This window comes from Mobula hypostoma, chromosome 3, assembly GCF_963921235.1.
Source record: "Mobula hypostoma chromosome 3, sMobHyp1.1, whole genome shotgun sequence".
Classification (NCBI taxonomy): domain Eukaryota; kingdom Metazoa; phylum Chordata; class Chondrichthyes; order Myliobatiformes; family Myliobatidae; genus Mobula; species Mobula hypostoma.
In genome coordinates, this window is record NC_086099.1 from 119,386,062 (window position 1) to 119,674,419 (window position 288,358).

Below are 288,358 nucleotides of genomic sequence, written 5' to 3' on the forward strand. Positions count from 1 at the left end.
TATCAGTGATCACTCCAAAAGTGTCAGAGGGACAGCGGTCACTCCCAGCGGGTCAGAGTGTCGGTGATCACCCCCAATGGGGTCAGAGGGTCAGTGGTCACTCCTAATGTGTCAGAGGGTTAGTGATCACCGCCAATGCATCACAGGGTCAGTGATCACTCCCAACGTGTCAGAGGGTCAGTGCTCACTCCCAATGGGGTCAGAGGGTCAGCGGTTACTCCGAATTTGCCAGAGTGTCAGTGATCACTCGCGATAGGGCCAGAGGGTCAGTGATCATTCCCAGCGTGTCAGAGTGTCAGTGATCACTCCCAATGGGTCAGAGTATCAGCGATCACTCCCAGCGTGTCTGAGTGAGAGCGGTCACTCCCAACGGGTCAGAGTGTCAGTGATCACTCCCAACGAGTCATAGTGTCAGTGACACTCTCAACCGGCCAGAGGGTCCATGATCACTCACAATGGGTTCATAGGGTCAGTGATCACTCCCAATGGGGTCGGAGGGTCAGCGGTCACTCTCAATTGGGAGAGTGTCAGTGATAATTCCCAACGGGTCAGAGTGTCAGTGATCACTCCCAACGGGTCAAAGTATCAGTGATCAATCTCAATGGGGTCAGAGGGTCAGCGGTTACTCCCAGTGGGGTCCGAGTGTTAAGATTAACCCCATAGAGTCAGAGGGTCCGTGATCACTGCCAACGTGTCAAAGTATCAGTGACCACTCCCAATGTGTCAGAGGGGCAGCGGTCACTCCCAACGGGTCAGAGTGTCAGTCATCACTCCCAACGGTCAGAGGGTCAGCGGTCACTCCCAACGGGGTCAGAGGGTCAGTGCTCTCTCCAATGGGGTCAGAGGATCTCTGATCACTCCCAATGGGTCAGAGGGTCAATGATCACTCCCATTGGGTCAGAGGGCCAGTGATCCCTCCCAAAGTTTCAGAGGGTCAGCGATCACTCCCAATGTGGTTAGATGGTCAGTGGTCACTCCGAATTGTTCAGAGGGTCAGTGATCACTCGCGATGGGGCCTGATGGTCGGTGATCATTCCCAGCGTGTCTGAGTGTCAGTGATCATTCCCAATGGGTCAGAGTATCAGTGATCACTCTCAGCGTGTCAGAGTGACAGTGGTCACTCCTAACGGGTCAGAGTGTCAGTGGACACTCCCTACGGGTTGGAGAGTCTGTGATCACTCCCAATGGTGTCGGAGGGTCAGAGATTACTCCCAACGGGTTAGAGGGTCAGTGATCACTCCTAATGTCTCTAATGGTCAGTGATCTCTCCCAGTGGGTCACAGGGCCAGTGATCCCTCCCAAAGTTTCAGAGTGTCAGTGATCACTCCCAATGGGTCAGAGTATCAGCGATCACTCCCAGCGTGTCAGAGGGACAGCGGTCACACCCAACGGGTCAGAGTGTAAGTGATCACTCCCAACGAGTCACAGTGTCAGTGATCACTCTCAACCGGCCAGAGGGTCCATGATCACTCACAGTGGGTTCATAGGGTCAGTGATCACTCCCAAAGGTTGAGAGTGAGAGTGTCAGTGATCTCTCCCAATGGGCTCAGAGGGTCAGCGGTCACTCCGAATTTGTCAGAGGGTCAGTGATCACTCGCGATGGGACCAGAGGGTCAGTGATCATTCCCAACGGGTCAGAGTGTCAGTGATCACTCCCAATGGGTCAGAGTATCAGCGATCACTCCCAGCGTGTCAGAGGGACAGCGGTCACACCCAACGGGTCAGAGTGTAAGTGATCACTCCCAACGAGTCACAGTGTCAGTGATCACTCTCAACCGGCCAGAGGGTCCATGATCACTCACAGTGGGTTCATAGGGTCATTGATCACTGCCAACGGGGTCAGAGTGTCATTGATCACTCCTAATGTGTCAGAGGGTTAGTGATCACTCCCAATATGTCACAGGGTCAGTGGTAACGCCCAACGTGTCAGAGTATCAGTGATCACTCATGAAGTGTCAAAGTATCAGTGATCACCCCAATGGGGTCAGAGTGTCAGTGATCACTCCCACAGGTCAGCGGGCCCGTTATCACTCCCAACGGGACAGATGGTCAGTGGTCACTCCCAATGGGTCAGAGTATCAGTGATCACTTCCAACGGGTCAGACGGTCCATGATCACTCACAATGGGTTCAGAGGGTCAGTGATCACTCCCAATGGTGTCAGAGGGTAAGCGGTCACTCCTAATGGGGTTAGAGGGTCAGTGATCACTCCCAACGGGTCAGAGTGTCAGCGATCACTCACAACGGGTCAGAGGGTACATGATCACTCCCAATGGGGTCAGAGGGTCAGTAATCACTCCCAACGGTCAGAGGGTCAGCGGTCACTCCCAACGGGGTCAGAAGGTCATTGATCACTCCTAATGTGTCAGAGGGTTAGTGATCACTCCCAATATGTCACAAGGTCAGGTATAACGCCCAACGTGTCAGAGTATCAGTGATCACTTCCAAAGTGTCAAAGTATCAGTGATCACTGCAATGGGGTCAGAGTGTCAGTGATCACCCCCACAGGTCAGCGGGTCCGTGATCACGCCCAACGGGACAGAGGGTCAGTGATCACTCCCAATTGGTCAGAGGGTCAGTGATCACTCACGATGGGGCCAGATGGTCAGTGATCACTCCAAACGACTCACTGTGTCAGTCATCACTCCCAACGGGTCAGAGGGTCAGTGATCGCTCCCATTGGGTCAGACGGCCAGTGATCACTCCCAGCGTGTCAGAGGGACAGCAGTCACTCCTAACGGGTCAGAGTGTCAGTGATCACTCCCAATGGGGTCAGAGGGTCAGAGATCACTCCCATCGGGTCAGAGGGTCATTGATCAATTCCAATGGGGTCAGACGGTCACTGGTCACTCCTAATGTGTCAGAGGGTTAGTGATCACTCTCAATGGGTCAGAGGGTCAGTGATCACTCCCAACGTGTCAAAGTATCAGTGATCACTCCCAACGGGTCAGACGGTCCATGATCACTCACAATAGGTTCAGAGGGTCAGTGATCACTCCCAATGGGGTCAGAGGTTAAGTGGTCACTCCCAATGGGTTTAGAGGGTCAGTGATCACTCCCAACGGGTCAGAGTGTCAGCGATCACTCACAACATGTCAGAGGGTCAGCGATCACTCCCAATGGGGTCAGAGGGTCAGTGATCACTCCGAACGAGTCAGAAGGTCCATGATCACTCCCAATGGAGTCAGGGGTCAGGTGATCGCTCCCAATTGGTCAGTGGGTCAGTGATCACTCGCGATGTGGCCAGATGGTCAGTGATCACTCCAAACGGGTCACTGTGTCAGTCATCACTCCCAACGGGTCAGAGGGTCAGTGATCGCTCCCAATGGGTCAGACGGCCTATGATCACTCCCAGCGTGTCAGAGGGACAGCGGTCACTCCTAACGGGTCAGAGTGTCAGTGATCACTCCCAACGGGTCGGAGAGTCCGTGATCACTCCCAATGGGGTCAGGGGGTCAGAGATCACTCCCATCGGGTCAGAGGGTCATTGATCGATTCCAATGGGGTCAGAGGGTCACTGATCACTCCTAATGTGTCACAGTGTTAGTGATCACTCCCAATGGGTCAGAGGGTCAGCGGTTACTCCCAGTGGGGTCAGAGTGTCAGTGATTACTCCCAAAGGGTCAGAGTGTCAGTGATCACGCGCGATGGTGCCATATATTCAGTGATTACTCCCAACGGGTCAAAGTATCAGTGATCACTCTCAATGGAGTCAGATGGTCAGCGGTCACTCCCAACAGGTCATAGTGTCAGTCATCACTCCCAACGGTCAGAGGGTCAGCGGTCACTTCCATCGGAGTCAGAGGGTCATTGATCACTCTTATTGTGTCAGAGGGTCAGTGATCACGCCCAACGTGTCAGAGTATCAGTGATCACTCCCAAAGTGTCAAAGTATCGGTGATCACCCCCAATGGGGTCAGAGGTTCAGCGGTCCCTACCAATGGGGTCAGAGTGTCAGTGATCACTCCCACAGGTCAGCGGGTGCGTGATCACTCCCAACGGGACAGAGGGTCAGTGATCACTCAACATGGGTTCAGAGGGTCAGTGATCATTCCCAATGGGTCAGAGTGACAGTGATCACTCACAACGGGTCAGAGGGTACATGATCACTCCCAATGGGGTCAGAGCGTCAGTGATCACTCGCGATGGGGCCAGATGGTCAGTGATCACTCCCAACGGGTCAGAGGGTCAGTGATCGCTCCCAATGGGTCAGACAGCCAGTGATCACTCCCAACGGGTCAGCTTGTCAGTGATCACTCTCAATGGGTCAGACGGTCCGTGATCACTCCCAAAAGGTCAGAGCGTCCATGATCACTCCTAATGGGGTCAGGGTGTCAACGGTCACTCCCAATTGGCCAGAGGGTCAGTGATCACTTCCAATGGGTCAGAGGGTCAGTAATTACTCCCAATGGGGTCAGAGGGTCTGTGATCACTCACGATGGGGCCAGAGGGTCATTGATCATTCCCAACGGGTCAGAGTGTCAGTGATCACTTCCAATGGGTCAGAGTATCAGTGATCACTCCCAGCGTGTCAGAGGGACAGCGGTCACTCCCAACAGGTCAGAGTGTCAGTGATCACTCCCACCGGGTCGGAGAGTCCGTGATCACTCCCAATGGGGTCAGAGGGGAGGGTCACAGATAACTCCCAACGGGTCAGAGTCTCAGTGATCACTCCCACAGGTCAGACTGTCAGTGATCACTCCCAATGGGCTCAGAGGGTCATTGATCACTCCTAATGTGTCACAAGGTCAGAGATCTCTCCCAACGGGGTCAGAGGGTCAGTGATCACTCCCACAGGTCAGAGCGTCCGTGATCACTCCCAACGGGTCAGAGGGTCAGTGGTCACTCTCAACGTGTCTGAGGGTCAATGATCACCCCCAACTGGTCAGAGGGTCAGTGATCTCTCCCTATGGAGGGCACCGTTTGGATGAATCGTTTTCAGATTCATGGAGGACTGTCGATGTTCTGACATTCATATGATCGGATCGCACTTTATATTGTACTCTCCCTATGGGTCAGAAGGTCAGTGATCACTCCCAAAGGGGTCAGAGGGTCAGATATGACAACCAACGGATCAATGGGTCAGCATTCACTCCGAACGGATCAGTGGGTCCATGATCCCTCCCAATGGGGTCAGAGTATCAGTGTTCACTCCCAACTGGTTCAGAGGGTCAGTGATCACTCCCAATGGGGTCAGAGGGTCAGAGGTCACTCCCAATTGGGCAGAGAGTCGGTGATCACTCGCGATGGGGCCAGAGTGTCAATGATCACTCCCAACGGGTCAGAGGGTCAGATATCACAACCAACGGGTCAGAGGGTCAGCGGTCACTCCCAATTGGTCAGAGGGTCAGTGATCACTCGCGATAGGGCCAGCAGGTCGGTGATCATTCCCAACGGGTCAGAGTGTCAGTGATCACTCCCAAAGGGTCAGAGGGTCCATGGTCACTCAAAATAGGTTCTGAGAGTCAGTGATCACTCCCAATGAGGTCAGAGGGTCAGCGGTCACTCTCAATTGGTCAGAGGGTCAGTGATCACTCCCAATGGGTCAGAGTATCAGTGATCACTCCCAACGGGTTCAGAGGGTCAGTGATCACTCCCAATGGGGTCAGAGGGTCAGCGGTCACTCCCTATTGGGCAGAGAGTCGGTGATCACTCGCGACGGGGCCAGAGTGTCAATGATCACTCCCAACGGGTCAGAGGGTCAGATATCACAACCAACGGGTCAGAGGGTCAGCGGTCACTCCCAATTGGTCACAGGGTCAGCGGTCACTCCCAATTGGTTACAGGGTCAGTGATCACTCGCGATGGGGCCAGAGGGTCGGTAATCATTCCCAACGGGTCAGAGTGTCAGTGATCACTCCCAAAGGGTCAGAGGGTCCATGATCACTCACAATAGGTTCAGAGTGTCAGTGATCACTCCCAATGGAGTCAGAGGGTCAGCGGTCAATCCCAATTGGTCAGAGGGTCAGTGATCACTCGCGATGGGGCCAGAGGGTCAGTAATCATTCCCAATGGGTCAGAGTATCAGTGATCACTCCCAGCGTGTCAGAGGGACAGCGGTCACTCCTAACGGGTCAGAGTGTCAGTGAACATTCTCAACGGGTTGGAGAGTCCATGATTACTCCCAATGGGGTCAGAGGGTCAGAGATCACCCCCAATAGGTCAGAGGGTCAGTGAACACTCCTAATGTGTCTGATGGTCAGTGGTCACTCCCAATGGGTCACAGGGTCAGTGATCACTCCCAATGGGTCAGAGTATCAATGATCACTCCCAAAGTGTCAGAGGGACAGCGGTCACTGCCAACGGGTCAGAGTGTCAGTGATCACTCCCAGTGTGGTCAGAGTGTCACTGATCACTCCTAATGTGTCAGAGGGCTAGTGATCACTCCCAATGGGGTCAGAGGGTCAGAGATAACTCCAAGCGGGGTCAGAGGGTCAGTGATCACTCCCAACGTGTCAGAGGGTCAATGATCACTCCCAACTGGTCAGAGGGTCAGTGATCTCTCCCTATAGAGGCGACCGTTTGGATGAGTCGTGTTCTGATTCATGGAGGAGTGTTTGATGTTCTGAGATTCATATGATCGGATTGAACTTTAGATTGTACTCTCCCTATGGGTCAGAAGGTCAGTGATCACTCCCGAATGGGTTAGAGGGTCAGATATCACAACCAACGGGTTAGAGGGTCAGTGATCACTCCCAATGGGGTCAGAGGGTCAGCGGTCACTCCCAATTCGGCAGAGAGTCGGTGATCACTCGCGATGGGGCCAGAGTGTCAATGATCACTCCCAATGGGTCAGAGGGTCAGATATCACAACCAACGGGTCAGAGGGTCAGCGGTCACTCCCAATTGGTCAGAGGGTCAGTGATCACTCACGATGGTGCCAGAGAGTCGGTAATAATTCCCAACGGGTCAGAGTGTCAGTGATCACTCCCAAAGCGTCAGAGGGTCCATGATCGCTCACAATAGGTTCAGAGTGTCAGTGATCACTCCCAATGGAGTCAGAAGGTCAGCGGTCACTCCGAATTGGTCAGAGGGTCAGTGATCACTCGCGATGGGGCCAGAGGGTCAGTGATCATTCCCAATGGGTCAGAGTGTCAGTAATCATTCCCAATGGGTCAGAGTATCAGTGATCACTCCCAGCGTGTCAGAGGGACAGTGGTCACTCCTAACGGGTCAGATTGTCAGTGAACACTCCCAACGGGTTGGAGAGTCTGTGATCACTCCTAATGGGGTCGGAGGGTTAGAGATGACTCCCAACGGGTCAGAGGGTCAGTGATCATTCCCAATGGGTCACAGGGTCAGTGATCACTTCCAATGGGTCAGAGTATCAATGATCACTCCCAAAGTGTCAGAGGGACAGCGGTCATTGCCAACGGGTCAGAGTGCCAGTGATCACTCCCAATGGGGTCAGAGGGTCTGTGATCACTCCTAACGTTTCAGAGGGTTAGTGATCACTCCCAATGGGTCACAGGGTCAGTGATCACTCGCAACGGGTCAGAGTGTCAGCGATCATTCCGAACGGGTCAGTTGGTCCATGATCACTCCCAATGGGGTCAGAGGGTCAGCGATAAGTCCCAATTGGTCAGTGGGTCAGTGATCACTCGCGATGGGGCCAGAGGGTCAGTGATAACTCCCAACGGACAGAGGGTCAGTGATCACTCCCAACGGGTCAGAGGGTCAGTGATCACTCCCAAATGGTCAGAGGGTCAGCGGTCCCTACCAATGGGGTCAAAGTGTCAGTGATTACTCCCACAGGTCAGCGGGTCCGTGATCTCTCCCAATGGGACAGAGGGTCAGTGATCACTCACAATGGGGTCAGAGGGTCAGCGGTAAGTCCCAATTGGTCAGTGGGTCAGTGATCACTTGCGATGGGGCCAGAGGGTCAGTGATCACTCCCAACGGGTCAGAGGGTCAGTAATCACTCCCAACGGGTCAGAGGGTCAGTGATCACTCCCAAATGGTCAGAGGGTCCATGATCACTCACAATGGTTTCAGAGGGTCAGTGATCACTCCCAATGGGGTCAGAGGGTCAGTGATCACTCCCAATGGGTCAGAGTGTCATTGATCACTCACAACGGGTCAGAGGGTCAGTGATCATTCCCAATGGGTCAGAGGGTTCATGATCACTTGCGATGGGGCCAGATGGTTAGTAATCACTCCCAACGGGTCACTGTGTCAGTCATCACTCCCAACGGGTCAGAGGGTCAGTGATCGCTCCTAATGGGTCAGACGGCCAGTGATCACTCCTGACGGGTCAGTTTGTCAGTGATTACTCTCAATGGCTCAGACGGTCCGTGGTCACTCCCAAATGGTCAGAGCGTCCATCATCACTCCTAATGGGGTCAGGGTGTCAACGGTCACTCCCAATTGGCCAGACGGTCAGTAATCACTTCCAACGGGTCAGAGGGTCAGTGGTTACTCCCAATGGGGTCAGAGGGTCAGCGGTCACTCCGAATTGGTCAGAGGGTCAGTGATCACTCGCGATGGAGTCAAAGGGTCAGAGATAACTCCCAATGGGGTCAGAGGATCAGCGGTCACTCCCAACGGGGTCAGAGGGTCATTGATCACTCCTAATGTGTTCAGAGGGTTAGTGATCACTCCCACAGGTCAGCCGGTCCGTGATCACTCCCAACGGGACAGAGGGTCAGTGATCATTCACAATGGGTTCCGAGGGTCAGTGATCACTCCCAATGGGGTCAGAGGATAAGCGGTCACTACCAATGGGGTTAGAGGGTCAGTGATCACTCCCAACGGGTCAGAGTGTCAGTGATCACTCCCAGCGTGTCAGAGGGTCAGTGATCACTCCCAACGGGGTCAGAGGGTCATTGATCACTCCTAATGTGTCACAAGGTCAGCGATCACTCCCAAAGTGTCAGAGGGACAGCGGTCACTCCCAACGTGTCAGAGTATCAGTGATCACTCCCAAAGTGTCAAAGTATCAGTGATCACACCCAATGGGGTCAGAGGGTCAGCGGTCCCTACCAATGGGGTCAGAGTGTCAGTGATTACTCCCACAGGTCAGCGGGTCCGTGATCACTCCCAATGGGACAGAGGGTCAGTGATCACTCACAATGGGTTCAGAGGGTCAGTGATCACTCCCAATGGGGTCAGAGGGTAAGCAGTCACTCCCAATGTGGGTAGAGGGTCAGTGATCACTCCCAACGGGTCAGAGTGTCAGTGATCACTCACAACGGGTCAGAGGGTCCATGATCACTCACAATAGGTTCAGAGTGTCAGTGATCACTCCCAATAAGGTCAGAGGGTCAGCGGTCACTCCGAATTGGTCATAGTGTTAGTGATCACTCGCGATGGGGCCAGAGGGTCAGTGATCATTCCCAACATGTCAGAGTGTCAGTGATCATTCCCAATGGGTCAGAGTATCAGTGATCACTTCCAGCGTGTCAGAGGGACAGCGGTCACTCCTAACGGGTCAGAGTGTCAGTGAATGCTCCCAACGGGTTGGAGAGTCCGTGATCACTCCCAATGGAGTCAGAGGGTCAGAGATCACTCCCAACGGGTCAGAGGGTCAGTGAACACTCCTAATGTGTCTGATGGTCAGTGATTACTCCCAATGGGTCAGAGTATCAATGATCACTCCCAAAGTGTCAGAGGGACAGCGGTCACTGCCAACTGGTCAGAGTGTCAGTGATCACTCCCAGTGGGGTCAGAGTGTCACTGATCACTCCTAATGTGTCAGAGGGCTAGTGATCACTCCCAACGGGTCACAGGGTCAGTGATCACTCCCAATGGGGTCAGAGGGTCATCGGTCACTCTCAATTGGGCAGAGGGTCAGTAATCACTCGCGATGGGTCTAGAGTGTCAGTGATCACTCCCAACGGGTCAAAGAGTCAGTGATCACTCCCAACAGTTCAGAGTGTCAGTGATCACTTCCAACAGGTCGGAGTGTCAGTGATCACTCACAACGGGTCAGAGGGTCCATGATCACTCACAATAGGTTCAGAGTGTCAGTGATCTTTCCCAATAAGGTCAGAGGGTCAGCAGTCACTCCGAATTGGTCATAGTGTTAGTGATCACTCGCGATGGGGCCAGAGGGTCAGTGATCATTCCCAACATGTCAGAGTGTCAGTGATCATTCCCAATGGGTCAGAGTATCAGTGATCACTTCCAGCGTGTCAGAGGGACAGCGGTCACTCCTAACGGGTCAGAGTGTCAGTGAATGCTCCCAACGGGTTGGAGAGTCCGTGATCACTCCCAATGGAGTCAGAGGGTCAGAGATCACTCCCAACGGGTCAGAGGGTCAGTGAACACTCCTAATGTGTCTGATGGTCTGTGATTACTCCCAATGGGTCAGAGTATCAATGATCACTCCCAAAGTGTCAGAGGGACAGCGGTCACTGCCAACTGGTCAGAGTGTCAGTGATCACTCCCAGTGGGGTCAGAGTGTCACTGATCACTCCTAATGTGTCAGAGGGCTAGTGATCACTCCCAACGGGTCACAGGGTCAGTGATCACTCCCAATGGGGTCAGAGGGTCATCGGTCACTCTCAATTGGGCAGAGGGTCAGTAATCACTCGCGATGGGTCTAGAGTGTCAGTGATCACTCCCAACGGGTAAAAGAGTCAGTGATCACTCCCAACAGTTCAGAGTGTCAGTGATCACTTCCAACAGGTCGGAGTGTCAGTGATCACTCCCAAGGGGGTCAGAGGGTCAGAGATAACTCCCAACGGGTCAGAGTGTCAGTGATCACTCCCACAGGTCAGAGTGTCAGTGATCACTCCCAATGGGCTCAGAGGGTCATTGATCACTCCTAATGTGTCACAAGGTCAGTGATCACTCCCAAAGTGTCAGAGGGACAGCGGTCACTCCCAACGGGTCAGAGTGTCAGTGATCACTCCCAAAGGGTCAGAGGGTCCATGATCACTCACAATAGGTTCAGAGTGTCAGTGATCACTCCCAATGAGGTCAGAGGGTCAGCGGTCACTCCGAATTGGTCAGAGTGTCAGTGATCATTCCCAATGGGTCAGAGTATCAGTGATCACTCCCAGCGTGTCAGAGGGACAGCGGTCACTCCTAACGGGTCAGAGTGTCAGTGAATGCTCCCAACGGGTTGGAGAGTCCGTGATCACTCCCAATGAGGTCAGAGGGTCAGAGATAACTCCCAACGGGTCAGAGTGTCAGTGATCACTCCCACAGGTCGGAGTGTCAGTGATCACTCCCAATGGGCCCAGAGGGTCATTGATCACTCCTAATGTGTCACAAGGTCAGTGATCACTCCCAACGGTCAGAGGGTCAGCGGTCACTCCCAACGGGGTCAGAGGGTCATTGATCAATCCTAATGTGTCAGAGGGTTAGTGATTACTCCCAATGGGGTCAGAGGGTAAGCGGTCACTCCCAATGGGGTTAGAGGGTCAGTGATCACTCCCAACAGGTCAGAGTGTCAGTGATCACTCACAACATGTCAGAGGGTACATGATCACTCCCAATGGGGTCAGAGTATCAGCGATCACTCCCAGCGTGTCAGAGGGACAGCGGTCACTCCAGACGGGTCACAGTGTTAGTGATCACTCCCAGTGGGGTCGGAGGGTTAGTGGTCACTCTCAATTGGGCAGAGGGTCAGTGATCGCTCGCGGTGGGGCTAGAGTGTCAGTGATCACTCCCAACAGGTCAGAGGGTCAGTGATCACTCCCAACGGGCTCAGAGGGTCATTGAACACTCCGAATGTGTCACAAGGTCAGTGATCACTCCCAAAGTGCCAGAGGGACAGCGGTCACTCCCAAAGCGTCAGAGTGTCAGTCATCACTCCCAACGGTCAGAGGGTCAGCGGTCACTCCCAACGGTGTCAGAGGGTCATTGATCACTCCTAATGTGTCAGAGGGTTAGTGATCACTCCCAATATGTCACAGGGTCAGTGATCACGCCCAAAGTGTCAGAGTATCAGTGATCACTCCCAAAGTGTCAAAGTATCAGTGATCAGTGACTCAATGGGGTCAGAGGGTCAGCGGTCCCTACCAATGGGGTCAGAGTGTCAGTGATCACTCCCACAGGTCAGCGGGTGCATGATCACTCCCAACGGGACAGAGGATCAGTGATCACTCATAATGGGTTCAGACGGTCAGTGATCACTCCCGATGGGGTCAGAGGGTAATCGGTCACTCCGAATGTGGTTAGAGGGTCAGTGATCACTCCCAACGGGTCAGAATGTCAGTGATCACTCACAATGGGTCAGAGGGTACATGATCACTCCCAATGGAGTCAGAGGGTCAGAGATAACTCCCAACTGGTCAGAGTGTCAGTCATCACTCCCAACGGTCAGAGGGTCAGTCATCACTCCCAACGGTCAGAGGGTCAGCGCTCACTCCCAACGGGGTCAGAGGGTCATTGATTACTCTTAATGTGTCAGAGGGTTAGTGATCACTTCCACAGGTCAGCGGGTCCGTGATCATTGCCAACGGAACAGATGGTCAGTGATCACTCACAATGGCTTCAGAGGGTCAGTGATCACTCACAACGGGTCAGAGGGTACATGATCATTCCCAATGGGGTCAAAGGGTCAGTGATCACTCGCGATGGGGCCAGATGGTCAGTGATCACTCCCAACGGGTCAGAGCGTCCATGATCACTCCCAATGGGGTCGGGGGTCAACGGTCACTCCAAATTGGCCAGAGGGTGAGTGATCACTTCCAACGGGTCAGAGGGTCAGTGATTACTCCCAATGGGGTCAGAGGGTCAGCGGTCACTCCGAATTGGTCAGAGGGTCAGTAATCACTCGTGATGGGGCCAGAGGGTCAGTGATCATTCCCAATGGGTCAGAAGGGAGGGTCAGAGATAACTCTCAACGGGTCAGAGTATCAGTGATCACTCCCAGCGTGTCAGAGGGTCAGCGGTCACTCCCAACGGTGTCAGAGGGTCATTGATCACTCCTAATGTGTCACAAGGTCAGTGATCACTCCCAAAGTGTCAGAGGGACAGCGGTCACTCCCAACGGGTCAGAGCGTCAGTGATCACTCCCAACGGGTCAGAAGGTCAGTGATCACTCCCAACCGGTCAGAGTGTCAGTGATCACTCCCAACGGGTCAGAAGGTCAGTGATCACTCCCAACCGGTCAGAGTGTCAGTGATCACTCCCAACGGGTTGGAGAGTCCGTGATCACTCCCAATGGGGTCAGAGGGTCAGAGATAACTCCCAACGGGTCAGAATGTCAGTGATCACTCCCACAGGTCAGAGTGTCAGTGATCACTCCCAATGGGCTCAGAAGTTAATTGATCACTCCTAATGTGTCACAAGGTCAGTGATCACTCCCAAAGTGTCAGAGGGACAGCGGTCACTCCCAACGAGTCAGAGGGTCATTGATCAATCCTAATGTGTTAGAGGGTTAGTGATCACTCCCAATGGGGTCAGAGGGTAAGCGGTCACTCCCAATGGGGTTAGAGGGTCAGTGATCACTCCCAACGGGTCAGAGTGTCAGTGATCATTCATAACAGGTCAGAGGGTACATGATCACTCCCAATGGGGTCAGAGTATCAGCGATCACTCCCAGCGTGTCAGAGGGACAGCGGTCACTCCCAACGGGTCACAGTGTCAGTGATCACTCCCAACGGGTCAGAGTGTCAGTGATCACTCCTAACGGGTCAGAGGGTCCATGATCACTCACAATGGGTTTAGAGGGTCAGTGATCACTCCCAATGGGGTCGGAGGGTCAGTGGTCACTCTCAATTTGGCAGAGGGTCTGTGATCACTCGCGGTGGGGCTAGAGTGTCAGTGATCACTCCCAACAGGTCAGAGGGTCAGTGATCACTCCCAACGGGCTCAGAGGGTCATTGCACACTCCGAATGTGTCACAAGGTCAGTGATCACTCCCAAAGTGTCAGAGGGACAGCGGTCACTCCCAATGCGTCAGAGTGTCAGTCATCACTCCCAACAGTCAGAGGGTCAGCGGTCACTCCCAACGGGGTCAGAGGGTCATTGATCACTCCTAATGTGTCAGAGGGTTAGTGATCACTCCCAATATGTCACAGGGTCAGTGATCACGCCCAAAGTGTCAGAGTATCAGTGATCACTCCCAAAGTGTCAAAGTATCAGTGATCACCCCCAATGGGGTCAGAGGGTCAGCGGTCCCTACCAATGGGGTCAGAGTGTCAGTGATCACTCCCACAGGTCAGCGGGTCCGTGATCACTCCCAACGGGACAGAGGGTCACTGATCACTCACAATGGGTTCAGATGGTCACTGATCACTCCCAATGGGGTCAGAGGGTTAGCGGTCACTTGCAATGGGGTTAGAGGGTCAGTGATCACTCTCAATGGGTCAGAGTGTCAGTGATCACTCACAACGGTTCAGAGGGTACATGATCACTCCAAATGGGGTCAGAGGGTCAGTGATCACTCCCAACGGGTCACAGTGTCAGTCATCACTCCCAATGGGTCAGAGGGTCAGTGATCGCTCTCAATGGGTCAGACGGCCAGTGATCACTCCCGACGGGTCAGTTTGTCAGTGATCACTCCCAACGGGTCAGAGTGTCAGTGATCACTCCCAACGGATCAGAGGGTTCATGATCACTCCCAATGGAGTCAGAGGGTCAGGTGGTCACTCCCAAAAGGTCAGAGGGTCAGTGATCACTCGCGATGGGGCCAGATGGTCAGTGATCACTGCCAACGGGTCACAGTGTCAGTCATCACTCCCAATGGGTCTGAGGGTCAGTGATCGTTCTCAATGGGTCAGACGGCCAGTGATCACTCCCGACGGGTCAGTTTGTCAGTGATCACTCGCAATGGGTCAGACGGCACGTGATCACTCCCAAATGGTCAGAGCGCCCATGATCACTCCTAATGGGATCAGGGTGTCAACGATCACTCTCAATTGGCCAGAGGGTCAGTGATCACTTCCAACGGGTCAGAGTGTGAGTGATCAAACCCAATGGGTAAGAGTATCAGTGATCACCTCAGCGTGTCAGAGGGTCAGAGATAACTCCCAACCGGTCAGAGTGTCAGTGATCAGTCCCACAGGTCAGAGTGTCAGTGATCACTGCTAATGTGTCACAAGGTCAGTGATCTCTCCCAACGGGGTCAGAGGGTCAGTGATGGCTCCCAACGTGTCAGAGGGTCAATGATCACACCCAACTGGTCAGAGGGTCAATGATCTCTCCCTATGGAGGCCACCGTTTGGATGACTCGTGTTCTGATTCATGGAGGAGTGTTTGATGTTCTGAGATTCATATGATCAGATTGAACTTTATATTGTACTCTCCCTATGGGTCAGAAGGTCAGTGATCATTCCCAAAGGGGTTAGAGGGTCAGATATCACAACCAACGGGTCAGAGGATTAGCGTTCACTCCCAATTGGTCAGAGGGTCAGTGATCACTCGCGATGGGGCCAGAGGGTCAGATATCACTCCCAACGGGTCAGAGGGTCCATGGTCACTCAAAATAGGTTCTGAGAGTCAGTGATCACTCCCAATGAGGTCAGAGGGTCAGCGGTCACTCTCAATTGGTCAGAGGGTCAGTGATCACTCCCAATGGGTCAGAGTATCAGTGATCACTCCCAACGGGTTCAGACGGTCGATGATCACTCCCAATGGGGTCAGAGGGTCAGCAGTCACTCCCAGTTGGGCAGAGAGTTGGTCATCACTCGCGATGGGGCCAGAGTGTCATTGATCACTCCCAACGGATCAGAGGGTCAGATATCACAACCAACGGGTCAGAGGGTCAGCGGTCACTCCCAATTGGTCAGAGGGACAGCGATCATTCGCCATGGGGCCAGAAGGTCGGTGATCATTCCCAACGGGTCAGAGTGTCAGTGATCACTCCCAAAGGGTCAGAGGGTCCATGATCACTCACAATAGGTTCAGAGTGTCAGTGAACACTCCCATTGGAGTCAGAGGGTCAGCGGTCACTCCCAACGGGTTGGAGAGTCCGTGATCACTCCCAATGGGGTCAGAGATGACTCCTAACGGGTTAGAGGTTCAGTGATCATTCCCAATGGGTCACAGGGTCAGTGATCACTCCCAATGGGTCAGAGTATCAATGATCACTCCCAAAGTGTCAGAGGGACAGTGGTCACTGCCAATGGGTCAGAGTGCCAGTGATCACTCCCAATGGGGTCAGAGGGTCAGTGATCACTCCTAATGTGTCAGAGGGTTAGTGATCACTCCCAATGCAGTCAGCGGTCACTCCGAATTGGTCAGAGGGTGAGTGATCACTCGCGATAGGGCCAGAGGGTCAGTGATCATTCCCAGCGTGTCAGAGTGTCAGTGATCATTCCCAATGGGTCAGAAGGTCAGTGATCCCTCCCAACGTGTCAGAGGGTCAGTGATCACTCCCAGTGGGTCACAGGGTCAGTGATGACTCCCAACAGGTCAGAGTGTCAGCGATCACTCCAAACGGGTCAGTTGGTCCATGATCACTCCCAATGGGGTCAGATGGTCAGCGGTCATTCCTAATTCGTCAGAGGGTCAGTGATCACTCCCAATGGGTTAGAGGGTCAGCGGTAAGTCCCAATTGGTCATTGGGTCAGTGATCACTCGCGATGGGGCCAGAAGGTCAGTGATCCCTCCCAACGTGTCAGAGGGTCCATGATCACTCACAATGGGTTCAGAGGGCAGTGATCACTCACAATGGGGTCAGAGGGTAAGCGGTCACTCCCAATGGGGTTAGAGGATCAGTGATCACTCCGAACTGGTCAGAGGGTACATGATCACTCCCAATGGGATCAGAGGGTCAGTGATCACTCCCAACGGGTCAGAGGGTCCATGATCACTCCCAATGGAGTCAGAGGGTCAGGTGGTCACTCCCAATGGGTCAGGGGGTCAGTGATCACTCCCAATGGGTCAGACGGTCAGTGATTACTCCCAAAAGGTCAGATGGTCAGTGATCACTACCAGTGGGTCAGACCCAGTCAGTGATCACTCCCAGTGGGTCACAGGGTCAGTGATGACTCCCAACAGGTCAGAGTGTCAGCGATCACTCCAAACGGGTCAGTTGGTCCATGATCACTCCCAATGGGGTCAGATGGTCAGCGGTCACTCCTAACGGGTCAGTTGGTCAGTGATTACTCCCAACGGGTCAGAGGGTCAGTGATCTCTCCCAATGGGTTAGAGGGTCAGCGGTAAGTCCCAATTGGTCATTGGGTCAGTGATCACTCGCGATGGGGCCAGAGGGTCAGTGATCACTCCCAATGGGTCAGAGGGTCCATGATCACTCACAATGGGTTCAGAGGGCAGTGATCACTCACAATGGGGTCAGAGGGTAAGCGGTCACTCCCAATGGGGTTAGAGGATCAGTGATCACTCCGAACTGGTCAGAGGGTACATGATCACTCCCAATGGGATCAGAGGGTCAGTGATCACTCCCAACGGGTCAGAGGGTCCATGATCACTCCCAATGGAGTCAGAGGGTCAGGTGGTCACTCCCAATGGGTCAGGGGGTCAGTGATCACTCCCAATGGGTCAGACGGTCAGTGATTACTCCCAAAAGGTCAGATGGTCAGTGATCACTACCAGTGGGTCAGACCCAGTCAGTGATCACTCCCAGTTGGTCAGAGGGTCACTGATCACTCCCAACAGGGTCAGATTGTCAGCGATCACTCCCAACGGGTCAGATGGTCATTCATTACTCCCAACGGGTCAGATTGTCAGTGATCACTCCTAACGGGTCAGTTGGTCAGTGATTACTCCCAACGGGTCAGAGGGTCAGTGATCTCTCCCAATGGAGGCCGCCGTTTGGATAAGTCATGTTCTGATTCATGGAGGACTGTTCGATGTTCTGAGATTCGTATGATCGGACTGTACTTTCTATTGGTCTCCTTCAGTTTCTCTGTGTCTTCTTTCTTGTAACTGGTTGGCGGGTGGGTGATGGGGGATAAGGGCTATTGATGCTACCGTCACTGTTCTTTTTTTTGCTTGAGAGGGGATGGTCGATGTTTTATTTTCTCTGTGTGGAGGGGTTGGGGGTGTTTTGCTACTGTTACTGTTGTAACGTCAGCACTATAAAAATAAGTTAATACTAATTAGGATAATTAGGATAAAGAGGGGCTGGTTCCGGGGTTGAGGGGGTTTTACTTCCTTTTTTCTCCGGTGTGCATGTGTATGGTTTTCTCTGTCATGCAGTACTGTTCAGCGAAAGCCTTTGTAGGTAAATGTTGGTTTTGCCGTCCCAGATAAAGTTGTTTTTCTCGGCATGAAGTTGTCGAGTGGTCCTTTTTCAAAGTAGAAGTTACCACATATTTTTGGCAATGAGGTGAACTGGTTTTTTGCACGTGTTGCCCCGTTTTGTTTTTGTTGTTAGCTTTAGCTAAGCTGCAGTGTGCTAGCTAGTTAGGCGGCTCCGTATGAGCAGTGGTGCCGATGGGGAGCAGCGCAGGGACGAGAGGTAAAGGGTGCCGGTGTCTGAACAGGAGCTGTGCGGGGACGAGGATCCTCGCGTTAAGATGGCTACGATTGGGACTATCGGTGAATTAGTGGAGGGGAACGAGGACTAGCCGAAGTATGAGGAAAGGTTGGGACACTTTTTCTGCGCTAATGGAATTACTGAGGAGGCTAAGAAGTGCTCTATTCTCCTGAGTGTGTGTGAGGCAAACACTTACAAGCTGATAAGGAAATTAGCCACACCACGGAAACCGGGGGACATTCCATATGACGAACTGATCAAGCTCATGGGGAGCCACTACAATCCGAAACCTTCTGTGATAGTCCAACGGTGTAAGTTTCACAGCTGTTTCAGGAAGCCAGGTCAGTCTGTGGCCAATTTTGTGGCCGAGCTTCGGCAGCTGTCGGAGCATTGTGATTTCGGAGCGGTGTTGGTAGACATGCTTCGTAATCGATTGGTATGCAGCATTAATAATGACGCCATATGACGCCGCCTGCTGGGAGAAACCCCACTATTGACTTCCAAGAAAGCCCTAGATATTTCCCAATGCATGGAGATGGCTGCTAATAATGTCAAGGATATCCAGAAAGGACATGGGGGGTTGCAGTCGGTGGCAGTTCACCAAGTCAGGAGGGAGACCGGTAAACAGGCAAAGCGGGTGGAATGTTTCCAGTGTGGAGGGACGCACTATGCAAATGATTGCAAATTCAAAGACACTGTCTGCCATGCTTGTAGCAAAAAGGGACACTTAGCTAACAAGTGCAGAAGTTCAAAGGGTAAGATTAAGCCTGGGCAGGGGAAAACTCAACAGGCTCAGGCAGCCACACATCATCTAGAAGATGCAGACGAAGGGGCAGCGTGTGGAAACAGACGAGGAACCACCTGAACCATATTATGTCACAGTCACTGTCAGGGGAAAGGACATTAAGTTTGAGATTGATTCAGGGGCTACTGCATGGGTCATTAGTGAGGAGACCTACAGGAGGACATGAGGGTCCAACCTGCCTCCCATTAGACCGACAAAGCTCAAAGTTAGGACCTATACAGGGCAGCCCATACCTCATTTAGGGGTGTTATATGTGGACATTTCAGCTGGGTGTCAGAAGGCTGAAGCCAGGCTAGTGATAGCTAAGGGCAGGGGGTCCAGTCTTTTGGGTCGCGATTGGCTTCGCAAAATACGGCTAAACTGGCATGAAATTAAGTATGCACACACGACGGAGGACATTCTGCAGCGGTACAGTGACGTTTTCAGGGCCGAGCTGGGAACACTGAAGGGCGTGACAGTGAAACTCCATCTCGACCCTGAGGCTACACCATGTTTTTTAAGCCCAGGTCGGTGCCCTATGCAGTGAAAGGCAAAGTCGAGGACAGGGGTGGTGCTAAGGTGGTGCTAGCTGGTGCTATAGCCCTAGCAGAAATTGCAATAGCACCAGCATAGCACCACCAAGAAATTAACTGAAATTTCACATACAAATTGCAGCTGCTTTGCTTTCTCTGTATAGTTTTGAATACAGATTGTTTCTCCAGTTGATCTAGTGAAACAGCGCCACCAATTACCATAGCATCCACGCAGCAATAAAGTTATAAGCTCTGTCAGATCCACTCTACACTTCTGCTTATTCGTTCGTTGTCAATGTCTTGCCATTGCTGTTCTCAGATCAGTTTGCTGATCTAAGATCACTTAAGGTGGTGATGTCACTCACTCTCACTCATGCCAGAGATTGATAGTGTACATCCAGGCGCAGATCCATGGTCTCTTGAGACTAACGGATGCCCCCCCCCCCCACACACACACACACGAATTGTGCTTTTACAAGCGAGCGTGGGCCTGGCACGTGCATTATTTTGGCGGTGTGAAAAATGGATCGATTTTTAGTGAGAAAACGACCTCATCCAGAGGAATCAGTGGTGTCTCAGCCTGAGCCTGTCTTAACTGAAAATGACATGCAGAAAGAAGTTAAGTGGGGATGAGGATGACAGCAGTTCACCGAAGGAGTGTGAGGGCGAAGTAGAGGATCCAGAAATGGAGCAGGATTCAGAAGAGAATGCGGATGAAGCTGCTCTTAGTGCTAGTGGGAATACTGTTAGCGATGTTAGCCAGCAGCCTGAGGAAGGACCCCGTCGGCCAGCATTGAAAAAGTACCCTTCGCTGCTCGCAACAGTTTGGCAAGCAGCAAAGGAGTTTTATTCATGGCTGGTTTGACTGACTGGAATATTCGATCACGAAAGATACTATGTGTGACATCTGCTTCATGCAAACAGAGTTTCTCTTGCCTCAGACGCATTAAAAACTACTTAAGGAATAGCAGCGGCGATGCTCGGAACAGCAACTTGGCCCTGTTGGCCATAAACAGCCGGAGGACCAAAGCACTTGACACTCAGAAAATCATTGATGCTTTCACCACCAATCACAACAACAGATGGATAGTGCTTCTATGAAAACATCAATGGTGAGTGCAATTGATTTTTAAAAAAAATTTGGGTCAAGGCTAATGCTGATTATTATTATTATTTTGTGCTGGATACCCCATAGTCCTTATGTTTCCTGCAAATCCTAAAATATTACATTTACTGCTATTAAGCCTACTGGTTTTGCTTAGACTTCCAAGCGGTGATTCTGTTGATTTTTGTTTTAAATTCAGTAGCCGAATTAATTGAGGTATTGCATGGTCAGATTACAATTTGTCCAACTCCTGGTAAAGCCTTGCATCAGTTGTTTGCCTTATCTGACTTTAATAACAGCGTATCTTTTGGCATTGTCTGTCTATGTAATGCGAATAGCAGTGGACATTGTGGGTTAGTGTGTTTTTCAGTTGAAAAGCACACATTTGACGCTGATTGCGGGATTGGTGCGTGATTCATGTTGTGCGCTGTGGTTCGGATGCTCTGTTGGTTTGTTTGTTTATGCTCCGTGTAGCCCGGGTTGTCTCCGATGCTGTTGACACTGTCACAGTTCACTTCTATATTATATTTATCAATTGCTGTTGCTTGTGAATCAACAGAGGCATTTACAGTAGGTACGTAATGCTTGAAACTGACTTTTGAATGCCACACGTCTGGCCTTGCGAATACATATTACCATAGGGTACATCCCTCAGCACCATCACTGAAATAATTCTGCCCCACTGTAGCACCAGCAAGAAAAAATCTCTGGCGCCACCACTGGTCAAGGAGGAGCTGGAACGTTTACAGAGGCTGGGCATTATCGAGCTCGTCCAGTTTTCAAGGTCGGCGGCTCCCGTTGTTCCAGTTTTGAAGGCAGACAAAATGGTGAGGATATGTGGGGATTATAAACTTACGATGAATCAGGTCTCAAAGCTGGAGGAGTACCCGTTGCCATGGGTGGATGACCTGTTTGCGACCCTGTCAGGGGGGTAAGCTGTTCTCAAAGCTGGACACGAGCCACACCTACCAACAGCTGCTGCTTGACGAGAATTCAAAGGAGTACGTCACAATTAACACGCACAAGGGATTATTCAAGTACAATCGCCTGGTGTTTGGAGTGGCGTCCAGCCCTGCCATTTTCCAAAGGACAATGGACACTTTGCTGCAGGGGATTCCACACGTAGCAGTGTACCTTGATGACATCTTGATCACAGGGGCTACGGAGGTGGAGCATCTGGCTGATTTAGAACGGGTGCTGAAGAGGCTCTCAGACACAGGGCTGCAATTGAAATACGGCTTATGTGTGTTGCTGGCACTGAGTGTGACTTACCTGGGACACAAGAACACAGCTGAGGGGCTCTACCCTGTGGAGGACAAAGTGAGAGCTATTAAGGAAGCCCCAAGCCCCAAGAGCGTCACTGAACTCAGGTCATTTTTGGGCATTGTGAATTATTACGGCAAGTTTCTTCCTGACCTCTCAAGGGTTTTGCCCCCACTGTATAAGCTGCTTCACAATGACACTAAGTGGCAGTGGGGTGAAGAGCAGAAGAAAGTTTTCAAGGAAGTGAAAGAACTTCTCCACTCAGCGAAGATGCTTGTTCACTATGACCCAGACAGGGAGATCACCCTTGCATGTGATGCCTCGCCCTATGGAGTCAGGACAGTTCTCTCACATGTAATGGAGGACCGTTCAGAGAAGCCTATTGGTTTTGCTTTACATACCCTGACGGTTGCTGAGAAGGGATGTTCACAGCTAGAAAAAGAAGGTCTGGTCATTGTTTTTGCAGTCAAATGCTTTCATCAGTACCTCTATGGACATGTATTTACAATTTGTAAGGACCACAAACCACTGATGAGCCTGTTCAGTGAGACTAGATGCATCCCACCGCTAGCCTCAGCCAGGATACAGTGTTGGGCTCTTACATTGTCAGCCTACCAGTACACTATAGTGTACAAAGTGGGTGGGGATAATGCAAACGCCGATGCACAGAGTCAACTACCTTTACCTGAGAAACCTGCTACTACATATGTGCCTCCAGAGACCGTATTTTCATTGGAGAGGCTGTCAGAGACACCTGTAAAGGTGACCCAGATCAAGCAGTGGACAGAGAGGGACCCAGTCCTGTCCCAAGTCAAAACTTTTCTTTTACAAGGTTGGCTCAGAGTGGTGGAAGGAGAGGAACTGAGGCCTTACACCAAACGCACGACAGAACTCAGTCTGCAGGATGGCTGCATTTTCTGGGGGGCGAGGGTCATCGTGCCTCCCCCGGCCATTCACAGATTGTGGAGGAAATTCATGAGGCTCACCCAGGAGTGTCTCGAATGAAAAGCCTTGCAAGATCCCACGCTTGGTGGCCAAGAATAGATCAGGATCTGGAGAACAAGGTAAAATCATGCATGCAATGTCAGACTAATCAGAATATGCCACCACCAGCTCCTTTGCACCCATGGGAGTGGCCAGACCACCCCTGGTCTAACCTACATTTGGACTTTGCTGGCCCTTTTATGGGGCAGATGTTTCTTGTAATGGTAGATGCACATTCTGAATGGATCGAAGATCACATCATGAGCAACATCACAGCCCCCTCAACCATAGACAAACTCAGGCAAGTGTTTGCAGTCCACGGGTTGCCTGACCCTCTAGTCACTGATAATGGCCCACATTCACCAGTGAGCTGTTCAGTGAGTTCATGCAGCAGAATGGCATTCATCACATTCGGACGGCCCCTTTCCACCCAGACTCCAATAGTTTGGCTGAGTGGGCTGTTCAGACAGTGAAGGAAGGCCTGAAGTGGATGACAGGGGACTCTCTTAGCATGCGGCTTTCACGTTTCCTGTTTAAATACCGCCTCACGCCACAGACTACGACTGCCTGCACTCCAGCAGAGATGCTGATGGGGCGTAGGCCCAAGTCAAGACTGGACCTGCTAAGCCCGGACATGAAGGCGAAAGTGGAGAGAAAGCAGGAAAAGCAGAAGGAGGGACATGATCAACATGCACGAGAGAGACAGTTAAAACCGGATGACAATGTCTATGTGAGAAACAATCAGTAATGGTTGCCTGGGGTTATTCTTAAGCAGAGTGGTCAGTCTCCTATGTTGTTAAGTTGACTGACAGAAGTGTTTTCCGCAGACATCAGGACCATGTGCGCCTGCAACATGATACCGGCTCAGAGGCAGACAGTTCGATGGAGTTTCCACTTGTGAGACAGACTACTGTGGGAGCATGTCCACCAGTGACTTAGCCAGAGAGAGAGACACTGGCAGAGGGGTCGGGGTCCCCTGAAGAGAATGGACATTCTCACGCAGACACACAGACCCCTCTCATGCCCTCTATGCCAGATCCACCCAAAACACCCTCACCAGCGGTGCCTGCTGGGTCACCGGGGATAGTGCGCAGATCACAGTGCACTCGTAAACCTCCTGACAGGCTGAATGTTTGCCTGGACGTTTTTTTTTGTTAGACTGAGTGTTGAATCTGCCACGTTTTTCAGGTGTTTTGTATTGGTAAACTGTTACTGAGACACTAGTATAAGTTTCAGGGGTACGCAAGCTAATGACACCACTGTTTTTTGTTTCCCAGTTCTTTTACATTTGGGGAATGTTGGAATTTAAAGGGGGAGAAGTGTTGTAATGTGAGCATTATAAAAATAAGTTAATACTAATTAGGATAATGGTAATATAGCAATACTCCCGCTAGGGGAAGCTGTTTGTAAAGAGAGACTAGTTCCGGGGTTGGGGGGTTTTACTTCATTTTTTCCGGTGTGCATGTGTGTAGCTTCTCTGCCATGCAGCACGGTTCAGTGGAAGCCTCTGTATGTAAATATTGGAATTGCCGTCCAAGAAAAAGTTGTTCTTTCGGCATGCAGTTGTCGAGTGGTCCTTTTTCAAAGTAGAAGTTACCACACCAGCCATTATCAATACTCTTCAGAGATTGCCTGCCTGGCGTCAGTGGTCACATAAACCAGGACTTGTGATCTGCACCGGCTGCTCGTACGACCATCCACCACCTGATCCCATGGCTTCACATGACCCTGATCGGGGGGCTAAGCAGGTGCTACACTCTGCCCAAGGGTGACCTGCAGGCCAGCAGAGGGAAGGAGCGTCTTACACTTGCTTTGCTAGAGACATGTCTCCACACCGCCACTCAATTTAGTTTTAAAAAGTAGCAAAAAGTCTTAGAGGTCTATAAGGCAAATGCTGGGAAATATGTCTAGCTCGATAGTCATCTTGGTTGACATGTCACAGATGGGCGAAAGGGCCTCTTTCCCTGATCTAAGACTCAATGGCTTCATAACCAAATCTTCCACTGTAGAGGAAGACATGGCAGAAGTTACGGTAAAGATTGGCAATACAAAAGTCCAGGTGCAATGTACAGAAGGCCATTGTGAAAATGAACAGACAATTCCATATGAAGCTAGAGACAGAATTGGATGCGTGACACCTCTGGCCCAGTTTGCATGCCATTACTTCCTATAAGGCAAAATCGAACAGCATAAATGGCAACACACATAAAAATTGCTGGTGAACGCAGCAGGCCAGGCAGCATCTATAGGAAGAGGTACAGTCGACGTTTTGGGCCGAGGCCCTTCGTCAGGACTAACGGAAAGAAGAGATAGTAAGAGATTTGAAAGTGGGAGGGGGAGGGGGAGGGAGAGACTGGAAATGATAGGAGAAGACAGGAGGGGGAGGGATGGAGTCAAGAGCTGGGCAGTTGATTGGCAAAAGGGATATGAGAGGATCATGGGATGGATGGGAGGCCTAGGGAGAAAGAAAGGGTGAGGGGGAAGCCCAGAGGATGGGCAAGGAGTATAGTGAGAGGGACAGAAGGAGAAAAAGGAGAGAGAGAAAAAAATTAATAATAATAAAAGTCAAATAAATAACGGATAGGGTATGAAGGAGAGGTGGGGCATTAACGGAAGTTAGAGGAGTCAATGTTCATGCCATCAGGTTGGAGGCTACCCAGACGGAATATAAGGTGTTGTTCCTCCAACCTGAGTGTGGCTTCATCTTGACAGTAGAGGAGGCCGTGGATAGACATATCAGAATGGGAATTTTGATGGAAATTCACCAGCAATTTTTATGAGTGTTGCTTGAAATTCCAGCATCTGCAGATTTCCTCGTGTTTGCAAGCATAAATGGCAGTGATGTTTCACTTCCTGATCTCACTGCCTTTTATACAGGCTTTGAAAGGGAGAATAAAACTCTACCTGTGTGCATCCAAATACCATTTGGTGATGCTGTGATCTCTGTCTCAGAGGCTGATGTCAGAACATCCTTCAAGAGCTGAACGCTCATAAGTTGTCAGACCCTGAGAGTGTACCTGGCTGGGTACTGAAAATTTGTACCAATCAACTGGCTGGAGTGTTCAAGGGCATCCCCAACAGCTGCTTTATGAAGTTTCCACCTGCTTCAAAAGGGCAGCAATCATACCAGTGACCAAGAAGAGCAGGGTGAGTTGTGTCAACGATTTTGACCAAGACCCTTCGCCAGGACTGGAGAAGAAGGGGGAAGAAACTAGAATAAGAAGGTAGAGGGGAAGGAATACCCAGTGGTAACAGAGAGGGAAGGGAGGTGGCTGGGGAACGGAGGAGGGATGAAGTGAGAAGCCGGGAAGTGGTAGATAGAAAATGTTAAGGGCTGAAGAAGAAGGAATCTGATAAGTGAGAAGAGTGGACCATGGGAGAAAGGGAAGGAGAAGGGGTACCAGAAGGAGGTGAAAGGGAGATGAGGAGAAGAGAAGGAATAAGAAGGGAGCCAGAATGGGGAATGGAAAAAGAGAGAAAGGGCAGGGGGAAAAATTACCAGAAGCTAGAGAAATCGATGTTCATGCCATCAGGTCGGACAAAACATGAGTTGTTGCTCCTTCAAACTGAGAGTAGCTTTACTGTGGCAGTGGAAGAGACCATGGACTGACAAGTTGGAATGGGAATGGAATGTGAAATTAAAATTGTTGGCCACTTGGAAATCCTGCTTGTTGTGGATGAAGTGAAGGTGCTAAACAAATCTGTCTCCAATCTGCATCAGATCTCACCAATGTAGACGAGGCCACACCGGGAGCTCTGGATAAAGTAGATGACCCCACAGCCTTGCAGAGAAACTGTTACCTCACTTGGAAGGACAGTTTGGGGATCTGAATGGTGGTGAGGGAATAGGTGAAGGGGCAGGTGCAGGGCTTGAAGGGTTAAGTAGCTGAAGGAAGATCAGTGGGAAATGATGAATGGAAGAGGGAGTCCCTGCAAAAATCCTATCACTTCCCAGCTTCTCACTTCATCCCCTCCCACCTTCCCCCTGACATGGCTTCACCTATCACCTGTCAGCTTGTACTACTTCCCCACCCCACATTCTTACTTTGGCTTCTTCCCCCTTCCTTTCCAGTCCTGATGAAGGGTCTCAGCCTGAAACGTTCACTGTTAATTTGTCTCCTTAGATGCTTCCTGATCTGCCGAGTTCGTCCAGCATTTTGTGTGTATTAAACTTCAAAATTCAAAAGTAAATTTCTTACCAAAGTACATATATGTTACCATATACAACCCCGAGATTCATTATTTTGCAGGCATTCACAGTAAATACAAGAAACACAATAGAATCAATGAAAGACCACACACAACAGGACAGACAAACAAACCTATATGCAGGAGACAACAACCTGCACAAATACAAAAAGAAAGAGAAAAAGAGAAATAATGATTATTATAATAATAATAAATAAGCAACAAATACTGAAAACATAAGATGAAGAGCCTTGAAAGTGAGTCCACAGGTTGTGGGAGCAGTTTGGTGATGGAGTGGTGAAGTTGAGTGAAGTTATCCACTTTGGTTCAAGAGTGTGATTGTTGAGGGGTAACAACTGTTTCTGAATTTGGGTATGTGGGTCCTGCGGCTCCTGTACTTCTTTCCTGATGGCAGCAGCGAGAAGAAAGCATGTCTTGGGTAGTGGGGATCCCTGATGATGGATGCTGCTTTCTTGCGACAGCTCTCCATGTAGATGTGCTCAATCGTGGGGAAGGCTTTATCTATGATGGGCTAGATTGTATCAAATACTTTTTGTATGCTTTTCCATTCAAGGGCATTGGTGCTTCCATATCAGGCTGTGATGCAATCGGTCAATATATTCTCCACCACACATCTATAGAAGTTTGTCAAAGTTTTAGATGACATGCCAATTCTTCACAAACTTCTAAGAAAGAAGAGGCACTGTAGTGCTCTCATCGTAATGGCACTTACTTGCTGGATCCAGAATGGACCCTCCAGAATGATACCGCTGAGAAATATAAAGTTGCTGACTCTCTCCACCTCTGATCCCCTTATGAGGACTGGCTCATGGACCTTTAGTTTCCTTCTCCTGAAGTCAATAATCAGCTCCTCGGTCTTGCTGACATTGAGTGAGAGGTTGTTGTTATGGCACCATGCAGCCTGATTTTCAATCTCCCTCCTATATGCTGAAATATTAAATACAATAGACAAAGTGCTTGTATATTTCACATTCCCTTTAACATCAGCATGTTCACTGGAAAATTTACTGGAGATGACGACTATGTAAAAGAGTGAAACAAGTGTTTGGGCATTGATAGGGATAACAGCTGCCAGTTTGGCACCATCAAACTCCCAAGAATATTGGATTATTGATGTTCCATTGCATAGAGCTTCGGGAAAAAGGAAATTGCTGGGAAAAGTTTAAAAAAGAAATCTTGAGGAGGGCATTGTAAAAAGTTTTCAAAAAAGTTGCAGGAGAAATATGTGTTAATAAGGATTTTAAAAGAAGGAATGAAAGAGTTCAGCCAGGAAGAAGGAAAAAGGAGGTGACAAACAAGAGAAAATCTGCAGATGCTGGAAATCCGAGCAACACACACAAAATGCTGGGGGAACTCAGCAGGCCAGGCAGCATCGATGGAAAAGAGTACAGTCGACCTTTCAGGTCCTGAGGAAAGGTCTCGTCCTGAAACGTCGACTGTACTTTTTTCCATAGAAGCTGCCTGGCCTGCTGAGTTCCTCCAGTATTTTGTGTGCGAATGGAGGTGAGGTGTTTTAGAGGAATAAGAAGATGAAATACAACATCACTGCGACAAATGGCATGGAGAACTGGAGAGTCAGCAGGAAGAAAGTAACAAATTTCAGGAGCTCCATGGTTTGGAAATGGCCTTCCAAGTGCTGTGAAATAAAGAATTTGGAGCATGTGTCAATTACTGTGTGAGGGAGGGATTAAATGACTGTAGCAGATGTCACTGAGTCAGCAAAGTGAGATCTGGACTAAAATAGGGCTGTGGAGAAAGGAAATGTCTTAGACACAAGGTGGAAAACGCTGGAAGAGTATGCAGTGGAAGGCGAAGGAGAACGTGTGGAGTGAAGAGTACCAGTCCTAGTATGGCGCATAGCACAGCACCTACAGATAAGGAAGAGAAGGCGGAATCAGCTAATCATGAACCTTGAACTCTCTCACAGTGCAAGAAAATCTGGAAAGTGTTGGATGGGCAGTAAGTGTGGAAGGTCACAATTTATCTTCAGAGACAATAACCTCAATGCTGGGTTTTGATTGGCTGAGAAGCATCTGTTGTTTACTTTTGATTGGTTAGTGTTGATTGGATTATCCCAAGACAGTAAGTGTGCCCACGCTATGTAGAGTCATAGAATAATTCAGCATGAAAACAGGTCCCACAGTCCAACTGGCGGATGCTGACCACAGTATCCTCCCTGCTTGTCCCAGTTGTTCATATTCGGCCCATAACACTCTAAGCCCATCCCCTCCATGTATCCATCCAAATGCTTCTTAAATTTTGCCATTGTTCCCACCTCAACCTCTTCTTCTGGCAGCTCATTCCAGGTACTCACTGCCCTCCATGCAAAGCAGTTACCTCTCAGATCTCTCCCCTCTTATCTCGCATTTGTGCCCTCCAGATTTGCTATGCCCCCCAACCCTGGGGAGATGTTATGACTGTCCACCTTATCTATATCCCTCATGATTTTATAAACTTCTATGATGTTAGCTCCCATTCTCCTACACTCCAAGGAATAAAGATTGGAAAGGCCACCTTCTTCCTAGAACGCAAGCCATCTGGTCCAGGCAGCCTCCTTGTGTACCCTCTCCAGCTTGACAATAGCTTTCCTACAACAAGGTGACCAAAACTGTGCACAATGCTCGAAGTTCAGTCTCACCAGTGACTTAGATAACTGCAACATTATGTTCCTCTTCCTGAACACTGAGTGATGAAGGCCAGCATAGGTGCCTTCTTCATCACCCTGTCTACGTGTGCAGCCACTTTCAATGAATGGTGCACTGGTACTCCCAGGTTCCTCTGTTCAAAAACATTTGGTAGTGCCCTGCCATTCACTCAACAAGTCCTAACCTGGTCTGAATGTCTAAAGTTTATCAGTGAGCATTTATCTAAGTTAAAATTCATTTGCCATTCCTCAGCCCATCTTCCTAACTGATGGAGATCTCTTTGTAATTCATTGTAACCCATTTCACTGGGAAAGATGGTGCGAACAGTTCTGACAGACATGGGCAACTTCTTCCAGTTCATCCACAAAACAGCTTATTCTTGTTCTTTGTTCTTTGTCTTTTGTTCCTTCACAAACTGGTTGGGGATCTGTTGGAGTCTGTAATCTACAGGTCAAACTGCGGTTTCCAAGTGGTGGGTTTCCAGTCCGGCTATGCGACCTGGTGGTTCGCTATCTCCTGGAAAGGCCTGGAAGATGTTCACCTTTGGGGGGAGGGTGGCCCTATTGACAACTCAGTTTCTCATGGATTTTGCTGACTAATGTGTCCGGAGGGACTGAAACATCAGAACAGTGGCTGCTCGTTGTTGCAGGAACAACGCAGGAGAGGGGGAAGGAGAGACAACGTCCAACGATGTTAATTGTTGTTCTAGCTGATGTAGATTATGTCACTAACACCACCATGTCAGCATTGAGGCATAACATAACACATGTTGAAGTAGCTGGTTCTGCTCCAGGTGGGCAAGTAGGGTCACCATGCTAATGATGACTATAATTTTGAGTCCGTATCAGGAAATGAAGAAAAGTTCTAACAAATATCCCAGTGGAAGCAAGGGTCTGCATCAGGCATGATGGGCTGAGTGGCCTACTTCTGCTCCTGTTGGCCATATTTCTGAATCAAGCTGGTGAGAAGTCTGAACTTTTACAATTTCTGCTTACCTGGTATACTGCACATATCATCTGTGCACCTCCACCCCGCCTAACCTACACAGCCCCCAAATCTTATCCCATTAAACCTACAGATTTTAAAAAAGGTTCTAGTGATTCCCTGGTGTATATGACAAAGCAAGTTCTCGGGCTTCCAGCTGGGTACAGATATTGAATACAACTGCCATTTCAGTGACACACTCTGCCATCTTCTTCAGGGATGATGCCTGGGCATGTCTAGTCCAGTGGTACTTATACCCTTGTAGTCCATCCCTCCTGATTGGTTAGTCCTCGTCCAATAAGGTTTCCGTTCTCCCACCCTGTTTACAATCGAATTCCAGTTCTTACTTTGACTGAGACCTTTATTTTTGTTGAAATACTTTTCCTCTGGTCTTATTGCAATGGCTTCCTTTACCAGCTGATCCCAAAAGCCACTGTTTCTTCAGACATGTCGATGATACCTTCGTAGTCTGGCCTCATAGACTCCAGGCACTCCAACAGTTCCACGACCATCTGAACATTATACATGCAAAAGTTTGATTTACGATGGAGGTGGAGAGAATGGTTGTCTCCCATTCTTGGACATTCTAATACAACCGAAACCAGACCATAGCCTTGGACATGGCATCTATTGGAAACCCATTCACACAGATTTATACCAGAACAATAACAGCTGGTAATTGTTGTGGACTACAGGAGGAATGGAGACAGGCTAACCCTTATTGATCTGGGGTTGAGAGGGTGAACAGTTTTAAGTTCCTCGGCATAAGCATCACCGAGGATCTCGCGTGGTTTGTGCATACCGGCTGTGTGGTGAAAAAGGCACAACAGCGCCTCTTTCACCTCAGATGGTTGAAGAAGTTTGGTATGAGCCCCCAAATCCTAAGAACTTTCTATAGGGGCACAATTGAGAGCATCCTGACTGGCTGCATCACTGCCTGGTATGGGAACTGTACTTCCCTCAATAGCAGGACTCTGCAGAGAGTGGTGTGGACAGCCCAGCATATCTGTAGATATGAACTTCCCACTATTCAGGACATTTACAGAGACAGGTGTTTAATAAGGGCCCAAAGGATCATTGGGGACCTGAGTCACCCAAATTACAAACTGTTCCTGCTGCTACCATCCAGGAAACAGTACCGCAGCATAAAAGCAGGACCAACAGGTTCCGGGACATCTTCTTCCGCCAGCCATCAGACTGATTAATTCATGCTGACACAACTGTATTTCTATGTTATATTGACTGTCTTGTCGTACATACTATTTATTATAAATTATTATAAATTGCATATTGCACATTTAGATGGAGACTTAACGTAAAGATATTTACTCCTCATTTATATGAAGGATGCAAATAATAAAGTCAATTCAATTCACCATCATACCTCCCAATGTAGAGTGTTCTTTCTACTTTGATTAACCATGTGAAAGCTATTTCGGACCTGGGGAGTCTCCCGAGGAAATGAGATGATTACGCACGACGCTCCTACAAAATGGCTGCAAGGTGAAGGAAATCAATTGATCCCTTAAAAGGACCTATGGCAAAACCAGGAAACCTAACAACGAGGAGGAATCCGCCACTACTGCCTGTCTTCCCTATAATTCCACGGTTTCTGGAAGGATCGCCAGGATCCTGAAGAAATACTGGATTAATACCATCCACAAACCCATAAGGAAGCTCAAAGCACATCTTATGTGGGTCAGAGATGACCTGGGACTCAGGTCGGCTGACATTTACAGGACTCCCTGTGAATGCGGAGCTGTGTGTATCGGCCAGCTGGGATGCACAATGGAATCCCACATCTAGGAGCACAGAGGGTGTATCCATTGGGTTACCCGGAGAAATCAGCAATAGCAGAAGACTGCATTTGCAATGGCCATAGGACTGACCCACTGCACAAAACTACTGTGCCACACCAGTGGCTTTTGGGACCACCTGGTGAAGGAAGCCACTGAAGTAAAACTAGAAGAAAGAATTTTAACAAAGACAAAGGTCTTGCTCCAAGTAAGAACTGGAATTCGATTGTAAACTAGGTGGGAAAGCAAAAACCTGATTGGGTGAGGACTAACCAATCAGGAAGAATGGTTGACAAGGGTCTAAATACCGCTGGACTTGACATGCCCAGGCATCATCCCTAATGAAGATGGCAAAGTTTGTCATTGAATTGTTGGTTATAATCAAAAGGTGGGAGGAGAGAGAGCAGCGCACCGCGTGTGCGCAGCCCTCCGGTGAAAAATGATATCATATCCGTTAAATAGGGGCCGTAGACAATTCTGATTTGATAGAGACAGATGTGAAAGCACAGAGGAACATCTGGAGAAATTTCTGAAACACCAGTTCGCTGCTGTTGGTACTGCGTGGTCGGGAATCTTCCGGAGGGAAGGCCTCAAAATCCCCGGCTTTGCCTGCTGTTGGCGACCGAGATTGAGGTCGAATCGTTTGGACAGAGATGGCGCTCAGTACTCGGTGTCAGAGAGCTGATCGGAGGCTCGAAGTTTTCGGGTGACTCAGAGTCAGACTGTGGTCGGGCATGGCAGGGAGAGTTTTTCTTCCTTCTCCCGTCTGCGTGAGATGTGGGACATTTGAGAAACTTTGAACGTTTTACTGTGCTCATGGACTTCTTCATCAAGTTACGGTATTGTTGCACTGTTGTAACTGTATGTTATAATTATGTGGTTTTGTTAGTTTTTCAGTCTTGGTCTGTCCTGTGTTTTGTGATATCACACCGGAGGAAATATTGAATCATTTCTTAATGCATGCATTACTAAATGACAATAAAAGAGGACTGCGTGTCCTCATAATCTAATCTAATCTACTAGTCTCAACACCATCATCATCATAATGGTGTCGAGGTCTTCACTGACGACAACAATGGACGAACAACAACAATAATCAATACCTGTACCCAGCTGGAAGCCTGAGAAGACTTTATTCGGCCACGGATTTTCTTTTATGATCTCAATCTGGCATGTTTAGAGTTAAGTACATTGAAAATGTAGGTCACTCCCTTGTCTCCTTTTCTGGTGCATTGATGGCTGAATTGGTACTGCTTCCTTCACTTGTGTAGAAGTAGAAAATTTCATCAATTTTTCTGCCAGTTTCCACCCTTTCTTCACTTTCACACAGTCCACCTCCCATTTCTGTGTCTCTCCATGCCCACCTCAGAAGACAGGTCAGCCACAAACATCCATTACAATCCCATGTCTTTCTTGACTAACTTCTTACCGGTGGTGTGTGACTGTGTTACCAGTGGTTACCGCCCCTCATTCCATAAATGTGCTATGCTAGAGGTAAGCGATAGTTGTGATTGCAGTTGACTGAATGGCAAATCAAGCTGGTGAGGGATTCAGTTATCATAGTCTGTTTTAGAATGAAGAATAAAGGTAAATGGAAACCTGTTTGCTGTTTGTCGGGTGCTAGAAATTAAATTAAAATGATCTCTGGAATATATCAATTGTGCATAAATAGGTGGTCAACAAATGGCTGAAGGACCGATGTGGGAAAGAGGGTCTGATATCACTGGGACTCTAATGCCACTACCGGGACTGGAAGGAAGTGTACCGCTGGAAAACCTGAAAAGGAGACACAAGAGACTACAGGTTCAGGACCCGAAGGTAGTGTACTGTTAGAAGCCCTGAAAAGGAGACACGAGGGGTACAGATGCAGGGTCTTAACCTGAAATATCGTCTTTCCTTTTGCCTCCACAGATGCTGCCTGATCCGTTGAGTACCTCCAGCAGTTTGCTCCACCGGAGGTGCATTGAGAGAAAGATCATCAAAATATGGACAGTGAGGCTGGTCTAAATAACTATAGAGCAGGAGTGGGCAGATTTCAGAAATAAATTCAGTTCAGAAGGTTATAAAAGAAATTAATAATCCCTGCCCCCCACCCCCATCTTCTCTCCTACTGAAGCTAGTTTGCATCTTTCTTTCCCAGTTCTGATGAAGCGTCACAGATTATGATAACTACCTGTATGACAGTCCTAGTGAAGCTTCAGGTAGCTGGTCTCTCACAGTAGTGCTCAGCCTAGTGACTATCTCTTGAGGCAACCTACTGTCATGCCCAGAATTGTACTGGCTACAATGTTCATCACGAGAGTTAGCTGTTATAGTGTCATGGATTCATAGAGCACAGAAACAGGCCCTTTGACCTGCACTTGAACCATAACCCTCCATACCCTTCCCATCCATGTACCTATCCAAACTTCTCTCCAATGTTGAAATTGAACACACATCCACCACTTCCACTGGCAGCTGGTTCCACACTCTCACCATCTGGTCCAGATCCCACTATAAGCTTTGATTGTCTTCATTACTGTCGAATATGTCACCAATCTTAGTGTCATCTGTAAATTTGCTGTAGTGACTTTGAAGGTATTCAGCCATTGTGACTGACTTCAAAGTACATTTATTATCAATGTATTTATAAATTGTACATCTTTGAGATTCATCTGCTTGCAGTCGCCCACAGCAAGAATCTCAAAATAACCCAATTAAAACAACAAGGGCAGCACCCAATGCGCAGAGACAGAAAAAAAAAACATGAATCATGAAATACTAAAAGCATTCTGAACCAAATTGAGTCCACAGACCTGGATCACGGATCAGCCGGGGTAGGCCCGTAGCCTGGGTCTCAGTTCATTACTCGCAGACATGAGGCCTGGGGCAGTCTCAGCCTCAGCCCCGGCCCCGTGGAGAGGGGAGCAAACATTGCTGAAGAGCAAATGGAAGCAGCCTAACCCTTGCCTCGGGTTACGACACCCTGCCTTTTTTCAGTCTAACTGGGTCGGTGTTTAAAACTTCCCAACACCAGGTGGTGCCCTGCACTAGGACCTGCGCCCTGCCGCCCGTCTACGCTCCCGGTCTGTACCCCGGCACCCAGCCCATGGCCACTCTCGGACCTATCCAAATCGGCATAGCGCTTAGATCGGTGCAACCTCAGTCTCGGTTTAGGTGTACGGGCTCCGGAACTCCTCCACACCGACCCCCCTCTGCTTTGCTCAGTCTGACTACGTCTCCGTCTCGAACATGCATCGTACCCGCACGGCTCAACCCTCGAGTCAGCCTCGCCTTCGCTCGCCTGTTCATTGTTTGTGTTTGATAGTTTACCTCAGGAGAAGTGTTATTACTGAAGTATTTACTGGTATTTCTTATCTTCTGAACCACCAGTCAGCTTTCACCCAACCCTAGTAGCGCCATCTTAAACCGGGTAAAATACAGTACAGTAAGTCCAGTAACGTTAATGGTAATGTGGTATAGCACTCAATGAGAAAACTTGGAGCTACGTTCCCTGAGGTAACTGACATTGATACATTTTGTCATGCTGCGCTGTGTTTAACATCAGGCACACTAATATTACTGGATGCAAACACGAGGAAATCTGCAGATGCTGGAATTTCAAGCAACACACACAAAATGCTGGTGAACGCAGCAGGCCAGGCAGCATCTCTAGGAAGAGGTACGGTTGACATTTCGGGCCAAAACCTTTCGTCAGGACTAACTGAAAGAAGAGGTAGTAAGAGATTTGAAACTGGGAGGGGGAAGGGGAGATCTGAAATGAAGTCAATTGACTTCTCTAACTTCCATTAATGCCCCACCTCCCCTTCATACCCCATCCATTATTTATTTATTAGTATTGTATATTTTTTTCTCTCTCTTTTTCTCCCTCTGTCCCTCTCACTATACCCCTTGCCCATCCTCTTGGCTTCCCCCCCACCGCTTTTCTTTCTCCCTAGGCCTCCTGTCCCATGATCCTCTCATACCCCTTTTGCCAATCACCTGTCCAGCTCTTGGCTCCATCTCTCCCCCTCCTGTCTTCTTGTCTTCTCCTATCATTTCGGATCTCCCCCTCCCCCCCCACTTTCAAATCTCTTAGTAGCTCTTCCTTCAGTTAGTCCTGACGAAGGGTCTCAGCCTGAAACGTCGACTGTACCTCTTCCTAGAGATGCTGCCTGGCCTGCTGCGTTCACCAGCAACTTTGGTATTTGACTGCTACTCTTGTCCGTCAGCAACCCTACGCACCACCCGCCCCCCCGCCACCGGGTCGATGGTCCGCAAGAATATTGTCAATATTAAACCGGTCCGCAGTGCAAAAAAGGTTGGGGACCCCTGATTTAGACTGTGTGCTGGCAGATGAGATTTACAGGGAATGAGGGGATTTAGACTGTGTCCAGGCAGATGAAATTTACAAGGAATGAAGGGATTTTGACTGTGTCCAGGCAGATGAGATTTACAAGGAATGAAGGGATTTTGACTGCTGGCAGATAAGATTTATAGGGAATGAGGGGATCCTGGAGTGCCCCTATTAACTGTTTGAAGAGAGACAGAGAGAGACATTCATCATTGATGGTTTGTTTGGAAAGGAGAGAGAGAGAGACAAAGATTAACAGTGGACTGTCACTTTAAGACATTGGAAGTAACTTTGGATTTCTACTTAGTTTGGAGTTGGAGACAGCACCGAGCAGCTCGAAGGTTGCTATGGTGACCAAAGGCTGGTTGTTGATGTTACTTCCAAGGACTTGTTGCCTGCTTGCACTCCTTTACAGACAAAGGAAGGAGGGACTCTTTGAATGACAGGTGATGCTCAGCCTGGTGAAATAAATGAGAGGTCAGATGATACAGACCTCAGACACATGATCTGGACACTGAATGAGCATTGCTGTGCCCGCAGAGAAAGTGGATTTTTGGAGGATCGATCAGGCGGATCAATCCAAATTGCTATTCCATCGGTGAAGAAGGGGTTGACTGGTGGGGAGTTGTCTATGTGTCCACCCTTGCCGGGGTGAGAGCTCCACCACAGGAAAACCGGTCCCCCTGGTTAAAGTCACAGTCGGTGACTTGTAAAGGATTTCGGAGGACAACGAGAAGATCGACGGCATCAGCTCACCTGAAGACACAACTCACTCTCTCTCTCTCCATCACTAGTCGACTAAATACCACGAACTGAACTGAACTGAACCTTAATCAACATCGTAAGACCGTATCTTTTTACCCCTAGACTTAAAGAAGCTTGGTTTTTTCATACATATATATTCCACACTTACTTTTATATATAATCATTGCTAACCTGTGTGATTTATTTACTTCGATATTACTGTATTGCGTAGTTACTAATATTATTAGTTTATAGCAATACGAGACTCCATAGTGCTTTCTATTTCTGCTGGTTTCTTTATCCCTATCACGGGGTACATGACAAGGGATTTAGACTGTGTGCTGGCAGATGAGATTTACAGGGAATGAAGGGATTTAGACTGTGTGCTGGCAGATGAGATTTACAGGGAATGAAGGGATTTAGACTGTGTGCTGGCAGATGAGATTTACAGGGAATGAAGGGATTTCGACAGTGTCCAGGCAGATGAGATTTACAGGGAATGAAGGGATTTAGACTGTGTGCTGGCAGATGAGATTTACAGGGAATGAAGGGATTTAGACTGTGTGCTGGCAGATGAGATTTACAGGGAATGAAGGGATTTAGACTGTGTGCTGGCAGATGAGATTTACAGGGAATGAAGGGATTTAGACTGTGTGCTGGCAGATGAGATTTACAGGGAATGAAGGGATTTAGACTGTGTCCAGGCAGATGAGATTTACAGGGAATGAAGGGATTTAGACTGTGTGCTGGCAGATGAGATTTACAGGGAATGAAGGGATTTAGACTGTGTCCAGGCAGATGAGATTTACAAGGAATGAAGGGATTTTGACTGTGTGCTGGCAGATGAGATTTACAGGGAGTGAAGGATTAAATTCCTTAAGCCTTAAATTCTCATAAGGCATGCTCCCCAATCCAGGCAAGATCCTTGTAAATCTCCTCTGCACTATTTCTATGGTTTCCACATCCTTCCTGTAGTGAGGCAACCAGAACTGAGCACAGTACTGTACTCCAAGTGGGGTCTGACCAGGGTCCTATATAGCTGCAACATTACTTCTCGGCTCCTAAACTTAGTCTCATGGTTGATGAAGGCCAATGCACCGTATGGCCTTCTTAACCACAAAGTCAACTTGCGCAGTGGTGTTAAGTGTCCTATGGACTCGGACCCCAAGATCCCTCTGATCCTCCACCCTACCAAGGGTCTGATCATTTATACTATATTCTGCCATCATATTTGACCTACCAAAATGAACCACCTCACACTTATCTGGGTTGAACTCAATCTGCCACCTCTCAGCCCAGTTTTGCATCCCATCAATGTCCCGCTGTAACCTCTGACAACGCTCCACACTATCCACAACACCCCCAACCTTTGTGTCATCAGCAACTTTACTAACCCATCTCTCCATTTCCTCATCCAGGTCTTTTCTAAAAATCATGAAGAGTAGGAGTCCCAGAACAGATCCCTGAGGCACACCACTGGTCACCGATCTCCATGCAAAATATGACCTGTCCACAACCGCTCTTTGCCTTCTGTGGGCAAGCCTGTTCTGGTTCTACAAAGTAATGTCCCCTTACATCCCATGCCTCCTAACTTTCTCAATAAGCCTTGCATGGGGTACCTTATCAAATGCCTTGTTGAATCCATTGTTGCGTACCTCATGGATATGTTGTGACTGTCTTATGACCATGATGTAATTGAGTATCTTATGAGCATGAGGTGATGGTGGGATGATGTAATTTTCCCACCAGTATGAGGTCATGTGATGACATGTTCACCACGGGTATAAAAGGGAGACTCCTGGAGTGACACAGTTAGTTTTTAAGTTTAGTTTGTTATTTAATTCGTCAGATACTCCGTTATGCTGCGTATTCGGCTTATGACGCAGTTTCATTTTAAAATGGAGCTCTACTTTCTATTGTAAGTAGTATTGGAGAGTGAAGACCTTACCAAAGTACAGGAATTTGCCAAGTCGAGTAAAGCTGATATCGTTCAGTGGTTTTGGAGAGGATTGACCTTTATTGAATCTTTGTTCAAGAAAAAATGACCTAAAGCAGGAAGGATTGCACAGTGTCTATTCTCCAGAGGAAAAGGTCAGTTCCTTTAAACCGTTCTATTTCTGTCATCGTGAATCCTACTGACAAGGCAGGTTCTGGCTGGGATCAGTAGCAATGTCACGTCTTCGAGAAATTCTTTACTTCAGAAAAGTCTCTCCTCATTGACTGTATAAATCTCTTGGACTTTCGAATTTACCATTCTAAGAACTGTGTTCGAATTTACCACTTTAAGAACTGTTTCCGCATTCACCCTTTTAAGAACTGTTCCAGAGTTGCCGTATAGCAGTTAACTTCCAGTTAAATTAGTCGTTTGAATGTTTTTCGCTATTATTGAGCAGAGTTTAATAAATGTTTGTTTGTCTTTATAGAACCTGACTCAATTGATATTCATTGCTGCCGGTCACGTAACACCATATACACTACATCTACTGCTCTACCTTCATCAATATGTTTAGTCACATCCTCAAAAAAATTCAATCAGGCTCGTAAGGCGCGACTTGTCTTTGACAAAGCCATGCTGACTATTCCTAATCATATTATACCTCTCCGAATGTTCATAAATCCTGCCTCTCAGGATCTCCTTCATCAATTTATCAAGTACTGAAGTAAGGCTCACTGGTTTATAATTTCCTGGGCTATCTCTACTCACTTTCTTGAATAAGGGAACAACATCCACAACCCTACAATCCTCCGGAACCTCTCCCGTCCCCATTGATGATGCAAGGATCATCACCAGAGGCTCAGCAATCTCCTCCCTCACTTCCCACAGTAGCCTGGGGTACATCTCATCTGGTCCCGGTGACTTATCCAACTTGATGCTCTCCGAAAGCTCCTGCACATCCTCTTTCTTAATATCTACACACTCAAGCTTTTCAACCTGCTGCAATTCATCCCTACAATTGCCAAGATCCTTTTCCATAGTGAATACTGAAGCAAAGTATTCACTAAGTACCTCTGCTTTCTCCCCAGTTCCATACACACTTTTCCACTGTCACACTTGATTGGTCCTATTCTCTCACATCTTATCCTCTTGCTCTTCACTTACTTGTAGAATGCCTTGGGGTTTTCCTTAATCCTGCCCGCCAAGGCCTTCTCATGGCCCCTTCTGGTGCTCCTAATTTCATTCTTAAGCTCCTTCCTGCTGGTCTTATAATCTTCTAGATCTCTATCATTACCTAGTTTTTTGAACCTTTCGTAAGCTCTTCATTTCTTTACCACAGCCTTTGTACACCATGGTTCCTGTACCCTACCATCCTTTCCCTGTCTCATTGGAACATACCTATGCAGAACTCCTCATAAGTATTCTCTGAATATTTACATAGAAACATAGAAAATAGGTGCAGGAGTAGGCCATTCGGCCCTTCGAGCCTGCACCGCCATTTATTATGATCATGGCCGATCATCCAATTCAGAACCCTGTACCAGCCTTCCCTCCATACCCCCTGATCCCCGTAGCCACAAGGGCCATATCTAACTCCCTCTTAAATATAGCCGATGAACTGGCCTCAACTGTTTCCTGTGGCGGAGAATTCCACAGATTCACCACTCTCTGTGTGAAGAAGTTTTTCCTAATCTCAGTCCTAAAAGGCTTCCCCATTTATCCTCAAACTGTGACCCCTTGTTCTGGACTTCCCCAACATTGGGAACAACCTTCCTGCATCTAGCCTGTCCAATCCCTTTAGGATTTTATACGTTTCAATCAGATCCCCCCTCAATCTTCTAAATTCCAATGAGTATAAGCCTAGTTGATCCAGTCTTTCTTCATATGAAAGTCCTGCCATCCCAGGAATCAATCTTCTTTGTATTCCCTCTATGGCAAGGATGTCTTTCCTCAGATTATGGGACCAAAACTGCACACAATACTCCAGGTGTGGTCTCACCAAGGCCTTATACAACTGCAGTAGTACCTCCCTGCTCCTGTATTCCAATCCTCTTGCTATAAATGCCAGCATACCATTAGCCTTTTTCACCGCCTGCTGTACCTGCATGCCCACTTTCAATGACTGGTGTATAATGACACCCAGGTCTCGTTGCACCTCTCCTTTTCCTAATCGGCCACCATTCAGATAATAATCTGTTTTCCTATTTTTGCCACCAAAGTGGATAACTTCACATTTATCCACATTAAATTGCATCTGCCATGAATTTGCCCACTCACCCAACCTATCCAAGTCACCCTGCATCCTCTTAGCATCCTCCTCACAGCTAACACTGCCAGCCAGCTTCGTGTCATCCGCAAACTTGGAGATGCTGCATGTAGATGTTTGCCACGTTTCTTCCGTACATTTCCCTGAGAATATCTGTTCCCATTTATAATTCCAAGTTCCAGTTAAACACTTTCCTAACTTGCCTGTTCCTATCCCTCTCCAGTGCTTTGGTAAAGGAGATAGAATTGTGCTCACTATCTCCAAAATGCTCTCCCAGTGAGAGACCTGACAGCTGACCAGGTTCATTTCCCAATACCAGATGAAGTACAGTCTCTCCTCTTGCAGGCTTATCTAAATATTGTGTCAAGAAACCTTCCTGAACACACCTAACAAACTCCACCCCATCTAAACCCCCTGCTCTAGGGAGATGCCAATCAATATTTGGGAAATTAAAATCTTCCACCACGACAACCCTGTTATTATTACACCCTTCCAGAAGCCCTATTCGCTCTTTGATGTCCCTGGTACTATTGGGAGGTCTATAAAAAACACCCAGTAGAGTTATTGTCCCCTTCCTTCTACCGACTTGCACAACCACATACTTCGCTATACTGTAGTCCATCTGCCACTTTGCCAGATATTTTAATCTCTCTAAGTCCTTTTGCAGACTCCCTGCTTCCTACATTACCTGCCCCTCAACCTATCTTTGTATCGTCAACAAACCTGCCTATAAAACCATTTCTTTGTTGCCGATTAATACCTCTTTAGCTCATTTTCCAGCAGTCTGATATACACTCTCACCTCTCTCTTCCTCTTCATATATCTGAAAGAAACTTTTACCCTATTGGCTAGATAACCCTCATATTTAATCTTATAATTAAAAAATTAGGAAATTTTTATTTGTCTTCTGTTGGTTTTCAAAGTTTTCCCAATCTTCCAGTTTTCCACTAATTTTTGTTTCATATGGCTTTGTTGAAAGAAGAGTCCTATTCTGAGTGTATTCCACCAAACCCATTCCTGTACTTTCCATTCACCCCACTGTGCGTAGAGAGATTGACTCCCTATTCCACTGTACTTCATATTAATTGCATATTGTCTTAGTAAGTTTTCTGGTCATGTCAGAGTTGAGCACTTGGTATTTATGCCACTGCCCAAAGTATTCCATTTACTGCTCAATTTCATTAACCCTGTAATGAAAACCCGATATCCCCATTATACAGTATATAAAACTTGGGTTAGGCTGCATATTATGTGTAAGTGTTCATTCCAAGGACGTGGAGGCTTTGGAGAAGTTGTAGAAGATGCTTACCAGGATGCTACCTGGATTAGAGGGACTGAGCCATGAGGAGAGGATGGACATACTTGGATTGTTTTCTGTGGGGTGTTGGAGGCTGAGGGGAGACTTGGTAGGAGTCTATAAAATTATGAGAGCCATAGAGGGAGTAGACGGTCAGAATATTTCTCCAGGTTTGAAATGTCAAGTAGCGGATAATTTAAAGAAGCGTGGGACAGGTTTTCAATTCAGAAAGTGGCAGGTGCCTGGAGCAGACTACCAGGCCTTGTGGTGCAAGTGAACACCACGGCAGTGTTTAAGAGGTGTGGATAATGTAGAGCAGGAGTTCCCAGCCTTTTTTAATGCCATGGATCTCTGCTGTTAACCAAGGGTTGGGAACCCTGATGTAGAAGCAAGAGAAATTTAGTTTAATTCAGCATGTTGTTCAAATCAAACATTGTGGACCACAGGGCCTGTTATCGTGGTGTACTGTGTCTGATTGCTCAATTAAACTCCGGCACACCATGAGTATTTTTTATTTATTAAAATTATTGTCTTTAGTAATAAAACAGCTGGCTTTGGAAACTGCATGATCTGCACCATTGTTCATAAGTTACACCATCAGCCATGGTCAGAGCTGGAGGTGTTCCTTCCCTCTGACTCACAATAGGGAGAGGAGTGTTTCGATTCCCCATCACTGTTAGGGTCCTGCTTGGAGATGGGAGACTTGTGAGACCTTCTGTCCCGCTGGGGCTCCTTGCTTAACTGAGGGGAGCTCTCTGGGTTGTGGCTGAGTAAGTCCTGGAGGTACTTGATGTACCTGACTGCAGCCCGCAGCGTCTCCACTTTGCTCAGGCGCTTCTCCGACAGTGGCCCCGGAAGGTGGTCGCGCAGCCTGGCGTAGCCCTCGTTCACACACTTAACCCTCTGCCTCTCCCTCTCATTCCTCTTTTGAATGAAGGCCGGCTCAAAGGGACAGTCATAAACGCCAAAGTGTCCATGGAACGGCATGTAGGGGAACACGCTGCTGTAAGTATCGTAGTAGGTGGACTCCAGGCTGGTTGGGTAGACCAGCAATGGGACGTGTGCCAAACTGTCAGCATGGGGAAGGTGCTGACTGTGATGTGTGGATGGGTCAGCCACTAGTGGTACGCCCAGCTGCATGTAGTTAGAGGCACCCACTGCCCTGCTGTCCAGCAATGACCTGGGATAGTTACTGTTCATCCTGACTCTTCGATTAGAAGGCGAAGAAGCAATCCTACTGTTATAAAAAGCATTAAACTGATTGCTGGGTCACCTGATAGCACTGGCCCATTTGGGACCGGAGGTGGGATCAGCACCTTTCACTCGCTCCCCAGTCCTGGGACAGAAACCCACAAATGACACATATCGCAGTCTCCTTCAGGCGAGTCCAGGCGATGAACTCCCTTCTAACTCCTCCACCCCCCCCCAACTCTATCTGGGCCTTGAGCTTCACGCTGTAAATGAGTGGGTGGTGAAGCCGTAGGGGTCTCCCGTGCACCCGACGGAGGGAGCAGAAAGCCTGCTGATCTGCTGGAACTGAAAGGCTGAGGAAGGTCAGTCTGTTCAGGTGTCCTTTACCAACCCTAGAATGGAAAGGAACATATTATTGATTGTCAATAACTGTGCCATTACTGTCAGTCATAACATAAGAGTCATGGAGAAATAACACTGAAACAGACTCCCTAATCCCACCCAAAACCATCGTTCTCTCCCCACCTGAGTTACAGGGGCCTTAGGAGCCACCTCACCAGGTTCAGGAACAATTATTGCCCTTCACCCATCAGGTTCCTGAACAGCGTGGGTAAGTTCACCCACCTCACCCCACAGAGAAAGAATCTCAGGGTTCTAGGTGGTGACATGTATGTACTCTGGTAAGATATTTTACTTTGAACTTTCAACTTACTCCATAACCTATGGATTCACTTTCAAGGACTGTACAACTCATGTTCACAGTTTTATTTATTTAGTTATAACCATCTATCTATCTGGTTATTTTTGTACTTGCATGGATTGCCTTCTTTTGATGATTGCTTGTTTGTGAGTAGTTTTTCATTTATTCTGTTGTATTTCTTTGTTCCTATGAATGCCTGCAAGAAAATGAATCTCAGGTGACATATGCACACTTTGATAATAAATCTACTTTGAACTTTGAACTCTCAGCAGAATCTGCCTCTCACTTGCGCACCAGGGGAATTGACAGAGGCTAATCTGTGTATTTTTGGAACATGGGAGGAACTGGAGCACCCAGGCAGTCACAGGGAAAACATGCAAACTCCACATAGACAGCACCGAGGTCAGGATTGAACCCGCATCCCTACTGCTGTGAGTCAGCAGCCCTGTCGGCTGTACCTCTGTGCCGACCAAGGACGTTTCATCCCCTTGATAGTAAATTTCGGATCAGACGACAGAGTGAGTTCAAATTACATTGCAGAAATGTGGATGCTTTCTTTTAAGTGTGCTATCAGTAAAAGTGACAACAATGAGTTAGGTTGCCATCAAACAGCGAGCCTGGGTTAAATAGAACATCAAGTCCGCAGCAATGTGCCTGATTTTCAACTAGCCATCAGGCTCGCCCTCCAAGTTGCACCTAACTACGCCCCCTCAAGTAAGTGCAATGGGCCCCATCCACATTTTTCTAATCAACATGAATACCCTCTTACCCTTCCTCAGAGTCAGTCTGAAGACACGGTAATGGAAGAGCATTGCATAACATTCCCACGCTAGGAAACCATAGGAAATATGAGTTACTGCACTTGTCCATTTTTAACCCCCTTCCAAACTGATTTGTGGCAGCGGTCCAGTCCCCTGTTTCTCACAGTTCCTAACACAGCCAAAGAGGCCATTTGGACCAGTGAGTCTATGCCGATTTGCAGAGCAACCCCATTAGTTCCAAACAACCTCACAATTTTTCCCCCTGTACTCTCTTTTCTCACATGTCCGTCAACGCTTCTAAATGTCTGGTTACTTACCTATGCACAGCAGGAGCTCATTAACTTAAACAGTATGTTTCTGGAAAGCTGGGGGAGACTTGGTACCCACAGGAAGCCCATGGCGTCACGGGGGTAAAGTACCAGCTTGACATACAGGTCAGGATTGAATCCAGGTCACGGGAGCTGTGTGTTAACAGATCCAGCTGAGGTTATGCATATGATGTGTGGGTGTTTATCATTCCCCTACAACAGTGAATGGCACAATGGCCCAGGAACAGTTCTTAAGATGGGCTCTGTATTGAAGGAGGGCCAGGGTCGAACTAAGTTCCTCATTGACAGAGAGGAAGGAGAAGAAAATCCCTGACAGGAGATATCCCTCCCTAATCCACCTTTAAATCCTGCGATATACCACCCAAATGTATGACATTTGGTTAGGAAGTGTCAGCTCCTGAGCTCCCTGACTGAGATATAAATTAGTGAGAATAGGTTGGTGCTCTGGTGTCAGAACAGGGAATTGAGGGAAGAAAAATTGCCTGCCAATTATTGGTAAGGCTTTATTTGGACTAGTGGATTCATTTCTGACCACTCTAGATTCTAAAGCTGTCAGCCAAGGCTCAGTGGTGGCCCTCATAACTTGTACTTCAGATTCCATCCCAGAGACTGATGCACAGTCCTGGGGCCCCAGCAGTAATGGAATGATGCACTGACAGTGCAGTCCAGGGCCCCCAGTGGTAAAGGAATGGTACATCGAGAGTGCAGTCTAGGGGCCCCAGTAATAATGGATTGGTGCATTGACAGTGCAGTCCAGGGCCCCCAGTGGTAAAGGAATGGTACATCGAGAGTGCAGTCTAGGGGCCCCAGTAATAATGGATTGGTGCATTGACAGTGCAGTCCAGGGCCCCCAGTGGTAAAGGAATGGTACATCGAGAGTGCAGTCTAGGGGCCCCAGTAATAATGGATTGGTGCATTCACAGTGCAGTCCAGGGGCTCCAGTATTGAAGAAATGGTAAATCAGTGGTACTACTTTGGGTGGCACCTTAAACCAAGATGCTTTAGCCTTCTCAGTTAACAAAATGTTTCAGGTCCCACAGTGCCCTTATCCACATGGTGCATCCTGCTCCTGCCTCATCATACATTTCTTTGATTTCAAGCTCTAATTTCATTCAGGGTGAACCAGGACCAGAACATGGAGTGAGGTATTGGTGCTTGAAACAAAGCTGGGGAGCGGTACTAAGTATACATCGTCACTGAGACACCGAGATATGTTACAGCAGAGGATGGAGTGTGGTCTTCCTGGATTGCTGAAAACTACAGCACAATAGGCAGTAGTTTGCCCAACTCGCAGTAACAGTTGGTCTGCAATATTCTTGAAAGCCAAGCAGGTTTTAAAAGACAGAAACTTTACTTATAATATTCCGCAGCTTCTTCTCTGAGGATTGTCACCTCGTCGTGGTGGAGAGGGATGTGGGCTCCTGAGTTTCTGAGAGCGATGCCATTTGGAGCTCGGCTCCTGCTAGGGTCATGCATGGCAGTAAGGTCAAAAGAGGAGCCTCCAGACAAAGAACGATCCAACCAAAACCTCAGTGGTCGAGGTGGTGAAAGATGATGGCACCCCAGAACAGCAGTGAAGACGGAGGAAACTGCTGCCATGAAGAGTCGCTAGTCGTCTTGTGTTCCATGTCACTGAAACCTGACCCTGATCTGTCAGGGACCGTGTGGTGGCTGCCCACGCATCAGCTTCCCCGTGATGAAGTCACACACAGGTGTTCTTCATTAAGGAAATAAGTCCTGAGGAGAACATCATGCTCGACTTAAGTGATTGCACTACTACTAATGTAATAACTGAATAGAGCAAAATGAAAGAATGTTTGTTTGATGAAGTATTTGTATCCAAAGCATTAACTGATAAATCATCTGAATATTTCCAACAACTGTTTCATTAAAAATATGCTACATGTAACAATTAAAGAAAGAATGGAAACATTCCATCATTATTATTCCCACAATACACTGTCTATCCTGGCTTAATGTAGGTTGGGTTTTTAATGGATTATTGATTAAGGATGTAATGGAGGTGCAAACACCAAGTCAGAGACTGAAAACATTATTCTTTAACATGCCAATGTGCTGAGCCAGTGCCTCCGATTTAAACCTATATTGAATAATTACAGTCCATTTTAAACACACGCTAAAGATACGTTGACTGGGACAAGATTACTTTACGTTTATGAAGTATGGTGTTTTGAAGTTTGAAGTTTGCTGAAACCTTCGCTTTGGGAAGGAGACCATGTCTATCTGAACTGTGCCTATGAAGTGGATAACTCTTGGAAGTGGTTACAGGAATTATGTAGGTATTTAGTGGGTGTCTGGCCATTATGATATGAGCAGCATGTTAAGTTTGTCCAGTGTGTTATTGTACAAGATGCCACACTGCATCAACAGGGGACTCATCATCACCTTCCTAGTTCCACTTTGAAACAGCCTGCAATGCATAAAGGGAAGGTACATCGTGACTGTGGAGGTGAATCCGTGTATGATACATTGAAGAACGAGCAAACATGAGACAGACCTTTTATTTTGACTAACACTGAGAGTTGTGGTGCAAGTTGTGAGGAAAAGGAGACACATCCTGTGTAAGATGTAAGATACACACAGGGAGATAGTCCTGACGAAGGGTCTCAGCCTGAAACGTCGACTGTACCTCTTCCTAGAGATGCTGCCTGGCCTGCTGCGTTCACCAGCAACTTTGATGTGTGTTGCTGGGAGATAGTGGTAACTGGTTGAGGGATGTAGCTCCATTAACATCAATGCAACTTGGGAAGAAATCTAATGATCAGAAATGAGCGGTCAAAGGAAGTGAGTCATCTTTTTTTCAGATTATGAGAACACTCAGTCCTCTTTTATTGTCATTTAGAAATGCATACATGCATTAAGAAATGACACAATGTTCCTCCGGAGTGATATCACAGAAAACAAGACAAACCAAAGACTAACACTGACAGAACCACATAATTATAACATATAGTTACAGCAGTGCAAAGCAATACCATAATTTGATGAAGATCAAACCATGTGCACGGTAAAAAAAAGTCTCAAAGTCCCGAGTCGATCAACTCCCGAGTCCCCGATAGCAGGCGGCAAAAGGGAGAAACTCCCTTCCATGAACCTCCAGGCACCGTCAACTTGCTGATGCCTTGGAAGCAGCCGACCACAGCCGACACTGAGTCCATCCGTCCGAAAACTTCGAGCCTCCAGCCAGCCCCTCCAATACAGCTTCCTGAGCGCCATCCTCTGCTGAGTGCCTTTGACCTAGCCCCGGACGCTGAAACAAACAAAGCCGAGGATTCGGGGCCTTCCGCTCCGGAGATTCCGGTTACCACACAGTAGCAGCGGCAGCGAAGCGGGCATTTCAGAAGTTTCTCCAGATGTACGTCTGTACTCTTACATTCGTCTCCATCAAATCAGAATTGTGCACAGTCCCCTACTTGACAGATTGCAGATATCATTCACCGGAGAGACCGCGCACGCTGCCATCGCGCCATCATTTTCTCCTCCCTCTTCAAATGGTATCAGCAGTATCATTAACCTTGTTCATTGCTTCATTAGATCCATCCTCCTCATCAATCAGACATCTATCTCTGCCCAGTCAGTATTCCATCCTTCACTTCAGATGGTACACTTCACCCCTCATGAGCTTCAACCAGGTTTATATGAATGACAGTTCACTGCTCACACAATGTATACCTACATATCCCTAACAGACCCATTTACCAAGCACATTAACAGACACACTTCTCTCTTTCATCCAGGATGAGGTAATGGGGAAGTTTATACTTTCATTATGTGCCCCCATGTCGTATGACGTGGGCAATCATTGTCTTTCATCACCATAATAGTTCTTGGCAAATTTTTCTACAGAAGTGGTTTGCCATTGCCTTCTTCTAAACAATGACTTTACAAGATGGGTGACCCCAACCATTATCAATACTCTTCAGAGATTGTCTGCCTGGTGTCAGTGGTTGTATAACCAGGACTTGTGATGTGCACCAGCTGCTCATACGACCATCCACCACCTGCTCCCATGGCTTCATGTGACCCTGATTGGGGGGCTAAGCAAGTGCTACACTTTGCCCAAGGGTGACCTGTAGGCTAGCAGAGGGAAGGAGTGGCTTCCACCTCCGTTGGAAGAGACATAGCTCCACCCTGCTACCCAAATGAATTTCTGACCTATGTTATTTAAGTGCAGACTTCCAGGACTTGTCTAAACACTCCACATTCACAAACAGGTTTGATATGGGATCATTGTTGTAATGCATGGGACCAGTCTGTGCATGGTACAGTTCCACAAACAGCAACAATTGATGCTGGTCTATTTTGTAGTGATGCTGGTGTAAGAATGAACATCGATGAGGTTCCAGAGTCAGAGTCATTCATTTATCATAATGGACTTTTTCCAAGATCGTGACAGCATTGTGAGTCGATATAGCCCATCAAGTCTATGACAGCTCTACCACTCTCATTCCCATGTAACCTGTAACTTATTCTGTGCATGCATCCTTTAATTCCTAACACCCACCTGCATTAAGCGATAATTTACAGTGGTTAATAGTTTCCTCCATCACCTTTGGGATGTGGGGGTTTGGGGAAAAACTGTGGCATCTGGAGGAGTGCACACAGTCACAGGAAGAACATGCAGGAAGAGAGCAGGATGGTCAATTAAATGTTATTGGTCATGATCAGTAAAGGATTTAAAAACTGGGGATATTGCACAATTGATGAATGAGAACGTTGAGGTGCTGGAGATATTCAGGATACATCCTAAGGGCTCAAGAATAGAGAACTGATTTAAGAACAATTGAGGTAGACTGACACTGTATGAAACCAGTAAGCCTGGAACTACGTTTGGTGGATATTGTTGTCTAAGTTACGGATGGCCTGCAACACCCAATCACTTATATAGTTCAATCTGAGATTTGGATGATCTATGGTAGTAGCTGCAAGAATATGTGATATTGTTGGGCAATTCAGAAATGTTTCTTTCCTCTTCAAGCTGTTGGAATCATATCCTGTCCTGAACCTTAATTATCTGCTGTGACCATAATGCAGCTTACTCTTTCACTTACCAGGGTTTTCCAAGAGTTAGGGTCAATTACAAAAGCCATCATGACTTATAAGCATGCATCTTCATAGAGAAAACTTGTGGCGTACCCAGTTCTGTTGTTCACTCTCAGTGTTACCCGCAAAGCATGTCCTTAGGTGGATAGTACTTGCCAATCTGCTCTGATGGTCCTGATTGGTAAATTTTGCTTTTGAAGAACATTTACAATGATGACCCTATTTTGTCACTCCATATGTGGGTAAGCAATTTTGATGGATACTGTTCACCTATTTCACTTGGTGTGCTTGAATTATCTGTGTTTCCCCACAATTGCAGAAGAGTAGTTTGTACAACAGCATTTCAGTCTTATTGGTGAGCTTGAACTTGTTCCATGGTCTTTTATCTAATTTGTTTAAGGTGAAAACAGCTCTTTCTGGTGTGAGCGTTCAGATCTTCATTGGGGAAAAAAGTAGGTGATCACTGAGGAACCTTGATAGCTAAACTTTGTTCTAATCTGTTCTCATTAACTTTGTTTCTGTATAGAATTTACTGTGTGCTCATGGTGATAACAAGTTCTAAAGCAAGGGTCCCAACCTGGGGTCCAAAGATCGTTCACTTAATGGTAGGGGTCCATGACACAAAAAAGGTTGGGAACCCCTGGTCTAAAGCTTTTGAGAAGTGACCTATTAGTTCCCACCACCGACTTTCATCATAGCCGAAAAAGGCAGAATTGTCAACAAATGAATACTGTCACAATGGGGACATTGGGAACGGACCCAAATGCAAGACACAGACAGTGAAGTACAAGGAACAGGACTTGACTAGAGTAGGGACATGACAGGATACAGACAAGGAGCAGGGACAAGAACGCAGACTTGGGCTAGGACATGGACTAGACAGGGAACCCGGACAAGGAACTATGAACTAGGAGCCTGGGCTTGGACTCCGAGCCAGAGACTGGACAAGGATCCAGGACCTGGGTCTTGCCTCAGGCTCAGACCCCAGAACTAGGCAAGGTTACAGGACAGAACATGGCTGGAGTCTTGGCTCTTGAGGCTTGAGCTTGGAGACAGTCTGGGGTCTTGAGACTTGAGCCTGGAGACAGGCTGGGGTCTTGAGGCTTGAGCTTGGAGACAGGCTGGAGGCTGGGGTCTTGAGGCTTGAGCTTGGAGACAGGCTGGAGGCTGGGGTCTTGAGGCTTGAGCTTGGAGACAGGCTGGAGGCTGGGGTCTTGAGGCTTGAGCTTGGAGACAGGCTGGAGGCTGGGGTCTTGAGGCTTGAGCTTGGAGACAGGCTGGAGGCTGGGGTCTTGAGGCTTGAGCTTGCTAACTCAGAGGCTGGAGCTTGGAGACAGACTGGAAACTGTACATCAAACATAGAGCCGGGACTTCTCCTACAAAAAGCCGGGACTCCTCTTTAACACAACACCAAGGTGGTACAGGTCCATCCATTGGGTAACGGCAGAACGGCCAGACTTACCCAACAGAGGCGAGAACAAGACAAGACAGATCCCCCCGCAGGGCAATGGCAGAACGGCCTGACTTACCCCACAGAAGCGAGGACAAGACAAATCCCCCCACAGGGCAATGGCAGAATGGCCTGACTTACCCCACGGGAGCGAGGACAAGAATAGACAAACACCGAAGAATAACAGACAGTTCCATCTCTGCATCGGGGTAGCTCCGAGTCGCAGTTACAGCCAGCAACCTCAGCTGGCTACAGAAACAGCCAGATCCCTACCTAGCTCGGAGTGGCTGGCAGCCACTCAGCTAGCCCGGGAAACAGCCAAATCCATACCGCAAAGACAGCTCCAACTACCAACAGCAAGGCTCCATGAAGCGATGGTTCTCCAACTTGGCCTGAAGATAGCAAGTGGCTGCTCTAGCCTTCCACCAGCAGGTTGCTCCCAGGAAATCTTGACCAGACAAACCAGCAGCCCGCACTCGACCCTAAGGCCACTTATATTCCAAGCCCCAAGATGGGAATCAGGTGCCTATGATTAACTCAACCAAACAAGGCAAACAAGGGACAGCTGGAAGACCCAGAGTCCTGAATCCATGGACCGGACTGTGAACCGGAATGCAGACTTCACGGACTGGACCAAGACAAATACCTTTCTGACTCTAGTCTTTACTTTGAGCTCTCTAGCCAAATCTTGCAAAGTGTTTACTTCGAGCTCTCTATCCAAATCTTGCATGTAGATGCACCTTCTCCACGTCTTTAGTCATACAGTTAAAAAGTATCAAGGAGTGTATGAGTTAGAACACATCCTTGCTAAACCAAATTTTTCATTCTTATGGTGGTCCATTAAATAGAACAGTGGCCTTCAGGTTATCATAGAGCAAGCTCACAGTGTACGATTTAATGGGATTGTTGGACATTCTGCCTTATCCTGGTCCAAAAATAAATCTGCCCTGCTGACTATGTGGAATGGTTTGACTTTATCCACAAAAAGAGTTCAAAGTTCAAAGTAAATGCATTATCAAAGTACTTAAATGTCACCATATACAGCCCCAAGATTCATTTTCTTGTGGGCATACTCAATAAATGCATTATAGAATAATGACTATAACGGAATCAATGAAAGTCCATGCCAACTTGGGCGTTCAACCCAAGAAAGAAATAATAATAACTAAATAAACAATAAATACTCAGAACATGAAATGAAGAATCTTTGAACATGAGTCCATTGGGTGTGCAAACATTTCAATGATGGGGCAAGTGAAGTTGAGTGAAGTTATTCTATTGGTCAGAGCCTGCTGATTGAGAGGTAATAACTGTTCCTGAACCTGGTGGTGAGAGTCCTGAGGCTCCTCTACTTTCTTTCTAATAACAGCAGCAAGAAGAAAGCATGGCCTGGTGGAGGGATCCCTGCTGATGGATGCTGCTTTCCTGCGACAATGCTCCGTGTAGATGTAGTTGATGGTCGGGGGGGGGGGCTTTCCTGTGATGGACTGGGTCATCCACCACCACCAACCTCATAGTTCCCGCACCCCGCACCTCCCGTTTCTACCTCCTACCCAAGATCCACAAACCTGCTTGTCCAGATACCATTTTGACTCTAATCTTTTCTTTGAGCTTTCTATCCAAATCTTGCATGTAGGTGCACCTTCTCCACGTCTTTAGTCATATGGTATAAGGCACAGATCCACAAAAACGCGTTTTATCAGCTTGCTCCTTGTTCACTGAACTCATATCGGCATACCTCGACTCTATACACCTCCTACCCCCACCAGGAAGGCCTGAAAGCTCTCCATTTTTTGTTCTGGACACTAGACCTAACCACCCCCACTCTCCTCCGCCCAGCGGAAATTGTCCTTCCTCTCAATAATTTCTACTTTGGCTCCTCCCATTTCCTTCAAACAAAAGGGGTAGCTATGGGCACTCACATGGGTCCTAGCTATGGCTGCCTGTTTGTCGGCTACGTGGAACAGTCAATGTTCCAAGCCTACACTGGTGACCGTCCTGCACTTTTCCGACGCTACAGCGACGACTGTATTGGTGCTGCTTCCTGCACCCGTGCTGAACTCGCCGACTTCATCCACTTCACCTCCATTTTCGATCCTGCCCTCCAATTCACCTGGTCCATTTCCGACACCACCCTCCCCTTTCTCAATCTCACTGTCTTTATCTCCGGAGACAGCTTATCTACCGATGTCTATTACAAACCCGCAGACTCTCACAGCTACCTAGGCTACACCCCGTCCCATCCTACTACTTGTAAAAACGCTATCCCCTTCTCTCAATTCCCCCTTCTCCACCGCATCTGCTCTCAGGATGAAGCTTTTCATTCTAGAACGAAGGAGATATGCTCCTTTTTCAAAGAAAGGGGCTTCCCTTCCTCCACCATCTGCGCTGCCCTCAACCGCATCTCTTCTATTTCATGCAAGTCTGCTCTTACCCCATCCTCCCGCCACCCTACCAGGGGTAGGGTTCCTCTTGTCCTCACCTGCCACCCCACCAGCCTCCGCGTCCAGCGCATAATTTTCCGAAACTTCTGGCACCTCCAACGGGATCCCATCAGCAAGCACATCCTTCCTTCCACCCCCACTTTCTGCTTTCCGCAGGGTTCGCTCCCTACGTGACTCCCTTGTGCTTTCGTCCCTCCCCACTGATCTCACTCCTGGCACTTACCTTTGCAAGCGGAACAAGTGCTACACATCCCCATACACGTCCTCCCTCACTACCATCCAGGGCCCTTAAGGTGAGGCGGTACTTCACCTGTGACTCTGTTGGGGTTATTTATTGTGTTCGGTGCTCCCGGCGTGGCCCTCTGTATATTGGTGAGATCCGACGTAGACTGGGAGACCGCTTCGCCGAGCCTCTACGCTCCGTCCGACACAATAAGCGAGATCTCCCAGTGGCCACCCATTTTAATTCCAATTCCCATTCCCAAATGTCCATCCATGGCCTGCTCTACTGATGTAATGAGGCCACACTTAGACTGGGGGAACAACACCTTATATTTCGTTTGGGTAGCCTCCAATCTGATGGCATGAACATTGATTTCTCAAACTTCCGGTAATGCCTCCCTTCACCATTTCCCATCTCCTTTTCCCTCTCTCACCTTACCTCCTTACCCGCCCATCGCCTCCCTCTGGTACTCCTCCCTCCTTTTTCTTTCTTCCATGGCCTTCTGTCTCTTTCACCAATTACCTTCCCAACTCTTTACTTCATCCCTCCCCCTCCAGGTTTCACCTATCACCTAGTGGCTCTCTCCCCTCCCCCAGCCTTTTAAATCTACTCCTCATTTTTTTTTCTCTCATCCCGCCGAAGGGTCTCGGCCCGAAACATTGACTGTACTTTTTTCCACGGATGCTGCCTGGCCTGCTGCGTTCGTCCAGCATTTCGTATGTGTTGCTTGGACTGGGCCGTATCTACTACTTTTTGTAGGACTTCCCATTCAATCAGTTTTGTTAAGATCCAAACAGCCTGAAGCTCTGTAACTACTGGAGTGACACCGTGTATTAAATGCGGAACGATGTGCGGGGAATTTGCGAACATCGCTGACTCGAGAGTGCACCACCAGAACCACGGTATCGGAGCGCAGGGAGATGCATTGCAAAGGAGCCAATCCAATACCCTAGAGTGCGGAAGGACACCCGCTTCCCCGCTCCCTCTCCCGCCAAACTCTACCAACCAGCTGGCTCATTTGCCTTAAAAGATAGCAGACAGGGGAGACATTTATATTTTAGCGAATACATTTTAAATCGTAATCAACCTAGCCTTATCAAGTATTATCAGAACACACACACCACACTCCACCCTGGTGCGACACTGGGTGGGAATCGGGTAAAGATAGGACACTGCAGATGCTAGAATCTGGAGATAAAAACAGCTGCTGGAGGAACTCTGCAGCTCAGGCAACGTACGCAGAGGGAAATAAACAGCCGGCGTTTCGGGTCGAAATTCTTGATGTGGATAGCGACATGACAATCTATTTCACATTCTTCGAAGCTGTTTCCACTCAAGATATCGCGGGAGATGTTAATCAACTTATTCGCCCTTTTTCGTTTTTCACTATTGGCCAAACGGAAATACCTACCAAGGAGCCGTATTTCATGTCGCTGAGTCGGTACAGCACGGGAGCGGCCCTTCGGCCCATTAAGTTTGTGCCAACGCCAATTCTAATTTATTTTCCCTACATTGCTATCAGCTTCTCTCATCCACCCGCTCAATGCACACTGAACGAATAACCTACGTGTTTTGTGCATTCACGTACACACCGCACACGCGGGTGTGATTATTCGGAAGAGTGTTCGGAGGATTCAATAGGACGCCTTTGAACACGTTCCGTTCAGATGTCCCTTCTAAATGCGTTAAGTCGTTGCATTTTAAAGCCTAAAAACTACAATATCAAATAATTAATTTCCGATGTCCCTTATATTATTCGCTGTTGTTTTACGCTGGCTTTCGACAACTCTCATGTGGTCTTCGCAAATAAAAACGCCTCAACAATAAATACAGACCAATTCTGTTTGGGACAGATCCCTCTGCTGAATACATAGTGGTCTTTCATCAACAGTACAATACAACACACCATTGTGGGATCAGCTATTAAATCGGTGCGGGATAAGGCGATTCCATTGATCTAATCTAGTTGGTCCAAAAACACTTCGTAATTAATTAGATTGTCATCCCTGCCCCTTCACATGATTCGATGTGAACTTGGCCTCAGCCTCCTACCAAGTTTCTACCTCCTACCCAAGATCCACAAACCTGCTTGTCCAGATACCATTTTGACTCTAATCTTTTCTTTGAGCTTTCTATCCAAATCTTGCATGTAGGTGCACCTTCTCCACGTCTTTAGTCATATGGTATAAGGCACAGATCCACAAAAACGCGTTTTATCAGCTTGCTCCTTGTTCACTGAACTCATATCGGCATACCTCGACTCTATACACCTCCTACCCCCACCAGGAAGGCCTGAAAGCTCTCCATTTTTTGTTCTGGACACTAGACCTAACCACCCCCACTCTCCTCCGCCCAGCGGAAATTGTCCTTCCTCTCAATAATTTCTACTTTGGCTCCTCCCATTTCCTTCAAACAAAAGGGGTAGCTATGGGCACTCACATGGGTCCTAGCTATGGCTGCCTGTTTGTCGGCTACGTGGAACAGTCAATGTTCCAAGCCTACACTGGTGACCGTCCTGCACTTTTCCGACGCTACAGCGACGACTGTATTGGTGCTGCTTCCTGCACCCGTGCTGAACTCGCCGACTTCATCCACTTCACCTCCATTTTCGATCCTGCCCTCCAATTCACCTGGTCCATTTCCGACACCACCCTCCCCTTTCTCAATCTCACTGTCTTTATCTCCGGAGACAGCTTATCTACCGATGTCTATTACAAACCCGCAGACTCTCACAGCTACCTAGGCTACACCCCGTCCCATCCTACTACTTGTAAAAACGCTATCCCCTTCTCTCAATTCCCCCTTCTCCACCGCATCTGCTCTCAGGATGAAGCTTTTCATTCTAGAACGAAGGAGATATGCTCCTTTTTCAAAGAAAGGGGCTTCCCTTCCTCCACCATCTGCGCTGCCCTCAACCGCATCTCTTCTATTTCATGCAAGTCTGCTCTTACCCCATCCTCCCGCCACCCTACCAGGGGTAGGGTTCCTCTTGTCCTCACCTGCCACCCCACCAGCCTCCGCGTCCAGCGCATAATTTTCCGAAACTTCTGGCACCTCCAACGGGATCCCATCAGCAAGCACATCCTTCCTTCCACCCCCACTTTCTGCTTTCCGCAGGGTTCGCTCCCTACGTGACTCCCTTGTGCTTTCGTCCCTCCCCACTGATCTCACTCCTGGCACTTACCTTTGCAAGCGGAACAAGTGCTACACATCCCCATACACGTCCTCCCTCACTACCATCCAGGGCCCTTAAGGTGAGGCGGTACTTCACCTGTGACTCTGTTGGGGTTATTTATTGTGTTCGGTGCTCCCGGCGTGGCCCTCTGTATATTGGTGAGATCCGACGTAGACTGGGAGACCGCTTCGCCGAGCCTCTACGCTCCGTCCGACACAATAAGCGAGATCTCCCAGTGGCCACCCATTTTAATTCCAATTCCCATTCCCAAATGTCCATCCATGGCCTGCTCTACTGATGTAATGAGGCCACACTTAGACTGGGGGAACAACACCTTATATTTCGTTTGGGTAGCCTCCAATCTGATGGCATGAACATTGATTTCTCAAACTTCCGGTAATGCCTCCCTTCACCATTTCCCATCTCCTTTTCCCTCTCTCACCTTACCTCCTTACCCGCCCATCGCCTCCCTCTGGTACTCCTCCCTCCTTTTTCTTTCTTCCATGGCCTTCTGTCTCTTTCACCAATTACCTTCCCAACTCTTTACTTCATCCCTCCCCCTCCAGGTTTCACCTATCACCTAGTGGCTCTCTCCCCTCCCCCAGCCTTTTAAATCTACTCCTCATTTTTTTTTCTCTCATCCCGCCGAAGGGTCTCGGCCCGAAACATTGACTGTACTTTTTTCCACGGATGCTGCCTGGCCTGCTGCGTTCGTCCAGCATTTCGTATGTGTTGCTTGGACTGGGCCGTATCTACTACTTTTTGTAGGACTTCCCATTCAATCAGTTTTGTTAAGATCCAAACAGCCTGAAGCTCTGTAACTACTGGAGTGACACCGTGTATTAAATGCGGAACGATGTGCGGGGAATTTGCGAACATCGCTGACTCGAGAGTGCACCACCAGAACCACGGTATCGGAGCGCAGGGAGATGCATTGCAAAGGAGCCAATCCAATACCCTAGAGTGCGGAAGGACACCCGCTTCCCCGCTCCCTCTCCCGCCAAACTCTACCAACCAGCTGGCTCATTTGCCTTAAAAGATAGCAGACAGGGGAGACATTTATATTTTAGCGAATACATTTTAAATCGTAATCAACCTAGCCTTATCAAGTATTATCAGAACACACACACCACACTCCACCCTGGTGCGACACTGGGTGGGAATCGGGTAAAGATAGGACACTGCAGATGCTAGAATCTGGAGATAAAAACAGCTGCTGGAGGAACTCTGCAGCTCAGGCAACGTACGCAGAGGGAAATAAACAGCCGGCGTTTCGGGTCGAAATTCTTGATGTGGATAGCGACATGACAATCTATTTCACATTCTTCGAAGCTGTTTCCACTCAAGATATCGCGGGAGATGTTAATCAACTTATTCGCCCTTTTTCGTTTTTCACTATTGGCCAAACGGAAATACCTACCAAGGAGCCGTATTTCATGTCGCTGAGTCGGTACAGCACGGGAGCGGCCCTTCGGCCCATTAAGTTTGTGCCAACGCCAATTCTAATTTATTTTCCCTACATTGCTATCAGCTTCTCTCATCCACCCGCTCAATGCACACTGAACGAATAACCTACGTGTTTTGTGCATTCACGTACACACCGCACACGCGGGTGTGATTATTCGGAAGAGTGTTCGGAGGATTCAATAGGACGCCTTTGAACACGTTCCGTTCAGATGTCCCTTCTAAATGCGTTAAGTCGTTGCATTTTAAAGCCTAAAAACTACAATATCAAATAATTAATTTCCGATGTCCCTTATATTATTCGCTGTTGTTTTACGCTGGCTTTCGACAACTCTCATGTGGTCTTCGCAAATAAAAACGCCTCAACAATAAATACAGACCAATTCTGTTTGGGACAGATCCCTCTGCTGAATACATAGTGGTCTTTCATCAACAGTACAATACAACACACCATTGTGGGATCAGCTATTAAATCGGTGCGGGATAAGGCGATTCCATTGATCTAATCTAGTTGGTCCAAAAACACTTCGTAATTAATTAGATTGTCATCCCTGCCCCTTCACATGATTCGATGTGAACTTGGCCTCAGCCAACTCTCATTCCATTGACCTACCTGACGCTGTAGTCAAATATTCCAAGAACTAACTTGAGCTGATAGCAGAGGACTCGGTTTTAGATGAGTGGAAGCAAGTACAGGGGAGATGTCAGCGGTAGGAGTTTTACCGCCAGGGTGGTGGTAGAGGCTGATACATTAGGGTGAATTTTAAAGATTCTAAGATAGGCACAGAAATGAGAGGAGAATGGAGTGTTTGTTTGTTTATTGAGATACTGCGCGGAATGGGCCCTCCCGGCTCTTCAAGCCTGCAGCCCAGCAAACCCGGAACTAATGACAGGACAATTTACAGTGACGAATTAACCTCCCAACCGGTAAGTCCTGGACCGCGCGAGGAAACCGGAGCACCCGGAGAAGCCACGCGGTCACGGAGAGGCGAGGAGCGTGCAGCAGAAGAGGCAGAGAACCTCTATCTTTCATTGCCATATTTGATTCAACACAAAACACCTACACACTGAAAAGCAGGTGCCTTAAACTACGCTGGCAGGAGTCCGCTTGATCTTCCTGCCGTTATGATGAACGAGCTGCATCGCTGCAGACCAGAGGGGACCAGGGTTGAAGAAGAGTTTGTGTTTTACAACGAACGCCACAAAAAATCAATGGATGAAATAATTCCGATCCTGTTAAACTACTGCATCCAAATATGGAAACTGATATGTCTTTAGCATTGCGGATTCAATTGTTTTCAATAATTTTTTTCAACTAACATTAGTCCCAAATTGGTGCAAATTGTTTCCAATACCCAGCTCATCAAGGCGCGGAGTATTTAGCTGGTTAGAGTCCAGGCTCCATACACTCTCAGGAGTGTGATGAAACAGGAATTTCGCAGTCTGGAGACACGAGAGACGGCAGATGCTGTAACCTCAGACAACAAACAATCTGCTGGGGGAACTCGGCGAGTCAAGCTGCATCTGAAGGGCGCAAACAATCGTCGACGTTTCGGATCAAAATACTGCGCAGGACTGAGATTGGAGAGGGGTGTCGAAAATAAACTGGCTGTCGCCTCTCTCCAAGGTGCAACACAAAAGGTCGCCAATTCCTTGTCCCACACAGATACTGCTTGATCCGTTGAGTTCCTCCGGCAGACTGAGTAGATGTCAAAGTGTTTGCAATTACAATGTCCTCTTTCATCCTTCCAGAGGTGAAACGTAACGCAAGGAAGTGGAGATATTAATGTGCCTTGAGGTGAAAACTGTTCTATCTTTCAGGAGATTTTGACGTAAGAGCGATCCAGACAAGAACCATGAGCAACGCCGAGAATAAGTACCACTTATTTCCATTTGCAGAGATCAGAACACAATCAGTTTCGAAATGATGTTTCCGTCACGTTAGTCATAAACGACAGAGTCAGAGAGAGCTATGGCACGAAAACATGGAGCCTGCGCCACGCCGACACTGATTCTATATTAATCCAATTTTCCCGGATTGATTTCCGACAGGAATAGATAATACTTGCTCCTCCATCATAAGAGATACATAACACACGTCTCCACAGAAATAAAACACGTCACGATCAAACGCTGGAGGAACTTGGCAACTGCGGAGAGAGAAGGACAGGGCACGCTTCGGGTCGGGGCCCTTCCTGTGATCTGGATCCCCCAGCGCAACGTTTACTGTCATGTCTGGTAACTCATCGTCCTTCCTCAGAGATCACCATCCGGCCCCGTCTCTAACCTCGCCGGCCCGTAGCCGGTGGCTCTACCTGCCGTTTACTAAATCTACTGTTTGAAGAGCCTTCTTTACAGAACAAGATGGTTAGAGACGCTGACCACAAAGAAACGGATTTATATACCTACCACTGGCTCATCAGACAAAGGAATGGTTTGAGAAGGGAGCTTGAGACCGACCCGTCAGGACGAAGCCAGGAAGAACCTAGTGATTACATCAAGTCACCCGGACTTCAGACCAACAGACCGCATCGAACGAGGGTATACGGACTGGCCAATTATAATTGCACCAGACTTAACTCAGAGATTGACTATTGGCAAAGAATGCGCGGGCTCCTTGCCCTAGTCAACCTACCCACTTTACACTAATTAATTACCCGAATCTACACTAATTACACAGCGAAGAGGTAGCATTACAGAGTAACAAATCAGTATTTACCCGCTGTTAACAGCTTTTTAAATGAAGTAGCAGAAACAAGATTTCAGTTCAGTGTGGGTTGTCTACTTTCCCACCTCTATAACCGCAGATAGCTGGGTTCCCAACCTGGCACCTGGGACTGGTATTGGTCAATGGCATAAGGTTGGGAAGCCTTGGCTTCCATCAAATAGCGTCCCCCGGGCCCTGTTTAGATCCCAGTCAAAACAAAAAGTAGTCTTGGCCTCACAATAAAGGGACATCGCCATTTCTCATCAATCTTCAGATTACCTCGTCTGAGATTATTCTAAAATAAGAACATTAATAAATTACTTTAAAAAAAACAAGTTCTGTAAATGGGTAAGACAATCATCTTTATTCTTTTCCTCCTTGTATTAAAGTCAGTCTAGCAGAACTTACCTGGGAGGTTTTTTCCCGTGTGAAAGGTGTATTACTCTGCCATGCTTTGCTTTCAGCGAAGGCGGGTGATTCTAATATTCCAGTTGCGGTCGGACGGCAGAAGCGGGAGCACAACGTGATGGTGCCATGTATTCCTCTGCGCAATTTGTCAGTGTGTGCGTGTGTGTGTTTGGAGTGCATGTTGGCAGAGTACTAACTATGATTCCCTTTAACATCCTGTTAGCTGGGAGTCCTGTCAGACAGCAATCACATACCTGATCTCACTTCAAACACTCACACAGCCCTAGGGCGCTGCTTCCGACTAAATCATCCTGGAGCTGGAGAAAGAACTCGAACTTGCGAAGTGCTGCCCAGGACAGGGAGTCAGCAAGGAGACAACTGGCAGACGAGCAACCGAAGGCGGTTGAACAAAGAGGCAGATAATGACATATCCAGCACAACAAAGTCAGCTGGATATCCGAGTTAACCGCGTCAGGGGGTGGCTGATTAAAACGTGGATACGGTGGGTGGATAAACAATTCGGAAAGCAAAGGAATGAACATCAAAGGCCGCCGTGTCTCGGCGGATTGACGGCGAGAGGACAGATTGGCAGGGTATCCGGTCACCGGAGGTGGACAGGCACAGTACCAGCAACAAGCTGCGGTGGACGGCGCTTCTGCTCTCTCGTCTCCGCTGTCCTCAGCACTGAGCCCGGAGGTGGGGCAGAGCACAACAGCACTTCGTACCCGGACCTCGAAGCTTCACACAACAGGTGCTTTAGCGTCCCCATGGATCGGGTGCCTGACCTTGACTGAAAATACATTGTACATTGGTTCAGTTTACACAACTTAACACTTTAATTAAATTATAATTCTTAAATATGGTTTAAGCATACGTATTCTCATTTTAAAATATAATTATTTAAATCCTTGAGCTGGAAAGCCTTTGACACCTGCGAGTGGCGAAGAGACGCTCAAGGTCTCAAGAGCAGCTCTGGTCACCTCCCGCGACAGCCACCGCACTGGGGCCTGTAATGCAACTGAACCGGGGCGAAAACGAAGCTGCAGAACAGTGTGGTAGCTGGGCAGAGATAAGCTCTGCAGACAAACAAGAGAAAACCTGCAGATTCTGGAAACCCGAGCAACCCGCACAAAATGCTGGAGGAACTCAGCAGACCAAAGAGCATCCATGGAAAAAGAGTACAGTCGAGGTTTCGGCCTGCTGAGTTCCTCCAGCATTTTGTATGAACTTTGGAGAGTTGCTGTCAATCAACACTTCCACCAATGCCACCACAGCCTCTTGTTCCCTTACGTATTTGACTACCTTTGTTTCAGTACGTTAGTTGCTGGTTAAAGAAGAGATTAACGCAATAGAAAGGAAGGACATAAGCCGGGAAAATCTGGAATCGATATGGTGCGTAACACTAAGGGGCAGAAGACGCTGGTGGGAGTTGTGTACAGGCCACCTAACAGTAGTAGTGAGGTCGGAGATGGTATTAAACAGGAAATTAGAAATGTGTGCAATAAAGGAACAGCAGTTATAATGGGTGACTTCAATCTACATGTAGACTGGGTGAACCAAATTGGTAAAGGTGCTGAGGAAGAGGATTTCTTGGAATGTATGCGGGATGGTTTTTTGAACCAACATGTCGAGGAACCAACTAGAGAGCAGGCTATTCTAGACTGGGTTTTGAGCAATGAGGAAGGGTTAATTAGCAATCTTGTCGTGAGAGGCCCCTTGGGTAAGAGTGACCATAATATGGTGGAATTCTTCATTAAGATGGAGAGTGACATAGTTAATTCAGAAACAAAGGTTCTGAACTTAAAGAGGGGTAACTTTGAAGGTATGAGACGTGAATTAGCTAAGATAGACTGGCAAATGACACTTAAAGGATTGACGGTGGATATGCAATGGCAAGCATTTAAAGGTTGCGTGGATGAACTACAACAATTGTTCATCCCAGTTTGGCAAAAGAATAAATCAAGGAAGGTAGTGCACCCGTGGCTGACAAGAGAAATTAGGGATAGTATCAATTCCAAAGAAGAAGCATACAAATTAGCCAGAGAAAGTGGCTCACCTGAGGACTGGGAGAAATTCAGAGTTCAGCAGAGGAGGACAAAGGGCTTAATTAGGAAGGGGAAAAAAGATTATGAGAGAAAACTGGCAGGGAACATTAAAACGGACTGTAAAAGCCTTTATAGATATGTAAAAAGGAAAAGACTGGTAAAGACAAATGTAGGTCCCCTGCAGACAGAAACAGGTGAATTGATTATGGGGAGCAAGGACATGGCAGACCAATTGAATAATTACTTTGGTTCTGTTTTCACTAAGGAGGACATAAATAATCTTCCAGAAATAGTAAGGGACAGAGGGTCCAGTGAGATTGAGGAACTGAGCGAAATTCATGTTAGTAGGGAAGTGGTGTTAGGTAAATTGAAGGGATTGAAGGCAGATAAATCCCCAGGGCCAGATGGTCTGCATCCTTGAGTGCTTAAGGAAGTAGCCCAAGAAATAGTGGATGCATTAGTGATAATTTTTCAAAACTCGTTAGATTCTGGACTAGTTCCTGAGGATTGGAGGGTGGCTAATGTAACCCCACTTTTTAAAAAAGGAGGGAGAGAGAAACCGGGGAATTATAGACCGGTTAGCCTAATGTCGGTGGTGGGGAAACTGCTGGAGTCAGTTATCAAGGATGTGATAACAGCACATTTGGAAAGCGGTGAAATGATCGGACAAAGTCAGCATGGATTTGTGAAAGGAAAATCATGTCTGACGAATCTCATAGAATTTTTTGAGGATGTAACTAATAGAGTGGATAGGGGAGAACCAGTGGATGTGGTATATTTGGATTTTCAAAAGGCTTTTGACAAGGTCCCACACAGGAGATTAGTGTGCAAACTTAAAGCACACAGTATTGGGGGTAAGGTATTGGTGTGGGTGGAGAATTGGTTAGCAGACAGGAAGCAAAGAGTGGGAATAAACGGGACCTTTTCAGAATGGCAGGCGGTGACTAGTGGGGTACCGCAAGGCTCAGTGCTGGGACCCCAGTTGTTTACAATACATATTAATGACTTGGATGAGGGAATTAAATGCAGCATCTCCAAGTTTGCAGATGACACGAAGCTGGGTGGCAGTGTGAGCTGTGAGGAGGATGCTAAGAGGATGCAGGGTGACTTGGATAGGTTGGGTGAGTGGGCAAATTCATGGCAGATGCAATTTAATGTGGATAAATGTGAAGTTATCCACTTTGGTGGCAAAAATAGGAAAACAGATTATTATCTGAATGGTGGCCGATTAGGAAAAGGGGAGGTGCAACGAGACCTGGGTGTCATTATACACCAGTCATTGAAAGTGGGCATGCAGGTACAGCAGGCGGTGAAAAAGGCAAATGGTATGCTGGCATTTATAGCGAGAGGATTCGAGTACAGGAGCAGGGAGGTACTACTGCAGTTGTACAAGGCCTTGGTGAGACCACACCTGGAGTATTGTGTGCAGTTTTGGTCCCCTAATCTGAGGAAAGACATCTTTGCCATAGAGGGAGTACAAAGAAGGTTCACCAGATTGATTCCTGGGATGGTAGGACTTTCATATGAAGAAAGACTGGATGAACTGGGCTTGTACTCGTTGGAATTTAGAAGATTGAGGGGGGATCTGATTGAAACGTATAAGATCCTAAAGGGATTGGACAGGCTAGATGCAGGAAGATTGTTCCCGATGTTGGGGAAGTCCAGAACGAGGGGTCACAGTTTGAGGATAGAGGGGAAGCCTTTTAGGACCGAGATTAGGAAAAACCTCTTCACACAGAGAGTGGTGAATCTGTGGAATTCTCTGCCACAGGAAACTGTTGAGGCCAGTTCATTGGCTATGTTTAAGAGGGAGTTAGATATGGCCCTTGTGGCTACAGGGATCAGGGGGTATGGAGGGAAGGCTGGGGCAGGGTTCTGAGTTGGATGATCAGCCATGATCATAATAAATGGCGGTGCAGGCTCGAAGGGCCGAATGGCCTACTCCTGCACCTATTTTCTATGTTTTCTATGTTTTCTATGTTAAATATCGATTGACTTTATCTGTGCACTGGTTCTAGACATAGCAGGCAACACACATAAAAGTTGCTGGCAACTTTTATGCGTGTTGCTTGAAATTCCAGCATCTGCAGATTTCCTCGTGTTTGCGTCTAGACATAGCAGGAATAGCTTTCCAGACACATTTTGGAGTACTCTTCCAATTGTCACTTTCAAGGACTGCGATGGGATAAAGAAACAAACAACTTTACCATTCTCAGATATTTTCACAGGCACATTGACAATACTCATATTCCACGAAGCTTCAAGTTCAAGTTTAATTATCATTCAGCCATACGCGATTATAGCCAAATGAAACAGCGTTTCTCTACGGATAAAGTGAAAAAGAGATTACCCAGAGCACACAGCACATATAGTTATGATTACAGAAAACATGCAATCACAAAAAATAATACAGCCCAAGTCGCTGAATGGCATGGCCTGTAGAATGATGGTGCATGGGACGTTGTCCTGGTCCAGCTTGTTCTTCCATCAAGCGAACACAGGAGGGCGGCACTGAGTCAACACTGGAGGACAGCACGACTCCAGAGCACTCACAGAAGAATCTTCGGTCTCCTATCCTGCCTCGGCCTCTCCTCAACTGGGCGACAGCAACCGGTGACCCTGCGGCACGAGGGTCAAGTCCATGCCACAAATGAGGCAATGCAGGTCCCCCGCTGTAGGGTCTCGCCAATAAACCAATGAACCGGACTTTGCGGTATTTTACATGATCAATATCCAACAAGGTCTTGCGATCACAAGAAAAACAAACGTCCAAGACAATCACTCGCATCTTTTTTTCTTGGACTGTGCACCGCCTCGGTATGGCAATGGTACGCAACAAGTCCAGGCGACAACGCAACCGCGGTGGTCAGCCCAACCTGGTTGCGACTGAGCAACTCGCTGATGCAATAGCCCTGTAGTACTTAATGCTCTCCTTAACCAACAGTGTCTTGTGATTGGGAAAAAGACGCAAAGGACGAACAATTACATCTTTGGTTGGACTCAGAGAGTCCACTGCGTCTGAGTGCTCCGCCATCTCACCGCACTTGTATGGAATTTGCTGTAGAGCACACTTTCGGTACAGCACTTGTATTGTAACTGGTACCAGGAGTTCCAGGGTTCCACAGCAACACACACAAAATGCTAGAGAAATTCAGCAGGTCGGGTAGCATGTATGGGGATGAATAGATAGTCGCCATTTTGGGCCGAGACCCTTCTTCACGACTGAAAAAAGAAGGGGAAGATGCCAGAATAAAAAGGTGGGGGAGGGAAAAGAGGCTAGCAGGAAGGTGATAGGTGAAGCCAAGTGGGTGGGAAAGGTCAAGGGCTGGAGAAGAAGGAATTTGATAGGAGAGGAGCGTGGACCCTAGGAGAAAGGGGAGGAGGAGGGGACCCGGGGGAGTAATTGGCAGGTGAGAAGAGGTAAAAGCTCAGTGGGAATGGTGGGGGGGGGGGGGATGGAATTATTTACCATGTGGAGAAATCGACGTTCCTGCCATCAGGTTGGAGGCTACCCAGTTGGAATATATGGTGTTGTTCCTACCTGAAGGTAGCCTTATTTTGGCACAAGAGGAGGCCATGGATCGACACGTTGGAACAAGAATGGGAAGTAAATATTTGGCCACCAGGAAGTCCTGCTTGTGGTGTATGGTGTGGAAGTGGTCGATGAAGAGGTCCTCTTATTTCTGACATGTCACCCAGTGTAGAGGAGGCTGTATTGAGAGTACCAGACACAATATGCGATACCAACAGGTTCACAGGTGAAGTGTTGCCTCACCTGAAAGGACTGTCTGCGACCCTGAATGGAGATGAGGGAAGAGGTTAATGGTCAGGTGTAGCACTTTGGCCACTTGCAGGGATAAGTGCTGGGAGGGAGATTAGTGGGAAGGAATGAATGGACAAGAGAATCACAGAGGGAGTGATCCCTGTGGAAAGGGGGGGGGGGTGGTTGTAGAGGGAGAAAGAGGTATAGATATGTATGGTGGCAGGATCACTTTGGAGATGGTGGTGTCATGGTCCAGTCCGTGAAGTCTGCATTCTGGTTCACAGTCCGGTCTGTGGACTCAGGACTCCGGGTCTTCCAGCTGTCCCTTGTTTGGTTGAGTTAATCATAGGCACCTGATTCCCATCTTTGGGCTTGGAATATGAGTAGCCTTGGGGTTGAGTGTGAGGTGCTGGTTTGTTTTGTCAGTCCCCCTTGGAGCAACCTGCTGATGGAAGGCTAGAGTGGCTACTTGTCATCCTTAGGCTGTGTTGGAGAACCTTGGAGCCTTGCTGTTGGTAATCGGAGCTGTCTTTGTGATATGGATTTGACTGTTTCCTGGGCTAGCTGAGTGGCTGCCAGCCACTCTGAGCTAGGTAGGGACCTGGCTGTTTCTGTAGCAAGCTGAGGTTGCTGACTGAACTGAGACTCGGAGCTTCCCCGGAGCAGAGATGGAACTGTCTGTCGTTCTTTGGTGTTTGTCTCTTCTTGTCTTTACCTCCGTGGGGTAAGCCAGGCCGTTTTACTGTTGCCCTGTGGAGGGATCTGTCTTGTCTTGTCCCCACCTCTGCGGGGTAAGTCAGGCTGTTCTGCCATTGCCCTGCAGGGGGTCCTGTTTTGTCTTGTCTTGTCTTTGCCTCTGTGGGGTATGTCTGGCTGTTCTGCCATTACCCAACAGGTGGACTTGTCCCACCTTGGTGTGGAGATAAAGTTGAGTTCTGGCTTGTCTATGGATGAAACCCAGCTCTATGTCTATGTACTGTCCTGTCTCATGTTGGTGTCATGTTAAAGATGAGTCCCAGCTTTTTGAAGGATAAGTCCTGGCTCTCTGTTGATGTACAGTACCCAGTTTGTCTCTGAGCTCCAGCCTCCGAGTTATCAGCCTCCGCATTCCAAGACCCCAGCTCCCAGCCTGCAGCCTCAAGAGCCAAGACCAAGCCTGTTTCCAAGAACCCAAGCCTCGAAGGTCCCGCAGCCAAGCTCATGACCCAAGGCCCCAGCCTGTCTCCAAGCTCAGGTGTCTAGACCCCAGCCACACCCTGCCCTGAAGCCATGTCATGTCCTTGCCTGGTTCTGGGGTCCAAGCCCGAGACAAGACCCAGGTTCTGGGTCCTTGTCCAGTCTCGGGCTTGGAGTTGAAGCCTTGTCTCCTAGTCCATGGTTTCTAGTCCTGGTCCTGCTTTCCCTAGCCCAAGTCTGCGTTCTTGTCCCTGCTTCTGGTCTGAACCCTGTCATGTCCCTAGTCTAGTCAAGTCCTGTTCCTTGTACGTCAGTGTCTGTGTCTTGCATTTGGGTCCGTTACCAGCACTGCATTGTGACAGGTGGAAGTTGTGGAGGATGATGTGTTGGAAGCGGAGACTCACGGGGCGGTAGGTAAGGACAAAAGGTGTGATCACTGTTAATGTGGTGGAACGATGGGGAGAGTGTGGATTATGGGAAATGGAGGAGAGGCGGGTGAGGGCAGCATCAATAGTGGAAGGAGGGAAACCCTGTTCTTTGAAGAAGGAGGAGGAATAGAAAGCCTCATCCTGGGAACAGATGTGGTGGAGGCGAAGAAATTGAGAAAAGGGAATAGCATTTTTATGGGAGATAGGGTGGCAAGAGGTATAGTTGAGATCAGCATGGGATTCGGTAGGTTTATAAAAGATGTCAGTTGACAGTTTGTTTGCAAAGATGGAGACAGAAAGATCAGAAAGGGGAGAGAGGTGTCAGAGATGGACTAATTGAATATAAGAGCAGGGTGGAAGTTAGAGGCAAAGTTGTTAAAATTGATGAGCTTGCTGCTCCTGATATTTCAAAGTTCAAAGTAAATTAATTATCAAAGTAATGTTTCTGTAGCTCTGGGTTTTTATGGGATGGAATTACTAGCCCCAAGCTCAACCCTCCTTTAGCAGCTGGGCTTGGGGACTGTCCATGGCAGAGTTACAAAAATAAATAAGTACTTGTAGATCTATCTGGAGGCTGACCCAGCAGGCACACGGAATGCTCCTTTCTCTGTGCAAGTTGTGCCCACCTTTCCAATGCATATTTCAACATCTACTTCATGCTCTGAAGCAACGATTCCCAATGGGGGCAGTTACATTTCCTAAGGGGGGCAGCAGGGGAAATAGTAGTTGTAAGGGGCATTCAGTATCCTTGTGGGGGAGGAGTGGAAATGGCATCCTAACTTGAGGCACAAGACCTGACCAACCATTAGTAGAGCAGGCACTTCCAAAAAAAGGATGAGGCACTGGAACACAGGACGAACCATAGCCCTATCGGCGGCAAACACGCATCATCACAACATGTCTGAAACCTGGCAATCTCATCTGACTTTACCAACCAAACAGACATTATTAGGGAAGCATATCTCAGCAAACAGGCTGCACAACAGTTCCCTTGACTCATGGCGCAAAATGAGTTCATGCAATTTAACAGTTGGTAAGTGGAGTATGACCTCTCAACTTTCTCTACAGATCTGTAGAAAACAGGTTGTGCAATGACAGTGCTGGCCAGAACCAAATGGTGAAATGGAGCCAATCAACATATCTGCTGACCCTGACGTTTCCTCTTGAGGTGTTCAATGTGACCTCTGATTCATATGTGTGGTCATGAACCATCTTTCAGAATTATGAGACCTTGCGTGATTGGTCAATTGTACTAACTGGAATAATATAAAGGTAGCTTGCCGAGCACCAGCTCTATCCTAACTAACATTCAGATTCCAATCTGAATCCTTGTCAACATAATTTTTGCTGTTGTGATTGTCTTCATCTTCATCTTGCCATTCCTTTGCATGTCACTGCCATCGTTCTACCCATGTCAACTCATTGTCGTCATCAACATTCCGATAGGTGTTCCCAGTTTGTGTAAATTTTTTATTTTAATTTAGCCCTGTGTCATAATGGGGTGCTGGGAATAGACCCAAATGCAAGACACAGGCACTGAAGTACAAGGAACAGGACTTGACTAGAGTAGGGAAGTGACAGGATACAGGCAAGGAGCAGGGACAAGAACGCAGACTTGGGCGAGGGAAAGCGGGACCAGGACTAGAAACCATGGACTAAGAGACAAGGCTTCGACTCCGAGCCCGAGACTGGACAAGGACCCAGAACCTGGTTCTTTCCTCGGGCTCGGACCCCATAACCAGGCAGGGACACGACATGGCTTCAGCACAGGACGTGACTGGGGTCTAGAGGCATGAGCTTGGAGACAGGCTGGGGTCTTTGCTCTTGGGTCTTGAGCTTGGCTGCAGGCTGGGTTCTGGGGTCTTGAGCTTGGCTGCAGGCTGGGGTCTGGGGTCTTGAGCTTGGCTGCAGGCTGGGGTCTTGGGTCTTGAGCCTGGCTGCAGGCTGGGGTCTTGGGTCTTGATCTTGGCTGCAGGCTGGGGTCTTGGATCAGGAAGCTTGGAGGCTGGGGACTTCAGGCTTGTGTTCTTGGAGCTTGGCTTGAGATCCTCGAGGCTTGGGTTCTTGGAGCTTGGCTGCCGGCTGGGGTCTGGGATCCTGAGCTTGCGGAGGCTGGAACTCGGAGACAGACTGGGAACTGTACATTAACATAGAGCCGGGACTTGTCCTTCGAAAAGCTGGGACTCATCGTTAACACGACACCAACATGAGACAGGACAGTACATAGACATAGAGCCAGGACTTATACTTAGACAAGCCGGGACTCAACTTCTCCACACCAAGGTGGGACAGGTCCACCTGATGAGTACGGCAGAACGGCCGGACTTACCCAACAGAGGCAAAGACAAGACAAGACACGTCCCCCCGCAGAGCAACAGCAAAACAGCCTGACTTACCCCACAGAGGTGAGGACAAGACAAGACATAACCCCCTGCAGGGCAATGGCAGAACAGCCTGACTTACCCCATGGAGGCAAGGACAAGAAGAGACAAACGCCAAAGAATGACAGACAGTTCCATCTTTGCTTCGGGGTTGCTCCAAGTCTCAGTTCAGCCAGCAACCTCAGCTGGCTACAGAAATAGCCAGATCCCTACCTAGCTCGGAGTGGCTGTCGGCCATTCAGTTGGCCCGGGAAACAGCTGAATCCATACCGCAAAGACTACTCCAACAAGTGGCAACAAGGCTCCATGAAGCAGTGGTCCTCCAATCAGGCCTGGAGATCACGAATGTTTTCACTAGCTTTCCATCAGCAGGTTGCTCCAACGGGGACTGACAAGACAAACCAGCAGCTCACACTCAACCCCAAGTCTACTTATATTCCAAGCCCAAGATGGGAATTAGGTACCTATGATTAACTCACCCAAACAAGGGACAGCTGGAAGACCCGGAGTCCTGAGTCCACGGACCGGACTGTGAACCAGAATGCGGACTTCACGGACCGGACCATGACACCCCGTTAACGATGAATAAATATGTACAGTATGATCTCTGAGTCTGAAGGCAGTGAAGCTTTGAATTCTAATTCTGCTAAGAAACAGAAACTATAGAAAGTGCATCAATACAATGTTACATACCTGGAGTATGGTTTTATTCCAATGCCATCAGATCAGCAGTGTTTCATGTGTCTTATTTATAATTCCTTACTGTCTAATGTAGCCATGAAACCATCAAGATTACAGTAACACTTCCACAAAAGGCACCCTGGTATTACTCAGTTCCAGAAGACGAAAGCAGCAAAGTTGTACACTTGAGTCATTTGCCAAGAAAGCTAAAAGTGACTTTGATAGTGGTCTCATTGCTTCTTATAACATTTCCAAAATGATAGCAAAGTGTGGAAAATCTCATACAATTGGTGAAAGATTAATAATGCCTGCTGTATCAGAAGTGCTCAGCACAGTTCTCAAAATGGATACCAGTATTTTAAAATCAATTCCTCTGAGTTTAGCTCATCGTATTGATGAAATGAGTGAAAACATTGACTATCAACTATGCAGAGAGCTAAAATAAACAGAATTTGGGATACAACTGGACGAGTCAACTGTGCAAGACAACAAGGCATTGCTAATGGCATATGTATGGTTTATTAAAAATGGACAAGTTTATGAAGAGATTCTCTTTTGTAAAAAGCTAAAAACAAACATCAACGGAGAATCATTCTATGATGAGCTCAAATGCATATTGAGGATAAAGTATTCCAATTAGGAACACGATTTCTTGTGCAACAGATGGAGAACCATATATAACAGGTTGCCACGCTGGTTTAGTGGCACTTATTAAAAAACAATTCCAAGTCTGTTTGCAATCCATCCTCAACATCTCGCAGCCAAAAACCTCAGCCAGTGACTTTTTTCAAGCATGACTGTTGTAATATCTGCTATCAACAAAATTAAAGCTCATCCATTAAATAGCAGAATATTTTGCCAGTTATTCCAAGATAAGCACTAAGCAGTATTGCACCCATATTGTACTGTCTCAGTACTTATATATTTGTGTGCTGTAGCACTTACTTTTTATTCGCAGTTATTTTGTAAATAACACTATTCTTTGCATTTCTGGTTAGATGCTAACTGCATTTCATTGGCTTTGTATCTGTACTCGGCACAATGACAATAAAGTTGAATCTAATCTAATCTACTAATGATGAAGAGTTTGAAGGCTTGCTTCTTCACACTGAAGTGCATTGGCTTTCAAAAAGCTGCTGCTTAAAACGTTCTTTTCCTGATGTTTTTGACATTGTAGTTAAATTTTTGCTCCAAGTTGATAAGAGCATGGGAAACAAGACTGAATTTCTACATGGAAGTGTGGTATACCTAGCTGATCTGTACGAGAAAAAGAACGTTCTAAATATGAAACTGCAAGGTGAGAATTTCAATTTAATCCAAGTAAAAAGTGCACTGTCCACTTTAATTAGAAAATTGGAAATATAAAAGCAAAACATTGGGGGAAGAATGTTCTCACAATTTCCCTGCATGGAAAGTAAGGCATTCTGTTTCACAGACAGTGATTTGTAAGAGTACTGATTACCACTGCAGTCACTGAAGAAGGATTTTCAGAATCGATTCAAGGATTTGAACGACCTGGAAATTCTGGACTGGGTAATTAAACCATTTCTTTTCAAGGTGGCAGAACAGGAAGAGAGCTTGCAAGGTGAATTATCAAAATTCAGAATGATGAAGAAGCAAAAATGCTTTTCAAAACTGTCGGCTTTTGTGGTATGTGGCTACAATGTCATACAAAGTTTCCTGGTCTTTGGAGAAGAGCCAAACTGCTCTTCGTTGCATTTCCATCCCACTACCTTGTTGGAAGAGGCTTCAGTGCAGTGAACCACATACTCACAAAAAACAGAAACTGCTTGGATATTGTTACACGTGAGGACTTTAGGCTTTTGCTGTCACAATTTGAACCAGATATTTAAACTCTTGCTAAAAACCATCAAACTCAAGGATCACATTGATATCGAAGCTGCTGTACAGAGCACAGGTACTGTGTAAGCTAGCTTTAATGACAAATAAAAACTTAAAGCAGAATCCTTTTTTCATGTTAGCAAATGGTAGACATGTTTTTACACTATGGGGTGCCGGAAATATATTGTGCCTAAGAGGGGCGTGGTCAAGTATGAAGGTGCTTTAGGAGAGCATTGGGCTAAAAAAGGTTGGAAACACTGCTCTAAAGGAAGTGCATTGCCATTGATCAAAGGAGGAGTAATGCTGATGAATAAATCCTTCTAATGGCTCATCGTTCTCTGGAGAAGTAATGTGAAAGAGCCCAGACAAGTGGCACATTCACATCTAGGAAATCTGTGGTCCCACCTGCCCCAACAACCCCTCTCCACCAATGGGGAATCATAGCAAAGGAGGAGGATGCACTTTGGTCACGTGTATCCTAGTACAGTACTGTGCAGAAGTCTTAGCACATGTACAGCATATAGCTAGGGAGCCTTTTGCACAGTACTCTAGTAATTTATGTACTGCTGCCACAAAAAAAACAAATTTCATGATATATGTGAGTGATGATAAATCTGATTCTGATATGGGTCTCTGTTGTAGAGTGAGAGTGGAGGGAGTGGGAAGCACCAGAATGATCAATAAGTTAATTGTTCAGAATCAAATGACCTTGCCTGGTGTCTCTAGGCTGGATTTGTCTGCACTGGTGCTACCTCCCACCCCTGCCCCTGGCACTCCTTCTCTGTCACCTGTCCCACACCCCTCCCTCGCCATTCCTAACATCCTTTGCTCCTGCTAGACTTACAAATATGCGCTCTGCTCCACAACTATTATCCTAGCTATATATACATACACACACACCTAAGATTATTGCATGGTACTGTACATGTGATAACAGTAGTGGGGAGATTTGGTGTAGTGGTAATTACCACTGGGTCAGTAATCCAGAGACCCAGTAATACATTGGGGACATGAGTTCAAATCCCACCATGGCAGATGGTGAATTTGAATTCAATAAAATATCTGATGACCATGAAACCATGTCAATTGTTGTAAAAATCCATCTGGTTCACCAATGTCCTTTAGGAGAGGAATCCTGCCGTCCTTACCTGCTCCGGCCTAGATGTGACTCCACACCCACAGCAACGTGGTTGACTTTTAAATGCCCTCTGAAATGGCCTAGCAAGCCATTCAGTTGTATCCAACTGCTAAAAAGAAAATAATAAGGAATGAACCCAGGTGGACAACCCAGCATCGACCTAGGCACTGAAAATGACAATGGCGAAACCAGCCCTGTCGACCCTGCAAAGTCCTCTTTACTAACATCTGGGACATGTGCCAAAGTCGGGAGAGCTGTCTCACAGACTAGTCAAGCAACAGCCTGACATAGTTGTACTGACAGAATCAGACCTTACAGTTACTATTCTGGACTCCACCATCACCATTCCTGGGTATGTACTGTCTCATCAGCAGGACAGGCCTAGCAGAGGTGGTGGCGCAGTGGATTACAGTAGGGAGAGAGTTGCACTGGCAACTCTGAACATCGACTCGGGACCCCATGAAGTCTGGTGGCACCAGGTTAAACATGGGCAAGGAAACCTCCTGCTGATTACCAGGTCCCATCCTCCCTCAGCTGGTGAATCAGCACTTCCCCATGTTGAGCAGCACTTGGAGGAGGCACTGAGGGTGGCAAGAACGTACCCACAGAATTTACTCTGGGTGGGGTCTTCAGTGTCCATCACCAGGAGTGGCTCGGTAGTACCACCGCAGACCGAGCTGGTCGGGTCCTACTGGACAGAGCTACTAGTATGGGACCTCAGCAGGTGGTGAGGGAACCAACAAGAGGGAAAGACACACGTGATCTCATTCTCACCAACCTGCCTGTCACGGAAGCATCTGTCCATGACAGCACTGGGAGAAGTGACACCACACAGTATTTGTGGAGACTAAATCCCATCTCCACATTGAAGAAACTCTCCACTGCGTTGTGTGACACTACCACCATGCTAAATGGGATAGGCTTCAAACAGATCTAGCAGCCCAAGACTGGGCATCTATGAGGTGCTGTGGGCCATCAGCAGCAGCAGAATTGTAACCTTATGGACTGGCATATCCCTGCTCCAACATTACCAGCAGGCCAGGGATCAACCCTGGATCAATGAAGAGTGCAGGAGGGCATGCCGTGAACAACACCAGGCAGACCCCAGTATGAGGCGTTGCCCTGGTGGAGCCACAATACAGGACTACGAGCAGGCAAACAATATAAACAGCAAGTAATAGACAGAACTAGGGGGTCCCACAACCAACAGATCAGATCTGTGCTCTGTAGCCCTGCCACATCCAGCCACGAATGGTGGTGGGCAATCAAACTACCCACTGGAGGAGGCCCCACAAATATCCCCATCCTCAATGATAGAGGAGCCCAGCACACCTGTGCAAAGGAGAAGGCTGAGGCATTTGCAACAATCGTCAGTCAGAGGTGACGAGTAGATGATCTAGCTCAGCCTCCTCCGGAAGTCCCCAGCATCCCAGATGTCAGGATGCAGCCAATCTGATTCACTCCACGTGATATCAAGAAACGGCTGAAAGCACTGGATACTGCGAAGGCTATGGACACAGACAAAATCCTGGTAACAGTCCTGAAGACATGTGCTCCAGAACTTGGTGCGTCACTAGCCGAGCTGTTCCAGTACAGCTACAACACCGGCATCTACCCGGCAATGTGGAAAATTGTCCAGGTATGTCCTGTACACAAAAAACAGGACAAGTCCAACCCAGCCAATATCACCCTATCAGCCTACTCTCAATCATCAGCAAAGCCATGGAAGGGGTCATCAACAGTGCTATCATGCAGCACCCACTCGGCAATAACCTGCTTATGAATCCCCAGTTTGGGTTCCATCAAGGCCACTCAGATCCTGACCTCATCACCAAATATGGACCAAAGAGCTAAATACCAGAGGTGAGGTGAGAGTGATGGACCTCGACACCAAGGCAGCATTTGGCCAAGTATAGCATCAAGGTACCCTAGGTAAAATAAAGTCAATGGGAATTAGGGGGAAATCCCTCCCCGGTTGGAATCATACCTGACACAAAGGAAGATGGTTGTGATGGTTGGAAATCAATCTTCTCATCCTCAGGACATCACTGCAGGGGTTCCTCAGGGAAGTGTCCTAAGACCAACCATCTTCAGCTGCTTCATCAATGACCTTCCTTCCATCATAAGGTCAGAGGTGGGGATGTTCGCAGATGACTGCACAGTGATCTGCCCCATTCGTGACTCCTCAGATAGTGAAGCAGGTCATACCCAAATGCAGCAGGACCTGGACAATATCCAGGCTTGGGTTGACAAGTGGCAAATCAAATTCAAGCCACACAAGTGCCAGGCAATGACCATCTCCAACAAGAGAGGCTCTAACCATCGTTCCTTGACATTCAATCATCATCACTGAATCCCCTACTAATGGTGCGCGGCCGTTCCGAATGAATATCGTATGTGTAACTAGGGGGCTGAGAACAATCCGGATTTGATGGAGACAGCCGTGAGAAGCACGGAGGAACATCTGGAGAAACTTCTGAAATGCCCAGTTCGCTGCCGCTGCTACTGTGCGATCGAGAATCTCTGGAGGGGAAGGCCCCAAATCCATGACTTTGCCTATTGCCTGTTGCCGGGGCTGGGGTTGAAGCGCTCGGCAGAGATGGTGCTCGGTGCTCAGTGTCGGAGAGCTGGTCAGAGGCTCGGAGTTTTTGGATGGACTCGGAGTCGGACTGTGGTCGGATGCTTCCAGGATGCTGCATCAGCAAGTTGGCAGCGCTGGAGGTTCACTGTCTACGTGAGATGACGGGACTTTTGAGAGACTTTGAGACTTTTACCATGCCATGGTCTGTTCTTATCAAATCCTGGGGACTGGAGGTGGCTAATGTTGTCCCTCTCTTCAAGAAGGGAGGAAGAGAGAAAACACGGAATTATAAAACCAGTTAGCCTGATGTCAGTGGTGGGAAAGATGCTGGAGTCAATTATAAAAGATAAAATTACAACACATTTGGATAGTAACAGGATTGGTCCGAGTCAGCATGGATTTACGAAGGGGAAATCGTGCTTGACTAATCTTCCGGAATTTTTTGAGGATGTAACTATGAAAATGGACAAGGGAGAGCCAGTGGATGTAGTGTACCCGGACTTTCAGAAAGCCTTTGATAAAGTCCCACATAGGAGATTAGCGGGCGAAATTAGGGCACATGGCATTAGGGGCAGAGTACTGACATGGATTGAAAATTGGCTGGCTGACAGAAAACAAAGAGTAGCGATTAATGGGTCCCTTTTGGAATGGCAGGTGGTGACCAGTGGGGTACCGCAGGTTTCAGTGCTGGGACCGCAGCTGTTTACAATATATATTAATGATTTAGATGAGGGAATTAAAAGTAACATTAGCAAATTTGCCGATGACACAAAGCTGGGTGGCAGTGTGAAATGTGAGGAGGATATTATGAGAATGCAGGGTGACTTGGACAGGCTGGGTGAGTGGGCAGATGCATGGCAGATGCAGTTTAATGTGGATAAATGTGAGGTTATCCACTTTGGTGGTAAGAACAGGAAGGCAGATTATTATCTAAATGGAGTCAAGTTGGGAAAGGAGGAAGTACAACGAGATCTAGGTGTTCTTGTACATCAGTCACTGAAAGCAAGCATACAAGAACAGTAGGCTGTGAAGAAAGCTAATGGCATGCTGGCCTTCATAACAAGGGGAATTGAGTATAAGAGCAAAGAGGTCCTTCTGCAGCTATACAGGGCCCTGGTGAGACCACACCTGGAGTACTGTGTGCAGTTTTGGTCTCCAAATCTGAGGAAGGACATTCTTGCTATTGAGGGAGTGCAGTGTAGGTTCTTTTTAAAAATGCAAACAACAGGAATTCTGCAGATGCTGGAAATTCAAGCAACACACATCAAAGTTGCTGGTGAACGCAGCAGGCCAGGCAGCATCTCTAGGAAGAGGTGCAGTCGACGTTTCAGGCCGAGACCCTTCGTCAGGACTAACTGAAGGAAGAGTTAGTAAGATATTTGAAAGTGGGGGGGGGAGGGGGAGATCCAAAATGATAGGAGAAGACAGGAGGGGGAGGGATGGAGCCAAGAGCTGGACAGGTGATTGGCAAAGGGGATATGAGAGGATCATGGGACAGGAGGTCTGGGGAGAAAGACAAGTGGAGGGAAACCAGAGGATGGGCAAGGGGTATATACCTTATATTCCGTCTGGGAAGCCTCCAACCTGATGGCATGAACATCGACTTTTCTAATTTCCGCTAATGCCCCACCTCCCCCTCGTACCCCATCCATTATTTATTTATATACACACATTCTTTCGCTCACTCTCCTTTTTCTCCCTCTGTCCCTCTGACTATACCCCTTGCCTATCCTCTGGTTCCCCCCCCCCCTTGTCTTTCTCCCCGGACCTCCTGTCCCATGATCCTCTCATATCCCCTTTGCCAATCACCTGTCTGGCTCTTGGCTCCATCCCTCCCCCTCCTGTCTTCTCCTATCATTTTGGATCTCCCCCTCCCCCTCCCACTTTCAAATCTCTTACTAACTCTTCCTTCAGTTAGTCCTGACGAAGGGTCTCAGCCTGAAACATCGACTGTACCTCTTCCTAGAGATGCTGCCTGGTCTGCTGCGTTCACCAGCAACTTTGATGTGTGTTGCAGCGTAGGTTCACAAGGTTAATTCCCGGGATGGCGGGACTGTCATATGTCAAAAGATTGGAGTGACTGGGCTTGTATACTCTGGAATTTAGAAGGCTGAGAGGGGATCTTATTGAAACATATAAAATTATTAAGGGATTGGACACGCTGGAGGCAGGAAGCATGTTCCCGCTGATGGGTGAGTCCAGAGCCAGAGGCCACAGTTTAAGAATAAGGGGTAGGCCATTTAGAACGGAGCTGAGGAAAAACTTTTTCACCCAGAGAGTGGTGGATGTATGGAATGCTCTGCCCCAGAAGGCTGTGGAGGCCAAGTCTCTGGATGCTTTCAAGAAAGAGATGGATAGAGCTCTTAAAGATAGTGGAGTCAAGGGATATGGGGAGAAGGCAGGAACTGGATACTGATTGTGGATGATCAGCCATGATCACAGTGAATGGCGGTGCTGGCTCGAAGGGCTGAATGGCCTGCTCCTGCACTTATTGTCTATTGTTGTAACTATATGTTATAATTATGTGGTTTTTATTAGTTTTTAAGTCAGTTTGTCATGTGTTTCTGTAATATCATTCTAGAAAAACTGTATCATTTCTTAATACATGCATTACTAAATGACAATAAAAGAGGACTGCGTGTCCTCATAATCTAATCAAATCTAATCTAATCTAATCAACATCCTGGGGTTAGCATTGACAAGAAACTGAACTGGTTTACTATATGAACACCATGGCTACCAGAGCAGGTCAAAGGCTAGGAATCCTGCACTGTGTAACTCACCTCCTGACTCCCCAAAGCTTGGCCACCATCTACAAGGCTCTGGTCGGGAATATAATGAAATACTTACCACTCAGCTGGATGAGTGAGGCTCCATCAACACGCAAGAAACTTGACACCAAGGCAGCCAACTTGATTGGTACCCCTTTCACAAGCATCCAATCCCTCCACCATCGACAAACAGTTGCAGCAGTGTGTACTATCTACAAGATGCACTGCAACAACACACCAAAGTTCCTAAGGCAGCATCTTCCAGACTCACGACCACGACCATCTAGAAGGATGAGAACAGCAGATACCTGGGACACCACCACTTGGAAATCCCCCTCCAAGTCACTCACCATCCTGACTTGGAAACATATCACTGTTCCATCATTGTTGCTGGGTCAAAATCATGGAACTCCCACCCTAACAGCACTGTGGGTGTACCCACTCCTCAGGGACTGCAGCGGTTCAAGAAGGCAGCTCATCACCTCCTTCTCAAGGACAACTAGGGATGGGCAATAAATGCTGGCTTAGCTGGCGATGTCCACATCCCGTAAATGAATAAATACATTTTAAAAAATACACCATTACCAATACCAATATCCAGGAAGAGTATGAAATATGTGTGGAATCAACCTTAGTAAAAAACATATTTAATAATCTGAAATGTTTTGAATACTAATAGGTTTTTGTAAAAAAAACTTTCTGTGAGGAAATTGGAAGGCCGTATCTTTCGGATATCCAATTTTTGTAGAGGTTCATGGAAAAATTTGCCATTTCTTTATGGACAGTGTCAGCCTTCTACATGATGCTCAGGACCATGGGATCAATGGCTACAAGTATTAAATAATATGGTCATATGACAGAGCAGAACATTCACCCACCGGTGAACAGAGCTGCCTCAGTTAATCATGCCGATATTACTAATAATAATTAATTATATTGGCTCAGCTTGTTTGTTTTTTCCTTATTTTAAATTTCCTTTGGGAGTAAAGGATATGTCCAACCTGGCCTACTGGGCATATCTGCCTGTTCTGCATTTTGCAGCTTCTATATTTTTGTCTTTGTTCTCTCTCTAATTGCTCAATGCAAAACATAATATAGAAGAAAATAAATAAATAAATTACAGTATATGTATATTGAATGGATTAAAATTTGTGCTAAAACAGAAATAATATATATTAAAAAAAGTGAGGTCGTGTTCATGGGTTCAATGTCCATTTAGGAATCGGATGGCAGAGGGGAAGAAGCTGTTCCTGAATCACTGAGTGTGTGCCTTCAGGCTTCTGTATCTCCTACCTGATGGTAACAGTGAGAAAAGGGCATGGCCTGGGTGCTGGGGGTCCTTAATAATGGACACTGTCTTTCTGAAACACTGCTCCCTAACGATGTCCTGGGTACTTTGCAGGCTAGTACCCAAGATGGAGCCGACTAAATTTACAACCCTCTGCAGCTTCTTTCGGTCCTATGATGCAGCCTGTCAGAATGCTCTCCATGGTACATCTATAGAAGTTCTTGAGTGCATTTGTTGACGTGCCAAATCTCTTCAAACTCCTAATGAAGTACAGCCGCTGTCTTGCCTTCTTTATAACTCTGTCGATATGTTGGGACCAGAGACCAGAGAATGGAGTAACTACAATTTTGTGCTGCTCTTAGTTTCGTTTCTCTCCCCCTAGTTTAAACATCGAGTTTAAAAATTTTAATTGCTGATTCTTGAGAGGGAATAATATGTCTATGTCTACGAGGAGTGGGAAGAACTTGTCTGAACCTAGTGATAAAGGTAATGGGAAAGGAAAGATGCCAAAGAAAAGATCAGATGAAATGTCACCATGGGCTGAAGATATGGTCCGGACGCCGAATTCAATTAAAGATCAGAATGGATCAATTAAAGATCAACTGGAAAAGAATAGTAATGAAATGAAGTCATTTCTGGGAAAACTTAAAGACTTGGAAACTCAAGTTGTCACACACGAAGAGGAATTGAAAATAACTAAGCAAAAATTGTCTGAGGCTACAACTCGTTTGGAAAGATACCAAAATAAGATTATAGACCTGGAAACTAGGTCTCACCGGAGAAATATACAAATTGTTGGACTCCAAGAAGGAGTTGAAGATGGAGACTTAACTGCTTAATTTGGTAAGCTTTTTCATACTTTATTTCCTACTATATTATCAAAGCCACCTACTACAGAAAGAGCACACAGAGCCTCTATGTTGAAATTTAAAGATTCAAATAGACCAAGATCTGTTTTGGTCTGCTTTCACCATTTTAAAATTAAAGATCAAATAATACAACAGGCAAGAAAACAGAGTTTTTATGGAATCTGAGCTCCGTTTTTATGATGATTATCCAAGGGAGGTGATGGAACAAAGATCAAGATTTGCTCTGGTAATGAAACAGGCATATGATAAGAAACTGTTTCCTTCTTTGCATTACCCGACAAGAATTAAAGTTTTTCCTTCTAACTCTCCTCCTCGTACATTTTTTGATTCAAAAACTGCATTGGAGTTCGTTCAAACTATACCTGCCACCGTTACCGAATGAATTGTCTGAAATTGGTTATTTGTATATTCTTGGCATTTTGGAAAGAAGATTTATGAAGATTACTTGGATATTTTATTGAGAGACTAATGAAAGAAGATAAGGAGAGTCGTTCGTTATTGCATATTATTGTTTTTTTTTGAAAGAAGATTTATGGTTCAAGTACAACTGCTTAAATGGTTACTCAGACATTCGACTGAGAAAAAGAAGATAAAGGGACTTGTGTCTTTAACCTAATATTTGGTTTGATGTCTTTTTCTCTGTTTCATTCTTAATTAATTAATTAGTAGCTTTTCCTACTAACGGGGCTTTTTTTATATATTTAGGGGAGGGTTTAATTACTTATGTTATTATTAATTGGTATTTTTGGAAATTTAGTGTGATTTAACATGCTATTAATTTTTTTTCTGCTTTATTATAGCGTCTTATAATTGAATTTAAAATTTTTTTAGAGACATAATGTTAAACCTAAAAAATTGTGCTGGTTTTTCTCTTTAAGAGATAACATTATTATGCTGGAATGTAAACATTTTCCTTTGCTGAGACTTTATCGTTCCTTTCACAAGGTCAGTCGTTTTTTTTTAACTGGGGGGAGGGAGAGATAATCCTTTAAAAATGTTTCTCCTGAACAGGCAGAGCAGTCCCTGGCTTTGTATTCTATCTAGTCTGCTTGCCTTTTTCGGGCTTTTGGGAGGGGGAGGGGTTAGAGTTAGGAATTTTTTCCCATTGGGTGGTTCCGGAGCATGCTTGTTTTTTATGTGGTTGTATTCTTCATCGCTGCCATTTTTGATCATCTCGTATTGGTGTGATAGATGTAAAACTGAGACAGTTACAATGACACATGTTTTGGTCTTGTTCTATACTGGAACAGTTCTGGAAGTCAGTTTTTTCGACAATTTCTAAAGCACTTAAAATTAATTTACAACCTAACAAATTAACTGTGCTTTTTGGAATAATTCCTCAAAATATCCATGGTATCTGTGTCTGACCAACATGTTATTGCATTTGTTACATTGATAGCTAGGAGGGCCATTTTGTTGAAGTGGTAGGATACAACGGCTCCCATTTTGTCACAATGGTTCTCTCAAGTGATGCTATGTCTTAGTTTGGAGAAAGTTAGAAGTCGAACCTTTGAACCTATGTTTGATTTTGAGAAAAGATGGGGTTCATTTGTTCGTTATTATTATTTGAGTTAATTGATGGATTCTCCACGATCTAACTGTAAATTTTTTGGTACTTTTTTTTTGCTGGTGGTTTGATGTTTATCTTTAGAAACTTTATGTATGACGCATGGCTCTGGGGTTGAACACCTAATGGGATTTTTCTTTTTTCCCACTTTTCTTGCTTAGTAGGGGTTTTTTCATCACAAAATTTTTTCAATCTATATAATTTTTTTTCGTGAGACGTTGTAAGTGATGTTTACTTCGATGTACTCGTGTTTATTTTGAAAAAAAAAATAAAAAGATTTGAAAAGAAAGATATGTTGGGACCAGGTTAAGCCCTCAGAGATCTTGACACCCAGGAACTTGACACTGCTTACTCTCTCTACTTCTGATCCCTCTATGAGGATGGGTATGTGTTCCTTCATCTTACCCTTCCTGAAGTCCACAATCAGCTCTTCCGTCTTATTGACGTTGAGTGCCAGGTTGTTGCTATGACACCAATCAACTAACTGGTATATCTAATTCCTGTATGCCCTCTCGCCTGCATCTGAGATTCTACCAACAATGGTTGTATCATCAGCAAATTTATAGATGGTATTTGATCTATACCTAGCCACACAGTCATGGGTATGGAGAGAGTAGAGCAGTGGGCTAAGCACACACACCGGAGGTGTACCCATGCAGATAACCTGGTTTACTGCTTCTCCCCATGGTTTTACCCTATCAGAGACATTCCCTCCCCTACTCTCCATGCAACTTGGCAAGCTTATTTTCTCTCCTTCCGAGTTCTGACAAAAGTTCTTCAACCGAACACAGTGGTGTAGTGGTTAGCACGACTATTACATCTCGGGGTGTTGGAGTTCAGAGTTTAATTCTGGCAACCTCTGTAAGGAGTTTGTATGTCCTCCCCATGGAGTGCTCTGGTTTCCCCCCACAGTCCAAAGAGGTACGGGGTAGATTACCTGGTGATGGTAAATCTTCCTGTGATTGGGTTAGGTTATATCGAGGTTGCCGGGCGTTGCTAGGTGGTGTGGCTTGAAGGGCCAGAAGGGCCTATTCCACTCTGCATCTTCGAAATAAAACAAAGTCAACTCTTACTCTCTCCATAGATGCAGCCTGACCTGCTGAGTATCTCCAGCAATTTTCTGTTTTTGTTTGAAATTTCCAGTATCTGCAGATTTAAAAAAATTATTGGCTCAGTTAATCCTTCCTGTAGCTGTAGAGAGTTTGGGTGGAGCAGAATATCTGATCTATTTATAGAATCATTGAGTCAAAGAGAACCACAGCGCAGAAACAGGTCCTTCAGCCCATCTAGCATTTGCCAACATGGTCCTCTGCCTAGTACCATCTTCCTGTACATGCATCATATCTCTCCATACTTCGCTCATCCATGTACCTATTTGTTCTCTTTCAAAGGTAAGCTTTAGAATAAAGGTAACACACACAAAATGCTGGAGGAACTCAGCAGGTTAGGCAGCATCTATGGAAATGAATAAACAGTCAACAATTCAGGCTGAGATTCTTCTTCAGGATTGAGTCCTTCCATTTCTCCTATTGTCCACTCCCCTCTCCTATCAGATTCTTTCCTTGCCAGGCCTTGACCTTTCCCACCCACCTGGCTTCACCTATCACCTTCCAGCTAGCTTCCTTCCCCTCTCCCACTTTTTTATTCTGGCATCTTCCTCCTTCTTTCTCAGTCCTGATGAAGGGTCTCAGCCCAAAACGTTGACTGTTTACTCTTTTCCATAGATGCTACCTGACTCACTGAGCACCTCCAGCATTTTGTGTGTGTTGCCCTGGATTTCCAGCAACTGGAGAATTTTTCATATTTAGGATAAAAGTAGCAACTATGCCAAATACCGGAAGAAGAGCAGGCCATCCAGCCACACATGTCTGTTCCGTAAACCTGTGCCTGTGCGCAGAATGTTTACAGGGCATGGTAAATGTACTATACACACGTTTGTGTCCTTTGCGTGCGCAATGGCTATTGGTGTGGAGAATGTCTCTGCTCTCATTTAATGAGACTCTACCAGGTCTCCAGTCTCATTCTATCAACCCGTGTACCAAGTAAAGCAAGCCTCACATATATCATATTGCCAATAAGCTAATCCTTGGTGTTTGATTATGTTATGAAAAATACACACTGTATACATTACAGGGCAAATGTATTCTTTCCAAGGTGCAGTGAGCCAAACTGTATACAGTGCTAGTTAGATACTGTAAGTCCAGACAGAGATTTAATAGTACTACACAGATGTAGTCATTGGTATCACCAATGCAGTGTTGAATATATTAGTTTTACTGTGGAAAAAAACTCTACTGATAAGCAGAATCAAGCCCTCATAAATGTCCTTCCTTTGATTGGACTTTGAGCCCGGATGTTCGATCGGAATCGATATCATACATACAAGGTCTCAGAAGAAGACCTGTATCTTCAGTTTTGATTACTCCACATGGATTCTATCCATGATATTCAATGTTTCTCAAATCACTGTTCTGATTCACATTCAAAGCCAAGCATAAACACATGTATGCTTTTGACTTCTCTCTCAAGAATTGTCTCAGTCCTTACAGTTGCTACATTGAAGGTAATGACAGAACTCTTCCTTCTTTTCATTGCCAAGGATCACAAGCTCCAATAGCAAATTCTCCTTGTGACTGATTTTCCTCATCAAGTTTCTCTGAGTCCATCTCTCGTTTCAATCCAAAACATCACTGTGTTTCTATGATTCCTTTGGATTGTCCTCTCTCCTGCAGAAACCTCAGTCCCATGTTTCCTCAACTCTGCAAGTTTCAGGCTCTTATAGTTTGCTGAGTTATTTGTCTTTTTCTTTGTACCCTTTCCTCAGGCCAGGCTCCTTCATCCCATAGCTTGTTCTTCTATCTTCAGAATTCCTGACACATTTGGAACCCCCTCCACACCTTGCCTCTTGTCCACTCTAGATCTTTTCCAATGAGACTCAGATTGTTTACTTGGACAGGGTGGCATGGTAACGTAGCAGCACAACATTTTACAGTGCACCAACTACAAGAATGGGGTTCGATTCCCGTCGCTGTCTGCCACAAGCTTGTACGTTTTCCTCATGACCACATAGGTTTCCTGGGTTCCTCCCACATTTCAAAGACATATGGATTTGGGTTAGTGAGTTGAGGGCATGCTATGTTGATGCAGTAATGCATGCAACACTTGTGGGCTGCCCAGCACCATCCTCTCTGATTTGATTTGATGCAAATAACCTATTTCACTGTTTGTTTCAATGTACACATGACAAATAAAGCACATCTTTTACACTTTTCTATTCCACTTATGTACCCTAAGCTGAGGAACCCCACCCCCCACTCCCCAACCCCCGGATCTGCGGCACAGTGTCCACCAAACACCAGCCCCAACATCGTCATCAAATCTGCCAACAAGACTGGTGCAATTTTTCTTGAAAAATGTCTGTCATCCTCAGCTCTCTTTCTGAACTCTGACCCCACCACCAAGTATCAGGTTGTAGTTAACCACCCCACTGGATATCTTCTTTGCATAGCTTCCAGCTTCACAATCCACCCCGCACCTCAGCTCCTCAACCATGCAGCGTGACTCAGTTCTCTTAGTGACTCACAAGGACTGTTCCTATTGACCCATTGTTTCAATTTATAAATTAAAAAAAACCAAAATTCTTTCTATTTTGGCATTATTCTGTCTCCCCTACCTAGTAATTCCCCACCTACATATGCAAAACTTCTGTTTCTCTCTGCCACTTGTCACTTTCCTTCCCGGACCCTAAATGGTTCATCTTCACAATGGATGCCTAATCCTCTACATTTCAATTGCACAGCGGATATGCAGAGGGACCAAGGAAAGTACACTTTCCCCTGAATAGTGGTCTAACCAGTCTTCCCCCCAACAAACCTCCCACCTGATTGAAATATTTATACCGCCTTCCTTTAACTCCATTCACTTCTGACGTAAATAGATACTGCTATGGAGGTAACATATGTTTATCTCTTTGTAGGATACATGGAACCCATTTTTTCTCATCATTAGAGAAGCCCCTCCTGGCAATCAAGCAGGTTTCAGATTGAACTGCAGTTGCTGTGACCTGGTTCCAATTCTCAAGACTTCCATTAGCATTTACAGTGCCAGAAATTGTTTTCATTCCAACATGGCTAAAGGGAAAGGTCTCACCTCAGTAAAGGGTTTCTGATGCTGATTCCACCTGCGCCTTGGGAATGGGAAAACTGCACCCACTTGTTTAAAGGTGGAATCCCACAGTCACAGCCTTGTCACTCTTTGACATATGTGTAAGTGCATCTCCAACATACCTCAACAATATGCTGATGACAACGTGTTAACACAGGCACCTACCATCACCTTGGTTAATGCTACTGTACATTGCACAAAGACTTCAACACCTAAAGTAATTGTTCCTCTTCTGGGAAATATGCCCTAAACCATTCATAGTCATAGCAACAATGCTCCATCTTGACAATAAAGATAAAATGCTGGATATCATCTTCTGTGGAACATGTAAACTCTACAAAGTACTTACAAAGAAACTCTATTATTTCTGCAAGTTTTCCTTACTTTTTTACCTCATCTAGCATTGGTGTGACATTGGACAAACTGGAGGGCAGCCAAATAAAAGACTGTTCTCTTACCTTCAAGCATCATTTACAGAAGGTGAGGGAAAGGTGCTGATGTGAATAGGCCAGTCAAGCATCTACTGTGATATTAGTGTGCTCAGACGTAGAGCTTGGTACTCTTATATGCATAGATAGTCCATCTGGCTAACTAATGGCTTTCAGGGAAGAAAATCTGAATGTGTCTCCAAGCCATCCAATATAATTTTCCCTTAACTACCTCCTCACTTCTGATGATAACATTTCGGATTGTCACAAACGTTAATGATTGGAGTGTTCAAAAGAATGTGAGGTGACGTTCTTCTGAATGGGATTGACAGGGTGGATGCGGAGACATTGGGGGGACTGACCAAACACATATTGCCTTTGGATAAAGATTTGGCCATTTAGTATAAGACAAAGGTTTTCTTATTAGTTGGAGGGTTTCAGATTATGGTAGCTAATGACCTTAGAAGGTTGTGGGCATTCATCAATAGACTTTTGGTTATTAAGGGAATAAAGAAAAATGGCGATGAGACAGGCAGAGCCAGCGATTGGTCATCATCCCTGTAACAGCCAAAGTAAGCTCAAGAGGACACACTTACTATTTCTGCTCGTTTCCCTATTTTCTTACCTCATCTGGCATTGATGTGACATTGGGCAACTGGATGGCAGCCAAATAAGAGCTGATATGTTTAGGACAGGAAATCGGGACAGCATAAACATACCACATTTTGTGCCCACAAAGCTGCAATTGTTTTGCATACCAAGGCTTTAATATTAAAGATGTTAAGTCTGGTGTTACCAAACCTGCCTTGAAATCAGCCTTACAGGGCGGTGACTTGCTGATTAATCTTCTTTTTCAATTATGTTAATTATATGATTTCAATGTGATAACAAACATTATAATTACTATTTAATGTTAATTATATTTTACCTGTGTGACAACAGATCATTGCTTATAATTATGTGAATACAGAGTCCATAAAAAGTACAGATCAAAGTTAAAGGAGAATCTAGTTCACAGCCAGGTTCTCCTTTCCGCACTGCACATACAGAAATCTCCTGGTACGCTCTGTTTACATTCATCATCTATGCCCCTGCCTAGTGACTCGCACTGAAGATTGCAATGGTGAGGAACATCATCATGATTCTGATTCTGCACAGTTCATTTTAAAGAATAGACAGTTGTGCAGGCTGCAGTTATAATCACAGGGACTTGGAAAGTCTTGGTTGGAAAACCTATTGAACATATAACTTTTTGACACTTGTTATTTGTATTTTTAAAATTGATATTGGATGTCAGTTGCAATTTAGATATTTGTACAGTTAAGAAAACAAAGTAAAACAGACTTATTCTTTAGGAACTATTCTTTTAAACATTAGATAGACTAGAGTATAAGGGTTTCCTTTCTAAAGTAACAATTCAGCAGCAAAGAGTGAGATATTAAGACTGTAAATAGAAGAGTGACTATTATGTTCTACAACGTTTTTAAAAGCACAGATTTTGGGGATAATGTGATGTCAATTTTAGAAATGCCAGATACGCATTGTCCCTGGAATAAATGTATTTTTCCCCAAATTGGGAAGGCTGGATCTAGATATAAGTAGTTCAGCCTATAGGACATGATATTTTCCCTAGAATGTGGGGTACCACTTACACTGTTCATGGGTTAATAATTAATAAACGACAATCCTTTTGTCATTTCAATAAACATATAGATTAAGAAATTCATCATTTAGAGACTGTGCTAATCTCACTGACATATACAACATATCTTCACGAATATATTCTGTTTTATCAGCTCTTGTATCAAGGTGATTGAATACAAATCAAAAGTTTCATTCTGAGACTCAATTACAATCCAACTATAAGGCTTGACAGAAGAATATGATACTTATGTGCTCTATATTACTACTTCAACAAATTAATACTACAGATGGCTCATAGACATTCTTGTCAACTACTGACTTTCCAACCTCAAGTGATCTTTTCCCCAACAAATTTCACAAGTAACAGTGCACAAACGATAGTGTAAGTTAATACTTTAATATATACAAGACTATCACATTGAAACATCACAAAGCAATTGCTTTGTAAATGTGGTGATTAAACAGGCAATAATTAACTGTCTCTGTATGTAGTAATCTAATTACTAATAAAAACTAACAAAGCCTAGTAAATCCTCATACTTTCTTTACAATTTGTGTCATTAAACCAGCACTGAGGTTGAGTTAGCAAAGAAGTGCTGTTTAATTTTGCATCAGTTTACTGAACACATTGTGTAGATAATGGATAATTTGATTTTCAAAAGAAAAAGAGCAGGAAGAATTAAAACTGAGCTTGCAAATGTTGGTATTGAACAAATGATGTGAGTTGAGCCACAAATGGAAAGGCTCTCAATACCTGAACTAGCTGCTGCTGGGTGTTAGATCTCATACCAACATTTGTAACGTCAGAGACACCAGGATGTCTACGTGGTTAAGTGTGCAATGTAAGTAGTCTCTATTTGATCTTAAAATGCAGTTCTTAATAATTGAAAAGTTAATGTTGGTTAAAATTCTTGGGCTGTCTCTTGCTCACCCCAATCTTCTATTTTAGTAAGGAAATCCCTGAAGACATAATGGCTACAGTTTATCACAAAAGCCAACGAAGTCTGTATTGCAAAATACAGAAAACAATGTGTGAACTACTTCGGTGTGTTTGTAGAAATGGAAGACAGAAACATCTGGTGGTCGTGGTACACAACCTGGGCCTGACTGCTTACTGATCTTTGTAAACGAGGAACAGTCAGGGCACTAGAGTGCTGAAAGAGGCACCTCTACTTTTTAAACTGGACAATGCTCCTTCTATGTTCCAGCAGCCATTCGTTTGCAAAGGGTTCACCAGGCCCTTTCGGAAAGGGTAGGGGTGGAATGCACTTCCACATCTTCCAGAGTTTTTGTGAGACTGCACTGGAGAGTGATAGAAAAGCGTGGTTTCTACCTCCTTTTTCTTCCCTCACCTCAATATGGTGGAAGTATCAGTCACTGTAAATAGACAGAAATACTGATCTCTGATTCCATGGTTTTGAATAGTGACAAGATGGAGGATTTGATGGAAATTACAATGCCACATGGAGACTATACACATCAAAGTCCATAGTTAACAGTTCCTGTATTCCCCATGCCAGCTACCTCAGGGAAATAACTGAAAAGCTCACCAGATTGCTGTCACCCTCACCACTTTTCCACCTCACCTCCATAGTAGACAACTTCACCTTTCGCTGAATCACACTGCAGATCATTCATTGCAATCAATCCAAGCCAGTGTTCATACTCCCCTCAAGCTCTACCTCCAGTCCTTTCTCATCAACGTGGCTTCATTTATATAAAATCAAGCACATTTCTGGTGATTAAAATGTGTATCTGATAAATTTCAGCTAGGTCTGCTCACCAAGAGCTGATTGACCCACTGAAGCTCCTTGCAACACACAGCATTTTTGTCTCAGAAAGGCTGAAAATATATTTGACACGGGTCAGAAGTTTCTCTTCTGTCGATCTGGATGATCTGACTGTGGTCTGGTTCAATATAAATATAATCTGTCTGTTATTAGACTAGCTCGTTAAAGTATATTTGCTTAGCTATTTCCTTCATACACCCAAATGAAAAGTCTTTAATGGGAGTGTAAATGAAATTCAGTAATATGTGGGCTAATGATTATTTTTTTGCTTTATCTTGTCTATTGCATAGTATGTGATTTGCCAGCTAATGCGAGATACTTAATTTAGACTTCAAAGTTTAAACATTCTTGCTCTTATCCAAGCAAACTATTGGTGCTGAGGATTTACTATGCAGAAACAAACTATGTCCTGCCATTTAATTGTGCAATAAATCAGTATTTCATAGTGCGGTGGCATCTGCCACAATCATCCAGGTTTGTGCACATTCGCAGTCCTACAGAGCAAAAGTAACCATTGCTGTCGGGTTGGCTGTAAGTTGAGAGCCTGATCCTCATGGTTTCCATATGTTATCTATTTATTGTTCATTGAGATACAGCACGGAATAGGCCCTTCTGGCACTTTGAGCTACACTTCCCAGCAATCCTCCGATTTAACCCTAGCCTAGTCACCAGGCAATTTACAATGACCCATTAACTTATCAGTCAGTTTGTCTTTGGAATGTGGGAGGAAACCCAAGCAAACACCAGGAGAACATACAAACTCCTTACATGGAACAGCAGGAATTGAGCTGTACTGTAAAGCACTGTGCTAACCACTACACTACCGTGCTGTCCCATTCTTTGGTTAAAATGAACTTCATCCTAGGTTTCTCTGGCTGCTTGCCAGGAGGCATATTGAAACATTTCAAGATAAACTCAACAGTGCAAGGTTATCTACAAGTACTCAACCTGTCATTCAAGTAGTTATACAGACGAATTTCTCACTATCTTTAGTGAGTCATCACTTGTACAAAAGGACACAGTATAATATTATCATGAGGCTGTTGTATAAGTGTTTTAATGCTGGGAGTTTAAATGTCACCTATGAATAAAAATGTTTCCCTCAACTCCATTGCTACAGCCAGCTGCTTTACATAAACACTAAGGAAACTACTGGATAAAGTAAATTTATAGCAAGAAAGTCTTCAAAGACATAATCTATCGTCAAAGATCCCCTTCACCTGGGCTATGCTAGCATCAGGGCACAAAAACCTGAAGTCGCACACCACCAGTTTCAAGCACAGCTACTTCCTTTCAAGCATTCAGCCTGCATAATCCTAATCAGTACCTCAATGCAGCAACACCTTCAATGCCTTGCAATACAATGGACCTCATTTCTTTGTTCTAATTGTGCACTTTCTTGTAAGAAGTGTATACTTAAGTTTATGTTTTTCGGGTGAATGTTGTTCCTGTGATGAATCAGAATCAGAATCAGGTTTATTATCACCGGCATGTGACGTGAAATTTGTTAACTTAGCAGCAGCAGTTCAATGCAATACGAAACCTAGCGGAGACAGAAAAAATAATAAATAAAATAAAACATAATAATAAATAAACAAGTAAATCAATTACATATATTGAATAGATTACTAAAAATGTGCAAAAACAGGAATACTGTATATTAAAAAAAGCGAGGTAGTGTCCAAAGCTTCAAAGTCCATTTAGGAATCAGATGACAGAGGGGAAGAAGCTGTTCCTGAATCGCTGAGTGTGTGCCATCAGGCTTCTGTATCTCCTACCTGATGCTAACAGTGAGAAAAGGGCATGCCCTGGATGCTGGAGGTCTTTAATAATGGACGCTGCCTTTCTGAGACACCGCTCCCTAAAGATGTCCTGGGTACTTTGTAGGCTAGTGCCCAAGATGGAGCTGACTAGATTTACAACCTTCTGCAGCTTCTTTCGGTCCTGTGCAGTCGCCCCTCCATGCCAGACAGTGATGCAGCCTGTCAGAATGCTCTCCACAGTACAACTTTTTCATTGCACATCTACTTAAGTGCACATAAGACAATAAACTTGACTTTGACTATCTCAGGATTCAACTATGGGTACATTCTCATGTACAGATGCTCAGTAAAATGGTCAAATTCAAAGTCCTTGGCCAATAGTTCCAGATTACCACCCTGCCCACACAGTTCCAGACAAAAATACAGGATAAACAGTTGACTGTTTTATTTGGGCAATATATTTCCAGATAAGTAGTAATTCCACAGGGTCAGTAGTAAGTACATAAGACAAAGGAGCAGAATTAGGCCATTTGGCCCATCGAGTCTGCTCCACCATTTCATCATGGCTGATTCATTTCCCTTTCAACCCCATTCTCCTGCTTTCTCCCCATAATCTGTTCACGCCCTGACTAATCAAGTACCTATCAACTTCCACCTTAAGCACACCCAATGATCTGGCTGCCACAGCTGCCTGAGGAAATAAATTCCACAGATTCACCATCCTCTGATTAAAGATAGTCCTCCTAATCTCCATTCTAAATGTACGTCCCTCTATTCTGAGGCTGTGCCCTCTGGTTCCAGACTCCCCCACCATAGGAACATCTTCTCCACATCTACTCTATCTAGGCCTTTCAATATTTAAAAGGTTTCAATGAGACCCTCCCTTATTCTTCTAAACACCAGTGAATAAAGGCCCATATCATCAATCGCTCCTCATACAATAAGCCTTTCAACCCAGGAATCACTCTTATGAACCTCCTCGGAACCCTCTCCAATGTCAGAAAATCCTTTCTTAAATAGGACCCCAAAATTTCTCACAATACCCCAACTGCGGCCTCACCAATGCTAACATTGCATTTGCCTTCCTCATCACCAACTTAACCTGCAAATTAACCTTTAGTAAATTATGCACAAGGACTCCCAAGTCCCTTTGCTTCTCAGATTTTTGAATTTTCTTCATTTAGAAAATTTCCTTCTACCACAGTGCATGACCATGCACTTCTTGACACCATATTCCATCTGCCACTTCTTTGCCCAGTCTCCTAATCCAGAGGTCCTCAACCTTTTTTGCACTGCAGACTGATTTAATATTGACAATATTCTTGTGGACTGGCCAACCGGTGGGTGGGGGGGGGTTGCCAACGGACAAGAGTAGCAGTCAAATATGTTGTGTTTACCCCGAGAAAGACTACGATGACCATGAAGCCTTGCGTGGGCACCAGTGCGCATGTGATTACGTACCGATTTTTTTCCCTATAAATTGTTTTTGGCGATTCTCTTCGGGGGGTTGTTAATCACGACCGGAATATCGGTGATAAGTGGCTAATACACTCAATTTCCTTTCTAAAAGGGTGTTTAATATTAAACACACAGCGCATATTTTCCTCGCATGAATATAGTGATAAGTCAATTATGAGGGGAGGACAGGGGAGCTTGAAGTAAGTGTTGAACGAACTTCCAGTAGAAGTGGTAGAGGCAGGCTCGATATTATCATTTAAAGAAAAATTGGATAGGTATATGGACAGGAAAGGAATGGAAGGTTATGGGCTGAGTGCAGGTTGGTGGGACTAAGTGAGAGTAGCGTTCGGTACGGACTAGAAGGGCAAAGATGGCCTGTTTCCGTGCTGTAATTGTTATATGGTTATATAAGTCACTTATAAGTCAATAGCATCATAACATTTTAAGAATGTTTGGATATTAAACACACAGCACATATTTTCCCTGTATGAACATATAAAATCATTGTAACACACCAATATTGCTGAATCAGTGGGAGCCCTGGGTTGTTTTCCTGCAACAAGATGGTCCCATCGAGGGGTGATGGGAGACAGCGATACTCGAAGGGGGTTCCTTATGTCCAGTCTATTCCGCAATTTAGTTTTCGTTGCATTCATTGCAGAAAAGCCCGCTTTGCAGAGATATTTTGGAAATGGAAGGAACGTTTTCAGTGCTTTCGTGGCTATCTCAGGATATTTAGCCTTAACTTTGATCCAGAATGCTGGCAGAGATGTTATGTCAAACATACTTTTCAGCCCGCCGTCATTTGCAAGCTCGAGGAGTTGATCTCCTTCCCGCACTGACATGAATGACACGCGGGTAATGACCTCGCATGCATAATGGCTCAACAGTGGGCGTGAGAGAGAATGAAGAAAGGTTTCGTCGTGGCCCGGTAGCACATGCTTTGCGGCCCAGTACCGGTCCGCGGCCCGGTGGTTGGGAACCGCTGTCCTAACCTGTTTAAGTTCAATGCAGCATCCCTGCTTCCTCAACACTACCTGTCCCTCCACCAATCATTGCATCATCTGCAAACTTGGCCATAAAGCTATCAATTCTGTCATTCAAATCATTGACATACCATGTAAAAAGAAGTGGTCCCAACACTGAGCCCTGCGGATACCAGCCGCCAATCAGAAAAGGCTCCCTTTATTCCCACGCTTTGCCTCCTGCCAATCAGCCAATGCTCTATCCACGCTAGTATCTTTCCTCTAATACCATGGGCTCTTATCTTGTTTAGCAGCCTTATGTGTGGCATCTTGTTAAAGGCATTCTGAATATCCAAGGGCACAACATCCACTGATTCTCCTTTGTCTATCCTGTTTGTTATTTCCTCAAAGAATTCCAACAGATTAGTCAGGTAACATTTTACCTTAAGGAACCTATGCTGATTTTGGCCTATTTTATCATGTGCCTCCAAGTGCCCTGAAACCACATCCTTAGCAATCAACTCCAACATCTCCCCAACCACTGAGGTCCAGCTAACTGGCCTATCTTCTTCTTCTTCCTCCTACTTTTTTTTTAATATAATTTTTATTGAGTTTTCAAAAATACATGAAAAGATAGTATCTACTCTCCCGCCCATATAAAGTCCTACCTAAAAAGAAGAAAAGAAAAAAAAAGAGAGCCGCCTGGGTATTGGAAGGTTTCCACATGCTCCATGGAATTCAAAATAAAATTGGTATACTTATTCGTTACTTTCCCCAAGGGACCAAGATCTTTATCGGAGCACTTAAATATGCCATCCTATCTTTTGTAAATAAGGGCGCCAAATATTCAAAAATGTTACATATTTATCTCTTAAATTATAAGTAATTTATTTTTTGTGGTGTAATATATAACTGGTGTAAAAAGTTATATTATACTAATCTAAGTCGAACATTTATTGTGTTTGTCATACTGTCAAGGCACAGTCTTGACCAATTTGTTTCATCAATATTAATATTCAGATCTGTTTCCCATTCTTGTTTTGACTTAAAAATTGCTACTCCCCGCTACAACAACACTACCCACCCAATCTCTCTTTAATTTCTGATATTCTGTTTCTGTTAAATGCGTTTCCTGTAAAAAGGCTGAATCTATCTTCATTTTCTTAATATGTGTTAAGATTCTTTTTCTTTTCACTAGTCCATTAAGCCCATTAACATTAAAACTCAAAAAATTCAATACATTAGTCATTATTTTTAACAAAGTTACTCCAATCTAAAACATTACTTAACTTCTCAACTCTCATAGTTCCTTGGGGAATCTCTTTGAACTTCACCATGTTGCTATGCGTTCCCCCCCCAAATCATCCAGGCAAAAAGAAAAAAAAAAACAAAATACCCCCCCCATTAATGTTGTGAATGAAAGGATACACAACACTACCCCCCTCCATTTTGCGGGTCGTGGCTAGAGCCACGCTTGCACACATGATTAGCGTAGCAATTGATCAGTGCTTCTTCCAGCTCCCCGCAACAAAAAAAATTATATATATATATATAAAAAAATTAATGTTACTATTCCCAACCAGTATTCCTCAAATTTTAACCTTACTTCCCCTCCCTCATATAATTAGTAATATATTTATATATTCATCCGCCTTCAAAAATCCAACAAGTCCATTCTTTAACCCAGTCTTCTTCTTCAATCCATCTCGCTCCCCTGGTTTTGTTCTTGTACCTGGTGAATATTCATAGAGTCTTGCACAAACTGCTCTGCTTTCCGGTAATCATCAAAAAATCTTTTTTCTCCAACAGTCAAAAAAATCTTCATGGTTGCAGGGTAACGCAATATAAAATGATAACCATGATCCCAAAGGATTTTTTTCACTGGATTAAATTTCTTCCTTCTCTTCAAAAGTTCATAACTTATGTCAGGATAGAAAAAAATTTTGTTCCCTTGAATCATCAATGGCCCTTTTCTACTCTTGGCAGCTTGGGCAGCTGCCTGTAGAATCCTTTCCTTGTCTTGAAATCTTAAGAATTTTATTAAAATTGCTCGTGGATATTGGTCATCTTTTGGTTTTGGTCTTAGAGCTCTATGTGCCCGCTCAATTTCAATTAATCGGCCCTCCTCTTTCATTTGCAAAACTTCCGGGATCCATCTTTGAAAAAATTTTATTGGAATTCCTCCCTCCATACCTTCTTTAAGACCAACAATTTTAATATTATTACGTCTACTAAAATTTTCCAACATGTCCACTTTCTCCAAGAGTCGATTTCTTTCCGTGTTCCAGACAAGCAAATCATTTTCTGTTTTTTCCACTCTATCATTAATATGCTCCATTTTTCTTTCCATCTCCTGAAGCTTCTTATCCATTTTATCCTGTCTTTTCATAGCTTTATTATAGCACATCTTCATGTCTCTAAGCTCTGCTCTTACTTTTCTTACTTCAGTCGTTAATTGCAATAAAGCCTCTCTTATGTCTCCATCATCTCCTTTAGTTCCAATCCCTTCCGGTTCTTCCTCCTCTTCTTCATCTGTATTCTCTGTGGTATCCGATTCTGACTCTGAGTCACTTGCAGTTGCAGTGGCTGTCGGTTCTTGTAGTTTGAGTTGTATCGATTTGCGCATGCGTTCTTCTTTGCGCATGCGCATTTCCGGCACCTTTTTCCGAGAGACCGCTACCGCCGCCATTGCTCCCTGTTGTCCTGCGGAGATAGAACGCATCTCCTCCAAAAGAGATCTAACCTGAGTCCGAGGCTCCATCGCTGCAGTAGGCCCTTTTTTCTTCCCATCACACGGTGGCTTCGCAACAACAGACTTCTTCTGTTGCGGCTTAGGAGGCATATCGTAAAGTAGTCTTGCAAAGTTATAAATAGATTTCCGAAAGTATTTATTAACTTTGTTTTGTTTAAACGGTACTTTGCTAATTTTTTACGGGAGAGCTGGATTTACACGTCTCAATCCCACGCTATCACGTGACGCCCCCCCCTTCTTCCTCCTACTTCTTGAAAAGTGGAGTGATATTTGCAATTTCCCATTCCTCTGGAACCATGCCAGAATCTATTGATTCTTGAAAGATCATTACTAATGCCTCCACTTTCTCTTCAGCTACCTCTTTCAGAACCCTGGGGTGTAGTCCCCCTGTTCCAGGTAACTTATCTACCTTCAATCCTTTCAGTTTCCCAAGCACCTTCTCTCTAATAATAGCAACGGCACTCACTTCTCCCCCCTGACACTCTCAAACTTCTGTCATACTACTAGTGTATTCCATACTGAAGACTGATGTAAAATACTTATTCAATCCATCTGCCATTTCCTTGTTCTCTCATTACTACCTCTTCAGCGTCATTTTCCAGCGGTCCGATATCTGCTCTCCCCTCTCTTTTACTCTTTATAAGTCTGAAAAAACTTTTGGTATCCTCTTTGATATTATTGACTTGTTTACCTACATATTTCATCTTTTCTCCCTCAGGAATTTTTCTAGTTGTCTTCCGTTGGTTTTCAATAGTTTCCCAACCCTCTTCCTTCTCACAATACTTTGCTCTATTATATGCCGTCTCTTTTGATTTTATGTTGGCTTTGACTTTCCTTGTCAGCCACAGTTGCGTCATCCTGCCATTGGAATATTACCTCTTCTTTGGGGTGGATCTATCCTGTGCCTTCCCTATTGCTCCCAGAAACTCCATTCATTGTTGTTCCGCCATCATCCCTGCTAGTGTCCCCTTCCAATCAACTTTGGCAAGCTCCTCTCTCACCCCTCTATGATTCTTTTTACTCAATACGTTTATTTAATGTCAGAGAGATGTATACAATATAAATCTTGAAATTCTTTTTCTTTGCAAACATCCACAAAAACAGAGGAGCAACCCGAAGAATGAATGACAGTTAAACATTAGAACCCCAAAGCACCCTAGTTCCCCCCTCCCATGCACAAGCAACGACCCCCCCCCCACCAGCAAAAAAGCATTGGTGCGCTCCACCGAGCACTCAAGCGTGCAGCAAAGCATTAATAAAGACACAGACTTGCAGTACCCCAAAATCTACTCTTTCACCCAGTAATTCAACATACCACAGACTCTCCCTCTCCCTAATAAGGGAAAAAGAGTGTCATCGTTTCACAGCAAGAGGGGAGGCATAACAAACAACTTGCTGATTTATGATGTTAGAAGACTGTTGCGTTGCTTTTTCCAAGTTCTGCGCCCAGAGTCAGCCCCAGGGCTCAAGTCTCCAGACACACAGCCCCCGGCAGCTAACCTGCTGCTCACAATGTTCCGTGTTCTCCCGCGACGCCTCAGTCAGGGGCACCGGACTAGAATCAGCCCGTCTCCAGGGCCATGAAAATCCGGCACCCTGAAGGCGTGCTAGTCTTCCAGGTCACGTCTTTGGGATATCGAAAAGCAGCTGGTCGTGAGACCCTGAGAGCAAGCCCCATTCCCGCAAAGAAGCAAAGTCAGAGTGTAACTCCAGGTCAGGGTCTTGAAAAGAACCTTGAAAAGCTTTTACTCTACTGTAATATTGATACATCTGACTTCAGCTTCTTCCTCTTAAATTGTGGGGTGAATTCTTTCATATTACGATCACCGACTTCTAAGGGTTTCTTTACCTTAAGCTCCCTAATCAAATCTGGCTCATTAAACAACACCCAATCCAGAATAGCTAATCCCCTAGTGGGCTCAACCAAAAGCTGCTCTAAAAAGCCACCTTGTGGGCATTCTACAAATTCTCTCTTGGGATCCAGCACCAACCTGATTTCCCCATCTACCTGCATATTGAAATCCCCCATGACTGTCGTAACATTGCCGTTTTGACATGCCTTTTCTATCTCCCATTGTAATTTGTACCCACATCCTGGCTGCTGTTCGGAGGCCTATATATAACTCCCATCAGGGTCTTTTTGCCCTGATAGTTTCTCATCTCTACCCATGAATAGTCTACATCCTCAAATCCTATGTCACCTATTTCTAAAGATTTGTTTTCACTTTTTATGAACAGAGCCATGCTAACCTCTTTCCATACCTGCCTGTCTTAGATATACTTCGATGTCTAGCTCCCAACTATAATCTTCTTTCAGCCACAATTCAGTGATGCCCACCATGTCATACCTGCCGATCCTTAACTGTGTTACAAGATCATCTACCTTATTCCGTATACTGTCTGCATCCAAATATAATACCTTCAGTCCTTTATCTGTAACTCTTCTCAATTTTGTCCTCCTATTACACTGCAGCTCATCTCACTGACTGCAATTCTGCCCTATCATCTGCCCATCCTTCCTAAACACTACACACTGCCTCTGCTTGTAAACAACCAGCTCTATCACTCCAGTACCCACCCCCCTGCAAAATTAGTCTTAACCCTCCCAACAGCTCTAGCAAACCGGCCTGCAACCTGTCCCTTGGGTACATGTTATACCTTCCCCAGAAGAGATCCCAATAATCCAGAAATCTGAAACCCTGTCCACTGCACCGGTTTCTCAGACACGCATCCATCTGCCAAGTCATCCTATTCTTACCCTCATTGGCATGTGACACAGACAACAATCCAGAGACTGCAACCCTGGATGTCCTGCTTTTCAGATTTCTACCTAGCTCTCTAAATTCTCTTTTCAGTACCTCCTCACACTTTTTCTACCTATGTCATTGATGCCAATATGCACCAAGACCTCTGGCTGCTCACCGTCCCCCTTCATAATGCAGTGGACCCAATTCGAGACATCCCTGACCCTGGCATACCATCCAGGCGTCTCTATCGCATCCACAGAATCTTGTGTCTACTATTTGAACTATGGGATCCCATATCACTACTGCAGTCCTCTTCTCTCACAGCGTCCGAGTAAGTGTGTGAGTACATGACTGAGACATCTCACACAGTGTTCGACTGCATTCAGCACAAAACAGTGCTTTAAAGCTAACTCCCAAAGAAGCAAATGCTCATTATCTTTGAAATGTGATGAATCAAAGATAAAAAACGTTCAAGAACTAAAAATTTTAACTTTATATTATCAGAAAGAAAGTTAAAGGGTAACCAGAAAAACTTGATACAGCTTTTAGTGTTGGGACACCACAACCTCGTTAATTAACAATGGGATTATAAAACCTTACATCACTGAGACACTTGCATCGCCTGAGAAAACAGCAACATCTAGAATAAATGTAAACTAGACGTCTTTTTTTAACAGAGATCTAGCTTAGTTCCCATTTCTGACATAACATTAAATTTCCTTCATTTAAGACACTTCCAGTGGAAGCCCCAGTCATTTTACTGCGACCAAGGTATGGAAGAGAAAGAATTTTATTGAACTACTTAACTAGGAATTAACTGATATTTATTTAACATATTATTAGGTAAATGAGAGAGAGAAATAAATAGAAAGATAGAGATCTGTACACTTACTGGTGTATCTTGGGCTTTCCTTCTCCTGGTGTTTGATTAGTTTGAGCTGTAAAAGGAGACACCTTGAGAGGCAAGATTAAGAAGTTCCTTTCTGGTTACAATATGTATGAGGTGATGGGTGTGGCTAGCACTCTCGATTCATATTATCAGTGGGGAGGGATTGCGTACAATAATTCAAGCCTTATGAGAGAAAAAAACACACACAAGGGAGAATTTGGACTGTTTTGTCACTGAAGCTTTATTATATACTTCGTTGCCAAAGCTTTCTTATTTCTGCAAAACTTTTAATCTTTTGAAAATTTAATTAGGGAGCCACATTTAAAAGGGTCATTAGGGGAATCACTTTACAGACACATCCTCAAAGGGAACACTATGCAAATTATTTAATGCGTTACTTTGATGTTTGATACATACAAGTGGACTAGCTAAAATAAAGCTGAGAGACAGCATTAAGTTTTCAGAATTAACACCAACTTTCATGCTTCAAAGTGGAAACATGACTCGGCCTGAATCACGGTGAGTTGAAAGAGGACCCACTTAACTAAGCATCTTATGCCGGTCAAAGACAGTCTTTCGCTGCTCTTGCACCTGACGCTTCCATCGTTGCTGTGCTCCCTCCACCCTCTCGAGGACAGTGTTGGCGCGGGCTTGTGCCTGAGATGGAGTGAATGGGCGTGTGTCCTGGAAGAAAGACACAAATATTAAGTCAATCAACCATATCAACACTTCCATTTTCAATCTGTCCAGTATACTATGGTCAATACTCCTCTGAACTTTTCTCTTCTGTCTCAGATAAGGATGACAAACTTTTGCAGTCTTCCTGGTGAATACTAAGTTCCCTATTCTGAAGTTACACTTCCCCAACACCACAACCACGACACACCAAACCTTTCTTCATTTTTTATTCTTCTTACAATGATGAAACTTTTACATTTCCAACTTGCCCTGCACTTTTTCTGTTTTTCTCGTTTCCCTCAGCTACTTTTTTGTACTTGGATCCCTCACTTGCTTCTGCAAATTAAAGACATATTTTGAAAATGGATGATATAATTGCAACAGTTAGAACAATTTCCATTCGGCTGGTTGGTTGCTTGGCATCCGTCTGTCTTGAAGGACAATGGGTGATGATGATGATTTACCCATAGGCTATTTACCCATAGCTGGGGATCAGGTTCACGAGCACCAGGACATGTCCACACACTGGTAGGCCTGCGTGCTACGTGTGCAGGGGCCAGACCTTCTCCCTGTCCTCAATAGTTCAGCCTGAGTCCGGTTTCCATGTGTCATCAGTGAGGAGGTACTACATGAGGCTTGCTGTTGGACAGACTATGTACTGGCAGGGAGAGTCTAGCCAGTGGTAGAAGCTGAAAGTGAGAGTGACAAGCACTACCTGCTACACTACCGCACTAGATGCATCACAACAACCATTTAACATATTCCTCATACTCCCTAAGGCACTTTGCATTACAAAAACTCAGGCCACATAAGGAAATGATTTATATCAAAGCAACAGGGTTCAAGTAAATGAAAATTAAAAAATAAGTGGAGAGCTTTGAGAGGGGAAGCAGATAGGACCGTGGTGTTTAAGAGGTTTTTAGGCAGACATACAGTACTATGCAAAAGTCTTAGGTATGTATATACACTAGGGTGCCTAAGACTTTTGCACAGTACCATATTTGTAAATGTGGAGTAGGAGCCAGTTTGTAAATCTGGCAGGAGCAAAAGATGCTGGGAATGGCTAGAGGGGAGTGGGACAGGAAGCAGAGAAGCAACGCCAGGGCAGGGTGCTGCCAAACCCAGCCCTGAGACACCAGGCAGGGTGCTGCCAAACCCAGCCCTGAGACACCAGGCAGGGTGCTGCCAAACCCAGCCCTGAGACACCAGGCAGGGTGCTGCCAAACCCAGCCCTGAGACACCAGGCAAGGTGCTGCCAAACCCAGCCCTGAGACACCAGGCAAGGTGCTGCCAAACCCAGCCCTGAGACACCAGGCAAGGTGCTGCCAAACCCAGCCCTGAGACACCAGGCAAGGTGCTGCCAAACCCAGCCCTGAGACACCAGGCAGGGTGCTGCCAAACCCAGCCCTGAGACACCAGGCAGGGTGCTGCCAAACCCAGCCCTGAGACACCAGGCAGGGTGCTGCCAAACCCAGCCCTGAGACACCAGGCAGGGTGCTGCCAAACCCAGCCCTGAGACACCAGGCAGGGTGCTGCCAAACCCAGCCCTGAGACACCAGGCAAGGTGCTGCCAAACCCAGCCCTGCGACACCAGGCAGGGTGCTGCCAAACCCAGCCCTGAGACACCAGGCAAGGTGCTGCCAAACCCAGCCCTGAGACACCAGGCAAGGTGCTGCCAAACCCAGCCCTGAGACACCAGGCAGGGTGCTGCCAAACCCAGCCCTGCGACACCAGGCAGGGTGCTGCCAAACCCAGCCCTGAGACACCAGGCAGGGTGCTGCCAAACCCAGCCCTGAGACACCAGGCAGGGTGCTGCCAAACCCAGCCCTGAGACACCAGGCAGGGTGCTGCCAAACCCAGCCCTGAGACACCAGGCAAGGTGCTGCCAAACCCAGCCCTGAGACACCAGGCAGGGTGCTGCCAAACCCAGCCCTGCGACACCAGGCAGGGTGCTGCCAAACCCAGCCCTGAGACACCAGCAAGGTCATTTGATTCCAAAAAATTGTTTTATTGATCATTAGAGAATGTCTCTCTGGTGCTTCCCACTCCCTTCCCCTTTTCTCAACCATTATTCCACTCTCTCTGCCCCCTTCCCATTCTCAGCCCACATTAAAGACCCATATCAGAATAACGTTTATCATCACTCATATGTCATGAAATTTGTTTTTTTTTGCGGTAGCAGTACAGTGCAATACATAAATCACTAAAGTACTGTGCAAATGTATTAGGCTGCCCAGCTGGTCCTAAGACTTTTTGCAAAATTTGTTCATTTATTATATGCTGTGTCATTTGACGTAGGCGACCATAGTCTTCCCATGACCACAATTCTTCTTGGCTAATTTTTCTACAGAAGTGGTTTGCCATTACCTTCTTCTTGACAGTATCTTTACAAGACAGTAACCCCGGTCATTATCAATACACTTCAGAGATTGCCTGCCTGCTATCAGTGATGGCATAACCAGGACTTGTGATCTGCACCAGCTGCTCATACGACCATCCACCACCTGCTCCCAAGGCTTCACATGACCCTGATCGGCCGGGGGGGTGGGGGGTGGTGGCTAAGGAGGGTCTACCCCTTGTCCAAGGGTGACCTGCAGGCTAGCGGAGGGAAGGAGCACCTTACACCTCCTTTGGTAGAGATGTATCTCCACCCCACCACCCTTTATACACAGTGCTGTATGAAAATGCAGGCAATAGATGGATATGGATCCTGTACAGGCAGAAGAGATTAGTTCAATTTGGTGTTGGGCGGTCTAGACATGGTGGTCTGAAAGGTCGATTCCGTGCTGTACTACTGTATCTTCTACGCTCTAGTTCAAGAGTTTTAGACCTAAAGGCACAGCCACCAATAGCAGAGTGATGGGATATTGGCACATGTCGAAGACCCAAAATACAAATAATACCTAAGAAAATAAATATTTAGTTGCAAGGACAGATAAAGGTAACACCTCCCATGAAAGCTCAAAACGTCATCGGGTGCAAGCAGGGGGAGTGGGGAAAACAGGGACAGTGAAGACCCCATCCAAGTACACAAGTCACTGAACATCCTATATAGCAGGGTCCCCAACCTTTTTTGCACTGCAGACCGGTTTAATATTGACAATATTCTTGCAGACTGGCTGACGAGGGCGGGGGGAGGGGGGTGTTCAAGTTCAACAGTGCGTGACAGGGAATGAGGAAAGGTGCAGCTGACTCATATTCTTTCATATCGTTTCCTCGTGGCCTGGTAGCACATGCTTTGTGGCCCGGTGGTTGGGGACCACTGCTGCATAGTGTTCCCTGACACATGTACGTGGCTCAGTAATGCTTATGATGAGTCAGCTGTGGGAGTTTCTCCATTTTCGGATAATTTTCACTCATTTTGTTCACTGGCATTTAAGATTCTGATGAACTGCTCCAGCAATCCTTTTTTCAGTGTTGTTCCCATTCCATCGACTTGAGCCCTTGACATTATGAACTGGCTGTTATATGTCCTGTGCCTTTAAGACTATTCCATTCCCCACTCGCATTCCTGGGAGCTCCCTGCATTGCCCTGGAGTTCTTGGATAACTCATGAAAGTTACAGGAATTCTGCGAACTGAACGTGAATTGCAGATCATGTTAAAATATTCAACATTTGCTTTTGTGAAAATCAAACAATTGTAGGTGCTGGAAACCTAAATTTAAAACAAAAACGTGCTGGAGACAATCAGCATATAAGGATGCATCTGAGAAGGAGAAACAGAGATGTCTCAGGCTGAAGCCCCTTCATTAAAACCAGGAAGGGAGAATACAGATAGGTATCACACAACAGGGAAGATTTCCAACAGTTTTATTTAGGCTTCGTGAGTCAATGAATGTGTTTGTGGTAGATTTCTCTCAGTAATACCTTGAAAATAAAATACACCAAGTGGCCATTTTATTAGGTACACCCACACACCTGCTCATTATCCAATTAGCCAATCATGTGGCAGCAACTCCATGTAGAAAAGGAGAATGGCCAGACTGCTTCCAACTGACAGGAAGGTGACAGTAACTCAAATAACCACTCATTGCAACAGTGGTGTGCAGAAGAGCATTTCTGAACGCACAACACGTCAAACCTTGAAGTGGATGGGCTACAGCAGAAGACCACAATCGTACACTCACTGGCCACTTTATTAGGAACTGGAGGTACCGAATAAGGTGGCCACTGCGGGTATATTCTCAGTACCCAGAGGAATTGTTAGGGCGCAGTTTTGAAATTAAACAGATGGCCAAACCTTGGTTATCATCACCTACTTTGCCTTAAAACAATGCTCAGAATCACTCCCTATAGTGTTTACCTACATTTACTCGTGAAACTCTACCTGTCCATTGTTGAAACTGTAGCCCTCTCCTCTCCCTTTGCCACCCCTCTGGATTTGCCTGCCAATGGCTTTTTATGGCACATTTAACAGAATGCCTCTTCCCTTGACTTCATCTCATGTAGGGATCTCAGTTAACAATAGTGGCTAAATCACTGCAATAAAGCAAGTTCAAAAAAAATAATCTTAAAATATTATAGCTTTGCTTTTACTTCGAATGCTATTGTCTGTGGCTTCCTCTGAAAACAGCATCAGGCAGAGGTCGGGTCCTGCAAAAACTTGATTGACAAGGAATGGAGATGTTATAATGTCCTGGATGAACAAGCATCGCTACTTGCAATGTTACTCAGCATCAAAGACAGGCAGGAAGTCATCTCGTTCCATTTAAAAACATGACCTGAATGGCACTTTGTGGGATTGCATTGTAAGACAAAGCATGTTTACCTTACAATGCCTCAACTGAAACCACAGCCAGGCTAGTTGACACATGCCCTTAGAGATCACATTTCCCCTGTGCATGATGTCTGCAGCCACCTCCACAGCACAATAATTGCTCGTCTGTTCACTGAAGCATAATACAGAATGGCCTTTATGTTAAACATCTGAAAGAGCTTCTTCCGACCTGCACAATCATGCCTCCTCACAAAAGAGATTCAGGAGATCCTGGGATACTCTCCATACTCTGTGGAGACAAATGAAACTTGCCATGGACCCCAGCACAGTAGCAAAACCTTTGGCCATTTGAGGGTTAGGGGATTGGAATCCTTTCCATCTACTTGTGGGATAAGTGAATGAATGCCAGTGTTCTTGTGCAGCACCTAGAATACAGAGGCTCTGCATAGAATCTCCAATGGGTAGGTTATGCTATTTGGGCTCCCAACACAAGATTCCTAAGACAGGCAATCTGGTTAAAGTGATTAACAGAAGGGCAGCATCAAGAATATTCCTTGAAAAAGAATATAGCATTCTCACTGACTCTTGACAGCCTGTGGCCTGTGGCAGATCAGAAAGGAGAAAGAATATCCAGGAGACATTGACCATCTTGAATCTCTTCATCAGGACTCCAGCAAAAACAGCAGGAGAGCACCATCTTTCAAACTACCCACCGATCGGCCCCAAGCCTTTCCTGTTTCCATGCCGGCAGAACCTACAGATCTCACCGGGCCAGAGAACATCTCAGAACCCATGCAACTGGCGTGGAAGCAAATTGACCCTTAAGGGCTGTCTAACAGTGAGAAAGAAGACATGAAGTAACAGATAGAGAAACAATCATAATCCAACTTTCCACCCATACACTTGCAAAACTCTTTATACAAGTACACATTCTCTCCAGGTTACGGTACTGAGAACTGTCAGTAACTTGAACGGTCCACAGGTTGGAAGTGCAGCTACAGTCAGAGCTCCCAGACGACAGAAGAAGCCTGCAGCCGGGAACTCCATCTTGCTGATCCCCTAAACGTTCGCTTGCATGTGTTGGCTGCACTTCAGTCGGGCTGGCTGCCTGTACTTTCCCAAACAAGTGCCACAGGGAAATGGGGAAATTTTCATAACCTCAGCTTCAGATAATTCTCATTAATGTTCATATTCCCCTCCATATTTAACCATATTAGGTAAAATGCACAGTAGGAACCTGTTTTGTTGCAGTGATAGGGAAAAACTGCTGAAATCTGCATGACTTCTAGTGAACCAGATTCACTCCCAATCTTCAGCACCGTCTATGAAGTTTGCAAGTTCTTCTGTGTCTCCAGTTCCCCCCCTACTCCCCCCCCCTCCGCCACATTGCAAGGCTGAGCTGGTCAGTAGGCAGGCTAGCCGTCCACTGTAAATACTCTCGTCTTTGTAAATTTGAGGGGATTTGATGGGAATGTGGAGATAATACGATGGGTTAGAATAGGATGTTTAAAAATGATTAGCTGATAGTACCGACTCAGGGCCTGTTTCATCATTATAAGATTCTATGAACTGCCACTGGATATGCCCATTAACTGCATGATTCCAGACCGGAGCCTATAGCTCAGCCTTCCATTCAGATATCTTTGGTTGTGAGACTTCTACAGAAGTCTGCTCGACGGTTAGTAGAGTTCCCCACATCTCAGGCTGGAATACCTGGCCTGTGAATATTTTCTCCCAACTGCATTGCAGAAAACAGCCTCCAGGAAAAATATAAAGCCTTTGAATTAGTTAAATCAGGCTAACTTTTTAATAGTTTTTAAGTTAATCTTCATATATGACTTTTTGTCATTCAAATTATAAACACTTAATTTCTTCAATACTTTTCATTGTATTCTATGAAGTTTTAAATGCTTTTTGAATGTGAGGGATATTCACAAACATACTGTTTCAGATGGTGGAAATCTGAAGCAAAAACAGAAGATGCCCAAAATATGCAGCTGGTCAAGTAGTGTCCATGGAAGGAGAAAGAGCATGCACATTTCAGGTTGAAGTCTGAATGGTCTCCCTCTATGCTGAATCGTTCTATAACATATTCAGAACATGGTATAAAATGTTGCAACCACCTTGCCCTACTTACTCTGTATTGACAATAGAAATCCATATTGGATGATCAAATTTCTATATATTAGAACTATAAATGTACAAACCGATGTTTAACGTGGATTACTGGCAAATGGGTTTAGGATCTTCAAGAACAAATGTTTTTAAAAGAAATTTTTAATCTTTCAACAAAGGGTGAGGCCAGCTGGCAGTGGAGTGTTTTGATCTTTCTGTATTTTTGTTCACTCTGGTTTTGATGGCTTGATATTGCAGTTCTCAAATTTCAACACGCTTACAAAAAAGAGAAACAGTATTGTTCTTGGTCAGTTGTACTTGTGAAAACTTGCAAACTTTAGAAACAAAAATCATTGAAACAACCCAGTGTTGCCACTAATAAAAGTTTCTGACAAATGTATGAATATGTATCAGTCCGTGAATGGATATTAACAAACATAGCGGATTCAATTAGTTTGGTCATCGGGGTAGCTGATTATTTGGGACAACTCTTAAAAAACAAAAACTAATTGAGAAAATAGCAGAACTCCCTTCATTTATTTGGACACAATGCCACTTAATTGGGACAGGAGACTTTTGCCGAAGAGTTTCTAACTAGCGTCAGTCGCGTGCGCATTGTGTGACCATTAGACACTACACTGTGCTTAGAGCAATCAGCCTTTAAATAGCGACAGTTCTGTGTGTTTGTGTCCAAAATGTGGTGATTTTTTATCACTGATAGCTGGTGAGAAACAAGCAGCAAGTCAATTCAGAACTGTTTTGCTCACTGTGGTTTCAAGTGTTCAGACTTGAAAATGTCAGAAACGCTGGGAGTGAAAATAAAACAATTTCACTACTTCATCGATTTAGGCTCTATGAAGAACTTGAAGGCATCGGCAATCATCTTGAATGTTACCTTTGGTCCCCACTGGACACTCAGCTCTCACCTGTGGCTCCAAGTAGCTGTTTGCACGTGACAGCGGCCACATCCTGGTTCACCGTTTGGACAAGTGGCTAAACCAGGTGAGGTTAGCTGGTGGGGCTCTCACCCCAGTGAGATAGGGACATGCGAAGTCAGCTGCAGCAGTCTAGGCCGATGAGATCTGCAGTACGATCCAAGGCCTGGTAGGGTGTTTTGCAATGCTACGTGGAGAGCGAATGGCATGGTAGGCACAGAAGATGTCATGGTCATCCACAGTAACCAGCAAAGATCCCAGTTGTGGCATCTACTCACATCACTGGACCCAGACTTCCAAGGTCGACAGAGTGGAACTGCCCCAGTGTTTTAAAGTGCTTTTCCACTTTAAAACAATCCCACACAGGTTTCCTGTCATCATCGGATACAAGAGACAACCAGCAGTAGTATTGGTAGTGTTCCAATTTGTTCTGTATTTCATTTAAGTATATAATTTGTTCCTTGGCTAAATGGTAGATCGTCGTTTTTTTTATACCTTTTTAAACTATTTCCATGAAACTTCGGATAATTAGGGCTGCCGCTCAGTTGGGTCAAATGTACTGGTCCTGATGTAACCAGAATGCACTGTATTGACTTGTGACAATCTTGAAGATTAAGTAACACAAGGGTTCCCAACCCTTTTTATGTCATGGAGCCTTATCACTAACCGAGGCGTTAGGAACCTCCGCTGTAACAGAGTACAGATATTACACTCTAATGACAAACTGTAAGGTATTAGTCCGTGACAATTCATCAACAAATATGCTTGGACAAGTATTAGTCTCTGATGGTATTTGGTCATTACTGCAGTCAATGTTTATTCACAACACAGGATTAAAATGGACCAGCTTTTCACAAAATGTGGGTGGAAGTTAGAAACAGGAAGGGGTCAATAACTCTACTGGGTGTTTTTTTTATAGACCACCCAACAGTAACAGGGACATCGAGGAGCAGATAGGGAGACAGATTTTGGAACGGTGCAATAATAACAGGGTTGTCATGATGGGGGATTTTAATTTCCCCAATAGTAACTGGCTTCTCCCTAGAGCGAGGGTTTAGATGGGGTGGAGTTTGTTAGGTGTGTTCAGGAAGGTATCCTGACACAGTATATAGATAAGCCTATAAGAAGAGAGGCTGTACTTGATCTGGTATTCGGAAATGAACTTGGTAAGGTGTCAGGTCTCTTAGAGGGAGGGCATTTTGGAGACAGTGATCATAATTCTATCCCCTTTACCATAGCATTGGAGAGGGATAGGAACAGACAAGTTTGGAAAGCATTTAATTGGAGTAAGGGGAAATATGAGGCTATCAAGCAGGAACTTGGAAGCATAAATTGGAAACAGATGTTCTCAGGGAAATGTATGGCAGAAATGTGGCAAATGTTCAGGGGATATTTACATGGTGTTCTGCACCAGTACGTTCCAATGAGACAGGGAAAGGATGGTAGGGTACAGGAACCGCAATGTACAAAGGCTGTTGAAAATCCAGTCAAGAAGAAGAGCTTACGAAAGGTTCAAAACACTAGGCAATGATAGAGATCTAGAAAATTATAAGGCTAGCAGGAAGGAGCTTAAGAATGAAAACACAAAATAATCTGCAGATGCTGGGGTCAAAGCAACACTCACAACACGCTGGACGAACTCAGCAGGTCGGGCAGCATTCGTGGAAAAGATCGGTCGATGTTTTGGGCCAGAACCCTTCATCCTGACGTCGACCGATCTTTTCCACGAATGCTGCCCGACCTTCTGAGTTCCTCCAGCGTGTTGTTAGCTTAAGAATGAAATTAGGAGAGCTAGAAGGGGCCATGAGAAGGCCTTAGTGAGCAGGATTAAGGAAAACCCCCAGGCATTCCACAAGTATGTGAAGAGCAAGAGGATAAGATGTGAGAGAATAGGACCAATCAAGTGTGACAGTGGAAAAGTGAGTATGGAACCAGAGGAGGTAGCGGAGGTACTTAATGAATACTTTGCTTCAGTATTCACTACAGAAAAGGACCTTGGAGATTGTAGGGATGACTTACAGTGAACTAAAAAGCTTGAGCATGTAGATATTAAGGAAGAGGATGTGCTGGAGTTTTTGGAAAGCATCAAGTTGGATAAGTCACCGGGACCAGACGAGATGTACCTCAGGCTACTGTGGGAAGTGAGGGAGGAGATTGCTGAGTCTCTGGCGATGATCTTTGTATCCTCAATGGGGACGGGAGAGGTTCCGGAGGATTGGAGGGTTGCAGATGTTGTTCCCTTATTCAAGAAAGGGAGTAGAGATAGCCCAGGAAATTATAGATCAGTGAGTCTTACTTCAGTGGTTGGTAAGTTGACGGAGAAGATCCTGAGAGGCAGGATCTATGAACATTTGGAGGGGTATAATATGATTAGGAATAGTCAGCATGGCTTAGTCAAAGGCAGGTCAAGCCTTACGAGCCTGACTGAATTTTCTGAGGATGTGACTAAACGCATTGATGAAGGTAGAGCAGTAGATGTAGTGTATATGGATTTCAGCAAGGCATTTGATAATATGCAAGGCTTATTGAGAAAGTAAGGAGGCATGGGATCCAAGGGCACATTGCTTTGTGGATCCAGAACAGGCTTGCCCACAGAAGGCAAAGAGTGGTTGCAGATGGGACATATTCTGCATGGAGGTCAGTGACCAGTGGTGTGACTCAAGGATCTGTTCTGGGAGCCTTACTCCGTGATTTTTATAAATAACCTGGATGAGGAAGTGGAGGGATGGGTTAGTAAAATTGCTGATGACACAAAGGTTAGGGGTGTTGTGGATAGTGTGGAGGGTTGTCAGAGGTTACAGCGGAACATTGTTAGGATGCAAAACTGGGCTGAGAAGTAGCAGATGGAGTTCAACCCAGATAAGTGTGAGGTGGTTCATTTTGGTAGGTCAAATATGATGGCAGAATATAGCATTAATGGTAAGACTCTTGGCAGTGTGGAGGATCAGAGGGATCTTGCGGTCCGAGTCCATAGGACACTCAAAGCTGCTATGCAGGTCGACTCTGTGGTTAAGAAGGCATATGATGCATTGGCTTTCATCAACCGTGGGATTGAGTTTAAGAGCCAAGAGGTAATGTTGCTGCTATATAGGACCCTGGTCAGACTCCACTTGGAGTACTGTGCTCAATTCTGGTTGCCTCACTACAGGAAGGAAGTGGAAAAAATAGAAAGGATGCAGAGGATGTTGCCTGGATTGGGGAGCATGCCTTATGAGAATAGGTTGAGTGAGCTCAGCTACAGGTTTTCTATATTCTATGTTTCTGTATTGCTGTTTGTATGCACAGATTTACTATTGGAAAATTACTATTTATATTTGTCGCGATGAAGAGTCTCGGCCCAAAATGTTGATTGTTTACTCTTTTCTATAGATGCTGCCTGGTCTGCTGAGTCCCTCCAGCAGTCTGTGTGGGTTGCTTTGCTATTTGCTTCCCACATTACAGGAGCTCTTGGACTTTGAGTGTACTTAAATAGCAATGGGACATTCGTTGTGGAAGGCATTAATAGTAACAGACATGCACTTATGTTAGTTGTATGTGAATAATTTGGAAAAGTTACTCGTATATACATATTTCAGTGCTTGTGAATCCATCCTGCAGTATACAGGAACTAAAACGTATAATAAGGGATTGGCAAAACCATTCAATGTTCTAACAGGGCCTCCTGTTGGAATAGCCATTCTTCTACTGACAACACTGTGCTTGTCCTTTCAGGTTCTGTTAGCCAAGCACATTACAACCACTGAATGGCTGGAAGTATTTGATCTAAAGCACCAAAGTGAACATGTCATTCAGCTCAGTAGCATTTCCTCTGGCGTGGGTGTATGAAAAAAAATAATGTATTGCATTAGCTTTCCGTACTAATATCTTATTATCCATGGGCACTCTACACAAGTTGTCTGGTTCTCTTAGCCTCACTATCTTATTATATGGACATAACACAAACATTTAACACTCTGCAATTAATCAATTTTTTTTAGAGCGATGCAACTCTTAAGATCTTGAGGGTATTGGACTGGCTGACAATGAAAAAGATACACAAATTGTATAACATATCTCTCAGGAAGGGCTGTTAAATGCTTGCATAATAATTAATGAATACCCCAGACTTGCATTCCTGATGGTAAAAACATCTTACATGGGAAATTCCCGTTTGAATTTTTCCTTTCAGTTGCACTTGAAGATAAAAAAGCAAGATGGTAGCATAAAATATGTTTGCGCAGTTAAACTATAAAAACTTTTCAAATGCAGAATGTGTCCACCCAAAACTATACAACCACACAATGAAATACTGGTTACCAAGAGGAACTTAAGATAATATTATAACAACAACACTTTTAAGCATTTTGACTGAAATATACACTGTAGGCACTTTATAAGGATACCTGTTCATTAATGTAAATATCTAATTAGCCAATTATGTATCAGCAACTCAATGCACAAAAGGCATACAACGATGCCCATGAGGTTCAGTTGTTGTTTTGACCAAACATTGGAATGGGGAAGAAATGTAATCTAAGTGACTTTGTCAATGAAATGATTGTTGGTGAAATGGGGTATTCTGAGTATCTTAGAAACTGCTGATCTCCTGGGATTGGCACGCACAGTAGTCTCCAGAGTTTACAGAGAATGGAGCGAAAAGCAAAAAAAAAATCCATTGAACGCCTTGTTAATGAGAGAGGTTAGATCCCCTTGAACACCTCGCTTTTCCCAGGTGCAGATGATGAGATTATAGATCTGTGACAGAAGCTGTTCACCACTTATTTCTAGAATTTCGGTTATTTGGTTTGAATTTGGCTTTCTGGTCAGGAATGGAGGCAAGGCCATTATCATTGGGATCTGGGTTGCTGGCAAGGCAACACTTGAGGAGGTAGTGGTGAGCTGTCTTCTTGATTCTTGCAGTTTTTCTGATAGGAGAACTGGTCTTCTCCAGTTTATAAACACCTGATTTATGTATAATCTGTAGGTGTGAAGAAATGTTTGGGAAACTAGCAGTATGCATTATTTGCCAGCCACTGTGGTGCTGAGGGCATCTTCTGCCATGTGGGAGCTCAGTTCGTGGCCACAGTTTTGATTTGTGAGCTGTCCAGGCTCTGAACAGCTCTTGGGAATGGAACCGTCTTAATCTGGGGAGGATCTGGATGTGACGTGAGCCAATGTGGAGAACTATTGGAAATAGTCCACAAGGAGTTGAGCCCTCTCTCTTCTCCACCCACACAGGGAGAAACCAAACATCTTATTGTATCCAGTTTGTTTGATGACTCAAAAAGGAGAAAAGATTTTTTTAACGAGGCCATCATTCTTTTACAGCACTTTTTGCTTTACTTCATCTAAATGATCCCCTGTTCTGCCCCAAATCTGTCCTAACAAAGGTCAGTGATAGTTACCCGTCATCAGACCTGTGAAAGGGAGCATTACAATTACAACAGTTGCATTCTGCACTGCTCTGTGTCTCCAAAAGTCACAAGACAGATATGAGATTCATTAGAGCAAATGTTGCTGATGGACGGGCATTTTCACACCTGGGCAGTCTGTTCTACTCAACACAGGGTATATAGTATTTAATTTTTACAGTTTTAAGCCAACGTTTTTCATGCAGCTAACATGCAAGATTAATGCAGCAAAACAACTTGTTTGTGTCTGATCTGATCCTGAAGCTCCTTCCCCAGCCTTTGGTCGCAGATCATAAAGGCAGATCAACAGCAACTTCCTGAGGCTGTTAGGGAATGGGCAAAAACTGTTGGCCTTCCCAGTGCAACACACACAAAACTCTGGAGAAACTCAGCAATTCAGGCAGCATCTATGGGAAAGAGTAAACAGTCAATGTTTCAAGCTGAGACCCTTCTTCAGGACTGAGTCCTTCGATTTCCCCTATTGTCTACTCTCCTTTCCTATCAGTTTCTTTCTTCTCCAGCCCTTGACCTTTCCCACCCACCTGGCTTCACCTACCACCTTCCAGCTAGCCTCTTTCCCCACTCCGCCACCTTTTTATTCTGGCATTTCCCCCTTCACTCTCAGTTCTGAAGAAGCAGTGGATTTCCAGCATCTGCAGACTATCTCATGTTGAACTTGCCAGTGATGCCCGGATCCTAAGAATTAACAAAAAATTAACTGTATGTCCAAATTATCCAGTTCCAGCTACCCAAATTCCCAAGCATGCTCACTTCCCTTCTGGCTTTGGCCTGTTCTTCTTTTCATAGATACTGTATATTTCATCATTAATCGTGCAGTTCACATTCATATTAGCCTCAATACGATGAATCCTTCTCATTAACAAGTAGCAATGTTCCTTCATCTTATCTAGAGTCATCTCTTGCATTGCTTCTGCTCGGCATCTCTTGTACTCCTCCGAAACACCTTGAGACAATTTCTACATTAATGCTGTTATAACACTGCAAACAGTTCCAAATTTAATAAGACAATTTAACTAGGAGATTTTCTTCTGTATTCCCTTCTTAAATTAATTATTGGGTGGTAAAGAAACTTTGCAGTATGCTTGTCTTTATTAGTAGAGGCAGAGCTCAAGAGTTGGGAAGTTACGTTGTAGCTTTATAAAACTAGTTAGGCCACATCTGAAGTATTGCATTCAATTCTGGTGGCCCCGTTATAGGAAGGAAGTGGAGGCATTGGAAAGGGTAACGGAGAGGTTTACTAGCATGCTGCTTGGACTGGAGGAGGCTGTGGGCAGGCGTCATAGATGTTTATAAGATTATGAGAAGCATAGACAGGGTAGATAGCCGGTATCATTTTCCAGGGGATGGAATGTCTAAATCTAGAAGACACGCATTTAAGGTGAGAGTGGGTTAAGTTCAAAGGAGGTGTGTGGCCCTGCCAGGGATGGTAGTGGAGGCAAATACAATAAAAACAGTTAAGAGGCTCTCAGATGGGCACATGAATGTGTAGAGAAGAGGGATACGGACATTCTGTAGGCAGAGTGATTAGTTTAGCTACTAGGCTGGTGCAACACCGAAGGCTGGAAGTCTTGCTCCTGTGCTGTATTGTTCTACGTAAGATGACAGGATCAGATATTGAGTGCTACAGGGAACCAGTTCAGAAGGGGAGATGAAACTTGGAGCAAATCAGACATGAATGTATTGAATGGTGGCAACACACATCAAAATTGCTGGTGAATGCAGCAGGCCAAGCAGCATCTCTAGGAAGAGGTACAGTCGACGTTTCAGGCCGAGACCCTTCGTCAGGTCTCGGCCTGAAACGTCGACTGTACCTCTTCCTAGAGATGCTGCCTGGCCTGCTGTGTTCACCAGCAACTTTGATGTGTGTTGCTTGAATTTCCAGCATCTGCAGAACTCCTGTTGTTTGTTGTTTGTATTGAATGGTGGGATAGGTTTATGGGCTGAGTGGCCTACTGCTGCTTCTACCTTCTTATTTTTTTTAAATGATATGAACACTCACCAAGCAAACACTATCAAAAGGCTCCTTCTCTCTTGGCTTATAAAGTCACCTAATCCTCACACAGAGACAGAAAAAATATAATTACAAAATTAAGGTAGACGTCAAGGAGGTGATCAAGACAACTATGCAATAAAGAAAAATATCAATGCCTCATTTAGCTTTGTCTCTGCATTGTTCTTCCTGTATGATAGTGACTAATGCAAAACAGTGATTTGTGAGTAGCAGGGTCAAAGATTTGTGGAGCAGCAAAGTCGCCAGGAATTCAGAGATCTCAACACTCGCAAAGATCAGAGGCATGTCCATCATTGGGATGTATTGCATGCCAAAAGTGTATGAGGTACAATTGAGAAAAATATCTGTCAAAAGTACCAGGAAACACGAAGCAGAGAGTGCTCGCCTCTGTCAACAGAAACATTTGATGGGAAGTGACGGGGCTTCACTGAGCAACAAATATCAAAGGCTAGATTTGAACAGAGCTTTCAACAATGATCTTCATACATGTTTTGCACCAATCAATCCAGAGTACAGCAGCTTGAAGCTTAAGAAAATAGACATTAAGTCTGAGCCCTGTCATCCAATTTCACAGACAGACAAACAGAATTCATGAGTCAACATCATTTCTGAATGGGAATATTAATGGTACTTTTCCTTCCTTTTCCTAGATGAGTTCACAGAGAATGATTCCTTATGTTCCTTCCCAAAACACTTTCTGTTACTTGACATCTTGGGAAGTTAAAACGATTGTACTAACTCATCTGTTAGTTCAGTGGACTCAAGGATTATCCAGTGAGTAGTTAACGTCCTACAAGATCAATCATATCCAGGTTCAAGATATTTCTATCAATTAACTCCACTTGCTGTGTAGGAATGTGTCTATTGGCTTCAAAAACCTGACTCATGGAATAGTCAGAATTTTTATTCCTGGCAGCTTTTTAGTCTTTCACACTGGACCATCCACTTGACCAGACTTAACTGCATTATTAAATAGTCAGCTTCCCATGCTAAGAATGACCACTGAGTAAAAAAGTCGAAAATGCAATCACCACTGACAAAAGGTGAGAGAGAGCATCGGCTAGAGGAAGCCAGTGAAATATGGAAATAGTATTTTTGAGTTTGTAGAGGTGTGTTTTTTTTAAATACAGTCAAAAGAGTGATTAGAACTGGAGGCACGCAATCAGAAGTGGAGCTGTAGATCTGAAGGGTATTAAAGGTTAGTGAAGCCTTGATGAAAATTTATATACACCATTCTTTCTCTCTCTCTCTCCTTTTTCTCCCTCTGTCCCTCTGACTATACCCCTTGCCCATCCTCTGGGTTCCCCCCCCCTCTCTTTTCCTTCTCCCTGGGCCTCCTGTCCCACGATCCTCTCATATCCCCTTTGCCAATCACCTGTCCAGCTCTTGGCTCCATCCCTCCCCCTCCTGTCTTCTCCTATCATTTTGGATCTCCCCCTCCCCCTCCCACTTTCAAATCTCTTACTAGCTCTTCTTTCAGTTAGTCCTGACGAAGGGTCTCGGCCTGAAACGTCGACTCTACCTCTTCCTAGAGATGCTGCCTGGCCTGCTGCGTTCACCAGCATCTTTGATGTGTGTTGCTTATAATTTAAGATTGGCTTGCTCAAACAGGTGCCAAAAGAATCCTGACACATAACATGTAGCTGCTACCCCTGCACCAGCGACATAGCATCAGCCTTGACCTCTGGCCTGGTCACTGTGGAAGCTGCACGCAGCCCCTGTGAGCAGATGGATTCCCTCAGGTTTCCTCCTGCTACATCCGACAGGGGGCTGGTAAATCATATTCCCACCGTGAATTTCTGCAAGTGTAATGGTAGAATCCCTGGGAAGTTAAAGGGAATGTTGGGAGAATAGATTACAAAATGGGTTGGGCTGAAATGGAATTGCTCCAAGAAATGGTGTAGATCCAATGGGCCAAATGGCCACCATCTATGTTGCAATGGAACAATAGTAATATAAATGTTCTTCTTATATTCTGATACTGAATATTACAAAGAAGGAAGCAGTCTGATAATTCTCTGGGAAATAAATTTAAGGAGCAGCAAAGTAAAAGGTCAGCAACATCAGGCACCGGTGCATTAGAGAGGATATCCCAGCTCTTTACTCAAGGAGAGAGGGCCTCCTGGCAAAAAAACATGCATCCTTTGAACACTTCTTCATCCGCCTCTCCAGATCTCACTCATCCACTTGGGACAGGGGTTCCTAATCTTAATTATTGGTGTTTCCATGGCACGTGGATATGGCCCAGTACATCATTAGTAAAACCCTCCTCACCACTGAGCACATCTACATGAAAGCAGCATTCAACACCAGAAACCCTCACTACCCAGGTCATGCTCCTTTCTCACTGTTGCCATCAGGTAGAAGGTTCAAGAGCCTCAGGACTCACATCACCAGGTTCAAGAACAGTTACTACCCCACAATCATCAGGTTCCTAAACAAAAGAGGATAACTACACTCACTTGCCGTTCACTGAGATGCTCCAACACTCAACGATCTCACTTTAAAGGCTATTTATCTTGTCATTTCAAGTTCTCATTATCCACTGCTATTTATTTATATCTGTACTGCACAGCTTGCTGTCTTCTGCACTCTGGTTGCTCTTTCATTGAACTTGTTAGAGTTACTATTCTATTGACTTGCTGAGTATGTCTGCAGGAAAATTAATCTCAGGGCTGTGTATGGTGATATACATGTACTCTAATCATAAAATTTACCTTGAACGTTGAACTTTATGTCATGTTGCCTTACCAATAACTGAGGGGTCTGTGGCTCCCAGACTGGGAACCCCTGCATTGGGGTCTCTTCAACCCATGCCATCATGCTCCTTCACTCTTTAAGCATGGTCAGCACTGCTTGTCTAGTTGTATGTTTCTCTAAGGACTACAGCTACAAGATACTGCAACGGGTCAACAGAATTTACATGATGATACGCCACAAAACCTGACAATACTATTCCAGGAGCTTTGCAAAGGAATACTGTGATGCTTATGAGATCCATCAGAAGCTCATTTGGACACATATCCTTTCTTAACAGCATTAAAACATGATCAAGCTAATGTGCTTCTAACATGCAGACCTGACGTATGGAAATACTTCCCTCTCACACAAAACTCCTTTATGACCTCTCTACATTGGCAGAGTATTTCTTACTGAATCACCTATTGGAAAGATTAAGGATAAGAAATGGTGCACAGGTGGGCTGGCATGATGGTTGGATTACTGGATAGATATTACAGAGGCCCGGCTTAACAATCTGCTGCTGCAAGTTCAAGTTCATCTATGGCAATTTGGAAACCAAATTCAGTCAAATCAAGTAAATCTGGAAAAAGATGTATATACAAAAACAATCTTAGAAATGATTTCTATGAAATAACTGGATTGCTGATAAAGCCCCATCTGGCCACTGCTATCCATTCTGGTACAGGCAGTCCTATTGGAATGTGGCTGGTTCTTCATTGTCCTCTATAGCTTACCAAGCCACTCAGCTGCAAAGAAAACTGATGCCAATAAAAAGGAATAAAAATAAAGCCAGAAGATCCATTGTGATTTAAACACATTAAAGCTCTTTAGCCTGGCCAACCTGCACAGCGCAGTGGCATAGCTAACTGAGCAGATGTCTGACAGCTGCAGAGACCTGCATTCAGTCTAGAACCCTGGTGCTACCTATGATTGCACAAGTTTCCCCCGGGTCCTCTAGTTTCCTCCCATGTGTTAAGGTCATGCTGGTTGGTAAGTTGTCGCTGTAAATTGCCCCTGAAGGACACAACTGCTGGCTAATCCAATGGAAGGCAGTGGCAGTGATAACTTGACCCTGTGCTCAGTAACCTAACTGTTGCTGAAGCCTCTCTCATTGGTACGAGCAACCAGCACACATCCTAGTAGGTTCTCTACAGTGATACACCCTAGTTCAGGAGTCTTAAGCTCACAATGTGAACACCTTTCAACATACACTGCTGCACTATCATTGTTCCAAATAAGTTAAGATTCCAAAAATTCCAGTAGCTGGGCATTAATACACTGCAGAGGGCACCGGTAGCAGCAGAATAATATTCTACAAAGTCAATACTTTGTAGCCTGGCATTTCTCTCACTCCAGCTTTGCCATCAAGAGAGTGGACTAACGCAGGTTCAGTAAGGGTGTGCTGGGAGCAACATCACACTTCTCAGAAAGTGATATGCCAACTGATTTAGCTGCAACATAGGACCTCATGAATGCCAATGAGGAAAAAAAAATCAATAATCAGAGTTAAGCAATTCTGCAATCAAGTCTACCAGCTAGGGATGGGTGCAGATAATGAAATAGTTAACAGCTGGTTGCAAGAACAAGGTTGACTATGGTGGACCCCGACATTAAATGTTATAGACATCTTCAGCATGAACTGCTGAGTGGATTATGCACCTCAGCTTCATTATGAGGTTCCCATCATTGTAAAAGTTTTTAAACAGAAGGAGGTGAGAAAACTGAGGCAATGGGAGCAGAAAACACCCTGGGGGTTATGCTGAAGGCTACAGATTCTAGTTGTGAGTCCAGCAAAATTTTTCCAGTGTAGTTATAACACTGGCATCTACACAGTAATATGGAAAATTGTCCTGGTCTGTCCTGACCACAGAAAGTTACAATATAGTTAAAATACTTGTCCCATCAGGCCATTCATGATCATGTCCAGTTCTGTAGGGCATCAATGGCAGTTCTACCAAGTAGCACCTATCAAAAATCGGATTAGTTTGGGTTTTTGCCTGGATCACTCAGCTTTGGCTTTGGTGCAAACATAAAGACAGAGCTAAATTCCAGATAGATTATGAGAATGACAGTCATGACGTCAAGGCAGCACTTGACCCAGTGTGGCATTTCTTATCAAAGTATGTATGCAACATACAGCCCTGAGATTTGTCCTTCCATAGACAGCCACAAAACAGAACCATGGAATCTGTTCAAAGAAAAACGTCAAACCCCAACATGCGAAACAAAGAACAAATCACACAAATAGCAAAAAAAAAACAAGCGAAGAACACAGAATATAAAACACCAAACCACAAAGTCATTGAAAGAGTCCAGGCATATCCAGTCCAGCTCAGTTCTGGCCAACTCAGCACAGTCGAGTCTGCCTGATCAAAATCACCCAAAATAGCAGCAAAAAAAAAAGGAGTGACCAGAAACCAGAAGCACATCATAACGTGAATTACAGTCCAATAATGTGAATTACGTGAATCATAATGTGAATGTGGACTGACCGAGTCACCAACAATGAGGTCCTGGCCCGCACCCAGATACCCAGCCTCTTCACCCTGCTCCAACAACGCCGTCTCTACTGGCTGGGCCACGTACACCGCATGTCAGACGGGAGGATCATGAAAGACCTGTTGTACGGGGAACTGGCCTCCGGCAAGAGAACACAAGGGCGGCTCCATCTTCGTTTCAAAGATGTTTGCAAGAGAGACATTAAGTCACTGAAAATGAACGTCGAGAGCTGGGAAGACATCGCAAGCGATTGCTCTCACTGGAGGCTGGAACTACGCAGAGGTCTAAAAAGAGGAGAAGAGAAGCTGAGGCTTGCTGCTGAAGAAAAGCTCACTCGTCGGAAAAACAGCACCAAGACAACACTGGAGGACAGCGCCTTCAAGTGCAGTTGATGCAGCCGAGACTGTCACTCCCGTGTGGGCCTCTACAGCCACAGCAGACGCTGCTCTAACACAGACTGAAGCAAGGCTTTCCAGGCACAGCTCCATGGTCTCGCGAGACTAACGGATGCCACCACCAATGTGAAATACAGTCCAATAATGTGAATTATGTGAATCATAACGTGAATTACAGTCCAATAACGTGAATTACGTGAATCATAACGTGAATTACAGTCCAATAACGTGAATCATAATGTGAAATACAGTCCAATAACGTGAATTACGTGAATCATAACGTGAATTACAGTCCAATAACATGAATTACGTGAATCATAACGTGAATTACAGTCCAATAACGTGAATTACGTGAATCATAACGTGAATTACAGTCCAATAACATGAATTACGTGAAGTCCTCCAAGACTTGTCATTGAAAATGGAGAAATAATTAGAAAAAAAACAGAACTAGAATCCAATCTTTAAGGAGACGGTTACAGCTGGGAAATCAAAACATGATTAGATAGAATAAGTGCATCTTTATGAAAGAGAGTGATGTTTGACAAATGTAGTTTTCATGTGAATGTAAACCAGCAGGCTAGATAAAGGGGAAATATTGAGGGCAGTTTATTTGAATTTTCAAAAAACTTTTAAGAAAATACCACATAATAGACTGCTACATGAAATAAAGACCCAAGGGGTTCAGGTTTACGTAACATAACCGATAGAGGATTGATTAAAGAGTAGAACACAAAATGATTTTTTTTTTGTGGCAGACTATTCTTGAGATGCCAAAGAAATCAATGTTGGCCTCTCTGTTATTAACAATTTATATGTAATGTGCATGAAAGCTGAGAGACTGAGTTGTGAGATGGACACAGAGTCTGCAATAGGTAATGAATGGGTTAAGCATGTGGGCCAGATGAACACTATGTGCAAAAATGTGGGGCTGTGCTCTGTGAAGAGTACAAAAGCATTTTTTCCCCCAAAAAAAGGTATGCGAGACTGAGAAGCATTAAGAGGGAATAAAATAAAAATACTCAACAGGTCAGTTGGTGTTGTGGAGAGATGAAACAGTTAACGAAATTTAATCAGGATTAGAACAATTTTGATGTCCTTTCATCAGAATTATTCTGATTAAATTCTGACAAAAGATCATAGAGCTGGAATATTAACTCTGATTCTTTCTTAAAAGACACTGTCTGACTGGCTGAGTACTCCCAGCATTTTCTACTTTTGTTTCATCGCAAAGGGATTTGGATGTGTTGTTTCAGGAAATGAACAATGTAAACGTGCAGGCACAGAAAGAAACTAAAAAGGCCAAATGGTTCATTGGGATTTGTGCATGGAGAGGGTAGCACAAAGGGGGATGACACAGTGACACATTGCTGAGATCTCATTTGAGTACTGTGCGCAGTCTAGTCTATATATATATACGGTAAATCATGAACTGGCTTTGGAGTCAGTGCAGCTTAAATTTGAAAGGCTCAACCCCGAGGAGGGTAAAAGATGGAGAAGACCGTGCTCACTGCAGTTTGGAAGAATTACAGATGATCACATTCACACAGGGACCACCAAAGCAGACGCTGGAAGAGGCTGTTGTCATTGGTGTGGTCACTAAAACTAGGGGCAAAACTCAGGATAAGAAGTTGTCCTCACAAGACTGACAAGATGAAAACTTTTGATGTATGCAGTTGAAGATTTTCAGAATTCTCTACCTTGGCAGTCAGCAGAAGTTGAGTATATCCAAGACAGAGATGAACAGATTTATGAGTACTGAAGAATATGGGGAATGGCTGAGGACCTGGCTCCATGATCGTACTGATCAGCAGAATAGGTTTGATCTACGTTCTGATTCTAGTTCTTCTGTATTTACCAAGGTGTGGATGACCATCATTCCAAGAAGTACAAAAACATACCTATAAAATTAATCTAAAAGAGTTAGGGAAGTTTGGAATTTATAGTTAGGAGCACATATTATAGATGTACGAAAGTAATGATGGCTTCATTACTGTCCAGCAATTTATGGGTTTTAAACAGTTTAAGGCATCCACCACCAGGGAAGGAAGTTACAACAAAAGAGACTGCACTATCGGCATGATTTCAAATTCCCATCAGAGAGAAGGTATCTAAGAGGTGATTTATGAGGTTCTAAAAATTATGACTTTTTATTTGGAGAGTGTCTTTTCATCTGGGAGGGCGTAACCACCAAGCCATCTGTTAACAATTACTTCCATACAAGTTTAGTTAAATATATGTTTTTATCAGCTTCAAGCATAATTTGCCAAATTCATTTTAGACATATAAAAGGGGATAACAAAGGAGGAATAAATAAAAAAGTTAAGTTTATTTCTCAAGTTCTTTTGAATACTGCTTGGATTAAAACAAAAGCACCGATGTGAGGCTTGGGTAGTACTAAGCTTTAAGTCCAACACTAAACTAATAAAGGCAAGCAAGCCACATGCCTTCTTTACCACGAGGGTATTATAAAACTCCAATTAGACTGCATCTGGAGTATTACATCCAGTTCTGGTTGCCCCATTATAGGAAGAATGCTGAGGTTTTGAAGAGGTTTACCAGGATGCTACCTAGATTAGAGGGTGTGTGCTATAAGGAGAGGGTAGATAACTAGGGTTGTTTGCTCTGGAACAGCAGAGGCAGAGAGACCTGATAGAGATTTATATGAATTACCAGAGGCACAGATAGACAGCCAGTATCTTTTTCCCAGGTTTGATATGTCTAATATCAGAGGGCATGCATTTAAGGTGAGAGCTGTGTGGGACAGGTTTTTCTTTACATAGGGAGTGGTGGGTGCCTGAAATCTGCTGCCTGGAGTGATCGTGGCAGTAAATACAATAGAAATCTTCAAAAGGATCTTAGGAAGCACATCAATGTGCAGGAAGTGGAGGGATATGGATATTGTGTTGGCTGAAGGGGTCAGTTTAGTTGGGCATTTAATTAGTTTGGTACAGCATTGTGGGCCGAAGGGCATGTTTCTGTGCTGTACTGTTCTATGTAAACTCTTGAATATGAATAAATCTTGAATATGAATAAATGAATAAAATCTTAGTTATAGACAAATAAAATAAAATAAATAGATAATCAAATAGATATTTGGAAGTTTGGTTGATCGCCAAGCTTGGCAAAATGTTTGCAGACCTTTTGGCTCCAATTGAGAAGCCATCATCAGTGCATATTTGAGCGTGTCATCTTCTCAGAATGCCAGCTTATATTCTGCAATACTTTAATCAGATAATTTAAAGATATAAGATATTGCTAATTGCAAATAATGAAATAAATAAATAACACAATAATAAATCAAAATCAGAATGAGAATTGTTATCTTACACACAGATACTGACTAGAACCAACAACAGGGAACCAATAGGCTGCTCCCTCTCACAGTCCTACACTGGTGTTCTTCAGGAGTATGGCTTTGCTTTGAAGTTTGTTTTACTGCTAAAATTTTGCTCAAAAGCTCAATGTTAATAATTAAAGCTTCCATATTTAACAGGCAGAAGCATTACTATGATAATAGATTTTCATTCAATGGCCGCATTATTAGGTACCTTCTGATTTTATGATTTTGTGCAAAATCCTGTAAAGTGAAGGTACTTCCAAAAACAATGAAATTAGAAGATTCTAAATATCAATAAATTTACTACAAAGAGCAGTAAACAGTAAAAAAAACAAATCAAATCCATATTTGGTGTGACCACCCTTTTGCTTTTAAAACTGCATCAATTCTCTTAGGTACACTGTTGTGCAGTTTTATAAGAAAATCAACTGGTAGCTTGTTCCGAGCATCTTGGAGAACCTGCCACAGTCCTTCTGCAGCTGCTTCTCCCTCTCCAGGTAATCCTAGACAAACTTGATGATGTTGAGATCAGGGCTCGGTAGAGGCCATTGCATTTTAAACCATAAAAAAATCTAGGGTGCCTAAGACTTTTGTGCAGAACTGTATGTTGGTCTTCTGTTGCTGTAGCTCATCCACTTCAAGGTTCAACAGGTTGTGCATTCAGAGATGCTCTTCTGCACACCACTGTTGTAACGCGTGGTTATTTGAGTTAGCTTGAACCAGTCTGGCCATTTTCCTTTGGCTTCTCTCATTTAAAAGGCATTTTTGCACATGATTGGCTGATTAGATATTTGCATTAATGAGCAGGTGTACAGACGTATCTAATAGGTGGCCACTGAGTGTATATAGAAACATAGAAAATCTACGGCACAATACAGGCCCTTCGGCCCACAAAGCTGTGCTGAACATGTCCCTACCTTAGAAATTACTAGGCTTACATATAGCCCTCTACTTATCTAAGCTCCACGAACCTATCCAAAAGTCTCTTAAAAGACCCTATCGTATCCCCCTCCACCACCGTTGCCGGCAGCCCATTCCATGCACTCACCTCTCTGAGTAAAAAACTTACCCCTGACATCTCCTCTACACCTACTCCCCAGCACCTTATACCAGTCTCCTCTTGTGGCAACCATTTCAGCCCTGGGAAAAAGCCTCTGACTATCCACACAATCAATGCCTCTCATCATCTTATACACCTCTATCAGGTCACTTCTCATCCTCCGTCGCTCCAAGGAGAAAAGGCTAAATTCACTCAACCTAATCCCATAAGGCATGCTCCCCAATCCAGGCAACATCCTTGTAAATCTCCCCTGCACCCTTTCTATGGCTTGCACGTCCTTCCTGTAGTGAGGCGACCAGAACTGAGCACAGTACTCCCAATGGGGTCAGACCAGGGTCCTGTATAGCTGCAACATTACCTCTCGGCTCTGAAATTCAATTCCACAATTGATGAAGGCCAATACACCATACGTCTTCTTAACCACAGAGCCAGCCTGCGCAGCTGCTTTGAGCGTCCTATGGACTTGGACCCCAAGATCCCTCTGATCCTCCACACTGCCAAGCCATTAATACTATATTCTGCTATCATATTTGACCTACCAAAATGAATCACTTCACACTTATCTGGGTTGAACTCCATCTACCACTTCTCAGCCCAGTTCTGCATCCTATCAATATCCCGCTGTAACCTCTGACAGCCCACCACACTATCCACAACACCTCCAACCTTACTGACTGACCCATCCCTCCACTTCCTCATCTAGGTCATTTATAAAAATCATGAAGAGTAAGGGTCCCAGAACAGATCCCTGAGGCACACCACTGGTCACCGACATTCATGTAGAATATGACCAATCTACAACCACTCTTTGCCTTCTGTGGGCAAGCCAGTTCTGGATCCACAAAGCAATGTCCCCTTGGACCCCATGTCCCCTTACTTTCTCAATAAGCCTTGCATGGGGTACCTTATCAAATGCCTTGCTAAAATCCATATACACTACATCTACTGCTCTTCCTTCATCAATGTGTTTAGTCACATCCTCAAAAAATTCAATCAGGCTCGTAAGGCACGACCTGCCCTTGACAAAGCCATGCTGACTATTCCTAATCATATTATACCTCTCCAAATGTTCATAAATCCTGCCTCTCAGGATCTTCTCCATTAACTTAGCAACCACTGAGGTAAGACTCACTGGTCTATAATTTCCTGGGCTGTCTCTACTCCCTTTCTTGAATACGGGAACAACATCCGTAACCCTCCAATCCTCCGGAACCTCTCCCATCCCCATTGATGATGCAAAGATCATTGCCAGAGGCTCAGCAATCTCCTCCCTCACCTCCCACAGTAGCCTGGGGTACATCTCATCTGGTCCCGGCGACTTATCCAACTTAATGCTTTCCAAAAGCTCCAGCACATCCTCTTTCTTAATATCTACACGCTCAAGCTTCTCCGTCTGCTGCAAGTCATCACTACAATCACCAAGATCCTTTTCCATAGTGAATATTGAAGTAAAGTATCCATTAAGTACCTCTGCTATTTCCTCCGGTTCCATACACACTTTCCCACTGTCACACTTGATAGGTCCCATCAGCGGGCATTTATGAAAAAATAAAGGAATGCAATAGAATTTATGAAAAAACTACACATAAACAAAGACAGGCAACCAGCCAATGTGCAAAAGAAGGACAAACGAAAAAATACTGAGAACATGAATTGTACAGTCCTTGAAACTGAGTCTGAAGGTTCAGTTATGGTGAGTGAAGTTATCCATGAGGAGAGGGGGGAGGGTTGATGATTTGCTGCTGCTTGTGTGTGGGGAGGCTTTGAGGTTTTAACGTTTTCCTGTCATTGATTCTTAGGGGTTTTTCTTCTGTTTCGTGGATGTCTGTGAGGCGTAAGGATTTCAGGTTGTATACTGTATACATTCTCTGATGTTAAATGGAACCATTGAAACATTGGTTCGGGAACCTGATGACTGCAGAGTAATAACTGTTCCCGAATCTGGTGGTGTGAGACATATTGCTTCTCTATATACTGCTCCATGGTAGTAGTGAGAAGAGGGCATGGCCTGGATAGTGGGGGAGCCTTGGTGGTGGATGCAGCTTTCTTGTGCAGCGCTCTTTGCAAATGTGCTCAGTGATGGGGAGGACCTTGCCTGTGATGGACAGGACTATATCCACCATTTTCTGTTTCTGGGCATTGGTGTTTTCATACCAGGCCATGATGCAACCAGTTAGGATACTCATTGTGTATAAATGTTTGTCAAGGTTTTTGGTGATGTATCAAATTGACACAAACTTCTAAGAAAGTAGAGGCACTGTTGTCCCTTCTGTGTTATGGTACTTAATGTGTTGGCCTCAAGACAGGTCCTCTGTTATGATAACACCAGGGAATTTAAAGCTACTGACCCTCTCTCCAACTCCAATCCCCAAAAGAGGGCTGGCTCTTGGACCTTCAGCTTTTTCTTCCTGCAACCGATAATCATCTCTTTTGTCTTGCTGGCATTGAGTAAGAAGTTGTTGTTCTGTCACCACTCAGCCGGATTTTCAATCTCTCTCCTATATACTGATTTGTCACCACCTTTGATTCGGCCTACAACAGTGGCGTCATTAGCAAACCTAAACATGGCATTGGAATTGTACTAAGCTCACAGTTATAAGTATCAAGTGAGTAAAGTAGGGGGTTAAACACACAGCCTTGTGGTGACTATGGAGGAGATGTTGTTGCAAATCCATACTCACTCGGTATCAAAACAACAGACTGAGCAAAAGTATGAATGTCAAGAAAACAAAGCCCTGTTTTCTATTTTTTTGTGTATAGTTTTTAGGAATAAAATGTATTTTTGAAACAAAAAAAATGAGGCACCTAATTATTGTCAATTGGAAGTGCCAGGTGGAATGATCCACCTCAGCTCTATCCTTAGGATCCCCATCATCGCAGAAGCAGATTCAATTATGACATGTGATTAAATAAAGAGCTGAAAGAAATGGGTGCAGCAAATTTTCCATGACTGATATACCTGGTAGGGCAGCTGCCACACTGCTCCAGTGATCCATTTCCAATCATGACTTTGGTACTGTGTTGTATCCCGCCCCCCCCCCCCCAACCCCGGCACTCTAGTTTCCTCCCATGTGCTAAAAGCACGCAGGTTGGGAGTTTAATTGTCCACTGTAAGTTCTCCATGGCATGAAGAAGAGTGGTAGAATCTGAAGGGAGTTAATGGAGCAAAGTAGGGCACGTGAAGGATTACTGTAAGTGGGTGCTTGATGGTTGGCTTGGACTTGATTGATCAATAGGGCTGTTTCCATGCTGTCTGGAAAAACATCCTCTCGACATCTCTGCTCTTGCCCCCTACCTGGACGCTCTTTCTCCCCTTTTTCAAACATGCAGTTAGCTCCTAAATCCATTCCCATCACTCCAGGAACCAGGCTTCAATGCTTCTTGCTGAAGTTTCATATGATAGTCCTATGTGACAATGACAAAGGTAAATCTCCTATCACATCAACTGCAAAGAGTCAGCAAACTTTGGCACAAATGACCATGCTATCCTCCTCCAATGCTTCTCTAGCACTAACCTCTGAGACACTCCTTAAAACCCACCTCCTGGCCAAGATGTAATAACATCATTCTCTGCATCTCAGTGTTACCATTTGTTTTGTTCCAGTGAAATGCCTTGGGACATTTCAATACATTAACTATAAGAATTCTATCCGAACTTAATGGGGCATTTTGATAGGTTTTACAAACAAGAAGTGTGAGCAGATATTATTTTCCTCAGATTTAAATTTTTTGTACACAAGCCCTTTTGAAAACTATGACATAAATATTTCTTAGAGTATCCCCATTCACAAGGTCCACAATAACCTGTTTTGGTTTGGTGGGTTTCTGGGAGATGGCTGCTCAGTATTTCTATGTACTGCCCTCTCAGTAAGGGACATATTTCTTGTAACAACTTTTCACTTTGTTGAGAATAAACTCAATATTAAATAAAACTATATTCTTTGACTAATTGTAAGCAACACCATAGATAGAAGTGATATGCCAATACACTAGAGAAGTTAAGCTTCATTGCCTAGTGCTTGTTCCAGATCGGAATCAATCGAGTTCAATCAATCATTATTCAGTAATAATAAATTAGTTGGTGCAGCTCAGGAATACAGTTGCTTCTGTTTGTGGTTGATTCATACAATGTTTGATGTTAACTGCCCAAGTAAGCACAGCAGGGCGGATGTAACACGTCCACTTTTGAACAGTTGTGATAATTAGGCTATCTCCAAACCACATCAACTTGGCACTTTTGTCTAAAATCTTCGTTAGCAGCACCCAAACTTCTCAGCACAAATGGAATTTTATTCTACCATGATCTTACAGCTCACAGTGTAACAGAGAACTGGCATCCAGGTGCACTGCTTCAATCAAAGCACATTGCTCATAAACTTGGAATCGTCTTCACAACTTGCAAACCACTCACTCACAACTTCTGTCTACCTGTGCAGGCTCAAAGGCATGATAACTACACACAAGTACTACAGTGCTCTGGAGGCTGGTAAAGCTGCTGCTTCAATCTTCAGCGTCTGACCCTGACCTTTGATGTCATTGAAACCCCCTTTTACTGGGCATCTCTGGAAATGCGGCTCGTTAGCCTCTCGCTAACAGCCACTGGATTCAGTGGCGAGAAACCCACCTTTCTCAGGCTTTGTACATCCAGGGTGTATACGACTTTGGTCCTGCCACACCCCTGAGGTTGGGATATCTTGCCCACCCAAACCCCGCTTTGTGTGAATGCCGTGTGATTTATTGCCCTTGGCAAGAAATAACAGATTGTACACTGCATACAATTAATAAGCATATTTAAGAACATTAACTTAAGGAACCAGTTATTAAAGGAAGGAAAGAGTGAAGCCAAAAAGAGCCTATTATACTTAAACAGTCACATGTGCACGGTGGAACTCAAATCCTGAACTTGTCTGTACCTCGCATGCTGGACCCTTGGTCTGCACAAAAGCACACATCACCTTCCAAATGTTGCTCGAAACCCATCTTGAACAATCAGGTTCTCCCGCGGGAGTATTGGTTCTACCTCCTCGAAGCCATTCATCTGCACAAAGCACCTTGTGCAACAGGGATGGCATCTTCCACCATCTTCCCTCCTGTCTTCTCCGAGCTCCCGCCAAAAAATGACCTCAACCTTGCATTCATCTGCACAAAGCACCTTGTGCAACAGGGATGGCATCTTCCACCATCTTCCCTCCTGTCTTCTCCGAGCTCCCGCCAAAAAATGACCTCAACCTTGCCTTCTCCCTATTCTGTCATTCTGATTGGCTGACACCACATTCCTAAATTCAGCAACAAGCCTCTTATCTCAGCTCAAACCCAAACAAGTTGAAAGCAGAATAGACTGCTCTTACAGAACTGCTAAAATGAAATACCTACAGCATAGCAGTAAAAATCTCAATTAGGGCACTACACCATCTTCGTAGAGTTTGCTTATTGTCCCTATGATGAACTACGTTTCTTAATTTTTCAACCACATCCCAAAGACATGAAGGCCCATAGGTAATTGGCAACTGTAAACTGTGCCTAGTGTGTTGAGGAGTGATGGAATATGGTGCTAGGAATGCGGGAACATTAGAATGGAATTCGTACACAGTAGATGTTTGTATTTTTGCTGGGCCGAGGAGCCTCTTTCTGTGCTGTGAGACTGTATATTTTAGATTCAGGGTTTCTCTACCAAATTCACGAAGAAAATAATCAGATCTTTTATAAATGAAATTCCAGGAAAACAAAACATATATCAGCATACTAGTGGGTCTCTAGCCACTTTACAAACAAGAGGGAATCTGCAGACGCTGGAAATCCGAGCAACACACACACCATGCAGGCCAGCCAGCATCGATGGAAAAGTGTACAGTCTATGTTTCGGGCCGAGACCCTTCATCCAGAATTTTGTGCATGTTGCTCTAGCCATCTTAGATGGCTTACTTCAGTAATTTTGGTACCAGTATGCTGCACAAGCATTTTGTACACTATGTGAACATACAGGTAGAATAATTTTACATTGATTTTCAAGTTATAAATACAACAAGTTCCACCTTTCTTTGGCATCAGAAACTTCAGCGAGCTTTACATTCACTGACAAATAAGGCTGAGAGCATATGACTTGGTATGGTGTAATTTATTGGTATATTACTGATGTGGAAGTCAAAATTAAACCAGTTTGTACTTTTCCATTATTACTTTGCACATTCGTCTATAGTCAAATTTAATATCCTATTTGTGAGGAATTGCCAGCTAATAAATGTTAACAAATTACCTGATCGACAAAGGATGGCCCACTTATTTATTAATTCATACATTATGTGCTGTATTGTATGACATGGGCGATCATGGTCTTGACCATGATTGTTCCTGGCAAAGTTTTCTACAGAAGTGGTTTGCCATTGCCTTCTTGTGGGCAGTGTCTTTACAAGATGGGTGACCCCAGCGATTATCAATACTTTTCAGAAATTGTTTGTCTGGAGTCACTGGTCACACAACCAGGACTTGTGATATGAATTGGCTGCTCATACAAGCATCTACCACCTGCTCCCATGGCTTCATGTCACCCCGCTCGGCGGTCTAAGCAAGTGTCACACCTTGCCCAAGGATGACCTGTAGGCTAGCAGAGGGAAGGAGCACCTTACACCTCCTTTGTTAGAGACCTATCTCCACCCTGCCACACAACTGGCATAGATAGCACATCTATCCCATAAAATATTTTTCTTTTAGACAAATTCGTCACATCTCCTATTTCCTCCTTTCTTTCAGTTCACCATGCAAGATGAATCTTTGAGGTACAGCTTCACATTTTCCTCTGAGTTTGTCCATTGAAAAACCATGAAACACGAACAGTTTTTATAGGTAAGCTCGCTTTTCTTCAATATTTAAATGTTCATAGTGGCTTTGAATTTAAACACTTCTGCATTTTACTTTGTGTCTGTTTAGTGTTTTGTTTTAGACTGCGGCTTAATTCCTGAGGCATTCACAACCTTCACAACAAGAGAAAAACTGATAAAAGGACAAGTAATGATCAAAGAGTCTCTGCAACAAGAAGCACCAACTACAAAGAAAAACTGACCTGGAAAATATTAAAGTCATGCTGTAAAGGCTGAGTCAAGTCGCCAATGACAAAGACAAACTGTCAAGACACATTCAGATCTCCACCCAGCACTCAACGGATTAATCACATCTCGTGGTAGGAATGCAATTGTATGATGGAAAACAAACATCCCCCCTCCCATCTGAATTTTCCTCAAGTAAACGTAGCCCCAAAAAATAGCAGAGGAAAAACACACAAGTAATTCCAATCTCAAAAATACTGAGGGGACACAAACTGTTAAAATACTTGACACTTGTTTATAACATGCCGGAAAAAACATACACAGCAAAGTTTCTGCTTTGAGACTGACCCTCAAATATTAGCTACTTAATATGCCGCAAGTCTGTCAAATGCCGGCAGTGATGGGAAGAGAAAGCACTTTAATACCAGCAGCCTGCTGTCAACCTCTGTTGGAACATGACTGTAAACTGAGCAAGGGGGAAGGAGACACTTAGGAAAACAGTGTTACTGTCACAGACCACCCATGTACTGGACTGCTCCGAGGCAATATTGCACATGGAACCCAGGAAGTGAGAGAATGGGTAGGCCATTTGGCCCCTCGAGCCTGCTCTGTCATTCAAGACGATCTGGTTGATCTGCCTTAGACCTCATCTCCTCTTCTGTGCCAGTCCCACATAGCCCTCAATCCTTCATCTTTCACAAATGTAATAAGTTCTTTTAAAATATCCCCAATTATATCAGCTCCAGATGCCCAGAATAGGAAATTTGAAAAGTTCACCAAAGTCAAAGTAAATATATTATCAAAGTACCTATATGTTACCTAATCACAAACAAGAGAAAACCTGCAGATGCTGGAAATCTGAGCGACACACACAAAATCCTGGAGGAACTCCACAGGCCAGGCAGAATCTATGGAAAAGAGTACACTCGATGTTTCCGACCGAGACCCTCCAGCAGGAGTATTCCATAGATGCTGCCTGGCCTGCTGAGTTCCTCCAGCATTTTGTGTGTGTTATATGTTACCTGAGATGCATTTCCTTGCAGGCATTTACAAAATAAAGAAATACAATAGAATTTATGAAAAACTATACATAAATAGAGACTGATGAACAACCAATGTGCAAAAGAAGACAAATTGCAAATAAAAAAATAAATAATACTCAGAATATAAGTTGCAAAGAACTTGAAATTGAATACACAGGCTGTGAAATGAGTTCATGGTTGTGGTGAGTAAAGTTATCTATGCTGGTTCAGAAGCCTGATAGTTGTAGGGTAGTAACTGTTCCTGAACCAGTTTATGTGAGACCCAAGGCTCCTCCTCCTCCTCACGCCTGATAGTAACAGTGAGAAGAAAGCATGGTCTGGATGGCGGAGGTCCTTGGTGATGGATGTTGCATGTAGCAGTAGCATGCTATTCAAATGTGCTCAATTGTGGGGGAAGGGTTTTGCCGGTGATGGACTGGACTATGTCCAGCACTTCCTGTAGACTTGCCATTCCTGGGCAATGATGTTTCCATACCAGGCAATGATGCAACCAGTTAGGATACTCTCCACTACGCACCTATAGAAGTTTAGCAAATTTTTAGGTAACATGCCAAATCTACACAAAGTTTTAAGAAAGTAGAGACACTGTCGCCAGGAAACTTAAATACGCCATTGTAGCTCTACATAACTCTGTTTAGTTTGTGGAGAAGATGTTGTTGTCAACCCGGACTGACTGGGGTCAACAAGTGAGGAAAACGAGGATCCAGTTCCATAGGGAGGTATCGAAGCCCAGGTCTTGGAGCTTAGTACTGAGTTCCGAGGGGATGATGGTATCAAATGCACCATCCTCTACATCAACTTGATATTGTCATAAACTGCTTCAAAGCTGGATTCTGTCTCCCTCAGGCTTTTCTCCTCCACCTCCCCTAATTTCCTGGATTTCTCCCCACTACTAAACTGCCATTTCAACTAGCCCCCCCTCCCCCCACCAAACAATCACACCAATCCATCTGTTGGATAATAGAGATCCCAAGATCCTTATTACATCTGCTGCTAGGACTGCACACTTTGGGATGAAGCTGGAGGATTGTGATACATAGAAACATAGAAAACATAGAAAATAGGTGCAGGAGTAGGCCATTCGGCCCTTCGAGCCTGCACCGCCATTTATTATGATCATGGCTGATCATCCAACTCAGAACCCAGCCTTCCCTCCATACCCCCTGACCCCTGTAGCCACAAGGGCCATATCTAACTTCCTTTTAAACATAGCTAATGAACTGGCCTCAACATAGCACTATGTTGTGGTGAACAAATTAAGCTACTGACACCTTCTGCCCACACATGGCCCAGATCCCTCCCTTTCTCTGCATATTCGTGTGCCTATCTAAGAGATTTTTAAATCCCTCTGTTAAATCCACCACCACCCCTAGCAGTGCATTGCAAGTATCCACCACTCTCTGCGTACGAAAACCTTGCCCTGCCCATCTCCTTTGAACTTCCCTCCTCTCAAGTTAAATGCATGTCTTTTAGTGTGAGACAGTCTGATCCTGGTGAAAAAAAAGATACCAGCTGTCTATTTATGTCTCTCATAATTTTATATACCGTATTTATATGGAGAAAACAAACCTAGTTTTCCAAGCTCTCTGCGTAGTACATGCCCTCTAGTCCAGACAGCAATGTAACTAGAGGACATGTACTATGAGGAGAGCTTGCAAAACTATTCAGTCCTATAATGGGCAACCAGAATTAGGCGGCACGCTCCTGATGCCACCTAAGTAGAATTTAATAAAGCTGCAATGTAACCTCCTGGCCCTCAATCGCACTGACTCGACTACTAAAGGCAAGCGTCCACACACCTTCTTTACCACCCTATTACCCTGCATGGCACTTTCAGGGAACTTTGGACTTAGACCCCAAAGATCCCTTTGTACCTCAATGCTGTCATTAACTGTGCACTTTCCCTTTACATTTGATCTCCCAAAGTGCAGCACCTCACACTCATCTGGGTCAGACTCCCATCTGCCAATTTTCTGCCCTATATCTGCACAACATTGGCAGGGATTTGAAAGTTAAAATACAAGCGTATAACCACCTGTGACATTACAGTGTAGGGTTTAAATATCAGAAATCCTCAGCCTTGAGTCAGGTTGAGCCAGATAGCTCTTTATCAGTGCACCAAGGCTCAGTAGCCTGGAACAGGATGGGGCTGTCGGCGTGCAAATGATGGAGAGCTGGTAGTACAGCTCAATGTCGAGGTAGACTATCTGACTCAGGCCAAGAGGATGGACTATGTGTGCCTGTCAGTTCAATCTGTGTTATGTATTTAAAAATGTTCTCGGTTTTATACTTGAGAAGACCCCCAGTGCAAAGACTAACCTCAAATTTCAAAGTACAAACTATGTAGTATACTATATACAACCTTGAGCTTATTCATTTTATTTTATTGAGATACAACGTGGAACAGGCCCTTCTGGCCTTTCACGCTGCGTTACCTAGCAACCCCTGATTTAATCCTAGCCTAATTACAGGACAATTTGCAATGACCAATTAACTTATCAACCAGTAGGTGTTTGGACTGTGAGAGGAAACCGAAGCCGGAAATACATCTCCTTTAAAAATGTGCATTTTTATTATCTCAACACTGGGATTTTAAACTATAAGATGTCCATTTTAAATGTTACATCTAGTTCATCATTTCCAGTCATGTGTAATTGTTCAATTGTGACATCCGTCAGTCACTTTCCTTGCGTCTTCTAAATTTTTCCTCCATAACGTTGGTTCACACTCAACTTGGATGTGAGCACATCTCAGTGTGGGTCTCACCCAAAGTAGTATTGCATATCCACCTAGAGTTTATTCTTACAACTGAGGACCGAGTTTTAGCAGCAGACATGAGGAGGACTCTGCAGAGTCAACCCCCGTAAGGTTGCCAGGCCAGACAACATCCCAGGCCCGGTACTCAGGGAGTGTGCACACCAGCTCACTGCTGTCTTCAAGAGCAACTTCAACATTTCACTCATCCAAGCTCCTGCCACCACAGGCTTCAAAGCAGCCATCATCATCCCTGTATCAAAGAACTCTACACCTTCACAACTAAGTAACTACTGCCTGGTGGCCCTGACACCAAACATCTTGAAGTGCTTTGAACTGTTGGTAATGGCACACAATAAGAACTCCACTCCTGCCACGCTGCACACTCACCAATATGCTTACTGACAGAACTGCTCTACGACAGATGCCATAGCACCAGTCATGCACCTGGCTCTGACACACCTCAAAAACAAGGACAGTTATGTCAGAGTGCTGTGTCTGGTTTTCATTTCGGCATTCATCACTACCGTCCCACAGACCCTGGTGAGCAAACTCTTACTCCTCGGTCTAAATGCACATTGTGCAACTGGGTGTGGGACTTCCTGACCAACAGACCTCAAATAGTCAGGATGCATAATTGCTGCAGCCTCCCCATCACCCTCAACATGGATGCCCCAGGGCTGTGTACTGAGCCCATTGCGGTACACTCTGCTCACACATGATTGCTCGGTCAAACACCCGAGCAATCACATTGTCAAGTTCACTGATGACACAACAATGGAGGGGCTTATCACCAACAACGATAAGATGGCTACCAGAGAGGAGATGGAAGAGCTCGAGGTCTGGTGCCAGGCAAATAACCTCTTACTCAACGTCAACAAGACAAAAGAGATGGTTATCGACTTCAGGAGAACTCTCACCACTCACATCCCTCTCTATATCGACAGCACAGCAATGGAAACTGTGAGCAGCTTAAAACTCCTGGGAGTGCACATCACTCACAACCTCTCATGGGCCCAGAACATACCTACACAATCAGAAAATCTCACCAATGTCTCTAGTTTCTGAGGAGGCTGAATGGGCTGAACTATGCACATCCATACTCAGGATCTTCTAGATACACAGTGGAGAGCATCTTAACGAGCTACTGCACTGTGGTGCACTGCAGACCCTCCTTCAGATTGAGATGGCTGAAGCAAACATCAATAAGAAATCACAAGGACCTTTCTATTTTGCACTGGCATATTACATAATGCTGTGGGAAACTGAATATTAAATGAATGCAAACTGTGTACAATTAAAATTAACTGACTTGGGGCAAGGGCTGCAGAGACAATGCCCTGAACAGATGCTGTGTAACATAAGAACCTCCTGCCACATGGCTCACTGACAGCTCTACTGCAGGGGCCAGAGGTCTGGCACCCAGCTAATATTCAACTATATCCTGTGGATATAGTTGAATACTAGCTGGGTGCCAAACAAACAATACATCTGCCTTTTAAACAGAGTAAAGGTATTTAGTAAAGATGCAAAATACTGCATAAACACAATATTATCCATTTTCTTTATTATTCCTAGGCAGTGGCGGTCACCAGCAAACCTTGTATCTATAACCAATTAACATTTACATCCCTAAAGAGATAAAGCTAAGTTGTTTTCTCTAACTTTCTTAGTCCTTATAGTACTAGCTCCTCTCACAGTGCTGCTAGACAGAGTCTTCCAAGATTCTGACAGAGATGCATGTAGTCATGAATGGTTCAAGCATCATGAGGCTTGTTGGAGTTCACTTCAGTCCTGAATTATTCAGTGCTGGTAGTGGAGAGCTTGCAGGGTCAGATCAGGGTGTGAACCATTCCTTGTGGAATACCACTTTCCAACCTGTGCTGGTAACCGCAGCATTTGTGTGGCTAGTCTAGTCAAAGCCCCATGTGTTGACAGACAACTCAGCAATGATAATATCTTTGAATGTCAAGGAAAAAAGCTCGTATTTTTTTCTCTCCCTTGGGCAGTTGCTTGCTCAGAGCTCCATGACCCAGGTTCAATTCAGAGCTCCAGTGTTGGCTGTGTAGAATTTGCACCTTTCCCCTGTGAGCATGTGGCTTTCTTCCAGTTGCTCCAGTTTCCTCTTACAGTATTGCGCAAAAGTCTTAGACACATGTATATGGCTAGGGTGCCTAAGACTTTTGCACAGTACCATATTTGTCAATGCAGAGCCGGGAGCGAGTTTGTCAATCTGCTGGGATGTTGGGAATAGCGAGGATGGAGTATCATGGGAGGGGTGTGGGACAGGTGGCACAGAGCAGGCACACCCAGCCCTGAGGCACCAGACAAGGTCATTTCATTGTGAACAATGGGTCTACTGATCATTATAGAATGTTCCTCTGGTTCGTCCTGCTCCCTCTCCTTTCCCCAAACATGATTCCCCTCATCCCTCATCCGGTTCCTGTTCCCATTCTCAGTCCACAACAGAAACCCGTATCAGAATCACACTTATCATCACTCACAGATGTGACAAATTGTGTTTTTTTTGCAGCAGTACAGTGCAATACATAAAATTACCACTGCAGTGTGCAAGTCTTAAGCACCTTAGCTACATATATCTGCCAAAGACTGCCTAGTGCTGTACATCCCAGGATGTGCTGGCAGGTTATCTGGCCACTCTAAACTACCATATTCATGGGATGGGTGGGAGGAGAATCTGGGATGTGTTAATGAGCATTAAAATGGGAGATAATTGAGGGAATGGGATTAAAGGGAGTGTCTTTAAAGCCAACTCAATGGGCTGAATGGCTTCCTTCTAAATCGTAAATAAAATAAGCAACAGTTATTGTCGTACACTTACACAGTAACTAGTCCTTGTAACTTACATGGTCTGACCTTGTTTCAAGTCAAGCCAAGTCAAGTCAGCAGAGGCTGAAAACCAAGCAACACACATCAAAATACTGGAGGAACTCATCAGGCCAGGCAGCACCTATTGAAAAGAGTAAACAGTCGACATTTCGGGCCAAGGCCCTTCAGCAAGTCTGGGGAAGAAAGATGAGAAGTTAGAGTGAGAGTGTGGTGGGGGGTGAGGAAGACGTACAAGGGGATAGGTGATAGGTGACACCGGGAAGGGGAGGGGTGAAGAGCTGCGAAGTTGACAGGTGAAAGAGGTAAAGGGCTGGAGATGGGGTAACCTGATAGGAGAGGTTAGAAGAGCATGGAAGAAAGGGAAGTGGGTGGAGAACCAGAGGGAGGTGATGGGCAGGTAAGGAGATTAGGTGAGAGAGGGAAATGGGAATGGGGGAACCCCCTTCTCCAGCCCTGTATCTCTTTCACCAATCAACTTCCAGCTCTTTACTTCAACCCCCTCCCTTCCTGGTTTCACCTCTCACCTGCCACCTTGCACTGCTTCCTCCCCTCCCCCCTCCTTCTTGCTCTGACTTCCCATTTTGTTTTTCATTCCTGATGAAGGGTCTCGGCCCAAAACGTCAACTGTTTACTCCTTTCCAAAGATGCTGCCTGGCCAGCTGAGTTCCTCCAGCATTTTGTGTTGCCAAGACAAGTAAAGATTATTGTCATTTAACTACATACATGTATACTGTTAAATGAAACAATGTTTCTCCAGACCAGGATGTAATGCAGAGTAGTACACAAGGTTCCAAGGTTGTCCACAGTGGTAGTGGGGACCAGCTCCCACTACCTAAAAGTGCTCCTCATGGCATGCGCCTCAAATAACCTCTGACAACCAAGTCCAGCTCCTGGCCTTCTCGTGTGGCTTAGCCTCTAAGCCCGGCGGAACTGTTTCTACTGACAGGAGAAGGGGCGAAGGCGGGTTCTGGTGCCTTAAAACCAGTGCTTCGGGTAGATGGAGCTCGTCAGCCTGGGAAAGCAGTCCATCTAAGAGAGGGAAAACTCTGATTTCAAACTTCCGCTGCCTTGCGGCCATACCCACTAATGGGAAAGGCTTTGGGAGTAAACCCTGAGGACAAATCCGGAGCTGGAGTCCCTAAGGCAGTCCGACATTGCTTTCAACCTCATTCTGGCAACTCCTGCGACGACACTGGTGCCAAGCTGTATCGGCCCTTGCCCTTCCCTTGGACAACATTGGTGTCGTGGAGAGGGGAAACCTGCAGCATGGGCAACTGCTAGTCTTCCATACAACCTTGCCCAGGCCTGCGCCCTGGAGAGGACACCCCAGCGTCGACCAAGACTTTCCAGGCACAGATCCATGGACTCGCAAGACTAACGGATGCCACCACCACTAAAACACATAAAACACACGGTAACTTCGGACACATATAACACACAGTAACTTCGGACACATATAACACACAATAACTTCACTACATCTGGCATGGATTACATAATTATCTACAGAATTGTGAATGGAAATGACCAATATGAAATCATCGGTGGACATTCTAAGGTGCAAAGGGACTTGGGAGTCCTTGTGCAGGATTCCCTGAAGGTTAATTTGCAGGTTGAGTCTGTGGTGAGGAAGGCAAATGCAATGTTAGCAATCATTTCAAGAGGATTAGAATATAAAAGCAAGGATGTAATGTTGAGACTTTATAAGGCACTGCTGAGGTCTCACTTGGAGTATTGACAGTAGATTTGGGCCCCTTATCTTACAAATGTAGAAAGGATGTACTGAAACTGGAGAGGATTCAACGGAGGTTCACGAAAATGATTCCAGCATTGAATGACTTGTCATATGAAGAGCGTTTGATGGCTCTGGGCCTGTATTCACTAGAATTCAGAAGAATGAGGGATGACCTCATTGAAACCCATTGAATGGTGAAAGGCCTTGATAGAGTGGATGTGGAGAGGATATTTCCTGTGGTGGGAGAGTCTAAGACCAGAGGACACAGCCTCAGAATAGAGGGCCTCCTTTTAAAATGGAGAGGAGGATGAATTTCATTAGCCAGGGAGTGATGAATCTGTGGAATTCTTTGCCACTGGCAGCCGTGGAGGCCAAGTTTTTATGTATATTTAAGGCAGAGGTTGATGCATTCTTGATTGGTCAGGGCATGAATGGATTTGAGTGAAGGCATGAGATTGAGACTGAGAGGAAAATTGGATCAGCCACTATGAAATGGCAAATCAGGCTCCTTGGGCCAAATGGCCTAATTCTGCTCCTATATTTTATAGTTTTATGGTATTATGATGGAGAAAAGGTCTTTGCTGAACAGAGATTTTCAGGACTGTGTTGATCGTCTTCCAACAACAGTGCCAGGCATGACACTAGCCTGTGCAGGAGTTCCCACCTGTTAACTAATTTTACCGGGGTTTCATCATGTTGTACTTGATCAGTTGCTTCTTTGATGCCAGTGGTATTCAATCACACACTAACTCTAGATTTCAGCATTTTTTTCACAATTTTGAATCTATAAAATTTGGATTCAAATAGTTCTGGCAAGGGGACTTAGATGAGCAAATTATTGCAAGGAAGTGCCATTCAGTGTCTTCACTCAAATGAATGTAATATACTGACATCATGAAATTGGCTGTTTAGGATTTATTGGGCTTCTTCTGGACCATGCATAGTGGTGTGATTTCATACTTTGTACAGTGTTTGCGGGTGATGTAGCAGAACAACATTGATTCAGATGTGGCTAGCTCCAGAGTACAGCATTAGAGCCATGGCATTATCAGGCCTGTAGCCTTTGCTATAATTAGTCCATTCAACAGCTTCTTGTTATCAAGTTAAATGAACTGAATTGGATGAAGATTTTATGTGTTGGAGGAAGTCTTGGGAAATGGCCCAAAGTGATCAACCTCTTGGCTGAGAACAGTGGTAAATGCCCAAGTCTTATCCTTTTGGCTTGCAGTTCGGAATCCTTCATAAGCTGTGATCCTTCACCCAAGTGAGATCCTTCAACCCGGAGGCTGTGATGTCCACTGCTGAAGTTTCTTCTCTATCTCCCTAAAGTCCAATATGTTGATTACCTTCTCTTTCTCCCACTTCCCGTATTATTCTTACATTATCAGCAAGTAGTACACAAAAGCCTGTTTTCATTGTGTTACGTACCCCGTAACTGGGTTGCCAAACCAGCAGAAATGGATCACTCAGTTGGAGTCTGGATTACTAGAACTAAGAAAGTTTTATTAAAGAAACAAGCAACACAGTACTCTAATCAAAAGGATAATAAATGCAACAGTTCAGCAATGATAAACATACATGTACACAGAATTAAGATAACAGGATCAATCAAGCTCTATCGTTGTCTAGGGGTAAATGACCGGTTTCAAAGTGACGCGAAGTTCTGTTCAATTTAGTTCAGTTCAGTTCGCAGTAATCGCTGCCGTGGCGATGGACAGTGGGGGGAAGGAAGGAGAGAGAGAGCAAAATAAATGAATATTCAAACGGCTTCCACACAGACCTTCACAGTCAGCTTTCAGGCAAGTCCTTTGTGATGTCATCTGAGGTCACCGACCGTGACCCCTCCATTTCCAGATACGATCGTTTCTCCGCGGTGAACCCGGCACCCAGGCAAGGGTGGACACACACCAGGTTCCTGCCGATCGTGCCTTTCCACCCTGTGCGTCTATGGCCTGGTCCCGCAACCGGCCTTCCAAAACTTCCCACCGACTTGTGAGAGACGCACCGCTTCCAGGGTCTCGTTACCTCGGGTGTCGTGTGTGTGTCACCTTAGCGAACCTGTCCCTTTTTATTCCCCTGTTGGGGTATTGCCTGTCCATCACTTCAAACAGTTCAGGGTTCAAAGGGGGAGCTGATCTTGACAGCTCTCCTTCCGTTACTCTCTCCCGTCCCTTCATTAACATCTCCAAATGCTGCTCCATTGTTTTCCTCATCTCTCTCTCTCCTGAAGACAGGTGGCAGACCAACTGCTGATCCCACTGGTGCCAGCACAGGACAGCTAACATCTTAATCTATGTGTATTCTTGTCACAATTGTAAGTGGGAGAATTTCACTAGTTTACAGCACAAAATGCTGGAGATACACAGCTGATCAGACAGCAACTATGGAGTGTGAGTTTGAATTAATGTTTTAGGTTGATGACCTTTCTCTACAAATGCTGAGTACCTCCAACCTTTTCTACCATTGATTTAGATTGCTAGCATCTGTAGCTGTTTGCAACACACACAAAATGCTGGAAGAACTCAGCAGGTCAGGCAGCATCTATGGAAATGAATAAACAGTCAACTTTTCGGGCCAAGACCTTGCTTCGGGACTGGAGAAGATTTAGTTACTCACCAAAACATAATGTGGGAGCAGGAAAACTGGGCACTCCCGCTAACCCAAAGAGCACTGGAAGATGTAAATTTTGGAGAAGGAATTGGAATTTTTTTTTACATGAACCGAGATACAGTGAAAAGCCTGTCTTCCGTACTGATTCTTTACAAAGGGCATTGAAGTAGAACGAGGAGGAACAATAGCAGTGCAGAATAAAGTGTAACAAGTACAGAGAAACTGCAGTGGAAATAAACAAAAAGGTGAAGGCCACGAGTCCAATTTGTCTCACTAGGGAACTATTTAATAGTCCTATATCAGAGGGGTAGAAGCTATCCTTCAGCATGGTGGTAAGTGCATTCAGGTTTTTGCATCTACTGGGAGAAGAGAGAATTGGTTTTATAGTACACACCTCCCACCAGCTATAGAGTTCTCTATAATCAGACAGATCCATCACAGCTTAGTCTAAATCGCTCAGGAACATTCACTTCAAAAAACATTTCTGTACTATCAACAGTGATTTCAAAAGCTATCCAAAGTCAGCTTAGCCACAGGAACTACATGTTTTGACAACCTGCTGGTTTCTGTTCATGTCAAGATCATCCTTAAACACAGAGCTATAAAGGTTTTTGCTGCTGGTAACGATATCCTGAAGTGTCTGACCAGGCATTGCTCACCGACACCCGACCGGCCTCACACTGTCATTTCTTACCCCATAATAAGCACACACTATTTTTCATTTCCTCTGAATATCATTGGACCACCTACATTGGCTCTCATCAGCCCTCACACAGACTAGCAGGAATTATTTCACTCAACCTAGTGTTAGAAACATCACTACAATGTAACAAAGTAGGAAATAACTGCAATAAATCTATTAAAACAGGAGTGGCAGGAAGTGCAGTAAGCTTTTTAAAGTTGTTTGATCTTAAATATACGTTTTTTTATTTTTAGATTATACAGGGAGTTAACTTGAAGGGATCATTTTAAAAGCTCAAAGCTTAATCATCAATAAAACTCTCAAAGTAAAATTAAAAGAACATCCCAAAAGCACAGGTGAGTTTTGGGAAAATGAGCAAATATTGCTCAGTGGCTGAAAATTCCAACCCCCCCACCCCTGCAAATTAAGAAAAAATTTTGAGCTCTGTATGTAAGACTCACTTTTATTCTGCAGGCTATCAATTGATAAAAATACCCTAACATGCTTTGTCCGATCATTTACGCTTTGTAAGCAAGGATATGGAGGCAGAAATCCTGTCCCCCCAAAAAATTCAAAAACTATCAAGCAGATCATCTCTGCACGATATTGGTAGATAGAAGAATGCTGGCTGGGACATGGAAACACTCAAATCTCATGGTGGTTTTCTCAAAACTGCCACAGATCCACTGTGATGGTTCCCAAGCTGGCGTCCCTGGACTCCCTTGGTGAATGTTAGGGCGGTCATGGCATAAAAATGGCTGCAACCCCTGCCCGAGGATGTGCCCACTAGAACAGTGGTCAATATTGGTGACTGGACTTGGAGTGTCCCAGCACAGAATACATACTGTGCTTCGCTGCTTCCGAGCTTTTTGCCAAACGCTGTTCAAATGTTGGAGCATAGCTTCATCAGTTCAGGGAGGTTTCCACTTCATGGGATCTGGAGTCAGTGCTGAGAACTCCCACTGGTGGTGGGATAGAGTAAAGCTGTAACAGCTGCTACTTGACTAATCTGTGGGACAGTGCCTCCACTGTAGTCACCAGTTCCCAGGGGTTTATGAGAAGGAATTTAATGACCGACTGGGCTGGAAACGGCCATGTTGTCTCTGAATTCTGTGCAGAGGTCGACAGAGGGTTAATGCTCCAGTTTCATTCTTTTCTGTTTTAAAGTGCCAATAGTGAAGTTCAAAGTTTAAAGTTCAATGAAAATTTACTATCAAAGTACACGAGTCAACATATACAACTCTGAGATTCATTTTCTTGCAGGTATACTCAATAAACTCACAATAGAGTAATAATCATACTAGAATCAATGAAAGACTTCCATCAACTTGGGCACTTAACCAGGGTACAAAAGAAAACACACTGTGCAAAAACAAAAAGAAAGATACAACAATAATAAATAAATAAGCAATAAATATCGAGAACATGAGATGAAGAGTCCTTGAAAATGAGTCCATAGATTGTGGGAACAGTTCAGTAATGGGGCAAGAGAAGCTGAGTGAAGTTATTCCCACTGGTTCAAGATCCTGACGATTGAGGGGTAATAACTCATGAACTCTATCACGATTCCCATCTTTGCATTATTTTATTTTGTAATTTATGATAATTTTTATATCTTGGCACTGTACTGCTGCCTCAAAACACTAAATTTCACATCACATAAGTCATTGACAATAAGCATGATTCTGAATTGCTATAAACACCCCTCCAACTGCTTCCCTGGCCAGCTAAGCACTGTCATAGCACTGGCTATGAACTGTCTAACTAATGTTGTTGGATTCTGCAAAGCGTATGTAACCATTGGCTTGCTAATGTTCAACACACATAAATATTAGTTCTAATGTGAGTCTGTTGCCACAAGTGGAATAACAGCTGCTGAGAGAAAGTGCTCCCTTTGGCCATAAAGCTGAAGTTTCCTTGAACAGCTGCTAATAAGCTTGTAATTGTAACTTCCACTAGTCCAGCTGATTCACATAGGCTTCTGCTGTATTCTACAGTCTCCTAAAGCTTGATCCTGACTCACCAGTGCTTTTACAGGATCTCTTTCTGATCCCAGAATGAAATCTTGACTCCTTGGCTGAAAACAGGTCAGGCAAAACCTTCACAATCCCAACATGCAATGATTTAGTACCGAATATATTTGTTACCAAAAATGACACAAATCTTCACTGCATGTTGACTACCTTCCAAGAGTCTCCACCATTTGTGTTTCAGGTACTTCCAGGGCAGGATGGTACAATGTCACAGCAAGTGGTGTGCTGCCTTGTAGCTCTAGCTGATAGGAGAATCAGGGTGCAATTTATGGATGTGTGAGACAGAATATGTTACATGGAAATAAGTGGGGCAAAGGGAATTAATGGGAGTGTTATGAGAATCAGACTTGATCAAGGGTAAAAGTTATTTTTGTACTTGGTTTAGTTCGTACTAGAATCCTAGAATCATATATAAATCATGTTAATGCCAAGAGAATTATTTTGGGTTTCCAGCTGTAAAAGTGTTTTGGACAAAATGAGTAATAATCATACACATGTGAATTATTCTGTCGAACTGAGGAACAGAAATGACACAGACTAAATAAAATTTTGAAAATAAGAAAACCATGAGTGCTGGAAATCTGCAAAAACAACACAAAAATATGCTGGAAACACTTGAGGTGTTTGATTGGGCCACTCAAGGACATCAATTTTATCCATTTGTAGCCATGTTTGCTCAGGCAGAGTGCTTCAGGCCGTTGTCCTGCTGAAAGACTAACGTCCTCCCTGGTTTGAGCTTTTTGGCAGAGCCTAGCAGGTTTTATCCGGGATCTCTCCGTGTATAGCAACATTCACCTTTCCAGCAATTTTGACCAGATTTCCAGTCCTTACTGCTGAAAAGCATCCCCATAGCATTTCATAAGGCACAGTCAGTGAAAGCTCTATGAATATACAGGCTGTAATTGTTATTGTCAAATAAAAGATGACCCAAGTAATGAAAAAGATATAGTGAGCATTGATCATTTCACGTTGGGAGAGTGAAATGCTGATGACTGATAATATTAATAATGGATCAGCACTGTGGCATAGTTAGTAGAGCAGCTGCCTCATAGCTCCAATGATCCAGATTCAATCCTGACCCTGGTATAGTCTGGGTGGAATTTGCATATTTCCCCTGTGACCACCTAGGTTTCCTATCTCGTCTAAAAGATACATGGGTTGAGAGGCTAATTGCTCACTGTAAATTGGTGAGTGGTAGAAACGATGGGAAACTGATGAGAATACAGAAAGAATAAGGATAGTTTATGGGTGATGAATGGCCAGTGTTGACTTGATGTGCCAAAGGACCTGTTTCTGTATTCAATGACTATTATATTAGAAAGGGGTATTGTATTTAATGATACAATAATATTAAATGGTGGCATATTGAATGATAATTGCTATATTCACCCAGGACATGCCCTGTTCTCATTGCTACCATCAGGGTGGAGGTACAGGAGCCTGAAGGCACACTACACAGCCAACGATTCAAGAACAGCCTCTTCCCCACTGACACCCGATTTCTGAATGGACATTGAACTCATGAACACGACCTCACTACATTGTTTTAAATTTTTGCGCTACTTATTTAACTATTTAATATACGTGCATTACTTACTGTAATTCAGTTTTTTTTTCTCTATTACGTATTTCATTGTACTGTTGCCACAAAGACACCAAATTTCATGACATATGCCTGTGATATTAAATCTGATTCTGATTAATATTTCTGGAAATTGTAATGCAAAATAACAAATGATAAATCTGTGTATGATGGTGGTTTATATTAGAGAGAGGAACTGAGTAATGACCTCATTACACAGGAGATGATAAATTGAACAACTACATTGGGAAGTGATCAGTACATTGATTTTAAAGTCAGAGTGAAACACTCGAGACTTCTGTTGCATAATACGTTTTATAACCCAATGATATCACCAGTTTGTCAAGTCCTTTTCCTAGGTTTTCATGCACAGCTGTGTTTATTTAACCATCACCTTTAATGGATCTCCATCTCAGCAACCTACTTCTTAAGGTTACTTTTTGTTCACTGTTTCTCAGGAGGATTGTTGACTTCTCAAGTGGGCTTAAACTTCGTCGCTGGCAGCTGATCTATTGGTTTTAACCTATAATCCAACTGGTAGTATAGAAAGGACAACTGGAGATAACTCCAACTAAAGAACAAAATAAATCTTTTCTAAGTTATGTTAAGATCACCATATTGTTAATAAAATAATGTTATTAATAACCAACATGAAGTGTATAAATAAACCATAGCTACAAATTGAAAAAATATGCTCATTTGGAATAGATACATTGATTACTTAAAGTATATTCATTCCTGCAGTTATCTTGCATAAAGTCCACCCAAAGTTCCCATTCACTTTTCATACCTCAGTGTCTTCTTCATTGTGCAGTGGCTGAATATATGAGTCGGGTTTACGTATTAGTGGATCCACTATCATCAGGAATGCCATGTACACAAGGAGAGCTCCAACAACAGTCAGGTAAATGATGATTGTCACCTGTTAAATGAAATTCGCAGAGTAAGTTCTACATTCACTTGCAATTCTCTGTTCAGCACGTGTGTATTTTACCAGTACTCTGTACTATACAAAAATAAACTTCTTTATATCAGAGTTTTTCAGTTCATCTGTAGAATTAACTCCAACTCCTACAGCTGGAAAAATGCACAAGCCTCAACAATGAGCAAGAATAAGTTATTTAACTGTAGAAGACTTCCAGATCATTCCACTTCTCAGCTGATGTCCACATGGAGCAAAAACTCCCGGGTCTATCAATTCTCTCCAATAGGGTGAACTATAAAATTACACCCAATGTTTTAGTTGTAATCAGCAAAACTCAGGTTGAAGAATAACCTTCCTGAGATCACTGAACATGAGAACTCTCACAAAAGGATAGAAACAGACAATATTTGCCAAGATGGCATCAGTTATGTGGTGAGACCAAATACACCTTGGATTGTTCTAAGTAAAGGTACAATATGAAGAAACACACACCAGATACTAGAGGAACTCAACAGGTTGGGCAGCATTCATGGAAATGAACAAACAGTCAACATTTCGGCCAACATTTACCTTTTCCACCTCTTCCCTTCCCAGCTTCTTATTTCACCCCCATCCTCTGCTCGCCTATCTTCTTCTTCACCTATCACCTGCCACCTTATAATTCCTCTCCACCCACCACCCATCATCTTATTTTGGCTTCTGCTCCCTTCCTTTCTGGTCCTAATGAAGGATCTCAGCCTGAAATGTTGTCTGTTTATTCACATACATTGATGCTGCCTGACCTGTTGAGTTCCTCCAGCACTTTGTACGTGCTTCTCAAGATTTCCCGCATTCTCATCACCTCTTGTGCAAATACACCATATCTACAGATCCCCCTCTGCCATCTTTCTACGTTACAGCTTCAAAGAGTTTGAAGAGGAGCAATTTCCATGATGATAGATCAGCTGAAGTGCCCGGAATTTCTAGCATTGTCTCTGCTATACTTCAGAATTCCTGAAATAGAAATATTAGTCCGTGAGTCAGGACCCCAAATTTGGGCCACCGGTACCATCTGGGAAGAATAATTCTTATCGTGATTTTTGGCAAGGTATACAGCCCTATTGTGAGAAAATATGTGATAGCATTGCAGTGGTGGTAGCTTTCTGTGTTCTGTGTGGGATGATCAAGTCATTCTTAGACCATGTGAATGACATGGCCAGTGATTTGAACCAACAGAAGTTGAACAATCTGCTGCAAAGTCCACTCTTAGCTGAGCTGATAACCCTGTGGACAGACTTTCTGGAACACCTCCGTCACAACAATATATCAGTATTCTGGATATCATACATCGACATGGTAGAGAACGGAGTACTTGGGCTTCTGCGCACTTCTTGTGAGGGGGACTGGGAGTTGCACCTCCACGCTATGAGCACCATGATCCCAGGTGAATTATGATGAATTATGCCAAGTACCTGTCCCCTTACTTTGCTCAGATGATGAACCTCCCAGAATCTTTCTGTGTATGAGGCCTTCAAGCCAGGCCAATTCTCAGTGAGGCTGTAAAGTAACAACCCCTTTGGGCAGATCCCTGTGGACCAGGCTATTGAAGCCACAGTGAACAAAGACACACAGACTCCTGGAGGCATACCATGATTCAGCCTGAATGCTGGAGCTATCCAGCGTTACTACATAACAGCTGAGCACCACAGTGCGTTCCTGGGACAGTTAAGGGAGATGGTGCAAGGCAACAAATCAGAGCTTTGTCATGCGGAGCTACAGCGGCCAAGAATCCAGAAAGATGAGGAAGCATTTTCAGCACTGGTTAGCCTCATACATGAATGGGTCAACCCATTTGCAGAAAAGCGGGAGCTCATTAGCATCTCTATGGCAAAGGCAGCCCCCAAGGACATTGCCTCTGACCTGATGAAGGCATATGAGATTGATGAGCAATGCCATGCAACCTTCAAGGATGAGAGACTAGAGGAAGACCCACCAGCAAAGAAATTCCATGACCCAATGAAAACCAAGAAGCTGAAAACATTCAGTGATATGTGTAAGAAGAGAGAAGTGAAATCAAATGGGAGGGCGATCATCTTGAAAGCAGGCAGGTCTTTGTCTGGACGCATCATAGTGATGGCACAAGGGCGCAGTCTACGTATGGAGGATATCCTTTCTCATCCCCTTGGACCATTACCCTCCACCGGAAGGATTGCTGAGAAAGACAAATAAAGCTACTTTAGCCACAACCTTGCAGAAAAATGTAGCAGTAGAAGATCAACTCCCAGAAAACTCTGCTACAGTAGTTGATGGAATGAACTTGGTCCAAGGAGTGAAAGGTGATCAAGTTACTTTCAGAGATGTTGCCACAACAGTTCTGGGTAAGGCTCTGAGGGAAGGCAGTCAGAGTAGCAGAATAGATGTTGTGTTCGACACATACAAGGAGAACTCTATCAAGAATAGTGAAAGATCTCTACGGGGTGAAGAGACTGGCCATGAGTTGCAAGGTATCACATGCACACAGATGGTGAGGCAGTAGAGAAGCTTCCTGACCAAAGTCAGTAACAAAAATAGTCTCAATAGCTTCATAGTCCATGAATGGAGGAAGGCGGAGTACAGAGCAAAGCTGCAGGAGAAGATTCTGTATGCAACCGTGAATGACAAATGTTACAGAATCACATCTCAAGACAGTGAGGAGGTGTTGGCTCTTCAGTGTCAACAAGAAGAAGCAGATAGCCGCCTACTTCTCCATGCTGCCCATGCCACAAGAGAGGGATACCAATCTGTAGTGATCTGCTCAGAAGACACATTTGTCTTTATCATGTCTTTAGCATTTTGTGACAAGATTGAGGCCCCATTGTTCCAGAAGTGTGGCACTAGAACCCGTACAGGGCTCCTAGACATCAGGAAGATTGCTGCTACTGTTGGCATAGAGGCTTGTAGGGCTCTTATCCGGTTGCACGCATATACAGGATGTGACACTGTGAGCACTTTTGCAGGCAAAGGGAAGACAAGCGCCCTAAAACTTCTGATCAGCAACAGGGAAACTCAGGACGCATTCTTAGAGTTGGGTCAGGAATGGGACCTCTCCCCAGAACTGATGGACAAACTGGAGGCATTTACACGTCTCCTGTATGCCCCAAAAGCATTGACCACCAAGGTCAATGAGCTCAGGTATCACCGTTTCTGTGCCAAAAATGATGAAATCGAAAGTCATACATAAGACGGAATATTCCCCAGGCTGCTCCATGAGGCAAGGGAAGAGATTGCTGAGCCTCTGGCTAGGATCTTTATGTCCTCGTTGTCCACGGGAAGGGTACCAGAGGATTGGAGGGAGGTGAATGTTGTCCCCTTGTTCAAAAAAGGTAGTAAGGATAGTCCGGGTAATTATAGACCAGTGAGCCTTACGTCTATGGTGGGAAAGCTGTTGGAAACGATTCTTAGAGATAGGATCTATGGGCATTTAGAGAATTATGGTCTGATCAGGGACAGTCAGCATGGCTTTGTGAAGGGCAGATCGTGTCTAACAAGCCTGATAGAGTTCTTTGAGGAGGTAACCAGGCATATGGATGAGGGTAGTGCAGTGGATGTGATCTATATGGAGTTTAGTAAGGCATTTGACAAGGTTCCACACGGTAGGCTTATTCAGAAAGTCAGAAGGCATGGGATCCAGGGAAGTTTGGCCAGGTGGATTCAGAATTGGCTTGCCTGCAGAAGGCAGAGGGTCATGGTGGAGGGAGTACATTCAGATTGGAGGATTGTGACTAGTGGTGTCCCACAAGGATCTGTTCTGGGACCTCTACTTTTCGTGATTTTTATTAATGACCTGGATATGGTGGTAGAGGGGTGGGTTGGCAAGTTTGCAGACGACGCAAAGGTTGGTGGTGTTGTAGCTAGTGTAGAGAATTGTCAAAGATTGCAGAGAGACATTGATAGGTTGCAGAAGTGGGCTGAGAAGTGGCAGATGGAGTTCAACCCGGAGAACTGTGAGGTGGTACACTTTGGAAGGACAAACTTCAAGGCAGAGTACAAAGTAAATGGCAGGATACTTGGTAGTGTGGAGGAGCAGAGGGATCTGGGGGTACATGTCCACAGATCCCTGAAAGTTGCCTCACAGGTAGATAAGAAAGCTTGTGGGGTGTTAGCTTTCATAAGTCGAGGGATAGAGTTTAAGAGTCGTGATGTAGTGATACAGCTCTATAAAACTCTGGTTAGGCCACAATTGGAGTACTGTGTCCAGTTCTGGTCGCCTCACTATAGGAAGGATGTGGAGGCATTGGAAAGGGTACAGAGGAGATTTACCAGGGTGCTGCCTGGTTTAGAGAGTATGCATCATGATCAGAGATTAAGGGAGCTAGGGCTTTACTCTTTGGAGAGAAGGAGGATGAGAGGAAACATGATAGAGGTGTACAAGATAATAAGAGGAATAGATAGAGTGGATAGCCAGCGCCTCTTCCCCAGGGCACCACTGCTCAATACAAGAGGACATGGCTTTAAGGTTAGGGGTGGGAAGTTCAAGGGGGATATTAGAGGAAGGTTTTTTACTCAGAGAGTGGTTGGTGCGTGGAATGCACTGCCTGAGTCAGTGGTGGAGGCAGATACACTCGTGAAGTTTAAGAGACTACTAGACAGGTATATGGAGGAATTTAAAGTGGGGGGTTATATGGGAGGCAGGGTTTGAGGGTCGGCACAACATTGTGGGCCGAAGGGCCTGTAATGTGCTGTACTACGTTTGTATGTTCTATGTCATCAACTCCCACCATGCAAGGACTGCTTAACGAAACCTGTACAGCAAGCCAACTACCAGGCTGGTATACGGAGAAGATGTCTGGAGAAAGACCCACAAGTGCCAAGCCCTGTTAGCAGAGGATGGAAGATGGAGAGAGAAGAGGAAGCTGGACAGTTGGTGGTGCACCGGATGGAAGGCCAGCCAGCACCCGGAGCCGTCCTGGATCTAATGGCCTGTAACTGTCCAAAAAAATATTCACTCCCAAGATGTATGTGTGTTGCAAATGGCCTCAGGTGTACTGACATGTGTAGACTGGCAGACTGTGAGAACCAGGCATCCACCTCAGAAAGTGTGGAAAGTTCAGATGAAGATGTGGAAGATGTGGAAGACTTGGAAAATTATTAATAAGTTATGAAAGTATGGAAAACAAAGTATGGAAAGCAGTCTTTGATTAAGTATATTCATTTTACAACCAAATGGGGCCTAGGTTATGGTCCTGTGGAACCCCACATTTGAATTATTGTACTGTAATTCTATATGCTATGACAAAAGCTTAATATTGTTTTGATTAGATACAACAATATGGAAAATACCATGACATTGATAAAACTCCAGAAATCTCTCCAAATGAGATTTTTTACCTTTTGGGGGGTGGGGTAACATTTTCTGCTGTACTGATGTTAATATAGAATATATATAAAAAGTGATTACTTATTTGAAGTAATGAAGCTACCACTGGTGCAATGCTATCACAAATTTTCTATCTCTAGAGATGTATACCTTGCCAAAAATCACTATGAGCATTATTCCCCTCAGATGGTACTGACCAGCCCTACTGGCTCACGGACTATATCTTGCTTCTGTTTTATTCTCTGCAATTTTATAAATCTTGATTTTGAGAGAAAGTAATTGTATATGTGTAACAGCAAATAGGCAGAGAGGATTAAGCCAGCTAGCCAAAGAAACAGATGATGGAGATTTTTATGCATTGAATTTTTGTGAAAAATGGTGGAAACAAATTGAAAAGTACCACTTTAGAGCAGGGGCTCCCAACGTTTAATATGTCATGGATCTCCAGCATTAAGTGAGGGGTCCACGGATTGAGAACCCTTACTTTAGAGGGAACTGGCCAAGTACAGAAAACTGGAGCAAGGTTCAGCCTTGTGTGGATAAAGGGGAGCTTCACGCAGTCAGCAAAGATTTGGATGGGCTGAATAGTTCCACCTATTCTGAATGACGGAAAGCACAAAATATATGTTTGTACTTTCTCATAACTAGCCACCAACCACCCATAAAAACTCTTCCTGAATACTGCAGATGCTCTGAATGGTGGATATTGCATCACTGTTGGAGATGAATCAGAGGAAATCGAGGATTAGCTGTACCTTGATTGTGGTAGTGCTTCTTTCTTCGTATTTACACTCACACAGCAAACAGTAGGCCTCCACATCTCGGCCTGGTACTGGCATAGGCTCCACCACATGCAGACAGTTACTGAAAACAAACAATGTTCTACATGAGTGAGTGAGCATGGCTCGCAATATAATATACACCTTTTATTATGCAGTCAGTGACTGAAAGGGAACTGCTAAATGGTAATATTCCTTTAAACAGGGGTAGAGTTAACTGCAAACACTCTATTGACTGTAGTAGCAGATTTGTCATTAATTCCGCACTTTATTGTAATAAGTGGAGGAGGATATGTATTGCTGGGGTGGGGGAATGGTAGGTATGGGGGGTCAGTATGTGGAAGGGTAGATATGGGGGTCAGTAGAGGGAAGGGTAGATATGGAGGATGAGTATTGCTGGAAGGAGTAAAGGGTAGATATGGAGGGAACAGAAGAAATATTTCGCACCAACACACTTTTTATTCACCTGCACACCTAGCTAGGTGCAAGTGTTTTGGACAAGTCGATAACAATAGTTTGATAGATCTCATTCTCACTCACTGTGGTTGGGAGTGAAAATGAAGCTTCATGAGAAATCTAGGATTTAGTTCCGGACCTGACCCTCAAGGATACCAACTGAGGTCAAAAGTCAAGGTCCAAGTTCAGTTTATTGTCACCTGCACAAGTCCATGTATGCACAGGTACAACGAAAAGCTTACTTGCAGCTACATCACAATCACACACTGTATATCATATAAGCAGCATTCATGACAGCATACATTAAATGGACATTACACCTAATTTTTTACAGGACAGAACACAATTAGAACAGTTCTTTAGCATCAAGGATGACTTGTTTCCATGGCTGATGTGGGACCTGCAATTGTCTCTGTCATGTTTGATGGATGAGTAATTTGGGGGCTGTGTGCTCTTTTCATCATTTACTCCAGCCCAGCCTTTAGTGTGCTCTCACCGGATGGACCCAAGATTCCCTTTGCCAACCTGACTGCTTCTCATTCACCATGAATCATCACTGACCAGTAGATGCATTATTTGAGGAAGATTTTGAGATCATTTTCTCCGGCCACCCAATAATTTCTTGTCTTAACAGAGCTGGGATAGTGCCTGCTTCAGGAATCTGGTATCAGGTGTGTGAACAATGTGGCCCATCCAATGGAGCCAAAGGGGAGCAACTGGGGCTGCAAATGCTGGGATTTTGGTCTGGGAAAGGAAGCTGACAGTGGTTCTGCAAAGGCAGCGGAGGTAACTTGCCCCAGTGCTTTGAGGTACTGCTGTCGGCAGTTCATATCTCAGAACCACACAGGAGGACAGTGAGCACTGCTGTCCAGTAGATCGTGCATTTTGTAGCAGGTTTGTGACCTTGATGTTCAAACACCCTCATTCTCAGAAGGCTAAATGCTGTGCTAGTGCACTGCTAAGTATGGTGAATGTCCCCATGGATCACTGCCTTGCTGAGAGGAAGCTGCTGAGATGTAGTCCATACTTTTCCACATCCCACTGAATATCTTTATTTAGAGTCAGCAATATTATACGGAGGGAGCAGGCCTACATCTTGTGCACATTGACAGTTGGACCCATCCAATCATTTGTTTTAGTGATATGTGATGACTTGGAGCTTATGTAGATTCCATGACCTCCACGCATACACGCTGCCTGCAAACAGGAACTCAATTGAAGTTGGTGTGGTCCAGGTTCTGGAATGAAATGTAGGTTAAACAATTTTCCATCAGTCTGTAGATTAGCTTCACACGTGTGGAAACTTTTGGGAGGTTCGATGTTACAGTGCATGGAGAAAGATTGAAATAAGTGTCAAGAGCATTACTGTCCTGAGTTTGCATCTGTTATGGACTCATTGATCAGGATTACAACTTACTTGCTATCGTGAAGCAACAAGATGGAAACTAATTTCTGCAGGCAGCCAATTTTGAGACGGGCTCCCCATGGCAAGTCAATTTGTACATGTTCAGTAAGCAGCATTGTTTTAAGAAATCTATTGATACCCAAAATCGACGAACCTTGGACAGCAGACGCAGGTCGCGAGTGCAGTTCCCCTTTAAGAAATCAGAAGCAGGGACACCACACCGGTCTACAGGCACGATTAAAGTTCAAAGTTCAAAGTACATTTATTATCGAAGTGTGTATACTGCATACAACTTTCAGATTCGTCTTCTTGTAGGCAGCCACAGAACAAAGAAACACAACAGAACCCGTTAAAAAAGCCCCACACAACAAGGACCGTCAAACACACAATGAGTGAAAAAAAGAACAAATCATGCAAATGGTAAAAAAGTAAACAAATAACATAGAACATTAACCGTAGAGTCTCTGAAAGTGAGTCCAGAGCCATGGAGCTAGTTCAGCGGTGAAGCCGGTCCAGGACCTTGATGGCAACAGGGCAACAACTGTTCCAGAACCTAGCTGTGTGGGACCCAAAACTCCTGCATCCCCCGCTCAATGACAGTAGTGAGAAGAGAGGAAGACCAGTCAAACGCAGGCAGATGACACTGAACACCTAATCATTTTCAACTCTTGTCCTTGACAATTCTAATCATGCTTGACACCATTCGGCATGGAGTAATAGAGCTAATCACAGGTTTGTGTTCTGTCATCAGGAATTGGGACAATCATCGCTGGGGATGGTTGCACCTACATTCTCCGCTTTCATCCGCAAAAGCATCACGGGATTTCAAAAGCATCAGATTGTTTAGTCAGCTCAAAAGTACATTCTTAAAAGGGAAATTACAGGCTTCAATCAATTGCAGTTCAGAAGTATATCTCGAAGAAGAAGAATATCTAATTCCTTTGTGAACTGTCTGCAACATGTCACCATTGGTTGCTGGTACCATCTTGCCTTACAAGATACAGAGGCCTTTAATCCCAACTATCCTGCTGGTGAATGTAGTCTCTGAAGACCTCAGGGCAAGACAGCTGTACCAGAGGGATATCAGAGACTGCAGTGTACTTTGTTTCATCGAAACCTGGCTATTCCCCTGCCATTTTGGACAGCGCTGCAGCTCAATCGCTTCACTATTCTCCACAAGGACAGGATAGCTCAGACTTTTAGAGGTGGAGTAAGCTTTATGATTAATTTATTGTGGTGCACAAACATGGCAGTAATGTCTCAGTCCTGTTCACCCAACCTGGAACATCTTGTGATCAAACGTTCTCCATTTTATCTGCCAAGGGAGTTTTCTGCCATCATTCTGGTAGTGGTGTGCATTCCCCCTCAGGCTGACATCAGGCCGGCACTAGAAGAGCTGAGCAACATAATCACCAGGCATGAAACTGCACACCCTGATGCCTTCTCTATCATTGTGTGAGATTTCAACTAGGCCAGCTTGAATAAATCTTGGAACAACTACCACCTGTGGAACTAGAGGACCAACATACTTGACCATTGTTACACCACCATCAAGAATGCTTACCATGCCATCCCATGCCCACACTTTGGAAAGTCCGGTCACCTGGCTGTATTTTTACTCCCAGTGTATAGGCAGAGACTAAAGACCGCAGCATCAGTGGTGAGGACCAAAAGGGTATGGTCAGGAGAGGTTTAGGAGCACTTGAAGGACTGCTTTAAGTTGGTGGACTGGAAAAAATTCAAGGATTTATCTTTGAGCCTGAATGAATATGCTACAGTAATCACCGACTTTATCAAGAACTGTGTGGATGAGTGTGTCCTTTTGAGAACATAGCAGACATACCCAAACCTAAAACCATGGATGAACCAGGAGATTTTGCAGTCTGCTGAAGGCTAAGTCTGTGGCATTCATGGCAATGATCCAAAACTATACAAGAAGTCTAGGGATGACCTATGGAAGGCTATTTTAAGGGCGAATGAACAACTCCAATTGAAGTTGGAGATAGAATCAGATGCACATCAGCTCTGGTAGGGTTTGCAGGCTATTACTTCCTACATCATGAATGGCTGTGATGTTTCACTGCCAGATGAGCTCAATGTCTTTTATACACACTTTGAAAGGGAGAATAAAACGACACCTGTGCATCATCTGCAGCATCTGGTGCCCCTGTGATCCCTGTCTCGGAGGCCAACATCAGAACATCTTTCAGGACGGTTAACCATCGCAAGGCGTCAGGCCCTGATAGTATACTGACTAGGGCTCTGAAAACCCTGTGCCAACCAACTGGTTGGAGTGTTCAAAACGTCTTCAATCTTTCACTGCTGAAGTTGGATGTTCCCACCTACTTCAAAAGGATGACAATCTTACCAGTGTCCAAGCAAAGCAGGGTGAGCTGCCTCAATAACTATCGCCCAGTAGCACTCAATTCTACTGTGGTGAAGTGCTTTGAGAGGTTGGTCATGGGTAGAATCAACTCCTGCCTAAGGACCTGGCCCCTCTGCAATTTGCCTATTGCAACCTGCCTGCAGGTCTACAGTGAATGCAATCTCACTGCCTCTTCACTCAGCCTTGGAATACCTGGACAATAGTGATACCCACGTCAGGTTGCCCTTTACTGACTACAGGTCAGTGTTCAACACAATCATATCCTCAGTTTTAACAACAAGCACCAAAACCTGAGCTTCTGTACTTCCCTCTGTAACTAGATCCTTGACTTCCTCACCAGGAAACCATAGTGGAAAAAGCATCTTGCTGATGATCAACACTGGCACACCACAAGGATGTGTGCTTAGCGCACTGTTCTACTTATTCTACACCCATGATTGTATGGTTAGGCACAGATCAAACAGCATCTATAAATTTGCTGACGACACAACTACTGTTGGCAGAATTTCAAATGGTGACAAGGAGGTGTGCAAGAGCGAGGGAAATCTGCTGGCTGAGTGGTGTCACAGCAACAATCTTGCTCTCAACGTCAGTAAGACCAAGGAATTGATTGTGGACTTCAGGAAGGGGATGCCAAGGGAACACACAGCAGTTCTTATCGAGAGATCAGCAGTGGAAGAGGTGAGTAGTTTTAAGTTCCTGGGTGCCAATACCTCTGGGGATCTCTCCTTGCCCAATATACTGATGCAAAACAAAGAAGACAAATCAGTAGCTATATTTCATAAGGAGTTTGATGAGAATTTATATGTCACCAAAGACCGTCTCAAATTTGTACAGATGTACTGTGGCGAGCATTCTAACTGGCTGCATCACTGTCTAGTATGGAAAGGCCACCGCACAGGATCGGAAAAGGCTACACAGAGCTGTAAGCTCAGTCAGCTCCATCGTGAGCACCAGCCTCCCCAGCATTTAGGAAACCTTCAAAAGGTGATGCCTCAAAAAGACAGCATTCATCATGAAGGACCCCCATTACCCAGGACATGCCCTCTTCTCATTACGATCATCAAGGAGGTGGCCCAGGAGCCTAAAGACACACACTCAACATTTCAGGAACAGCTTCTTTCCCTCTGCCATCAATGGACAATAAACCATGAACACTACCTTAGTATTTTCCCTTTTTTTTTGCATCTAATTACTCATCTAATTTAGTTTTCTTTTCATACATACTTCTTATTGTAATTTGTAGTTTTTATTACTATGCATTGCAATGTCCTGCTGCCACAAAGGAACAAAGTTCATGACATACGCCACTGATATTAAACCTGATTCTGATCCTGCAGAAATGACTGAGCTAATTTGTATATTTTAGTATAGATATGGACTTGATGGTTGGCGTGGACAAGGTTATCGAGCCCGTTTTCGTGCTTTGTAAGCTATGACTCTAACTAGCATTGTTTAGACTCGGTCACTAAAATGTGGCACAGTTGAAAGATTGAGTTCCACTATCTGTTCTTGATGGTATCAATGCTGTGGAGAAAGGTCTAAACGGAATTCACAAATTGCTCTTCAGCACCATCTACTGTTTAGTGAGAGAATAACATATGCACTGTCCTGGAGAAGTCATCTCTGATTTAAAAAATAATGTATGTAAAACTTCTCACAGGACTATAGCCCTGATTTCAGCCACCTACTGATGTCTAACCAAGAGCTGCGGCTGACAGCATTAGAGATGAAAGCTCGAGAAGCACTTACTCAGGAAAACAAACATTTGGTCTTTGGACGGAAAATCCTACAAAAGCTAGTGGATTCGGCCCAGTACATCACGGATAAAACCCTCCCACCCACTCAGCACTTCTAAATGAAATGCTATTGTAGAAAAACAGCATCCATCATCAGAGATCCTCACCACCCAGGCCATGTTTTTTTCTCGCTGCTGCCATCAGGTAGAAGGTACAAGAGCCTCAGGACTCACACCACCAGGTTTAAGAACAATTACTACCTCTCAACTATAAGGCTCCTAAACAAAAGGGGATAACTACACTCACTTGCCCATCCACTGAGACGTTTCCTGAACCAATGATCTCACTTTAAGACTCTTTATCTTGTTATTTCATGTTCTCATTATTTATTGCTATTTATTTATATTTGCATTTTTAACATGTGTAGAGGATGTGGCTTTGTACTGGGAGACAGAAATTGCAATATGGATGGTCTTCTGGGAACACAAAACTACCATTCGTCTCCTCACACCCCACCCCAACACCACGAGTGCTGCCTGTTAATGTAGCAATAATGACTCAGAGGTAATAATCAGCTGCCTTTAGGAAGTTCAGAATAAATCGAGTCTATTGTCTATTTCCTCCTTAACAACATGCAAAACTTAAATATAACTGGCAATAATGTACTGCTCTGAAATACACTAATCGTTCTTGCAAGCAGTCAACTTTGCAAGAGCCCCATCTGTCGACCCACTGTTACCTCTGAAGAGCTTAAGTACTCATGGCTTGAGTTCAATTCAACAAGCAGGCATTATATTCAAACTGCACCTGATGTAAGTGCACTCACATTCCAACAAAAAGTATGGAATGGCAATCAGCATCTTACTTGGCTAGCTGAGGGATGCTGAACTAAAGTGTAGTGCCCATCTACTGGGATCAGTTGACTGCTGAAGAAAGCTAATCTGAATAACTGGACATCGGGGAGCTTCATTGTAACTTCTCAACTAAGTGGTACTTTCCTTATTGTACTTCCATGAGCAGATAATAATTGGGCCCTACTGAGAAACATTGGCAGCTTGCTAACAGTCCCATATTAAGGTACAGAAAACCAAAGAGGTGTGTGATTAGATAACAGGATTTTGATGAAGCAAAACAACTGTTGGTAATTTTGCTTCTTAGGTTAATGTTTTTGCTTTCAGTTTCTTACTCTTTTTGTCTTGCCAGCTTGTATCATGGAACATAGAACACTACAGCACAGGAACAGACCCTTTAGCCCATCATGTCTGTACTATGATGCCAATCCTATCTAATCCCATCTGCCTGCCCATGGCTCGTATCCCTCGATTTCCTGCTTGTCCATCTGTCTGTGAATGCCGCCTAAACATTCTACTATCTCTCCTGGCAGTGCAATCCCTAAACCTACCACTCCCTGTGAAAAAGTCTGCCTCTCTAATCTCCTTTAAACTTTCCCTCTCTCATCTTAAGCCCAGGTCCACTAGTATTTGAAACTTCCACGCTGAGAAAAAAGACACCAACCCTTTATTCTGTCTATTGCTCTTCTGTGCTTCTATCAGGTTGCTCCTTGGCCTCCAGTGCTACAGAGAAAACTAAGTTTGTTCAACATCTTGTTACACTCTAATCCAGACAACATCCTGGTGAGCCTCTTCTGCACCCTCTCCAAATCTCCACATCCTTCCTGTCGAGAGGCAAGCAGAACTGCACACAATATTTTAATTGTGACCTAACTAAAGTTTTATACAACTGTAACATGACTTCCCAACTTTCATACTGCATGCCAAAGCAGCAAAGGCAAGCATGCCATATGCATTTTTTACCACCTATTCCACTTGTGTTTCCACTTTTAGGAATCTGCATTTGTACTCTAAGATCACTCTGTACATTAATGCATCCAAGGGACTTGCATTTACTGCATAGTTTTCTCTTGCATCTGACCACCGAAATGCAGTACTTCACCTTTGTACCATAAGGCTGCTAGGCATATGTTTAAATGCAGGTTTACTGGCCCCATTTGCTCTCTTAGTGGTCATTCTCCATTTGAGATACCACAAAGTCACTTACCTGTGGATGCTTTGCAACTAGAGAGGATCTGATTCCCATCTGAAACCCAGGTGCTCACTCTAGTTTAGCTAAGGCTGTTCGCGTGAGCAGAGGTGGGTCTCTGGCTGATTCTCACTTTTCCCAGTCTGAGGACACCAAAGCCCAATCCCATAGTCCCACTTCTCCTCTGTCAGCTGTGAAAATAATGGTCAACCTGGGACAGTACAATGGTAGATAGATCACAGCTCAGTTATTACATGGTCATGTTGTCATGATGAATAAGGTGAATGAGGAGGCTTGAGAAGAGGCTTACGAAGAGCGTAATTTATAGATAATTGAGTAAGTTCTATTGTAAGAAATGCACATTTTACAATTAGTTTCTGTACAGTGCATACCAGTTGCAGCAGGTCAGTGAGCTTTTACACAAGAGAATATTGAAGAACAGAAGAACCTCAGGATACAACTCCAGCAATCCCTAAAGATGACAAGATATGTCGATAAGGTGGTGAAATAGGCGTAGCACACAAGAGCACACAAAAGGCCCTTCAGCCCATGATTTTGTGCTGACTTGCTAACCTACTCTAAGATCAAGCTAACCCATCCCTCCATTTTTATGTCATCCATGTGCCATGTAAGAGATCCTTAAATGTCCCTAATGTATCTGCCTCTATCACCATCCCTGATACTGCGTTCTATGTACCCAATGTTCTCTATGTAAAAATAATTACCTCAGACCTCCCCCATATTTTCCTGCAATCACCTTAAAATGATGCCCCTTCATATCAGCCATTTCCACCATGGAAAAAAAGTCCCTGACTATCTACTTGATCTGTGCTTCTGATCATCTTGTTCAAAGGTTCAAAGGTTCATTTGTTATAAAAGTATATAAGTCTGAGATTTGTTCTCTCCAGATGGCCAGGAAACAAAGAAAACCATGGAGGCTGTTCATATCAACCCCTCCCACCCACACAAAAAAATCTTGTAAACAGCAAAACGACCATCAAGCCCCCACACAAAAAATTGTGCAAACAGCAACAAGAACATCAACCCCCCCCACTCCATGCAGAAAAACAAATCCAGCAAATGGCAAAATCATAAAACCCCAAATCCCAAACCCTCACCCCCGCAGAAAAAAATCTAACAAATCACACCAAACAGCAACAAGAAAGAACAGGCAAAATCACAGAATATAAAAAACAAAACTGAAAGAGCTCAATTTAAACTACTTTTTCAAGTCATCCTTCTTCACATAGTTCTTTGCTAAAAAGAGAAAAGACCTAGCATGCCCAACCTATTCACATACAGCATGCTCTCTAGTCCAGACAGCTTCTTGGTAAATCTCTTCTTCAGCCTCGCTAAAGCTTCTACACACAAAGATACTAGCCTTTATAAGCAGACTCACACAATATAAGAGCAGGAGGTTATAATACAGATTTAGAAAGCATTGGTGAGGAGTTCAGATGGTCCCTGTTCTGTAACAGCACTTAAAACTTTTTTTAAATGCTAGATGAGTTCCTGCCCCTAAAGCACACCGGCCAGCTGTTTTCCAACATTCTCCAGGCACGGCTTGCACGATGGTGCCTCTGGAGTGTCCTCCTGCGGGGCCCTATGGCAACCAATTCCAGGCTGGTGTATCCGACTGAGGCGACACAGGAGAAGGCATATCGGGATTTCGCTGCATTAGATGTGCGGATGGGGGTCTCTGTACTTGAGCGTTTGCTCTCTCTTTCTCACGATGGTGGGGTGAGTTTGCTGCCGATTCTCGAATCAGAGAATCTCGGAATAAAAAAGCAACTCGGCAGACTGTAACACCGTAACAACGACTGTTTGTTGGTCTTCCCTCTCACTGTGGAATGGGTGATACCTCTCTATCCCATGTGTGTGTGTGTGGGGGGGGGAGAGAGAGAGGGGGAGGGAGAGAGTGGAGGGGGAGAGGAGGAGTGGGAGGGAGAAGGAGAGAGAGAGAGAGAGAGAGAGAGAGAGAGAGAGAGAACGCGGCACACGCACCGATGGCATGTTGAATTGGCAGGTAAACAATGGTTTTTGTTGGACTGCAGATCATGGTCTCTCTTTGGGGGCTTTGCTATTGTTTGGTGAGTGGTGGGTGCTGATGCTTTTTTTGCTGAAATGGGTGGGAGAGGGAAGTTGATGTGTTGGTGCTTTGCTGCTGCTTGCATAGGGGAGGCAGTAGAGGGGGCTTTGGGGTTCTAATGTTTTTCTGTCATTTTTGGGGTTTTCTGTTTTTGTGGATATCTGCGAAGACTAAGTATTTCAGGTTGTATACTATATACAATCTCTGATAATGAGTGGAGGCATTTGAACCATTACATGAAATACCCTACCACATTGGCAGTAAAATCTTTACCATAAGGTAGATAGCAGGAAATCTTTCCGCCCCGTAACAGACTTACCAGAAACTTGAGGATATAGACTTCGGGGAGGACTAGGTGCTTTTAAGGGTTTTTTTTTCTCACCCAAACAGTGACTGGAATATGGAATGCACTGCTTGTGAGGGAGCTCATCTTATTTAAATACCTAGCCAAGTATTTAAATACCCAAGTATGATGTAAGGATTATTGTAGGGAGGTAACTGATGGTCGGTAAAGACATGATGGGCTGAAGGGACTACTTCTCTCTGGTATGACTATGACTCTCAATGTTTCTACTCCATTAGAGTCTATTCTGAACAACTGCTTAATTTCAAGACCTGAGCCTCTGTGGGTTCAACAACATTGTGCAGCTGTAACAGCCTGGTAAAGATTTTACTTTTGGCAGCATTTGGCTTCCTGTACAAGCAGTCTGTTCTGCTGCTAGTGTTTAGGTTACCATTAGAGGTAAAGGATGCTTAGGAATGTTGTGTTATCCAATCAGGATGGGGCAACTGGGAGAAGATTTCTAGAGAGTGCTGGGGTAAGGTTTTATGACGGACACTGAGGTGGGTCAAGGTCTTCTTCGTCAGGAGATAAAGAGAGAAGAAGCTCAAGAGAACCAGCCGAAAGATTCAATCCGGTGGGAATGCTTGATCCGATGGAGCCCGAGGGGGAATTCTACCAGGGATCAGTGAGTAGTAGTTGGCACCATGAGTACATTGGACGCAACAGTTTTTTAGAAGATTTGAGCTCCGACCTGTGTACATTTGACTGTTTAATTAGGATGGGCCCTTATGTTTGTTCGTTTTCTTTAATAACTGTTTGGTTAAGTTAACCTTCATAAACATACTTTCATTATAATTGTATGCAGTGTACGGTCTGTTACTTCTTGCCAATGGGCAATTGCATGGGAGCAGTAACGTACACAGTATTCACACAAACCAAGGTTTAGGTGAGTTGGACATCCCAACCTCACAGGTGAGAGTAGATATAGAACCGATAGAAAATGATACTGGAGAAATTGTAATGGGAGATGAGGAGATGGCAGAGGAACTGAACGAGTATTTTGCATCAGTCTTCACTGAGAAAGCCATCAGCTGTATACCGGACACTCAAGGGTAGCAGGGGGGAAGAGAAGTGTGCGCAGTCACAATTACGACAGAGAAAGTACTCAGGAAGCTGAATAGGCTAAAGGTAGATAAATCTCCCGGACCAGATGGAATGCACCCTCGTGTTCTGAAGGAAGTAGCTGTGGAGATTGCGGAGACATTAGCGATGATCTTTCAAAAGTCGATAGATTCTGGCATGGTTCCGGAAGACTGGAAGATTGCAAATGTCACTCCGCTATTTAAGAAGGGGGCAAGGAAACAAAAAGGAAATTATAGACCTGTTAGCTTGACATCGGTGGTTGGGAAGTTGTTGGAGTCGATTGTCAAGGATGAGGTTACAGAGTACCTGGAGGCATATGACAAGATAGGCAGAACTCAGCATGGATTCCTTAAAGGAAAATCCTGCTTGACAAACCTATTACAATTTTTTGAGGAAATTACCAGTAGGCTAGACAAGGGAGATGCAGTGGATGTTGTATATTTGGATTTTCAGAAGGCCTTTGACAAGGTGCCATACATGAGGCTACTTAACAAGATAAGAGCCCATGGAATTACAGGAAAGTTACATACGTGGATAGAGCGTTGGCTGATTGGCAGGAAACAGAGAGTGGGAATAAAGGGATCCTATTCTGGTTGGCTGCCGGTTACCAGTGGTTTTCCACAGGGGTCCGTGTTGGGGCCGCTTCTTTTTACATTGTACATCAACGATTTGGATTATGGAATAGATGGCTTTGTGGCTAAGTTTGCTGACGATACGAAGATAGGGAGAGGGGCCGGTAGTGCTGAGGAAACGGAGAGCCTGCAGAGAGACTTGGATAGATTGGAAGAATGGGCAGAGAAGTGGCAAATGAAGTACAATGTAGGAAAGTGTATGGTTATGCACTTTGTCAGAAAAAATAAACGGGCAGACTAATATTTAAATGGGGAAAGAATTCAAAGTTCTGAGACGCAACGGGACTTGGGAGTCCTCGTACAGGATACCCTTAAAGTTAACCTCCAGGTTGAGTCAGTAGTGAAGAAGGCGAATGCAATGTTGGCATTCATTTCCAGAGGAATAGAGTATAGGAGCAGGGATGTAATGTTGAGGCTCTATAAGGCGCTGGTGAGACCTCACTTGGAGTACTGTGGGCAGTTTTGGTTTCCTTATTTAAGAAAGGATGTGCTGATGTTGGAGAGGGTACAGAGAAGATTCACTAGAATGATTCCGGGAATGAGAGGGTTAACATATGAGGAACGTTTGTCCGCTCTTGGACTGTATTCCTTGGAGTTTAGAAGAATGAGGGGAGACCTCATAGAAACATTTCGAATGTTAAAAGGCATGGACAGAGTGGATGTGGCAAAGTTGTTTCCCATGATGGGGGAGTCTAGTACGAGAGGGCATGACTTAAGGATTGAAGGGCGCCCTTTCAGAACAGAAATGCGGAGAAATTTTTTTAGTCAGAGGGTGGTGAATCTATGGAATTTGTTGCCACGGGCAGCAGTGGAGGCCAAGTCATTGGGTGTATTTAAGGCAGAGATTGATAGGTATCTGAGTAGCCAGGGCATCAAGGGTTATGGTGAGAAGGCGGGGGAGTGGGACTAAATAGGAGAATGGATCAGCTCATGATAAAATGGCAGAGCAGACATGATGGGCTGAATGGCCTACTTCTGCTCCTTTGTCTTATGTTCTTATGGTCTTATGGTCATACCAACCCTAGATGTACGGAGCCCGAGAATGGTGGTTTTCTCATCGCTGAGTCCGGTGGCTGTTAGTGAGGGGCTAACGAGCCACATTTCCAGAGATGCCGGTAAAAAGGGATTTCACAGCATTGTCATCCAAAATTGTGGTCATCTTCTCCTTGTGTCCTGGCGCAGATTTCTTATTTAATAATTGCCCAGTGAAGCTGGTGGGGGGGGGGTGGGGTGGAGGCAGGGGCTATCACTGGGCTAAAGGCACCATGTTATGGAAATCTTCTGGTACGATGGTGACATATTCAATGAAAGCAGCTTCTACAGGGTCAACCAAAACTGTTCTTGTCCTTTTTAAACAAATTTTTTTACGACTGCAAGACCCTACTGGATATTAAGAACTTAGAGGACTGCAGGTCTGCCCCATCAATGACCTGCTTGTTAGGTGGAGAAACTGAAGGAGCTGGACCTGGTGCGGATTATGCTGCTGCCATCGTCGGAGAGGCACTGGTATGTGGAGATGTGCAGTCTAACAACGAATGGTTGTCTTAGCTGCTTTTCTTCTGACCACAAGACCCTGCTGGACATTGTTAATGTGGAATGCTGCAAGTCCGATTCACTGATTTATTGGCAGACGACAGGGGAGCTGCATGGCCTCAGTCATAGCAAGGACTAAGCCTCAAGCTACGGTGTTGCCTGTTTACAGCTGCCCAGGAGAGGGGCGTCAGAGTTGATGCTCTCCAAAATGACGGTGTGGCACGGCGTCCAATCTGAAGTCGGTGATGCCCCCAGTGTTCGCTCAACAGAAGACAAGCCATATTGTGTTCAACTGCAGATTTCATCAACATTCATGAACTCAGGGTCTTGGACTATATTTTCTATACAGTGTCTATGAAAAGTATTCAACCCACCTCACTCCATGAACTCAGGGAATTGAACTACATTTTTTGTTTGACTGTACAGTGCCTATAAAAAGGATTCAGCCTTCCCACCCCTTGGAAGTTTTCATGTTTTATTGAATCACAGTGGATTTAATTTGGCTTTTCTGACACTGATCAACAGAAAAAGGCTCTTTTGTGTCAGTGAAAACAGATCTATACAAAGTGATCTAAATTAATTAAAATATAAAACACAAAATAATTGATTGCTTAAGTATTCACTCCCTTCAAGTCAGTATTTAGTAGATACGCCTTTGGCAGCAATTACAGCCTTGAGTCTGTGTGGATAGGTCTCTATCAGCTTTGTACATCAGGACACTGCAATTTTTCACCATTCTTCTTCACAAAACTGCTCAAGCTGTTTCAGATTGCATGGGGATCATGAGCGAACAGCCCTTTTCAAGTCCAAACACAAATTCTCAATTGGATTGAGGTTTGGACTCTGACTTGGCCACTCCAGATTAACTCTGTTGTTTTTAAGCCATTCCTGTGCAGCTTTGGCTTTATGCTTGGGGTCTGTCTTGCTGGAAACAAATCTTCTCCGAAGTTGCAGTTCTCTTGCAGATTGCATCAGGATTTCCCTGTATTTTGCTGCATTCATTTTACCCTCTGCCTTCAACAAACCTTCCATATCCTGCTGCAGTGAAGCATCCCCACAGCATGATGCAGCCACCACCATGCTTCACACTAGGGATGGTGTGTTTTTGATGATGTGTGGTGTTGGGCTTATACCAAACATAGTGCTTAGTCTGATGCCAAGATGCTCAATTTTGGTTTCATCAGACCATAGAACCATCTTCCATCTGACTTCAGAGTCTCCCACATGCCTTCTGGCAAACTCTAGATGAGATTTCATGTGAGTATTTTTCAACAATGACTTTCTCTTTGCCACTCTCCCATAAAGCTATGACTGGTGAAGCACCCGGACAACAGTTGTTGTATGTGCAGTCTCTCCCATCTCAGCCACTGAAGCTTGTAACTCCTCCAGAGTTATCATAGGTCTCTTGGTGGCCTCCTTCACTAGTCCCCTTCTTGCATGGTCATTCAGTTTTTGAGGATGGCCTGCTCTAGGCAGATTTACAGCTGTGCCATATTCTTTCCATTTATTGATGATTGACTGAACTGTACTCCAAGGGATATTCAGTGACTTGGAAATTTTCTTGTATCCATCTCCTGACTCGTGCTTTTCAATAACCTTTCCTGCAGAGTTGCTTGGAATGTTCTTTTGTTGTCACAGTGTAGTTTTTGCCAGGATACTGACTCACCAGCAGTTGGACCTTCCAGATAGAGGTGAATTTTTACTACAATCGACTAAAACACTTTGACTGCACAAAGGTTTATATATATGTAGCTAGGACACCTTAACTAATTTTGTAACTTCTAAAACCAATCGGCCTCACCAGTAACACACACAAAAAATGCTGGTAAACACAACAGGTCAGGCAGCATCTATAGGAAGAGGTACAGTCGACGTTTTGGGCCGAGATTCTTCGTCAGGACTAACTGAAAGAAGAAATAGTAAGAGATTTGAAAGTGGGAGGGGGAGGGGAAGATCCGAAATGATAGGAGAAGACAGGAGGGGGAGGGATGGAGCTAAGAGCTGGACAGTTGATTGGCAAAAGGGATACAAGGCTGGAGAAGGGAGAGGATCATGGGACGGGAAGCCTAGGGAGAAAGAAACGGGGAGGGGAGCCCAGAGGATTGAGAACAGGAAAGGAGTTATAGTGAGAGGGACAGAGGGAGAAAAAAGACAGAGAAAAAAAGGGGGAAAAAATTAATAATAAATAAATAAATAACGGATGGGGTACGAAGGGGAGGAGGGGCATTAACATAAGTTAGAGCGGTCAATGTTCACGCCATCAGGTTGGAGGCTACCCGGACTGAATATAAGGTGTTGTTCCTCCAACCTGAGTGTGGCTTCATCTTGACAGTAGAGGAAGCCGTGGATAGACATATCAGAATGGGAATGGGACGTGGAATTAAAATGTGTGGCCACTGGGAGATTCTGCTTTCTCTGGCAGACAGAGCATAGGTGTTCAGCGAAACGGTCTCCCAGCCTGTGTCAGATCTCGTCAGAAGAGGAACCGGACTTGGTGGCATCGAGATTCATCGTTGCCGAGGAGGACATTAGAAAGGCCTTCCTGAAGATAAATCCAAGGAAGGCAATGGGCCCAGATGGTGTCCCAGGACGGGTTCTCCGGGCCTGTGCAAGCAAACTAGCTGGAGTGTTTGCTGACATCTTCAACTGCTCCTTGCTTCAGTCTAAGATCACCTCGTGTTTAAGAAGGCAACGATAATCCCAGTGCCGAAGAATAGCAAGGTGGCATGACTATCGACCTGTGGCTCTGACATCAACTGCTATGAAGTGCTTTGAGAGATTGGTTATGGCACACATCAACCACAGCCTACCAGTCAACCTCGACACTGCAATTTGCCTACTGGAGCACAGGTCAACGGCAGATGCCATCTCTCTGGCCCTACATTCCTCCTTAGAACACCTGGAGAATAAAGACACATACATAAGGCTCCTTTTCATTGACAATAGCTCTGCCTTTAATACCATCACTTCAAATAAACTAAGCTCTGGAATCTGGGCCTTAGCACTCAGATCTGCAGCTGGATCTTCAACTTCCTCACAGACAGGACCCAGACTGTAAAAATAGGGGACAAGCTCTCCTCTACAATTACTCTGAGCACCGGTGCCCCACAAGGCTGTGTACTCATCCCCCTGCTGTACTCATTGTACACCCATGATTGTGTAGCCAAGTTTCCATCAAACTCAATATATATTAAGTTTGCTGATGACACAACAATTGTAGGCCATATCTCGGGTAATGATGAGTTTGAGTACAGAGAGGAAATTAAGAACCTGGTGGCATGGTGCGAAGACAATAACCTATCCCTCAACGTCAGCAAGACGAAGGAATTGGTTGTTGACTTCAGAAGGAGTAGCGGACCGCACAACCCAATTTACATCGGTGGTGCGCAAGTGGAACAGGTCAAAAGCTTTAAGTTCCTCGGGGTCAATATCACAAATGACCTGACTTGGTCCAACCAAGCAGAGTTCACTGCCAAGAAGGCCCATCAGCGCCTTTACTTCCTGAGAAAACTAAAGAAATTTGGCCTGTCCCCTAAAACCCTCACTAATTTTTATAGATGCACCGTAGAAAGCATTCTTCTAGGGTGCATCACAACCTGGTATGGAAGTTGTCCTGTCCAAGACCGAAAGAAGCTGCAGAAGATCGTGAACACGGCACAGCACATCACACAAACCAATCTTCCATCCTTGGACTCACTTTACACCGCACGCTGTTGGAGCAGTGCTGCCAGGATAATCAAGGACACGACCCACCCAGTCAACACACTTTTCGTCCCTCTTCCCTCCAGGAGAAGGCTCAGGAGCTTGAAGACTCATACGGCCAGATTTGGGAACAGCTTCTTTCCAACTGTGATAAGACTGCTGAACGGATCCTGACCCGGATCTGGGCCATACCCTCCAAATATCCGGACCTGCCTCTCGTTTTTTTTTTTGCACTACCTTACTTTCCATTTTTTAATTTTCTATTTAATAATTTAAATTTTTAATATTTACTAATTTTTACTACTTTTAATATTTTTAATATTTGTAATCCAGGGAGTGGGAAGCACAGAATCAAAATATCACTGTGATGATTGTACGTTCTAGTATCAATTGTTTGGCGACAATAAAGTATAAAGTATATATAGGAGGCCGCACCGGGAGCACCGGACACAGTATATCACCCCAGCCGACTCACATGTGATGTGTCACCTCACCTGGATGGACTGCCTGGGGCCCTGAATGGTGGTGAGGGAGGAAATGACGCTTTGGTGTATCACATCAAAGAGAGGGAGGGTTGAATACATATGCAATCAATTATTTGGTGTTTTATATTTGTAATTGATTTAGATCAATTTGTAGAGATCTGTTTTCACTTTGACACGAAAGAGTCTTTTTCTGTTGATCAGTGTCATCAAAAACAAACTAATCCACTGTGATTCAATGTTGTAAAACAATAAAACATGAAAACTTCTGGGGGGGTGAATAAATACTTTTAACAGGCACTGTATTTTACTACTATCTTATATGTGCTATATGTGCCTTGTGCTGTGTATGACTGTTGGTACTGTGTTTTGCACCTTGACTGTAGGAATATTGTTTAGTTTGGCTGTATTCATGTATGGTTGAATGACAATTAACCTTGAACTGTGAACTGTGAACTATGAACTATTGTTGAAATGGTTTGTGTGGGAAGTTTTAGGAGGGTCTTTAAAGAAGGAAGGAATTTCATTGCTTAGAACCTTGAATGTGAAGGTACAGCTTTCAATGATGGAATAATGAAAATCAAAGACATAGTTGACTGAGAGTAGAGTTCACAAAATGCTGTAGGATTTAAGGAGATTGCAAGTGTGTTGGCGCGTGGCCAAGTGGTTAAGGCATTCATCTAGTGATTTGAAGGTTGCTAGTTCGAGCCCTGGCTGAGGCAGCGTGTGTATCCTTGAGCAAGGCACTTAACCACACATTGCTCTGCGACGACACTGGTGCCAAGCTGTATGGGTCCTAGTGCCCTTCCCTTGGACAACATCGGTGGTGTGGAGAGGGGAGACTTGCAGCATGAGCAACTGCTGGTCTTCCATACAACCTTGCACAGGCCTGCACCCTGGAAACCTTCCAAGGTGCAAATCCATGGTCTCATGAGACTAACGGATGCCTATAGCAAATGAGGGGAAGACCACAGAAGCATTTGAAAACAAGAATGAAATTTAAATCAATCTTTGCTGAATTGGGAGGTAGTGTGGATGAGCAAGTACTCATGTGATAACCAAGCAAAGGAGAATTCCACAGTGAATCATACAAGTCATCACCATGGGTCACACTTATGTATGTGGGAAATATCAGCATGTAGTCGGGCATGGCCACCAGCATCTGGGAGTACGTAACTGATCCCCAGCATTAACAGGAAGTTGAGTTGTAAATGGTTTCTTTACACTGTTAAAATATGTTGAACATGAATAGACTCCCAGATATATATAAATTCTTACTTCAAGAAAGGGCATTAAATCAATGAGTCATCATTTATATCAACAGGGAAAGAATGAGGCTTATTAGTCACTATGGTTGACACAAACACATAAATTGTGATAGCATATTTAAGACAAAGCTACTGAGGGACTTACTCTAAGAGAGGGTTTCCCAACCGTTTTTATGCCATGGACCGAGGGGGTCTGTGGACACCAGAGACTGCAGTTGTCTTACACTGAGTAAATACCCTCTTTTAAGGTACAGACATGGAATGTCAGGGCTATCTCCGGACTAAGCAGCGTAGGTCTGCACTCTCCAGCTTCGAACGAGAGACGTTATCACTGAAAGATATAACATTCTGTTGCTGTTTCCTCCAGCTGGAGTGACTCTCAATATGAGGAACCGGCTGCTCAGGACAGATAAGGGACAAAGTATTTTCATCCATGGTGAATCTTCAGAGGTGACCATCGAAGAGGTTTGTGAAAGCTGGATAATTAGATTTTAGGAATTTAAGAGAAGCAAGACACAGTGTAGGTAAGTGGTGCTGAGACATGACAGGGAAAGCAGGCATGAGGGGCTGAATGACTGACTCTTGTTTCGATTTCATGATATGAATACAAAAGTGCTTCAAGTGCTGACTGTGTATGAATCAAGGAGATGACGGATGGCATAGTAGCCTTGTGGTTTGTGTAATGCTACTACAGTACCACCACTGTCTGTCTGGAGTTTGTATGATCTCCTTGTGACTGTGTTACTTCCATGTTCCCGAGGTCACACGGGTTAGTAGGTCAAGATGGCGTAACTGGGCAGCAGCAGCTCACTGGGGCTGGAAGGGTCTGTTACTCTGTTGTATCTCTAAATAAATAACAAATAAAATGTTGAGCCAGTTCTGACATTTAGTTAGATAAGAGGTGATCTATATATCAACTCCAGTTACTAATACCAACTTCTCTGAAATTTTAACTCCCACTTTAGCTTGTTTTTCAGAGACAGATAGACAGATCTTGATTTTCACTGGTTCCTCATGTAACTTCTGAACAGTCCAGTGCTATTTTTTCTCATTTTTTTATTGCCCCTTCATCCTTGGAACTACCCTATCAGAGGAAATAGTTGTGCTACATCTATTCTTTTAAATATTTCAGTCATTGAGAACCACTGTTTCTATGCTGTAGTGCTCTGACTTAATAACATGCTGCATAAACTTAGTGTATTCCCTTTAATAACGAGGTGTTCTAGATGACTGGAATACTGAAGGTTTAACCCACATATCATTCTTATACATTTGAAATGCACCATCTTTAAAGCCAAATTATCATTTCCAAGAAATGGTGCCCAAATTGCAAGCATTACTGTATACAGGCTCCGTCAAAGCACTCTAGTTAACTGAAGCATCGCTTGTTAGCCAGTGAATTTCAAATATTTGAACATAAGAACCATCCTGTGAACTACATCTCCCCCAGATCTTAATATTTTTTTTATAGCAGGATCTCCAAGCTTATATCCTCCTCCACTGTTTCTATCTTCTTATAATTTAGAAAGCACGCTGGTCTCATTTTGCTTGTTCCAAAGTGAATGACTTAACATTTCCATCATACTGAACTCCATCTGCTAGTTTCGCCCACTCATTCAGCTTAACTTACTATTTTCTGTTCCTACCTATACAGTCAACTCCATCACCGGAGTCACCATAGTTGGTTATTCCCTGCAAAAAATACAACCTGCAAGTTTGGAAATGATCTACTCTACAAATACATACTGTCTCTCTGAACAGAATCATTATTAGGTTTATATCTGAATGGAAGAAGCTTATCCTGAATCATTAAGGGTGTGCCTTCAGACTCCTGTACCTCCTCCCTGACAGTAGCAATGAGAAGGGGGCATATCCTGGGTGATGGGATTCCTTAATGATAAGTCATAGTCATAGTCATACTTTATTGAACCCGGGAGAAATTGGTTTTCGTTACAGTTGCACCATAAATAATAAATAGTAAAATGTAAATTATGCCAGTAAATTATGAAATAAGTCCAGGACCAGCCTATTGGCTCAGGATGTCTGACCCTCCAAGGGAGGAGTTGTAAAGTTTGATGGCCACAGGCAGGAATGACTTCCTATGACGCTCTGTGTTGCATCTCGGTGGAATGAGTCTCTGGCTGAATGTACTCCTGTGCCCACCCAGTACATTATGTAGTGGATGGGAGACATTGACCAAGATGGCATGCAAACTTGGACAGCATCCTCTTTTCAGACACCACCGTGAGAGAGTCCAGTTCCATCCCCACAACACCACTGGCCTTACGAATGAGTTTGTTGATTCTGTTGGTGTCTGCTACCCTCAGCCTGCTGCCCCAGCACACAACAGCAAACATGATAGCACAGGCCACCACAGACTCATAGAACATCCTCAGCATCGTCCAGCAGATGTTAAAGGACCTCAGTCTCCTCAGGAAATAGAGACGGCTCTGACCCTTCTTGTAGACAGCCTCAGTGGTCTTTGACCAGTCCAGTTTATTGTCAATTCGTATCCCCAGGTATTTGTAATCCTCCACCATGTCCACACTGACCCCCTGGATGGAAACAGGGGTCACCGGTGCCTTAGCTCTGCTCAGGTCCACCACCAGCTCCTTAGTCTTTTTCACATTAAGCTGCAGATAATTCTGCTCACACCATGTGACAAAGTTTCCTACCGTAGCCCTGTACTCAGCCTCATCTCCCTTGCTGATGCATCCAACTATGGCAGAGTCATCAGAAAACTTCTGAAGATGACAAGACTCTGTGCAGTAGTTGAAGTCCGAGGTGTAAATGGTGAAGAGAAAGGGAGACAAGACAGTCCCCGTGGAGCCCCAGTGCTGCTGATCACTCTGTTGGACGCACAATGTTGCAAGCACATGTACTGTGGTCAATGATGAAGTTCAAATCTGCACTATTACTACGTAATGCTGCCTCTGATAATAGATTTTATTAATTTCCCTGGAACAGGCAGCAGATCAAAAAACTTATAATTTCCTGGCTTATTGCTCTTCTTCATCATCATTATGTGCCATGTTGTATGATGTGGGCGATCATGGTCTTATCTATGACCATGATTGCTCTTGGCAAATTTTCCTACAGAAGTGGTTTGCCATTGCCTTTTTCTGGGCAGAGTCTTTACAAGAGTGGTGACCCCAGCCATTATCAATACTCTTTAGAGATTGGCTGCCTGGTGTCAGTGGTCGCATAACCAGGACTTGTGATGTGCATCGGCTGCTCATATGACCTGACCCTGATCGGTGGGGGGGCTAAGCAGGTGCTACACCTTGCCCAAGGGGGACCTGCAGGCCAGCAGAGGGAAAAAGTGCCTTACACCTCTTTTTATAGAGAAGTATCTCCACCACGCCACCCATTATTGCTCATGCCCTTCTTAAATAATACCATGACACTGGTAATTTTCCATCTCTAAGGGACTGACTGCAGTATTGAGAGAATTTTGTAAGAATATGAATAGTCTACAATTTCCTCACCTACTATTTTAACTGCAAGGATGTAGATATTAATCCACATTTAGTCTGGTTTGTCTGGTTTTTACTCATACCTAAATAAACTACATTCAGCAAGTTCCTCTACCTGCTCCATGTTTTTGATAACTTTTGCTTGAATCTGTCATTTTAAACTCTCTCTACTGTGCAGATTGATTCACAGCAAGTACGCTACAAATCACAGTGTCACCTGGGTCGCAAAAACAAAACTTGTCTCAGTTTATAAAACACGGGGAGTAGCTACCTTAAACAAAATAAAAGTTTAAATAGCTGCAGTCTTAATGATTACCCTTTGTTGTGTTGTCTTGCTATGTACACACCTGGATGGACGGACATCCTGCAAATACCATTTCAGCTGTTAATTACATATTATGTATGAGGTGGAAGAGCAATCAGACTTAGACATCCACAGATTTCACAGCGACTATTTTGAACTGGTTTTCTTACAACACCATTTATAATTATTTTGTATATGTGGTGACACAGCCCAGCGTGTACATATTGAACAAGTATAAGCATTTCTGTGGCTGAGGAAACCAACAGAGTTTGAAGTCAAGGTTAGCAATTCAATCAACAGCTGCAGACAAAGCCATGTGAATGACTGTGGTGCCAGTAGAGATGGATCTGATCTCCCAGTGCAGGACTTCACTACTTGAGGAATGGTGTCTCTCAGGTGGACAATATCACAATTTGGATTGTTCCACTTGTGGAGCAGGTGGCCACTCCTTTTCAACCCTGTTGGCAAGTCCCTGAGGTTTGTCCAGAGCTTTTCTGTACAATGTTAAAACAGGGTGTTTCAGAACCACAATTGGTAGTCTAGATAGAACAATATCAACAAACAAATGATTAAAGTCTTGGAGTATCTATATTAAGTACAATGAAAGCTTTTATATGCTTTAAATTGTATTTTGAAAAAAAATCATAAGAGTTGTCAAACATTATAACAGAGAAACAGACCTACTTGGCCCATCTAGCCCATGCCGAACTATTATTCTGCCTAGTATCTCAGACAGACGGGCAGACATAGGTAGGTAGGTGGTCGGGCAGGCAGATAGACAGATGGATAGATAGTACAGGTCAAGCAAGGTCCTCAGAAAACTCAGATATGTATGCAAGTCCTGAAAATCTGACATATATTACATTAATTATATTCTACAAAGGAGTCCATCCATTATTCCAAACTTCAGAAAGGTCATCAACCTGAACCACTGCCTATGGTTCTCCCAGTATGGTTGCTGCCTGATCTACTGAGATTTCCAGCCTGCTCTGGTAGTGTGCACACCAGCTCACTGATGTCTTCATGGGCATCTTCAACACTTCACTCATCCAGGCTGCTCTGCACACAGGCTTCAAGTCAGCCACCATCATCTATGTATCAAAGAACTCTACACCTTCAGAACTAAACGACTACGACCAATCATCATGAAAGGCTTTGAATGGCTGGTAATGGTATATATCAAAAATACCAGGCCATGACACACTTAGAAAACAAGGACACTTATGTCAGAATGGTGCTTTTGGATTTCAGTTTGGCACTCAACACTGTTGTCCCACAGACTTGGTGAACAATTTCCTAACCACTGAGCAAATGGATGTTGAACATCCTAACCAACAGACCTCAGACAGCTGGGATGCACAACCACTCCTCCCTCCCTATCATCCTCAACATAGGTGCTCCTCTCCTCAACACCTCATATACCGTCTAGGTAGTCTCCAGCCCCTTGGCATGAACATAGAATTCTCCAACTTCCGGTAATTCCCTCCCCCTCCCTTCCTCTATCCCTATTTCACATCACCTCCCTCATAGTTCCGCCTCCTTCTACTACTTCACATTGTTCTCCTGCCAATCACCTCCCTGCTTCCCCTCCCCCACCCCTTCGTCTTTCAAATCACTGTCTTTTTCAACTACCAGCATTTTTCAAGCCCTCCCCAAAGTTCTTCCTACAGTCCTGACGAAGGGTTTCGGCCCGAAACGTCAACTAATCTTTTCAACTGATGCTGACTGACCTGCTGAGTTCCTCCAGCACATTGTGAGTGTTCCTTTGACAACAGCATCTGCAGATTATTTTGTGCTCCCCGGGGCTGTGTGCTGAGCCCATTGTTGTACCTTCTGCTCACAGTGACTGCTCTGCCTAACACCTGAGCAATCACATTGTCAAGTTCACCAATGATACAATAGCGGTGGGGCTCATCACCAACAACGATGAGGGAGGACTGAATGAGCTCAAGGCTTGGTGCCTGGTAAATAAACTCTTCCTCAGTGTCAAGAAGACAAAGGAGATGGTTATAGACTCCAGGGAAACTTGCACCAACCACGCCTCTCATTACATCGGAAAACTGCGCGCAGTTTCAAACTCTTGAGTGCATGTCACACACACAACCTCTCACGGTCCCAGAACACATCATACACAGTCAGGAAAGCTCACCAACACTCACAACCTTCTAAAGATATGCTGTTGAGAGCATCATAACACCTGCTTCACTGTGTGGAACAGAAAATATACTGAGGTCTCCACAACAGGTACTTAAAACAGCCCAATGCATCTCTGGCACCAGCCCACCCTGCCATCAATGACATATATACAGAAAGGTGTCAAAAAATGCCAGCAATGTTATGAAAGATTCCATCCACCCTACAAATGGACTGTTTGTCCCATCAGGGAAAAGGCTGTACAGCACTCATGCTAGGATTACCTGACTCAAAAGCAGCTTCTTACCCAAGCTGATAGCTTCCACCGATTAATCCACCACCATCTTTGTCATTTCCCATTGGAAATTCCCACCTACTTCAAAAGAGCAACAATTATACCAGTGCCTAAGATGAGTAGTGTGAGTTGCCTTAATGATGGTGATGAAATGCTTTATGAGGTTGGTAATGGCTAGAGTCAACTCCTGCCTCAGCAAATACCTAGACTTACTGCAATTTGCCTATCACCACAATAGGTCAACGGCAGACACAATCTCAATGACTTTTTACCAGCCTTAGATCACATGGACAATACAAACATCTATGTCAGGATGCTGTTCGTTGACTATATCTCAGCGTTTAACACCATCATTCCTACATTTCTAATCGATAAGCTACGGAACCTGGACCTCCGTACCTCCCTCTGCAATTGGATCCTCGACTTCATAACCAGAAGGCCACAATTTATGCAGATTGGTAATAATATCTCCTCCTTGCTAACGATTAACACTAGCATAGCTCAGGGATGTGTGCTTAGCCCATTGATCTACTCTCTCTATACCCACGACTGTGTGGCTAGACGTAGCTTAAATGTCATCTATAAACTTGATGACAGAATCCGTCAGCAGAATCTCAGATGGAGACGAGAGGGCATACAGGAGCGAGATATACCAGCTAATTTAGTGGTGTCGCAACAACAATCTTGCACTCAACATCAGTAAGACCAAAGAGCTGATTGTGGACTTCAGAAAGGATAGGATGAGGGAACACGAACCAATCCTCATAGAGGGATCAGAAGTGAGCAATTTCAAGTTCCTGGGTGTCAAGATCTCTGAGGATCTAACCTGGACCCAACATATCGAAGCAGCTATAAAGAAGGCTAGACAGAGGCTATATTTCATTAGGAGTTTGAGGAGATTTGGTTTGTCACCTAAAACACTCAAAAACTTCTACAGATGTACCTTGGAGAGCATTCCGATAGGCTGTGTCACTGTTTGGTATGAGGGGGCTACTGCACAGGATTGAAAGAAGCTGCAGAAATTTGTAAAATTAGCCTGCTTCTACAAGCCTCCGTAGTATTCAAGACATCTTCAAGGAGCAGTGCTTCAGAAAGGCAGCATTCAGTATTAAGGACCCCCCATCGCACAGGACATGCCCTCTTCTTGTTGTTACCATCAGGAAACAGGTACAGAAGCCTGAAGGCACACACTCAGTGAATCAGGAACAGCTTCTTCCCCTCTGCCATCTGATTCCTAAATGGACACTGAACCCATGAACATGACCTCACTTATTTCTGCTTTCGCACTATTTTCAATTTAACTATTTTATAAATAAATCTCTCTCTCTCTACGTACACACACACATATATTTACTGTAATTGATTTACTTATTTTTTTTCTCTATATTATCATGTATTGCACTGTACTGCTGCCACTAAGTTAATAAATTTCACGACACATGCTGATGATACAAAACCTGATTCTGATTCCGATTCTAAAGGCAAAGTTTGTGTATGTCTCATAGCAGGAAAGAAATATCCCAAATAATAAAATTCTAACCAATTACGTGGAAAAGAGGTGTAGGCTCCATTTCTGCACATAAAGTACGCATTGTTCCATGAAATTAGACCACTTCTTATTACTCAACAGGAGCTTTGTTGAATTGCAATATTTTTCTGATGGCCATTGTCAATGAAGATACTAGTCATTACCCCATTCAGGACAATGTAAAGTACAATTGCATAAACTGCGCTCTACTGGAATGGTGCCTTCTGAACTCAAGCAGAAGATAGCTTTGATAGTGAACACATGAAAGATTTCATAGAATTGTCATTTATTTATTGATTGGAAGAGATGCAGCTCTGTCATTTATATATTGACTAGAGGAGATACAGCTCGGAATAGGCCTTTCTAGCCCTTTCAGCCACGCTGCCTATCAATGACCAATAAACCCACGTGTTCACAGGGAGAAAATACAAACTCCTTACAGGCAGTGGTGGGAACTGAACCCAGGCCGCTGGTACTGTAAAGTGTTGTGCTAACTAGTATACTACCATGCTGCATGAGATATAGGGATATCCAAGGCTAAGACACGAGTAGGGTCAGATAGGAAATGGTTCCCTAAATCATGCTGATTATATTTCCATAAACGATCGAGTTCAAGACAGGATGTCAGGGGCGTGATCATTGTATATCTAAGTCTCCCTTAAGAATAATGAATCATAGGCACAATGTTAATATTGCCTTTGCTAGATTGTTTAAGAAAGAAGGCACACATTTGTTCTGGATCTGCAGGAATGTGTAGCATTGGTGAAGTGTGCAGTATATATTGACCCACCCAATAGCTAAAGGCATCAACAGCATCAGCAACTTCATGTGACACTCACAACTGAAAAGACTATTCAATGTTCATCAGTTGACATAACTCCTGACAAATACTCCCAAATATTTCTTGGTCAGAGTCAATGTGGCATGGAAATTCCCATTTAGGAATACAGTCCTTAGAGTATTTGGTATGTGTGTGCCAGTGGCTCTCCTTGCTGGAATAGCTTCCACCCATTGTGAAAACTTGTCCATTATTACCAGTACATCTGAGTATTGTTGACACTTTGGTAAAGAAATGTTGTCCATTTGATGTACAAATGGACCAGGTGGAGCAGGAGCACTTTGTGGTAGCTTTTCTGCTGCTCCAGGATCTGTTTTTTTTAGCATGTCATGTATCTTTCAAACGTTCATCAAGCTTGTGCCCTGAACTTTTGATTCCACCACCACTGTGAGAATCTGCTGATCATCTTTTGCACTCCAATGTGTCCTAGGGAGTGCGTCTGCTGTGCCAGATAAAGGAGCAACTTAGTTGGAGCTACCAGTCTATGACTACTGTCATACCCCCATGATCCATCACTGTTTAACCTCCCACCATTCTCCATCCAGAACCAATTTTCCTGGTTAGAGTATTAGAATCTCTTGTACGTTCATGTGTGATGCAAAGTCCAACTTTATTTCCATGATTTTAGTCTTTGGGTTCACTGCATATGTTCTCAGTAATTCCTTGGCCTCTTTAAATTCTTTAACTCCCTTTATTTCATCCCATGCTGCACTTTCCACAATTACATCTGAGAATGCATTTCCATGGTACTCATTCTGGAGTGGCGCTTACATGTTAATACAGCCACCTCTGAATGCAGTTGTATAATATCCATGAGTTCTTGTACTAATTGGCCAATCCTGATCGGGGTTCCTACAGTTGTAAGAAAACTTGTTTGTCTCCATAAGTTTCCAAATTCATGATCAACTCCAAAAGCATTATCAAGAATCGGTGTAGTTATTAGCTGATCTTCCTTCTGCCAACTTACTGGCTTCAATCACAGCTTTCATTTCTGCCTGTTGCACAGAGGTACCAGGAACAATGCTTCCTGATGCCAGCATTTCAGTTTCAGCAGCAACAGCCCATCCAACCACTGGAATATCTCTCTCAGTCACTGAGGAGCTATCAGTGTACAGAATCAGATGCTTGGCAGAGTATAACAAACACGACGCTTTCGATCTCCATGCTCTTGGGCTAAGATTGCCATCATGTGTTTCCCATTGATATAGAAATGTTTTACCTGTGTTAGGGATTCCTAATGCAAGTGCAGTACACAATGTCGCCTTTAAAGTTTGATTGGTCCCATGCTCTATCACAGTTACACAAACACAGAAATAATCAGTTATTAGACTGTTGTAGATGGCTGCGCTGACTTAATGGCTTTTGTAAGATCCTCGGTGATGTCCTGCTTACCTTGGGAAATTTTCACTCCCAAGTAAATTAAGTTCAAAGTAAATTTTCAGTGAGGAGATTGCACATTCTCTCTGTGACTATGTGGGTTTCCTCTGGGTGAAACATAGAAACATAGAAAACCTACAGCACAATACAGGCCTTTTGGCCCACAAAGTTGTGCCGAACATGTCCCTACCTTAAAAATAACTAGGCTTACCTATAGCCCTCTATTTTACTAAGCTCCATGTACCTATCCAAAAGTCTCTTAAAAGACCCTATTGTATCCCCCTCCACCACTGGCACTCTCTGAGTAAAAAACTTACCCCTGACATCTCCTCTGTACCTACTCCCCAGCACCTTAAACCTGTGATCTCTTGTGGCAACCATTGCAGCCCTGGGAAAAAGCCTCTGACTATCCACACGATCAATGCCTCTCATCACCTTATACACCTCTATCAGGTCACCTCTCATCCTCCATCGCTCCAAGGAGAAAAGGCCGAGTTTACTCAACCTATTCTCATAAGGCATGCTCCCCAAACCAGGCAACATCTTTGTAAATTTCGTCTGCACCCTTTCTATGGCTTCCAAATCCTTCCTGTAGTGAGGCGACCAGAACTGAGCACAGTATCCCAAGTGGGGTCTAACAAGGGTCCTATATAGCTGTAACATTACCTCTCGGCTCCTAAATTCAATTCCACGGTTGATGAAGGCCAATACACCATACACCTTCTTAACCACAGAGTCAACCTGTGCAGCTGCTTTGAGCATCTTATGGACCCGGACCCCATGATCCCTCTGATCCTCCACAATGCCAAGAGTCTTACCATTAATACTATATTCTGCATATCATATTTGACCTACCAAGATGAACCACTTCACACTTATCTGGGTTGAACTCCATCTGCCACTTCTCAGCCCAGTTTTGCATCCTATCAATATCCCGCTGTAACTTCTGACAGCCCTCCACACTACCCAGAACACCTCCAACCTTTGTGTCATCAGCAAACTTACTAACCCGTCCCTCCACTTTCTCATCCAGGTCATTTATAAAAATCACAAAGAGTAAGGGTCCCAGAACAGATCCCTGAGGCACTCCACTGGTGACTGACCTCCATGCAGAATATGACCAGTTTATAGCCACTCTTTGCCTTCTGTGGACAAGCCAGTTCTGAACTCACAAAGCAATATCCCTTTGGATCCCATGCCTCCTTACTTTCTCAAATAAACCTTGCATGGGGTACCTTATCAAATGCCTTGCTGAAATCCATATAGATTACATCTACTGCTCTTCCTTCATCAATGTGTTTAGCCACATCCACAAAAAATTCAATCAGGCTCGTAAGGCACGACCATGCTGACTATTCCTTGTCAAAACCATGCTGACTATTCCTTATCATATTATACCTCTCTAAATGTCCATAAATCCTGCCTCTCAGGATCTTCTCCACTAACTTACCAACCACTGAAGTAAGACTCACCGGTCTACAATTTCCTGGGCTATCTCTACTCCCTTTCTTGAATAAAGGAACAACATCCGCAACCCTCCAATTCTCCGGAATCTCTTCCGTCCCCATTGATGATGCAAAGATCATCATCAGAGGCTCAGCAATCTCCTCCCTCACCTCCCACAGTAGCCTGGGGTACATCTCATCCGGTCCCGGTGACTTATCCAACTTGATACTTTCCAAAAGCTCCAGCACATCCTCTTTCTTAATACCTACATGCTCAAGCTTCTCAGTCTGCTGCAAGTCATAACTGCAATCACCAAGTTCCTTTTCCATTGTGAATACTGAAGTAAAACATTCATTAAGTACCTCAAGCATCACACACAAAATGCTGGTGAACCCAGCAGGCCAGGCAGCATCTATAGGAAGAGGTACAGTCGACGTTTTGGGCCGAGACCCTTCGTCAGGACTAACTGAAAGAAGAGATAGTGAGAGATTTGAAAGTGGGAGGAGGAGGGGGAGATCCAAAATGATAGGAGAAGACAGGAGGGGGAAGGATGAAGCTAAGAGCTGGAAAGTCGATCGGCAAAAGGGATACAAGGCTTTTTCATTTATATTTATTTATTTATTTATTTATTTATTTATTGATTGATTGATTGATTGATTGATTATTTTTTCCCCTTTCTTTCTCTCTCTTTTTTCTCCCTCTGTCCCTCTCACTATATCTTCCACTGATGCTCCCCTCCCCCTTTCTTTCTCCCCAGGCTTCCCGTCCCATGATCCTCTCCCTTCTCCAGCCTTGTATCCCTTTTCCTTTCTGGTTGAAATACATCTATGATGTGTATTTTTAAAGTTCTTTACTGTCTGCCTTTGTGTTTTCATTATTGATCCCTTAACTTAATTTGATATTTCAGCTTTCCTCGTTCTGTTTTCATGCCTTCATAACTTTACAATATCTTTTCCTCTTCCCCTAAGTTGAATGCAATGTTCTATCACACGTTGATTGGTACATTTTAGATTTACCTTCCCAGTGAGGTCATGGGGGACGGGGTGCACAGCAGCAGAGTGGTGAGTACAACGCTCTAAACCACCAGCAACCCTGGTTAAATTCCTGCCACTGTCTGTAAGGAGTTTATACACTTTTCTTGTGACCAGGTGGGTTTTCTCCAAGTGCTCAGGTTTCCTCCCACAGTTCAATGATACCAGTTGGTAGGTATGAATACAAATCGTCCCGTGGTTGGATCGGGGGTTGCTGTGCGGTATAGTTTGAAGGACCAGAAAGGCCTGTTCCAGCTCCATATCTCAATAAATGAAAAAAAATAAATTTGTTGCTCCTGTTTCAGAGTATGACACCAGGTCTAGAGAAGCCAGCTCTCTGGACAGCTTTAGAGTACGCAGCTCTCAAAAATTTTCCCAAAAGTGTTGTCTAAGCTCCTCATCTAGTCTCCTTTTTCCCATTTTATTTTCAGGTCCACATAAATTAAAACTCCTGTCACTGTATCTCTCCAGAAAGCTCCCATTATTTCTTCCTTTACACTTTATCCTGTGGTTACTGTTAAGGGGGACCTGTAAACCAGTCTCTTTGCTTTATTATTTTTTTTATCCTGTACTTGATTGATCTCTCTCTATTGCACTAAGACCATTGCTAACTAACAAACAGACCACTCAAAATTGACAGTACATTTATTATCAAAGTACGTCTATGTCACCACATACAGACAGCCCTGAGATTCATTTTTTTGTGGGTATTCACAGTACACACAGCGAAACACAACAGAATCAATGAAAACCCACACACAGCAAGACAGACAAACAATCAACATGCAACGACAACAAATTGTGCAAATGCAGAGAAAATAATAAATAAATATCAAGAACATGAGATGAAGAGTCTTTGGAAGTGAGTCCATAAGTGTGGGAACTGTTGTGGGGTGAGAGAAGTTATCCCCTCTGGTTCAAGAGTCTGATGGTTGAAGGATATTAACTGTTCCTGAACCTGCTGGTGTGGGTCCTGAGGTTACTGTACCCACTTCCCGATAGCAACTACAAGAAGAGAGCGTGACTTGGATGGTGGGGGTCCTAGATGATGGAAGTTGTTTTCCTGTGACACCATTCCTTGTAGATGTGCTCAAAGGTGAGGTGGGCTAAATCCTCTACTCTTTGAAAGCTTTTCCATTCAAGGGCATTGGTGTTTCCATACCAAGCCTTGATGCAATCAGTCAGCATACTCTCTCCATCGCCTATCTATAGAATATTGTAAAAGTTTCACCTAAGAAAGTGGAGGCAATTCCACTTGCGTGCTGGGCCCAAGAAAAATCCTCTGAAATGATAATGCCAAGGAATTTAAAGTTGCTGATGCTCTCCATGTCTGATTCCCCGTTGAGGATTGGCATATGGAACTCTGTTTTTTCCCTCTGAAGTCAATCATCAGTTCCTTAGTCTTGTTGACATCAAATAAGAGATTATTATGGTACCACTCAGCCAGATTTTCAATCTCCCTCCTATATGCTGTTTGGCTAACACCTTTGATTCAGCTAACGGCAGTGGTGTCATCGGCAAAGTTAAATATTGGTGTTGGAGCTGTGCTTAGCCTTAGAGGTATGAGTGTAAAGTGAGTAGAGCAGGAGGCTAAGCACACACCTTCGTGGTGCACCTGTGCTGATAGAGATTGTGGAGGAGATGTTGTTACCACACTGCCTCCTTTAGCCTTTTCTGAACCTGTAGTTTGGTCTATTCTGTAACCAAGAAGCCTTTGGGTATGATTGCTGTATCTGGCATCCCTGGAGAAAGCCACATCTCGGTCAGACATAGAATACAACACAATCTCATTTCTCTCCGACACAGCAATCTCGCCCTCAGGTCCTCAATTTTGTTCTCCAGTGACTTCATATTTGCTAACAAGATGCTGGGTGGAGGATGCCTCATCCTTCTGGCTTGTAGCACCCCCTCTTGCTTCGCTTTCAGCCATAGTGATAAGCCTACGTCGGCTTAAAGGTGCCGTTACTGCCCTGTCCACCGAGTCCTTCAGACAATTGTGAGATATGTAGATTCTAAGTTGATTTAAAAGTACACTGCTTGGAGGGAAGTTACATGCTGCAGATTGCAGTGACAGTAATTGGAAAGAGGTATATTTAACAGTATGCTTAGAGCTATTGTCTTCTGCCCATAGAATGTCACTGATTATCATCTAACACTTAACCCTAACCCAACCAGTTGTAAAAGACAACAAACTACAAATACAAAGGAATAAAAAATAAACAATAATAAATAGGCAACAAATATGGAGAACTCGAGATAGAGTGACCTTGAAAGTGAGCCCACAGGTTGTAGGAACAGTTCAGTAATGGGGCAACTAAAGTTATCCCCTCTGGTTCAAGAGCCTGATGGTTGAGGGGTAATAACTGTTTCTGAACCTGGTGGCGTGAATCCTGAGGCTCCTGTGCCATTTCCTGATGGCAACAGTGAGAAGAGAGCATGACCTGGGTGGTAGGGGTCCCTGATAATTGATGCTGTGTTTCTGCAATAACACTTCACATTGATGGCAAGTCGTGTCTTATGAGCCTGATTGAATTTTTTGTGGACGTGACTAAACACATTGATGAAGGAAGAGCAGTAGATGTAGTGTATATGGATTTCAGCAAGGCATTTGATAAGGTCCCCCATGCAAGGCTTATTGAGAAAGTAAGGAGGCATGGGAGCTAAGGGGACATTACTTTGTGGATTCAGAACTGGCTTGCCAACAGAAGGCAAAGAGTGGTCGTAGATGGGTCATATTCTACATGGAGGTCGGTGACCAGTGGTGTGCCTCAGGGATCTGTTCTGGGACCCTTACTCTTTGTGATTTTTATAAATGACCTGGATGAGGAAGTGGAGGGATGGGTTAGTAAGTTTGCTGATGACACAAAGCTTGGGTGTATTGTGGGTAGTGTGGAGGGCTGTCAGAATTTACAGCGGGACATTGATAGGATGTAAAACTGGGCTGAGAAGTGGCAGATGGAGTTCAACCCAGATAAGTGTGAAGTGGTTCATTTTGATAGGTCAAATATGATGGTAGAATATAGTATTAATGGTAAACTCTTGGCAGTGTGGAGGATCAGAGGGATCTTGGGGTTCGAGTCCATAGGACACTCAAAGCAGCTGCGCAGGTTGACTCTGTGGTTAAGAAGGCATATGGTCTATTGGCCTTCATCAATTGTGGAATTGAAATTAGGAGCAGAGAGGTAATGTTGCAGCTATATAGGACCCCAGTCAGACCCCACTTGGAGTACTGTGCTCAGTTCTGGTCGCCTCACTACAGGAAGGATATGGAAACCATAGAAAGAGTGCAGAGGAGATTTACAATGATGTTGCCTGTATTGGGGAGTATGCCTTATGAAAATAGGTTGAGTGAACTTGGCCTTTTCTCCTTGGAATGACGGAGGATGAGAGGTGACCTGATAGAGATGTATAAGATGATGAGAGGCATTGATCGTGTGGATAGTCAGAGGCTTTTTCCCAGGGCTGAAATGGCTGTCACAAGAGGGCACAGGTTTAAGGTGCTTGGGAGTAAGAGGCGATGTCAGGGGTAGGTTTTTTACACAGAGAGTGGTCAGTGTGTGGAATGGACTGCCGGCAATGTTGGTGGAGGCGGATATGATAGGGTCTTTTAAGAGACTTTTGGATAGGTACTTGGACCTTAGAAAAGTGGAGGGCTATGGGCAACCGTAGTAATTTCTGGGGTAGGGACATGTTCGGCACAGCTTTGTGGGCCGAAGGGCCCGTATTGTGGGGTAGGTTTTCTATATTTCTATGTTTTTATTATAAGATTGCAACCAAAGTTTTTCTCTATATCCCACCAGCTTGTATGACCCAGTGTGATATCAATTTCAGTGCTTGCCTGTTTTTACAGTTTTTTTCCAAAATAGCAAGCAGTAGTAGTTTCCTCACTCCTACACTCCCACCAGATGGTGTATTGAACCAGAAATAAGCTTTTCTCAGATGATCTGGATCTCGAGGAAGTTTTCACCTCTTCTTTATTGTGTGCTAAAAACTTCCACTTCATCTTAAGATTCCTTAAATTTTCACAACCATCCCTGTTGACTATATCAAACTGTTGGAATCTCATATTTTGATCCAAGGTTCTTTCAGAAGTCACAAAAGAGGCATAAAACTTGTTGCTTCATGATCATTTTATTAAGTGTTAATAGAACAAAGAAAATTGTAAAGAGAGTAGTGGGGTCTAGTGGGGGAAGGAACTGAAGAAACAAAGACTACAGAAAAAGATGGCAAGCTTACATATTCAGCCTTCCTTGGACCCTATAAATAAACGACATTTCATTCAATTTTCCAGATGAGAGTTAATCAATCAGCTAGCCTTTAATCAAATAATGGCATACCCGAGAGGCTTCCAGAATGATACAAAGGACTGTAACCACTAGGGGGCACAATGAACAATTGAAAATGCATGCAACACACACAAAATGCTGGAGGAACTCAGTAGGCCAGGCAGCATCTATGGAAAAAAGTACAGTCAATGTTTCGGGCCAAAACCCTTCGGTAAGACTGGAGAAATAAAGCTGAGGAGTAGATTTGAAAGGTGAGGGGAGAGGAGAGAGAAATGCCAGGCGAAAGGTGAAACTTGGAGGGGGAGGGATGAAGCAAAGAGCTGGGAAGTTGATTGGTGAAAAAGAGAGAAAACCATGGAATAAAGAAAAACGGAGGGGAGGAGCACCAGAGGGAGGCGATGGGCAGGCAAGGAGAGAGGGACAAGAGACGGGAAATGGTGAAGGGGGGGGTAGTGGAGGCATTACTGGAAGTTTGAGAAATTAATGTTCATGCCATCAGGTTGGAGGCTACCGAACAGAATACAAAGTGTTGTTCCTCCAACCTAAGTTTGGCCTTATCCCGACAGTAGAGGAGGCCATAGATGGACATATTGTAATGGGAATGGGAAGTGGAATTAAAATGGGTGGCCACAGGGATATCCTACTTGTTCTGGTGAACAGAGTGTAGATGCTCGGCGAAGTGGTCTCCTAATCTACATTGGGTCTCACTGATATACAAGAGGCCACACCAGGAGCACCGGATGCAGTTTATGACCCCAACAGACTCACAGGTGAAGTGTCACTTCACCTGGAATGCCTGTCTGGGGCCCTGAATGGTAGTGAGGGAGGTGGTGTAGGGCAGGCGTAGCACTTGTTCCGCTTGCAAGGATAAGGCCCAGGAGGGAGATCAGTGAGGAGGGACGAATGGACAAGGGAGTCGTGTAGGGAGCGATCCCTGCAGAAAGCAGAGAGTGGGGTGGGAGGGAAAGATGTGTTTGGTGGTGGTATTCAGTTGGAGGTGGTGGAAGTTTCAAGAGAATTGCAAATACAACCTGTGACCATTGGGAAACACACTGAACAATTGAATTCAACTTTAATTGTCATTCAACCATGCATGAATACTCATGAATACAGCCAAAAGAGACAGTGTTCCTCGGGGTCAAGGTGCTAAACAGAGTACCAACATTCACACACAGGACAAAGCACATATAAGATAGAAAGAAACAGTCACACAATAAAGAGTTCAAAGTTGAGTACTTTATATTGTTAATGTAGAGCAGAATCTTACATTTAAATACCACAGTAGCACCTTTTGTTGACCCTGTAGAAGCCGTTGCGACCAAGTGTGTCGCCATCTTACCGGAAATCTTACTTTACATTTATACAGGTAATTACATAAAATACAAGCAGGCATAAACTGTTAAGTTGCAAAGGAAATAACAATTATACAATCTAATTATATATGATAATCTTAAGTATTTTATATTTATTGTGTTTTTACACTTACTGTGCTTTTTGACTACATCAGGTCCAGAGTAATAATCATTTTGTTTTACACTATACTTATGAAAAATGACAATAAGCATTATGAATCTTTAACTATACGCATCTTACAAGGGCATACTAATTAGGAAACAGGCAGTGGTGGGAACAAAACCTTCTTATAGCATCTTTGATGTATGTGACCGCCCAGGAGCCAACTTTCATTGATGTGCTAGCTTTGAAGTGTAAGGTGGCTTTTTGTCTCAGATACATTTAAAAACTACATTAAGATCCCAGATTCATTTCCTTATCCTAGGTAAAACTGGCATTACAACTTCAGCAAATAGATTTGAAAATGATGCCAACAACACTGTAATTCTCAATATATTTTGACGTACATGTGACAAATAAAGCTAACGTTTAATTTTTAGATTATGGAGAAGCAAAAATATAAACCAATCACTAGATTTTGTATTTTGTATGGTTATTGTTACGTGCACCAAGGTGCAACAAAAATGTAGTCTTGCATGCTGCTCATACAGAGAAAATCAGAGCACTAGAGCACAGAAATAGGCCCTTCGGCCCATGTAGAACATGTCGAACTTTCACCTTTTACCCTTGACTTATGACCTTTAGTTCTAGTTTCACCCAAACGTACTGGAAAAGCCTACTTGCATTACCCCTGTCTATACCCCTCATAATTTTGTATCCGTCTATCAAATCTCCCCTCACTCCAACCTATTCAACCCTTCCCTGTAACTCAGACCCTCAAGTCCTGCGAACATCCTTGTAAATTTTCTCTCTACTCTTTCAATCTTATTGATACCTTTATGCATCCCAATAGAATGCTTTCTATGACACATCAATAAAAATTATTAAGGGACAAAGGAGACATGTAAAATTTTGAGAAAGTAGAGGCGCGGTGAGCTTTCTTAGCCCTGACATCAGTACAGACTATTGGTGATGTTCACTCCTTGGAACTTGAAGTTTTCAACCCTCTCAGCATCAACATCACTGATAGTGATGTGCACCAGCCTCTTCCTGAAGTCAATGACCAGCTGTTTTGTTGACATTGACACTGTTGGCATGTGTTGGGTGAGAGCACATTTGGACTCAGGCATATCAAAAGGGTAGAATCATACACGGTTGAGTGGTTAAATGAAGGACATGAGGCTATACAGTGCATATCCAAGTAACAAACAGGAGAAACTGGAAGACCGTTTTGCAGTTGTAGGAAAGGCAAGATTTTGGTAGCTATGCTTAACACATAAACACATAAACTTTGGATCATCTAGTCCATGCCAACCTAAAAAGGCATCCGTTAGTCTTGCGAGACCATAGATCTGCACCTGGAAAGTCTTCACTCTCCAGGGCATAGGCTTGGGCAAGGTTGTATGGAAGACCAGCAGTTGCCCATGCTGCAAGTCTCCCCTCTCCACGACACCAATGTTGTCCAAGGGAAGGGCATTAGGACCCATACAGCTTGGTACCAGTGTCGTCGCTGAGCAATGTGTGATTAAGTACCTTGCTCAAGGATACAACACGTTGCCTCAGCTGGGGCTCGAACTCACGACCTTCAGGTCACTAGTCCAATGCCTTAACCACTTAGTCATAGTCATAGTCATAGTCATACTTTATTGATCCCGGGGGAAATTGGTTTTCGTTACAGTTGCACCATAAATAATAATTAGTAATAGAACCATAAATAGTGAAATAATAATATGTAAATTATGCCAGTAAATTATGAAATAAGTCCAGGACCAGCCTATTGGCTCAGGGTGTCTGACCCTCCAAGGGAGGAGTTGTAAAGTTTGATGGCCACAGGCAGGAATGACTTCCTATGATGCTCTGTGCTGCATCTCGGTGGAATGAGTCTCTGGCTGAATGTACTCCTGTGCCCAACCAGTACATTATGTAGTGGATGGGAGACATTGTCCAAGATGGCATGCAATTTAGACAGCATCCTCTTTTCAGACACCACCGTCAGAGAGTCCAGTTCCATCCCCACAACATCACTGGCCTTCCGAATGAGTTTGTTGATTCTGCTGGTGTCTGCTACCCTCAGCCTGCTGCCCCAGCACACAACAGCAAACATGATCGCACTGGCCACCACAGACTCTTAGAACATCATCAGCATCGTCCGGCAGATGTTAAAGGACCTCAGTCTCCTCAGGAAATACGGCTCTGACCCTTCTTGTAGACAGCCTCACTTGGCCACGTGCCCACTATGCCAACCTATTACTCTGCCTTATCCCATCGACCCACACCTGGACCATAGCCCTCCAAGCCCCTCCTATCCAAATTTCTCTTAAATGTTGCAGTCGAAACCACATCCAACACTTCCACTGCCAACTTGATACACACTTGCACCATACATAGGTAACTTGCCAATCTTCAACTAGACTAATTTTGAACCTTGCTATCATTTTGCTCTTGATATATCTGTAGAAGCCATTACGATTCTCCTTCACCTTGTCTGCCAGAGCAACTTCATGCCTTCTTTCAGCCCTCCTGATTTCCTTCACCTTCTCTTGCATTTCTTAAGCTCAAGTATCCCATTTGTTTCCTGCTGACTATACTTACTATGTATCTCCCTCTTCTTCTTAAGCAGGGCCTCAATATTCCTCAAAAAACAAAGTTCCCCACACCTGCTAGCCTTGCATTTTATTCTAACAGACCCTGCACTCTCAATATTTCACTTTTGAAGATCTCCCACTCAGCAAGTATCCCTTTGCTGGAAAACACCCACACTTGCCAGATCCTTTCGAATGCCATCAAAATCGGCCTTTCACCAATTTAGAATCTCAACACAAGGGCCAGTCCTACCCTCCTCCGTAATTTTCTTGAAACTAAAGAAATTATGATCTCTAGATCCAAAGAGTTCGCAACAAACACTTCTATCGTCTATTCTGTCTTATTCATTGATAGGAGATCCAGTATCACTCTCTCTCTAGTTGGCACCTCTATATATTCAGTAAAGAAATCTCCCTGAACGGAGTCATAAAGCACAGAAACAGGCCCTTCAGCCCGACTAGTCCATGTCCCATTGACCCGCACCTGGCCCATAGCCCTCCCATTGACGTACTTAAGCAGAATTCTCTTAAAGTTTGTAATTGAACCCATACCTACCATTCCACTGGCAGCTCATTCTGCACTCACATCACCCTCTGAGTGAAGTAGTTTCTCTCAGGTTCCATTAAATATTTCACTTTTCACCCTTAACCTATGACCTTTAGTTCTGGCTTCAACCAACCTCAGTGGAAAAAAAATTATACCCTTCATAATTTTGGATACCTCTATCAAATCCTCCTTCATTCTTCATGGCTTCAGAGGGAAAAAAACGTCCTAAACTTTCCCTATAAGTCAGGTCCTCAATTCCTGGCAACATCCTTGTACATTTTCTCTGCATTCTTTCAATCTTTTTGATACCATTCCTGTAGATAGGTGACCAGAACTGTACACAATGAGCATGCAGCCTCTCCGGTGAATGATATCTGTAATCTGTCAAGTAGGGGACCGTGCACAATTCTGATTTGATGGAGACAGACGTGAGAGTACGGAGGAACATCTGGAAAACTTCTGAAATACCCGCTTCGCTGCCACTGCCACTGTGTGGTAACTGGAATCTCTGGAGCAGAAGGCCTCGAATCCTCAGCTTTGCTTGCTTCATCTGCCGGGGCTAGGTCGAAGGCACTCGGCAGAGGATGGGCCCGGGAGGCTATATCGGAGGGGCTGGTCGGAGGCTTGAAGTTTTCGGACGGATGGACTCAGTGTCAGCTGTGGTCAGCTGCTTCCAAGGCATCGGCAAGTTGACGGTGCCTGGGGGTTTATGGCAGGGAGTTTCTCCCTTTTGCCGCCTGCTATCGGGGACTCAGGAGTTGATCGACTTGGGGACTTTTGAGACTTTTTTTTACTGTGCCCATGGTTTGTTCTTCATCAAATTATGGTATTGCTTTGCACTGCTGTAACTATATGTTATAATTATGTGGTTCTGTCAGTTTTAATCTTTGGTTTGTCCTGTTTTCTGTGATATCACTCCGGACAAACATTGTATCATTTCTTAATGCATGTATGCATTTCTAAATGACAATAAAAGAGGACCGAATGTTCTCATAACCTAAAATCTAAAAAATCTAAAAAAAATTTCACCTCACCAATCTCCTATACAACTTCAACAATAACATCTCAATACTCTGGCATGTGAAAAACAAAGTGCCAAAAGTTCTCTTTCTAATATTCAAGAACGTGTGTATCTGCATACCAGATCCCTCTGTTCTATGACACTCCTCAATGCCCTTCCATTCACTGTGCACGTCCTATCCTGGATTACCCTCCTAAAGTGGAACACTTCAAACTTGTCAGCAATAAATTCCATCTGCCATTTTTCCGCTAGTCCATATTCCCCTGCAAGCTTTGACAACCTTCCTCATCGGCCTCTAGGTGTCTTCTTCAAATTTGCTGATCTGATTTAGCATATTATCACTCAGATCATTGACGTAGATGACAAATGCCAACAGACCCAGCACCGATTCCTGTGGCACTCCACTAGTCACAGGCTTCCAGTCAGAGGCAACCATCTCCTACCACTGCTTGGCTTCTCCACAAAGCCAATGTGAACACAATTTACTACTTCATCCTGAATGCCAAGTGACTTAATCATGAACAGTCTCCCATGCAAAAGTCTATGTGACTTTATCCACATTTGATAAGTTCTGTCAAATCCAATCCTTTTACCGTATTGGAGTCCTAGTCAATATCTGGATTTTTAAAATTACCTACAATCACAACCTTATTTTTTCTTGCAAATGCCCGCTATCCCTCTACAAAATGCTCCTCTAAATCCCACTGTTGGGTGGTCTATAACATAATCCCATCAACATGGCCGTACCGTTCTTATTTCTCAGCTCCACACGTGTAGCCTCAGTAGACAAGCCCTTCAGTCTGTCCCATCTGAGTACTACCGTGACACTTCCTCTGACCAGTAATGCTACTTTTAATCCTGCTCTCTCCATGTGTCTAAAGCAACTGAACCACATAACACTGAGCGGAGAGTGCTGCCCCTACTGCAACCAAGTTTCACTAATAGCTATAATGTTATAATTACATGTGCTGATCCACGGTCTACCTTACCTACAAGATGCAACTCAGAACATGCTCAACCTTTTGTTTACTGTCTTTGTATGTCGGGTGAAAATTTACTTTCCTCACAACCATTCCATTGGCTGCTCTGGCTCTCCAGTTCCCAACCCTCTGTAATTCTAGTTTAAACCTCACCCCCTGGAGCAGCACTAACAAACCTTCCTGTAAGGATATTGGTCTCACTCCAGTGCAGGTGCAAACAGTCCTGTTTCAGGTCTTGCCTCCCCTGAAAGAGCCCGATAATGCAAAAATCTGAAGAACTCCTTCCTGCACCACCTTAGCCACATGTTAAGCTGCATTATCTTCCTACTTCTAGTCTCACTGGCCCACAGCATGGGTAGCAAACCTAAGATCACCACCCTGAAGGTTCTGTCCATTAACTCATTTCCTAACCCTCTGAACTGACTTTGCAGGAACTTATCACCCTTCAAGCCCATGTTATTGCTACTGCTTTGGACCCTGACCTCTGGCTGCTAACACTCTCCCTTAAGAATGTTATGGACTCAGTCTGAGGTATCCGTGACTCTGGCACCTGGGAGGCAACATACCATCTGGGAATCTCGTTCTTGTCCACAGAACCTCCTGTTCGCTCCCCTAACCAATGAATCACATCTCACTACTGCCCGCCTTTTCTCCCGTGGGTGCACAGGGTGAACATTGCCTGTTGGACCACACGCAAGGAACTTTATTTTTTAAAAAGTAAAAACATCAATTAAATGCAAACAAATACAAGACTGTAAAAGACCCTTTTAATTTGTTTTTCAAAGACGTTTCCATGTCTGATGTAACATAAACACTATCTGTCTGATTTACTTCAGCAGCCGTCTGAGGTACTTCACTTGAAAAAGGTCAAGTTACAGTTATTTCTGTAGTGCATTTTATGCAGCTTGATTGAATGTTCAGGGTAAACATCTTCATGCCTTGGTTATTTGTCCAAATTAAGGATGAATATAATACACAACCAAGTACTGTAACTGGTATATATGATGATATCAAATGGTTCATACTAGGAAGATGGTCATCATAGTTTTCTTTGGAGACTTAAGGTGCATTTTGACTTAACTAGTCAGTAAACTGACCATGGATTCATCTGTCTCATGTTATTTCCAGCTAGAGACAGTAATCAGTAACTATGTGTAGACAACTTGATTGATTTTTCTTTCCCCAATTCAAAGGTATAGTATCACCTCATCAGCTAACTAGTTGCAGAGCAGTGACCAAATCTGTGACCTCCCTGCTATGTACTGGTTGAATATTCGCTGAGAAACAACAGCATCAACAGTGTAAAGGGTGGACAGCTTCAAATTCCTATGCTTGAAATCTCAGAGGATCAATCCATGGCCTTCCATACTGATGCCTGCGTGTGACCGGTCTCTCTTTCCGTCCCTGCTGCCTGCGGAAGGTGCCACGGTGCCGGCTTTGGACAAGGTTTAATCAACGCGGTTTGTGGATTGGACTCCGCAGTTCATGTTATGATATGTTTCTGCTTTCTGGTTACTCCTTTCTTATTGATATTTTGTGTGATTTTGCTCCGGGTGGACTGCCTCTGTGGCCTGCAGTCAACGAATGACGCAATGCTGAACTGCACTGAACTGAACATTCCTAGACTGTTTCAATGACTTTGTGGTTTGATGTTTGATATTCTGTGTTTTTCACTCATTTCTTGCTGTTTGCAAGATGTGTTCTTTTTGTGCATTGGATGTTGATGCTTTCATTGAAACGGGTTGGTTGTTTCGTGGCTATGTGTGGGAAGACGAATCTTAGGGTTGTATACTGCACACACACTTTGATAATAAATGTACTTTGACTTTGAAGACAATACTTCATTAGGAGTTTAAGGATATTTGGTATGTCACCAAAGACTAGTGAATTTCTGAAGCAACACATACAAAATGCTGGAGGAACTCAGCAGGTCAGGCAGCATCTTTTAGAAATGAGTGAAGAGTCGATGTTTCAGGTTGAGATCCTTCAGCAGGACTGAAATAAATTGGGAAAAGCCAGAATAAGAAGGTGGGGGTGGGGGTGGGGATGGTGGGGGGGAAGGAGTACAAGCTGGAAGGTGATTGGCGAAGCCAGGTGAGGGGAAGGTAGATGTGTGGGAGTAGGGGAGACCATGGGTGATGTACCGTGGACTACATTCTGACTAGTTGAATCATCGTTTTGGTATGAAGATGCCAATGGACAGAAGATTGTCAACTCAGCCAGCTCCATTGTGGGCACAAGCCTCCTCACTATTGAAGACATCTTCAAAAGGTATACTTCAAAAAAGTGGCATTCACCATCCATTAAGGACCCTCACCATCCAAGACATGTCCTCTTCTCATTAGGAGGTACTAGAGCCTGAAGACCCACAGTCAATGTTTTACGAACATATTCTTCCCTTCTGCCATCAGATTTCTGAAGGGTCCATCAACACTACCTCACTATTCCCCTTTTGCACCATAAATTTATCGTCATAATAATATTAAGTTATAATAAAGAGCAGGCCCTTGCCAGCAGATGGTTTATACTTTACTAAATTTTCACAATTTCTAAAATTCAGCTACTTTTGTTAATGCCAAGTAGTTTTCAAGACAATAGAACAGAAATTATTGATGCAATGTGAAGTTACAATGGCTGAACCTGAAGGAAATGACAAAGTCAATCTTCAGTCAGATACTTCAAAGTCTCCATAACCCCTCAAAGCTTAAGGAAGAAAAAAATGAAGAGTATAAATTTATAAAAATCATGGATACTGACATATTACAGTTTGTAGTGCATGAATCAACAGTGGGATAAGAATCAATTTATAAAAAGTGGAAATCAACGTTAGAATTTCTGATACAATTAATGTACATACCTAGCAAGGTAAGGCTGATATCTGCCCATGTCCTCATGTTATACAGATGAACCAGTTACTTTAACAACACGGACAAGTACCTCAAAGCAACATCACAAACTGCCATCTTTAAAAGCCTAGCACATCTTTAATTCAACTTCTCTCTGTCAACTAATCTTTTTCTTTAAAAAAAACAAATGGGTTAATCTGGCTAACATTGGACAGCCTTTAAATCTATCTTTGCAGAGAGTGACATCAATGAATCTATTTACAAACACAATTAAATCTACAGATGTTGGAAATCCAAGTAACACACACAAAATGCTGGAGGAACTCAGCAGGCCAGACAGCATTTATGGAAAAGAGTAAAGTCGATGTTTCAGGCTGAGACCCTTCATCAGGACTGGAGAACAAGACAAGAAGTCAGAGTAAGAAGGTGTGATGGGAGGGGAGGAAGAAGTACAAAGTGGTAGGTGAGAGGTGAAACTGGGAAAGGGGAAGGGGTGAAGTAAAGAGCTGGGAAGTTGACTAGTGGAAGAGATAAAGGGCTGGAGAAGGGGGAATGTGATAGGAGAGGGTGGAAGACCATGGAAGGAAGTGAAGGAGGTGATGATGGGCAGGTAAGAGATAAGGTGAGAGGGGAAACGGGAATGGGGAATGGTGAAGGGGAGGGGGGCAATTACCAGATGTTCAAAAAAAAATTGCTGTTCATGAATCTACTTAGTTCCATCTGTAAGTTATGGAAAAGCCTCTACCTGGATATAAATCAGGTTGCTTTTGAAACACGAGATGAATCAGTAGGCCCATTTTTAAGTGTGCATTTCAACAACATACCTATACTTAAAGGCACAATCTCCAAAAATTTGTATTTCAGCTTGACAGGCAACATCAGAACCTGAAATTCCTTCAATATTCTTGAACTCTCTTGATTTCTAAAACCTGTCAGCACATCCCTTAAGATGTGCTAACATTGGAGTGAGCTCAGAGGGGTTTCACAAGAATGATTCTGGGAATGAAAGGCTTATCTTATGAGGAGTGATTGATGGCTCTAGGTCTTTACTCGCTGGAATTTAGAAGAATGAGGGGGGAAATCTCATCAAATGGGGAAAGGTCCAGATAGAGTGGATGAGGAGAGAATGTTTCCTGTGGTGGGGGAGTCTAGGAGCAGAGGGCACAGCCTCGGAATAGAGTGACATCCATTTAGAATGGAGATGAGGAGGAATTTCTTTAGCTAGAATGTGGTGGATCTGTGGAATTCATTGCCACAGGCGGCTGTGGAGGCCAGGTCACGGGGTGGATTTAAGGTGGAAGCTGATAGATTCTCAGTTAGGCATGGCATTAAAGATTACGGGGAGAAGACAGGAGATTGGGGTTCAGAGGGAAGTGGATTATCTATCATGAAATGGCAGAGCAGATTCGATGGGCCGAATGGCCTAATTCTATTCCTGTGTCTTATGGTGCTGTCACAAAAAACTGTGGGTCAATTGTTTACGAAAAATAACCAGATGGCTTGAGTCACAGAAATAAATTGAGGTACATTTATTTACCGAGGGAGAGGAGGGAGAGAGAGATAGCCACCCTCAGACTAAACACCAAGGAAAAACTAACTCCAAAGCCTGTCTGTCTGTATCGTTTTACGGCGGTTGGCATCCAGCTTAATGGTGCATTACCGCCACCCTCTGCTCCAGAATGTGCACTAGACCGACCACACACACACACACACACACACAATCTTTGTCACCCAGACTTGTGCTCTCTCACCCACACCCAGCAACCCTTTTAATGTGAATTCCTGCATCCCCAACTCCCTTAATTTATTTCTCATCATCTCTCTCTGTATCCCATACTTCCTGCAACACAAAACTACATGTTCTACTGACTCCTCTTCCTGACATTCCTCACACAATCCTGTGTGGTGTTTCCCTATCATTTTCAATGTTTTGTTTAATGCACAATGCCCCAGCCTTAACCTAGTCCACACAATTTCCTCTCTTCTGTTTCCATTACCTACCCTAGTAACTGCAACACTCTTTTGTATTTGATATAAATGCCTCCCTTTCCCCTCCCTGTCCCATCTTTCTTGCCACATTCAGTTGACTTTTTCCCAGATTACACACTTAACCTCTGCTTTACTGATACTAATGTGCATTTCCACATTTTCTTTCTTTAACACCCTCTTTGCCAACTCATCCACCCTCTCATTCCCCTTCACCCCTACATGTGCTGGAACCCATAGAAATTTTACCTGACCTCCCTGATTTGCAATTCTTGTAACTAACTGAAGGACTTCATAAAGTACATCTTGCCGACTGTTTGTATGAAAAGACCTTAAACTTGCTAGAACTGAGGCTGAATCTGAACATATCAATGCTTTGGCTTGTCTGGCTTTCTGCACCCATTGCAACGCAACCAACACTGCCAGCATCTCCACTGTAAACACCCCTAACTTATTAGATGTTCTTCTGCTGATTCCAATTTCTTTTGCTGGTATTACCACCCCAAACCCTGTCACTCCTGTTTCAGGTTCCTTCGCACCATCCGTATAAATGTGAGTATAATCACTATACTTTTCCATTACATGACAGTTAAATGCATTTACCAAATCTGTTTTATATCTTTCTTTCTTTTTTACCCCTAACAAATGCCAGTCTATGTCAGGCCATACAAGCTTCCATGGAGCTACAACCGGATAAACAACTGAAGGACTTATCCTCAGATCAAATACTCCACATCCTTTCGCGATATCATTCCCTACCCGACTAAAGGTATCCCTCTGAAACCTCCCATTTTCCCAGCACTCCTGCAACACTCCTTTAGTAGGGTGAGAATCATTGTGCCCCTGCAAGATAGCCCAGTAGTTTGCCATCAGTTGCATCCTTCTTAGTTCCAAAGGCATTATTCCTATAGGGCTGACACTGGTGACGTTTTAAAAGCCCCACTGCACACTCTCAAGGCCTGAGCCTGAATCACATCCAGTTTCCTTATAAGAGACCTAGCTGCTGATCCATATACTATATTTCCATAATCCAATACAGATCTTACTAAAGCCACATACACTCTCTTCAAAGCTGAACAACTTGCTCCCCATTCCCTACCAGTCAAACATCTCATCACATTTATTACTTTTTTACATTTCTCCTCAACTTTCCTGATATAGAAACATAGAAAATAGGTGCAGGAGTAGGCCATTCGGCCCTTCGAGCCTGCACCGCTATTTATTATGATCATGGCTGATCATCCAACTCAGAACCCCGCCCCAGCCTTCCCTCCATACCCCCTGACCCCCGTAGCCACAAAGGCCATATCTAACTCCCTCTTAAATATAGCCAATGAACTGGCCTCAACTGTTTCCTGTGGCAGAGAATTCCACAGATTCACCACTCTCTGTGTGAAGAAGTTTTTCCTAATCTCGGTCCTAAAAGGCTTCCCCTCTATCCTCAAACTGTGGCCCCTTGTTCTGGACTTCCCCAACATCAGGAACAATCTTCCTGCATCTAGCCTGTCCAATCCCTTTAGGATTTTATACGTTTCAATCAGATCCCCCCTCAATCTTCTAAATTCCAACGAGTACAAGCCCAGTTCATCCAGTCTTTCTTCATATGAAAGTCCTGCCATCCCAGGAATCAATCTGGTGAACCTTCTTTGTACTCCCTCTATAGCAAGGATGTCTTTCCTCAGATTATGGGACCAAAACTGCACACAATACTCCAGGTGTGGTCTCACCAAGGCCTTGTACAACTGCAGTAGTACCTCCCTGCTCCTGTACTCCAATCCTCTCGCTATAAATGCCAGCATACCATTCGCCTTCTTCACCGCCTGCTGTACCTGCATGCCCACTTTCAATGACTGGTGTATAATGACACCCAGGTCTCGTTGCACCTCCCCTTTTCCTAATCAGCCACCATTCAGATAATAATCTGTTTTCCTGTTTTTGCCACCAAAGTGGATAACTTCACATTTATCCACATTAAATTGCATCTGCCATGAATTTGCCCACTCACCCAACCTATCCAAGTCACCCTGCATCCTCTTAGCATCCTCCTCACAGCTAACACTGCCACCCAGCTTCGTGTCATCCGCAAACTTGGAGATGCTGCATTTAATTCCCTCATCCAAGTCATTAATATATATTGTAAACAACTGGGGTCCCAGCACTGAGCCTTGCGGTACCCCACTAGTCACCGCCTGCCATTCTGAAAAGGTCCCGTTTATTCCCACTCTTTGCTTCCTGCCTGCTAACCAATTCTCCACCCACACCAATACCTTACCCCCAATACCGTGTGCTTTAAGTTTGCACACTAATCTCCTGTGTGGGACCTTGTCAAAAGCCTTTTGAAAATCCAAATATACCACATCCACTGTTCTCCCCTATCCACTCTACTAGTTACATCCTCAAAAAATTCTATGAGATTCGTCAGACATGATTTTCCTTTCACAAATCCATGCTGACTTTGTCCGATCATTTCACCGCTTTCCAAATGTGCTGTTATCACATCCTTGATAACTGACTCCAGCAGTATCCCCACCACCGACATTAGGCTAACCGGTCTACAATTCCTCAGTTTCTCTCTCCCTCCTTTTTTAAAAAGTGGAGTTACATTAGCCACCCTCCAATCCTCAGGAACTAGTCCAGAATCTAATGAGTTTTGAAAAATTATCACTAATGCATCCACTATTTCTTGGGCTACTTCCTTAAGCACTCTAGGATGCAGACCATCTGGCCCTGGGGATTTATCTGCCTTCAATCCCTTCAATTTACCTAACACCACTTCCCTACTAGCATGTATTTTGCTCAGTTCCTCCATCTCACTGGACCCTCTGTCCCCTACTATTTCTGGAAGATTATATATGTCCTCCTTAGTGAAGACAGAACCAAAGTAATTATTCAATTGGTCTGCCATGTCCTTGTTCCCCATAATCAATTCACCTGTTTCTGTCTGCAGGGGACCTACATTTGTCTTTACCAGTCTTTTCCTTTTTACATATCTATAAAAGCTTTTACAGTCTGCCCACGTTAATCGTGAATCAAATACAACTCCCAGAAATTTAAATGATACAACCCTTTCTAATTCAACCCCATACATCCTTAACTTCTTCCCTACCTCAACCCTTTTCCTGGTAAAAAAAAATACAGTTTGAGTTTTGTCTACTGAAAATCTACATCCCCAATCATAACCCCACTCCACCACTTCATCAATTGCTTCTTGTAGTTTCCTGATTATATGGTCCATGTTCCTGCCTCTTTTCCACAAGGCCCCATCATCCGCAAACAGTGACCTACCTATATCCACTGGTACCTTTGTGAAGACATCATTGATCATAATGATGAAAAGTAACGGGCTAATCACACTACCTTGAGGTGTGCCATTTTCCACTATGTACTGTTTTGATAATTCTGATCCAATCCGAACTTGAATTTTTCTACCAAACAAAAAATCTTTAATCCAATTAAAAACTCTCCCACCAACCTCCATCTTGTGCAGTTTAATTAATAATCCTTCCTTCCACATCATATCATAGGCTTTTTCAATGTCAAAGAACACTGCCACTACTGACTCTCTACTTGCCTGGGCCTTCCTTATTTCAGTCTCTAACATAATCACTAAGTCCATGGAATTCCTTCCCTTTCTAAAACCACTCTGATAACTTGCCAGCATTCCCCTTTTCTCAAGCTCATATGATAATCTTTCTGTTATCATCCTTTCCATTATCTTACATATACTTGATGTTAATGCAATTGGTCTGTAGCTAGTGGGTTTTGACAGATCCTTGCCAGGCTTCCTTATTGGAATTACTACTGCTTCTTTCCATGCACTTGGTAATCTTCCCTCCTCCCACACTCTGTTATAAAAATGCAGCAACTTCAAGAGCGCTCCTTCTCCTAGATCATATCATCACAGAGCATATCAGATCTTTCCCTGGGGAGGTTGGTCTCGATCTCTTTATTGCTCTCACCATTTCTGCTAATGTAAATGGATCATCAATTATATCATCTGTTCCTTCCCTCCTGCTTAACACACCTGGGTGTTGGCTCATTATTCTTTCCCTTCTTCAGACAAATTTTCTGAACTGTGCATCAGTACAAATGACTTGGCCATGACCTCAGCCTTATCCCTACTGGAGACTGCAGTTTCCTCCTCAGATATCATTACTGGATATTACCATTCCCTTCTATCTCCTCCCATCCTCTTAATCATTCCCCATATCTCTCCCACAGGTGTTGTTCTTCCTACCTTGTCGCAAAAACTCCACCAACTTGCCCTTTTAGCTTGACGTATAGTTCTTCTCACCACTGCCTGTGCTTTCTTATATTGAACCAAATGCTGCATATTATGGGTTCTTTTAACTAGCCTAAATGCTCTATTTCTGTTTTTTACAGCCTGACAACATTCCTCTGTCCACCATGGTACCAGCTTTCTATTCATCCTATTTTTACTCCTAGGTATAGATCCTTCTGCTGCCATAATTGCTGAAGTCACCTGACTGTTTAATTCATCTACATTTCCAGAAATATCAATCTTTGTCAACCCTTCTTCACTCAACTTCTGGAACTTACCCCAATCTGCTTTTCCAAACACCCACTTTGGGGTTCCGCCACCTGGTCTTACTTCAACTCTTTCACCCGCTGAACACAAAACTGGGTAGTGATCACTGCCTACTGTTGAAGCAGTCCAAACTCCCCAGTTACTAATGCCAGCCAAGATATTAGACACTAATGTAATATCTAACACTGACTCAGTTCCTGTTGTTATATCTATCCTTGTGCCGCTACCATCATTCATACACACCAAATCCCTTTCTTCCATCAAATCTTCAATTACCTTTCCATTTGGATCTGTAATCTGATCCCCCCATATTGTGCTATGAGCATTGAAATCTGCACACCACACTACTTTATGTCTGTTTTGTCCTTGTATCTTTAATAGGCTGTCCAAATACAACCTTTTACATGGATTGTAGTAGTTAATTATAACTACTCCTTCCCCTCTCTCCCACACTTCCACCACTATGTATTCCTGATCATCTCCTTTTTCCAGTACCCTATATGGTATACCTTGCTTGATTAACATAGCACAACCCCTCCTCCCCCTGGATTTCTATCTTTCCTTATCATTGTACACCCATATACCACAAAGTCTAAAGTTGGTTTTAACCAAGTTTCCTGAATACACACTACATCCGGTTTTACAACCATTTCTTTAATAAAATGCTTGAATTCCTGGCTATTGGCCAGTAAGCTCCTTGCATTCCATTGTAAAAGAATCACCATAATTAGTATTAACCAACACATGACACTTCCTGGCTTGACTGATTACTGAGGTTCTCCCTCACTTCCTCCCATGTCAGTCCTACTAACCCTAAATGGTTTACTGCTGCTTTTACCACCAGCTGAATTTTGTCACTTTTTGACTTTACCTCAGCAGTACTATTAATCACTCCTGCAATGAATGTTACTAGAGCCTTTTTGTCTACATAAATCCTGTCATTTGTTCTTTGTTGCATCTCTCGTATCCCTATTGCTCCCTGTTCATTAGGAGCATTATTCTGTTCTCTTGACATTCTTACAGCTTCTGCACAAGTGATCTTTCTTTTCACTCTTATTTCTTGAATTTTAGTCTCCCGTCTGACAACCTCACACCCACTATATGCAACATTATGAGCTCCTCCACAATTGCAGCATTTTGGTTGAACTCCTGTTCCGCACTTTCCATATTCATGATCACCCCCACATCTAACACATCTCCTCTGCCTTTTACAGTTTTTAGCCACGTGTCCAAACCTTTTACAATTATAGCACCTCAGTGGCTTTGGCACATACACCCTTACTGGGTAACTCATGAAACCCAGGAACACCTTCCTTGGCACTCTTTCTCTTCAAATTCAATCAATACTGATTCACTTTCCTTTTTCACTCCCTCCTTTGTTGTTTTCAGTCTTTGAACATTCATTACTTTCCCTCCTTTGATATTCCTCTTTATCTCCTCCATATTTATACTCATTGGTATCCCCGTGATCACTCCTTTACAACCACTGTTTTGTGCTCCCACCCTCCCAGTGTATTCCACCTTGCATTTTCCTATCTCTTTTAGCTTGAGTGCTTTCTCAAGTTGTTCCTCATTCGCACATCTTACCAATAAGTTGCCATCATTAAGGACTTTTGCAAATATTATTTCCCCTACCTTATTTGTCAGAGTTGTTGTTAGTACAAACGGGTTAATTTTCTTCATATGTCCCTGAGCCTTCTCATTAAACCTAATTATGACAACACCTTCTCTCTGAGCTTGTTCATCTTCCTCACTTTCAGAGCTTTCTCCACTATCATTTCTTATTCATTTATTCCCTTTGTCTTGGTTTTTATTCATCCAACCCCTCACTACCTCCTCATTCCCTTTACTTCTCCCTTCACAATAATCCACCTCTCCCCAGCTGCCTACCTCTGGTCCCAAGTCTCTATCCCTCTCCTTCTCCACTTTCTTTCCCTCAACCCCACCTCTTATCTTGTCCGCCATTACCGGACCCACACGACCCCCTCCCAGCAATTTCCATTCCTTCCCCACTCTCTTTCCCTCAACAGGTTCCAAACCACATTCACCCATCAAGCAAAACACAGCCAGCTTCCAGTCGAGCCAACTCAGCCAGCCTCCCCCCACACGCTGGTGAGCTCAAGCTTGGTCAGTTTCCAACTCCAAAGCCTTGGTAACCTGAGGCTTATAACTGCTAAGCCCCTCCCTGTAGACCAACCAAAAGCTAATTAACTCAATTATCCAATTAAAGATGGTATCCTCCACCATCAGCACACCTGTACAGGTTGCAGCTGCCTCTATATGAGACAGCTCCATACAGCAGCTGTTTTAGACCCAGTCACTATTACTGCTGGGGATGAGTGTCTTACCAAGAGTGCCGTGTGCCATCCATAGTCAGTGACAGGCCTTCGTCACAGGTGTTATGGAACATTAGTGCACCACAGGTAAATTTTACACCATGTCAGTAGTCAGACTTCCATGGAGCTATACATGGAGTCAAATCAAGCTCAGAAAGTGTTAGAAGGGAAGAGTCAATCAGATCAGAGAGCAGCAGATAGAATGGATGAAGTGGAGAAGAGGATCAGTAAAGCAGTGAGTTATGGAGGAAGTGATGGGGGGGGGGGTGAGGTAATATTACCATAGGAACGAGAGTTGAATGGGAAGCAGAAGGAAAAATGAGAGCAGTGCCCAGTTAGTGTTTATAGAAAAACAGCACAATAACTAAAGTGCACTGCAATTTACAATCAAAAAACAGGAATTCTGCAGATGCTGGAAATTCAAGCAACACACATCAAAGTTGCTGGTGAACGCAGCAGGCCAGGCAGCATCTATAGGAAGAGGCGCAGTCGACGTTTCAGGCCGAGACCCTTCGTCTGACGAAGGGTCTCGGCCTGAAACGTCGACTGCGCCTCTTCCTATAGATGCTGCCTGGCCTGCTGCGTTCACCAGCAACTTTGATGTGTGTTGCTGCAATTTACAATATTGTTATTAAGCAGACATTCGGCTTTTTGGTAGAAGTAAATAAGCATTACCAAAGATTCCATCCCCCCGCCCCCAGTGGTGAGGCTCTTCTGACGTCTATAGTGAAAATGCAATATATGATTTATAAAAACGCTTATCAATAGTTCAATTGTATAACATTTGGTGGCATTATTCAGTGATGTTAATCAATAATGGATATTGCTTCCACTTTTGTGTATAGTACTTAAAATCTGAATGTTTCTGGCTTACATGAAATGCCATGCCTTGGGGATATCGAGCAAAGTCTGCTTCATTTTAAATACCTTACAGCACCAATACCTGAAGCAATGGGAGAAATACTCAATGCTGAAAAACAGTCAGCCATTTTCTGCTCAAAAAGAGCCAGCACTTTTTATTCACTGTAATTACTTTTTATTCACTTTTATTACAAAAAAAGTGAATTTGCATAAGAAAGCAAGAAAGGAAGGATGTGAAGCTCCCACTTCGATATATAATAAGGACAGTTCTTTTAACCTCATTAATGTTTTAATGAATTAAACTAAAACAATTCCAACAATTCTCCTTTGTGTTAAGCATAACGCTATCAAGTGAAGTGTATTACTTTTGACTTCAAATTTACTAGGACTTCTTGATGACACATCCAGTCAGCATTGCCTTGTTAACAAGAGCATTGACTCACAACTCACATCTGGAAGTCAGTCCCATGACCATCTGAAGCTGAGGGATCAGAGCAGAGCACCAAATGTACTTCTATACGTGAGTTATTGGAGGCAAGAGACATTTGTAGACTGAGAATGGATGATATGGAGGTAGCTGATAGGTAGCAGGAATTGCCTGGAATAGTTTATGTTTATGGACAAGCTAAAACTGAACAATATTCTACCTTTCATTGAAAGAAAAGCAGGTCACGACTTGTTCTCATTGCTACCATCAGGTAGGAGGTACAGGAGCCTGAAGGCACACACTCAATGATTCAGGAACAGCTTCTTCCCCTCTGCTATCCTATTTCTGAATGGGCATTGAACCCAAGAACACTACCTCACTGCTTTTCTATTTCTATATTTGAACTACTTATTTAACCATTAAAAAACATATACATATAAACTTACAGCAATTCACATTTCTTTTCATTAATATGACAGGTATGTACTGCATTGTACTGCTGCTGCAAAGTCAACAAACTTCACGACATACTGTATGCCGGTGATATTAAACCTGATTCTGAAGTCGGGCAACATGTGTGAAAAACAAAACAGTTAATGGTTCACGTCAAAGACTCTTCATTTATTTATTTTTTGAGATACAGCACAGAATAGGCCCTTCCAGTCCTTCGAGCTGCACTGCCCAGCAACCTCCGATTTAACCCTAACCCTAACCTGGTCAGGGGACAAGTTACAATGATCAATTAACCCACCAACCGAGACATCTTTGGAATATGGAAGGAAACCACATGGTCACAGGGAGAACATACAGGCAGCGGTGGGAATTGAACTCAGGTTGCTGGTACTGTAGAGTGTTGTGCCAACCACTGCACTACCGTGCCGCCACACATCAGAGTATCAGACATGACAAAGAGTTTTAGATCTCAAACAGCAGCTACTTTTCTCTTTCCACATATTCTGCCTAACCTGTTAAGCATTTTCTGTTTTATTTCCAATTTGCAGCATCTTTGGATTTACTTGGTTGGAGCTGTACTGGAACATTTTGATTAGAAGCATAACTAAAACTGAACAGAGCACAAGCTGTACCATGTTGTGGCCCATAGCCTTTTCTGTATCGAGTGTGCTCAAGCATTCTTCATAACAGTGAATCTAATTGGCCGAAGGTGATAAGATGAAGAGTGTCAGCCCAAAACATCCACTATTTACTTTTTCCATAGATTCTGCGTCTGGCCTGCTGAGTTCCTCCAGCATTTTGTGTGTCTACTGTTTGGATTTCCAGCGTCTGTAGATTTTGTGATAAAATTTCAACACTTGACTAAGGTGTAACACCACTGGTGGCAGGACTGCAGAGCTCTGAATGGCTGATTTTCTCATAACATTGTTCATACTAAAGACTCTTTAGTCACGGCACAATTTACAATGACAATTAACCTACCAACCGGGAAGTCTTTAGAATGTGGGAGAACAATATCCAATAAGAAGCTCACCTCTGTCAGCATGAAGCCCAACCCACAATGAGCACAACAATCCATATATTAGATTAGATTCAACTTTATTGTCATTGTGCCAAGTACAGATACAAAGCCAATGAAATGCAGTTAGCATCTGACCAAAAATGCATAGTGTTATTTACAAAATAACTGCGAATAAAAAAAGTGCTACAACACACAAATATAAAAGTACTGAGACAGTACAATACAGATGCAATACTGCTTAGCGCTGTGATGTGAGGTTCAGCAGTGTCACAGCCTCAGGGAAGAAGCTCTTCCTGTGCCTGCTGGTGTGGGAACAGAGGCTCCTGTAGCGCCTACCGGATGGGAGGAGAGTAAAAAGTCCATGGTTAGGGTGAGATGCATCCTTGAGAATGCTTTTCGCCCTGCCCGGGCAGCGTTTATGGTAGATGTTCTCAATGGTGGGCAATTGGGTGCCAATTGTCCACAATGATCTCCTTGGTCTTCTGGGTGTTAAGGGCCAGGTTGTCGTTGGCACACCATGCGGCCAGTGCTGGACCTTGACCCTGTAGGCCGTCTTGTCATCCCCTCTGATCAGGCCAACCACCGTGGTGTCGTCTGCAAACTTGTACAGGAATGCAGTCATAGGTGAAAAGGGAGTACAGAAGAGGGCTCAGCCCACAGCCTTGAGACATGCCGGTGTTCAGAGTGAGAGTGGAGGAGGAGAGGTTGTCTAACTTAACTCATTGGGGTCTATCAGTCAGTAAGTCCAAGGTCCCATTGCAGAGGGATGAGCTGATACCAAGCTGGCGAAGTTTGGCGATCAGCTTGGAGGGGATCACAGTATTGCATGTCGAACTAAAGTCAAGGAACAGCATTCTGAGGTAAGTGTTGGGGCTGACCAGATGCGTCAGGGCAGAGTGAAGTGCCGCGGAGATGGCGTCCTATGTTGACCTGTTGGTGTGATAGGCAAATTGATGGGGGTCCAGGGTAGTGGGCAGACAGGATTTCAGATGTGATAGAACCAGTCTCTCAAAGCACTTTGCAACAATGGGGGTGAGTGCAACTGGACGGAAGTCATTCAGGCCTGTGGCAGTGGAATGCTTCGGCACTGGCACGATGGTGGCGATCTTGAAGCTTGTGGGGACGACTGCCTGGGCCAGGGATGGATTACCACCTTTATCCCACCATTCTCTAATCAGGCTGCTCTTTGTCATCAAAATGTGAAAAAGGGATTGTTGACCGTGGCGTAAGGCACTGAAACAATTCAAGGAGGGAGCTCATCGCCATTCGTTGTATATATCCTAATCTTTCTAAAAGACATCACTTCACATATATCAGGACTAAATTTTATCTGACATTGCTCTGCCCATCTTACCAATTGATCCATTTCCTCCTGTAACCTAAGACCAGTCCCTCGCTATCAACAACACTGCTAGCTTTTGGGTCATGTTCAAACTTACTGATCATACCTCAAATCATACATAGCTATTGAGTACCTTTCTAAGGTAGGGACATGTTCAGCACAGCTTTGTGAGCCGAAGGGACTGTATTGTGCTGTAGGTTTTCTGTGTTTTTATACCATCCCTATGGTACACTACTAGTCACAGGCTTGCAGCCAAAAAAAAACATACCCACCACCCCCCCATCACCTCGGCCTTCCATTATAAAGCCAATTTGGGATTCAACTTCCCAAGTTGCCCTGGATCCAATACAAGTCTGGGTCACAGACCCCAAGTCTATACAGTTGACATCACCAGCACTATTCTCATCAATATGTTTAAAAAATTAAACTAAGCTGGTCAGACAGGATCTCTTTTTAATAAACCCATGGTGACCATTTTTGATTTTTCTTCTCTGCAGTTATGTTAAACTCACTGAACTGTAACTGTCTCGCTTATTCTGCTTGCTCATTCATTATGTGCCCTGTCGTATGACGTAGGCGATCTTGGTCTTTCCATGACCACGATTGTCCTTCCCAATTTTTTTTTCCTACAGAACTGGTTTGCTATTGCCTTCTTCTAGATAATGTCCTTACATTACAGGTGACCCCAGCCATTATCAATAATCTTCAGAGATTTTCTGCCTGGCATCAGTGGTCACATAACCAGGACCTGTGATGCGTACCAGCTGCTCATATGACCACGGTGACCCTGACTGGGGGCTGAGCAGGTGCTACACCTTGCCAAAGCAGGCTGGCAGAGGGAAGGAGTGCCTTACACCTCCTTTGACCACTCTGACTCTGCTACCTTACATAAATAATGGACCACATTTGCTAACCTCCAGTAATGTGGCACCTCACCTGAGGCCTGTAGAGATTTAAAAACCACTTTCAGAGTCCCTGAAATTCCACCCCCCCCCACCTGGCCCTTTAAGATACATTTCATCTTACCATGCAGATTTATCCACCTATGTACCCATTACGACATGTACTATGTCCTCATTTTTAATGACAGCAAGTTCAAAAATTTCACTTCTACACCTCCTCCCCCTTGTTTTCTCTAACTATAATGTCCTGCTTCTCAGTAAAGAAAGATGAGAAGTATTGATTTATGATCATACCTACATCATTTGGCTCCCAAGCATAGATTGTTGCTTTGGTCAATGTGGGCCCTACTCTTTCGCTGGTTAGTCCTCTTCCTTAACATGTCAACAACGTAACTTTTCTTAAACTTGTCAACTGTTTTTGTGTCCCCTCCTTTTCCCTTTGAATTTATTTTTAAGTATCCTTCTTTACTTTCTGGAAAAATTGAATTGCTGGAAGTACACAGAAAATAGTGGAAAATCTTTGAACAGAACATAACTTCATTTAATCATTTCTGAAAGCATTGAAAATTTTGAAATTCCACTATTTATAAGCCTGCTAATGTTAGGCATACAATGTTACTGAGATGTTAGGACTAGTCTTACCAATCTTTCTGGGAGATATTCTTGTTGTAAATGTGGCCAGTCAGGTTCCTATATGGAGGACAGATACACTTGCACCTCACATCTGCAGAACTCTACAGAAACAGATTGAAATAATAAGCACCTTCCAACACTGCTAAAATACTATTGGTATACATTCTTCAATCCTTATAGTTAATACTCTAGAATAGGACATAATAATATTAAACAGTAACATGCACAGTAACTATACTACAAAAAATGATGCAGAAGTACAACGATGAAGACCAAAATCAAAGCTTGTAAAAATTTACAAAATTTTAAAGTATTTGCTCGATGCTATGCAATACACTTGGTCACTTCATCTTATGGGGAAGTTAGTCTACTGTTGGCCAGAAAGAAAGTTATCTGCAAATCAGTGAACAAGAATGCGGCAAAGGCAGTGGAAGCAGACAAAGCAAATGTTGTTATTCTTGCAACGTGGACAGAGGAATGGAGGGTGCCATTTTTGTGGGACGGTTCCTGTAGCCACCATTTTGTGAAGGATCAGTGAACTGGTTCTTACTCAGGGATGGCTTAATCAGAACAACTGAAAGTGAACACAATGAGATTCCTGCTGATAATCTGCGAAACTTTGGACTATTTCCAAATAAGAAGCTGTTTGCTTATGTAAAAATGGCGTGCTTGTGGAAATAACAGCCTGTGAACTGAAGTAGCCATGTTTGTCTAGTCTTGTTAAGCTGGTTTGAAACCATCTGAGTTGGAAAGAATAAAGAAAAGTTACTTGAGACACAAACATATTGCTTGTTGCCTTGGGCCAGATCCTCTGAGAAGCTGACACACATCAGTCAGATGAGACTGAACCAATGAAATCAAAACATGATAGATTGATTTGATAAAGAAATGGGTAAGAATGGAGAATTGTGGGAGGACAGGCAGCAACATCTCTGGAGACCACCCATTGCAGAAGTGGATGACCCCACAGCGGATGCAAGGAGATTACATTTTTCTGAGTATTACCTTTTCTATTCTTTGACTGTTCAAGGAGGGTCAGCAAAAGCTAGTGGGTGTGCACACAGATACTTGGTTTTGTAAACTCACATGCTTACCATTAACTGAACCATTAAAGATATTGGTCAGCTCATACAGATTTGTTCTGTGCTGAAATGATCATTCCTGTTGAGGGTTAATACCTGTAACACAGTTCGCATCAACCACAGCACCGAATTTACAGAATGCACAGCGGCTGCATTCAAGAACAAGCTGATGAGTAATTCCCATTATATATGCATACTGTAAGTCCCTTCCCTGGTTGTGGTGTCTGTAACAGGGCATCTTTGAGTAGGTTATTGGAGAGCAAGTGCCTCTTGATGGCATGTTGCCAACACCGTCCATCAATGTGCTGATGACTATGAGTAAGCTAACTTGCCACACTGGATTGTCTCAATCTTTGAGAACATACATGGGCAATTTTCTACATTGTCAGAGAAATGCAAGTGTTGCAAATGTACTCAGGCTGCAAAGGTGAAGGTGAAGCTCGTTCTCAAGCACTCTGGGTGATGTCTCGTCCCATAGACTATGCTGTTGTCAGTGCTCTCAGCTGCTTCCTAATATCACACAGTGTTACTGCAATTGGTTGAAAACCAGCTTCTGTGATGGAGATCATGGGAGGAAGCCTGGGATAATTCCAAATCATGAGAAAAAAAATCTCCCTCTGCTTGTGTCTTACAATAAAGCTAGGCTCCAGAAACTGGAAAATGTGTAGGAAAAAATGTTATCAGTATTAAGTTCTGGAAATTAAACCGTGTAACTAAAGACCATGATCACTTCAGGATGGCATTACATAAATAATGTGTGAAGCACTTTCAGCAATTTCGATTTTTATTACATACATGGGAACTGTTCAATTTAGATTAATTAAGAGCAGTTCATTTTATTGAAGTGGGATCTTGGTTTTAAGTCTTTGCAGTAAAGGTTCCATCTTTAGCATTGGAGCATAAAATGCGTATATTTTAGTCCATAAGAATATAAGATATAGAAATAGAATTAGGCCATTCAGCCCATCAAGTCTGTTCTGCCATTCCATCATGGCTGATTCATTATCCCCCTCAACCCCATTTTCCTGCATTCTCCCCTAACCTTTGATGGCCTGACTAATCAAAAACTTATCAATGTCCGCTTCAAATATACCCAATGACTTTGCCTCCACAGCCATTCATGGCAATGAATTCCACAGATTCACTACCCTGTGGCTAAAGAAATTCCTCTTTATCTCTGTTCTAAATGGACTGCCCTCTATTCTATGGCTGTGCCCTCTGGTACTAGACTCTTCCACTAAGGAAACATCCTCTCAGTAGGTTTCAATAAAATTACCCTCATTCTTCTATACTCCAGCAACTACAGGCCCAGAGCCATCAAATGCTCCTCATATGTAAACCCTTTCATTCCCAGAATCATTCTCGTGAACCTCCTCTGGGCCTTCCCCAATGTCAGCACATCTTTTTGTCAATAAGGGGCCCAAAAACTGCTCACAATATTCCAACTGCCATCTGACCAATCCCTTATAAAGCCTCAGCATTACATACTTGCTTTTATATTCTCATCCTCTTGAAATGCATGTCAACATCGCATTTGCCTTCCTCACTACAGACTCAACCTGCAAGTCAACCTTTAGGGAATCCTGCACAAGGACTTCTTTGCAGCTCTGATTTTTCAATTTTCTCCCAGTTTAGAAAATTGTCTGCACCTTTATTTCTTCTTCCAAAGTGTGTGACCATACACTTCCCTACACTGTATTCTATCTGCCACTTCTTTGCCAGTCTCCCAATCTGTCTAAATCCTTCTGCAGACTCCATTTCCTTAACAACACCTGCTCCTCTACCTATCTTCACATCGTCCGCGAACACAGCCACAGAATGTGAAAAGTAGTCGTCCCTAATTTGACCCCTATGGATCAGAACTAGTCACTGGCAGCCAATTAGAAGAAGGCCCCCTTCATTTCCGCTCTTTGTCTCCTTCCAGTCAGGTAATAATCTGTCCAAACTGGTATTGTTCCTGTAATACCATGGGCTCTTATCTTGTTAAGCAGGCTCATGTGCATCTTGTCAAAGGCAAGTACAATCCAACAATCCAAGTACACGACATCCACTGACTTTCCTTTGTCTATCCTGCTTGTTATTTCCTCAAAGAATGCTAACAGATTTGTCAAGCAAATTTCCCCATCAGGAAACCATGCTGACTTTGGCCTAATATATCATGTGCCTTCAAGTACCCTGAAAGCTCATCTTTAATAATAGACTCCAACATCTTCCCAATCACTGAAGACAGGCTAATTGGCCTATAATTTCCTTTCTTCTGCCTCCCTTCCCTCTTAATTTTCCGGCCTTCTGGAACCATTCCATAACCCAGTGATCACTACTCCGTCTAAGATGCGGAGGTGTGTGGCCGCACGGTAACTGAAATGCTTCCGTGTACATAGTCCTTGTTGCTGCACAGTGGGAATTTGCTTTTATATAATGTTAATATAAAGTGCAGGCCAAGTAAAAAATTTCCTGCTAGAAATAGAGGTCTGCAGACCTGTGTGAAAAAAGGTAAAGGGAACACTGCTAGTGATTCTTGAAAAATCGCTACCAATACCTCCGCAGTCTCTTCAGCTACCTCTTTCAGAATCCTGGATAGAGTCCGTCTAGTCCAGGTGACATAACTACCTCACGACTTTTCAGCTTCCCAAGTTTCTTCCCCTTGGTAATAGCAACTACACTCACTTCTGCCCCCTCATACCCTTGAATTTCTGGCATACTGCTAGTGAAGACTGGCATAAAATATTTACTAAGTTTGTCTGCCATTTCTTTGCCCCAATTACTACTTCTCCAGTGCCATTTTCTATTGGTCCAATATCCACTCTCACCTCTCTTTTACTCTTTACCTATCAGCCACTGTTGACTCATCCTCCTTCTTTAAGATGTATCTATCCTACTCCTTTCAAATTGCTCCCAGACACACTAGCCATTGCTGTTCCGCCATCATCCCTAGTAGTGTCCCCTTCCAATCAATTTTGGCTAGCTACTCTCATGCCTCTGTAATTCCCTTTACTCCACTCTGATACTGATAGATCTAACTGTAAAATTGCAGGATGAATTCTATCATATTATGATTACTGCCTCCTAAGGGTTCATTTACCTTAAGGACACCTAATCAAATTTGATTCATTGCACAACACCCAATCCAGAATTTCCATTCCCACAGTGGGCTCAACCACAAGCTGCTCTAAAAAGCTATTTCATAGGCATTTTACAAATTTCATACCTTGGGATCCAGCAACAACCTGACATTCCCAATCTACCTGCACATTGAAATCCCCCATGAGTATCATAATATTGTCCTTTTGACATGCATTTTCTATCTCCCCTTTGTCATTTGTATTCTACGTCCTGGCTTCTGTTTGGAAGCCTGTATATAACTCTCATCAGGATCTTTTTACCCTTGCAATTTCGTAAATCAACCCACAAGAATTCTACATCTTACGATCCTATGTCACATCTTCCTAATGATTCGATTTCATTTTTTTTTACCATCAGAGCCATCCCACCCCCCAACCTACCCAGCTATCATAGAAACATAGAAAATAGGTTCAGGAGTAGGCCATTCAGCCCTTCGAGCCTGCACCGCCATTTATTATGATCATGGCTGATCATCCAACTCAGAACCCTGCACCAGCTTTCCCTCTATACCCCCGATCCCCGTAGCCACAAGGGCCATATCTAACTCCCTCTTAAATATAGCCAATGAACTGGCCTCAACTGTTTCCTGTGGCAGAGAATTCCACAGATTCACCACTCTCTGTGTGAAGAAGTTTTTCCTAATCTCAGTCCTAAAAGGCTTCCCCTTTATCCTCAAACTGTGACCCCTCGTTCTGGACTTCCCCAACATTGGGAACAATCTTCCTGCATCTAGCCTGTCCAATTCCTTTAGGATTTTATACGTTTCGATCAGATCCCCCCTCAATCTTCTAAATTCCAATGAGTACAAGCCTAGTTCATCCAGTCTTTCTTCATACGAAAGTCCTGCCATCCCAGGAATCAATCTGGTGAACCTTCTTTGTACTCCCTCTACGGCACTATGTGTATCCTCGGATTTAAACTCCCAACTATCATCTTCTTTCAGCTAGGACTCAGCGATGCCTACAACTTCATACCTGACAATTTCTAACTGTGCTCCGTATACTGCACGTATTCAAATACAACACCTTCAGTCCTGTATTCATCACCCCTTTGTGATTTTGCCCCCAAGTTACACTTCAACTCATCCCAGAATGCAATTTTGCCCCGTCATCTGCCTGTAGTTCCTCACAGTCTCGCTACACACCATATCTACTTGTATACCAACTTATCTATCCTCAGGCCTCTCACTCCAGTTCCCATTTCCCTGTCAGATTAATTTAAATCCTCCCCAACAGCTCTACAAGCCTGCCCGCAAGGATGTTGGTCCCCTCAGGTTCAGGTGGAACCCATCCCTTTTTGTATAGGTCATACTTTCCAAAGTTCCAGAAATCTGAAACCCTGCCCCCTGCACCAATTCCTCCATTATGCATTCATCTGCCAAATCATCCTGTTCTTACCTACACAGTCAGCAATCAGGAGATCACTACCCTTGTGGGCCTGATTTTCACCTTTCTACCTAAATCCCCATTTTCTCTCCCCAGGACCTCCTCCCTTTTCCTAACCGTGTCACTGGTACAACTATACAGCTGCGCAGCCTCCCCCTTCAGAATGCCGTGAATGCAATTTCCATCCGGGTGTCTCTTTCACCCCTACAGAATCTTCCATCGATATCTCTACCTGTGGAATCCCCTGTTACTACTGTACTCTTCTTTTCCCTCCTCCTCCTGAGTCACAGAGCCAGCCTCAGTGCCAACTCATGGATCCCTTTTCCTACCACACCCACATACATTCCATCCTTGGCGTGCTGTTGCACTGCTCCCACAAATGCACATGTAGCTCACAAACTTTGCAGATTGCCCACAGTGCAGACAGTGTGCCTGTCATTCTGCATTTCCCAGGCAAGCTGGGATTCTGACTGAGAACACAACAGTTCAGTTCATATCTACCATGAAACAAAATCACTGCAGATCTTCCACAACAGAATGCAGTGGAAATGCCTCGCAGGAGTGGAGAGTATTTGTACTAAGAGAAAGAGGACATGTTTTAGGCTGCTCTTTCATCAGAGTTCTTATTTATGGATCTATAAAATATTGGCATTATGTAGTGAAACACCTTGATTCTATAATTTCCTGGTCTGTTTACTTTTCAGTAATATTAATTTGTTAACTATGTGTCGGCTCCTATTAAACACTACACTCTGGTACTAATGTGAGAAATTGTGACGTCCTGCACTATGTTCCAGTTTTATAATTAAGCTCTTTCATGGCTGACTTAAATCTCCATCTTCCCCATAAGGCATAATAGACAGGCAAAAACAAACCTACACTGTATCAGTTTCAGTGCTGAAAGGTTGAAATGATCAAATATCTGCAGCTTTTTATGGAAATGGTTTCTGTTTCAGCTATGCTTTGTGTGATGGCCAACTTTCTGACATCACGTCTGAATGCCCTGGCTTTAATTTTTAAATTTGCAACTCTAGACTTTCACCTGAGGAAGTAATTTATCACTGTGTACCCGAACAGATCATTCACTATCTTTTATGTTATTCATTAATTGGATGTGGGCAAAAATTTATTGCACATCCCTTTGTCTGGAGAAAGCAACGATAAACTGCCTTCTTGCCAACTGAGTGAGTTGCTTGACCATTTTGGGGGACAAACATCAAACACATGGGCCAGTCCAGATAAGGACAATAGATTCTCTTTCCCAAAGGATGACTGTAGTATTACTAAAAGCCTTCTCATTACAAATTTTTAAACTAAATTCTATATTGTCTGTGTATTTTCTGAATCTACAACCCTGTGCAAGTTTTCCAGTGTAGCTGCACCTCATCGTACTTGAGCGTATGACAATAAACTCAATCTGAAACTTAACTCCCTATTCTGTTTTGCTTTTTATAATCATTTTATGTTAATAATCCTATTTTTTTTGTTGCTGTGTCTATTCATGAGTTTGAGGTTTATTGTGGTTTTTTTTAATATATACTTTCCGGCTTTTGTTCTGTTCTGTGTGTATTTTAATTGAGCTAACTTTTTTTTACTTATTTTTTACTGTTTTACAATTAGCTGATCCTTTTCATATTTATACCTTTTTTTTAGGGAGCGTATACCGGAAGTCATGGGGGTAGTTTTAGCGCTTGCTTCTTTCTGGCGGGTCTGCTTTAGATTTCGCCTTGGGGTCCTGGGGTGGGGGGCGGTGGGAGGGGCTTCACGTTTTAGTTTGTTTCTCTTTGGGCTATATACATTATTGAAGTATTGGTTACGTCCTTTTCCCCGGTATCTTTTGTATGTTCTGTTTCCTCTCCGGGTCTGTGGGTCGCGCCTATTGTCAATCCTCCTTGTTATGGGTTGACTTTAGGATTTATGGAGTCTATTATTAATTTTGTCTCCTGGAATACTAATGGTCTTAATCATCCTATTAAAAGGAAAAAAGTTTTTAAAGTGTTCCGGAGACTTAAAGCACAAATTTTATTTTTACAAGAGACCCATGTACGGAGGGGGGACAGACTACGTTTTTTCAAATTTTGGAAGGGACAACAATTTCATTCGAACTCCAATGCTAAGATTCGAGGCGTCTCTATCTTTATAGACTCCTCAGTTACTTTTATACAACAGGATATTATCTCTGATCCGAATGGTAGATTTTTATTGGTTAGTGGTTTATTATTTAATAAAAAAGTAGTTTTGGTTAATGTTTATGCTCCTAATATGGATTGTCCGGAATTTTATAAATCATTGTTTGATCAGTTTCCGAATTTGAACGAGTTTTCATTGATTTGGGGCGGAGATCTTAATACCTGTTTATCTCCAGCTTTGGACCGTTCGGCTCCTTTACGGACTTTACCTAATAAATCTGCAAATTTGATTAATTTTTTCCTTTCTGATTCTGGGTCGACGGACATTTGGCGTTTTCTGCATCCTCAGGAAAAAGATTTTTCCTTCTTTTCACATGTTCATCATTCCTATTCAAGAATTGATTATTTTTTCATTGATTCTCGTCTCATTTCTTCAGTGATTAAATGTGATTATGATTCTATAACCATTTCGGATCATGCTCCACTTAAGCTTTCTATTAAAATTATGGCCAATATACCAAACAATAGACAATGGCGTTTTAATTCGCTGTTGCTTCAGGACTCGGACTTTGTTAATTTTATGAATGAACAGATTGAGCTTTTTTTTACAATTAACCATACAGAAGATATTTCGGTTAACACTCTTTGGGACACTTTTAAAGCCTATATTCGGGGTCAGATTATTTCGTATTCCGTTGCTTTGAGGAAGAAACAGAAGCAGGAGGAGATGGTAATTGTGGACAAGATTAAAGAAATTGATAAGAAATATGTTATGGCTCCTTCTGAGGAGCTATACAAACAAAGAACTGAACTTCAAATGGAACACAGTTTACTACTCTCGTCCTCGATTGTAAACCAATTAAAGAAAACAAGAAGTGATTTTTATGTTCACAGTGATAAAATTGGCAAGCTGCTGGCTAATCAATTGAAATCTAATTATGTTAAATCTCAAATCAATCAGATTTATAACCAAAATGATCGATTGATATTGGATCATGTGGGGATTAATCAAACCTTTTGTGATTTTTATTCTTCTTTATACCAATCAGAGTCTCCTCGAGATTCTAAATATATGAATGATTTTTTAGATAAGTTAGACTTCCCTCTGATTTCACAGGATATGTCTTCTTTATTAGATACTTCCATTACAATGGATGAGATTAAGAATGTTATTTTTTCTATGAATCTGGGGAAAGCTCCTGGCCCTGATGGGTTTACCGTTGAATTTTATAAATGTTTTGCTTCTTTATTGATTCCTTGGCTCTATAAGGTTTTTGAGGCTTCTTTGAAACTTGGTAAACTTCCGGAATCTTTTAATAGAGCATCAATTTCTTTAATACTAAAGAAGGATAAAGACCCTGCTCAATGTGCATCTTATAGACCAATATCTTTATTAAATGTTGATTCTAAAGTTTTTTCTAAGTTATTAGCAAATAGACTAGAAAAAGTACTTCCTTCTATTATTTCGGAAGACCAAACGGGTTTTATTAAAGGTCGTTACTCTTTTTATAATATTCGTACATTGTTAAATATCGTTTATACTCCCTCACAAAATGTTCCTGAGTGTGTTATTTCTTTAGATGCCGAGAAAGCTTTTGATAGAGTAGAATGGCCTTATTTATTTAAGGTGCTTGAAATGTTTAATTTTAGCTTGAAATTTATATCCTGGATTAAACTGTTATATTATTCCCCTGTAGCCTCGGTTCGTACTAACTCCTTAAACTCACCTTTTTTTCCTCTCTTTCGTGGTACTCGACAAGGCTGTCCTCTTAGTCCCCTATTATTTGATATTGCATTAGAACCTCTTGCAATTGCTATTCGAGAATCTTTAAATATTACTGGGATAACTCGGGGATTAAAGTCCCATAAATTATCACTCTATGCTGATGATTTACTTTTATATATTTCTAATCCTGAGAGATCCATTCCTGCTGTTTTAGAGTTATTAGCACAATTTGGTCTTTTCTCAGGTTATAAATTAAATCTTAGTAAGAGTGAACTTTTTCCGATTAATAAACATCTTCCCTTATATTATAAATTTCCATTTAAATTGATTAATAATTACTTTTCATATCTTGGGATTAAAATTACTTGTAAACATAAAGATTTATTTAAGACTAACTTTTTACCATTAATAGACCATATTACTCAACTTTCATCTAAATGGTTTCCCTTATATTTAACTTTGATTGGTCGTATTAATGCAGTTAAGATGTTTTTTTTGCCAAAATTTTTATATGTGTTTCAGGCATTACCAATTTTCGTTCCTAAATCTTTTTTTGATAAAGTTGACTCTAAAATTTCTTCATTTATTTGGCAGAACAAGAATCCGAGACTGGGTAAAATACATTTACAGAAAGCTAAGAGAGATGGAGGTTTAGCATTACCTAACTTTAGATTTTATTATTGGGCTATTAATATTCGACATATGAAATTTTGGTTACTTGATCGGGACATACTATTTATTCCTAAATGGGTAGCATTGGAATTACAATCTGTTCAGGGTTATACACTTGGTTCTATTTTAGGTTCCTCTCTTCCTTTTGATTCGAAACGTCTTAAGCAGGTCTCTAACCCGATAGTTAAATATGCTTTGCGCATTTGGTTTCAATTCAGAAAATTTTTTGATCTTAATCAATTCGGGTTAGCGATTCCTATTTTAGGTAACATATTTTTTCCTCCCTCTTTTACGGATCGCGCTTTTCAAACTTGGAAGACTAAGGGTATTTTACGGTTTTTGGATTTATTTTTAGATGGTTCCCTTATGTCTTTTGAACAATTATCTAACAAATATAACTTATCAAGAATACATTTTTTTAGATATTTACAAGTTAGAAATTTCCTAAGTACTATACTTACTTCCTTTCCAATGCTTCCTCCTATATATATTTTAGATTCGATAATTAACCTTAATCCATGTCAGAAAGGTGCATCGGCTATGATTTATAATATTATTATGAAACTTAGGAAAGCTCCATTTGATAAGATTAGGGTAGATTGGGAACAGGAATTGGGGCTTACCATTTCTGTGGATGATTGGGGGCAGATTTTACAATTAGTTAATACTTCCTCTATTTGTGCTAAACATTCCCTAATTCAATTTAAAGTGGTTCATAGAGCACATATGTCCAAAGATAAGTTAGCGCGTTTTTACTCGCATATTAATCCTTTCTGTGATAGATGTTCGGGGCAGATAGCCTCTTTAACTCATATGTTTTGGTCTTGCCCTACTTTGGAAACTTTTTGGAGAGATATTTTCAATATTATTTCTAAGGTATTAAATATAGATATCTCTCCTCACCCTATTACTGCTATCTTTGGACTACCTAAAATTTCTAGTAATCTTTCCCCTTCAGCCCGTAGAATGATTGCATTTCTTACTTTAATGGCGAAAAGATGTATTTTACAACATTGGAAAGAGCTTAATGCTCCAACTACCTTTTTTTGGTTTTCTCAGACGATTTTATGTTTGAATCTGGAGAAAATTAGAAGTAACCTTTATGATTCTTCATTTAAATTTGAACAGATTTGGGGACCTTTTATTCGATATTTTCATTTAATGTAATATTTACCCTTCTTGTTTTCTCTTCACTGTTTTAATGGAGGTCGGGATTGAGGACGTGATTTTAAGTTTAACTCTGTTTGGTTTCAAGTTAGCCCATTGCTTTGCTTTGCTTTTAGTTAGTTGCACGGTGGGTTTTTTTTTGGGGTTTTTTTTTTCTTTTTTTCCATTGATATATATAAAATCTAGTATACTATTATGTTATCTTGGTTTCTTATGCTTAAATTACATTGTTTGTAGTATTTTCTTTTTGGTATTGTTATCTTTTGGAATTTTATTATACTTTAACATTGTATTAATGTTTATATGGCTTACCTTTTTTGTATACTTACTCAATAAAAAGATTTAAAAAGAAAGAAAGAAAGAAAGAAAGAAAAGAAACTTAACTCCCATGTGTATGATGGGATTTGAACTAAAATTCCAGATTTTTCCAGTCTCCAAGCCTCTAGCTTAATAGTCCAATAATTTAACTATTAAGCTAACAAACACTTAAGACTACTGAAAGCACTGAGCACCTCAATTTGAGAACCCCTTAATCTATTTTCAAGAAACAAAATCTTGACTAGACTGCCTACACAATTTAAACTTACAGCTCATAGCCTAAGGGCACCATGGTAGCGTAGCAGTTAGCGCAATGCTATCACAGCCCAGGGCATTCTGGACTTTGGAGTTCAATTCCGACGCCGTCTGTAAGGAGTTTGTACGTTCACCCTGTGAGCACTTGGGTTTCCTCCCACAGTCCAAAGATGTACCAGTTAGTAGGTTGACTGGTCATTGTAGCTTGGCCTGTGATTAGGCCAGGGTTACATAGGTGGACACGAGGAAATCTGCAGATGCTGGAATTTCAAGCAACACACATAAAAGTCGCTGGTGAACGCAGCAGGCCAGGCAGCATCTACAGGAAGAGGTACAGTCGACGTTTCGGGCTGAGACCCTTCGTCAGGACTAACTGAAAGAAGAGATAGTAAAAGATTTGAAAGTGGGAGGGGGAGGGGGAGATCCAAAATGATAGGAGAAGACAGGAGGGGGAGGGATGGAGCCAAGAGCTGGACAGTTGATTGGCAAAAGGGATATCAGAGGATCATGAGACAGGAGGCCTAGGGAGAAAGAAATGGGAGAAGGGGGAGAAAAACCCAGAGGATGGGCAAGGAGAGAGTCAGAGGGAGAAAAAGGAGAGAGAGAAAAAGAATGTGTGTATATAAATAAACAAATAACGGATGGGGTAGGAGGGGGAGGTGGGGCATTCACGGAAGTTAGAGAAGTCAATGTTCACGCCATCAGGTTGGAGGCCACCCAGACGGAATATAAGGTGTTGTTCCTCCAACCCAATAGGTGGGTTGCTGGTGGTGTGGCTGGCTGGGCTGGAAGGGGCTATTCCCTGCTGTAACTCTTAATAAACAAAAGAAATAATAAATACACACATCTCTGATGTTTCAGCCTAAGGCAACCAAGCATGTATTTGTCCTATGACAGAACTATTTAGAGCACAGTGCTTGATAGGAAGTCTTGGGATTTACAACCTCAGCAATGCCCAAGGCAGACAGTCATCTGCTTGAAGTTGCAAAGAATTTTCTATCATGCAGAACAGAGTGAAGTCAGTTTTACTGCTCTGCAGCAAAGGGACAAGGCTCACGAATGCACACGTGATCACAAAGATCACTGTGCTCTGTGACGTGCATTTATTGCTTTCCAATGTGATTTGAAATCAGTTATTTTCCATATAGCTTCAAACAGTACCCAGCAGTAACAATGTCATTCAGTTGAGTGAGCATTCATCCAGATTGAAGTGTCCTCCGGAAGCGTTACATTTATTTAATCCACATAAAGATTAAACTTGAAACTGAAAAATTGTTGAGGGTTTAGAATGGACGTATACCTGAACAGTACATGGTCCTCTGCAAGTACAACCAGCTGCGTGAGATTACCCTCAGTTGTCACTTTATTAAGCACAGGAGTGGAACTCGGTGCAGTTTTCTGCTGCTGTAGCCCATCCACTTCAAGGTGCGACGTGCTGTGCATTCAGAGATGGTCTTCTGCACACCACAGTTGTAACATGTGGCTATTTAAGTTACTGTTGCCTTCCTGTCAGCTTGAACCAGTATTACCATTCTCCTCTGACCTCTCTCATTAACAAGGTGTTTTCACCCACAAAGAACTACTGCTCACTGGTCCGTAAACTCTGGGGACTGTCGACAACAGTTCTACTAATTGAACCATTGTGTCACCCGACAACCATGGCTCAAAAAAAAAGGCAGAAGTGGGCACTTAATATTCCAGAATACAAGGTTCAATAAAAAAAGGAAGAAGGTGGGATTGCATAGCATGTAATTATGCTAACAGAGTGGCACAGAAAAAGATTGTCCTTTCGAGACCAGCTGTCAAAAGAAGAAGCGAGTTATAGATCCAGGGAAATGTTTTTTCTGCGTGTGGTTGGTATCCAAATGAGTAAGAGGGATGTGAAAGCAGAATTAATCAGAGCCTTCAGAAGGAAATCAGATATATACTGGGTGAATAACTGATAGAAGAGACATGTTCAAAAGTCAACACCAACTTGCTGGGTTGAGTAGCCTCCTGTTGTTCTGTAACAAATCTATAATTCTCGGCATACTATTAAAAACTCAAGTATACTTCATTTGACAAGGCTTAATATTTTTGGTGATTTTTTTTACAGGTGGAATAATGCACAACAAATTGAAGCTCATGTTTGATTGTGTGTGGACTGATTCTGCTGAAGGCTTTATTACCTTGATGTGTGAAAGCGGAAGGCATCACCAACACCAATATTTTCAATTGCCATGTTTAAATGCACACATGTTGACAGCAGAGCTTGTTGTCACTTTTAGGATCAACAGCATTACTGACAAACTTGAATCCATTCAGAATCATGCATCATATTTAGTAATCACATGTACTGACACATCAGACTTTAGCTTCTCCTTCTCAAATTGCAGGGTGTATTCGATGATATCATGATCACTGATCCTTAGACCTTCCTTCACCTTAAGCTCTCTAATCAATTCTAGTTCTTTGCATAACACCCAAATCAGAATAGCTGATCCCCTAGTTGGTTCAACCATGGGCTTCCCTAAAATGCCATCTCATAGGTACTCTATAACGTCCCCCTCTTGAGCTCCAACATGAATCTGATTTTCCCAATCTACCCGCATATTAAAATCCTGCATGACTATTGTAACATTGCTCTTTTGAGATGCGTTTTCTATTTCCCATTATAACTTGTCCAAGCTACTGCTTGGAGGTCTGTATATAACTCCCATCAGGGTCTTTTAACCCTTGCAATTTCTTAGCTCCATCCACAACGATTCTACATCTCCCAATTTCAATTCTATGTCACTTCTTTCTAATGATTTGATTTCATTTTTTGCCAACAGAGCCATCCTACCCCCTCTGCCTACCTGCTTGTTAATTTGATACATTCTATATCCTTGGACCTTAAGCTCCTTAACTATAATCTTCTTTCAGCCACGATTCAGTGATGCCCACAACATCATACATGTCAATCTGTAACTGCTACAGGTTCATTTACCTTACTCCGTATACTGTGTGCATTCAAACAGAACACTTTCAGTCCTGTATTCACCACCCTTTTCAATTTTGTCCGCTTTTTACACTGCATCTCATCCCATTGACTGCAATTTTGCCCTACCATCTGCCTGCCCTTGCCAGCAGTCTCACTACACACTGCCTCTGTTTGTAAATCAACTACCCATCCTCAACCCAATCACTCCAGTTCCCAACCTCTTGCCAAACTAGTTTAAACCCTTCTGAACAGTTCTAACAAACCTGCCCACAAGGATATTGTTCCTGCTTGGATACATTTAAAAATGAAATCAAATTAAAATGAAAATAAAAAAGACATCAGTCCTCTCGATTGGTGTTCGCTCAGCTGTCCATGTCCTTATCAGCTTATAGATAAAGTAGAGCCAGACAGAGGGTGACTGGATAGGAAATTGGATATAAATAGCACCTCTCACATCAAGCTGCAACACTTTCCAGACATTTTTTTTAAAGTATAACACAAAAAAATATGGCAGATAATTTATTTCATAATAACAATGAGATGATAATTGGATCACACTGAAAAATGTAAAAAAAAATTGAAGACATATTATATGTGAAATTTTAAAAAACCCAAAGATGCTAGAAATACAGCAGATCAAGCAACATGTACAGAATGAGAAACAGAGTTTACGTTTCAGGTCAAAGGCCTTTGACTGGAGTATTTCCACTGACTTTTGTGAGGAATAAGAATTGAGCAGCACAATGCCTGTTCTCAAATACCATCAGTCAATTAGTTACGTCCAATGGAGCAGATGGAAAATTAAGTCTGATGTAACGTTAACAGCTTTGACCGGGCAAGCAGAAGATATCTATCTTTCAAAGGACATGAATCATCATTGTAGAATGGGGTTCATTTACAAAGAGTTAAACAATTCAAATAGGGTAACAATCATAAAGTAAATAATAAGTTTGTCTAAATCAGGAGCTCCCAACTGTTTATATGCCATGGACCCTTCCAATTAATCAAGGGGTCCATGGACCCCAGGTTGGGAACCCCTGGTCTAAGTGGATTAAAAGAATTTTTGCTGCTTGTAAATAGGTCTTTGATGAGCCATGGAAGAAATTAGTTGCCTTCGAGCTAGGGTTCCCAAACTGGGGTCCGTGGACTCCTTGCTTAACATTATTGGTCCATGGCATAAAAAGAGGTTGCAAACCCCTGCCTCAGAGGGTTGCAATAAAGCAGGGACTGTGACATGGGGAGAGCAAGGGGGAGCTTGATGGTTGATGCTGACCAGGTGGGCCGACTGCCCTGCTTCGTGCTGTATCTCCCCAGATATTCAACCATACATGAATACAGCCAAATTAAACAGCGTTCCTCTGAGGGCAAGGTACAAAACACAGTATCAACAGTCACACACAACACAAGGCACATACGGCACCCACAGGACAACAGTAAAATACAGTCACACAAAAAATATGTAGCTCAAGACCCGGAGTCCATGAATGTTGCAGAAATCTGCAATCAACCACAATACAACTTGCCCTTTACACAGCAGACATGGGGGGGGGGGGTGTGGATAGCGGCACTACACCACCTCTGGTGGAGCGCACTGACTCTATCGCCTCTCTCCTGGATGGCTATAAACACGCGACACCACGGCTTGGGGCCAAGTCCTTACTACTACTGAGGCCATGCAGCTCCACCACTGTCTGCCAATAAATCATGAATCCGACACGCAGCATTCCACATTAACAATGTCCAGGAGCATCTTATGATCAGAAGGAAAGCAATTAAGATAATCTCTCACTGTTGGACTGCACACCAACTCCTCTGATGCCCCTCTGACATAACAGCAGCAGCATGATCTACACCAAGTCCAGCTCCTTCAGATTTTCTGCCAACAAGCAACTCGTATATGGAATTAGGCCTACAGTACTTTAAGTTCTTAATGCCCAGCAGGGTCTTGCAATCATAAAAATACCTTTAAAAGACCTCCCAACACCCAACCCCATCGTGAGAGGTGGAAATGTGTAAGGCCGGCCAACAGGGCTCTGGTGAAGATGTACAGTGATTGCAGAAGCAGTGATGAACTTCATCGACTTCAAATGACCATGGAGATGGGAAGTCATTGATGACCTATACTAAGGGCCCAAGTAAGCAAATTAAAAAGGATAACAAGACCTTTGGTTGACCTGTAGAAGCCACTGCGATCGAACACACCGCCATCTTCCCAGAAGTAGACACAGAGAGATTCCCCTCCCAGCACTCTGCCATCAGATGGAGAGTCTAGAGGTCACAGAGTCAGCTATTTCCAGCAAGGAGTTTGATGATGATTTATAATTTGTAACTTTGTGATTATAAGCGTTAACTACACTTCAGAATGAACCAGGTACATGCTGGTATAACAAGTGCATGTGAGTCAGAGTCAAAAGCATACAGTACAGAAATGTGACCTCCAGCTCATCATGTCCATGCTGGCCATTAATCACCATACAGAGAGATGGAATTCAATCCAGAGTCGTGTGAAATAACACCCTTCTGGAGTTCCTCATGTGTGACTTGGGTGACCATGGTCTTTTCATGACCATGATTGCGCTTGACAAATTTTTCTACAGATGTGGTTTGCCATTGCCTTTTTCTGGACAGTGTCTTTACAAGGTAGGTGACCGCAGCCATTATCAACACTCTTCAGAGATTGTCTGCCTGGCGTCAGTGGTCGCGTAACCAGGACTTGTGATGTGCACCAGCTGCTCATACGACCATCCACCAGCTGCTCCCATGAATTCACGTGACCCTGATCAGGGGGCTAAGCAGGTGCTACATCTTGCCCAAGGGTGATCTGCAAGGTAGCAGAGGGAAGAAGTGCCTGACAACCTTCACTGGAAGAGATGTATCTCTACCCTGCCACCAGCCCTTTTGGAATATCTACAGTGCCTATAGAGAGTATTCACCTCCCTTGGAAGTTTTCATGTTTTATTGTTTTATAACATTGAAATCACAGTGGATTTAATTTGGCTTTTTTGACACCTGGTCAACAGAAAAAGACTCTTTCGTGTCAAAGGGAAAACATCATTACAAAGTGATCTAAGTTAATTACAAATATAAAACACAACATAATTGATTGCATAAGTACTCACCCCTTTCATGTAAGTATTTAGTAGATGCATCTTTGGCAGCAATTATAGCCTCATGTCTGTGTGGATGGGTCTCTATCAGCTTTTCACATCTGGACACTGGAATTATTCCCCATTCTTCTTTACAAAACTGCTCAAGCTCTGTCAGATTGTATGGGGATTGTGAGTGAACAGCCCTTTTCATGTCCAGCCAACAAATTCTCAAATGGATTGAGATCTGGACTCTGACTTGGCCACTCCAGGACATTAACTTGTTGTTTTTAAGACATTCCTGTGTAGCTTTGACTTTATGCTTGGAGACTTTATATTGCTGGAAAATAATTCTTCTCCCAAGTCACAGTTCTTGTGCAGACTACATCAGGTTTTCCTCCAGGATTTCCCTGTATTTTACTGCATTCATTTTACTCTCTACATTCACAAGCCTTCCAGGACCTGCTGCAGTGAAGCATCCCCACAGCATGATGCAGCCATCACCATGCTTCACAGTAGGGATGGTCTGTTCTTGATGATGTGCAATACTTGGCTGATGCAAACGTTGCATTTGGTCTGATGGCCAAAAAGCTCAATTTTGGTTTCATCAGACCATAGAACCTTCTTCCAGCTGACTTCAGAGTCTCCCACATGCCTTCTGGCAAACTCTAGCCAAGAGTTCATGTGAGGTTATTTTTTCAAACAGTGGAATTTCTTTTTACCACTCTCGCAAAAAGCTGCAACTGGTGAAACACCCAGACATCAGTTGTTGTATGTGCAGTCTCTCCCATCTCAGCCACTGAAGCTTGTAGCTCCTCCAGAGTTGTCATAGGTCTCTTGGTGGCCTCCCTCACTAGTCCCCTTCTTGCATGGTCACTCTTTTTTGAGTTCGGCCTGCTCTAAGCAGATTTACAGCTGTGCCAAATTCTTTCCATTACTTGATGATTGACTGAACTGTACTCCAAAGGATATTCAGGGACTTGGAAATTTTCTTGTATCCATCTCCTGACTCGTGCTTTTCAATAACCTTTTCATGGAGTTGCTTGGAATGTTCTTTTGTTGTCACAGTGTAGTTTTTGCCAGGATACTGACTCACCAGCTGTTGGACCTTCCAGATATAGTTGTATTTTTACTACAATCAATTGAAACACCTTGATTGCACAGAGGTCTCCAAAAACAGATCTCCATTTAACTAATTATGTGACTTCTAAAATCAGCTGGCTGCACCAGTGATGATTTAGTGTGTCATATTAAAGGGGGCGAATATATATTTATGCAATCAATCATTTTTGGAGAGATGTTTTCACTCGAAAGAGTTTTTCTCTGTTGATCAATGTCAAAAAAGCCAAATTAAATCCACTGTTATTCAATGTTGTAAAATGATAAAACATGAAAATTTCCATGGGGAGGTGAATACTTTATATAGGCACTGTATGTGTATATATAAAGACAGCACATAATGGCAACCATTTTAAAAGGTAAGCTGGATGCACATATTCATAAATGGTTAAAAATGCCACAGCAAGATGGTGAAAGAAGCATAGTGGCTATCCAGATTGCCCTTAGAATATAAAAGCAGAAGAAACTTACTGCAATTTTAGATATCATTGCTTAGGTCACAACAGCAAAAATCTGGAAAATGTGGGGCACCAAAATACAAGGAAAAAAACAAATGTCTGAGACTAGGATCTTCCCAACATGAGGGTCTTCAGTTCTGATGAACAACTAGTAATGGCACAGTTATTTGACTTGGAGCAGAGGAGGTTGATATGACCTATTTGAGGCTTCTTATGGATAATGATAATATTTAAAAGAGGAAATTCTTGACCCTTTGGCAAAAGGGTCAGCAATCAGAGGTAACAAAAACATCATTAAAGGAAAAAGAATTTCTTTCACACAGTGTTGTTAATCTTGAATATCCTTCATGAAAAGATGGGGAAAAGTGGATAAATTCAAAAGATCTTTGTACAGATGAGAAATTGTGATGGATATTCACTGTCTTAGCCCAATATGGCCTCTTTTTGTTTTTTTTTGCCAGGTTTGACTTTCTAAACACAGGATCTATGAACTTCTCAAGATCACAGCATAGTTTTTGAATAAATTAAACTTCCAACCAATATTCATTGTTCATCTTCTGGTCGTAAATGAGGACCAGTTTTCAATTCTTAAAATGTAAGTGGAAAGCAGTAATCAGCTTAAAGTTTAAAATGCAGCTTTGCAAACAAGCACTGTCTATAGAGCAGACTGCTAGCTTCCAGCTCCTGGTCTAACTGCTTACGAGGTGCAGTACAACAAAATAAGTTATTTACTTGGGCTTGTTTCAAAACAGACAATGCTGGCCAAATTGTTTAGTTCAAGAAAGCTTGCAGACGAGATGGATAATATCACTCAGCATATCAATAGTTGATTGATTAATAAGCTGTAAGGTTTGTGTACTATTGGAATAATTCATTGTGGGAATCTGGGAACTGTGTCTCCAAGAAGCTTTCAGACCACTTGTGTTAAAAAGTATCCGAAAAAAAAATATCATATTTGTGTGATAAAAAGACAGTATAAATTTAGAAAGTAATTCAACCTCATTAGGAATGATTCAGGAACATCCAGAAGTATGACAGAATTAGAATCAGAATCCATTCCTCTGCCTTCGATTCTGAGACTAAGAACTGGTTCACCTGTGGCTTATGGGAATGTCTTTTTAGCTTATAGGAACTATACCTGTGTTTCAAAAATCCTTTGTTTTCAGAAATGGTCTGGTATCTGGACATTTATAAGATAGAAATTCTCTGAGTTTTAAATGTGTATTAAGAATGTTGTTTAAATTTAAATGTGTATCACTGAAAATAAATAAGCTGTGTTTAAACTACTTTGTTAGAAGTATTTTCTACTTGGTAGGGAGAGGTGACCCACCAATCAAATCATGGGTATTGGCAGCTAACCTCACCATGGAGGACAAACAGGGAAGTGAATTAGTCCTTGAGGATTAGGTAGCTGCAGTATAGCCTCCTTTTAGTGAGGGTGCTCATGGCTATTTCTATCAGATAGGTTTTCGTTTGAGTTTAGAACTTTGCAGTTAGCAAACCCAATGACATTACAGAATTTAGTGGCTATGAGGATAAAATATAGGAGATGCCCAGTACCTGCTCTCTCAAAGGGTCAATAGAGACGAGCCAATTAACAATTTTTTCCCTTGGAGCATAGGAGACCGAGATGTGGCCTTACAGAGGTGTTTTTAGATCATGTGGGTCACAGACAGTGTGAATGTGCTCAGTCCTTTTCCCTGGATTGGTGAATCAAACCATCGGGAGCGAAGTTTAAAGGTGAGAGGAGAAAGATTTAATAGGATCTTGAGGGGCATCCTCCCCCCAACAAAGGGGAATAAGTATGTGGAACTAGCTGCCAGAGGAAATGACTGAGGCAGGTACAATAATGTATTTTACACGGATAGTAAAGGTTTAAGGCCAAGTGCGCTCTTATAGGACTAGCTTGGAAAGACATCCGAGTCGGTGGGGCCAAAGAGCCTGTTGGGTGTTATATGGAACATATAAACACAGCCACACAAGAACATGATCCATACATAATAAGCTAGAGCCCTGTAATAATTTCATAAATCCCCCCAGTGCTGCTATAACTGGGATAGCTTTGCTGATCTCGCTTATAAATAGCCTCAGCACCAGTGGGTGACATGATTCAGGAGATGCGCCTGCCCACTCGGCCTTACCTTGGAGGATTCAGTCACCGCCAACACTATCAGCAGGTACAGCACCGTTAGCGCGCTGCTGACCGCCATGGGCCCAGTCCTGAAACCGAAACGAACGGTCAGAAATCGGACAAATCCCAACCGCAGCACACACTCCCCGGTACAGCACCGGCCGACTAGTCCCGCCTCCGTAAAGCCTCATTGGTGCCTTCCCTTCCACCTGTCCTCAGATTCGCCGCCTGATTGGTCCTCGGAGCTGTCCATTGTTCCCCACCGGAGCCAGTATCTCTGTTTGGAGACGCAGGAAAGCCGCTTTGCGTTTGCGTGTTTTTTCCGTTTTTCTCAGATGTTGCAAATTTGAAAATACAAACCTCTCGCCCATGTTGCACTAGGAGTTCCATTCGATGGAGGATTGGTTAATCAATGTGATTTATCAGCCTTTCAGCTTGTATTTGAAAGTTTGTTGCAAATGGTAAAAAAGATTAAAAATATTATTTCATGGATATTATCATGTCCACATCAGGTACAGTATTCCTGATGCCGTTGTGACCCTACTGGTGTCTTTCAGGTTGCTGAAGGTCCAAGTCAGTGAATGAGTGACGGTGATAATCTGCCTCCGAAGTCAGTTCAGAACAATGTGCCTATGCTGCAGAGAGGTAACCCAGTGAGCAGGAAGTTAACAAATAGAATTTGTGCTACTGCACTGGGGAAGGAAGTACAAAAAAATGGATAACTTCTGAGGCGTTGGTTGACGGCTTGGTTTTAATGGCAACAAAGGTTACAGGGAGAAGGCAGGGGAACCATGCATGAGGCTGCTTTACCAAGATAAACTCCTATGGGGTTACAGGAAAGATACTGGCATGGATAGAGGAATGGCTGACGGGCAGGAGGCAGCAAGTGGGGATAAAGGGGGCCTTTTTTGGTTGGCTGCCAGTGGCTAGTGGCATTCCTCAGGGGTCAGTGTTGAGATCGTTACCTTTCACATTGATTGTCAATGATTTGGATAATGGAATTGATGGCTTTGTGGAAAAATTTGCAGATGATACGAAGGTAGGTGCAGGGGTAGGTAGCAATACAATTGCAACAGGACTCAGACAAGTTGGAAGAATAGGCAAAAAAAGTGGCAGATGGAATACAGTGTTGGGAAATGTATGATAATGCATTTTGGTAAAAGGAACAATAGTGAGGACTGTTATCTAAATGGGGAGAAGATTCAAACATCAGAGGTGCAGAGAGACTTAGGAGTCCTCATGCAAGGCTCCCTGAAGTCTAGTTTACAGGTTGAGTCTGTGGTAAAGAAGGCAAATGCAATGTTGGCATTTATTTCAATGGGAATAGAATATAAAAGCAAGCAGATAATGCTGAGGCTTTATAAAACACTAGTCTGGCTGCACTTGGAGTATTGTCGACAGTTTTGGGCCCCATATTTCAGAAGAGATGTGCTGTCATTGGAGAGAGTCTGGAGGAGGTTCACAAGGATGATTCTGGGAAGGAAGGGGTTAACATATGAGGAGCATTTGGCAGCTTTGGGCCTGTACTCACTGGAATTTAGAAGAATGCAGTGGGATCTCATTGAAACTTACTGAATGTTGAAAGGGCCAGATAGGGTGGATGTGGAGAGGATGTCTCCTATGGTGGGGATGTCCAGAACTAGAGGGCACAGCCTCAAAATTGAGAGGTGACCTTTTAGAACAGAGGAAAGGAGATGTTTTTTTAACCAGAGAGTAGTGAATCAGTGGATTGCTCTGCCACAGACTGCAGTGGAGGCCAAATCTGTGGGTATATTTAAGGTGGAAGTAGGTAGTTTCTGGGTCAGTCAGTCAGCATCATGGGATAGGGTGGGAGGGCAGGTGTATGGGGATGAGTGGGATCCGGGATCAGCCATGATGGAATGGGGGAGCAGACTTAGAGGGCTGAATAGCCTAATTCTGCTCCAATGCCAAATGGTTTTATGATCTTCTTAAATAGTGGGAAACTAGGGATTTTTTTTATGCATTCAGTGGATGTGGGCTTTGCAGGCTGAACCAACATTCAGTACCCCGGTGGCTGTGCCTCTTGACAATAGGTACTCCTGTTTGAGTACTGTTGGGGGGGACAGCTTACCTGGGGGAAGCGACAGTGGCCGTGCCTCCGGCACAGAGTCTGGCCCTGTAGCTCAGAAGGGTAGGGAAAGGAAGAGGAGGGCAGTTGTAATAGGGGACTCGATAGTAAGGGGGTTAGATAGGCGATTCTGTGGACGCAGTCCGGAGACCCGGATGGTAGTTTGCCTCCCTGGTGCCAGGGTCCGGGATATTTCTGATCGTGTCCAAGATATCCTGAAGTGGGAGGGTGAGAAGCCAGAGGTCGTGGTACATACAGGTACCAATGACATAGGTAGGAAAAGGGATGAGGTCCTGAAAGGAGAGTATAGGGAGCTAGGAAGGGAGTTGAGAAAAAGGACCGCAAAGGTAGTAATCTCGGGATTGCTGCCTGTGCCACGCGACAGTGAGAGTAGGAATGCGATGAGGTGGAGGATAAATGCGTGGCTGAAGGATTGGAGCGGGGGCAGGGATTCAAGTTTTTGGATCATTGGGACCTCTTTTGGCGCAGGCGTGACCTGTACAAAAAGGACGGGTTACACTTGACTCCTAGGGGGACCAATATCCTGGCAGGGAGATTAGCGAGGGCTACTGAGGTGACTTTGAACTAGAATGGTTGGGGGGTGGGAATCAAATTAAAGAGGCTAGGTGAGAGGAGGTTAGTTCACAACAGGGGGATGGGAACCAGTGCAGAGAGACAGAGGGGTGTAAAATGAGGGTAGAAGCAAAAAGTAGTAAGGTGAAAAGTAAAAGTGGCAGGCCAACAAAACCAGGGCAAGCATTAAAAAGGGCCACTTTTCAACATAATTGTATAAGGGCTAAGAGAGTTGTAAAAGTGCGCCTGAAGGCTTTGTGTGTCAATGCAAGGAGCATTCGTAACAAGGTGGATGAATTAAAAGTGCAGATTGTTATTAGTGAATATGATATAGTTGGGATCACAGAGACATGGCTCCAGGGTGACCAAGGATGGGAGCTCAACATTCAGGGATATTCAATATTCAGGAGGGATAGACATGAAAGAAAAGGAGGTGGGGTGGCGTTGCTGGTTAAAGAGGAGATTAACGCAATAGAAAGGAAGGACATAAGCCGGGAAGATGTGGAATCGATATGGGTAGAGCTGCGTAACACTAAGGGGCAGAAAACACTGGTGGGAGTTGTGTACAGGCCACCTAACAGTAGTAGTGAGGTTGGGGATGGTATTAAACAGGAAATTAGAAATGTGTGCAATAAAGGAACAGCAGTTATAATGGGTGACTTCAATCTACATGTAGATTGGGTGAACCAAATTGGTAAAGGTGCTGAGGAAGAGGATTTCTTGGAATGTATGCGGGATGGTTTTTTGAACCAACATGTCGAGGAACCAACTAGAGAGCAGGCTATTCTGGACTGGGTATTGAGCAATGAGGAAGGGTTAATTAGCAATCTTGTCGTGAGAGGCCCCCTGGGTAAGAGTGACCATAATATGGTGGAATTCTTCATTAAGATGGAGAGTGACATAGTTAATTCAGAAACAAAGGTTCTGAACTTAAAGAGGGGTAACTTTGAAGGTATGAGACCTGAATTAGCTAAGATAGACTGGCAAATGACACTTAAAGGATTGACGGTGGATATGCAATGGCAAGCATTTAAAGGTTGCATGGATGAACTACAACAATTGTTCATCCCAGTTTGACAAAAGAATAAGTCAAGGAACGTAGTGCACCCGTGGCTGACAAGGGAAATTAAGGATAGTATCAATTCCAAAGAAGAAGCATACAAATTAGCCAGAGAAAGTGGCTCACCTGAGGACTGGGAGAAATTCAGAGTTCAGCAGAGGAGGACAAAGGGCTTAATTAGGAAGGGGAAAAAAGATTATGAGAGAAAACTGGCAGGGAACATAAAAACTGACTGTAAAAGCTTTTATAGATATGTGAAAAGAAAAAGATTGGTTAAGACAAATGTAGGTCCCCTACAGACAGAAACAGGTGAATTGATTATGGGGAGCAAGGACATGGCAGACCAATTGAATAATTACTTTGGTTCTGTCTTCACTAAGGAGGACATAAATAATCTTCTGGAAATAGTAGGGGACAGAGGGTCCAGTGAGATGGAGGAACTGAGGGAAATACATGTTAGTAGGGAAGTGGTGTTAGGTAAATTGAAGGGATTAAAGGCAGATAAATCCCCAGGGCCAGATGGTTTGCATCCCAGAGTGCTTAAGGAAGTAGCCCAAGAAATAGTGGATGCATTAGTGATAATTTTTCAAAACTCTTTAGATTCTGGACTAGTTCCTGAGGATTGGAGGGTGGCTAATGTAGCCCCACTTTTTGAAAAAGGAGGAAGAGAGGAACCAGGGAATTATAGACCGGTTAGCCTAACATCGGTGGTGGGGAAACTGCTAGAGTCAGTTATCAAAGATGTGATAACAGCACATTTGGAAAGCGGTGAAATCATCAGACAAAGTCAGCATGGATTTGTGAAAGGAAAATCATGTCTGACGAATCTCATAGAATTTTTTGAGGATGTAACTAGTAGAGTGGATAGGGGAGAACCAGTGGATGTGGTATATTTGGATTTTCAAAAGGCTTTTGCCAAGGTCCCACACAGGAGATTAGTGTGCAAACTTAAAGCACACGGTATTGGGGGTAAGGTATTGTTGTGGATAGAGAATTGGCTGACAGACAGGAAGCAAAGAGTAGGAATAAACGGGACCTTTTCAGAATGGCAGGCAGTGACTGGTGGGGTACCGCAAGGCTCAGTGCTGGGACCCCAGTTGTTTACAATATATATTAATGACTTGGATGAGGGAATTAAATGCAGCATCTCCAAGTTTGCGGATGACACGAAGCTGGGCGGCAGTTTTAGCCGTGAGGAGGATAAGAGGATGCAGGGTGACTTGGATAGGTTGGGTGAGTGGGCAAATTCATGGCAGATGCAATTTAATGTGTGGCCGATTAGGAAAAGGGGAGGTGCAACGAGACCTGGGTGTCATTATACACCAGTCATTGAAAGTGGGCATGCAGGTACAGCAGGCGGTGAAAAAGGCGAATGGTATGCTGGCATTTATAGCAAGAGGATTCGAGTACAGGAGCAGGGAGGTACTACTGCAGTTGTACAAGGCCTTGGTGAGACCACACCTGGAGTATTGTGTGCAGTTTTGGTCCTCTAATCTGAGGAAAGACATCCTTGCCATAGAGGGAGTACAAAGAAGGTTCACCAGATTGATTCCTGGGATGGCAGGACTTTCATATGATGAAAGACTGGATGAATTAGGCTTATACTCGTTGGAATTTAGAAGATTGAGGGGGGATCTGATTGAAACATATAAAATCCTAAAGGGATTGGACAGGCTAGATGCAGGAAGATTGTTCCCGATGTTGGGGAAGTCCAGAACGAGGGGTCACAGTTTGAGGATAAAGGGGAAGCCTTTTACGACTGAGATTAGGAAAAACTTCTGTGAATCTGTGGAATTCTCTGCTACAGGAAACAGTTGAGGCCAGTTCATTGGCTATATTTAAGAGGGAGTTAGATATGGCCCTTGTGGCTAAAGGGATCAGGGGGTATGGAGGGAAGGTTGGTGCAGGGTTCTGAGTTGGATGATCAGCCATGATCATACTGAATGGCGGTGCAGGCTCGAAGGGCCGAATGGCCTACTCCTGCACCTATTTTCTATGTTTTTATGTTTCAATAGGCCTGTCCATTGTTGTCATTAAAATGCTGGTCTGTAGGGAAATTTTAAGTATGTAAGGATTAAAACAGAAGGAGAAGGATGAGGCCATTCAGCCCTTCAAGCCTGTCTTGCCATTCATGAAGATCATCTGGCTTCTCTGGTGACATTTTCCAGGACAAGCCCTATATCCCTTGATTCCCTTCATGCCCAGAAACTTAATTGCCACTATTCCTAGAGATTGAACATGTAATTAGAGTTATTTTTCGTGTGGCAGATGGTTGCCAGTAGACAGGCAAAGAGATTAGCTTATACAGCAGATATACAGCTTAATGAAAAGGTAAGATGCAATATGCTCAAATTTGCTGAGACAAAGCTAGGCAGGAATAAATTCACTGTTGTGATGAGTTAGCAAAAGGAGTGAGATAGAACAGCTAGTTGAGTGTATTTATTGGAAGCTTCACAGATGAATAACAGAGATAATCCACTTCAGAAACCAATTCATAAGATTATATGATACACACAGGTGAACAAGCATGCGGGAAGGTGACAGATGGAATGTAATGTGGGAAAATATAATTCACTGCACTCTGTATGGAAATACAAGAAAGTGTAGAATGGGCATTACTTCTAAATGATGCAAAAGAAGGAAATCTTCCCTATCAACACACATAAAAGTTGCTGGTGAACGCAGCAGGCCAGGCAGCATCTCTAGGAAGAGGTGCAGTCGACGTTTCAGGCCGAGACCCTTCGTCAGGACTAACTGAAGGAAGAGTGAGTAAGGGATTTGAAAGTTGGAGGGGGAGGAGGAGATCCAAAATGATAGGAGAAGACAGGAGGGGGAGGGATGGAGCCAAGAGCCGGACAGGTGATTGGCAAAAGGGATATGAGAGGATCATGGGACAGGAGGTCCGGGAAGAAAGACAAGCGGGGGGGGGGCTCTCAGAGGATGGGCAAGGGGTGTATTCAGAGGGACAGAGGGAGAAAAAGGAGAGTGAGAGAAAGAATGTGTGTATAAAAATAAGTAACCGATGAGGTACGAGGGGGAGGTGGGGCATTAGCGGAAGTTAGAGAAGTCGATGTTCATGCCATCAGGTTGGAGGCTACCCAGACGGAATATAAGGTGTTGTTCCTCCAACCTGATTGTGGCTTCATCTTTACAGTAGAGGAGGCCGTGGATAGACATGTCAGAATGGGAATAGGATGTGGAATTAAAATGTGTGGCCACTGGGAGATCCTGCTTTCTCTGGCGGACAGAGCGTAGGTGTTCAGCAAAGTGGCCTCCCAGTCTGCGTCGGGTCTCGCCAATATATAAAAGGCCACATCGGGAGCACCGGACGCAGTATATCACCCAGCCGACTCACAGGTGAAGTGTTGCCTCACCTGGAAGGACTGTTTGGGGCCCTGAATGGTGGTAAGGGAGGAAGTGTAAGGGCAAGTGTAGCACTTGTTCCGCTTACACGGATAAGTGCCAGGAGGGAGATCAGTGGGGAGGGATGGGGGGGACGAATGGACAAGGGAGTTGCGTAGGGAGCGATCCCTGCAGAATGCGGGGGGGGGGAGGGAAAGATGTGCTTAGTGGTGGGATCCCGTTGGAGGTGGCAGAAGTTACGGAGAATAATATGTTGGACCTGGAGGCTGGTGGGGTGGTAGGTGAGGACCAGGGGAACCCTATTCCTAGTGGGGTGGCGGGAGGATGGAGTGAGAGCAGATGTACGTGAAATGGGGGAGATGCGTTTAAGAGCAGAGTTGATAGTGGAGGAAGGGAAGCCCCTTTCTTTAAAAAAGGAAGACATCTCCCTCGTCCTAGAATGAAAAGCCTCATCCTGAGAGCAGATGCGGCGGAGACGAAGGAATTGCGAGAAGGGGATGGCGTTTTTGCAAGAGACAGGGTGAGAAGAGGAATAGTCCAGATAGCTGTGAGAGTCAGTAGGCTTATAGTAGACATCAGTGGATAAGCTGTCTCCAGAGACAGAGACAGAAAGATCTAGAAAGTGGAGGGAGGTGTCAGAAATGGACCAGGTAAACTTGAGGGCAGGGTGAAAGTTGGAGGCAAAGTTAATAAAGTCAACGAGCTCTGCATGCGTGCAGGAAGCAGCGCCAATGCAGTCGTCGATGTAGCGAAGGAAAAGTTATAGAAAATCTTCCCTATAACTGCATTTTGGTGATCCAGTTTTACTCTCCACTCCTTAAAAAGGATATGCAAGTTTTTGGGTATCACTGCAATGTAGATTCACTAGATTGATTTCCACAATGACTGGGGTGTCTTCTGGACATCTATTGAGTAATTCTGGCCCGTGGTCACTAGAGTTTAGAACAGGGGTTCCCAATCTTTATAATGACATGGACCCCTACCATTAACCAAGGGGTCCATGGACCCAAGGTCAGGAATCCCAGGTTCAGGAGACTGAGCGGTGATCTGATGAGAATATTTATGAATATGAGAGGAACTGAGAATGTAGATACTGAAAGATGTTTCCTTTAGTTGAACAATACAGAACTACGGTGCATAACCTCTGGTTAAAGAATTGGTCATTTAAGACAGAGGTGAGGTGGTGAGGGTACAGTACTATTTTGAAGTTCGAGAATATTGAAGCATAAAAGCATTGAATTTTGATGTCAGGATGTGCTAATTTGCAGCGGGCAGTGCTTCTGAATGCCTGCTGCCCTTGTCTTTTTCGGGTTGTACGCATAAAAGGAAGGTAGCATAGCCACTATTTCTTTGGCCCACCATGTCCGTGGTGACCATCAGCCATACACTTACACTAATCTGACTCTGATCAAATATTCTCCCTATGTTCTATAAACCATTACCTCTCGCCTATGTACATATCAGGGAGGACCTGCAGTGGTATAGTAAACTTAGACTGCTCCATCATGGGCAATAGCCGCCATAGTATTCGGCTCGTGCTTTGTTCTCATTGCTACCATCAGAACGGAGGTACAGATGCCTGAAGGCACACACTCAGTGATTCAGAAACACCTTCTTCCCATCTGCCATCAGACTTCTGAATGGACATTGAACCTATGAACACTATCTCACTACTTCTTTTATTTCTATTTTTGCACTATTTATTTAACTGCTTAATACAAATATATATACTTACTGTATTTCTTGTTTTTTTCCATTATTGCATGTACCGCTGCTGCAAAGTCAACAAATTCCATGACATATACCAGTGACGTTAAACCTGATTCTGATTCTGAACTGTACATCTTTGGGATATGGAAGAAAACTGGACCATTTGGTCAGAGTAGAACATGCAAACTCCACACAGTCAGGACCCAAGTTCAGTATTGAACTTGGATGTCTGGCAATGGTTCTACTAGCTGTACCATTGTGCCACTCTTAATGGTGCAGATGACATGCTTCAATGAAGAGATCTATCAAGCCTTGGCAAGTCAGCACTGTGGATGCCGTAGATGGCACAGAATGCTAATTTTGTGTATCTATGGTTGGATGTGATTCCATACATTCTTGAATTATGAGTTCATTTACCATCATCTGCACCTGTCTATTTGCTTGACTATTCCTTCAATGCACTGTGGCCTCATTAAAACTTTTCCTCTCTGTCACATGGTTCACACATCATGACCACTCCCTTCCACACAAGAAACGGGGATAGTGAATGGTTTTGGATTCTAATGTGGAGCTATCTATTTGCTAACTGATTTCACATTATTCTGAGATGTACCTCCAAATTTTGTAACTTACCAACCCTCTCCACAGATTTTGGCCAACCTGTCTGGAATTTTTACTATATTTTTAGATTTCCACATCCACATTTTTCCTGCTTTTCAATTATCCCAGCTAACAGTGGGACACTGAGGTCCCTTAATCCGTTGGCTTTGCACTTGATAATAACCTCCCTAAAAGTTTCCTCCTCTGTCACTATATTATGGCTTATAGATATTCCCCTTTATGTAACAGAAGCCTAATATTTTTTAATTCTAACTAAATGGATTCTGCTCTTTATCATTCAGAGATAGTTTTCCTCCCTTACACCGTAATTTCTAAGTTAATCAGTGCTACCACTGCACTCCTTTTTCTTCCCGTTTTCTATACCCCTGACACCGAGTGCAGAGTCATGCCTTTTGTTGAAACGTGATAACATCACCACATCACGTTTTTGTGAGGCTGTTTGTGATTGCCACCTACTGGTTTTATTTAGCACCCTTGGTACAGTCACACACACATGACCTGTTTACAAAGTAATTCAGCTTTCTGCCTTTGCCTCTCTCACTATTTCACTTACTTACTCTGCTGGTATCTGCTATTCCCATTCCTTTGTGCACACTTCTTTTTTCTCTCTATTGCCTCCTCCTTCTTCCTTTGCACAGTGTTCCCAGCATCTCACTAATAAGACTTTTAAAAATTCACCTATAGATTGGACCTCACTAGCAAGAACAGCATCTAGCCCCCAAATCCGCCTGCCCTCCCAATTGTCCTTGAGAAGGTGGTGAAGCCCTCTGATAACAGTACTTCCACTGTTGAGTCAGGGTTTCTAAACTTGTTTCTTCCTGGGCAATCCCTTAGGTTTGAGAATCACTTGATTCCACTCCCATTGTGGGTTCTGAGGTGACTGATGAGACAAATATGAGATACAGGTTTTCCTGCAGGTGGGACAAGAGGTAGGGTGGGTATTTTGGGAGTTGGTGGACTCCAAAACCATTTACTTGTCTGTCTGTGCGCTCTCAATGATACTTCGAGCAGTCACGGCCAACACTTGCAGGAGTTAATGGGGACGTTGCACTTTTTCAAGAATGATTTGAGGTCATCCTTCAATCTTTCTTATTGTGCACTTGGTAACCTTCTCCTAAGACAGAGCTCAGAACAGAATGTCTATGCTGGAGGTCTGACATCAGATGTGCAAAAAATCCAGTCCAACTATCAGAGCAGACGGTGTGTAATTAGGACCTGCACGTTCTGAGTGTTGGGTTGGGAGAGGATGCTGATGTTGGCTTGGTTATCTTCCACTGGATTTGGAGGACTTTACAGATATAACCATATCTCTCCAGTCAAAATTGTCTGTAGATTGGTTTATCCCTTCAGTACCTACTGCAGGTGAAAAGGCAGCAATCACAGCTGCTGGTGGTCTATGGGTTTTGTGCCAGGTTAGGTGGCCAGAACTTTAAACATCCCTTTCCTTAGGCTTTGCTAACTTTCATTCTCACCAGATGTTTCCACAGAAAGATTCCTTTTGAGATATGGGTATAGTCCACATTCTCCATTCCTTGCAATGGATATTTACTGTCAGGTGGCACCATTCTACAGTTTTGCCAGAGGACTTTTAAGAACATAGAAGAGTGCAGCACAGGAAAAGGCCCTTTGGCCCACAATTTTGTGCCGAATCAGCTAAAAAGTAAATCAAAAACCCTAAAAATTTAATCCCTCCTGCCTAGACGTCCATATCCCTCCATCTTCCTCACATTCACTAACCTACCTAAACTTCTCTTAAAAGTCTCTGTCTAATGTATCTGCTTCTACCACCATAACAGGCAGCGCATTCCAGGCATCCACCACTCTCTGAGTAAAAACTAACCCCTCACATCCCCTTTGAACCTACCCCCTCTCACCTCCAATACATGCCCTCTTGTGTTAGAAATTTATACCCTGGGAAACAGATATTTCCTGTCTACTGTAGTTACACCTTTCATAATCTTGTAACAGTGTGTTCAATGGATGCAGCACTGTAGCGATGTTTGGGAGAAGCTGGTGGTAGTGGTTTGCAAGGCCCAAGCATGACCTGAGTTGTGACATAATTTCCAGTTTGGCTGCCTGTAGCACTGCTTCAATTTTTTCTTGTGACTTATGTAAGCTATGCTTGTCAACGACACTTCCACAATAGGTGATTTAGTTTGTGAAAAAAACTCACATTTCTCTCTCTTTGTGTGCAGACCATACTCACTCAGCCTGGTAAGCACTTTACCAAGGTTCTGGAGGTGCTCTTCATCATTTTTGCCAGTTATAATGATGTAATCAAGGTAACATTGTATTTCTGGGATAACTTGGAGCAACTGGTCCATTGCTCTTTGCCAAATTGCTGGAGCTGATGTGATGCCAAAGACAAGACAATTATACTGGAATGGTCCCTGTGAGTGTTGGTTGTGAGGAACTTCCTGCTTGACTCCTCCATCTCCATTTGCAGATAGGCTTGTGACAAGTCAATTTTTGAAAATCTCTCCCCGCCTGCCAAAGATGCAAAAATGTCTTCTATTCATGGCAGGGGATACTGCACAGTATGCAGCACCAGGTTGATGCTCACCTTGAAATTCCCACATCTACAATCGGTTCCAGTCTTCCCTTTCTTGATCACTGGAACAACAGCATGACCTAATCACACCATTCATCCTTGGAGAGAATTCCAGGTGCCTCCAATCTCTGAGGTTCAGCATCCACTTCAGGACATAGTGCATAAGGCACTAGATGCGCATTATGGAATCTTGGTATTGTGTGTTTCATCCAGTTCAATTCTGGCCTTCATGACTTTGAGTTTACCAATCCCCTTCTCAAACACCTTATTAGCATTAGGCAGCTGTGATAGTCTCTGGTTAGTGCTACTGTTTGGGTTGTCATTGCCTGTTGATGTCATACTGAGAGCTTTGACTGAGTGCCAATCTAGTTGAATTTTTCTCAACCATTCATGTCCAAAAAGTGTTAGTCCTCCACTTTTCAATACATAAAGCTCTAACTGTTGTGTTTGGCCTCCATACATCCCACTTACTTTCAGTTTGCCTCATCCCTTATACTTTTTCACCTGGGCAGGTCTTTAGCATCACTGAGGTGTAACTCTCACTTCAGCTAGCTGCTTAATCTAGGGGCGGACAGTCCTCGGCCCACCCAAACTTACGAAATCTTGTTTGGATGGATGTTGTGTGATGTGTTCCCCTGTTACAAATCAGTACCACAAAATAACAAACAGTACACAATATGCAATTAAACAATTGAGCTTTATAATTCTTAATTTGACTGTAGGGTTAGTAAAGAAACAAAAAAAGGGCCCATTCTCATGAAACAGTTTAATGCGCAACGGTGGAGCTCACGGTTCAGTCCACTGGTTTCCTGTCGACCTCCTCCAAGTGTAGCTGACCCTCGGACCCTCGCTCCAAGTCCACTCCATCTGGCGGTCTACCAACTCTCTCCATTCACGTCTTCTCTCCTCATCTCTCCCTGGCAAAAGACCCCAAAATTCCTGCTCCCAGACCCGCAAGAAAGAACAACATGCCTCTCATTGGCTAACATACATTCCAAAGGCCCTGTTATCTCTAGTCATAACCCAAACATTTCTGCTACAGAGAAACCATTACCTTAGCAGTCAAACATTACAGAGAGGCTATACATTAGCAGTGAAGCCTACCAGAGTGTTATACACTCTCCCCCGCCCCCACCACCACCACCAAATTTAGTCATGTCCTCATGACGTTGGGATAATTCACCAACCCTTCCTGCAAAATACAAAATCCAATCCAGGTGCAAAAGGCAGTGACATAGCTCCCCAACACGGTAAGCTATCCATGGTCACTTTGCTGCAGGGGACCACTACCGAGGACTGTACCCTGCTGACAGAGGGTACTGATTCTCTAATGGTATAAAAAAGTTTGTTGTAGTCAACTTCTGAAATTATAGACAGAGCTGATTCTGTATCCAGCTCCATTTTCAGTTTTATACCAGACACATCTATTGTGATCCACATTATATTGTCATTTGCTTCAGCAATACTATGCAGTTCTTGGCACGACAGTTCACCTTTGTCAGACTCTATGTTGTCTGATTCTGTTTTACATTCAGTAACTTTATGTATTTGCTTAGTTTTGTGTTTGAGGCTTTGCACTTGGTTGTGCTTTTTCTCTGACTTGCACATTCTCTCTATGTGATACTTTCTGCAGATTCTTTCTTTGAACCAACAGTCATTTGCATCTTGGGAGGATTTGCCACGTTGATAACATCTTTGGCTTTTTGCATCATTCAGGGACAGTTTGTGCATTTTACATTCCAACTTCCTTTTCTGTAGTTCTGCTGCATCCTTTGCTGCAGTCTCTAATAATATTGTAATGGTCAATGCCTGTTCTAAGGTTAGGTCCCTTTTGGACAGTAACTTGTTTTGAGTGCTTTGACTATGTGTGTCACATACAAGCTGGTCCCTCAATACACCAGAAAGTCAATCTCTACACAAGAGGAGTTCCAATATTAATCTCAATTAAAGTAAATTTCTGGTTTTCCTCGCATATTACAGACAGAGAAGGGTGTTATTTACTGGTGAAGGGTTTTATTGATCATGAAAAAGTTACACTACTGAATGATTACAGACCACCAGGAAATGATAAACAGATATGAGAGCTGTGGAAACATTTGGTGTGGTAATATGTCGGGGTAACATCTCTGACCACGCAAGGGTTTACTTAACATTACATTTAGACAACAAACCTAAAGATACCTTATGGAGACTTAATACCAGTCTTTTGAATGATCCCCTATGTTTAAAATACCTAAAGAGTTTGAAGATTATATGACATATAATGATAATGGAACAGTGTCCCCCAGCACTCTGTGGGATGCTGCAAAAGCTGTTATTAGGGGTCAGCTCAATGGAAAAAGAGAAACAAATCAAGAATCTTATTGAAAAATAATAGCCCATTGCTTTGCTTTGCTTTTAGTTAGTTGCACGGTGGGGTTTTTTTTGGGTTTTTTTTTTCTTTTTTTCTATTGATATATATATAAAATTTAGTATACTATTATGTTATCTTGGTTTCTTATGTTTAAATTACATTGTTTGTAGTATTCTTTTTTGGTATTGATACCTTCTGTAATTTTATTATATTTTAACATTGTATTAATGTTTATATGGCTTACCTTTTTGTATACTTATTCAATAAAAAGATTTAAAAAGAAAGAAAGAAAAATAACAATTTTTGGAGAGTAAGCATATGGAGTATCATGTCAGTAATGTCTTGAATCAAATTTTGGATACAAAATGAACTCTAAATAATATTTATGAAAGTGAAGTTGAGAAGAGAGTTAGGTTTGTTAAACAAAATTTCTATGAGAATGGTCCCAAATTTAAGAAATTACTTGCATGGAGAATACGTAAACAACAGGCTGAGATAAGAGATCTATACATAGGGTGAAAGAGCCCCAGACTAATAAGATGCTTCACAAATTGGAAGACATTCAAAAATCTTTTGAAACGTACTACATGCTCAACCCAAAGCTGCAGAGTTGGCAGATATATCTAATTTCTTAACATCCTTAGATTTACCATCTGTAGGAATGGAAGAAATAAGATTACTAATAACTAATAACTCAGGAGATAACAGAAGAAGAAATAGGTAAGGCTATATCAGCATTAAAAACAAATAAAATCTCAGGTGCTGATGACTATCCAGCAGAATGGTACAAAACTTTCAGAGAGATAATAATACCAATACTTAAGAAATGTTTTAATTATGTTCTCGGAGGAGGGGAGACTCCGTTGTCCTGGAATCAAGCAATAACGTCAGTAATTCCTAAAAGTGGTAAGGATCGGACTAAATGCAGTTCCTATAGGACCATATCTGTTCTAAATATAGATTATAGATTAATTGCATCAATATTAGTAAAAAGATTGGAAAATATAATTCCAGATCTAATTGACACAGATCAAACAGGTTTTGTAAAAAGTAGGCAAATCCAGGACAATGTGAGACGGGCCCTTCATCTCATTGACCACATGAGCAAAAATAACCTGGAATCTGTAGTTATTAGCCTTGAAGCTGAAAAGGCCTTTGACTCGGTACGATGGGAATATCTCTACTTGGTACTTAAGCAGTTTGGCTTTAATAATCAGGTAGTTGGATGTCTGAAAGTGACATCATAGCTGAGCTTTGCAAACAAGGAATACAACGATTGAATCCAGACTAAGATTTAATGGTGCAAGGTATGAAGATAAAAGGAAACCAACAATTGCCACATGTACCTATCCCAGCATTGGAGTAAAGGGAGCAAGTGACACAGAGATCACAACAAAACTGAAAATAATTGAAGAAGTGTAGTTAAAGAAAATAACTAACAAGGTGCTTACACTAAAATGGTACAAGCATTTTGTTAGGGAGTGTCATTGCATTTTCCAATAGTAAAATATTCAGGTATCATGAAGCCACAAGTTCATTCAAAGAAAAGTCCAACATTCATCCTCGATCACAAAACTTGTGCATTAACATGGCAAACACAGAAAACTCTTCAGGATACGGTGATTGATGCCTACTAACCAACAGTAATGTGCAAAGGTGAAATAACAGTGATAGAACTTGTTATAAAGGCCTTAATTATGTTTGTTTTAATTATTGGTACATTGTATCTGCAGATTCGCTTAGAAATGAAATGTGTGCAGAAAATTAAACTATCTCCTTCAATTCCAACAGAGAGACAAGGCTTTTATACCATGACAAAATGGCCATGCTCACATCCTCTCAAACGTTTCTTCTAAAACATTAAATTCCAGCAAAAAATAATTACAGTTACCTGTACTAAATATGCTGAGTTTCAGGTTATTTAATTTAATCAAACTGCTAATAAGTGCACTTCCATTTATTTTCAAGTTTTTGTGCACAAATCTAGCAGCAAAATGTAAGCAAAAATGGCCAGGAATGTAAAATAGGTCCACATAGGTTCAAGGTACAGCCAGTAACAAAGGTTGATAAGCAATTGTCTGGAGGATAATTAGAACCCGGTATTAGGTGTGGCTCAGCCTTATCTACTTAGATGTAGAGAGTAATGCCATTTGTTCTAATGTTCCCTGCATCTCCATAGAGAGATCTTTATCTGTGTGTTCAGATAGAATAAGGGACAGTATCAGGGAGCGTAAAGGGTTACTGTGTAGGGTAGTTGAGGATGAGAAGCTTGGGGAGTGTTACCAGCTACTGGTACCTAACACCTTGAGGAGCAAAGCGTTAGAGTACGTACATGACTATGGGCCATCAAGGCATAGAACGTACTCTGCAGTTGTTGAGAAGCGGATGTTTTTGGGTGGGCATACACAAGGATGTGGCACGGTGGGTCAAAAATTGTCCATGTTGTACTAACTAAGATACCGCAGCCTAGGATCCCCCGCCCCTCATGAATTCATTTCTGGCTTCTAGGCCGCTTGAAGTTGTAGCAGTAGATTTCACTGTGTTGGAGCTAGCAACTGACGGGCGTGAGAGTGCCTTAGTGGTCACGGATGTTCTCACTAAATTTACCCAAGCATTTCTGACTCGGGATCAAAAGGCAGATACCACAGCAAGGGTGCTCTTGAGGGAATGGTTCATGAAGTACGGTATCCCTGAGAGATTGCATTCTGACCAGGGTCGTAACTTTGAAAGTGAGGTCATAGCGGAGCTTTGCAAACTCTACGGGGTAAAGAAGAGCCGTACCACACCTCATCATCCTACTGGCAACGCACAGTATGAGCGTTTCAACAGGACGATGCATAATTTGTTGCATACGTTGCCTCCAGAATAGAAGTGCAGCTGACCAGAACATCTACCCGAGTTGGTGTATGCATATAATGCGACACCTCACGTCACCACTGGGTATTTACCTTACTATCTGGTGTTTGGGGTGGATTCCCACTTGCCCCTGGATACTCTGCTGGGGCAAGAACAGACTGTGGACCGGAAACATGACTGGCTAGCTGTACACCAGAGGCGACTGAGGGATGCACATGCCAGAGTAAAAGAATACTCTGAACAGAAGGCGGCAGAATGCATTGCCTGATAGGAGGACAAAGTGTACTGTCCCAAAGTTGATGTGGATGCGCTGGTTTACCTGAGGAACAGACCATTAGGCCGTAATAAGATCCAGGATGCTTGGAACTCAACTGTCTACAGGGTGGTAGAGGTACTGGGTAACACCTAAACGGTGGAACCTTAGGAGGGTGGGCCTAGCAAGAGGGAGAACAGGGTAGACATCAGGGCCTGTGAGAACCATCCCCCTCCAGCTACCCGAAGGAGACTGCAAACTCCAGTAACTCAGGCCAGCTCACCCCTGGGGCACGAATCAAATTCTGTGGATACAGAGAATGATGTGATAGTGGTAGGAGACATGTCAGAACAGGGTGTACAGAGTCTTGACCCTAGCCTAGACAGCAAGCTCAGTCCTTGATGAGGTTTCCATAAGTCCGGCAGCAGTGTCTGAGATACTGGCTAGTCTCAGTTCAGTTCTCTTTAGAGAAGCAGTTAAGGAGGTTAAAAGTTCCCTTGTAGTGAGTGAATAATCAAGGACGATTACTTGAATGCAGGGGCGAATGTAGCCAGGTGAACGTCGGATCTTATTCAGTATTGTTAAAGGTGTACTTAGGCATCCATCCGGGTAATGCAAGGTCTGGAAAGTCAAAGTGTAGCAGTGGCCAGGCCCAGTGCTCAGTTCGTAAAGCTCAGGAATCTGAGTCTGTCACACTAGATGACGTCCTTAAAGTAGTCGCAGAGCAGTGCAAAGCCCTTTGTGAATTGACTCAAGCAGTGCAAGATCTCACTGTACAGAGGGATTATACACATGCTACCAGCAGTAGACGCAAGTTACAGCCTACATTAACATAAGATCGGCAACCAATATGTTTCAAGTGTCAGGTGGGAGGGCATTTGGCCAAGAATTGCCCACGGAAGCGGGGTGCAAGGGAAGTGGAGTCTACATTCTCCCGCCCTCAAGAGGTTGGGAATCGGGCAATTAGGCGGAACCTCATAGATACAGATAATGTACAGCTACCCTGTGACCAGTTGCTGCAACGCGCCATAGGGACATGTCCAGTTGAGGAGCTTGAAATATCAGGTGTCGCTGTCCATTGTCTTTTGGACACAGGTAGTCAGGTAAGCACCCTGACCGAGCAGTTCTTTCGAGAACACTTGAATGGAGAAGATGAGGATATGTTGTCCACTGCTGGCTGGCTTAGGCTAACAGCTGCAAACAGTCTTGATATTCCTTACCTTGGGTATCTAGAGCTAGAGGTTCAAGCACTGGGCATGAAGATACCAAATTGTGGCCTTCTCATAGTCAGGGATCCTGTTAGCACCGAACCACTATTGTAGGCATGAACATTATCAGCCAGTGTAGGCAACTTGTCTACGCAGAATTTGACACAACCCTAGAAGGAAAGCTGGATTCTGAATGGAGAGTCCTTTTCCATAAAGTGCAGATGCACACTACTGACAAGAAAGCAGTAGTCTGAGTATTGGGAAAAGATACTGAGCACATACCTGCTGGATCTGTACTCACCATTGCGGCTAGCAAGGCCACTGGCGATGCTGGTAGTGACCCTAAAATATTACTTTATCCGCTTAACACCCCTTTACCAGGAGGTATTATAGTCGTGCCTACGCTCTTTGACTCTGGTAATCGTATAGTGCCAGTGCAGATTTTAAACTTCTCTCCAGAGGATGTATGGCTCGCACCTAGGACCAGGCTGGGTATCCTATGAAAGGTGAAGTGCGTAGATAGTGATCTGCAATGTGCAGTAAGATTTCAGCGGACAAGGTCAAGCATGAAATTCAGTTAATTGATGACGAGCCTGTTTCACAGCCATGCCGTCACGTTCTGCCGAATCGGTACAATGGAGTGAAAGAACACATCTCAAGGTTGCTGAGGAAGGCTGTGATTCAGGAAAGCAATAGTGCGTATGCCTCTCCTGTGGTGCTGGTCCGGAAGGCTGATGGTAGCATAAAATTGTATGTAGATTATCGGAGATTGAATCTTAAGACCAGAAAGGACGCGTTCCCGCTCCCGCGTATTGATGAGATTTAGTGCCCTGCGGGGAGCGCAATTTTTCTCGACAATCGACTTCGCAAGTGGTTACCACCAAGTGGTGGTAGAGGAGCGTGATAGGCTTAAGACTGCTTTTTCGACCCCGTTTGGTCTGTATGAATAGCTTTGCATGCCGTTTGGGGTCTGCAATGGGCCGGCGACTTTTCGAAGGCTCATGCAGGCAACCATGAATGGCTTAGTCTTCCAAACCATGCTTGTGTACTTGAATGATATTCTGCTGTATTCAGAGACTTTCCAGGAACACTCGGAGAAGCTCGACATTGTGCTCAAGTGCCTCCAGGAGATTGGTCTGAAGGTAAAATTGGAGAAGTGTCATTTTCTGCAGTCAGAGGTCAAGTTCTTACGACACCAGATAGCAGCCAAGGGGATAGGCACCGATCCTGAGAAGGTCTCAGCTGTTCAGCAGTGGCCAGTACCTTCGACAGCTAAGGACTTAAGATCATTTCTTGGCTTTTGCAGTCATTATCGACGGTTCATTGAGGGATTCTCAAAGATTGCAGGTCCATTGCATGATGTAGTGAATTTGTGTACTGATGTAGGGAGTCCAAATAAAACAAACCGGCTGTTACTACAGTCGCAGACGGAAGAATGTCAGACTGCCTTTGACTTGCTCAAAGAGGAACTGACCAGTTCCCCCATCCTTGGTAATTTGCCAATTTCTCCCAGCCCTGCATTTTGGAGACCGATGCCAGCAATCATGGGCTAGGAGCTGTGTTATACCAACAGCGGGGAGGGGGAGAGAGGGTTATTGCATATACAAGCCAGCGATTAAGGAATGTCGAAAAGAATGATAGGAATTATAACAGCATGAAATTGGAGCTGCTTGCACTTAAGTGGGCTGTAGTAGAGAAGTTTCGTGGATACTTGTTGGGTGCCAAATTCACTGTAATCACTGACAATAACCCCCTATCCCACTTGAAAACTGCCATGTTGGGAGCAGTGGAGCAGAGATGGATCTCAGAGCTGTCAGTGTTTGACTTTGATGTCTAGTATCATCCGAGTCGGAGCAATACCGTGGCAGATGCACTCTCGAGACAGCCATTTGCAAGGGAGCCTGAGCCTGTCTCAGAGGATGCGGTGTTTGATGGGGCTGTGGCGATCTGTAGTTTGATCAATCGCAGCACTGCCCTTGACCCAGCACTGGTTACCACTGGTCTTACCAGCTGTAGGGTTACGCAGATTTGAGCCTGGGAAGCTGGTACTAGTGAGGTAAGTGGTCCGACGCAAGGGAACGCTCCAACCCTCCCAGGTGATTCTAATGGGGACTTGCGTACTTTTCAGCAGCAGGACCCTGTGTTAGGTGTCCTAAGAGACTTATGGTATCAGAAAAGGAAACTGAGTGGCCAGGAGCGTAAAACTCTGCCTAAACCTGTCTTGTCTCTGTTAAGGCGCTGGGACAGTATCAGGGAGCGTAAAGGGTTACTGTATAGGGTAGTTGAGGATGAGAAGCTTGGGGAGTATTATCAGCTTCTGGTACCTAACAGCTTGAGGAGCTAAGTGTTAGAGTATGTATGTGACTCTATGGGCCATCAAGGCATAGAACGTACTCTGTAGTTGTTGAGAAGCCAATGTTTTTGGGGGGGCATACACAAGGATGTGGCACGGTGGGTCAAAAATTGTCCATTTTGTGTACTAACTAAGATACCGCAGCCTAAGATCCACTACCCCCCCCCCCCCCACCACCTCATGAATTCATTTCTGGCTTCTAGGCCGCTTGAAGTTGCAGCTGTAGATTTCACCGTGGTGGAGCCGGCAACTGACGGGCGTGAGAATGTCTTAGTGGTCACGGACGTTTTCACTAAATTCACCCAAACATTTCTGACTCAGGATCAAAAGGCGGATACCACAGCAAGGGTGCTCTTGAGGGAATGGTTCATGAAGTACGGTATCCCTGAGAGATTGCATTCTGACTAGAGCCGTAACTTCGAAAGTGAGGTCATAGCGGAGCTTTGCAAACTATACGGGGTAAAGAAGAGCCATACCACACCTCATCATCCTACTGGCAACGCACAGTACGAGCGTTTCAACAGGACGATGCATGATTTGTTGTGTACGTTGCCTCCAGAATAGAAGTGCAGCTGACCAGAACATCTACCCGAGTTGGTGTATGCATATAATGCGACACCTCACGTCACCACTGGGTAATCACCTTACTATCTGGTGTTTGGGGTGGATTCCCACTTGCCCCTGGATACTCTGCTGGGGCAAGAACAGACTGTGGACCGGAAACATGACTGGCTAGCTGTACACCAGAGGCGACTGAGGGATGCACATGCCAGAGCAAAAGAATACTCTGAACAGAAGGCGGCAGAATGCATTGCCTGATAGGAGGACAAAGTGTACTGTCCCAAAGTTGATGTGGATGCGCTGGTTTACCTGAGGAACAGACCATTAGGCCGTAATAAGATCCAGGATGCTTGGCACTCAACTGTCTACAGGGTGGTAGAGGTACTGGGCAACACCTAAACGGTGGAACCTTAGGAGGGTGGGCCTAGCAAGAGAACAGGGTAGACATCAGGGCCTGTGAGAACCATCCCCCTCCAGCTACCCGAAGGAGACTGCAAACTCCAGTAACTCAGGCCAGCTCACCCCTGGGGCACGAATCAAATTCTGTGGATACAGAGAATGATGTGATAGTGGTAGGAGACATGTCAGAACAGGGTGTACAGAGTCTTGACCCTAGCCTAGACAGCAAGCTCAGTCCTTGATGAGGTTTCCATAAGTCCGGCAGCAGTGTCTGAGATACTGGCTAGTCTCAGTTCAGTTCTCTTTAGAGAAGCAGTTAAGGAGGTTAAAAGTTCCCTTGTAGTGAACGAGTAATTGAGGACGATTACTTGAATGCAGGGGAGAATGTAGCCAGGTGACCGTCGGATCTTATTCAGTATCGTTAAAGGTGTACTTAGGCATCCATCCGGGTAATGCTAGAATAGTTGTCTGTGCCTTTAAGGAAGATGGTGATGTCATTACGCATGCGTGGGATAGTGGGGAGACTATTTCGTTTCTGCTGAAGACGCTGTTGGGGCATTGGAATTGAGTTCCTCCCCGAGACTGGGCATGGTGAGGAAAGATTTCCACGAGTGAAGAAATCAACGCTGGGTAGCGTGGCTTATACAAAGTTCCTCACCATCCAAGTAGAATTGCCACTACCATATTAGTTCTGGTATTTTTATACTGCAAATGCAATTCTGTTCATACAGAAGGGTGTGGATGGAAAGTTAAACTGAGATTGTAACGGCAAGAACTGGTTGTAAATTCGGTCGTTTTGTTTCGCGACCCTCTTCTGGCACTTAAACATCTAAAACAGATAAAGGAATTAAAATCCGAAAAAGTATTTGTTGTCCTGTGTGTGTACTTTACCCCAGGATACATAAGAATAGCAACCTTTTGAAGATTAATTGAATTAACATAAAGGCAAATGGAAATTAAATCTAACGATAAGGTCTTTGGTGACTTTCTCAGCCACAGAGACAGAACTGTAGATATAACAAGCCTTCATTCAGACATTCAGGAGGAAACTTTTGGCTCCTGTACAAACAATATCCAAGACAAGCTTTTGATTGCATCTGGGTACATCTAATAAGAATGAACCAATTCTAAATCCAGTTGGAGGAAAATCTCCTGAAAGAATCACCGGCAACAGTCTCCTATAAGAATCTTCAGTCTCTCAAAAGATGCACAGATCTTTTGAGGTCAAATCTATGAAAGCCAAGTATAAAAATTTTGTTCTGGCTTCCTTTCCAGTCTTGGCCCAAATCATTGAGTATTTATTCACTTCCATTGACACTGTTTGACCATGCAGGGTCCTTTCAACATCTTGTGTGTTGCTTTGGATTTCCAGCATCTGCAGAATTTTTTGTGTTTAAGTATAAGGGTTGCCTTTGTTCACAGTTTTGCTATTTTGAGGATCAGCTGGAAGGACAGAGGCACTAACATTAGTACACTGGAGGCCAACATGAACAGCATCTCCACCATGTAAAAAGCGACACCAACTCCGATGGATAGATCACGGCATTCTGATGTCCAACTCACATCTTCCCAGACAGATCCTTTACTCCCTGTTGAAGGAAGGTCAGTGAGCCCCTGGTGGGAACAAGAAACACTGTAAAGATAACATCAAAATCAGCCTGAAGACATCTAAAAAAACTGGGAAGACATTACACTCAATAGGTACACCAGGAGGAAATCTGTTCAAGAGAGAGCTGCCCTATATGAGAACAAACTCCTCTGTGCTGCAGAGAACAAGTGGTAAGGACTGAACAACCACAAGTCCTAACCACCACCTACTTGTGTTCACACTGCACCAGAATATGTGGATCCTGGATCGGGCTCTACAGCCACCTGAAGACCCACCAATAGACAACTCCTTAGGAGAACAGCATACTCGACTCAAATGATCACACCATATATATTACATGGTTTCCTTCAATATTTTTGTTTGTAGATAAGTGGTTCCATCAAATTCCATATTTACTGTCTGTCTCAATATCCAGAGGTATATCCATTGGTAGGTTAATTGGTCATTGTAATCGTGTCATGATTAGGCTAGGATTGGATCAGAGGTTGCTTGGTAATGCGGCTCGAAGGGCTGGAAGGGCCCGTTCCACATTGTATCTCAATAAACATATACATAAATAAAAACAAAAAATATATCTCAGCTGACAAGATCACCTCTGTATTCAAATACTTCTGTTTGGAATCCAGACAAAGCAAACAGCTTCATTTTATCACTGCCGTGAGGAACAGATCTCTGGATACACAGACATCCAAACACTGATTAATATAATAAACACTTCTATGACTATGTGTTAGAGGACAATATAGCCAGTCTGGATTATTGCCTGGTCTCATCTTGGGGGTTTCAATGTGATCTGATTAACAATCACTTTTCTGTCTTTTCTCTAATGTGATTCACAATGGTATCTAGTGGCTGGTTTTGGCATACAAGCACACTTATACTGGCAATGTGTGCCATAGGAGGAAAGGGGATCGGCAGCCAGTGCAGAGTACTGCTGTGGCAACCCTCCTCAACAACAGGTATGTCACTTTCAATATTGTTGGAGGGGAAGCCTAGCACAGCAGTCAGGTCTTTGTCACCGAATCTGGGTCCGGGGCTCAGAAGGGGAGGGGAGAGAAAAGAAGTTCAGGAGTGATCGGGGATTCCATAGTTAGAGGAGCAAACAGGGTGTTCTGTGGACATGAAAGTGACCTGGATGGTATCTTGCCTTACGGGTGCTGGGGTTAGGGGTGTCCATAGCATTCTAAAGGGGGAGAGTGAACAGCCAGTAGTTGTGGGACATATTGGCACCAATGACATGGGTAGGAAAAGGGAGGAGGTCCTGAAGGCAGAATATAGTGAGTCAGGTAGAAAGTTAAAGAGCAGGACCTTCAGGGTAGTAATCTCTTCCTATGCTACATGCCAGTGAAGGTAAGAATAGGATGATTTGGCAGATGAATGCATGGCTGAGGAATTGCTGCAGGGGACAGGGTTTCAGATTCCTGGATCCTTGGGAAATCCTCTGGGGAAGGTATAGCATGTACAAAAAGGATGGGTTACACCTGAATCCAAAGAGGCGGCCCAATATTCTTGCGGTTAGGTTTGCTAGAGCTGTTGGAGAAAGTTTAAGCTAATTTGGCAGGGGGATAGGAACCGGAGTGATAGAGCTGAGGATGGAGCAGTTAGTACAGTGTGTGGTGAGACTGAGGAAAGATAAGCACATGATAGGGCAAAGTTGCAGTCAATTATACAAGCTGAAGTATCACATGGGAGCAATTTGAGGAGAAGCTAAAGTCAGACGTATCAGTGGAGAAAAGGGAATTACAGAGGCACGAGAGAAGAGCTGGTCAAAGTTGATTTGAAGTGGATGAAAGGGATGATGGCAGGTAGGGCAATGGCTGGAGTTTCTGGGGTCATTTTGGAAAGTGCAGAATAGATATGTCCCAAAGACAAAGTAGTATTCTAAATGGAGGATGACATAACCGTGGCTGACAAGGGAAGAGGAAGTCAGCATAAAAGCAAAAGAGAGGGCATATAATGGAGGAAAAATGAGTGGGAAGTCAGAATGTTGGGAAGCTTTTAAAAACCAACTGAAGGCAACTAAAAATGCCATCAGGAAAGAAAAGATTAAATATGAAGTTACACTAGCCAATAATATAAAAGAGTATACCAAACAATTTTTAGATATATAAAGAGTAAAAGAGGTGAGAGTGGATATCAGACTGCTGGAAAGTGATGCTGGTGAGGTAGTAATGGGGACAAAGAAATGGCGAATGAACTTAATAACTATTTTGCATCAGTCTTCATTGTGGACAACACTAGCAATATGTGAGAAATTCAAGAGTATCTGGGCAGAAGTGAGTGTAGTTGCTATTACTAAGGAGAAGGTGCTTTGGAAACTGAAAGGTCTGATAGGAAGAAAGTCACCTGCACTGAATGGACTACACCCCAGGGTTCTGAAAGAGGTAGCCGAAGAGATTATGGAGGCATTAGTAATGATCTTTCCAGAAGTTCTGGAGGAATGGAAAATTGCAAATGCCATTCCACTCTTAAGAAGGGAGGAAGGAGGGAGAAAGGAAATTATCAGCCAATTAGCCTGACTTCCGTGGTTGAAAAGATGTTGGAGTCCATTATTGAGGATGAGGTTTCAGGGTACTTGGAGGCACAAAGTAAAAAGACAAAAATCAGCACAGTTTCCTTAAGAGGACATGTTCCCTGACAAATCTATTGGAATTCTTTGAGGAAATAACAGGCAGGAATAGACAAAGGAGAGTCAGTGAATGTTGTTTATTTGAATTTTCAGAAGGCCTTTGACAAGATGCTGCACATGAGGCTTCCTAACAAGAAATAAAAACCCAAACTATTACAAGAAAGATACAAGATTGGCTGATTGGCAGGAGGCAAAGAGCGGGAATAAAGGAAGTCTTTTTAGTTGGCTACCTGTGACTAGTGGTGTTCCAGAGGTCAGTGTTGGTACCACTTCTTTTCCTGTTATATGTCAATGATTTGGACGACAGAATTGATGGCTTTGAGGCCAGGTTTGCATACAATATGAAGATAGGTGGGGGAGGGGGTGGGTAGTGTTGAGGAAGCAGAGGGTCTGCAGAAAGACGTAGACAGACTGGGAGAATGGGCAACGAAGTGGCAGATGGAATATTTTGTGGGGAAATGTATGGACATACACTTTGGTATGCAAAAAAAAAATCTGCAGCAACACACAAAATGCTTGAGGTCAGGCAGCATCTATAGAAATAAATAAATAGACAACGTTTCTGACTGAGACTCTTCATCAGTACTGGAAAGGAAGGGGGAAGATACATGAATAAATGATGGGAGAGGGGATGGAGGGTAGCTCAAAGGTGATAGGTGAAGCCAGGTGAGTGGGAAAGGTAAAGGGCTGAAGAAGATAAGAGAGCAGAGTGGACCATGGAAGAAAAATAAGAACGAGAGGCACCAGGGGGTGCTGATAGGCAGACGTGAAGAGGTAAGAAACCAGGGTGGGGAATAGAAGGGGGGTAGAGGCAGAATAAAGGCATAGACTATTTTCTAAATAGGGAGAAAATTCATAAATCAGAGGTGTGAAGGTACTTGGGAGTCCTGCAGGATACCCTAAAGATTAACATGGAGACTTGAGTCAGTAAGGAAGGAAGGCAAATGCAATGTTGGCATTCATTTCAAGAGGACTGTAATATAAAAGTGTAGTACTGAGACTTTATAAGGCGTTGGCCAAACTGCACTTGGAGTAATGTGAGGGGCTTTGGGACCCTTATCTAAGGAGAGATATGCTGTCATTGAAGAGGGTCCAGAGGAGGTTCACGAGAAAGATTTTGGGAATGAAAGGGTTAAAGTATGAGGAGCGTTTGTTGGGTTGTTGGCCCAGAACCTGTATTCTTTGGAATTTAGAAGAATGGGGGGGGGGGGGGCATCTCAGTGAAACCTAGCGAATAGTGAAAGGCCTTGAGAGAGTGGATGTGGAGAGGATATCTCCTTTTGTGAGGAGTCCAGGACCAGAGGCCACAGCTCAGAATAGAGGCATATCCATTTAGAACAGAGATAAGGAGGAAGTTCTTTAGCCAGAGGACAGTGAATCTGTGGAATTCATTGCCACATAGGATTGTGGAGGCCAAATCATTGAGTATACTTAAAGCGGAGGTTGATAGGTTCTTGATTAGTAAGGATGTCAAAGGTTAGAGGGAGAAGGCAGGAGAATGGGGTTGAGAGAGAAATGGATTAGCCATGGAATGGTGGAGCAGACTCGATGGACTGAATAGCTTAGTTCTGGTCCTATGCCTTATTACGTATTTAATAAAGTATCTTTCAACACACGTCAGTGGAAGAAATTGTGCTGCCACTTTCTAAATCATGCCTCTTAAGTGGCCTCCTCATGTTCGCCAGTAGCTTGCTCTCCTCTGTGGCAGTGGTGTCTGTTTATGCAGCTGTTCCTGCAAGTTCAAAACCAATTACTGCTTGTAATTACATAGTGTATGTATGAACAGTTTTGCATTACCGGCTGCTATCTCCATCACCCCAAATGAGGCTGCTTAACAATACCTAACCAGGCCAACAAGTTGACCTTTCAAAAATGCAAATCAGTATGTGGACAAAATTCAAGCATTATGGAAAAGCCAAGTAACTGTTGCACAAAAGTGCCATGCAGTAGCGATTCTAACCATCTACCTTAGCATTCAATTGCACTTCCAGCAACAAATCCCTCACAATTAATACCCTGGAGACACACACACACACACACACACCCCTTACAAGAGCAAATCAGAAACTAAGTACTGTGTCAATTTACTCTTCTCAGAACCAACAAAATCTTTTGGTCATCAATAAAACTCTGACTGAGAGTGTGATGAAATGCTCTGCTCTTACCTCCAACAACATTTAAGCTCAGTGGCATTCAGGACCAAGCAATCAATTGAACAGCACACCATCAATACTTTCAACACTTTGGCCCTCCAACACTGGCGCTGAAGACTACAGTGTGTTCCATGCAAAAGGTATCCTGGAGTTGTCATTGTTTCCTTGACAGCACCACCCAAAAGGCATCAGGTATGTGGAGTTGCCAGAGACTGGAAGTTCTCCAAGACACAATCCGGACTTGGAAATAACATCATTCCTTTGGTATCTCTGGATTAAATACTGGATCTTGTTCTGGATCTGATCCAGTCTCATCGTACACTGGTACCAAGCAAGGTTGAATCATTGTCCCAATAATTTTATAACATTTCTCACTGAAATACTGCACTTCAATTCCAACAAGCTTCTCGTTTAATTCGATCTAATCTATAGGACTAACAGAACATGGAAGAGTGGAGCACAGGTACTGGCCCTTTGACACAATACACTGGTGCTAACCACGATGCCAAATTAAAATAATCCCATCTGCCTAGCCTATAGTCCACCATTCCCTGCCTCTTCATATGCATGTCTAAATGCCTCATAAACATTGCTGTTCCATCTCCTTCCACCACCTTCCCTGGCATTACTTTCCAGGCACCTAGCACTCCTTATGTTAAAAAACCTACCTAGTACATTTCTTTTAAACTTCCCTCCTATCGCTTTAATCTGATGCAATCTAGTATTTGATACTTGCACTCTGGGAAGAAAAGACTTCATCTACTCTATGTCTTCTATATACTGTACTTCTATCAGGTTGGCACTCAGTGTCCAACCACTCCAAAGAAACTGATCCAAGTTTGTCCGACCTCTTCTTTGAGCTAATACACTCTCATCCAGGCAGCATTCAGGTGAACATCTTCTACACCCTCCCCAAGCCTCCACGTCCTTTCTGTAATGGCACAACTGAAACTGCACACAATACTCCAAAAGTAGTGTAACCAAAGCTTTATACAACTGCCACCTGTTTTATACACAATCCCTCGGCAATGAAGGCAAGCAAGCTGCATGCATTCTTCACCGTCCTTTTCTCTTGCGTTGCTGCTTCCAAGGAATTGTGGACTTTTACCCAAGCTCCTTCTGTTCATCTGTACTTCTAAGGGCATGCCCTGTAAACCAGGTAGCATCCCACTAAACCTCTTCTGCACCCTCTCCAAAGCCCCGACATCCTTATTAGAGCGGGGAAACCAGAACAATACTCCAGATGTGGCCTAAGCAGAGTTTTATAATGTTGCAACACAACTTCTTGACTGTTTAACTCAATACCTCAACAAATAAAGCAAGCATTCCATAAGCCCTCCTAACCACCCTCTCAACCGTGTAGCTATTTACATGGAGCAATGAACTTGCTCTCTCAGATCTGTCTGCTCAGCAACATTCTTAAGAGTCTTATAGGGGTTAACCTCCCCGCCACACCCCCAAAAGCTTCATTGAACAGCTCTGTTGTAACTTGTTGTCTGGTCTTCCTATGTTCCCTAGTTACCATTGAACTTTGACAAACCTCTATAGATGTGTAATGGAGAGCGTATTGTGTGGATGTACAAGAGGCTAGTAACACCTGATGAACCGCTCACTCATTATGACCCATCCCTGCCATCAGACTGGCATGTGATGCATCCCCTTATGGCATTGGAGCTATTTTGTTACACATTAAGAAAGATGGATCTGAATGCCCAACTGCGTTTGCTTCAAGATCACTGATGAGCGCAAAATGCAATTATACTCAAATGGACTGAGAGGCCCTTAGTATAGAATGGGGAATAAAGAAGTTCCAGCACTACCCCTGCAGACAAAGATTTACACTGTTGACCGGTCCCCAGCCCCAAGAGTCCAGTTTCAATCCCAGGAAGGGAATTCCAGTAATGACAGGAACCTGGTTACAACGTTGGGCACTGTTCCTAGGAGCCACTCTTATGACAGAATTCAAAGGTATCAAACAACACAGTAATGCTGATGGCTTGTCATGTCTTCCACTATTGGCAGCTGAGGAAGAAAAGTCTTCATACTGTGACCCAGAAGTATTCCACACCACATTAGTGAACCAGTTGCCAGTAACTGTTACGTACCCCGTAACTGGGTTGCCAAACCAGCAGAAATGGATCACTCAGTTGGAGTCTGGATTACTAGAACTAAGAAAGTTTTATTAAAGAAACAAGCAACACAGTACTCTAATCAAAAGGATAATGAATGCAACAGTTCAGCAATGATAAACATACATGTACACAGAATTAAGATAACAGGATCAATCAAGCTCTATTGTTGTCTAGGGGTAAATGACCAGTTTCAAAGTGACACAAAGTTCAGTTCAATTTAGTTCAGTTCAGTTCGCAGTAATCGCTGCCGTGGCGATGGACAGTGGGGGGAAGGAGAGAGAGAGCAAAATAAATGAATATTCAAAACGACTTCCACACAGACCTTTGCAGTCAGCTTTCAGGCGAGTCCTTTGTGATGTCATCTGAGGTCACTGACCGTGACCCCTCCGTTTCCAGATACGAATCGTTTCCCTGTGGTGAACCTGGCACCCAGGCAAGGGTGGACACACACCAGGTTCCCGCCGATCGTGCCTTTCCACCCTGTGCGTCTATGGCCCGGTACTTCCTACCGACTTGTGAGAGACGCACCACTTCCAGGGTCTTGTTACCTCAGGTGTTGTGTGTGTCCTGCCTTAGCGAACCTATCCCTTTTTATCCCCCTGCTGGGTTATCGCCTGTCCATCACTTCAAACAGTTCGGGGTTCAAAGGGGGAGCTGATCTTGACAGCTCTCCTTCCTTCATTAACATCTCCAAATGCTGCTCCATTGTTTTCCTCATCTCTCTCTCTCCTGAAGACAGGTGGCAGACCAACTGCTGATCCCACTGGTGCCAGCACAGGACAGCTACATCGTAATCTATGTGTATTCTTGTCACATAACAGACTCTGAAATACAAAGAGAAACAAGGAATAACCCAACATTGTCAAAGATCTATGAAATCACCATGCAAGGATGGCCAGATCATGGTAACCCTATGTTTCCAGAGTTCTCAGTGAGCCGAGACCAACTGTTGGTATGTCAAAGAACCCTGATGTGTGGATCTCGTGTTGTGGTTCCCTCTAAACTGCACACCAGAGTGTTAGAGAATCTGCATGAAGGACATCTGGGTACAGTCAAGATGAAGAGCATCAACTGGAGCTATGTGTGGTGACGGGAATAGATATATAGATTGAAAACATGGCCAAAAGCTGTTCAAGATGCACCCCCACAGGCACGGTTACACCCATGGGAGTGGCTGTCTTCACCATGGCAAAGAGTACATATTGACTTTGCTGGGCCATTTGTGGACTCCATGTTTTGACTGCTGTGGATGCTCACTTGAAGTAGCCAGAGGTCATACCAATGAAGTCAACCACCTCAGCAAAGCTGTCTCCACTATCTTTGCCAGGACCAGCTTACCCGAACAAATTGTAAGTGACAATGGACAATACACGTCAGAAGAATTCTGACTGTTCATGAAGAAAAATGGCATCAGACATTTCAATCAGCCCCTGACCACCCAGCAATGAATGAATGGGTTTGCTGAAAGGTTTATCCAAACCATCAAGAAGTCCATTAAAGTGATGGACAAGGAGAACATTTCTCAACAGCACAAGGTGGACATCTCCTTTTTGTGCATCAGAACTCTGTTCATGCGATGACAAATCAAATACCTGAAATGCTGTTCATGAGTAGGAATCTGATCTCACATAGACCTCCTGAAACCAGATCTATAGAAGGAAATGCAGTATAAACAGTGGCCAAGTGAAGCAACAAGGAGCTTCGAGATTGGACAGGAAGCCCTAGCACGTGATTACCGAGAAGACAAGTGGACACCGGGTAGGATAGCTCCAAGAACTAGACCACTGATGTATACAGTGGATGTTGGAGATCAGACATGGAGACATCATGTGGACCAGATACTGGACGCTCAACAGAGTGAATTGCATCCAACAAGACGGACACATAACAGTCAGTGGACTTTCGTCTCAGTGATGATCATGTCACTGACAGCAATGTGATTTGGGAAACTGAGAACGTTGCTTAGACAGACACCTGCCAAACCTGATGCCACTCCACAGGTCCAGAGGCGCTGTCCTGAAAGAAACAGAGCATCACCCAAAAGACTGAACCTTTAGAACTGTGAAGTTAGTTATGGACCGTTATTGTGAAAGCAGGGTTTTTTTTTGGAATATGGGTTTACGAAAGAGAAATTGACTGTTTTGTACATTGACTATTTGATGTTGCAATAATCTAAAGGGAGAAGAAGGGTAATGTATGGATCTATTTCTTTTAGATCAATGCCCCCCCCGCCCCCAACACTACGTATTGATCTGTTGTCTGGACATTCACTGCTGTCTATGCATGTACATTGTTCTCTCTTTCGCTGCAATATGAATATACCAGTCAAAGCCATGCTCTGCATGCGTGTTCTTATCTAATATACATATAGTTGTGCACAGACAACAGTAGTGTTCATGGTTTCAGTGGTCATTCAGAAATCAGATGGCAGAGGGGAAGAAGCTGAATCACTGAGTGTGAGCCTTCAGGCTTCTGAACAAGGCATGACCTGGATGATGGGGGGGGGGGGGGATGGTCCTTAGTGATGAACAAGGCATGACCTGGGTGATTGGGGGGGGGGGGGTCCTTAATGATAAGACCATAAGACAAAGGAGAAGTTGGCCATTCGGCCCATCGAGTCTGCTCCACCAATTTATCATGAGCTGATCCATTCTCCCATTTAGTCCCACTCCCCCGCCCTCTCACCACAACCCTTGATGCCCTGGCCACTCATACCTATCAATTTCTGCCTTAAGTACACCCAATGACTTGGCCTCCACTGCCGCCCGTGGCAACAAATTCCATAGATTCACCACCCTCTGACTAAAAAAATTTCTTTGCATCCGTTCTGAATGGGCACCCTTCAATCCTTAAGTCATGCCCTCTCGTACTAGACTCCCCCATCATGGGAAACAACTTTGCCACATCCACTCTGTCCATGCCTTTCAACATTCGAAATGTTTCTATCAGGTCTCCCCTCATTCTTCTAAACGCCAAGGAATACAGTCCAAGAGCGGACAAACGTTCCTCATATGTTAACCCTTTCATTCCCAGAATCATTCTAGTGAATCTTCTTTGTACCCTCTCCAAAGTCAGCACATCCTTTCTTAAATAAAGAGACCAAAACTGCCCACAGCACTCCAAGTGAGGTCTTACCAGCGCCTTATAGATCCTCAACATCACATCCCTGCTCCTATACTCTATTCCTCTAGAAATGAATGCCAACATTGCATTCGCCTTCTTCACCACTGACTCAACCTGAAGGTTAACCTTAAGGGTATCCTGTACAAGGACTCAAGTCCCGTTGCATCTCAGAACTTCGAATTCTCTCCCCATTTAAATAATAGTCTGCCCATTTATTTCTTCTGCCAAAGTGCATAACCATACACTTTCCAAAATTGTACTTCATTTGCCACTTCTTTGCCCATTCTTCCAATCTATCCAAGTCTCTCTGCAGACTATTTCCTCAGCACTACTGGCCCCTCCACCTATCTTTGTATCATCAGCAAACTGAGCTACAAAGCCATCTATTCCATAATCCAAATCGTTGATGTACAACGTAAAAAGAAGCGGCCCCAACACAGACCCCTGTGGAACACCACTGGTAACCGGCAGCCAACCAGAATAGGATCCCTTTATTCCCACTCTCTGTTTCCTGCCAATCAGCCAACTCCCTATCCACATATGTAACTTTCCCGTAATTCCATGGGCTCTTATCCTGTTAAGTAGCCTCATGTGTGGCACCTTGTCAAAGGCCTTCTGAAAATCCAAATATACAACATCCACTGCATCTCCCTTGTCTAGCCTACTGGTAATTTCCTCAAAAAATTGTAATAGGTTTGTCAGGCAGGATTTTCCTTTAGGGAATCCATGCTGAGTTCTGCCTATCTTGTCATATGCCTCCAGGTACTCTGTAACCTCATCCTTGACAATCGACTCCAACAACTTCCCAACCACCGAGGTCAAGCTAACAGGTCTATAATTTCCTTTTTGCTTCCTTGCCCCCTTCTTAAATAGCGGAGTGACATTTTCAATCTTCCAGTCCTCCGGAACCATGCCAGAATTTATTGACTTTTGAAAGATCATTGCTAATGCCTCCGCAATCTCCACAGCTACTTCCTTCAGAACACGAGGGTGCATTCCATCTGGTCCAGGAGATTTATCTACCTTTAGCCTATTCAGCTTCCTGAGTACTTTCTCTGTCGTAATTGTGACTGCGCACACTTCTCTTCCCTGCCACCCTTGAGTGTCTGGAACACTGTTGATGTCTTCCTCGGTGAATTCGAAAAAGCTTTTAGTATCCTCTTTGATATTATTTGCTAGCTTACTTTCATAGTTAATCTTTTCCCTCTTAATGACCTTCCTAGTTTCCTTTTGTAAGCTTTTAAAAACTTCGCAATCCTCTGTCTTCCCACTAATTTTTGCTTCCTTGTATGCCCTCTCCTTTGCTTTAACTTTAGCTTTGACTTTGACTTCTCTTGTCAGCCACGGTTGCATCCTTTTTCCATTCAAAAGTTTCTTCTTTTTTGGAATATACCTGTCTTGCACCTTCCTCACCTCTCGCATAAACTCCAGCCACTGCTACTCTGCTGTCCTTCCCGCCAGCGTCCCTTTCCAGTCAACTTTGGCCAGTGTCTATCTCATGCCACTGTAATTTCCTTTACTCCACTGAAATACCTACACACGAGATTTCGGCTTCTCTTTTTCAAATTTCACAGTGAACTCAATCATGTTATGATCACTGCCTCCTAAGGGTTCCTTCACCTCAATCTCTTTAATCACCTCTGGTTCATTACACAATACCCAATACAGTACAGCCGATCCCCTAGTGGGCTCAACAACAAGCTGTTCTAAAAAGCCATCTCGCAGACATTCTACAAATTCTCTCGAGATTCAGTGCTGACCTGATTTTCCCAATCCACTCGCATGTTGTAATTTGTAGTCCACATCCCTGCAGCTGTTTGGAGGCCTGTATATAACTGCCATCAGGGTCCTTTTACCCCTGCGATTTCTCAGCTCCACCCATAAAGATTCTGCACCTTCCAATCCTATATCACCTCTTTCTAATGATTTAATATCATTTCTTACAAATAAAACCATGCCTCCCCCTCTGCCTACCTTCCTATCCTTCCTATACACCATGTATCCTTGGACATTCAGCTCCCAGAGCCATGCATCCTTTAGCCAGGTCTCAGTGATGGTCACAATATCATACCTGCCAATCTGTAGCTGTACAACAAGATCATCCACCTTATTCCTTATGCTGCGTGCATTTAAGTACAACACCTTAAGACCAGTATTTGATACTTTTTGCTTTGATTTCTCTGCAACTTTATTGCACTGCAACTCATCCCAATGGCTACACATTTGCGCCATCACCTGCCTGTCTTTCCTGATATCTTTACTGCTCACTATGTTAGATTTATTTCTGTTTTCCCCTTCCTCCGCTCTATCATTCCGGTTCCCATCCTCCTGCCAAATTAGTTTAAACCCTCCCTAACAGCTCTATTAAACCTTCCAGCCAGGATATTGGTCCCCTTCGGGTTCAGGTGTAACCCGTCCATTTTGAACAGGTCATACTTCCCCCAGAAGAGATCCCAATTATCCAAGAATCTGAAGCCCTGCCCCCTACACCAGTCTCTCAGCCAGGCATTCATCTGCCTGATCCTACTATTCTTGCCCTCACTAGCACATGGCACAGATAGCAATCCCGAGATTACTACCCTGGAGGTCCTGCTTCTTAGCTTCCCTCCCAACTCCCAGAAATCTCTCTTCAGGACCTCCTCCTTTGTCCTATCTATGTCATTGGTATCAACATGTACCAAGACAACTGGCTGCTCACCCTCTCTCTTCAGAATATTCAGGACCCGATCCGAGACATCCCGTACCCTGGCACCTGGGAGGCAACACACCATGCAGGTATCTTTATCAGGCTCACAGAATCTCCTGTCTGTTCCCCTGACTATGGAATCCCCAATGACTACTGCATTCCTCTTCTCCCTCCTTTCCTCCTGCACAACTGCGCCAGGCTCAGTGCCAGAGACCTGGTCACTGGGTCTTAAGTGGGGGGGGGGGGGTCCTTAATGATGAACAAGGCATGACCTGAGTGATGTGGGGGGGGGGGGTCCTTAATGATGAACAAGGCATGACCCGGGTGTTGGGGAGGTTCTTAATGATGAACAAGGCATGACCTGGGGGAGGGGTCCTTAATGATGGATGACCCCTTTTTTGAAGATATCCTGGATACTTCGGAGGCTATTGTCATGATGGAGCTGACTAAGTTTACAACTCTCTGCAGCTTAGTTCAAATCCTGCGCAGCAGCCCCCCACCACACCAGTTAGAATGCTCTCACATACATCTGTAGAAATATGAGTGTTTTTGGTGACACACCAAATCCCCTCCAACTGCTAATGAAAGATAACCATCGCCGTGCCTTCTTTGTAACTGCGTCGATATGTTGGGCCCAGGTTAGATCCTCAGAGATATTGGTACCTAGGAGCTTGAAATTGTTCACTCTCTCCACCTCTGATCCCTCTATGAGGACTGGTGTGTGTTCCCTCATCTTGTCCTTTCTGAAATCTTTGATCTTACTGATGTTGAGTGTAAGATTGTTACTGTGACACCACTCAACTAGCTGTTATAACTTGCTCCTGTACACCCTCTCGTCACCATCTGAAATTCTGACAACAATGGTTGTATCGTCAGCAAATTTATAAATGGCATTTGAGCTGTGCCTAGTCACACAGTCATAGGTGTAGAAAGAGTAGAGCACTGGGCGAAACACACATCCCTGAGGTGTGCCAATGTTGATCGTCAGCAAGGTGGAGATGTTATTTCTGATCTGCACTCTTTGAGGTGTTCTGGATGGGAAGTCGAGGATCCAGTTGCAGAGAGAGGTACAGAAGCCCAGGTTTTGGAGCTCTTCAATCAGAACTGTAGGAATGATTGTGTTAACCCTGACACAACATAAACCGTTTGCAGTTACACATCATCATCGCATTGATGTTGCGTAACTGCAAACTGTGAATGTGCTAATTAAGTTAACACTACTGAATGTATTGAGCAATGTAAATGTTTTGCTCTGCTTCTTCTGTACTTTTTATCATGAATACAATTCATTTTTGAAATATTACAAACAGGTTATCATGTATGTCATAAGTGGTGCAATTAAGGATTCCAGTATTAACATCCCTCAATTTGGAAAAACTTAAGGTAAAGTAATGATTTAAGTAAAGGTAGCTTTAGATGTTGACTGAGCAGTTTGTGCTGAATGTTTGCTGCAGGAAGTCAGTGTTCCTCAGCACAAATTTGTTTGTGTGTGTAAGATGGGCAGTAGGTGGCGTGGGAGTATAAACGCAAGAGATTCAGCAGGTGCTAGAAACCCAGAGCAATGTGCACACAGCTCTGACAGTCTGATGTACCCACTGAATGGAAAATCCTTCAAAAGTAGTGGATACATCCTAGTCCATCACAGGTAAAGTCCTTCCCACCATTGAGCACGCCTACACAAAATGCTATCACAGGAAAGCAGCATCCATCATCTGGGACCCCCACTACCCAGGACATGTTCTCTTCTCACTACTGTCATCAGGGAGAAGGTACAGGAGACTCTGGACTCACACCACCAGGTTCAGGAACAGTTATTACCCCTCAACCATTCGACTCTGAAACCAAAGGGGATAACTTCACTCGCCCCATCATTATTTATTTATATACACACACATTCTCTCTCTCTCTCTCTCTCTCTCCCCCCCTCTCCCTTTTTCTCCCTCTGTCCCTCTGACTATACCCCTTGGGTTTGTCCCCCCCTCCCCCTTTTCCTTCTCCCTGGGCCTCCTGTCCCATGATCCTCTCATATCCCTTTTGCCTATCACCTGTCCAGCTCTTGGCTCCATTCCTCCCCCTCCTGTCTTCTCCTATCATTTTGGATTCCCCCCCAACCACTTTCAAATCTCTTAGTAGCTCTTCCTTCAGTTAGTCCTGACGAAAGGTCTCGGCCCAAAACATCGACTGTACTTCTTCCTAGAAATGCTGCCTGGCCTGCTGCGTTCACCAGCAACTTTGATGGGTGTTGATTGAAATGTATGGACTCACATTCAAGGACTCCTCCTCTCATGTTCTTTATATGTATTGCTTATTTATTATTATTTCTTTCATTTTGTATTTGCACAGTCTGTCTTTTGCACACTGTTTGAACACCCAAGCCGACGTGGTCTTTAATTGATTCTGTTAATGATTATAATTCTATTATTAGATTTATTATGCATGTGGTGATGTGCATGTACTTTGATAATAAATTGACTTTGAACTTTTGAAAATACCGGAGGAACTCAGCGGGTGGGTCCATAGAGATTGTCATCCCATGTGCATTGTCAATTTTGTATTTGTTGTTAGATCAGAGCCAGAGTACATTGGGGAAAGCGTATTTGTCTGGTGAAGTTTTTGGAGGGGGAACAAATGGGTCCACTGAGGACAATCATGGTTTTCAAGCTCCTTTTCTTTCCTTGCTTATTTTTTCATATGTTTCCCCAAGCCCACCCAGTGCTGAAGGGGGAGCACCTGGACAAGCAGAAATGACAGAATTCTTTCTCTACATCTCCTCCCCACTGGCAAAGCAATTAACTTCTCCCATCTCCCTCAATCATCCCAACCAACACCCCAATCCCCTCACTGCAACTCCTCTAATCCACCTTCACCATCCCCTTCCCCAGGAGGAACAGCCGCACTCAAAATCCTTCTGTGGCAATATAATCAAAACTTCACAATGGTGCTCTCTCTAATTCCTCTGACAACTTTTTGTTTGAGCTTTGGTTCCTATCAAATTAAATGCAGAATTCAAGAGCTCTTCTCAATCAGTTTCCCTGCTTTCTGGGATAAACCCCACAGTGAGATAATACATGCAGTTGTGTGCCCTCAGGAAGGTACCTGTTCCCAAGATTCTCTCACTGCCTCCTAGCATTGTGTAACAAAAATGCTTTGTTTCAGACTTCCGAAGCAGTGAGAAACAAGTCTCGGCAGAGGGCTAATAAAATTCAGCTATAACATCATTCCCAGCTCCCCACACACTTCTGGATCAGGAATCCTTTCTCAGCTGATCCCGACAGCAGCTGCACCTTATTATCGCCCAGTGCAGTCCAGGCAAACATCCCCTAATCAACAGACCTGAACTAATACTGAAGTAAAACACAGTCAAGTCCCATTATCAATCATTTGATTTTAAAAGTCAGGAATTTAAAACAAACTGTAAGACATTGGATGTTCAGACTAGGTTGAGTCTCAGGCATTGTGCCAGGAATAGGTGTTTGTATTAAATGAAAATAAGCCAAAGCCGCCAAAATTGAAGTGTTATTTCAATCAGAGGAATTTAGATTTTGGTGGGGATGGGGAGGAGATGAAGTGGGTGGAAATGAAGTGAGGGGCAGATTGGAAATTTGGTTGAAGATCCCAGAGATATCAATGAAAATTTAGCTGTAGGTTCATGATACAGACACCATGGTGGGTGAGAAGCATTTGGTTAGTTTAATGATAGGATATCAGATCGCACCCAGACTACTGTAACCAAGTATTAGGAAGAAATTGGCCTTGGAAGGGAATGCAGATTGACAAAACTTCATTGACGTGAAACATGAGTTTTGCTTTTCTTTCCACTGATGCTACCTGACCTGCAGAGTATTTCCATTATTAATATTCTGAAAATGATACCTCAACTCATGATATCTGATATTGTGGGAAGAGTTCGCAAATCTTCCCCTGGAATTTAAAATGCTAAAGATAATTTGATCACAGATTTTAGATAAGGTTCTCAAGAGGCTGAATTTGCCCACTCCTCATCCTCCCTCCTCAGATATGCCATGCCTATTTGCAGCTCGGGAGCTGTTACATCAAAGCCTCCCTGAGGGGCTCTGCTGATGGAAAGTTCCTGGTAAAAATAGTGGTGTAGAAATGTTAAACAAAAAAGTCTGCAGATGCTGGAAGTTCAAATCCACACTGAAAATGCTGGAGGAACTCAGCAGGTCAGGCAGAATCTATGGAAATGAATAAACATTCGGCATTCTGGGCCGAGACCCTTCTTCAGGACTGGAAAGGACGGGAGAAGATGCCAGAATAAAAAGGTGGGGTGGGGGGGGGGGGAGGGAAAGGACGGAAAGCTAGAAGGTGATAGGTGAAGCCAGGTGAGTAGGAAAGGTAAGTGCTATCAATGAAGTAATCTGATAGGAGAGGCGAACAGGCCAAAGGAGTAAGGGAAGAAGGGATCCAAGAGGAGGTGATAGGCAGGTGAAAATAGGCAAGAGGCCAGAATGGGGAAAGAAGAAGAGGGGAAGGGGAGGGATTTGATTTTTTTTTTAAATTAAACTGTAAGGAGATATCGATGTTCATGCCATCAGATTGGAGGCTACCCAGACAGAATACAAGGTGTTGCTCCTTGGCACAAGAAGAGGCCACAGACATGTAGAAATCTGATTCTGCAGCAAAATATTTTTATTTTCCATGTTTATCAAATCTTGTTTGCATTCCACGTACACTAGTATTTCACTTCAGGGCATTTACTCTGGATCCTCACCTCTGCACAGGCATTGCTGAATGGTCTCTGTAATATCACATGAGCTACAGAGCACATTTTGACTCTGCTTACACAATGTCATTATGCATTTTATAAGACTCATTCAAGACAGACTCCTCCAAAGCAGGTCCTAACTTGAAAATTGAGAATTAGTTCAAGGATTCTAACTCAGCTGGACAATTACTGGGGGTTTGAAGCACCAGTTTCCTCCAGATAAGTTTTTTTTAACGTCTTCTTTTATAATGCTTGCTCCACTTACTGTCAATGTCTTCAGACCCCAAAGGATTTTGCCACCATTACTCCTGAATTTCCTGATAATTTCTGCAAAGAAATCACTGATTGTCTCGCTGATTGTCGAACCCTTCTTACCTCCCAGTCAACTGATCACCCAAGTCAATACCTCCCAGCTGAACCCCCTTTCATCTATCTACTGTCTGACTTCCTGTAACCCATACCTCGTAAGCTCTTTCCTTCCTCTCAAGTCCTTTACCAACCCCACTGACACTCCATTCTCAAACAATCACCATCTGAATCATTCATCCCTCATACCCAAGCCTCTTCCCTTGGACAATACCCCCCCCCACCCAATATACAGTCCTCACCCCTTCAGCTGCAACTCAGCAATGAATCTGTTATTCTCACCTCCCTGTCCATTTGGCTCCATGCCTGGTTTAGCACTCACCTTCTTCTCTTTCTTGAGGCAATCACTTCTCTAACACACCCAGATCCTTTCTTTTTTCCTCCCAAAATCCACTGCCCAGCTAATTTTCCCGATGTGGTGCAGTTAAGCATGCAAAAGCAAAAAATAAACTGCTGGGGGAACAGAACAGGTCAGTGCAACACTCACAACATGCTGGAGGAACTTGGCAGGTCGGGCAGCATCTGTGGAAATGATGAGTAGACGTTTCGGGCCGGTACCCTTCATCAGGACTGAAGAGGGAGGGGGCAGAGGCCCTATAAAGAAGGTGGGGGGAGGGTGGGAAGGAGAAGGCTGGTAGGTTCCAGGTGAAAAACCAGTAAGGGGAAAGACAAAGGGGTGGGGGAGGGGAAGCAGGAAGGTGACAGGCAGGAAAGGTGAAGAAGGAATAGGGGAAAACACAATGGGTAGTAGTAGGAGGCGGAACCATGAGGGAGGTGATAGGCAGCTGGGGGAGGGGCAGAGTGAAATAGGGATAGAGGAAGGGAGGGGGAGGGAATTACCAGAAGTTGGAGAATTCTATGTTCATACCAAGGGGCTGGAGACTACCTAGACGGTATATGAGGTGTTGCATGTAGATGTAGAGGAGGCCGCACCGGGAGCACCGGATGCAATAGATGACCCCAACAGACTCACAAGTGAAGTGTTGCCTCATCTGGAAGGACTGTTTGGGGCCCTGAATGGTGGCAAGAGGAGACGAAACCCAATGCAGATTGGGGAACTGCTTCGTCGAGCACCTCCACTCCACCCACCACAACAGACAGGATCTCCAGGTTGCCACCCACTTCAACTCTGCTTCACATCCCCATTCAGATATGTCCATACATGGCCTCCCCTACCACCATGATGAGGCTAAACTCAGGTTGGAGGAGCAACACCTCATATACCGTCTAGGTAGTCTCCAGCCCCTTGGTATGAATATAGAATTCTCCAACTTCCAGTAATTCCCTCCCCCTCCCTTTCCCTATCCCTATTTCACTCTGCCCCTCCCCCAGCTGCCTATCACCTCCCTCATGGTTCCGCCTTCTTCTACTACCCATTGTGTTTTTCCCTATTCCTTCTTCACCTTTCCTGCCTATCACCTCCCTGCTTCACCTCCCCCACCCCTTTATCTTTCCCCTTACTGGTTTTTCACCTGGAACCTACCAGCCTTCTCCTTCCCACCCTCTTTATAGGGCCTCTGCCCCCTCCCTCTTCAGTCCTGATGAAGGGTTCTGGCCCGATCATTTCCACAGATGCTGCCTGACCTGCTGAGTTCCTCTAACATGTTGTGAGTGTTGCTTTGACCCCAGCATCTGCAGAGTATTTTGTGTTTAGAACAGGGCAGTGGACTGACCATTGTTTCCTTTCCCTCAACTAATGATGAGTTCCAGCTGCAGTTTATTTTGCTCCAGATTTTAGCATCTGCAGTCTCTTGTATCTCAGTAAGCATGCAGGTCTTGTCTTCCTGCCTGACTGTGCACAAGGCTGATATGAATACCTTTGAGTCATTGCCTTATGCCTCCCTTTCAAGAGGTTTAACATATTGAGCCCAGATGACCTTTAAGTGCGACTGTCCAGAAATGAAGCATGGTCAGAGTGATTTGTAGAACCATGGAACAAATCTGAGGGTGATAACAGCACCAAAGCCTATTTTGCCCTTCAAGCTCATATTGGGACTTCACAGGAAGAATGCAGTTGGCTTCCCCTGCCTTGCCTTGCCTTGCCTTTATCTATGCTTTTTTACTTATTATTATATTTGCAAACTTTAGTGTCTTTTGTACACTGGTTGAACACCCAAGTTGGTTTCATTGATTCTATTATGGTTATTATTCTATTATGGATTTATTGAGTATGCCCACAAGAAAATGAATCTCAGGGTTGTTTATGGTGACGTGTATGCACTTTGATAGTAAATTCACTTTGAACAATTACAGTACTTTCCTACTCCTTCAAACTCTAATCTAGTTCTCTGCTGAAAGCCAGTCTGTTTCCCTAGCCCTTCCAGGTAATGCATTCCAGATACAAATCACATACTGCATAAAAGTGGTTCTTCATGTTGTCTTGGATCTTTTGCCAATCACCGTAAGTCTGTGTACTCCATTATCAGCTCTTCAATCAATGACAATAATTAGTCTGTCTGGATTTCTCATTTCTTTGAGCAACTTTCCCGGTTCCCCACGGCAGAAGTCGTGGAAACTTCCTGGTAATAAATCTTTTCTGTACAGCTTTAACATTTTCCCAACAGCACAATGATCAAAAATGGATGGAATGCAACAGTTATGGCCAAAGTAATGTATTTTAAAAAAAAGGTTCATCATAACTTGTTTTTGCTCTATTTATGAAGCTCAGGACATTGTATCTTGTTTTAATTGTTTTCTTATCCTGGTATGACACCTTCAGAATTTGAACATATGCATAATAGGTCTCTCTCTTCATGCACCCTGTTAGAAATGCATCTATTCTATTTATGGTTCTTTTCGTTTTTCCAACAAAAATACATTACTTAAAACCTTTCTGCTTTAGATTTCATCTGTCACACGTCGCTCATTCCGGTTATGTTTCTGCAGGGTCTGTGTCCCTACTGAATTTAAACGCAAATGCAAACGGAAAAAAACAAAGCAGGATTAGCCTTCTCGTCTGTTGTGCCTGCTCCAATGTCCAACTGGATCACAGCTTAGCTTTTATCTCAATGTCACCTTCCTATACCAACCACACTTCCTTTGATCCTCTCAACGTCTGAAACTAATACTTTGAATATGCCCTAGCGACTAAGTCTCCATTACCCTCTTGGATCAAGAATACTAAAGATTTATTACCATCATGGTGAAGGATTTCTTCCCATTTCAGTTCTTAATGAGCGACTACTTCTGTTCTCTGGTTCTAAATACAAGACCATAAGACATAGGACAGAATTAGGCTAATCAGCCCATCAAGTCTGCTCTGCTATTCTATCATGGCTGATCCCAGATCCCATTCAACCCTATACACCTGCCCTGTCACCATATCCCTTGATCCCCCGACCAATCAGTAATCTATCAACTTCCACTTTAAATATACCCACGGACTTGGCCTCAACTGCGGTCTGTGGCAGAGCATTCCTGTCAGGTTCTGTCGGGTTTCGGTAGGACTCAAGTGCAGACCAACAAATACTTCTTCACCAGGGTTTATGAGGGAACACAAAGGCAACAGTCTTTCAAAAACAGAAGGCAGGCACAAATCCAAAATGGCAGGCCAAGGTCTTACCAGGAAAGGCAGTCAGGCGAGGGCAGACAATCCAGAGCACACAGGCAAAAATCAGGACCAAGAACACGCAAAATCCAAAACACAGAATCAAGCAAAATCAGTTGGCAGAAGTCACAATGATAGGCTAGAATGACACAAGTCAGACTCTAGGACAAACTAGCAGAGAATGTGAGTCAAGGCGGGGTTTAAATGGACAAGGTAAAGAGTAAAAATTAGACACAGGTGGGTGCAAATGAGGAGACAAGCAGGTAATTGGAGGAAGTCCAAAAAAGGCATGGCCAGGTGAAAGAAAACAGAAATTAAAGATCCAGAGCTACCAGCAGAGGCCCATCGACCCAGTGTTCAGGCTGGATCCTTAACAATTCCACAGATTCACCACTCCCTGGCAAAAAAAAAAAATCCTCTTTATTTCTGTTCCAAAAGGTCACCCCTCAATTTTGAGGCAGTGCCCTCTAGGTCTGGATACCCCCACCAGACGAAACATCTGAGCCAAAGGAAAGGTAATGCCTTCGACTGCAGTCAAGCCCTTGGAGAACTGTGTTTATTTCGTCGAGATCCCCACCCCAGGAATCAGTGTGCTCAATCTTGGTTCCATTGCCACAACTGCAAATATTCCAGAGGTAGAGATATCAATGCTGCATGTATTTAGGATCTCAGAAGTGTCCTTTGCAATGGTTGTAAGACGCCTTGTACTCAAACCATGTTTTGATCAAAAACAGTGTCATATTTGCCTTCTCAAATGCTGTTGATTCTGCCCATTGCTTTTTTAGTGAAACACAAGTCTTGCCAAACATTGATGCTTTTCTATTTTCTCTATGAATGTGGAAGACCTCACAGTTTTACACACTATATTCCTTTTGCCATGTTCTGGCTCCAGCATTTAGCCTGTCTGTCTATATCCCTCTGAAGCCTCTCTGTATCTTCCTCACACCCAACACAGCTTGGATTCATTAGCTAACTTGGATATGCTACGCTCGAGACCTCCCCAAATCATTGATGTAGATTGCCAGCTCATCAGTGTTCCTTGTAATGTCCCACTAGTCACAGTCTCCTGACCTTAAATGACCCATTTATTCCTGTTCTCTGTTTTTGTCTATTAGTTGTTCATTGTTCCACACCAGTATTGTACTTCTAAGCCAATGTGCTCTACTTTTTTTCCATAACCTCTCATATGACATCTTACTGAAGGTGAAGATCCAGGCATGCTATATCCATTGCTTCTGACTCACTCATTCTCTTAGTTACTATCTCAAAGCCTCTAACAGATTTATCAAATAAAATTTTCCTTTCCAAGATTATGTTGACACTGCCGAATCCTATTATTATTCTCAAAATGACCCATTGTCACTTTGTAATAGTAATTTCAAATATTTGACTTAATTTTTCTGCAATGTTCTCGTTTCTCAGTTTAATTTCTCCTGCCCCAGACTGTCAAGGACCCACGTCAACCACTCTTAAACTTTTCTTTTTTTTAACCTATTTATTAAAGATTTTATAGTTTGTTGACATATTTCTAATTTACTCCTCATATTTTATTTCCCTATTTCATTGTCCTCCTGTGCTCCAATCTGACAAATTTCCAAACCTCAGATCTGCCTTTTTGGCAAAATAATATGCCTTTTTCCTGGATTTTACAGATTACATTTAACCTTGTATTCACTGTGCTTAGACACTTTCCTCGTTGGGTTTTTGTGCAAATATATTTGCTATAAGTGATGTATTAATTCTCCAAATGTTAGGCATGACTTAATTTTCTCTCTCTTTTTCAACGTTTCCTAGTTTGCATGCCTTTTGTGCCAGATCTCCTGATGGCCTTAACAAAGAAATGTTATCAACTTCGGTCTTGACTAATAATGCTGAATAATACCAGACCCCTGAAAAAGTTTATGTCTCTGCTGCGTGAGTTGGGACCAGGTCTGTTTGAAAGAATTTTGAATGATAAATGAAAGAAAGCTCAAAGCATGTAATTGGGCTTGTGAATCAGGGAGAGGATATTTGCAGCGTTTATTTTGCAGCATATGTAGAAACTCTCATTCATGAAATGGACCATCTGGTGGTATTTGCTGAAACCGGGAATTTCTTAGATCAGATAATCCAATGGTCCCTGTGGTATTATTTGTTGTGAAATATTTTCTTAGAAAAGCAACAGCCATGCAAGCCTGTACTACCACACATTAATCTATTGTTCAATGTTATGGTTACTGACTTGGTAACAAGCAGAGAGCTTGGCAGTGGTTTCTGTCGCTGGTCACAGACTCTAGATGACTGCAAACTGCTTCCCATCCAGACAGACGGAATTATTTGAACTATTGACACATCAGCTCTCAGGTTTGAAGTTATTTGAAAGATATCTTGTATTTTCAAGCACCCCCACCCCCGTACAACCCCAGAACATCTAAAGTGTTTCATAATCATAAACTTCTTTTAAAGTACAGTCATTCTCATATAGCTGGAAGCTTTTAT

The 288,358-nt window shown here is 44.1% G+C and overlaps 2 protein-coding genes across 2 annotated transcripts; both read right to left on the bottom strand.

Annotated features, from left to right (window-relative positions):
- Positions 1–43,815: 43,815 nt before the first annotated feature.
- On the bottom strand, positions 43,816–44,605 carry LOC134343731 (achaete-scute homolog 5-like). Its single transcript, XM_063042480.1, has one exon. The coding sequence runs from the start codon at positions 44,416–44,418 to the stop codon at positions 43,816–43,818; it is 603 nt and encodes a 200-aa protein (XP_062898550.1). The 5' UTR covers positions 44,419–44,605.
- A 59,867-nt stretch (positions 44,606–104,472) lies between these two features.
- On the bottom strand, positions 104,473–241,153 carry tmem9 (transmembrane protein 9). Its single transcript, XM_063042261.1, has 5 exons — positions 240,970–241,153; positions 219,356–219,447; positions 159,513–159,621; positions 153,288–153,419; positions 104,473–104,948 (listed from the first exon to the last, which is right to left on the bottom strand). Exons 1-5 carry the CDS (start codon positions 241,036–241,038, stop codon positions 104,805–104,807), a joined length of 546 nt encoding a protein of 181 aa, XP_062898331.1. The 5' UTR covers positions 241,039–241,153; the 3' UTR covers positions 104,473–104,804.
- Between the last annotated feature and the right edge of the window lie 47,205 nt (positions 241,154–288,358).

Excerpts from the sequence above, each read along its gene's own strand:
- LOC134343731 (XM_063042480.1), bottom strand. The coding sequence starts at position 44,418 with ATGAACAGTAACTATCCCAGGTCATTGCTGGACAGCAGGGCAGTGGGT.
- tmem9 (XM_063042261.1), bottom strand. The coding sequence starts at position 241,038 with ATGGCGGTCAGCAGCGCGCTAACGGTGCTGTACCTGCTGATAGTGTTG. Across the intron at positions 159,622-219,355 it reads AATATCTCCCAGAAAGATTG|TAACTGTCTGCATGTGGTGG; the intron begins GTAAGACTAGTC and ends GTTTGTTTTCAG. Across the intron at positions 153,420-159,512 it reads GAAGCACTACCACAATCAAG|GTGACAATCATCATTTACCT; the intron begins GTACAGCTAATC and ends TTCATTTAACAG.